The 259,708-nt window shown below is 42.8% G+C and overlaps 1 protein-coding gene across 2 annotated transcripts; it reads left to right on the forward strand.

Annotated features, from left to right (window-relative positions):
• Positions 1-125,903: 125,903 nt before the first annotated feature.
• Positions 125,904-243,112, forward strand: MCAM (melanoma cell adhesion molecule). Of its 2 annotated transcripts, XM_063436715.1 has the most exons (20): positions 125,904-126,024; positions 162,400-162,524; positions 196,899-197,103; positions 199,111-199,175; positions 199,794-199,881; positions 203,022-203,201; positions 203,399-203,520; positions 206,201-206,351; positions 206,502-206,617; positions 207,008-207,149; positions 207,233-207,357; positions 210,465-210,600; positions 214,886-214,924; positions 221,031-221,066; positions 224,590-224,625; positions 225,839-225,874; positions 228,436-228,453; positions 236,850-236,991; positions 237,388-237,499; positions 242,576-243,112. In XM_063436715.1, exons 1-20 carry the CDS (start codon positions 125,979-125,981, stop codon positions 242,600-242,602), a joined length of 1,947 nt encoding a protein of 648 aa, XP_063292785.1. In that variant the 5' UTR covers positions 125,904-125,978; the 3' UTR covers positions 242,603-243,112. The 2 variants fall into 2 exon arrangements, with proteins under 2 accessions (XP_063292785.1, XP_063292786.1); XM_063436716.1 differs by lacking the exons at positions 221,031-221,066; positions 224,590-224,625.
• The last annotated feature ends 16,596 nt before the right edge of the window (positions 243,113-259,708 follow it).

Below are 259,708 nucleotides of genomic sequence, written 5' to 3' on the forward strand. Positions count from 1 at the left end.
GACTCCTAATTAAACAGACAAGACAACAATACAATTGAAATACAGTGCATGCATCACAGTTCAAATGAAATCAACAGTAATTCCTTTCCTTTACTCGTGTGCTTACTCCAAAGTCACCTCCCTCAATCCCGTAGTGTCTCCACTACCTGCGGCCGCGGAAAACAACTGACACCGGTCCGAGTTCCGCCAGCCTCCCTCGTCACAGCAGCCCACTAATAGTGTCTGCGCTACCCTCACCCTCGTAGTGCCCCTATAAAAACCCACTTTATAAGTCTCACTACCACGTGGCGATGAAGACAGCAATGCCTGCCCGAATTCATCCACCAAATATACTAAAAAATTGGAATGGCTCCAGCTCAGCGCTCAAAGCTGGAGGGTACCACCACTCTGCAAGCAGAGTAACGTGCACAGAGAAGCTAGCTAGGCTATCAAAGTGACACAAGAAGGATCCCCAGGAAACTATGAGTCTACACAATCTCCACAGATCCAACACACCTCTTTTTCCATACAGCCCCAGCCACGAGGCTCCTAAAAGAGTAAAACAGGAAAAGATGACCCCCCAGGAAAACTTCCACAGGTCAACCCCCCTCTTTCCTTACAACCACAGCCACGTGGTCCCTAATAGGGGTAAACAGGCAACAGAAGACCCAGGCAAATCCCCTCAGGTCCACCCCCCTTTATCCCAAAAGGGGTAAAAGACAAACAGATAAACAGACAAACTGAAGACTCAGGCAAGTCCCCTCAGGTCCACCCCCCTTTATCCCAAAAAGGGGAAAACAAGCAAAACAGAGAACCCCAGGCAAATCCCCTGCAGGTCCACCCCCCTTTATCTCAAAATGGGGAAACAGGCAAACAATTCAAACACCCCCAGGCAACAGATAGACTAAAATGCAGGTAAACAAGTGAGTAACGAGACACCGGGCAAGATATTACCTGTCTTTGATGTCCTCCCGGGAAGCAGTCACAGACACGTGGACGGGTTAATCAAAGGGGCCGGAACATACCGGTGGCTCTGCAGAAGTCTCTACCGTGTACCTGGAGGTGATCAGTCTCCTTTCCTACCCCCAGGATTCCCCCGTCCAACAGCATCTTCCTTAGGACGGCTCACCGGCCAGAGGCCATAGCCCGATGCCCCACGTTGGAAAGCGCCAAATTGATGTAGATTAATTTAGAAATAAACAAATATGTTTAAATGTCTATCTGTTCCTGTCCAAATCTGAGATGATTAAATTGCGTATACGCAGAAGTAAGCTCACACTGACACATGGAGTTCAGGTTAAAAGCACTTCAGAAAATTTAATGCAATCTGGTTGGAAAACAGTTGTGCAGATCTTTTTAAAAGCAAAATGACATCATCATTGAATATCAGATAATAACAAATAAACATTATTAATTGGATAAAAAACTAAGTGGTTAGCTTCGTGTCCACCCACCTAGAGGTGGTATTATTTTGGACACGGGTGGGGACAAGGGGGTCTTGAGCGTCATTTTACACGGTCGGTGATCTCAGGCCTCGTGGCCAGGTGCAAGGTCTCTTATGAATAGAACATTTCATTACTACTGTGTTCTCATGGCCTTCAAATTATACTATGTTGCAAGTTAAGGGAAAGTCAGCAATTCCTGTGTTAATCATGTCTTTATGGAAAAATACAGTCTTTGTCTATTGTGTTAGATGTGCTGAGCAATTCTGTCATGTAATGTAGTTTTCATATGGAGAAGTCAGGTTATGAGGACAAAATGGAGGATTTGTCACAGTGTGCAGTTAAAATGGAGTTAGTACAATAATTCAATACAAGTTCAATAAAGATTTTTTAATAATTCTACATCAGCAGGGAAGGGGTTAATTTTTATTTAGACTGGGTAAAGGGGGGTGGTATTTTTTTTTTTACTTAAACGTTGCTAAAACATTTTTACATTTTTTTTTTTTTACCTTTTTAAAGCTTATTTTAAAACTTTTTTAACGTTAACCCCTAGTTAGCCTAACACCAAATTCCCCAATTCTCCACTAACTTCCACCTATCCCAGCTAGCTAAATATATAATTTTTTAATATTTAAATTAATAAAAAAAATTAACCCCTTAGGGTTAAAAAAATAATAATTAACCCTTAAAAAAAATCAGATGACATTAAAATGTATACCCTGCCAATTGATCACTGTAGTCAGTGATCAATTGGCAGGGAAGGGGTTGATTGTATTAAAGCAGGGGAAAAGGGGGGTGGGATTTAACTTTATTTTATTTATTTTTTACACAGGGAGAAGATCAGCAGCACTGATCCGTCTCCCTGCACTTCACACAGAACCCGGAAGTACAGGGAGGCGGAAGGTAAGTATATACAGCACATGTGCTCGCTCTGACAGCCTGTCAGAGCGAGCACCGATGCTGGGGCAGCCCGATCGGGTGCTCCCGGTCTACCTCTAATACAGAGGCAGACCGGAGCACCGTTAACCCCGCAATCGCCGCGATCTGGGGTTAACTTTAGTAAATGACGGAAATTTTCCATCAACGGTCCTTAACTGAAGGACAAGGTTGACGGAAAATTTCTGTCTGCGGTCGGGAAGGGGTTAATGGCAGAATGCGATGGGTTTTGCCAGATGTTGCCACTCGTAGCTGAAAGTGATTTGAGTTACCAGTGATATCGGAGTGTGATGGGAGTTGTCCCGTTAATGGAAAAGTGATTGGAGTTTCCACAGTATAAAAGTATCTACCGCTATAATATTTATTGTGTCAAGGGTGTGCCCAGTCACAACTGCACCTTGAGTAGTCTAATAGTTTTACTATGTTTCTAGTCTTCTCCTTTAGGAGAAACCCCATTTCTGTGGAATAAAGTAAAAGGAGAATTAGAAGCACAACGGGAACATGCATTTCTCAGCAATGGTGCTGCAGTTATAAAACAAAATAAATATTAAGGAACAGTGCACACAAAATAAATACAGACTTAAATTTTACACCGCTACTGAAAATTACCTATCTTGGTAAACAAACATAAGGATACAGTTACACCATATGGTCATACTGTGTTAAATGAACACTATAGCATTAGGAATATAAAAACTGTATTCCTAGCTATATTGTGTCACTTTGCCCTAAAGTTATTGTTGCCCCTTGCTGTTGAAAGAGTTAAACACTTACCTCTTTTCAGTGCCAAGCTCTGTCCCCGCGGTCATCGGCAAGAGCGGCACATGCATTATGCCTTCCCAATAGGAGAACATTGAATTAAAGGGACACTATAGTCACCCAGACCACTTCAGCTCAATGAAGTGGTCTGGGTGCCAGTTCCCCCAGGTTTTAACCTTCAGATGTAAACAGAGCCGTTTCAGAGAAATGGCTATGTTTATATTGCAGGGTTAATCTAGCCTCTAGTGGCTGTCTTCCTGGTAGCTGCTAGAGGCGCTTCTGTGACGCTGGATGAAAAAATTGCATCCAGCGTGCAGAACGTCCATAGGAAAGCATTAGAGAAATGCTTTCCCATAGACTGTTTGAATGCACGCGCGGCTCTTGCCACGCATTACGCTCCACTCGGGAGCTGACGTTGGCGGGGGAAGAGAGGTCACCAGAGCCGAGGGAGCCCGGTGCTGGATTAAAGTAAGCTGATGGGGTTTTAACCCCTTAAGTGCCAGGGAGGACACTGAGGGTGGGGGGACCTAAGGATGATATAGTGTCAGGAAAACGAGTTTGTTTTCCTGACACTATAGTGATCCTTTAATGTTTCCTATAAGGGATTTGAAGACATTAGATGTCTTTATGCAAAGCACAAGGACATCCAGCATCGTCTCACGGAGTAAAACTGCAGGATACATGTATAATGGATGCTAATTTTCTTAAACTTAACCTGTCCAAAACAGAGCTTCTAATCTTTCCTCCCTCAAGTGTTGCTACTCTCGTGTCTGTCTCCCAAATCAATGGCGCAGCTGTTTCTATGGAACTCCCTTCTCGGCTCTGACTCTCACCCAGACTCAGTTCCTTCAAAATATCATTAAAACTTGCTTCTTTAGGAAAGCATATAAAATTAATTGTTAATATCTTCCCCCCCCCCCATCATGCAACTGTGCCATTCAATAAACTAACCCTTCACTGTAAACTATTCTAGTAACCTACTTTTTCCCATACACAAAATACATCCTACCCTTGCCTCTTGTGCCACCTTATTCCACAACCTCTAGAATGTAAGCTCGTTTGAGCAGGGCCCTTTTTTTCCTGTGCGTACAACTCAACTTGTTGCAAATACATGTCTGTTAGTCCTCCTACTGTATAGTCCTACAGAATTTGTTGGCATTTTAAAAATAATAATAATCAGTGGGTCCTGCAATAATTTAATCATAGGGAAATAACACACTAATTGCAATTCTTACTGCATAAATTGCTTCCTGAATAAAGTAGGGTCAATGAAGTACCACATTCGTTGGCTGAGAGTGCTCATCTGATGCTCTCAGTGAATATGCATGGTCCTGCGTGGCCCTGCTTACATTTGCAGAGCTATCCAAATTGAACCATAAGTTGAAGCTGCAGCCATGGGTACCCAGCAGGACCCGGGTCAACCCATAATAAAAGAGTTTGTCTGTACTATTTCTCTCAGTAGGCTGTCAGTGATTACCAACCACCAAGGATTTCCTTCTGCAGCCAGTAGCATACCTTGGCTATGGAAGAAATGTCATGTGCCCTGGGTGCCACTTGAGGGGGCTGTCACTGAGCAGGGGCCAGGGCAGACAGTTTGTGAACTGCAGTATTATCGGGTCAGCCGCTGGACCGCAATAATGCAATTAAAGCTTACTTGGGCGTCAATCCGACGCTTCTGTTCCTGGGGGACTCCTTGGCCTGGCAAACTATTGCAATATAGTTTCTTCTCACTCCTCCAAATTGTTTATATGCCGTGGGGAAGCTGTCATGCATATGGACAGTCCTTTCATTTCACACAACTTGTGTGATACCGGAGAAACTGACGGAAGCGAAGCACAGAGAGATGGACACAGGTTTCTTCAGGAAGGAAGAGATTCTTTATTGGATCACCGATCGGGACTCAGAGGGACTAACGTCACCAAAATACAGCAAGTTCTGAGCCCCGGACAATAGTGCAGGCTCCTTATATAGGCACATAACTCCTCCCATATTAAGCTCCACCCGCACATTCTCTTAACCAATCAACACAAATAAGAATTAACTTCCTGTTTGACCGCATGGCTTGTCCAGCACAATGGAGGAGGGGGAATACTACATCCTGTATTCTTGCACATGCTCCGTACACTACTGATCGTATCTTGCCTCGTGCAACCAACTGATCGATACGTCAGCATATGCACGTACACATGCCACGTGGTAATCTCGGCCTACTAAATTTATTTTTACCGAGATTCCACCACATTCCCCCCTTTGATGCCTCTTGATATTTCACAATTACTTGAGGCATCACTTAACCTTGGTTTGCATACACCGCAAGTTACCATGAACCAGACCAGACTTATCTTATGATGTGAATCTTTTAACACTCATCTTCCTGCATTGGTTCTCCCTGATCTAAAGCCTTATACTTATAAATCGCCATTATCTGTGCAGCAGCCTTCCTCTCTGCTATATTTCCTATCAGGCTTTGCACAGACCTAACTACTAAGGGTATAAGACACGGCAGGAGTAGACACAACATTAAAATCAGTAGGACTCCACCTACCACTGCCTTAAGCCCTCCAAACCACTCATACCAGCTACCAAACCAACTACTTGGATTATACCCTTTCCATACCTGAGTAGGCACATGCGCTAGTTTAACCATATGGCTAGTAAGCTCAGCTATTGCTTGCCCTTCGTCATCTATTTGAAGACAGCAATTGCTCAGGTTAAACTTCCCACATACACCTCCCTCTACTGCCAAAAGGTAATCCAAGGCTAATCTATTTTGGTAGACTGCTGTCCTCATCCTGGTGTTATGCTTCGCTAGAAGATTGAGCGCTTGTGATGTCTCGTTAGTAATAATCTCAACCACCGCCTGTAATCTTATAATACGGTTGAGCATATAAATAGGGGTTCTATAACCGAAGGTACCATCCTCAGCCCACGTGGCTGGCCCATAATAATCTATGATACGCTGGGGAGGCCATTCATTATCTTCCCAGGTGCCTATCTCTATGGGTCCCCTTTTCTTCCTATGATTCACATCATACACTTTAACTCCCAAAGTCTCACCTGTTTCAATCGGTAACAAGAAGAAGGATGGTTTGAGCATACCCAACACACATGCCCCTTCCCAGTCCTGTGGCAACTCCGAATAGGCTTTCTTACCACAGATCCAGTACAAATTTGCTGGGGCTCTCCAGGTAGATGTGATGGATAAATCAAACCACACATCCTTTAAATTGGCGTATCTAGCAAACGGGTTAGATGGTTCTGAGACATTTGAAGCCGACCACCAAGTTGTATTCTTTGTATCATCATCATAAGCTTTTTGCCCTAGACAAGTTAATTCTCCTACAGAAGTATTATACATTATTCCTTTCCTTGCTATGCAAACATAACCTATGATGGAGGTCTTTAATCTCCACTCAGATTTACCTCTAACACTCATATGATAATCGGCTTGTGTAGATATTAGTTGGTCAACTGCCTCAGAACCGGACATTACCTCCTTTGCTTCCCAAGGCCATTGGTCTCCCATGTTAGTACCTCCACACACATAGCAGTTGGTAACATTAAGACTACCGGCAATACTTTCGGCTAAATCGATGAACAGGTTTTTAGCATTATGGGGGATCTTATTATCTATACTCATCTCTTCATAAAAGGAATGGTAGACTTGATGAGTTTGGGAGGATACCGTATCAGTCTCTATCCCTATAAACAATAATGTCCCAGGATCTAAACCCGTCCCGTATATCTGAAACCCAAATAAATTGCCATATTTGTCTAAGAACTTATCGGGGTTATTTATAAGTATATGGATGGGATTACATTCCATAGACTTACAATATGGGCTAGTCGGCAACTTAGTCACTATCATGTCTTTGTCTACTGTCTGTCCCCAAGTCGCCCACCCCACACAAGACCAATATGGGCAAAAGTTATAGTCTTTATTTGGGCATCTAGGACTTACATATTTATTTTTACTACTGGGACAAATATATTTATCATTAGACCCATACGTCCTCTCCCATCTAAGATCCCCACATACATTCCACGGCTTTCTACCACTCGATATCGCTTTACACGCATCAAATAGCAGAACACCCGAAGAATGTACGGATTCTAACACCGTCTTATTAATTAGGGTCCCCTGAGGATCTCCATTCCTGAGAGTCAACCAAATTGTACGAGGTTGATACTCCGGACTGAAGCACTTAGGTTCTCCTACTCCTAAATGGCACACACTATAGTCTATATTTAAGTATCTACATCTCGATACATCTCCTTTACACTCGTATTGTGAATGCCAAATTAGGGTTTGGGAAATATGGTTACCTGTTCTCGTAGTCTTAATGCATACCTCACAGCTAGGAGTGTCGGTACCTCTACCTTCCTGAATATAAAAACACATATAAATAAACACTATCAAAAGCACATCTTTCGCCGTCATCCTCAGTCTTCGTCCGTGCGAAGGCGCCTCAGCTTCCAGGATGTGAGGGCTGCAGGGAATGGAGTTCTGCTCGTCTTCACAGGTGTCCCTTCGAGACTTTCCTGGCTTATATACTATGTGTTGGTAAGCGGACAGGCTTTATTATGGCCTTCTCACTCACGCACCAAATCCCTGTAACAATAAAATTTGTAATCCACACGATTCCTCGTTACTCCGACTGAGTAGTGCGTTTTAACCGGATCTTGCAGGGATTCTCTGGATCTGCTGTAACTTGCCAAGAATCGACTGCTGCTGGTTTAACCCTGGAGTGATGTATCCACGGAGTCACTTCGGCTACTTTTATCGCTGTAGGGGTAGACAAAAGAACAACATAAGGACCTCTCCACTTGGGCCCTAACGGTACATTATTCCACTCTTTAATCCACACTTGATCTCCTGGATGATAACTATGAACAGGGGGATAAATATTCACAGGTAATCTATCTTGTACCCATTTCTGTACCTCCTCCATAGTCTTACCCAACTCTACAACCTGCTGCCGGGTAATTCCTTCTCCCAACTGACTCAAATCCCCCCTTAAGTTACCAAGTACGGGAGGTGGTCGCCCATACATGATTTCAAAAGGAGAGAGGCCCATTCTTCTGGTAGGGGTACTGCGGATTCGCAATAGAGCTATGGGTAAGAGAACGTTCCACTTAAGTTGGGTTTCCTGACACATTTTAGCCAACTGGTTCTTAATAGTTCTATTCATTCTCTCTACCTTACCAGAACTCTGGGGTCTATATGCAGTATGAAGCCTCCACTTTATACCAAGCATATGAGTCAGTTGTTGTAGGCACTGATGAACAAAAGCTGGACCATTGTCCGATCCTATAGAACAGGGTAGTCCATATCGGGGTATTATTTCTCGTAGCAGGAATCTCACAACTTCTCCTGCTTTCTCTGTACGAGTAGGACATGCTTCTACCCAGCCTGAATAGGTGCACACAATTACCAACAGGTAACGATGTCCACCCGATTTAGGCATCACTGTAAAGTCTATTTGTAGATCGGACATGGGGAGTCCCCCCATAAACTGAACTCCTGGTGGCTTTACTGGTCCTTGTCTTGCATTATTTTTAGCACACGTTACACATCTTCGTACAATGGCCTGAGTCAAGTTGGACAATCTTGGTATGTAGAAATGTTTTCTGAGAGATTCTTCAGTACTGTCTCTCCCAGAATGTGTCCCGTTATGATAATTTTGGACAATTTCTACCGCTAGTGATGCTGGTATGACTATTCTTCCATCTTCTAGCTGATACCACTTGTTCTCCAAATACTTTCCTGGTTCAGTCTTTAACCACTCCTCTTCTTGAGCTGTATAAACTGGAGTCCATTGGGACAGTGGAGTTGGTATAAGAGCAGCTATATGCCCCACATACTCCTGTCTTCCTGATTCAGCAGCACGCTTAGCTGCACTATCTGCCATCCGATTTCCCTTGGTTACATCACCATCTCCTCTCAGATGCGCTCGACAATGTATGATACCGACTTCTTTCGGCTCCTACACTGCTTCCAATAGTTGTAGGATTTCAGCTGCGTATTTGATTTCTTTGCCTTCTGAATTCAGTAGTCCTCTTTCTTTATACAAAGCTCCGTGGGCATGAGTGGTTAAAAACGCATATTTGGAGTCCGTATAGATATTCACTCTTAAACCTTCAGCCAATTGTAACGCTCGTGTTAGTGCTATTAATTCTGCCTTTTGTGCTGATGTTCCTTTCGCCAGTGGCCGAGCTTCTATCACCTTGTCTATTGTTGTTACTGCATATCCTGCATAGCGGATCCCTTCTTTCACATAACTACTGCCGTCGGTATAATATTGAACATCGGGGTTCTGGATGGGAAAATCACGAAGATCTGGTCTACTTGAGAATACTTCATCCATTACTTCCAAACAATCATGTTGACTTTCAGTAGGTTGTGGCAAAAGGGTAGCTGGATTTAAGGTGTTTACAGTCTCTAAATGCACTCTTGGGTTTTCACACAACATTGCTTGATACTTGGTCATTCGGCTGTTACTAAACCAATGATTTCCTTTGTAATCCAACAACGTCTGTACTGCATGTGGGACTCGTACATAAAGTTCTTGACCCAGAGTGAGTTTATCGGCTTCAGCTACTAGCAGGGCGGCTGCAGCTACGGCTCTTAGACAAGGTGGAAGTCCGCTGGCCACTGCATCCAATTGCTTAGACATGTAGGCAACAGGTCTTTGCCATGATCCCAAGTACTGTGTCAATACTCCCACAGCCATTCTTCTTTGCTCGTGTACATATAAGTAGAATGGTCGTGTGTGATCAGGTAGACCTAATGCTGGGGCACTCATCAAAGCCTTCTTCACATCTTCAAATGCCGTTTGCTGTTCTTGGGTCCATAAGAAGGGGTCGTGCTCTGTACCTTTGATAGCTGCGTACAGAGGTTTTGCCAGTATCGCATAGCTGGGAATCCATATCCTACAGAAGCCTGCTGCCCCCAAGAATTCTCGCACTTGTCTTCTATTCTTGGGTATTGGTATTTGGCAGACAGCTTCTTTTCTCTCTGGCCCCATAATTCTTTGACCTTCAGAGATATGGAATCCCAGATATTTGACAGTTGGCAAACACAACTGAGCCTTCTTTCTAGACACCTTGTATCCTGCCTTCCAGAGAATGTGCAGTAGATCGTGCGTTGCTTGCTGACAGATTTCTTTTGTAACTGCTGCTATCAACAAGTCATCTACATATTGTAACAATACACACTCTCCTGGGATGGACTCGAAATCCAGTAGATCTTGACTTAGGGCTGAACCAAATAGGGTAGGTGAATTTTTAAACCCTTGGGGCAGTCTTGTCCAAGTCATTTGGCGTTTTGAGCCCGTTACAGCGTTCTCCCATTGGAAAGCGAAAATACATTGACTTTCTGCGGCAATTCGGAGGCAAAAGAAGGCATCTTTGAGGTCTAAGACTGTAAAGTAGGTAGCCCCGCCCGGAATTAAAGCAAGCAGGTTATATGGATTGGGTACAACTGGATGTATACTAACAACCGCATCATTGACTGCTCTCAAGTCCTGCACAGGTTCTCTGCCCAAACTCCTGGTATATTAAATAATGTCTCATCACTCCTAGGGTTTTGGCTTGTCAACGCTGTATAAAGTCGCCACTCTTCTTCCTTTGGTACGGATAATGTCATGATACCTGAAGGTCCATTAAACTTTAAAGATGTTGTTCCATTTGGTAGGAACGTAATCTGCGCTTGTAATTTTGATAGCATATCACGTCCCAGCAATTGGACTGGACATTCAGGCATATAAAGGAATTGATGTTTTACTACGTGGCCTCCCAATGTACAGAGTCGACTTTTAAGAACCGTTTTTTCAGCACTTCTTCCAGTTGCTCCTATCACAGTAATAGTCCTTCCAGATGGAGGAGCAACTAGATTAGTCACCACTGAATGTTCAGCACCAGTGTCGATCATGAACGCACTCCTTTTCCCCCCTATTGATACATCGACCATAGGCTCCGCTCGACCAAGGGGGATGGAGCCCAGTCGGTATCAATAGTCCTCCATGACCGTGTCAGCCAATCCTACAAAGTCCCTACCTTCTCTATCGCGGGACCTTTGCGCTGCTGGAATATACCTGTCTTCCCTAACACTTCCTCTGTTCCCATTACTCCCTCTATTACCATTACTCCCTCCGGGGCCTCCTCTACCTCTCGCTCTGCCTCTAAAGTTTCCGTAACCTGTCCTAGGTCTGTCTCTCTCACACTGTTCTCTTCGAGGACACTCATTTCTCCAATGCCCTTCTTCCCTACAGTATGCGCACTGATTTCTACTTAGAGGTTCCTCATTCCATCTACTATCGCCTCTATCTGGGCCCCGTCTATCTACGCCTGCGATCGCTACCGCTAGCATATCAGCCTTTTTACGCATCTTGCGCTCTTCCTCTTTCTTACTTTCTGTTTCCCTATTCATATAAACCTTATTCGCTACCTCCATTAGTTGGGTGATTGACATACCTGCGAACCCTTCTAACTTTTGTAGCTTGCGCTTAATATCTCCGTAAGCTTGGCTGACAAAGGCGGAGTTCACCATTCGGGAATTATCTGCGTCTTCCGGATTAAAGGGGGTATACAAGCGGTATGCCTCCAATAATCGGTCATAAAAGACACTGGGCGCTTCATCGCTTTTCTGAATCACCTCAACTGTCTTCGACATGTTAATGGCTTTCTTTCCTCCGGCTTTCATGCCAGCAATTATAGCGTCTCTATAGGCTCTGAGTTGAACCATATCAGCACCATTTACGTTCCAATCGGGATCGGTGTTGGGATAATGTGTTGCGGCCCATGCTGATGGATTGGCTTGGTTTAAAGTACGGGCTTTATCCTCTAGTGCTTTAATGGCTGCTTGATTTATTCTTGTCCTTTCCTCATTGTTAAACAAAGTCATTAATAACTGCTGGCAATCAGCCCATGTCGGGTTATGTGTCTGTACTATTGAGGTGAACAGATCAGTCATAGCTTGTGGTTTCTCAGTATACGAGGAATTGTGGGTCTTCCAGTTTAAAAGATCGGTTGTCGTGAATGGGACATATACAAAGACTGGGTCAGCATGTGCCATTTGGCCTGCGGCATCGTTATAGGCTGACCCAGGATTCAGACGAAGAGGCATCTGATAGTGTTTTAATTGTTGGGCACCGGTCAACTGTCGGGTCTGTATGGGGCTACGTGGAGGGGCGTCAGTCATAGGTTCCAGTCGGGGAGAAATAGGGTATGGGGATGTGGGAGCTTGGTTTTGGGAAAAGGTGGTAAATAAAACACTTCGAGCCGAGCTAGATGAAGCTTGACCGGAAGTCTGAAGTGGCGCCAAATCAGGATATTCGTTTTTAATGGGGGTTGGTTCTGATTCCGGAAGGGGAGATTTAGTACGAGGGGGGGTGGATCCTGTACTGGAGGAGGAAGCGGAAGTGGATGGGGGTAATGAGGGGAGGGCTGCAGGACTTCCTGCGTTTGCGTCACTTCCTCTTAACGGAAAGTAAGGGGGCGGCAAAGGGATCTCGGACTCAGGGGGCATGTCCAAAATGGGCCTAACACCAGTCCTAGTGGACGAACAAGTCCTAGCTACCATGAGGCGACATTGCTCCTCGTGGCATGTCCGGAGCCATTTTGGCGAGTCATTTACGGCCTGTCTCCAACAATCAACATAAGGAAACTGGCCGTAAAGTTCAGGCCTACCTGATACAGCCACGTGTAAGCGCTGTACCAGAGTTGGATCCAAACTGCCACGTGGCGGCCATGCCGCAACCAAAGTAGGCCACTCCCTAGTACACAAAGTGACCAAACGTACAGGAGACATTTTAACTCCAAAATCACAAGTTTTGAATCCCTTTTTAAAATTCTTCACCATACAACCTAAGGGATCCGGAATCGTTGACTGCGACGCACCCATACTTAACAATGGAACGTCGTCGACAACGAATACTATGCACGCGTACTATTCAACAGTCACACCCGTTTCCTCTGGCAACAGCACCACGTGGTACGGTTACCAAGTGAAACGTACACAATAACAATAAACACTCAGGGAATTCCCGTACACACACAGCTGTTACACCAGTCACTAGATAATCAATATTATGCCCTTTGGCGTAACTATACAGTCACCCACGCTATAATTCTCTATATACGAATTACCCGTCTATAACACACCCCAGTAACATCGTCTTTTACAAATAGCGGTTACAGTACGGTTAGCATAGGTCAAAGCACAAGTTAAGGTCACAATACAATTATTAGTGGTTATGGTGTTAAACATGCAATGGACGACAATGATTAGTACTTATATACAGTGTCAGTAAATATACAGGGTTATGGTACCGTGCACTATAATACAGCAACACACTATTAACACTCTCGCTAGACGGCTGAGCTCGCGCTATCTAACAAGATATACACTTTACTAAACAATCGTTAACACATTTACAATTCCCAACTAAACTATTGGCCAGTACCTTGAATGGACTACCTAAAAACAATCTACATACGTTTTGGTTAGCCACACTGTACCAATCACCACATATATAGCGAGCTAGAGGACCGAATTTACACAGACGCCTCTTAGTCGCACTATCAAAAGTCTAGTGGGTTCCAAATTTACACGCCTTCCCACTTAGCCCAGATAGGATGAGATCTAGCGAACCGAATTTACACAGACGCCGCTTAGTCTCCCGGTCCCTCCGACCTAGCGAACAAAATATACACCCTAGAACGCTAGTCTAGACAAGACACCGGTGTCCGGCTAGGGCTATTTACACCAGAGCCCCGCCTGACTAACAAAATCAAACGGTCTGACTAAAGAGCGTTCGATCGAGCGGTGCGCCTTCGCTCCTTCCCTCCGACAGAGGGGGCAGATACACAGATTCAAAACCCCTTTGGGCCTACCGCACAATCGGTATACCCCTAGTGGGTCCTGCCGTCTAAAACAGCAGTTGTCTTACCTCCTCGTTCCTGAACCTGAGTTCACACTCATCGACGGGGACACCCCAGCACTTCTCACGTAGAGGCCGATGATCTCCTGGACAACAGACCAGTGGCGCCGAGACGAAGGGAGGTCCACGCAGAAGTTCAGGGGTGCAGCCGTAGAGAACGTGGGCAAAGATAGACCGTCTCACGCCTCTGCCTCTCAGCTACCGTTGAACGATGAGCTTCCCGGCCAATGCACCAAATGATACCGGAGAAACTGACGGAAGCGAAGCACAGAGAGATGGACACAGGTTTCTTCAGGAAGGAAGAGATTATTTATTGGATCACCGATCGGGACTCAGAGGGACTAACGTCACCAAAATACAGCAAGTTCTGAGCCCCGGACAATAGTGCAGGCTCCTTATATAGGCACATAACTCCTCCCATATTAAGCTCCACCCGCACATTCTCTTAACCAATCAACACAAATAAGAATTAACTTCCTGTTTGACCGCATGGCTTGTCCAGCACAATGGAGGAGGGGGAATACTACATCCTGTATTCTTGCACATGCTCCGTACACTACTGATCGTATCTTGCCTCGTGCAACCAACTGATCGATACGTCAGCATATGCACGTACACATGCCACGTGGTAATCTCGGCCTACTAAATTTATTTTTACCGAGATTCCACCACAGTGGTTTCCACAAAACATGCAATTTAAACCATTAAAAAAGGTAAGCACCCAGACATCCCTTTAACAAATTCAATAAGCTTAAGTTGTTATGGAGGTGGAAGTGTTACTTTAATATTACTAAAGGACAAATGTACTTGGGTACTGCTTGACACATTTCAACACTGAAGCTTGGCACAGTGGGGTAGAATAAAAGGAGTAAAAGAGGGAAATGGAGGGAAATTTCTACAATAAAGCACCCTTCATTAAAGGACCACCCAGTACACTTTATCTCAATGAATTGTCTGGGTGCAGTGGTCCTTTAGTAATGTAAATAGATTATGCAATGCTTACGTTGTACTTTTAAATACAACTGCCAAAGCATGAACTGCCATAGGGACTCTCTCAAGGTCTGGGCTGCACTCAGTGGGAAAAGTTCCTGCCACTTTTCTGTGTATGTACCTAACGTTATGCATAACCTCTTAATGCACTAGCCTGCTCACATAGCCAAAGATGTGTAAATGCATTGATTGGACTGTTCATAGCACAGTTTATGCACTGACCTAACCTAATCCTATTTACAATCTACTCTTAAACTCGAGTGCTTAAGCCTGAAAAAACAAACATAAAAATGTGCATATTAATCTTGTACCCCGCATGTTTAGCGTGGGAAAAAGTTGGAGGACTGCTTTTGGGGCACCTCTCGTCTGCTTGTGTTATATATCTGCACTGCAAAAATAAAGAATTAAAAAAGAAAAAAAAATAGTTGCATCCTACTCACATTTTAATGAGCCTGCATAAAAAACTGGCTACTTATTTGGTAGCATTGATTTGCATACTAGTATTATGCAAATGTACACCATTCAGCCAGCAGAGGGCACTGCAGAGTTATCAAGTAACAATGAATGGTTTGTTTTTTAATTGCTACAATCACAAGCCCCTTTCAGGGGCTCTTAGAACCAAGTCTATAGTTGGTTGGCAAGAGGCTTGCCATCAAGCTTCTACAAAAGGCCATGACATGGGAGCTTCTGTCACATAACTCCAAAATGCCACAAAGTTATCCTGAGACAATACCACAAATATATCAAGGTCTGCACATTTCTGCTAATTCTGATTTTACCCAACAATCTAGCGACTCATTTGTGTGGATGAGTGTGATGTAAGTGTGATGAATGAAGGAATAACATGTATAAGTATACTACAATAATACATTTTTTCTTGATCACCATTTTCACATTCAGTGTTGTTTACTATTTGTGTCACAGGAATCTTTTGGTTGCTGCAGTAAACTAAGTGAACTTTTTTGGCTTCTTTGCATAAGCAGTTGATATTTATGCACAAAGTGGTTTTAACATGTTTTGCACTTTATGTGATTTGTTATTTGATTTTTTGCACATTACTATAGCACTAATAGTTTTTTATTTTAAATATTGCGTTCATTTTTGCATCTTTTTGAGGTACTTTTTATAAAAAAGTTGTTATGGTGGGTCTAGGTCCATGTTGTAGTCGTACATTAATGGACTTAACCGCTAATGAATGGTTTAACCCCAAAGTGTGCAACACAGTGTCTGATCGCTCTGCCCGCTTCTTTTATTTAAATCAAATAAAACCAGCTTATATAAACGTGTATGACGTTTGTAAGAAACAGTTCCTTGCTTAATAGTTAAATTGCCTTTTATTTTATTTGTTTTCTATTATGTTGCTTTTTCTGTCTATCCTTTGTCTTCTTAATCTTCCTCCTTTCCTTTTTTTCCTTTTTTCTTTTAATATATCTTTACTATATCTGCTATTATCTTCTATTTTGTGTTTGTAAGTCTTTACTTCTTCAATTAATTTAAAAATTAAATTATAAATGTAAGACCATAGTCCTTTATGCCTTTTCAATAGATACATTTTTTGAGATTAAATTTTAATTCTTAATAAGTTATATCAGTATGTAAGTGACATATGTCAGTCTTAACCCCAAATGTAGCTAGATGACTTAATCAAGCCATGGCTTTAGCAGACAATGATATAAAAAAAAAAATGGTACACATTCTTCACATAGGTCTACGATTTACCAAAGCTTTTCATTCAGAAGGTAGATGAGATCTCTTTTTGAGCAGCTTCTTCAACTGATTTTACTTTAAAAAAATTATATTTTAAGTAAAGAAAACATTTCTAAGTATGATATGATTATTGCACTGCAATTTCTTTTTTCTTCTTTTTCTTTCGCAATCTTTCAACTTTTATATTAGCCTCATGTCTGAAATAGAATTCAAAGATTACCTAACAAGGCCTAGCTTTAATATTGTTGGAAAAGCCTTTCAAATAATATAATATTTTTGGATAAACTATTGAACTATTTTTAAAAATATATTTAAATATACATTATTTTTTTTCATATTTATCATAATTTTAAACCATTTAAAAAGTTTATCTAAAAACTATAAATTAATTTGAAAAACGAGGAGGAGAATATCCACAGCCTTGACATTAAACAGGATTCAACTACAATCCACCTACAGGAGGTGTCAAAAACATGTGCAGCGCTGCATGCTAAGGTGGGGCAGCTGGAGGACATAACACGGCAACGTAATCTGAAAATTTGAGGAGTCCCAAACGCAATTAATACTAACTAACTGCCACAGCTCATCCGGAGATTGTTCGACGCTACCTTGCCATCTTAATGCCAAGGTACCCATGGATTTGCTCCTATGATCTGACAAGGACACCTTCTTATCCCAAGTTAAAGGACAGTCACAATTTGTATTAGAACAACATTCTTTGAGCTTTATTCGTGACCTCAACAGATCAACACTACAATGGCCCACAACCTTCAAAGAAGTGACCTCTCAGTTGCACGCGCCAAATGTTCTGTATAAATGGGGGTCCCCAAGGGCTCTTATAGTTGAAAGAAACGCCACAAGTAAAAGAGACTTAAAGAAATTGGTATAGACCAAAATTCTTGTTCTTGGGTAGAACAATGGCTTAAAAATAGAACACAGAGAGTATGTACTAGGCTGTTGTAATGGTGACCTTCATGGGCCATGTGGCCTTTCTGGGTCATCAAAATACTTAAGCATTGTGCCATTCTTAGGAATAGACCCCTTTATTTGTGTTTTTCTCAAACGATTGCGAAGGCTTACGCACATGCTACTGAAGACAAGTTTTGTTCCAAGCGAAATGTATATTTCCTTTGACATAAAAAAAGAGGATAGACCCAGACAATATGTAAGCTTTCCATCTTGTGTTACAATGCACTTATGTCTCATTTCTATGGATTATCACACCTGCCAAAAATAATAATTAAAAAACAAATAGTTTGAAAAATGTATCCAACAATATTAAAATCAAGGCCGAAGTTAACTAAAGTCAAGATAAAAGAACACTATAGCGCCTGGAATACAAACATGTATTCCTAACGCTATAGTGTCCTAATCCATATTTAGATTCAGGGCCCCCTCATTTTGAGCTGTAAAAAATACTGAAAAAAGTTTTTACGTACCTTTTTTCCAGTGCTGAGACTTACACTGTGCTGCCACCCGCTCCTTGTCCAGTGACCTCATCCTGGAAGCATTGCTTCTTTGATAATCGTCCAATCCAATCCTTATCTTTGAAAAGGACTGGGTACAATATGCGCGATGAGTGGCACACATGCATCTAATCAAATGCTTTTCGTTGGAATCCAATGGTTCTTTATGAGCTTCATTTGATGACGTTCAACGTCAGTGAGGATGTCAAATGTCACATGACTGAGTCAAACTCGGTCATTGCAGCAGAAGTGCCTCTAGTGGCTGTCAGTAAGATGACCAGTGAAAGTGTGTTTTACCGTGCCATGAAAACATTGCCATTTCTACAAAACGGCAATGTTTCTTATTGCAGGGCTAAACTGACAAACCCACTGCATCCACAACACTTAATTGGAATCAAGTGATCTGGATGCCTTTAGTGCCTTTAAAAAAACCTAAAGTAATACCTATTAACCTTGTATTGTCTTCCCCGTCAAATTTTTTTTGGTGTATTTCAACTTGGTATTTCATACCCAGTTAATAACTGTTCATAAGTTTTGAGATGATATCCCTCTAAAAATCTGCCACCTTTAAATTTGTATTGTTATACCACTTCATCTTGTTCATATCTGGGATGTTGTGTTCTATTATTTCTATAGGGGTTTGTTTTATAATATAATATAATGTTAAAATAATATTTTTGATAACAAAATTCCCTTTAGAATTATCTAAAGTTTTTTTTTAACTATTGCATTATTCAGCCATAATATATTATTATAATTCTTGATGTCTAAGATCTTTATTATACTTATGTTGGTGGGTTATTGGGTTAAGTTTCCTTATATTTGCACTGATAGTGCGCTATTATTTGTATTTGGTATTTTTTTTTTCATTTTTACACTATCTTTATTGCATATCCTTCTTTCTCTTATTATTAGTAACATATTGCAAGCTTTTTTGTATATATGACGGGGCGCAGGCGCACAGTGTGTGGTTAGGGGCACGAGCGCACGATCATTTAATGTAGCCATGTGGGTTTACAGTTGGGTAGGACGGGTTTGTTTACATATTGCGGTGCATGCGGGTGTAGTGCATTTGTTAACCCGGCCCAATACATGCGCGGTTGCGTCATCTAATAGAATTTCACAGATGTGCAGGCGCAGGTCCGTTCATATAGTTATCTATTAGGTATTTTACTTGCTCATATAGTAACCTCTTTATTCCTATGTTTGGGTTAGGATTGAGTCTTATTTTATGTGTAATTATATGTTGAAGGATATGCTATTATTGACCGATACCGGAAGTGGTGTCACTTCCATGGTGGGATTGGTTTGTTCACTGATGGCCATTAGCTGTGAGTGGGATATATAAGCAGGTAGAGGTAAACCATGATACAAACACCCGTGGGAAAGGCAGCCAGGAGGTGCTGAAACGTTGGGGGGTCCTAGGGGCTCGTGTTTCTTCCAGAGTAGGCTTGTGGAAGTTGCGGTAATTATTACTGTTTATATTGGTATATTATTGTCACTTTATATTGTTTGTTATACCTTTCTGGTTTAATAAAGCATTTATATGTATATCTCTTAAGAGTTATTCTAGTGTGCAGAGGAAAGTCTTTTTACGGCCATATGTTGTGCTGTCGTGTGAGGCTGTGAGATGCTGTGTTCTGTGTTAAGAATGTACTAGGTTGATTTCAAAGAAAGTGTCTTGTCGTAAATCTTGTTGAAATTTGCATCTTAGTGGAGCCTATTAGGCTATCTGTAACTGTGTCAAAACCTTTGCCATATTGTATAATTGTGTTATACCTAAATATTCACTGATTATTGTGACGCATGTTACATATTATTATTATTATTATTATTAATAATTATTGTCACAAATTATATTTTTATAATTAGTTTGTGATTAGTTTGTGATTAATGTGTGAAATACAAATCCTCTAATAAAACGTACTCCAGGGTCTATAAGAGTTAAAAATAGTGGGTAGCTCTTAGCTTTAAATTAATCAAGGGGAACAGTGCCAATATATCAATTTTTGATATAATAAAAATTATTACATGAATTTTTGATAATTTATTAAATATTTTTTAATATTTATCATCCCATAAATATTCTCACACTGTGTGAAGCAGCCTACTCGTACCTGATCTTTTTCTCATTGTATGTGATCTTACCTACGATTTTTTTCTTATTTCTATTAATTCGTATTTGACATTTTTAGACATAATAATGGCTACACCAAATTTTTTCATATCCTTTAAAGATGCGTGTATAATTTTAGGATCATTTTTTGTTGTAAAATTGTTTGTGTCTTAACCCTTCCTGTGGGTTTCTTGTACCCCACACACATCTGTTTTCTGTTTAAAAAGTCAATCATATAAGGCTATTCTCTTTTGGGGAACATTCAGACCATGGGCATTAAATGTGGCTTTCTTCATCTAATTTCTAGAGGTGGATTATCAGATGGGAGGAGACCACACTCCTGGCTGCGCAGACATAACACACAAAAAAAACCTAGAAGGAAATGGAAAACCATTACTTCTATACAAAAAAAATAAAAATTGCCCAGATTGGGCAATAGCCCAAGACCAATCCCAAAAGTGGGATAATGAAGAGATTATCTCTACCCCTTATATAAAAATGGTTGCTTGCCAAGGGGCGGGTGCTCCTTCCTCCCTATATATAAATATATATGGCAGACCAGGAAAAAAAAGGGGAGAAGTTCTTCAAAAATAATCTCTAAATTATACTAATATGTCAAAAACCAACCAACTATTTTAACTGATTTTTTTCTTTCCATTTGCTCTTTCCCCTTTTCTGTCAATCAAAATATTTCATATATGTGGGGTCTAGCCCCTTAAGTGTATCAACGCTTACCTAATTCCTGTGTTATACTAATTTATTTGTTTAGTGGAAATTTTACTTTAGCCCTAAGCCTTTCGTGGTGCTTAAAAGCCCTTAAAAAAAATAAAATAAAAAAAAAATTCTCGTCAGGGTTGCCTTGCGTATCCTAACGGTTGCTCCGCTGAGTTTATCACATGTGGAATTTGGCTGCTTGACTGCTTTATCACTCCGGCATCGGCGTGTTGTACAGAGAAGCAAAGCACTCGCCCTCACTAGCGAGCAATCCGGATGCTCCGCCCACTCAGTGTCTTAAGTCATACCAAGTTAAGCATGAATTCTAGTGAATTGACACCCAAATTAAATTGAATGTATTTCTTAAATTCTCTGTTTAATGAATAAATACTTGTGTAATGTTAAACTAACTGTCTGTTTTCTCTTTGGTTGTTTTCAGACTTCCATGCTTTTTTTTTTTTTAATGTTTCATTTTGGAGCATCTCCCATTTATGGCCAATTTTCTATATGTCAGGGAAAGCTATGAGATACGTAACTGAGAAACCTGGGAATGCAGTAAAGCAAATCATGATTTTTTTCACTGATGCCAGAGGAATCTATGATTGTTTTCTGGTCATTTGTGCTTTCACATCATAACCCATGCTTTGGTTAACAAAAACACAAACAAAAACAGTTTAAAACGGTGTCCACTGCGAAGAGTAATTGTAGAAATTTAGGGTGAGGTCTGAAACACAAATCTGAGATTGTTGTTGAAACACGATTTTTCGGAGTTCTGTGCTCAAGGCCTACTTTATAAACTCCAACTTGAGATCTGTAGATGATGCTTAACAGCACTTTTTGTATATACATATTTATGAAGTTATTAAATTCTTTATTTTAATCACTAGATGGCAGGCTTGTCACTGTTAGACTTTAAAATCATGATTCAGTTTTTTGTAAACGGGACACTCTAAGCTAGAGTTAAAGGAACACTCTAGTCACCATAACAACTCTATTCAAATTAAGTTGTTATGGTGCCACAAGGACCCCAGGCACACTCTTACCTTAAGGGGTCAAACTGTTTTTGAACCCCGAAGGTTGCCTTTAGTGCCGAGCTCCAGGTCCCCCAGGCAGCATCAGGCGTGAGCTGCTGGGCAGGGGCACCGCTGATGTCTAGAGGGGTCAGCTGATGGTGTAAGCCAATCAGTAGCTCCTCATTCATAGAAAAGGTACGTACATCATTGCAAAGCACGCTAAATAAGCTACAATGTGACTATTATTAGCATGGCAAGCAGTTTTATACATTGTGTATTTTATGAATGAACATTCTCACGACTGCTGAACTATGTTTCTCATTATACAGGATATGTACAGTGTCTCTAGTGAAATAAGGATGGTCCAAGAATAGACCAGAAATCTCAACCATGTCATTTTCCCTGCAGAAGTTGCACATTTTCAGCAAACAAGGAAAATGCAGTCATCACTTTTTCATTATTATTTTGTGCAATGAAATTACAAGCAAGCTTGCAATGCCACAACAGCTAGTGCAAGTACGTCAAAATACACAGTGAGACAGTTGCATGGCATTTCGACATTTCAGCACAATGGTATAGTAACATAAAGACAGACTAGACAAGGGTAGGCAGTGCCTTTTGCACGGCACTCAAGGCTGCTAGAGTCAAACAGGCTCTGGCCTATCAGAAGTCCCAGTGAAACTTCAGATATCTGCTAATACGAAAAGGTCGTGAAGGACAATCCTCAATTTATGCATTGCAGCACGTTGAAGAAGTGATCTCAGATCAATTCCTCCCAGCACTTGTGAATGGGAATCCACACTGTAGTAGAGCATCCCATATCTATCTATCTATCTATCCAGGGGTCAAGTCCTGGGGAAAAAAGTGTGGGAACTCTCCCCCACCAAAAAAAACCCCACTCGTATGCATATATAAACGCGTGCACACACATACACATGCACTCAGACACTTACAGACGCACACACATACTCAGACACTCACACAGTGGTGTATTTTAATTTTGTGCTGCCCTAGGCATGACTATACCGGAGCACCCCCTAATCTAAATTTACCACCCCTTCCTGTCAAGGGCGCACCGCTTCCTGATTAAGAACCCACCCCTTCCTCTTTAGACTCCACCTTTTCCTGCTCCTTTTAAAGAAATACTATAGTGCCAGGAAAACAAAGCTGTTTTCCTGGCACTATAATTCCCTGTAGTGCCCCCCCTCCCTCATTCGACACTGATGGGGTTAAAATCCTATGGGTATTTAGCAGATGCTGGATGTCCTCATGCACAGGGGTGAGGACGTCCAGCATCAGTTAGGCGACTTTTGGTCACCTAACCACCCGAAAGTCCCTCTAGTGTCTGATAGACAGCCACTAGAGGTGGAGTTACCCCTCAAGGTAATTATTGCAGTTTCTGAGAAACCGCAATAATTACACTTGCAGGTTTAAGGGGACTGGGACACTGCACCCAGACCACTTCAATGAGCTGAAATTGTCTGGGTGCCTATAGTGTCCCTCTAAGCACACTCTCTGACAGACACCCACACTGGCAGATACACACTGACAGTAACACACACACTACGTGACAAACACACAGACGTCACGGATTTGACACACACACACATTCACTGACACACTCATTCATTGACAGAGAGACACACACAAACACACTGCCAGACACACACTAATAGTCACACACACACTAAATGACAAACAGACTCTCACTGATTTGACAGACACTTACAAACATACACTAACAGAAGCACATACATGCAAACATGTGCATACACTAACAGAAGCACATACACTCATACGCACACACATATGCATACACTAACAGAAGCACATACACGCAAACATGCATACACTAACAGAAGCACATACACTCATACGCACACACACATGCATACACTAACAGAAGCACATACACGCAAACATGCATACACTAACAGAAGCACATACACTCACACACGTACATATGATAACAGACGTAAATACACTCATACACACACACACACACACACACACACTGACACAAACACACACACATACATACACCAACAGACATGAACTAACATACACACACATAGACTAACAGACATACACACACACAAACAGACATACACTAACACGCACACACTAACACACACACACGCACACACTAACAGACACACACGCACACACTAACAGACATACACACATACACACACACACACTAACAGACATACACACACATACATACACATACACTAACAGACATACACACATACACTAACAGACATACACACACACACACATACACTAACAGACATATACATACACATACACTAACAGACATACACTAACAGACTAACAGACATACACTAACAGACACACACATACACTAACAGACACACACATACACTAACAGACACACACATACACTAACAGACATACACACACATACACATACACTAACACACATACACATACACTAACAGACATACACATACACTAACAGACATACATACAGACATACATACACATACACTAACAGACATACACACACATACACTAACAGACATACATACACATACACTAACAGACATACACACAGACATACATACACATACACTAACAGACATACATATATACAAATTATTCAAATAAACATTGCCCACCCACCCAGCCTCCCTACCTTTCAGGAAAGCTGGCATGGATGGGTCCCTGTGGTCCAGTGGGGCTGCAGTGAGGCTGGCATGGGGGGGCCACCTGATTGCCCCCCTCCTCCCCCCCCGGCGGGCGGCTCTCTCCCCGTCACACGTGGCGAGGGAGCTGTGTCCTCTCTGCTCCCTCTCGCCGCGCGCCTGGCTCCCGGCATCAGCAGACAACCCACGCGGCGAGAGGGAGCAGAGAGGACACAGCTCCCTCGCCACGTGTGACAGGGAGAGAGCCGCCCGCCGGGGGTGAGGAGTGGGGGCAATCAGGTGGCCCCCCCATGACAGGGGGAACAGAGGGCATTTGGGGGCGGCATTTTTTGCCGCCCCCTGAGTGCCTGCAGGGGGAACGGCGTTCCTGCTGTGAAAAAAGTGCAGGAACGCCGTTCCCACGCGTTCCTGCAGGACTCGAGCCCTGTATCTATCTATCTATCTATCTATCTATCTATATAATGAACAAAAAGCCTTGCACTCCTACCAAAAAGGAATTAGAACCCGGTGCTTGATTGCACAATAAACATAAAGCCAAAAAAATAATCAGCACTCCCAGGATTTGTAAATAGTCAAAAAAATACTTTACTCCATAGTCAACGTTTCAGCTCCTCTTGGGAGCTTTCATCAGGACAGCATACAAAACATAAATGAAAATTACATTGCTTATATAAGAACATCAATCCAATTCAGACTTACATTTCAGGTGTGTTGCTAATTGATCTCCAATCATTTCAAACTTCTAATCGAGAGACACCGGGACACAGCTCTTTCCGGCTTGCGCACGCGCTATCACGTGATGTGAGAAACATCATCACGTTTTAAGTCACTATGGAGATCGAGACGCCGTCCGCGTCTAACGATCATCCCCTCAGTTACTTCCTGGCAGACCGCGTTTCCCGTAACCATGGGAACGCCCAGCGCATGCGCACTTGACTCACTGTCCTAATCTCTCTGTTCGTGAACCCAATATAAGCAGAGTAAAAAATGGGTCGCAAGAGAATACTGAGAACGGGCAGCAACTGAAATAGCCTGCCCTTCGGTCGGTCACCGCTCAGTTCTCAAGCTGTTTTTTGCTCATCTTGTGCCATTACAGAGAGAACTTCTCTGAAACATATCAGACTGGTCCCACCCATACGGGCAGTCCAGATCCGAAATGCCAGCAAGTTCCCTCTGCACGAGAGACACAGCAACCCCAGACGATCGTTTCAGCCTTGTAAGGCATCATCAGTGAGGCATAGCTGATATCTCCCTAGGCACCGTGAGCAAGGGGTCCACGTCTGGATTATCCCTTAAACTTGTGAAGAGTAAAAAATGGGTCGCAAGAGAATACTGAGAACGGGCAGCAACTGAAATAGCCTGCCCTTCGGTCGGTCACCGCTCAGTTCTCAAGCTGTTTTTTGCTCATCTTGTGCCATTACAGAGAGAACTTCTCTGAAACATATCAGACTGGTCCCACCCATACGGGCAGTCCAGATCTGAAATGCCAGCAAGTTCCCTCTGCACGAGAGACACAGCAACCCCAGACGATCGTTTCAGCCTTGTAAGGCATCATCAGTGAGGCATAGCTGATATCTCCCTAGGCACCGTGAGCAAGGGGTCCACGTCTGGATTATCCCTTAAACTTGTGGAGAGTAAAAAATAGGTCGCAAGAGAATACTGAGAACGGGCAGCAACTGAAATAGCCTGCCCTTCGGTCGGTCACCGCTCAGTTCTCAAGCTGTTTTTTGCTCATCTTGTGCCATTACAGAGAGAACTTCTCTGAAACATATCAGACTGGTCCCACCCATACGGGCAGTCCAGATCCGAAATGCCAGCAAGTTCCCTCTGCACGAGAGACACAGCAACCCCAGACGATCATTTCAGCCTTGTAAGGCATCATCAGTGAGGCATAGCTGATATCTCCCTAGGCACCATGAGCAAGGGGTCCACATCTGGATTATCCCTTAAACTTGTGGAGAGTAAAAAATGGGTCGCAAGAGAATACTGAGAACGGGCAGCAACTGAAATAGCCTGCCCTTCGGTCGGTCCCCGCTCAGAACTCAAGCTGTTTTTTGCTCATCTTGTGCCATTACAGAGAGAACTTCTCTGAAACATATCAGACTGGTCCCACCCATACGGGCAGTCCAGATCCGAAATGCCAGCAAGTTCCCTCTGCGCGGGGACCCACCGAAGGGCAGGCTATTTCAGCTGCTGTCCGTTCTCAGAATACTCTTGCAACCCGTTTTTTCTCTCCATAAGTTTAAAGGGTAATCCAGACGTGGACCCCTTGCTCACGGTGCCTAGAGAGATATCAGCTATGCCTCACTGATGATGCCTAACAAGGCTGAAACGATCGTCTAGGGTTGCTGTATCTCTCGTGCAGAGAGAACTTGCTGGCATTTCGGATCTGGACTGCCCGAATGGGTGGGACCAGTCTGATATGCTTCAGATATGTTCTCTCTGTAATGGCACTAGATGAGCTAAAACCAGCTTGAGTTCTGAGCGGGGACCCACCGAAGGGCAGGCTATTTCAGCTGCTGTCCGTTCTCAGAATACTCTTGCGACCCGTTTTTTCTCCCAATATAAGCAGGCTTCGCTGCTAGGGAGATCAATGGTAAATAAGTATCAGGGGTGGGCTGGGCCGGGGGGCAGGGAGGCAATTGCCCCCCAGGCCGCCCGAAATTCTTTTAGGACCGGCCGCGGCGGGCCGGCCCTTTAAATGCTGCAGCCGCCGAGCGCTCTGTAAAGAGCGCTCAGACGGCTGCAGCTGCTTTTCCCTCCCTCCCCTCCCCTGTAGCGTGGCCGAGCTGCACTCCGGTCCGCGGTGCCCGGCCAGAGTGATAGGAAGGTGCACACTGAGTGTGCACTTCCTGTCAGTCCGGCCGGGTACAGGAAACAGAAACTCCTGTTCCGCGCGGAGCACCTTCCTATCACTCCGGCCGGGCACCGCGGACCAAAGTGCAGCTCGGCCACCTACAGGGGAGGGGGTAAGAAGAAGGGGGGGTAAGAAGAGGGGAGGGGGGGAGAGTAAGAAGAGGGGAGGGGGGAGGGAGAGTAAGAAGAGGGGAGGGGGGGGAGAGTAAGAAGAGGGGAGGGGGGGAGAGTAAGAAGAGGGGAGGGGGGAGAGTAAGAAGAGGGGAGGGGGGAGAGTAAGAAGAGGGGAGGGGGGGAGAGTAAGAAGAGGGGAGGGGGGCAGAGTAAGAAGAGGGGAGGGGGGAGGGGGTAGAGTAAGAAGAGGGGAGGGGGGAGGGGGGGAGAGTAAGAAGAGGGGAGGGGGGAGAGTAAGGGGAGGGGGGAGAGTAAGAAGAGGGGGGGAGAGTAAGAAGAGGGGGGGAGAGTAAGAAGAGGGGGGGAGAGTAAGAAGAGGGGGGGAGAGTAAGAAGAGGGGGGGGAGAGTAAGAAGAGGGGGGGAGAGTAAGAAGAGGGGGGGGAGAGTAAGAAGAGGGGGGGAGAGTAAGAAGAGGGGGGGGAGAGTAAGAAGAGGGGAGGGGGGAGAGTAAGAAGAGGGGGGGGGGGAGAGTAAGAAGAGGGGAGGGGGGAGAGTAAGAAGAGGGGAGGGGGGAGAGTAAGAAGAGGGGAGGGGGGAGAGTAAGAAGAGGGGAGGGGGGAGAGTAAGAAGAGGGGAGGGGGAGTAAGAATAGGGGGGGGAGAAAGAAGAGGGAAGAGAGGGAGTAAGAAGAGGGGAGGGGGGAGTAAGAAGGAGGGGGGAGTAAGAAGGAGGGGAGATAAGAAAAAGAGGGGGGTAAGAAGAAGGGGGGAGTAAGAACAAGAGTGGGGAGTAATTAGAAGAAGGGGGTAAGAAGAAGAAGAAGGGGGAGTAAGAAGAAGGGGGAGTAAGAAGAAGGGGGAGTAAGAAGAAGAGGGGGTAAGAAGAAGTAGAAGGGTTAAGAAGAAGGGGGTAAGAAGAAGGGGGAGTAATAAGAAGAAGGGGGTAAGAAGAACAAGGGGGGGAGTAAGAAGAACACAGGGAGGAGGGGGGGTAAGAGGAACACAGGGGGGTGAGAACACACAGAGGGAGGAGTGAGAAGAACACAGGGAGGGTGGAGGGGGGATGAGAAGAGCACAGGGAGGGTGGGTGAGTGTGAGAAGAGAACGCTAGGGGAGGGTGGGGGAGAGGAGTGACCACTAAGGGGCAGGGGAGAGCTCTAAGGGACAGAAGGGACAGCTCTATAGGACAGGGGGCAAGACAGGGAGCTCTTTCACACTATGCGCACACACACACACACACACACAATGCATCCCTATACATACACAGAAACACACAATGCATCCCTATACATACACAGAAACACACATTGCATCCCTATACATACACAGAAACACACAATGCATCCCTATACATACACAGAAACAGAACATGCTTCCCTTACACACAGAGAAACACACAATGCATCCATTACACACACACACAATGCAACCCTTACACACAAAGACAATGCATCATTTGCACACATACACAGAAACATACAATGCAAACCCTTACACACACATGCAAACACACACACTGTTTTTCTTACATACACACAGAAACACAATGCATCTCTTACACTCAATTCACACACATACAGACACACACCTTGCATCCCTTATGCATACAAACACAGATTCACACAATGCATCCCTCACACACAACCAGAAACACATAATACATCCCTTATACACAAATACACACTGCTTCCACTACACACAAACACACTGCATCACCTGCACAAACTGGTATCCCTATACACTACATACCATAAGCACACATATTAGATAACACATTACACATCCCCTACACACTCCACTCCCTGTGAGCGAGCTCATGGGTGGGTGGAACATATAAGTGGACTTATGAGTGGGCCTTATGGGCATACTCACCGTCAGGCACTGGGGCCCAGACCTTGAGCTGTGTAAGAGGCCCCCAAAAATGGAGCTGCTTCCAATTCTCCCAGAACGTTGAATTTTGTGACCACAGTTGCAAACAGCCTCCAGAGATCCTGTTCTACACCAGACCAGTGGAGCCAAACTGCAGCCCATCATCATCCTCATCTAATTGTAAGTAGGCAATCTAGTATATTATTAGTGACACTAATCTATAATTTACCTCACATTAAAGTGACACTATAGCTTAATGAAGTGGTTCTGGTGTCTATAGCTGGTCCCTGCAGGCATTTTAATGTAAACACACACTGTGTGCAGCACTGGCGTTAGTTCATATGGCAGATCATATGGGTGGGGCATTGTGATGTCACATGGGGGGGGGGGCGGCAAATTTATATTTTGTCTAGGGCGGCAAAAATCCTTGCACCGGCTCTGATCCTGGGCAGGTGCACCAGTCTACTGGTGACCCACAGGAGGGGAGTGCACTGATTGCACTGCACTCTCCTCCTGCCCAGACCCGTCTTGACCGCAGTGCAAGTGCCCTCTGCCCCTAATTTACAGTGGCTCACACTCACAACAAGCAGTGCCTGGAGCCCTTTGCAGAGACGGAAACAAAGAGGTTCTGCGGCAGCTGGCCGTCCTGCCTACAGAGCAGCGCATGGGGGAGAGAGGAGGAGGCATGATTTAATCTTGAATAAATCCTCTAAGCAAACCTTTATAAATTTGGGGGGATCAGCTCTGTTTCCACAGTTTATTGGTGTTTACTCTCATCTCTGTATTAATATTGAGGGATGTCTAAGTAGTAACATCAGTGTGTGTCAGCAGGGCCAGCCGTTGGGTTGGGCAAGCTGTGCGGTCACGCAGGGTGCCATGACAACAGAGGCGCCCGGCGGCCAACACAGCTCACAAGTTGGGTACACCAGCATATTTAATTTAAACGATTCGCTGGTTGTCCACTGGTGCGCACCAGCAGTAGGTGCAGTCAGATCATATCCTCTCCCTCGTGGTTCCGGCGCTCAGTGAGTCAGAGCACAGGCTCAGAGATTCTCAGCCTGTGCTCTGACAACATTGAAAGTCAGAGCCGTGAAGGAGCGGGTATGGCAAAGAGCTACTGATTAGCATAACATCAATATCCGTTATAAAACCAGGAAAAGGTGGGCATGGATGGTGAACTGATTTGGTGGCGCAATGGGCCACTTGACTGGTTTTGCCCCCCAGGCCTAAGGCTGCCAGCCCTCCCCTGATAAGTACAAATACATATATTCAACTCCTCTACCCTTCCATATAGCATATATACACAAAGATTAGTAAAAAAAAAGAAAAACATAATTAATCAGAGGGTTGCTAATTCTAAAAACATGGCAACATTTCATTCTTTGTGTGTTATTAGTTTAAGCAGACTGTGATTGTCTATTGTTGTGACTTAGATGATGACCAGATCACATTTTATGACCAATTTGTGCAGAAATCCATATCATTCCAAAGGGTTCACATACTTTTTCTTGCAACTGTATATGTGTGCCTTCCTTAACACACATCTTCAACTGCTCTCTCTCTCTCTTCTGGTGTTGTCCCTGCTGACCTTAAACATGCCACAGTAGTACCTATCCTGAAAAAAAACATCTCTTGACCCATCCTCCCCCTCTAATTATTGTCCAATATCCCTGCTCACTTTTTCCTCCAAGCTTCTCACTTCCTCAATTCCAACTCTCTCCTTGACCCTCTTCAATCTGGCTTCCGCCCCCTCTCCACGCTACTGAGACTGCTCTTATCAAAGTTACTACTGACCTAATCGCAGCTAAATCCAAAGGCCACTACTTCATACTAATTCTTCTTGACCTCTCTGCTGCCTTTGACCCCGTTGATCATGCGCTCCTTCTTCAAACTCTTCAATCACCCGGTCTCTGACTCTGTCCTCTTATCTCTCCCAACGCTCATTCAGTGTCTCCTTTTCTAATGATACCTCCTCCCTTCGTCTTGTCTGCTGGTTGGATGGTTGGAGTCTCCCAAGGCTCTGTTCTTAGTCCCCTTCTATTTTCTCTTTATACTACCTCTCTTGGCAAACTTATTACCTCTTTTGAATTCCAACGTGTCACTGCTTGCCTTTCTTCCATCTCTGACTGGATGTCCTCCCGCTTTCTGAAACTCAATCTCTCTAAAACTGAGCTCCTTGTCTTTCCTCCTCTTAATACTGATCCTCCTCCTTCACTCTCCCTTCAAGTTAGTGGTATCCACATAAGTCCATCCTTGCAAGCGCGCTGTCTTGGCGTCATACTTGAAAAGACCCAGGACATACTTGAAAATGAGAGAAACTTCAATGTATCCATCCTGGTAAAATATTTTATAAATAAATAATATTTGACTATGGCCTCACCTTTGAGCCTCACATCCAGTATGTTGCCAAATCCTGTAGATTCCATCTTAAAAACATAGCCCACATCCTCCCCTTTCTTACGCAAGATGCTACCGAGGAGCTTGTCCATGCTCTAGTAATTTCCTGCATGGATTATTGTAACCCTCTCCTGATTGGTCTTCCCAAAAGCCATATTGCCCCTCTACAGTCTGTAATGAATGCTGCCGCCAGACTGGTTTTCCTCTCTAGTCGGTCCTCTCACACCTCACCCCTCTGTGAGTCCTTACATTGGCTTCCTGTATCCTATAGGAGTCAATTCAAAGTGCAAACCCTTACCTATAAAGCACTGAACAGTTCTAGCCCCTCTTATATCTCTTCACAGATCCATAGGTATGCCCCTTCTTGGTCTCTCCGCTCTGCCGGTGACCTTCTCCTGTCCGCTGCTCACGCTTGCAGGACTTCTCTCGGGCCTGCCTGCCTACTGCCATCAGACTATTCCCTTCTCTTCAATCGTTTACGAAGTGCCTTAAAAAACATCTCTTTAGGAAAGCTTATGGCCTCCCAGAGTAACCTCTACCTTACATACCTGTCTCTTGCTCTCTCCTAAAGGGCAGCACTCTACTCTCTCCTCCCTCCTCTAATCCCCCCTCTCATAATATTGTAAAGCGCTACGGAATTTGTTGGCACTATATAAATGGCGATAATAATAATAATAATACATACATACATACATATGCGGTTGTAATCAAAACTATTCAACCCCGATTGAAAAGCAGGCTTATTGTCAAAATTTACAGACTTTCAGCTGTTTGCAATGAACAAATAAAACAAAAGCAATTGAAATAGCTCTACACAATGAATGCTTCAAGTGGTTTCCCCAAATTCAACTAAAAATGCAACTTATAATGACTTCTTCAGTCTAACAAATTATTCAACGTCCTGAATAGAATCCCTCACAACAACACAAATATGCAAAACAGGTGTTGTCTCAAGTACACCTGATGCAAATAATCAAAGGTTTAATTAATTACACCAGGTGTGCTTCAACTGGAACACTTAGAAAAAAAATTAACTGGCTAGACTAGAGGTTTGTTGAGTGTCACGTTTGATTGCATGTTAGAAATATGTCTAAGTCAGAAGAATGGTCTACAAAGTTAAGAAAAGGGATCATAGCCCTTCACAAACAAAAACAGGATACAATAAGATACTGAAGGCATTGACTGTTCCTAGATAAACCCTTGGAATCATAGTTAGCAGTTCAAAGTTGAAGGAACACTACCTGGACGGGGCAGAAAAAGGAAGCTATCAATTGCTGCAACCAGATTTTTAAGAATACAGGCTGTAAAAAACCCTCAAGTGACTACAAAAATCCTGCAGCAAGATTTGGTGGCAACAGGCACTGAGGTTTCAGTGAGCACAGTAAGGCAGTTACTAAACACAGAAGGTTTCCATGCCAGAACTCAAAGATGTACACAACTATTGACCCAAAAGCTCAAGAAAAGTCAGCTCCAATATGCTCAAAATCATATAAATAAGCCACAGACGTTTTAGGATTCTGTTCTGGAAGTTTTTGTCCCAATGGATCAGCAGTATGTTTGCATAAGTATGTCTGAATGAAGCATAGACTGAAAAGAACACTCTTCCTACAGTTAAGCATGATGCTTGCTTAGTGATGCTCTGGGGCTGCTTTGCATGCTCTGGCACTGGAAACCTGCAGTGTGTGGAAAGCAAGATAGATTCATTGAAGTATCAGGAATTCCCAGGAGAAAATGTCATGCCGTCTGTGAGAAAGCTGAAGCTTGGGCGTCTTTGGACCTTCCAACAAGACAATGATCCCAGGCATACCTCAAATTGCACCAATGCTTGGACATTTCTACAGTGACCATCACAATCGCTTGTCTTGAACCTCATAGAAAATCTCTGGTCAGATTTAAAGAAGGCGGTTGCAACACACAAACCCAAGAATATTACTGAACTGGAGGCCTGTGCTCATGAGCAAGATTCCTCAGGAACGCTGCCCGAAGATGGTGTCTGGCTATGTATCTCGCTTGTAGCAGGTCATAACAGCAAAAGGGTGCTCTATTAAGTACTAAAGAGCTTGCCAAGAAGATAAACTTAATGATGTTGCCTTTTTAAATTACATAGAAAGAAATCACGAACTATTTGCTCAAATGCAGTTGCTCAAATATCATTACTGCCAGCATATTCAAAATATCTCATAACATTATAATAATTATTATTATTATAATAATGGAATGTTGCATAATAGAGACTAATATCTAGCTATACAATGCACAGAAGAGTTTATACACATAAGCAGTACCTAACAATTTCACATATATGTTAACGTATTCTAAAAATGACATGTTAAATATCCTGATTGACAATAGAATATCAAAGTGTGGCGGCCACTCAGCTAGGTACTCGAGTTTCGCCGCCAGAGATGTCCCCTCCCCCTAGTAGTGAGTGATGCTATAGTAATCACAAGCAGGCCTCTCCCATAACAACAATGGAGCAGTAGAGAAGGGATATAGAAATCCAAAGAGCAGGGATATGGCTGATATAGCTTTCTCTATATACATGAGACAAGGCTCTATGCAGTGGATGAACTGGTTTTAAGGGGAGCCACACATGGCCTTTTATGTAACTCCCCATGCAAGGTGTTTCCTAAATCACATTCCAGGGGCATTCCCCGCTGGACCTGAGAAGAGACTGCTGCAAAGAAGACATCTAAATTACATTATCTCTCAGGTTCAGAACATATGCATGTATTACAACCCAAAACGTACATTTTACAAACAGGTACCCCTCAACTTCTATATCCCCGCATAGGCTGGATTTGAGCGCCCAACATATCCCGAAAGTGCTCAGATCCTGCAAACTCAGCCGAAACTCCACTGGGGTAAAGTTTAGACTGACCGCACACAAGGCGTCTGCTCAAAATAGTTCCAGGAAATTGGGCTGAGCGGTCGATCTCCTTCGGGAGTACGAAATACAATAAATATACCAAACGTAACTCTTCATACGTACACTGAGTCTGTGTTCCCACCAAACGCCTTTTAGCTCTGATAATTTAATTTTAACATAGGTGGAGGTGGACGTCGAAGTTTCAGCGGTGTTCGAGTGGTTGAGTGTCCGATTTTGGTTCCATACACTAGACGACTAAACATCGCTGTAAGTGTTCGCGGCTAAGATGGCTGCCCCCACGTGTTTACACATTCGAACGGTGACCACCCAGCCGACCGCTTAGAATGCTGTGGTTATTGCGACTAATGAGGTGATGACAGAGGTTAAAATGGTCAACAAGCAGCACACGTAGCCTTCGGGTGGTTTAACAGTTCGTGTGTTTAGTCGGTATGCGAATAAAATGAACATAATCTGTTCGGTCCACCCCACCAAACCAACAGGCGAAAGAAAGACATTTCCATAATCCAGGGACAGGATGGTCTGTCACAGTGCTCCCCCTTGTGGAACACTCCGGCCGACCCGGCTTGACCCTTTTCAGGTCAACTTAGGGATGTCGGGATTTAGGTTAGGTGCTGAGCTCCGCCTGTCGGGACAACCCGCCATCGTTGCCATTCTGATTACTGGGCCGGTAGTGTATAGTAAAATTGTAGGGCTGTAGTGCCAAGCTCCACCGTAGCAATCGGCCATTGTCTCCCACGACCAGGTTAAGCCGGTGATCAGCGTAAAGAGTCAGTTTCTTCAAAGCTCACACCAAGACTAAACATTCCTTTTCTACTGCTGTGCAGCTCACCTTCTGGGGTAACAACTTTCTAAGGATATACACAACAGGGTGCTTTCCTCCATCTTCTTCGATTGGCTTAGAACTGCCCAGGGTCCAAACATGGTAGCATCTGTGTGTACAATAAAGCGTTTGTTTCTGGGGCATCTAAGACAGGGGCATGAATTAATGCTTGCTTTAAAGACTGAAATGCGGCTTCACATGTGGGAGACCACAGGAACTGCCTAGGTAAATTTTTCTTCGTCAGGTCAGTCAGGGGTTTGGCGATAGCACTATAGTCGGGTACGAAACGCCTATAGTACCCAGCGGTTACCAGAAAGGCCTACACTTGGGTCTTGGTACGAGGTGTGGGCCAGTTAGCGACCGCTTCAATCTTAGCAGGTTCTGGTCGCTGTTTCCCACACCCCACCCGGGTCCAAATATTGGACTTCTGCCATGCCAAGGTGGCACTTGTCTGGCTTCAGAGTCAGGCCAGCGGCTTGAAACTGATCTAGCACTGTCCCTACGTAAACCAAGTGTTCCTCCCATGACTCACTGTAGATCGCAATGTCATCCAGGTATGCACAGGCAAAATATTGGAAGCCATCGAGAAGTCTATCCACCATGCGCTGGGGCGTTCTTCATCCCAAATGGCATGACCTTAAACTGGTACAAGCCACAGCGGCTGAAAGTGTGTAAGGGAGAGAAGCTTGTTACCCCCTCTCCCCAGTGGCAGCTTAGCCCACCAAGGGGAGATACTAAGTTCCCCACCGGCGCAGATGGGACCATGGTCTCTGTGCCCAAGCTACAGGGAGTACGGACAGTCGGTCCTGCTCCCCAGCAGCAGAGTCTTCTACTGGGAGGGGAGAACCTTGTCCCCCCTTCCCAGCGGCAGCCTAGCCCACCAAGGGTGCAGATGATAAGCCCCACACCGGTGCAGATGGGTCTCTGTGCCCAAACCACAGGGGGGTAGGGATGGTCGGTCCTGTCCTCCAGCAACAGGGCTGTTTAGCCAAAGGGGAGACAGTCAGTCTCCCCCCACAGCAGCATGGTGCATTGTCCAAAGGGTAGACAATCAGTCTCCCCATCCAGCAGCACAGCTATGTATCCAAAGGGGAGACAGTCGGTCTCCCCTTCCAGCAACTAGGCTCCCACCAGGCTACTTCCTTGGTAGTGCTGGCATCAGGGCAGAGTACAGCTGGTCTCTGCCCACCTCGCAACCTACCAATTCAGCGTACCAGTCCCCCACACAGCTGTGGTGAGGCACCTGGGCATGGACAACTTTTCCCCGTACTCAGGTGTAGTAACCATTTATTGTGGGTGGGCTGTACTACTAATTGTGTTTTATGGGTGGGTTGCTGGATTAACCAGGGTACTGACCGGCAGGAGGTCAGATACCCTGTTAGTCTGTTTGGAAAAGGGGAGAGATGTGACAAGACCAATCTCGCACTGTGCATTGGAGGAGCCTGGTTGCCCGCCTGCTGCCTTTAGACTATGGCCCCATGTTGAAACGCTTGATTTTCCCGTGCAAAGACACGAAAGCCGGGTCATTCGGTGCTTGCCCTGTTTGAGCGGTGATACCCCAGATAGTAACCCCTTGTATGCCCGGGGTGCCGTTACACTGGGTCTCTCTGGCAGGTGGGCCAGCTTCTGCAGTCCTAGCTTGTAGACGGGTGGTTACAGGGTGAGCTTTGGCATGATCCCTGGGGACGTAGGCAGACGTGAAAGGACCCAAGTCATTCCCCAGTAAAACCTCGGCTGGAAAGTCTCTCATAATTCCTATGTTCACTGTGCCGGACACGGCTCCCCAGTCCAGATGCACGCGGGCAGTGGGTAGACAATGAACGGCTCCCCCAGCCACCTGGACGGCTACGGTCTGCCCTGTGTGCCCTTTGCAATTTAAATTTTCTTTATTTTTCAAATCTTGGAAGAGATAAAAAAGGGTACAGAAAAAAGAAAGGGACGGTGTTACAGTCAATAGCATCAAGTAATCTATTTAACAATACAATTTGTTAACGTAATATTGCACACCTATCACATTTAGTGATGGGTAAATAGATCCTGTCCATATCCATTATATCTGACCTAGTGGATACTACTATAGCCACTCTGTGGTTTCCCTCAGGATAAATTAAAGACTGCTTAGAGAGAGAAAAGGAAGGGAGTGTGCCCTTTGTGCCCTTTGTCTTGCACCAAGTGGCGCTGTAACAAGGTCAGGGTAGTCCTGGTGTCTCTTAATCCATGAGCCGACTCCCGCTTTTTACCAGCACAATCTGCCAGTAGTGTTGTCTGTTGTCCTGGGTGGCTGCTTGCACCGGGTCAGCCTCATGAAGCACTCCCCAATATTCCTCTGGATTGGCCTCGGTTTCCATGCAGTGGGCGGCCGGAACTTAGGCACGGGGCAGTGCAGTGTTGGGGCGGCCCCACGAGGGTCTAGGGGGCTCAAGGGGACAATTGCTCTGATCATGCCCCAATTGCTTGCATCTTTAAAACCGAGGCCTGGTCGTTGGCGGGACAGGTTGATGACTAGGTGTTTCCGGTAAAGGGCCTGGCCAGGGGGCACCGGAGCCCGGACCTCTGGGCAATGAGAAGGTCTTACCGGGGTTTGCTCTGTCTTCCTAGAGTCAGTGTACTCGTCGGCCAGACAAGCAGCTTCAGGCAAGGTGAGCGGTCTCCGGTCACAAATCCTTTTTCACAGTTTAGGTTGAAGAGAATGAAAGAAGTACTCTAGGAGGAACAACTGTAACACATCCTCCCCAGACACGGCTTGGCACCCGGTGACCACCTAGCCAACCACTTAGAATGTTGTGGTTATTGCGGTTAATGAGGTGATGAAAGAGGGTCAAAAGGTTCAACGAGCAGCAAATGTAGCCTACGGGTGGTCTAACAGTTCGTGAGCTTATTCGGTATACGAACAAAATGAACATAATCCGTTTGGTGCACCACATGTACCGAACCAACAGGCGAAATAAATACATTTCCATAATCCAAGGACAGGGTGGTCTGTCACACAAAGCTATCCTTCAAGAGCTGCTAATAGAAACCTTCCATTGTTCACTGTGCTGATGTAGAACGATTAATCAAATGTAGCCCACTGTGCAGGTATATGGTATTGAGATCTGCTAATAAATTAAACTTGTTGATAAACATAGGCTTTGTATATTTTCACATATGCATTTTCTCTGTTACTATCCAAACTATCAGTGACAACAGGGTATGATCTTGAGTCATCTGTCAGTCCATTTGGCACGCTCGCACATCCTGTTATCATGTAAAATTAACTGTTCTATTTATGCTAAATGTGAAGCACTAGCATGACTTATGAGCCATTTCTTCCACTGACTCAGTCAGAGATTCCTACTCTAGTTATCTTACATACTCAACTGAATAACTGTAGCATGTGCAGTTGGTTCACAGCTCTGCCATAGACACGAGGTACTTGTACTATGTGTCATTTAGTCAACTCCAGCGCTCAAATAGTTACTGTTAAATAAATACCCTTATGTTACGGAGCTCCCCGTACTCCGACCAAGTACCTTCCATTGATGGACGCTTCCTAGCTTGCGCCGAGGACCACAAGCACCGCACCGGACACTACAACCACCGCAGACTCCACAACCGCCGTAGCTTAACTGGAGTCTCGCCGTCTTCCTTCCACCCTGGATCAGCTTCTGTCCTCCAGGACCGTGTGGTGAAGACCTCTCCTCCAGGAGAGCGTATCAGGAACAGATTTTGACCGCCCGCATGCACGCACATTTTCATGCCCAAAACAGTTCCAGAGCTTCAGGCAGTGCGGCCGGTCTATTTCCCATAGAAAAATAACGAATGCCCGTTCGAATGCACGAACGGGGCACCGTTGGGGCAAATTGCCAGAGAAGGTAAGGGTCAGCGAGCGGTGTTCGTGCCGTTTTGTAGCCGATTTCAGTTCCATAGATTTGGCTGCACACACCGCTGACCGCGTTCGGCTGAATAAAGATGGCCGCCGCCACGTGTTCGTTTGAACGAACGGCGGCCACCCAGCGGTCGGCAATTTACCTACAGCACCCTCCCAGCCAGTGTTCCGTCTGTGCAGTAAATGGCTCGGTGAGCCCCAATTACCGAACCATAAGGGAGAAAGCCATATAAAAGTTATTTCCACAGTCTGGGGACTCTGGGGACACAGATTTAAAGAGGCATTGTTCCAATTTTCGCCATGTCCCAAAAATGTACTTAAAGGGCTAGCACCAGCCTAATGAAAGTCTATAAGCCCCAATAATGTTTTTAAAGGGCCATAATCGCAGGGCAGGAGGCTGGCAAGCAAGCCTCTCCAGGACCAAGTGGCGAAGGGCACTTCGTCACACCTTATGCCCACCCATCAAAGTAAATTAGATTTGTTTGTGGAATGCATAACTTTGCATTTGTCTGTATCTGCTTTCATCTGCTACTTGATTTCTCAAGATTTATCCAAAATCCTATGGATGGGACATAATGTTCAGACTGCATTGCTTTACATAATATTGTGTCTACTGCTAACACTGAGAAGATACTTTCCACTTGTAGCAGGTTGTTGAATGCACAGAAATAAAATAGAATATACATAGTGGAGTCTGGACACACCCTGCTTCCCCTAACTATTTGAGGTTTTGCTGTTTTACTTTAGTGCTGTTTATATGGATTGGTATTTCTTTAGATATGCATTGTTCTATTAATTAAAATCTACCATGTGCAGTGTACTTCTCAAGCTCATCTAAGGAAAATGCCATGAGTTAATTTCATGCAAAACAAGTGTGCCTGATTATGTGCTCACATTGGACTTCTCTCAGGTGTATGCAGCACACAAGAAAACAAAAATTCCCAATGTGTTTCTGTATAAAGAAAATGTTACTTGCGCTTTTTCCTTAATCCCTATGTATATTTAGACAAATGGAGGTCATTTAGTTGCTCCAATGGCCATTGGAGGGATGCCCGCCTGCCAACGTCAAGGCAGACCCCCCCTAAGCGGGTCCTAACACTGACCCTTCAGCCTGCTTCCTTGAGCTTCTGGCAAAGATATCTCTAATGAGACAGAAAGGGGTATTTTTTATATACACCCCTTTATACCCCTTTCTGTCTCATTAGAGATATCTTTGCCAGAAGCTCAAGGAAGCAGGCTGAAGGGTCAGTGTTAGGACCCGCTTAGGGGGGGTCTGCCTTGACGTTGGCAGGCGGGCATCCCTCCAATGGCCATTGGAGCAACTAAATGACCTCCATTTGTCTAAATATACATAGGGATTAAGGAAAAAGCGCAAGTAACATTTTCTTTTCTTTGGTTTTTACTATATATTGGGGCTGATGTGTGTTGTAGTCCTTGCAGCTTAAGCGCAGGACTTCTCTTTTTGTATTTGTATTTACTTTGTATCACACAGCCTGGTTACAATGCTGCTGCCCATCCCATGTGTTCCCTATTAAGGGTTAATAAGTAAAGGGGTGTATATAAAAAATACCCCTTTCTGTCTCATTAGAGATATCTTTGCCAGAAGCTCAAGGAAGCAGGCTGAAGGGTCAGTGTTAGGACCCGCTTAGGGGGGGTCTGCCTTGACGTTGGCAGGCGGGCATCCCTCCAATGGCCATTGGAGCAACTAAATGACCTCCATTTGTCTAAATATACATAGGGATTAAGGAAAAAGCGCAAGTAACATTTTCTTTTCTTTGGTTTTTACTATATATTGGGGCTGATGTGTGTTGTAGTCCTTGCAGCTTAAGCGCAGGACTTCTCTTTTTGTATTTGTATTTACTTTGTATCACACAGCCTGGTTACAATGCTGCTGCCCATCCCATGTGTTCCCTATTAAGGGTTAATAAGTAAAGGGGTGTATATAAAAAATACCCCTTTCTGTCTCATTAGAGATATCTTTGCCAGAAGCTCAAGGAAGCAGGCTGAAGGGTCAGTGTTAGGACCCGCTTAGGGGGGGTCTGCCTTGACGTTGGCAGGCGGGCATCCCTCCAATGGCCATTGGAGCAACTAAATGACCTCCATTTGTCTAAATATACATAGGGATTAAGGAAAAAGCGCAAGTAACATTTTCTTTTCTTTGGTTTTTACTATATATTGGGGCTGATGTGTGTTGTAGTCCTTGCAGCTTAAGCGCAGGACTTCTCTTTTTGTATTTGTGTTTCTGTATAAAACAAAGCCAATACAGCAGACCAAATCCACTAAATAATTTCAAGAATGAAAATAATTATCATGGGGAGGGGCCTAATCATCATCACACACACGAGCTACCGCACAATGTTGGCAATACAAGCAAGTTATGGCTTTTTCTGGTGAGACAGACGGCAGTTCCAAATGCTCACATGCCCCCCACAACAGAGTGCTTGCAGTGGAGTGCTATGTAGCACGAACGAGACCCGCTGGTACGGCGACTGACAGTGTGGCCTGGTATGCATCAAGCTGGGGAGTCTGCCGTTCCCCCGACCTGGAGGAATCCTGGAGCTGCTGAGCAAGGCCTGTTACCCCCCAACCTCCCTTGGACCGATGGTGGTGATCAAGGTCCACCCAGGCGGGCCACTCCAAGCATGTTGAAGTGCAGGATGTCGCCACATGGGCAGAGAACACATACTCAAAATTTTACCCAAGATGGCGGACACAGCAAGTGTCGATGGTCCCGCTGACGCTGCACATGATTTCCTGACAAAATTGAATCAACACAATCTGGAGGAAGCTGGAACACAAGCTACATTAGCAAAGGTTAATACAGATATACGCTGCCATTTATCAAATATTTGTCAATGCAACAGAGCTTAAAATGATAGACAATAGGATGCAATACAAGAGAAAACATAACCAGTGTTTTATTGTGCAATTTTGCAGTCTGGCACTTTTAGTTGATTTGCATTGGAACCGTAAATTATTTCATTCTATTACTGCTCCTTTCCCACCAACCATACGACTTCTACTTGAAGTCGTATGGTTCAAATCGACCTAAGATTATCCGCAAACAAAGCCTCCTCCAACACCACGAATGGGATCCAAAAACCCAGCGTGAACACAGACAGACAGACACACACACAAACACAGGCAGACAGCCACACACACAGGCAGGCAGTCACACACAGACAGCCACATACAAACACACAGGCAGACAGCCACATACAAACACACAGGCAGACAGCCACACACACACACACAGAGGCAGACAGACACACACACACAGGCAGACATAGAAACATAGAATTTGACGGCAGATAAGAACTAGTCTGCCAGTATAGTCTGCCCAGACAGTCATACACACAGACACAGGCAGGCAGTCAAACACACACAGGCAGACAGTCACATAGACACACACAGTCATACACACAGGCAGACAGTCACGCACACAGACACACACACACACATAGTCAGACAGTCACATAGACACACACAGGCAGACAGTCACACACACAGACACACACACGTAGAGTCAGACAGTCACACACACACACACACAGGCAGACAGTCACATAGACACACACAGGCAGACAGTCAAACACACACACATAGTCAGACAGTCACATAGACACACACAGGCAGACAGTCAAACACACAGACAGTCACACAGGTAGACAGTCATACACTCATACACAGGCAGACAGTCACATGCACACACAGGCAGACAGTCACACAGACACACACAGGCAGACAGTCACACACACAGGTAGACATCCACACACACACACACACAGGCAGACAGTCACACACACACAGGCAGACAGTCACATAGACACACACAGGCAGTCAAACACACACAGAGTCACACACACAGGCAGACAGTCATGCACACACACACACACACACACACACATATAGTCAGACAGTCACACACACACACACAGGCAGACAGTCACATAGACACACACAGGCAGACAGTCAAACACACACACAGGCAGACAGTCACGCACACAGACACACACACGTAGAGTCAGACAGTCACACACACACACACACACACACAGGCAGACAGTCACATAGACACACACAGGCAGACAGTCAAACACACACACAGGCAGACAGTCACGCACACAGACACACACACGTAGAGTCAGACAGTCACACACACACACACACACACAGGCAGACAGTCACATAGACACACACAGGCAGACAGTCAAACACACAGACAGTCACACAGGTAGACAGTCATGCACTCATACACAGGCAGACAGTCACAAGCACACACAGGCAGACAGTCACACAGACACACACAGGCACACAGTCACACACACAGGTAGACAGCCACACACACACAGGCAGACAGTCACACACACACAGGCAGACAGTCACATAGACACACACAGGCAGTCAAACACACACAGAGTCACACACACAGGCAGACAGTCATGCACACACACACACACACATATAGTCAGACAGTCACACACACACAGGCAGACAGTCAAACACACACACAGGCAGACAGTCACGCACACAGACACACACACACATAGTCAGACAGTCACACACACACAGGCAGACAGTCACACACACAGGCAGACAGCCACACACACAGGCAGACAGTCACATAGACACACAGAGTCAGATACTTCTGGCTCCATACTACCCCTGCAGATTCATGTAAAGAGTCCTCTAATGTTTATACTTTGTTTATTGCAAATAAAGAGTTTAATTTAATTCTGTTTAATTTAGAATGTCTTATCTCCTGCTCTGTTAATATCTTGCTATAATCTGCAGGAGCTTCCTGTATATAATTAAAATTCAATTTACAGAGCAGGAGATAACAGAAAAGTGTTACCATAATTTTCTTTTTCTGGATATTATCCATGTCAGCATCACCTATGTGTTAAGCTTTTACCTCCCAGCTGAAAGGACAGGAATCTAAAATTAAAATACTGTTATATAAGAGTGTCACCTCCCCATATCCAGCAGTCTCATAAGTAAGTCAGTCCAGACAGTGGGAGTGATCGTTGATGCTGACAACGATAATAGCCAGGAAAAGAAAATTACGATAAGTATGGTAACATTATTTTTTATTGTAGGGTGTAGTCCCATTGGAAATTAGATATAGCTCAATTCTTATTCTAATCCCGTTTTTAAAAATTCTAACATGTTAGGAAGGTTTGTTGAATTTGAGTCTTTACCTAGGGAAGCTACCGATTCCACATCGCTCTCCAAATCCTATAGTACAGTTTGGATGTGTTAGGTTTTCTTGCTTGAAGAATAGTATTTACCACACACTCTGAAAAGAATGTCTGAACGTTTTAAATGAATATCAATCTCAAAGCCTACAAATCAAAAATGTTACTGGATCACACCCTTGGGACCAGGGCCGGATTAACATAGGGGCTGATGGAGCTGCAGCTCCAGGCCTAGGCCCTACTCTTAGGTTTGCCACCTGACTGGTATTTTACTGGCACAGCCGGTATTTGAGGCTGCCTGTCCGTGCCGGTATTGCAGTAATACCGGCAATACAAATGCAGGTATTTTTCTCAGAATAAATGGAGATTACTCTGCAATACCAGCACCGGCCAGTAGGGGTCACTGTGTGTGGAGAGAAACAGGGATAGGAAGTTACAGCATATCCCCATAGACATATAATACCTAGATGCCGTATTGACCTCGGGGGGCCATGAAATGCGGGTGCCATTTTGGGCCGGTCACCCGGTGTGGTATTATATGTCTATATATTAGGACTTCTTAATTTACTTTGACTTAGTGACAAATCTCACTTTAGTAAATAGTGATGTGATTGCTTGATTTCTCCTATTCTCTTTATGCTATCTCCATGCGGACTTCAAAGTGCAAAAGACAGAGCTCACAATAATAAAGAGTTGTAGATATCTACATTTTATTTTGCACAGTTCCAAAATCCATATCAGTTAAAAATAGGTGAAAAGTAAAAACATTACAAATCAGGCAAAGATCCAGTCCCACTTTAAAACATGTATATTAAGATTATAGATTGTGGGGTTAGTTCACTAAACTTTTAATTTTAGCAAACCTTAATCCAAATGCAACGCATAGTTTCAATCTGGAAATTCAAATAATTTCAATGTATTGAGTAAACTTAGTCGATAACGTAAATAACCACAGAGGTCTTAAAGCAGCAAATGTCAGTTAATTTTATTTAATATCCCAGGATTAAACATCATGCTACTGGATCTATACACCCTCCGGGTGGATTTTAAGACTAGCCAAATTTACTTTGAGGACCTTGCTCTGCAGATCATAGACATATATATTCTATATATGTCTATGCTGCAGATCACACTGTGACCGATCCAAGATGTCGGCCCCGCGGCTCATCAGCGCCAATAGGAAGTAGCGGTCAATGCGGCGTCTAGGTATTACATGTCTATGCATATCCCTGCCTCTCTCTACTACTCACTGATCAGTGGGGAGCAGCAACACAGCACAGAGTCCAGACAGCAGCTCTACAGCTCAGGTAAGTGAGGGATGGGGGGAAAGGCATGAGGGACACATGGGGACACTGAGACACTAGGGGACACATGTGGACACTGAGACACTAGGGGACATATGGGGACACTGAGACACTAGGGGACACATGGGGACACAGACACATGAGGACACAGACACTGGGAGACCTGGGAACACTGAGACACTTGGGGACAATGAGACACATGGGGATGCTGAGACACATGGGGATGCTGAGATACATGGGGACGCTGTTTCTCCCAGTGTCCCCATGTCCCCCATCCAGTGTTGCTAGTGTCTCAGTGTCTGTGTCCCATGTCTCTCAGTGTGCCTAGTGTCCCCATGTGTTCCAGTGTCCCTCTATGTCCCAGTGTCCCCATGTCTATGTCCACAACTGTCCCCATGTCTCCCAGTGTCCCCAAGTGTCTGTCTCCCGGCCAGTGTCCCCTAGTCTCCCAGTGTCCCCTAGTCTCCCAGTGTCTTAGTGTCCCAACTGTTTTGTGTCCCCAAGTCTTCCAGTGTCTGTGTCCCTAGTGTCTCAGTGTGCCTAGTGTCCCCATGTCTCCCAGTGTCCCTATATGTCCCAGTGTCTGTCTCCCAGCCAGTGTCCCCTAGTCTCCCAGTGTCTGTATTCCCATGTCTCTATGTCTCTAGTGTCTTAGTGTCCCCAAATGTTTCAATGTCCCCATGTCTCCCAGTGTCTGTGTCCCCATTTCTCCCAGTTTCCCTAAATGTCTCAGTGTCCCCATGTCTCCCAGTGTCCCCGGGTCTCTCAGTGCCCCCATGGCTCAGTGTCCCCAGTATCCTAGTGACATGGGTACACACTGAGACACTGGGAGAAATGGGGGCACTGAGACACTGGGAGACTAGGGGACTGGACGACATGGGGACAGTGACACTGTGATACATAGGGACACTGAGACACTGGGTTACTTGCGAGACTGAGACACTGGGAGCAATCCATCTATACAGCAGAATCAAACTGTTGGTAATTTTACAGAATTTTCTCTGATGTCACTCCTTGTGATTATACAAATGATTAAGGCTGGTATTTTGTTCCAAGATAGGTGGCAACCCTAACTACTCTTCACATACTCTTGCTTAAAGTAGCACTATAGGGTCAGGAACACAATCATGTATTTCTGACCTTATTATGTTAAAACCATCACACTGGCCCCTTCTTGCCTTCCTAAGTATAGTAAAATATAACTTGTATTCAAGTCTGCAGCTGATGGTTCTGTCTCTGAACTGACTGTCTGCTGACAGTCTTCATCAGAAGTGGTGGTCTGAGCAAATTACAATACTTCCAATAGGATTGGCTGAGACTGTCAACTAGGCAGATCAGGGGCAGAGCAAGCACAAGTCATAGCCCTGGCCAATCAGCATCTCCTCATAAAGATAAATTGAATAAATGCATCTCTATGAGGAAAGTTCAGTGTCTGCATGCCGAGGGTGGAGACACTGAATGGCAGTGCTGCACACTAGGCAGTACTGCCCCAGGAAGCACCTCTAGCAGTCATCTAAGGAGCGGCCCGTGGAGTTATTTTCTCTGAAAAGACCGTGTTTACTGTAAAAGGCCTGAATGGAATGGTTCTACTTACCAGAACAAATACAATAAGCTGTAGTTGTTCTGGTGACTATAGTGTCCCTAAGTTTGGAAGCTTAAGAGGGATGTATGGGAACAAAACTTGTGTGGACTGGCTGACAATAAAATTAGTTTAGGTAATGCAGACGTTGGTCTCTCTAACACTGTGGCATGTCCCCATTCTTCTACACTCACTATATACACCTTTTATCTGCCTCAGACTATATACCAGGAACTTCTGCCTGCTAGTAAGAAGGTAAGGAGACAAGTGGACCAGCGAGTGCTAGGAGACAGTCCTTAGAAAGCATGGAGTGAGCGCATCATTAGATGCATTTATGTCAAGCTCAGGGTGCTGCCTGCATAGTATGCCCTTAGTTGGACATCCTGCATGATTGGCGGGCAGCCTGACATGCATTCATGCCAGGCTGTCCTTCAAATTTTTTGGACAGACATGCCCCCTTTTTGGGCATGTTCTCCCCTTTTGGCAGGTCTGGTCACATGATTCACACCAGTGGCCCACCCTTTTACCCCGCCCATTGACTTTCTGCTTTACTGGACACTGCTGTTAAGGGTTATGGATTTACTTGAAAGATTAAAGCATAAATTAGAGAGAGATTAGCATAGAGTATGTGTTTTCTTATAGCTGCATCCTATGAGTTTCCCTCCAGCACCATCTCCATCAGATACATGACGCTTGGGAGGTATGACTGTTTTAGTGTTTTTGGTCGATAAGATTCCGTAATTAGGCCCATCATAATTGTCAGCACCAGGCCCAGTGTGCTCTTAATCCGGCCCTGCTTGGGACAAGAGATTCCCTTGGATTAGTAGTTCCTATGGATCTCTATATGTAATGCTCAGAAGTAGTGGGAACCAAGGTCTTTTTGGCCAATGAGGAAGAATCGCTATAACCTCTACTTGCTCATTCCAGAGGGAAGACCTAGCCCAGCTGAAATTCCCAGTTTTGTGTCTAATCTCCTTGAAAAAAATAAATGAAGGTTTTTTTTCTCAATCTCACAATCAGATCTATATCCTATACACATTTTTGGAAAACATCTGAATTCAGCTTCCATTCGCCTGGATCTACATAATGTCGGCTCATATAATCATTTGTCTTGGTAGGTGAATTGCAGACAAACCTTCCAGATTATGTTGTGCCCAGAATATTATTGGTTTGGATTCTTGGATCAGTCTGTTGTTCTTCGTCCCACCTTGACGATTGATGTAGGCCATGGCAATAGTGTTGTCCACCGTTACCTTCACCAATGTGTTCTTCAGGAGGTGCTTGAATGTTAGAAAGGCCTTGCTTGAATGTTAGAAAGGCCTTGTATACTCTTTTTCCAAAATGTTCAAATAGAGATTTCAACATCTCATAGGCCACATTTCTGGGCTACATGGTTTTTGCATTGTACTCCCCATCCTCTCCCACTGGAATCTTTTGTCAATGATTCCCATTCTGGTTCTCCTAACAGGAAGCCTCTTCTTATGTTTTCCTCTTTTATTCACCATTGCAGATAAATTCCTACTTCCTCTGTCCATATCTATTTTTTTTTTGATCCCATTCTTGATTTTCTTGAATTAATTGAAGAAGATTTTCTGTGCTGTCCTGAGGTTCCAGTGGGCCCATCTTACTAACCCGGTTGTAGATGACATTGTTCCCAGAAAACTCATGTTATATATGGCAGTCATGTAATTGCATAAAAAAAATAAAAAAATATTATGAGGTAGTGTGCAATACGATAAAATGCCTTAGTGACAAGCAGCTCAACACTTAATATGGGATACCCTTTTTTTCCCCCAATAAATTAAACAGCAAATGAAATGGTGTAGAATATATACCTATTGGTGGAGCACTTATAGAAATCCAACCTGTGTAGGATTTTTTTTTACTTACCCCACAAAAACAGTATACAAGTGAACTCGAAGATACATGAAATGAAAAAGAACAACAATAGTGTAGATAGTCTAAGAATAAAAATTTCAGGTGCGCTACTCGGGGTTGGGAGCGACCGGTGCGGATGCGTTGACACCCGGGGGCATTGAGAGGGAGGAGCTGGGGGGAGGTCTTCTGGAATGTGGCTCGACAGAATGCTTACATGTCCTTTGTAGGGCCGTTGGGGGTCCATCTGAAGCAGGAGGTGAAGGAGAAACTGTGAAAGGGTGAGTTTGTGGAGATTTTCTCTCTCCTCCCATTAGAGGAATACACTGACATCAAGGATGATGCCAAAAAAGATGCCAAACAAAGAGGAAGAGGAGAAGAAGACGCTGTACCAAAAAATTCCAAAATCTTTCAGGACATGGCTGAGGACGTTTTGCATTCTTGCTAGTGTTCTAGGTGAAAAGACGCCATGTCTTTGTTCATCACTTTTCTGTTATTTGGATAGAATCTGGGAGGTGTACCGGACGTACGGCGGGCTCGTGTGGTGGAAATACGACGAGCAATTTCGGCAACTGCTGGAGGCTAACCCGGTGATGAGGTGTGACCAGATGAATCTCCCCCTATGTATGAAGCTGATGATGTTCAGGCTGCGAAGGGGCTCCTGGCCTGCATAGATGCTTCAAGAAAGGAAAAGGGAGGTTGCCGGGGGGGTCTGCGGTCGAGTCCAGGGCCCGTTGCTGCTGGACACAACACTGGTGAGGCTAGGCGAGATGTTACCGTGGCTAAGCCGTTACGGTAACAAAGGGGATGTGGAATCGCTGAGGTCGGGTTTCTTACATGGGTTTTATCCCTTTCCGGGACGGGAGGGGTAAACATAGAATGTGATGGCAGATAAGAACCATTCAGCCCATCTAGTCTGCCCAATTTTCCAAATACTTTCATTAGTCCCTGGCCTTATCTTATAGCTAGCCTTATGCCTATCCCACACATGCTTAAACTCCTTTACTGTGTTAACCTCTACCGCTTCAGTTGGAGCCAGGTACCCAGGTACCACTGGGTATTGTGACCAAGAAGGAACCAGGAAAGTACCACATGATCCATCACCTGTCCGACCCGCAGGGGTCGTCAGTTAACCATGACATAGATAAGGAACTCTTCTCTGTCTGCTATGCATCATTTGACCAGGTGGTCGAGTTGGTTAGGAGCTCTGGGCATCATGCCCTTATGGCGAAGGTGGATGTGGAAGCGGCGTTCTGACTGCTGCCGGTTCATCCGGATTGTCACCACTTACTGGGTTGCAGTTTCGAAGGGCAGTACTTCGTGGACTTATGTCTCTCGATGGGTTGTTCTATTTCTTGCTCCTACTTCAAGAAGTTTAGAACTTTTTTGGAGTGGGTGGCATGGCAGGAAGCGTGGAGCCGCTCGGTGGTCCATTACTTGGACGACTTTCTGTGTGTGGGCTCTGGGGACTCATCGTTGTGCCTGCATCTGATGCGTACCATTCAGTGGTTGGCTAGGTTATTTGGGGTCCCTTTGGCGGCAGATGAGAAGGAAGGCCCCACGGACTGTAATTGCTTCTTGGGGCTGCAAAGTGACTCAGCGCTGGGCGAATGTTGGTTGCCTGGGGACAAGCTTGAGGGACTTCGGGCTGCGGTGGGGGAGGTACATCAGGCCAAGAAGTTCAGACGTTGCAATTTTTGCTCGGCAAACTCAACTTTGCTTGTTGGGTGATTCCCACTGGGAGGGTTTTCAGTAGATGGCTGGCTCAGACTATGGCGGGAGTGCGTTCGCCTCATCATTTTGTATGGGTGACTTTGGCCATGAAGGAGGATTTGGCGGTTTGGGACATATTTCTGCAGGACTTTAATGGCACGGTGTTGTTTTGCGAACCGACGAAATTAGCAGATGACTTTTAATTGTTAACAGATGCCTTTGGGAGCGTGGGGTCTTGGATGGGTAAGCTGCTAATGCACAACTTTGCCTTTCTTGAGCTCTTTCCACTCTTGGTAGCTCTCTCGCTCTGGGGGCCTCTGCTTAGGGACAAGAAGGTCGTGTTTCACAAGGACAATGTGGCCGTGGTGCACACAGTCATCAATCTGTCGGCAGCCTCAGGACCGGTGGTACGCCTTCTACGGCGGTTCATTTTGCTATGTATGTCTCTCATCATTATTTTTGGCTTGCGGCACGTTCCAGGATATTTGAACAATGTGGCTGATGATGTTTTCTCGTTCACAGATTGATTGGTTGTATTTCAAAACCCTGTGGGCAGTACTATGTTTGTGGATTGTGAATAAAAGAGGCTGTATGTGCCAGTACAGTCAGTTCTGCTTGACCTCAAAACGAAGTGTCGTCTCGTTATTGGGGGAATTGGATTGTATGCTGATTGCCAGGAGTGTAAGCTGATTGTATGCTTTTCCTCTTCAGCTGTTTACAGCATTCAAATGCTTGAGAGCATTCGTATGCTTCTCCAGTTTGGTGGTTGTGGTGTCTGCTGCAGTGCTTGGAGTCCTCAGGAAGTGCTAGGAGCATCCTTCAACGGAGGTTCCCAGTCGGGGTGCCCGTCGATCCGTTACAGGTAGGTATACTAAATAGTCAAAATCATCCCCAAGTATCTGACCTCTACTAAGTGGTAATCCCACTATTTTATTAGTCTACAGGCTTGCTGAGGATGGGTCTCTCTGACTCACTAGTACACTGTGCTAGGAGATGCCTCGCTGTCTGAACCTAAAACATCGTCATACTGTCAGCCTATTAGTAAGGGAAATACCCCATCCAGGATCACGTTCTCAACCTAAATAAAAGTGACTGTGATTAAATAATAAAAAAAAATAACATAACACCTAACGCATTTCGGCGCTTCAAAAGCGCCTTTATCAAAGGCAATGACCCGTCTAGTACACAGTGCTGTTATTTATATCAAGAACTTAGGCTATCAGCGCCAATCCCTACCAGTGGGCGGACGAAAGATTTTGCGCCGAAAAAAAGTAAGGAGGAGTGAAGCCCGTCATTGGTTTACTCCTATGGACGTATAGCCATTCATGGTTGAACTGGAGTGTGTAGGCACGCCCCTTCTGGGCGTTGTAGTTGTCCTGTCAATGGATCTGATTAGTCCCGCCCATTATGGGCGTATCGCTCACCAGACCAGATTGAATGGTATAAACACGCCCCTTATGGGTGTGAAAGCAGACTTGGCCCAACATGGTTCGTTCCCTGCTATCGATGAACCAAAGTAGTCATGAGTGTAGGTCCACCCCCTTATGGGCGTGTCGGCCGGCTGAACCCCTCGTGGTAGTATCCTCCTAATCCCAATGCTAGCTGCAACCACAGAGCCAAATGTAAAATTGTTTAACTGTATACTGCAAAACTAACACCTTTAATAAAGATCCAGTTCAGTAACCATAGTTTAGTTGATCACTTAGGATTATACAAGAGTGTCTGTTTGCTGGACAGTTAAACATTAACAATTATGTCACAAACATTCTTGGCTGCTTGTCATTGTGGTACTATAAAACCAGAGGTGGTTCCTTACACAAATAATAAATGAAAATCAAAACTTAAACTCTAAATGATTACTTTTACTGAACACAATGGGTAATATAATTATCACAGGCAGAGAAATACAGTTTTATAAAATATATCACAGGGACCCCAAAACATGCAATAACCCCATAAAGTACATCCTCGGAACCGGGGGATCTGGGTGAACCACATATCCAAAATTCACCCAGATCCGTTCAGTAGTTTGGAAGATACAGTTTAATGCAGATTCCGCAGAATATATACAGGCTATATGAAAAATAATTACTGTATAATGTGTCCCCTGTTGTATAGTTTAAAACTACTGCACGATGTCTTTGTGCACCAAATACCAGCGAGATGGCACCGTGTAGAAAAGTCCAAACAGTGTCTGTGAGTTAAAATGGCCGCCATCCATTGTTCTCACCATGTTCTTCATCCATTGTTCTCACCATGTGCCTCTGATACATGAAATGGTGGCCACCCAGTAACTCCACAGTATGTCCCCAGATGGTTCTTAAAGGGCCAGCAGGAGCATAATAAAATACAATATGACCAAATCAGTTCCTATAAGGGCAATACATCCCAGGGCCATAGTCGCAGGGCAGGAGGCTGGCAAACAGGCCCCTCCAAAAACCAGTGGCTAGGTCACTTTCACCACACTACCCTTAGAAGGATTACTAAGGGCAATTTTTTCTATGTTTGTAAGACTCAGTCACTGATTAGCTAGGTGGTTTCATAGTATCCATCTTTTTGCCTTGCATATTTGTCTGCCTTACTAGTTTGAAGTGGGCTACTTAGTTACTATTATACAGTGTCCAGCCAATATTGTGAAACAGAGTATGTTATTTGGAACTATGATACTGTATCTATTTGACTAAATGGGACATCATTAAGTAGTTTGTTGTCTATCACAAATCCTAATTTTTTCTTGAGACCCATCTTCTTATTTATATGTGCATTCATTGTTTTTTCAGCCTGTATTAGGACATATTGAAGCTAGGAAGCTACTTTCTTTTTGTTTTGTGTTTGTTTATTTAGAGTGATTTTTTCTACTTTATTTATTTTCCGTCAATTCGATTTTTCTTGTAAGTTGGAACCTAACACAGAATGGATTTTAATTTTATCTAGACTCTGAGGTATCCCTCTTGTGCTCTATGGACATCTGTCCTTTGATCACACTCTTTGGGGTTTGGTGAGGAGTTGGTTAAGAGGATTGGCAGGTGGGAATTGGTGCGGTTCCGCTCCTACATTCGCCTGGGTAAGTTAGCATGATGGGGTGGGGTGGAGGGTGCAGTGTTTTTAGAGCTAGTGCTTACTTTGCATTCTTATCTCCCTAGGTCGTTTGGCATGGATCATTGGTCACTCATTCATCTTCTTGGAAAAGAGGAGCACTGCAGTTCATTTTAAGTTTCAGCAGCTGGGCTTTCCCTAGGACCAGATGGTGTTAAAATGGTTTGGGTACCGGGGGTTCGGGTGGAGATCGGTCTGTGGGGAACTGTTTCGTTTGGTGCAAGGAGGTAGACGGCCCGACTTTATTGTTTTCCATGCAGGGTGTAACGATTTGGGGCTTGTTTTGCAGAGGGACATGGTTAGATGGATGAAGCAGGACGTCAACGGGATTAGGGATTTGGTCCCGGGGGTCATGGATATTGTACCGCGACTTTGGTGACGGCATGCGAGGGATGCTATGGCGATTGATCGCTGTTGGTGTAAGGTGAATAATTTAATGGCTTAATTTAATTTAATTTAATCTTAATTCAGATGCTAGGGGAGGTGGTGGTCAGGAACAGCGAGCTGGAGAATAGACTGCTTGGGTATTTCCATCAAGAAAGGGTGCACCTCTCCGAGGTGGGTTGAGATTTGTTAAATCTGGGGTTTCAGAAAGGGCTTAGCAAGGCACTGTTTTTGCAGGGTGGCGGAGCTCAAACGGCTTAAGGTGTCAAGGTCTGAGCTTGTGGCAGGCCTGGTAAGGGATAGGGATGAATTGGTCAGGGAAAAAAAACTTTTAAAAGTAAGTTACATCTGATTGAAAACCATTTTGTGTCAGTCACAGCCAGAGGAGGTGAGGCTAGGGTTGCATAAACAGAAACAAAAGTGATTGATCTCCTAAATGGCAGTTAATTGAGCAGTGAAACTTCAGAAGCATGATCTATAAACCCAAAACTGCTTTAATTGCTTTAATTTCCCTTTAATATACATTGCATGTACCTTTTTTTTAACTGAAATGTATTTAAAGATTCCAGTTGCAAACCTGTTTTTTTTTTTTCCTTTACTCTTAGCTGAGATGTAATTCGTACTCAGATAACGACAGTATTTGACAAAGTGATTAATTTACCATGGAAACCAGAAGCTACATCATGCGTAGTTGCTACTATTCAGTTCACTGGAAGATGAAAAAACATCAGAGCCAACATTATAGTGCTTCCAGACTAAACAGTAAAAATGCGTCAAGCATGGTAACAAACTTTAAGTGGGTGGCATCTATCTCGGATCCCAAAACCCACATCAGAAATAATACATAATATGAACATTGATGGCAATTATGAGAGAACAACAACTTCGTAGGGAACAACATTACTAGTGAATATTTGCAAAGTGTTTTTATTTATAGGCTTTGTTAGCTTTAAACATGATATAATTATTTTGCCGGCTGTTGTTACAAAGCGTCCTGAGAAAGATGTCCTCATTATAATGTATTAATATGTCATCGAACCTATCACAATCAATGTTTCTGTGAGAATGAGGTCTCTGAAAGTATAAACACCTCGTGGGAGCCTTAGTGTCGCACAATCAACCACATTACACTTTAAAAACAGATCTGTCATTATCTGCGGTCTTTGTATAAGTATCAAATACCTCCAGCGGTGAGATCGCCACTGGAGGTCCAGCAGCCGGGGGGGGGCGGGGGATGCAAGCAAAGGTGACTTTTACTTACCTGAACCTGTCCCCCACAAGCACCATCATTATCTACTTGGTGCTCCTTGTCTGCTCCTGTTACCTCGGTTGTCAGGAGCCGATGTTAGTGCTGTACTCTTGCGCATGTGCAAGGGAAATGTCAGGCTTGACGGCAGTAACTCTGTCCAGTGTCAAACTTTGTCTGGTGGGGGAAAAATACTGAAGTAAAGTAGACCCCCCTTTGTCTCAGTTTATCTTTTAACTGGATTGAAATTTCAGTGAAATTCCAGCACAGACAATCTGAGTATTTCATAAATATTCTTTACGAAATATTAATTTTGGAGGGGGCGGGGGAGTGACAGTGCAGCTTTAATGCATTTCTATTTGTAACTTAAATAAAATTAACTATTCTGTTCTCTGTAAGATTACATGCCTTTGAACGTTAATCATGATAATGAAATGTCTGCAATGTCTTAATATCCCTCATTAAATAACAATATTTGTGTTATCACTCAGTAACAAGTAAAACATATTTATTGAAAACTTAGTCATAAAAGTTAAAGGTCAAAAACAAATATTAATTTCAAGTCCATTTGAGGCTTAAACCAGGTTTTTAACTCATACCCATTATAAATTCTGGAGATTTTTAAAATTGTCATGACAGTTACTTGGGCCTTGTGAGCAGAGATATTTATGTTTCGTGGTAGACTGGTGCGGGAGGGGAGGGCAGTCAGGGGGGTGCAGCGTTTGACTGGAAGTTAGAGCCAGCCCAAATTTAGAAGCATACAACTATTCCTGACACACGCAGTGCAGCAAGAATGCTGAGGGGACTGGGAAGGAGGGAGGGGGTGACACTAGTGGGTTGTTGGTATATGTCCAAGCCTGGCAACCAGTGGAATGAAGCAGGCAGGAGGTGAGCCAGATGAAATTAGTGGAGATATCATTGGCTTTTTAAGCAGATGCTATTTAGGGTGATTATTATGAATGACTAAAGCCTGGGATAGGATGCAGCTAGTACTAGATGAATGAAATGCAAAGGAAGCAGAAATAGAATTTATGGAATATTGTTGCAGGTAGATAATCGTGGGATAAAGCTTTTAAAACATATGTAAAGGGTTATGTAAAGAAGCAAATGTACTGCTGAGATGTACTGCTTTTGTTTAAAGGTGCAGTACGAAAGGCAAAACTTATCATGGGATAGCCAAAAAGAGAATTCTACAAGAGGCAGTAAGTGATGGTATGAAAATAAGTAACAGTAGTATAAAAATGGCTAAATATGGAGAATTTTCATTTTCTTCTGTGACTTCTGTGTTGCTCTGAAAAGCCTGCTCTTTGTCAGCAATGAATGTCCCATCAAGACCTCCCAAGACTGTTTAAGAAGCCAGTATGCAGAGTTATGTTACTTTGCACCGTCCCTCTCCCCCCATGACACCTTGTGCCCTTGCGTATCTATGCCTTAACTCTGGTATCCTGTATGCAGCAGCATAAGCACCTGCTACTCTGCTGAGAATGATATAACTGCAAGGAAGTTATACAGGAGGGGTCAACAAATAATTCACACAGAGCTAAAACGCAGTCTCTCTCCAGGATGAGTTCCTTAGTTTGTTTTATCACCATGCTTGGGATAGTAGGAAACTTATCCACTAAACAACCACTTGTAGGAAACTGAATCGCAAAATCTAGGCAAATATTGGCAAGCTGGGACTCTAGCGGAGTTAGAGAATTTTTTTCAAATCAGCTCATTTTGCCTAAAATTTGGACTTTAGTTTTGGAATTTAATTTTTTTTTTTTTTTTTTTTTAAATTCTTTATTTTTATTGTGCTTAGAGTAACAAAACACGCTTATATTGCCATGACAGCAAATACAAGCCGATGGAATGAAACAAGAGTATTGACAACATGGCAAACATTATCAGCACATTTTGTGTTTTAAAACAAGAGAAGTCAGGCTTGGTAAAACAATCTGTAGCTTTAGGTTAATTCAGGCTGGTAACTAAGTGAAGCAAAATCGATATTTCGAGTAGTGTCTGCAAACGCCACAACAGCGTACAGGTACCGTATATATAAACTTGGGTACAATAAACAGTGGCTCGGTAAAAGTGCACATTTCAGTTACAAAAACACTTATGCATCTCGTCTGATATGTCTGATGCTGGAGTATCCTATGTAGCAGGGCTAGTGAGACCTGTGTTCGGTGTACTAGCGATATGCTGCAAGTAATGCGAGTTAAGTGGATCAGGCTTGTAACACGTGAAGTCTACGTGTGGTGTCCTAGTAGCATCCTGTATAGTAGCTTTAATGGGTTGTAGGGTTGGATGTATGTGCATGGGTGTATGACACATGCTAGGCTCGTTGTGCTAGTGTAATATACATAAACGTGTAACAGTAGGCTTAGTATACATGCTAGATATGCTCTACACAAGCTTAACCTTAACGAAGTTATGCTGCAATATAGTTAAGCATTTGATCATAGAGCCTGGGCTACAACCTTATACAAAGAACACAGATCTCAATAAAATAAAGATGAAAAGGTAGCTTATCGAAAGTCATAACAGCTATAACTGAGTGCATCCTCGCTAAAGTTACTGCGAATACCAAAAGATAACATATGAACTGATTGATACAGGCTAGGCCTAGCTGCTGAATATGGGTAAGTCACATCTAGCATTAACAGGCTGAGTGTGTGTGCTTGCTGTCTGCATGAACCCAGTCTGGCTGGCCCATGTGAGACCTATATGGAAGTCCCGGCGGTGGTAATCTGTGTTAGCGGTTAGTCCCATATTGGCGGTACAGCTTTAGGCAGCGGGCTTTGATTCAGCCTATTCCCAAGGATGGGAAATGTGAGTCCTGTGGGCTGAGGGCGAGGGTGGCTGTTGCGGTCCGATGGCTCTGTTGGGTATCTCTCCTGCCCCAGGCCGGTTGATAGGCCGACATCTTCATGCCACGGACTTTTGGGCTCCTGGGGTCCCTTTCCTCCCTTCTGAGGGGTAAGCAAGAGGATTTGGTGGAAGGTGGCTGCTTGTAGCGGGTGATCCTCCACCTGTGTGGACGATGTCGTGGGGTTCTGCCCCTCGTGGCCCTCGGCTTAAGTGATCTCGTAATGGGAGGAGGTTTATGTGCTTTAGAGCTGTGGACTTGCATAGGGAGCCCCCTCACCATCCGGCTCTCAGCTTCCCGGTCGTCCTCCCTGTGTTGGGGCTTTGCTGCTTTTTGGCGTGCCTCCAATCCTGCCCAGAAGCGGGTAAAAATGTCATCCAGCCTCCTCTGAGTGGTCTGTGCTGGGCTTAGAGGTTCCGGTTCGGATTGCTGGGAGTCTTTTACTTGTAGGGTATGTTGGGCCGCCATCTTGTGTTTCTGCTGTGGCAATGACTAGACAGGGCGATAAACTTAAGTTGCTTGGTTCCAGGTACAGGCTAGGGTGGACCGGGATAACCCCCACCGGTCCGGGGGGGGGGGGAACAGGGCTCTATTTCAGGCTTAGGAGGGCACTAGGTCGCGCGGAGCAGGGGATCGGCCGCCTCACCCGTCCGGCGATACTGCTAGGCCTCACTCCCGACACCCTCGGCGGACGCTCCGTGCACCCGTGGGCGGCATACCCGGGGCACCTCGGCTGGATCCTGAGGTAGGTACGATCAGGCTTCAGGCGTTTTTGCGGGTTCTGGCTGGCTGGAGTGCAATTATTCCGGCTAGGGAAGAAGATTGAGCTCGGAGCTCACACGAGGCACGTCCAGCCGCCATGAAGCTCAGGCCCCGCCCCCCTGGAATTTAATTTTTAATCCACTACATTTCTAAATTTAGGAAGTAACCCCCCCCAACTTTGGATTCGGAGGGGAGCACAACCAGAGGCATTTAGGGGCCAAGAGGATCACTAGGTGTCATTTACTATAACATTGATTAGGGGATTGCCTGCAAACATTTGTGTGAGGTCAGGACCAATAATACTTGAGTGTTTGTAAAGGAGCTTGTCTCTTTTTTTCTGTTGGATACTACCCAACATTTCAAATGGAAAAAGAGGGACACACTCATTTTGTAGGTGTGTGGTCAGGGGCATCTATAAGAAATTCTAGGTGACTTAGTAATAACAATTTATGTAACTAAAATGTAATTTAGAGCAAGAACAATGTATCTTATTACACATAATAATTTTCAAACATGTTTATTGTATAACACAAAGCTCATAGGAAAGATGGGAATTTGGATAGAAGAGAGGGATTGAGGGACTTGAGCCCAAAATCGGGACTGTTCCTCATAAATCTGTTCCTATGCATGGTATGCAATAATAGACAACAAAACATTGGAACATAAATAAGAAAAATGAGCTGACACAATAAAGACAGTCTAAAAATACTTGGGCTAAATGCTCTCGTGTTTATTTATACAACAGAAAATCACTTATAGATTTAAATAACATATATATAACAACCATCACACCATACATATTAACCTTTAACGTAAACTCTAACGTGTTGCCAGTTAGTCATAATGAACCTGACCACCTTTTAAGACAATTAAATTATATCCATCCTCTAGATCTTATACTTGCGGATGGCTTTACCCCTAAGTACAAAAAACAAACACTGTGACAAAATAAGATCTATTACTGCTCAGGGGGAGGGCTGGGAATCCTGCAGTACTGCTCCTACTAGGGATGTGATTTCAGTTCGGTTTGGAAATTCGGGTAAGTGAAAAAATGAGTCTGCTTCGGCAATTCGGACCAATGGCATTCGGAACTTCGGACATTCGTAAGCATCCGAATATCCAAATAAATTCGGACGGAAACAAGTTGCACATGTCTAACTCCTACTTCTGGTGTATATTGCCTCATTCCACTGTTTTCACTTCACGCAGTCAACCAATCCTATAACCAGAGGTGGTGGGCTGTGATTGTTTATATGACACTGTTCCAAGATGGTTTAATGGAAAACCAGAATTTATGCTTCCAAATCACTTCATTAGGATGAAGTAAGTGGTTTGGGTGCTTACACTGTCCCTTTTAGATTTGCAGGCTTGCATTACATTAGGGTAGCTTTGTTCAATTGTACTTTAAATACACATTGAGCCTTAAGATGAAAATAAATGTGCTGATTGTTAGTTCAAAAATTACATAGTTACATAGCTGAAAAGAGACTTGCGTCCATCAAGTTCAGCCTTCCTCACATTTGTTTTTGGCTGTTGATCCAAAAGAAGGCAAAAAAAAACCCAGTTTGAAGCACAATTTTGCAACAAACTAGGAGAAAAATTCCTTCTTGACCCCAGAATGGCAGTCAGATTTATCCTTGGATCAAGCAGTTATTACCCTACATTGAAAGATTATATAATTGTATATTTTGTTTTTGCAAGTATGCATCTAGTAGCTGTTTGAACATCTGTATGGACTCTGATAAAACAACTTCTTCAGGCAGAGAATTCCACATCCTGATTGTTCTTACAGTAAAAAAAACTTTTCTTTGCCTTAGACGAAATCTTCTTTCTTCCAGTCTAAACGCATGGCCTCGTGTCCTATGTAAAGTCCGGTTTGTGAATAGATTTCCACACAATGGTTTGTATTGGCCCCGAATATATTTGTATAATGTTATCATATCCCCTCTCAGGCAACGTTTTTCTAAACTTAATAGGTTTAAATTTGTTAACCTTTCTTCATAGCTGATATGTTCCATTCCTTTTTTAATTTTGTAGCCCGCCTCTGCACTTTTTCTAGTGCCATAATATCCTTCTTTAGAACAGGTGCCCAAAATTGCACAGCATATTCAATATGTGGTCTTACCAGTGATTTATAAAGAGGCAAAATGATATTCTCGTCCCGAGAATGAATGCACTTTTTCATGCATGACAATACCTTACTGGCCTTGGCCACTGCTGATTGACATTGCACATTGTTGCATAGTTTGTTGTCTATAACAATTCCCAAGTCCTTTTCATGTGTTGTTATCCCTAATTCGCTTCCATTAATGGTATACGTTGCTTGTGTATTCTTTACGCCAATGTGCATAACTTTGCATTTTTTAACATTAAATTTAATCTGCCATTTGAGTGCCCAGTCCTCCAGTCTATCTAAATCCCTCTGCAGCAAAGTAATATCTTGCTCACATTGTATTATTTTACAGAGTTTTGTGTCATCAGCAAACACTGAAACATGACTTTCAATGCTGTCTTCAAGATCGTTTATAAACATGTTAAATAGAAGGGGTCCCAGAACAGACCCCTGAGGGACACCACTTGCCACCTCTGTCCAGCTTGAAAAGTTACCATTAATGACAACTTTTTGTACTCTGTTTTTAAGCCAATGTTCAATCCAAGAACAAGCATTTTCATCTAAACCGATTTCCTTGAGTTTGAACACTATTATTTCTGCGAAATACCATGGATTCAAATTTTATTTATGTTATTCGTCTGATTTAGGCTCATGGCATTCCTATACAAGTCTAAAAAAGGTACATTTCTAGTGAATCCAATGAGTAAGAGAGCAGATATCAGGGTGGGAGGGAGAAGGGAAAACACCAGGGCTGAGGCTTATAAGTGAACAAGACAGAACTGCAGAACACAGACAGTAAAAAAGTTAGTGTTAGAGCATTTGGACAGGGAATCACTAACGCTGATTGGCTAGAGCAGTCAGCTGATGTTCTAAGCCAATCAGTAGTTCCGAATTGATAAAAAAAGAAACATACCTTTTTTATCAATGGAGAGCTACTGATTGGCTTAGAGAGGGAAGCCGAATGCTGCCTGGGGACCTGGCGGTTGGCGCTGGAGGCAACTTTTGGGGTTAAACTGTTTGAGAATGGTTTAACACTTTAAGGTAAGAGTGCACCTAGGGGCCACCTCACACCATAACAACTTAATTTGGATGAAATGAAAAATTGCTATGGTGACTGGAGTTTGTACTACCTTCTCATGGGAAATTTAAAAAGGATATATAAACAAGTTTTTGAATAGCACAGCATACCAATATTAAGCACTGTTAGGATTCCAAGACTTTGTTTTAGTTTTAAGTGTTGGAAAGTAGGCCACCCAACCATTTCATACTAATCTGATACACTCTTTGATACCTCTAGCTGTGGCATCACATATCATTTTTCTTACAGAGATATAATTGCATGTTGCTCTGACATTTATCCTTTTGGAACATGTAGACATATTGTAATATTGCTAATTACATAGAAACATAGAAACATAGAATGTGACGGCAGATAAGAACCATTCGGCCCATCTAGTCTGCGCGATTTTCTAAATACTTTCATTAGTCCCTGGCTTTATCTTATAGTTAGGATAGCCTTATGCCTATCCCACACATGCTTAAACTCCTTTACTGTGTTAACCCCTACCACTTCAGCTGGAAGGCTATTCCATGCATCCACTACCCTCTCTGTAAAGTAATACTTCCTGATATTATTTTTAAACCTTTGTACCTCTAAAATTACAATACTTCTATCTCCAATTGCATTACTCTGATCACCTATAATCCCCCTCATCACCCTAAACTTAAATCATATAATCTCAGCCTCATAACCACCTCATTCTTATAAGCCACAGCCCTATAAGCCCAGCATCTCCAGCCCCAAACCAGATTATAAGATCGGGAGACAAGATGGCTGCCATTCTCCCAGCCACGCGTTCGGTTATACAAAATGGCCGCCACCCAGGAGAGCATTCATTAATTGTCCCCCTTGCGGTTTCGCACTTAAGTGGTTGGTGTTAATGTTCTAATGGGGCACAGTGGTGGTCCTTGTTCAGGAGACAAGTGGATTCCATTCACATGAAGTCTACCGAATGGCCAAAGGCAAAACACACGAAATAACAAGTGGGGAAGATACGGACAGCCAATATAGGGAATAAAAAGTAACTCAAACATGCCCATTCCGCTACACTGCTCCCCCGTAACAAGCCGGCATACACAGTCTGATCCTCCACGGATTGGCTTGGGGATATCCGGGGTTGCTCACGGATCATTTTTCCAATTCTGTCTGTCTCGACAACCCGTCAGCATTTCTGTTTTGTTTCCCGGGCCGGTAATGTATAGTGAAGTCAAAAGGCTGCAGCACCAAACACCAGCGCCGCAGCCTGTCGTTGTCTCCCGCCTTTTTCAGGGCCCACACCACAAGCAGGCATTCCTTCTCGATGGCAGCGTAGCATACTTCTCGAGGTAATAGCTTGCGACTGATGTAAGCCATGGGATGTTCTCCGCTATCGGGCCCGACTTGGCTCAGTACTGCTCCCAATCCAAACATAGAAGCGTCTGTATGGGTGAGAAAGCATTTAGTTGGATTGGGGGCGGCCAAGACAGGTGCATTTACAAGTGCTTGCTTCAGCTGTTGGAAATCATGCTCACACTCCGGGGCCCAGACTACTTGGTCAGGTCGATAAGGGGTCAGGTCGATATGGGGTTTGGCCAGGGTGCTATAATTGGGCACAAACTTCCTATAGTACCCTGCCATTCCTATGAAGGCTAAAACCTGCGTTTACATCCTGGGGGTGGGCCACTGGGCCAATGCCTCAAACTTAGCGGGCTCAGGCTCCTGTTGCCCGTATCCCACTCGGTGACCAAGGTACTGTACCTCGGCCATGTCCATGTTACATTTGCTAGACTTAAAGGTTAAGCCTGCTTCCTTGATCCGATGTAGGACTGCTCCTATATGGGCCAAGTGCTCCTGCCAGGTATCGCTAAAGTTGGCGATATCATGGAGATACAGTCTTGGAACCCATCTAGGAGTCAGTCCACCATCCTCTAGAAGGTAGTCGGAGCGTTTTTCATCCCAAACGGCATGACCTTAAATTGATACAGACCGAATGGAGTGACAAAGGCCGACTTAGGGATGGCTTTGGGAGCTAGGGGGGGATCTGCCAATACCACTTAAAAAGATCAACTGTGGTGAGGTATTGGCCCCTAGACATCTAGTCTAAGAGCTCATCTATTCTAGTAATTGGATAGGCATCTGACACTGTCTTATCGTTCAACCTCTGGTAATCTACGCAGAAATGGGTTGTATCGGGGGCGGGGCCGGACTGCCGAGCTGGATGGCCGCAGGCACGCTGAGCTCCTGCAAGCCACCAAACTTTAAGCATAGAAACTATGATTTTCGGCACTACTAGCGACCACCAGCGGCGGTCCACGGAGCAAAGGGGATAATGGATCCAGGGTGAGGCTGGCTTGACAAGCTGCAGTCCCCTGGAGGAGAGGGCATTGATGCCCCAATCGAGGCCTACTATCGGCCGCTGCCCCACTATCCTGCCTAACAGAACCCAGCCTGGGGCCCAAACGAATGTGAACAAGACCCTGTTCCCCCCCTCTCAGCCGGTCGGGGTGATCCCGGTCCTCACCCTGGGGCTGAGACCGCTGTGACAGAACCCGAGCCCAGCAACACTGGCACCCTGAAACGGAGCTCGGACACTCCAGTCAAGATGGCGGACACCACGTGCGCTGAAGCCGGAGGGATGAAAAGCTCTCTCTCCGAGCATACAACAAGCAATGTGACAACCAGGCGCAAGTTGACTCAATGCCTGCTACAGCAGCATACTCAAATCCGAAACGACACCCAGGCGAGACATCCACCCACCCAGGGGCAACACAAGACTGCGGCTCAGGAGCAGGAGAAGGCCCGAAACAGAAAGAAAAGGCGGAGCGGAATGCTGGGGAACGCAACACATTGCAAGCAATTGCCACTCGACAACCAACGACTTACCTTCCAAACACATCGGGGAATGGGACCCCCAGGCAAGGTACCGTGCACTCCTAGACCGCCTCACAGCCAGCTCCGACGTGCCCTTGACACATAGGGCCAACCAACCACCAACCGGACCGTCCTGAGCTTAATGAGGACAGTAACGAGGCAGAGACCAAAGCGGGATACCCACCGTCAAGTAAAAACGATCTCACATATGGACACCACCCAGCATATAAGGGCGGATGTTTAACATGTTACCCTCTGTCTTTCTCTGTCTTTCATGGGCTCAATGAAGGGAAATGTCACTGATAATGCTTTACCTTAAACTAAAGCAGGGGAGGGTAATGCTGACTTGTCTGGATCAAGGGCTAGGTGTACCTGGCTAAAGGGTTGCTTTTTTCTTTTTAGATGTCCCCTATCTGAATTATTTACATGTCCTCACAGCGGTCGGCCCGACCCCAGTGGTGAACGTAATCACTCTTGTTTACCTAGCTTGTAACCATACCAAGGTAAGCATGGCTCCTGTATCACAGAGCTCTTGGACCTCCTTACCTGCCAAGATTACAGTCTGACGATGATGTTGGTGGTTATCTGTATCGGCCTGTAGTGGGTCTGCTTCATGTAGGACTTCCCAGTGCTCTACAGCTGGTGCAGGGGCGGCATGCTGGGTGGTGGACTCTGCCTGATAGTAGTGGGCTGTGGCTCTGGCGGGTGGTGGTGGTGGCCCCAGGCGGATCCAAGGGGCCCGTTTAGATTTCTGGGGGCAATCCCTGCGCATATGCCCCATCTTTTTACAGATGTAGCACTGCATGTGGTTCTGCGTGTGGAAGCGAGGCTGTTGTCTAGTAGTGTTATTATACTGCCTGGGAGGCGCTACTCTGCTGGCGGCGGGCATCCAAATATTCGTCCGCTTGCCTTGTGGTTTCTGTGATGGTGGTGGGGTTACAGTCTCTCACCCACTCCTGTATGTCTGGAGCCAACCCATTAAAAAATTGCTCAAGGAACACCAACTCTAACAAGTCCTCCATGGTGCTTGATTTGTGGGCTTTCACCCACCCCAGGGTGGCCCGGTGTAATCAGCAGGCCCATTCGGCATAGGAATCTATATCTGTCTTTTTCAGTTCTCTGAAACGCCTACAGTATGCCTCTGGTGTGATGGCATACCTGGCGAGTATTTCTTCTTCTGGATCAGTGCAGTAAGCTTCTGCTGCTCTCCCTGACAGTCTGCTTGCCAACAGGGGGACCCAGTCATCAACATCAATTTTGTGTAGGGCACAATGTCTTTCAAAATCCTGGAGGAATGCATCAATATCTTCCTTTGCCTCTATCACTGTTACTGCTTGGGTTCTTTCAGGAGTTTGTTGAAGCCCTGTGCCTTAGCAAGAACTCCTGGACCTCCGACAGGGTTTGTGAAATAATGTCTACAGACAGGTTTTCCCCATAAAAGAACAACCAAAACTGTAATTCCCTTTGGAACTCTGACGGTTCCTGTTCGTGTAACGAACCGCCATCCGTTCAGTATTTTGCCATCACTTCAGCAATGAGGGTAGCCTTTTTCATGTTGCTCGCTGATATCCCTCTTGCCTCTAGGCGATCCTTTAACGTGGACCGTTTTACAATGGAGTAGTCTCCATCTCCATCCAGGGTCCATCTGGCACTTCTAACTCCACTGGTACTTGTTCCTCTGTGAGCTCTGGATCTCGACGCTGCCAACCAATGTAGCGGAGCCCTAGTCCTAGAAGGGACTGTCCTCCGCTGTGTACTCCAATATTTACTCAGGAACAAGCAACACACTCCAATAGAACAGCCAAACACAGTAAAGTAATCCAGGAATCTCCCACCTCATCCCCAGCAACTGGACGACATTCAGCTCTTGGGGTATAACTGATTTTTTTTTCTTACATACACGGCTTTTATGCCATTTCCCATGCAAGGGGTTTCACAGGCAGAAAATGCAAGGGTTACAATCCCAGAATCTTTTGTGCCTAAGAGATAATTGCCTTAGTAAACTCCTCCAATTTAATTATCTCTCAAGCACAAAAAATCCCCAAAACATCCCGTACCCCAAAAGTCCCCCAACCATACATAGGAACCCCACAAAAAGTACATTTCCTGATAGCCCCGATCTGAGTGACCAACATATCCAAGAATCACTCAGATCAATTTGGCAGAATGGGAACAGCATTGTGTAGAAGATTTGACCGGCCAGACATTAGGTGGTAGCCGAAAATAGTTCCAGGAGAATAGGTGCCCTGGCCGGTCTCTGTTTGTGAGGTTCCTGTGCGAAAACCATGCAAGGGAATCTCTTGCTTTCATGATATGAATGCTCCCCCTGTTCAGTACTTTATATTTCCCAAACGCCGTGTAGGTGGTCTGGAAACAGAATGGGCAGCAGTTGGCAGTTTATCGGTGTTCACGGTTATCGGTGTTCACCAAGCCGAAAAGAGTTCCAGGCACTCGACGACCGAGTACCGCTGCCCTCGTTCGAGAGACAAGATGGCCGCCATTCTCCTAGCCACGTGTTCGGTTATACAAAATGGCGGCCACCCAGGAGAGCAGTCATTAATTGTTTCCCTTGCGGTATTGCGCTTAAGTGGTTGGTGTTAACGTTCTAATGGGGTACAGGGGTGGTCCTTGTTCGGGAGACTAATGGATTCTGTTTGGATGAAGTCTCCCGAACGACCAAAGGCGAAACACAAAAAATAACAAGGGGGAAAGATACGAACAGCCAATATAGGGAGTAAAAAGTAACTCACACATGCCCATTCCGCTACAGTGTTCCCATTAACGTACAATTAAGCAACTACTAAGTTGACAACGGTAGTCAGAAGAAACTGGAGATTGTTAGCCAAGGATAAAACCATGCCGACTATATTCGAAGAAGCCCTGATGTTCTGCTACAGACGGAATAAAAGTCTTAAAGACCTGTTGGTCAAGACAGACCCATTGGAAAGTTATTCACCGAGTCAACCGGCACAACAGAACAGAGGATGTGTTGGATGCCTCTGATGTGTCATGTGCAGACATATGACCCTGGGACGGATTTTCCATCGCCCATATACTGGCAAACAATATGAAATAAAATATCGAACAACATGTAAGATCGGTCATGTAGGATACTAACTCACCTGCCCTTGTGGCTTGGGATATGTGGGAAAGACAGAGACACCGATTTGTGAAAGAATTAGTGGTCATCGTTCCAGCATCAGCAAACCGCAACGGCACATCGGACAAACCAGTGGCGAAACATTTTCTCAAAACGCAGACACCCTCTCTCAAGTTTAAAGTTTATTAGTATTGACCATATTCCTGAACAAAAAAGTATCTTTTCACTTAAAATAACAAAAAAATCCTCCTCTTTCTCACAGAGCCAGAATCATCTATCCCACACTTACTGGAATTACTGAGAGCATACGGTTTGGTATCTTACTACAAAAATAACTCCGCCAAAACACAGGCGCTACCAATGAATCTACCACACGACACAATCACTCACCTCGAAAACGTATTCCACTTCGACTGGCGTATAAAATCACTGACTTACCTGGGCATACAGCTGACAAAAATCATACAAGCTCTCCCCCATGAGAATCACATACCACTACTAAGGCGTATTGAAAAAGACCTGGGAAAATGGGCTGCTTTGGAGGTTTCATGGCTAGGACGCATTAATTCCCTAAAGATGATGACCCTCCCATTGATCCTATACCTCTTCCGTACATTGCCCATAGCACTACCAAATAAACTGGTGAACAAATTCCAAATCACGATAAACACTCAAATCTGGAAGAGGAAACCCCCCCCAGAGTAGCACGAAATAGGCTCGGACTCACCTACACAAAAGGGGGCCTGGGGCTTCCAGATATCAGAGCATACTACAGAGCTACAGCACTGGCACAGGGGATAAGACTCCTCAACCCTACACAGGCAATGCACTGCCCTATATGGCTGTCCTTATGACATAACTCACTCCTTGTGGGTAAGCACGATCCCCAGGGTGGCGGGCGTAGGATTGTTACACTGTACGCAGTTCTTGCTCTCCTCATGGATATCTTGGAGCCGGAGCATGCTAACCACCGAAGCACTGCTACGGGAGGCCCCAATAGAGTCCTTGACAGCTCTCTCACCAGACCTGGCCATAAAAGCTTGGAAAGATAAAGGGGTGCACTCGTTGCAAGAACTAATGGAGAAAGACAATGTTAAAGCATATCCAATTCTCCAATTGCAGTATTCCCTAGAACCAAGGGACTTATTCTTATACCTTAGGGTAAAAAATATACTGACAACCAAACTTGAACAGCTTCGGGCCAACACCCAAATAGGAACACTGACCCTTAATTGTGCACTATCACCTAATCAATCAAAGCCCCTATCTCTCTGCTACAACCCCATCCTAGGTGGCCCGACTCCAACAAAAACATCTTACATGCATCAATGGGAAGAGGAAATGGGAACAACGTTTCCCATAGAACAGTGGTACGAGGCCATGACATTGACAAAAAAAGCATTGAGAAGGCTCTCTCTGTGGGAGGCATATTGTAAAATAGTCATGCGGTGGTACTTGGTACCGCAGAGTTTGGTTACAATGTACCAAGGTACATCTAAATTGTGCTGGAGGTGTGAAAAGGCGAAAGGGTCCATGTTGCACATTTTCTGGGACTGCCCAGGATTTCGTACCTACTGGGAACAAGTGCGGACATTAATACTAAAAATGACGCAAATGCGCCTACCACGCAAACCAGTGCAATATCTCCTACATATGCTGCCCGAATTGGAGGGACACCCCCACAGGAAAGTGATAGTTAACATACTTACGCTAGCGAAAGTCAATATAGCATCACTCTGGAAAAGCAAATCCACCCCCCCCCCCCAAGTAAGTTACCCAAGTAAGATGGAATAAAACCCGGAGGGCATAGGGGTAAAAGTGAAGCATTAGAAATTACTATGTTATTAGAAATAATCTGTTACTATGTATCTAACTCGCTGTACATACTATGCATAATTATCTAGATTGATAGTGAGTGAACTCATACTCCCCCCCCCCCGCCCTTCCCTTTTCCTTTCTGTACCCACCTCCCATCCACGCCTTACGTTTATGACAAAACCCGAAATGTCACTTTTGTGAAATGAAACTTGGAAATTCAGGTATACCTTACCCAATGTTGGCCGATGCCGTCATCGTAGAACAAAAACGAGTTGAAATTTTGCATGTATACAATGCTAAAGGACGATTACATGACCAAGACAATATATGTTGTACTTAAAGGGAATCTCCAGTGCCAGGAAAACAATCAGTTTTCCTGGCACTGCAGGATTCCTCTCCCTCCCACCCCCCAATCCCCAGTTGCTGAAGGGGTGAAAACCCCTTCAGTGACTTACCTGAGGAAGCAACATGTCCCACGTCGCTACCTGCTCCTCCTCCGCCGCTCCACCTTCTGCCTACGTGACTGATCCCGCCCACCGGCCGAGGAGACCTAATGCGAACCCCATAGGAAAGCATTGAAAGCGATTTTCAATGCTTTCCTATGGGGAATTGAGCGACACTGGAGGTCCTCACACAGCGTGAGGATGTCCAGCGACGCTCTAGCACAGAAAACCTGTGCTATAGAGCAGGAAGTTCCCTCTAGTGGCTGGCTAATAGACAGACACTAGGGGGGGGCTTAACCCTGCAAGGTAATTATTGCAGAAGTGGTCTGGGTGCCTACAATGTCCCTTTAACCTGACGCTCTGCAAATCTGTACCACTTTGCTGACATTTCAATAAAAATAATATATGGAAAAAAAAACCAAAGAAAAACAATGTTCCTTATTTCAATTGGTTGTATATATGATTTTAAAAAATAAATTTTTTAATGTGGAAACATTAAAAGTTAAAATGTTATGTTAGGGATATTGGCAATAGTGGAATTGTATAGTAAAAGTCTTGGTTTATATGCAGGTCCTTACTAGAATAGCATTAGCACTTTATTATTCACATAAGAATTATGTTTCAGTTCTATCACATATCACAAATCACTTTAGACAATAGTATTCACTTTTTTAAGTATTTAGTACTTTTTTAGGACCCTTTATTTACAGTGGATAACACCATCTGTACAAGCAAAAAGAACCTTTATGAATGATTATATTGTCAAGTATTATTATGGCGTCACGTCATGTGAGGGGCGGAACTGTGTAAACACTTGTGCACACGGGTTTACCTGCACATAATTGGGGTAAGTTGGTATACACAGCACTTTAATCGTTTTTTAATCAATGTAGGGCTATATATATAGTCTAATATGCATTAGAGTTTTTTTTGGTCCTGAGAAAGGTCCCCAGGTGGGACTGAAACGTCGACCTTAGCTAAAAGATTCTTGAATTTACACACAGTATTGTGTTTTGTCCACCAAGTCAATAAAGGAATGAAATAAACTAAAATCATTACAGAAATTTCTGCATAATAAGCAGAGGCTTAGCACCCGATAAATTATTTAAGCAAGTGTATATTTTTGTTTAATATATATTTGTACTCAGGGAAATTGGCTGAGTAAGCGTTGATCATGATATTTACTAAATTCAGTTCTGGTGTGCCGAAACCGATATACGGGCAGGCCTGTAAATAAAGAGGGCAAAAAGGTATAAGCATCTTTAATACGTATTTAATTATTTACAAGACCCATGTCTTAGAATACCTATGTGTAATTTACATACTTACAGTATACCTGTGTATAATGTACATTTTACACAGATATGCAGGTCTCTGATCCACTTTGAAACCACACTTCTCCAATTCACCCCCAACACAAACACATAGTTAATTTCTATTCAGAAATCACAAACAGAATCAATCCCATTTGCACACAGGCACCAAGCACACTGCCTAAATCCCTTTCTAAAAAGGCGTACTGCCATTTTCCCCTTTTCTATCACACAACCAAATGTTCATGTACACAATTTGTCTTTCCTCTCCAACACATGACAACAGTTTCAGCTTATATACACCACCAATGTCATTTCTTTATAGAAACTAGGCATGTGCATGGGGAAAATTTTCGTTTCGGTTCGGCATTCTGAAATTCGGGATTTTCGCTATTCGGGACTTCAGCAATTCGGCACTTCAAGACTTCGGAACTTCGGCAACTTCGGAACTTCGGCAACTTCGGAACTTCGGCACTTCAGCACTTTGGAACTTCGGCACTTCGACACTTTGGAAATTCGGCAACTTCAGAATTTCAGCACTTCGGCACTTCGACACTTTGGAACTTCGGCATTTCGGAACTTCGGCACCTCGGGACTAGGGAGTTATCTACCAAAAGGCTGAAAGACCTAAATTGGTCTTTCAGCCAAATTTTCTAATACTAAGTAAAAATTGCATAGTATTAGTAAATTTTGCCCCTACTCGCTATACCGCGAGTAGGGGCATGTCTAGTAAACAGTGAGCAGCCTGTGACTGCTCACTGTTTATAAAAAACAAAAATAGCACCCCCCCACCCCAGAGCGGCGGGTGGGGGCCCTAACGTAAAATGATGGGGGGGGGACCTATTGTCCTCCCCCTGGCCCCCACCCCGAGCGGCGGGTGGGGGCCCTAACGTAAAATGATGGGGGGGGACCTATTGTCCTCCCCCTGGCACCCACCCCTGAGCGGTGGGTGGGGGCCCTAAATTATAATGAGGGGGGGACCTAATGTCCTCCCCCATGGCCCCCACTCCTGAGCGGTGGATGGGGGCCCTACAGTAAAATAAGGAGGGGGACCTAATGTCCTCCCCCCTTGCCCCCACCCCTGAGCGGTGAGTAGGGGCCCTAAATAATAATAAGGGGGGCCTAATGTCCTCCCCCTCGCCCCCACACCTGAGCGGTGGGTGGGGGCCCTACAGTAAAATAAGGGGGGGGGAACCTAAGGTCCTCCCCCCTGGCCCCCACCCCTGAGCGGCGGGTGGGGGCCCTAAATATTAATAAGCGGGGGGGGGACCTCATGTCCTCCCCCCTGGCCCCCACCCCTGAGCGGCGGGTGGGGGCCCTAAATTGTAATAAGGGGGGGACCTAGTGTCCTCCCCCTGGCCCCCACCCCTCAGTGTGGGTGGGGGCCCTAAATACTAATAAGGGGGGACCTAAGGTCTTCCCCCCTGGCCCCCACCCCTGAGCGGCGGGTGGGGGCCCAAAAATAAATGCCCCCCCAGGTGACTAGGGGTCCCCAAATCCCTAGTCACCCCCTCCTCCCCAATAAAAATTATCCCCCTACCTACCCCCCTCACCTTAAAAACGAATGAGGGGGGGCCTTTAACTAAGTACCTGTAGAAAAAAACAAAAAAAATTACCATTCGATGTTTTCTTTCTTCTAAAATCTTCTTTTTTCAGCCCCCAAAAAGGCCAAATAAAAAAAACATAATAACCGACGCAATTATAAAAAAATAAATAAAAAACGAGCGCAAAAAAAAAAAATCCATCTTCACCCATGGAGGGCTCCGCGTAGACTGAGCTCTGCAGGGTGGGGAAAGGCTTATAAAGCCTTGCACCGCCCTGCAATTAGGCTCAGAGCACTCTGATTGGTGGGTTTAAGCCATCCAATCAGAGTGCTCTGACAGGTAAATGAAGAGACTGACAGGTAAGTCTCTACATTTACCTGTCACAGCACTCTGATTGGTTGGTTTGAAATCCACCAATCAGAGTGCTCTGTGTCATTTTACACAGCGTGGGAAAGTTCTTTGGAATTTTCCCACGCTATGTAATTTGACTCATAACTCTCTGATTGATTACTTAATCCACCAATCAGAGAGTTACAATAGGTCCCCCCCCATTATTTTACATTAGGGTCCCCACCCACCGCTCAGGGGTGGGGGCCAGGGGCTCGGGAGGGGGAAACTTATTTTTTATTTATTTTTTTATAGTGAGCAGCCACAGGCTGCTCACTGTTTAACAGACATGCCCCTACTCGCGGTATAGTGAGTAGGGGCATAATTTACTAATACTAAGTAATCTTTACTTAGCATTAGTAAATTTGGCTGAAAGACCAATTTAGGTCTTTCAGCCTTTTAGTAGATAGCTCCCTAATACCGTGGGAATTAGGGAGTTATCTACTTATTCATTCCGGTCATTATATTGACTGGCCAAGTAACTTACATTTTATATGAATGTATGTTACTTGATTGTTGTAAGTGTTGCAAATGCTTACAGCTGAATCCTGGCTATGTTTGTATACTTTTTATTTGCAATAATTTACAATGTAACATTCTTCTTCTTTCACTGGGTAAGTATATTAGTACTTAGGCAATACTGTGGTTCGGAACTTCGGCACTTTGACACTTCGGAACTTCGGCAACTTCGGAACTTCGGCACTTCATTACTTCGGAACTTCGACACTTCGGAACTTCGGTAATTTCGGAACTTCAGGACCTCGTCACTTGGGCAATTCGTCACTTTGGCAATTTGGACATTCGGAAGTACCCGAATGTCCGAATTGTCCGAAATTCGTCCGAATAAATATTCGGACCGAAACGAATTGCACATGTCTAATAGAAACACATCACTAATTACCCTCACATCATTGACACGCCATTGATTTCCTTCCTTCACACTGGTATTCCGCCTATTCCCTTTCTCCATACAGAGAGACATCTAGCTATCTTTCCATGCACATAGCACCAGCATTCTTTATACACACTATTTCCTCTATGATCACTAATTTCCTTTCTAGATTCAAACAAACCACAAATGTCCTTTTCATACACTCACACGCCATTGTTTCCCTCTCAACCTACAAACACAATGCCAATTCCCTTCCATTACAAATATACGCACATGTATGCACACCATTTATTCCTACAGTACACACAAACGCAGTACCAATTCAAAGTCCACATATATACCATAATTTCCCTATATAAATACAACTTAATCTCTTTCCACACATTCATCCACCCACCTACCTCATCATTTCCCTTTCCACACACCCACAACTAATTTACTTTGTACCCCTCAAAAGTACAACTAATTTATTTTCCACAAAAAAGGATCCCGGTTTTCACTGTACAGGTCAGATGGCAGACAGCATGTATGGCATTGTGTGGGTGAGCGGTTTGCTGATGTCAACGTTGTGGATCGAGTGGCCCATAGTGGCAGTGGGGTTATGGTGTGGGCAGGCGGATGTTATGGACAACGAACACAGGTACATTCTATTGATGGCATTTTGAAAGCATTTGATACTGTGACGAGATTCTGTGACGAGATTCTGAGGCCATTGTTGTGCCATTCATCCACAACCATCACCCCATGTTGCAAGGATCTGTATACAATTCCTGGAAGCTGAAAACATCCCAGTTCTTGTATGGCCAGGATACTCACTGGACATGTTACCCATTGAGCATATTTGGGATGCTCTGAATCAGCGTATATAACAGCGGGTTCCAGGTCCTGCCAATATCCAGCAACTTTGCACAGCCATGGAAAAGGAGTCTACCAACATTCCACAGGCCACAATTAACAACCTGATCAACTCTATGCGTGTCAGGGCTTATCTTGGTTGGGAATCCGGTAGGCTGAGATTTGTGCTCACAAAAAAAGAGTTATAAATATTATACCAAACAAGTGGAGCACTCTAAACAGTGGAGGGATTCACTCACCCCTTTAGTACAGTGACAGTTTTGAATATTAAAACTTGAATGTACATATGAAAGAGAACAAGAAAAAAACAAGAAATATAGTGCAGACGGTTCCCAAAAATAGACAATTGATGGTAATAAATGACTAAAACCACTCACATGGACAGGAGCCTATGCAATATTGGCTCCGTAAATAGATCCTTTATGCTCTTTGGGCAGCAAACACCCCTTTAGTATAGTGACTGCTACTGATGAAGCTCATAGAGTGAAACGCGTTTAGCTGATTTTTCTGGACTTTTAATTGGACTTCAATTGGATTTTTATTTTCTAGTACGTATTTATTTTGTTTTTATTGTACTGTTAATAAATGTATATATTATTATTTTACACTCTAGTCCAAAGTCCTTTCTAGCCGTCAGGAACTACATTGGGGAGAGTGCTATCCCCCCCTAAAAAGCACATTGTTTATTAACCTCAGAGCCGGGATTTCAGGGCACTGGTGAAGGTGAGCGCAACTATTTCCACCTTTTATACTAATATTATTATTATTATTATTATTGCCATTTATATAGCGCCAACAGATTCCATAGCGCTTTACAATATTTTGAGAGGGGGGGATGTAACAATAAATAAGACAATTACAAGAAAACTTACAGGAATAATAGGTTGAAGAGGACCCTGCTCAAATGAGCTTACAGTCTATAGGAGGTGGGGTATTAGAAACATTAGGATAGGAAATATCAAGTAGGAGTGAAGCAGAGCTGGAGGAGAGAGCAAAGCACTATCCCATAGGAGAGCAAGAGACAGGTATGTAAGGGAGAGATTACTCTGGGAGGCCATACGCTTTCCTGAAGAGATGGGATTTAAGGCCCTTCTTAAATGATTGAAGACTAGGGGAGAGTCTGATGGCAGTAGGCAAGTTATTCCATAGGAGAGGAGCCGCCCGTGAGAGGTCCTGCAAGCGTGAGTTGGCCGTACGGGTGCGAGCAGCGGTCAGGAGGTGGTCGCGGGCAGAGCGGAGGGTACGAGGAGGGGCATACCTCTGGATCAGTGAAGAGATATAAGAGGGGCTGGAATTGTTCAGTGCTTTAAATGTATGGGTTAGCACTTTGAATTGACTCCTATAGGATACAGGGAGCCAATGTAAGGACTGGCAGAGGGGCGAGGTGTGAGAGGACCGACTGGATAGGAAAATCAGTCTAGCTGCAGCATTCATTACAGACTGTAGCGGGGCAGTACGGCTTTTGGGGAGACTAATCAGGAGAGGGTTACAGTAATCCATGCGGGAAATTACTAGAGCATGGACAAGCTCCTTGGTAGCATCTTGCGTAAGAAAGGGGCGGATGCGGGCTATGTTTTTGAGTTGGAACCTACAGGACTTGGCAACAAACTGGATGTGAGACTCAAAGGTGAGACCAGAGTCAAGTATGACGCCAAGACAGCGCGCTTGTAGGGATGGACTCATGTGGATATCACTGACTTGAAGGGAGAGTGAGAGAGGAGGATCAGTATTAGGAGGAGGAAAGACAAGGAGTTCAGTTTTAGAGAGGTTAAGTTTGAGAAAGCGTGACGACATCCAGTCAGAGATGGAAGAGAGGCAAGCAGTGACATGTTGCAGGATGGCCGGGGAGAGGTCCGGTGAGGAGAGGTATATCTGAGTGTCATCAGCGTACAGGTGGTAGTTGAATCCAAAAGAGGCAATAAGTTTTCCAAGAGAGGCAGTATAAAGAGAAAATAGAAGGGGACCAAGGACAGAGCCTTGGGGAACTCCAACCGACACAGGGCGAGGGGAGGAGGTATCCTTGGAAAAGGAGACACTAAATGAGCGTTGGGAGAGATAGGAGGAAAACCAAGAGAGGACAGAGTCACAGAGACCGAGTGATTGAAGAGTTTGAAGGAGGAGAGCATGATCAACTGTGTCAAAGGCAGCAGAGAGGTCAAGGAGAATTAATATGGAGTAGTGACCTTTGGATTTAGCGGAGATTAGGTCATTAGTCACTTTGATAAGAGCAGTCTCAGTAGAGTGGAGAGGGCGGAAGCCAGACTGAAGAGGGTCAAGGAGAGAGTTGGAATTAAGGAAGTGAGACACACGGGTAAAGACAAGTCTTTCCAAAAGCTTTGATGAGTAAGGGAGCAGGGATATGGGACGATAGTTAGAGGGGGAGGACGGGTCAAGAGATGTTTTTTTCAGGATAGGTATTACAGTGGCATGTTTAAGGTCAGCAGGAACAGTGCCAGAAGAGAGAGAGCAGTTAAAGATGTGTGTTAGGATAGGCACAAGACAAGGGGAGAGAGATCTGATGAGGTGAGATGGGACAGGATCAAGTGGGCAAGTGGTGGGGCGAGAGGAATGGAGAAGTGCAGCCACCTCTTGTTCAGTAGCTGGGGAGAAAGTCTGAAGGGTAGGGAAAGCATGATTTATGTGTGGTTGAGAAAGAGAACGGCAAGGAGGGGAGAATTGTTTCCTTAGCTGTTCAATCTTGTCAGTAAAGTAATATGCAAAGCTATCAGCTGTAAGGTTAGTTTGGGGGGTGGCCACAGCAGGGCGGAGAAGGGAATTAAAAGTGTCAAAGAGACGTCTGGGATTGCGGGAGCATGAACTAATGAGAGAGGAAAAGTAGGACTGTTTGGCGAGGACAAGGGCTGCGCTGTACGAAAGCAACATGAATCTATAATGAAGATAGTCTGCCTGGGTGCGGGACTTCCTCCAGGAGCGTTCAGCACAGCGGGAGCAACTCTGCAGATAGCGTGTTGATTTATTATGCCAAGGTTGGGCATAATAAATCAAGGCAGATGTGAGGGTAGTGTTATATGTGGAGATGGCCAGTGAGGGACAGGAGAGGGAAGGGATGGATAGCAGTTGTGAATCAATGTCAGCCGACAGCTGCTGGAGGTCAATAGAGTTAAGGTTCCTCCTGAGCTGAGGGGGGTTAGGCTGAGGTTGTTGGGTGAGGGGGTAATTGAGAGCAAACGATAAGAGGTGGTGATCAGAGAGAGGAAATGGAGTATTGCAGATATTAGATAATGTACATGAATAGGAGAAAATAAGGTTGAGGGTATTGCCAGCTACATGAGAATTAGCCCACTGCAATAGTCCAAGGGAGGAAGTAATTGAAAGTAGTTTAGAGGCTGCTGGGGTTAAAGGTGGGTTAATGGGAATATTGATATAGTATGTGCTATTCTACACAGTCGTTTTTCTGCTTTCTTTCTCGTTGTATATTCCTGAAGGGATACTGCCTGGGATAAAGGGGTGTTTTCTGCCCAAAGAGCATAAAGGATCTATTTACGGAGCCAATATTGCATAGGCTCCTGTCCAAAGGGGTGAGTGAATCCCTCCACTGTTTAGAGCGCTCCACTTGTTTGGTATAATATTTATACCTCTTTTTTGTGTATTTGTTTTCTATTGTGGGTAAAGGGTATTCCACTTTTAGTGTTGAGCAGCTTCTACTTTTCGGGCACTGTAAAGTAACACTCTCTATCTCCTTTTAGAGATATTTTTTTTTATATTGATTGAGATTTGTGCTCACCCTTGCAGATATACACAGTCCAAGGTGATAAGGTTAGAAACCACCAGGACTGTGAATCTGTGTACAGGGGCTTAGGGAGGAATAGTAACCGGGTACGTGGAAGCAGACAAGGGCAAATCCAGAAGAGTTGTCAGACACGATTCCAAAAGTCAGGGCAGGCAGCAAACAGGCAATAACTAATAATCCAAACAGAAAGGGTCACAAGCCAAGTCAGTCTTAGCAAACATAATACAAGAAACAACGAACTGACAATGTTCTCAGGGAGGGGCAGTGTTTTATGCCCAGCTAATAAGTAAGCTGCCTCAGGTGTACTCAGGTGTACTTAGATGGACAGGTAGGAGCCCTCAAGTGCTATAGGCAATGCCAGGAAAACAAGGTTAGAACCAAAGTTCAGAAGTGGCTCAGAGGCAGGAACCCAGGCTTAGGATGCAGAAGTTAGGCACTTCTGGGGTGACCACGCCTGGCTGTCTGGATGGCACAGTGAGAACCGTGACAATGTGAAGGAAATATGTTGCCCTGTGTGAGGCAAATGGTGGCCACATCAGATACTGACTGGTTTTTGGACCCCCCCCCCCCCCCCCGGATCCCAATACAGTAAAACTGAACATTTTAGAGTGGCCTTTTATTGTGGCCAGCCTAAGGCACACCTTTGCAATAATCAAGCTGTCTAATCAGTATCTTGATATGCCACACCTGTGAGGTGGATGGATTATCTCGGCAAAGGAGAAGTGCTCACTAACGCAGCTTTAGACAGATTTGTGAACAATATTTGAGAAAAATAGGCCTTTTGTGTGGATAGAAAAAGTCTTAGATCTTTGAGTTCAGCTCATGAGAAATGGTGTCAAAAATATAAATATATATATAAAATATACTACGTGTCCTGCACTCACATATCCCTCTCTAATTAATGCTTTAGTGCAATCTCCAGCATTTGTATATAATACCTTGATGGAGAGCACTCACAGGACTCAATACTTATCAAAAAAGTGCTTTTATTTCAGCAACATACAATTACATCAGTACTGTCGACGTTTCAGTCCAACCGGACTTTTCTCAAGACATATAGATAGAATAGATATGTATTACAGTATACAGTTGTACTGGCTGCACCACCCTGATGTCGGCCCTATACTACTGATAAACTCTTAAAGAACAAACTAAATGTTACCACCATTTCTTGGTCTGATTAATAAGATTGCCTACAAATGTATCATAACATATATATTATATCAATCATTCTCAGGGAACATTGTATCTCAAATACTCCTTATAGGTAAATCTACATTGGGACTAATTAGAGTTTAATTCATTCACACCAGGGTTGGAGAGGGAGCTTAATTGGCCACACATTTCTGAGAATTCCCTTATCTGACTTAATTTTTTTTAATGTATTTTTTTATATTTTTGCTGTGCAAAGGATAGGTACAAACAAGCTCAAGGTACCCCAATGGCAATCCTCTAGCGTCATATCAAGCTTTACAATCGGGGTAGTAGATATTAGATTAATAAATATGCGTGAAGATTCAAGGTATGGTAGCAAGAATTACTGAATCACGGTTACAGATGTGAAGACTATGTTAGGCTTTCTGATGCTGATTAAAATGTATAACATGCTAGCTGGGTATGTAATAACATGCTAGTAGTGGGTTTCACCCCTGGAACGCCTCCATTTTTGTAGAGCATGTGTAGACATAGGCAGGCAACTAAAGGTTACAAACATAACTTGAACTAAAACACAGATTTGACAATATTGTCTGTCTGAGTGCAGACGGGCTTGGGTGTAGCAGCGTGTCCTTGGTGGGACACGGGTATCGTGCTCGGGAACGTAGGGCACTGTCAGCCAATGCTTTGGCTCGGTATAGCTGTAAAGTCCCTGGAAGACTGGCTTAATTTTAATATAGCATGATGGTATGAAGACCAAAGTACAGAGATTACATTTTATTTTTGATGTGGATAGAGGACAAAACTTAGAGACTAGTGAGAGATGAGGCAACAACAAAAGGGGTTAGGGTGAGAAGATAATACCAAGAGCATAGAATAATGAATGTGATAAATACTTTAATTCAAATGAAGTTGAAGAAGGAAACAGTGGTACTAAACAAAGGACATCTTCTAAAACTATGGACAATGAGTGTGAGAAAATAAATTTTGTCCCATTATCACATCAAATTATATATGAATGCACCAAACTGAATATCTACCCCAATGAAGCACATTGGGTAGGGAGTTCATCCATGGTTTATGAAGCATAAAATTAATGTATATTAAACAGCAACAGAACCATTATAACATAATCTCTACCATAAGCTGCCAGCTGTAACTCGTGAGACCTAAAGACAGCTGTTACACAATATTAAAATGATCTATATGGACTATGTAGTGCTGCTACTAAAGCACTCATTGTGTGCATACACCCTATTGTCTCAGATTCAGAAACAAAGTCCCAATTATACGTCTCTGTCCTGCTGTCCTAGTTTTGTTGCATGGTGTCCTGCTTAAGTAGACATCAGAGATTAATTCACATGAATAGCATATAGGGAGGTACGCGGGTGTTTAAAGGGAACTTGTGTCACTTTTCTGATAGTGATAGTTCATCTTTCCCTTCTAAATGTGTATAAATGCAGCTGAAGTGTTCATTGGAGGAAGCAGGGTAGCAGAGGTAAGTATAAAATGGCTTTTAAATATAGTATATATTTTTAACGGACGTCCTGGCACCCCGACTGGGTACCTCCGTCAATTGCTGCTTCCTAGTAATCCTTGAGTACCATAAGCACTGCACCGGACACCATAATGACCGTAAATCCCACAAACCGCCGAAGCTTGGTTGGGGTCTCGCTGTCCTCCACCCACCCTGGAACCAAGACCAGGATCCCGCTTCAAGTGGGTAGACCTCTCCTAGTCCAGAAAGCAAAGCAGGCTGCTCCTACAAGAGCAATCTGTTAAGAACCTCAGTGGTTATGGTACTGAGTTCTTCTATTCCTCTCCCAGTAGCTGAGCATAAGTGATTATACAGTAGTTGCAGTTAGGGTGTAGAGGAATAGTGTAGATGAATGCAGCTTCCAAGACGAATCTTCCCAGCAAATAAAAGGTTACCCAAGCATGAGCCTAGACTTCATTAAGGGTACAACAGGAATAATGTTTTATTGATCCCACACTGGCTTTTATGGAAATCCTCATGCAAGGGGACCTCCCACAATAAACAAAAGGAACAACCAATCATAATACAGATTTAAGGTAAAACCCTCCCTTCCTCTGCCTGTGAGATAATGAGATAAGTTAAGGAATAACTCAATTATCTCCAGGCAAAGGGCACAAAATTTCCCTAAAACTTGGAACACCCCATTATACACTAGGTATCCCCACAAATATAATAAAAGGTAACTCAAGGAGAACTCCTCAAGTTCAGTATAAATAACGCAAACAAATACATATACTCCCAATAGTGGGATATAGTTTTAAAAGAGAAAATGTAATAGAAGTTTTTAGAAAAAAATGTCACTTAATCCTGGATATATCTATAAAAAGTACGTAAGGGTTATGTTTGAGATGCAGCTCCTTGAATAGAAAGTATCCCTACACTTTCTGTATACAATTTGTATGATGTTTGCGCTTCTTTCAAAAACCTTCTATTGAATCCTCACAAATGACATGTCCCCTGATAGCTCCGATCTGGGAGACCAACATATTCAAATATGTGTGGAAGTCTTAGTTCACCGACCGCACACAAGGCTCCTGCCCAAAACAGTTCCACGAATTCAGTGTGTGCGGTCGGTCAATTCAGAAAACAGCATAAAAATGAATAAAAGCACGAATGAGCCTCCTGGCTCATAGGAGCGATTGTTCCCCGTATTCGTATGAATCAAACTACCGAACGGCGCTCTCCTAGCTGTTCAGCCTTCCAACGAAAGGAAGCAGGTGTTCGTATGTTTTAGCGGTGTTCGGTAAGTTGAGTGTCCGATTTTAGTTCCAGACACTCGACGACCAAGTCCCGCTGCCTCCTTTCGTGAAAACAAGATGGCCACCGTTTTCTCTTTCACGTGGCATTCGACTATACGAACGGCGGCTGCCCAGAAAGCGCTTAATAGACGGTTCTCTTTGAAGATAATGAGCCAGGAGAGTGGTCGGTGTTCGGTAGTTTAATCTACCGAACCAATAAATACAAAATAACAAAATACAACAGAAAGTCACGAATTAAAGAAGAAAATACCGAAAATAAATCTATTGGCTAAAGCTTTAAAGGTAAGGGTACATACTTTGAATTGACACCTATAGGATACAGGAAGCCAGTGTAAGGATCGACAGAGGGGCGAGGTATGGGAGTACCGATGGGTGAGCAAGATCAGTCTGGCGGCAGCATTCATTACAGATTGCAGTGGGGCTGTTTTAACACACACTCCCACTGACACACGCGCATTCACTGGCACACACACAAAGTCACTTACACACATTTTCATTAATACACACAATTTCACTGACAAACACTTTTACTGACATACACGTAATGTCACTTACACACTCAGACCATTTTATACAGTCACAATGTAACACTCAGACCATTTTACACAGTCATAATGTATTTACACACACAAACACACCAATTTAACATAAATTCACACCAATTTACATACAAAAAATAAGAACGACCTTCCTCAACCTCCAGCGTTCCTATTATAGCTGTGACCGGAGGAGAAGGGGGTCAGTCTGCAGAGAACGTTTTCCTGGAGTCTAGGGGGTTAGGAGAGTCATTCCCTGTGAGCAAAGATTGCCTCATACTTCTTTTCGAGGCAGGGACATCAAAGATACCAAGCTACATCCCGGCATCCCATGCCAGCAATGAGCATTTTTGGTCTATTTTTATAAAATTTATTTCAATAGTTGTTTTGTGTCTTAATAATTTAATTTTTTCAAGTTTTTCCTGTAGTGAGCAGCAGAACTATATTTATAGAAGAAATGGTGTGCGCTCGGGAGGTTTTACCAATCACTTGTGCTTCCATCGCCCACTGAACCTTCCACAAGTAAAGCAATTAAATGACTTGTAAAAAAAAAAGAAAAAGAAAAAAAAGAAATTAGCAGGAAAAAAGTTAGCAAGTGATATTACATTTCCCTCAGGAATAGCCTTCCATTAGTAGTAGTAGAATGGCTAAAACATCCCGAGAATTATAATAGATAATTGCTGTGTGCATATGATTATCTGGAACAAAAATAATCAGAATCCGTGTGAAATTTAATCAGGTTCTCATCTGCCATCAGAATTTATGTTTCTATGTAATATTTGTTTAATTTTTCCTCTCTAGTGAATTGTATTTACTGTTTGGGCCAGCCTTCTCCTGACAAGCTACTTAAAAAACGAATTCAGGGGTCATTGAGACTATATCTCTGGGAATTTATCAATACCACCCTTTCTTCTTCCTCCCACTCAGTGCAGAATCTCTCAGATAAAAGCTCATTAAATATTTACATCTAGTTCCTGCACTTTTATGTGTAGGAGGAAGGGAATGGTAATCCCTCCAAGACGAGATGACAGTAAGGAGTTAATGCGGTGAATGGTATAGATACTGAGAAATGTCCAAGGTGCTTCCTATTGGCGAATATACGTGTAACTGCAAATTATTTAATGAGAAGTAATTTAATGCAGACGGAACAACCCCTTAAGGTGAGCCAGTGCCACGGACCCTTTGGCAATATAACAACTTTATTTCAATGAAGTTGTTATGGTACCTAAACTGTTCCTTTATATATGGCATGACCTATAACTATGCACATAGAATTCTACAATACATTGTGAATGTATATTGTTACGGGTAGCTGCTTGTTTAGGAGTTTGCATCCATTAGTTACGATCAGCTTTTTCGTTTTTCCTCTGCCAATTAATAACTAAAATATCTCAGTTAACAATAGTTTGTCTGAGAGTGGTAGGAGTTATACTCTTCAGGAACTGCCTTTGAAAAGATAGCCAGTCCTCGTTATTGGGTCACTGTGTCCTCAGTTGATGTCTGCATAGCAAAGAGGTTAAAGCACATGCAATGCCCAAACCGACTGTCACCATACCCACTGTCCCCTGTGACCACATCCTCTGCCCAGTCTCCTCCACCTCCCCCTCATATCTATGTCCACACTGCACCCTCTGTTTGAACAGAGTAGATGACTGAACAGCTGGGTGCAGCTGCTTGTCAAGGCACACCCTGTCTACACCCACTATCTTTCTACTTCAATTTTCTGTTTGCTATCCCCCTTGTGATCTTAATAAAGACTGATAATATAACTGTACCGTGTTTTCGTGCTGCCATAGCACACATGTATACATAGTTAAGCCCTGCGCTCAAACTCCTGGGCAATGACTGTAGTACACATCAGCCCCAATACATGCAATACAAACCAAAGAAAAGAGCACTATCCCAAATCCCTATGCACATTTAACCCCTTAGTGACCAGACCGTTTTTCAATTTTCTTATCGTTAAGGACCAGGGATGTTTTTACACTTCTGCTGTGTTTGTGTTTAGCTGTAATTTTTGTCATACACATTTACTGTACCCACACATATTGTATACAGTTTTTCTCGCCATTAAATGGTCTTTCTAAAGATACCATTATTTTCATTATATCACATAGTTTACTATAAAAAAAGAAAATAAAATATGATGAAACAATGTAAAAAAAAACACACCTTTTCTAACTTTGACCCCCAAAATCTGTTACGCATCTATAACCGCCAAAAAACACCCATACTAAATTGTTTCTAAATTTTGTTCTGAGTTTAGAAATACCCAATGTTAACATGTTCTTAGCTTTTTTTTTTTTTAGCAAGTTATAGGGCTATAAGTACAAGTAGGACATTGCTGTTTTAAAATAAATATATTTAAATATAAAAAATATATTATATTTTTCAATAGTGACATTGTAACACTGTTATCTGTCATAAATCTCTTAATCACACCTTACATGTACATATTTAAGTAGACAACCCAGGGTATTCACTATGGGGTATGTCCAGTCTTTTTTAGTAGCCACTTAGTCACAAACACTGGCTAAAGTTCGCATTTATATTTTTTTGTGTTAAAAATGCAAAAAAACTATTAAGAAACGCTAACTTTGGCCAGTGTTTGTGAAAGTGGCTACTAAAAAAAACTGAACATACCCCATTTGCAATACCTTGGATTGTCTTCTTTTGCAAATGGTATGCCATCATGGGGGTAATTCTCATTCCTGGGCTACCATACGCTCTCAAAGGCATCATAACCAAGCTGGCAAATGTTTATGTGAAAAAAACCTGAAAATCAAACCTTATATCTGACCCTGTAACTTTAAAAAACACTATAAAACCTGTACATGGGGGGTACTGTTATACTCAGGAGACTTCGCTGAACACAAATATTAGTGTTTCAAAACAGTAAAACGTATCACAACAATGATTTCATCAGTGAAAGTGCCGTTTGTGTGTGAAAAATGCTAAAAACGTCACTTTCACTGACAATATCATCGCTGTGATGTTTTACTGTTTTGAACACTAATATTTGTGTTCAGCGAAGTCTACAGAGTAAAACAGTACCCCCCATGTACAGGTTTTAGGGTGTCTTGGAAAATTACAGGGTTAAATATAGTGCTAGCAAATTAAATTCTCTGGACTTTTGGCCTGGGTTGTCAGGCAGGTCCCCCAAATTTCAATCAATAAAATTACTTAATTATGTAAAAATATTACATAAATTTGCACGTACAATTTAAATATAAATACATATTTAAATATTTGAAGTCTATGTATATATTTATTAAATTATTTATGTAATTATGTATATAGACAAATGTATATTTCGGATTATTTTATTTATATATATATATATATATATATACATACAAAGTTTTATATATATATATATATATATATATATATATATATATAATTTCATTCTAAGTGTATTTTGATATAAATATATATATATATTAACATCAAAATACTGTTAGAATATAATGACATATATATAAATAATTTTTTTATTTTTTAATATTTATTTTTATAATATGTATATAAATATATATATAGTTATTATAAATATACACATGTGTGTAATTTAATTATAAGTGTATTTTTATATTAATATACGTATATATTAATATAAATATACACTTAACATGACAAAATATATATAAGAAGGAGAGGAGCACCGATCGCCGGCAGGGGAATGGCAGCGACTGGGTAAGTAAGTAGGAATGCCTTGGACGTCTTAAGGGCCTTGGACGTACCTAGTATTCCTACTTACTCGATTGGGAAGGAGTTAAATAACTGGAGGTGTTTTAGCAGTGGCGTACCTACCACGGTCGCAGGGGTCGCAGCTGCTACTGGGTTCATCACTCGAGAGGGCCCGACCACAGCTGCGATCCCTGCGACCGTGGGCCAGTAGCGGGGTACAGCCCTTTTACTTGTAAGGGGCCCAGGCCAGCTGAGGACCCCGCGAGCCCAGGAACCTTAAATGCACACAGACACAGTCAGAGAGATCTTTTGATCTCTTTTCCTGGATCTATGCAGAGTTTGCGCAGCTGTAAGGGGAGGAGGCTCTCTGCCTTCACCTCCACGGCTGGCAGAGTCCCAGCTTTCAGAGCATTGCTGCGGTAATCACGGCAAGGATCGATTTTTTACGTGGTGCTGCTGGGACTCACAGGAGGAGCACCACCGAACCACCAAGGAATATGCTGCCTCCTCCTTTACACACAAACAGAAACATCCAATGCATCCTGTGCACACACACACAGAAACAGACACTACTTACTTTACAGTAGTGGGGCGAGAATGACACACATGGACAGGCGGGGACGGAGGAAATAACACACATGGAGGAGCTGGGACAGTTGGAATGACACATATGGAGGGCCTGGGACGGAGGGAATGACACACATGGAGGGGCTGGGGGGGATGAGGCGTATGGGGGGGCTCGGAGGGAATGAGACGCATGGGGTGTTGGGGGGGATGAGACGCTTTGGGGGGTCCAGGGAAATTGTCTCACCCAGTGACGTCTAGTTACACCTCTGTGTTTTAGTATCACACCAATGCCCATTTATGTGTAAGCTCTAAAACAAACAAAAAATGGTACTGTGATATAGGCGCTTATTTGTGATATTTCTCTAATGAGATAAAGAGGGTGTTTATCTAAACCCCTACATACTTATTAACCGTTAATAGAGAACACATGGGGTGGGTGGCAGCACTATCACATGGCTGTGTAATACAAAAGAAAATACAAACATACAAAGTTAAGCCTTGCGCTCAAACGCCCACTACTTAAATATAGTACACATCAATCTCAATACATATAATAAAAAATATAGAAAAGAGTTACATGCGCACTACCCCAAATTCATATGCACATTTAAACAAATGCTACTTTTTCATATTTCTCCAATGGCCATTTAAGAGCACACACATAGTTTGACACAATCCAGGAGTTAACTTTACCCTGATTTTTTTTGTTTTTTTATTGCACGGTGAACCTTGTACGGAACACTTATTTATTTAGTTATTTTACATTTTGTTTTCCTGAAAATCACAACAATTGATTTGCAGCTTTGAAAATAAAACTCCTTGTAATTTCCTTGTCAGGAGTTTTCTCCTCTTCAAGCAGCATCATTAAATCAGGCTCCTGATGTTAACAAAGCTCTTCCATAATGAATGAGGACAGTCTTATCACGCAAATCTGTGCCTTATCTACCTGCTGTGCAGTCAGTTTTTCCATGAACGTATATACTCGTCTTTCCATCTTTTTCAGTTCTCCGTATGCAGAGGTTACTCTTTTTCCCCACTATAATGCGCCTTATATTCCTTTGTAATTCATCATTCATGTTCTGTCTTCTTCTATTTCTCAATTATCTGTTGCTTGCTCTCCCACAATTACAGTGTATCTTTCCTCTTTATCCAGACAGGTGCCTGGAATCCATCATCACTCCAGATACACACGCAGTTCATGATGAGAAGCAGGTGGCTGTAGAGTTGCGGGCGGGGAAGAGGACGAGAGAGTTCCATTTAGCAGGAGAGGATTCTATCATGAATGAGAAAGCCACCATTTCTCTTTCATACCGGATGTATCGTGTTAGGTGAATTTTTTAATGCACATTTAATTGTAAAACTAAAATGATTACTCCCTCAACCCCCCCCCAAAAAAAAAAAAAACAGACTTTAGTGTTCTTTAAATGTATGGAGTGAATCAATGTTATAGGTTTTACGACAGCAACAGCGTGAGATTTTTGGAGGGTTTCAAGTTTCTGTTCTGATCACAATCCAAGATTTGAGCTGGAAAACAAGTTAACACATCCACAAATAGAAACGGTTAGTGAGGTAACTTAAAGTGTTTTTATGCAATCAGTGCCCTGGGAACACCTTGAGCTAAGGCCACTGGTGGACCTACTGGCGGTACAGTTGCTGAAGTGATCAAAAAGGCTTGTGTGCAAACTTTGAACATCATTTAGGTAACTAGGCATATGCCTAACGCCTGGTGGGTGATCATGGCTGCCATCAGAAATTTTGGGGACCCTTACAAGTCCCCTGATTCTGCCCGCATGGCCTGACCCCATCCTACCAACATCTTCCTGGCACTTACAGCTGTGGTAGGGGATGTACTGTGTGTTTGTAGGGAATGTAATTTGTATGTGTATAGTGTATGCAGTGTGTGCGTATAGTGGATGCGATCTGTGTATAGAGGATGCAGTGTGTCTAAAAGAGAAAGTCGGTGTGTAAAGGATACAGCATGTGTGTATAAGGGAAGAAGTGTGTATGTGCATAATGGATGCAGAGAGTATATAGAGGAGAAAGTGCGTGTAAGGGTATGCAGTGTGTATAAGGGAAGTAGAATGTATTTTTCTAGTGAATGCACTATAGAGGAGGCAGCATGTGTGTGCCTTTGTGGGTAGGATTTGTAGGGGGTAAAAATATTCCTTTTTTAAATTATTTCAATTTTTTTAAAAGTTAATTTTATTTCCACCTCTCTGCTTCTTACCTTTAGACTGGAAGGGGTGTATACTCACTTTGCTCTTACAAAGAAATTAATTCAATACACTGTAGCTTGTGTTTAGCACCAGTACTGTTTAATTTGTCCCACATTTTGTAATTAGCGTAGGACCCACTGACATTGGGGTACTTTGAAGCAGTGGTGGGCTTAACATCATATGGCCATATGGTGGAACTAAATCCCCATATTTATTCTCTTAGATAGGCGTTTTATAGTAGCCTTCTTAGTTATAATTTTTACAAGTCTGAGTGCGCCGTAACTATTTTTTTCTGGAAGGGGGTAACGACATGCCATGATGGTCCAGTGGTACTTGTGTCTCCGGCTTGCTCCTCTGCCGGGAGGAGGTAATTGTTTAGTATCAAGAGAGAGAACCCAGCACATTGTCTCTTTCTCCCCAGTCCCTATTTGTCTATTAGTGTCCCCCTAGCCCCTCTGTGTCTGTTTGTCCCCCCAGCCCCTCTGTGTCTCTTTGTCCCCCTCAGCCCCTCATCCCCTGTCAGGATCTTATCCTGACAAACAAGACTTTTTTTTCCTTTTATTCTATTCCTTTAAAACCAAGTTCCTGCACTGATTATGTTTGACCACTAGTGGCCTCCCTTGCCTCTAGTCCTGAAAACTTACCTTATAATTTTCACTTGCCTGGACTAATTCAGCAACCTACACAAAAGGCTACACCCAACTCACCACATGCCCTTTACATTGAAGTTGATGCTCATCCTGAAACAGATCCTGGCTCCTGTGAGCCAACCTGTGGACTTACCTTCTTTGCTTTAATCCTGCTTACCTCCAAACCTGCACAATACAAGCTTGAACTACTCCTCAATTCTGCTTACTTCCAACCCTTCTCAATATCCGCCTGAACTACTCCTCAATCCTGCATACTTCCAACCCTGCTCAATACCAGCTTGAACTACCCTTTATCTTACCCGTCTGATTTCTACCAGTCTGATCCATACAACTTGTCTGCTCCATACCTAACTGCATAACACCAATCTGGACACTTATCTATTGGTTTTCTTATTATTTAATTTCTTTCTTGTTTATAATCTATTTAGGGCATATTGCCTAAGCCCCTTTATTTCTGTTTTCTCTCTCTCTTTCCTATAAATTCTATTATATGATATCCTGTTCATACTATGTCTAAGAGCACAAATAAAGTAACTGAAGTCACCCCTGGCATAAGTCTCCTCTCTGACCTGCTCCAGATCATGACAGACCCTCTGTGTATTTATTTCTCCCCCAAACCACTTTTGTGTGTCCTTTTCTCCCCTTCCCAACCCCTCTGTGTGTCCTCCCCCCAGCACCTTGTCCTTTTCTCCCTCCAGCCCTTCTGAGTCACCAGCCCTTGTCTATCTCTTTTGCCGCTTCCCCTTTGATATCTCTGTATTGCAGCTCTTTGTAATCCATCACAGTGATCCTCGATGTGTGGGGTACTGATGAGTTTCTCCATATTATCTCAATTTTTGTACTCAGCTCTATGTATTTTATAGATATCTTTACGTTGTGCCATGCGTGTTTTATTGTTTGAGCAACTCTCTATTATGCTTAGCTCTCTGTATTGTATGGGTATCTCTACACTGTATAGAGGCGAGTCTGGTCCCCACCATCTTAAAATCTCACCAGCTGCCACTCGTGAACTCTTGGAGTTTCATATGCCTTTACCTATGGAGTGGTTATAGATGGACAACCACTCCTTCTACTTCCACTTTGCCTATGACTTAACTGGAGGCCAACATCTGTAGCAATGTTTTTGTGAAATCTTTCGATCTCTTGAGCTTCAACAGTTCTGGTTTTAAGTTCTTTAGAAATTCATATTCCTTAAAGGACCACTATAGTGCCAGGAAAACAAACTTGTTTTCCTGGCACTATAGGGTCTTTAGGTCCCCCCACCCTCAGGGTCCCACTCCCGCTGGGCTGAAGGGGTTAAATACTGACCTTACTCCAGCACCGGGCTCCCTTGGCACTGGGGAACTCTCCTCCCTCTGCCGACGTCAGCGCTGAATGTGCATGCGCGGCAGGAGCCGCGTGCGCATTCAAACAGTCCATAGGAAAGCATTTCTCAATGCTTTCTTATAGACATTCAGTGTCTTCTCACTGTGATTTTCACAGTAAGACAGCCACTAGAGGCTGGATTAACCCTCATGTAAACATAGCAGTTTCTCTGAAACTACTATGTTTACAGCTGCAGGGTTAACCCTAGATGGTCTGGGTTCCTATAGTGGTCCTTTAAGAAACAAAATGTACCTGTTGGTGATAACTAATATGTGATGAGCGTGTCCTAAGAACGAGATCCTCAAACTAACACCTATTTCATTGATTTGAGTCTTTGACTCAGATTACAGTTATCTGTTTATATGGATTCTCTTTCATTGGTGTTAATACTTAAATGAAGAGCATATTGAGACTGTACCAATATTTGTATTTCAGCCATTGTAATAAGCTTTGTCAACTCCCCCAACACAATCTATACTGTGAGGCTGTATGTCATACATTTTGATGGATTCACAAACCTTTTCAAATAACGTTGTGTATTGCTTTGGAATTACACATTTATGATGACATGGATACACAGGGTTATTTACTAAAGTAAGAATTGTCTGGAATTCAAAGTGAATTTAACATTTTCAAGGTGTTTAAATTGGAAGCATAGCTGATATTTTCCAGTTTGTCTGTGTTTGTCTTAAATTTGAGTTTTACATTCAATTGCTAACAATTCTCACTTTAGTTAATAACCCAATAAGTATTTATAGCAGTAGTCTTCTGACATCACTGATTCATTTTCTGAAACCAGAGGAGGAGGAAACTGCTGGCGGAAATAAAATAATTGGGCAATTTAATTTGTGATTGCATATGGGGAAGAGGCATTTAAATGATTTAGGTAAAAATCAGATCTTATGGATATCGTATATTTGCAGGATATGAGGAAAAAAGTAATCTATGTTAGCTGTCAAGTGATTGTCAAGCTTCTGTTTGCATTGTTCTAATGTAACGTATTGCTATACTATTCCATATTCTGTTACTTACTGATTGGTGAGGTTCATAATGCCATTCATTCTTCTTTCTGTCTAAAAATATTTTATTCTCTTTTGTAGCAATTGAATTAAACTACTGCTTAAAGGGACACTATAGTCACCAGAACAACTACAGCTTATGAAGGTTCTCTGGTCTGTATAGTCAGTCCCTGCAAGATTTTTGCAGTCAACACTCGTTTCAAAGAAAAGACAGTGTTTACATTACAGTCAATGGACACCTCCAGTGGCCACTGTACAGATGGCTAGTAGAGGTGATTCCTGCATGACAGTGCTGTATGAAATTCAGTGTCTCCACCCTCTGCATGGAGACACTGAACTTTCCACATAGAGCTGCATTGATTCAATGCATCTCTATGAGGAGATGCTGATTGGCAAGAGGGGCGTTTTGCCCCAACCCACCTCCTTGGCTGAGATTATCAGAATTGACAACCTCAGCCAATACAATGCTTTCCTAAGGGAAAGCATTGGGATTGGCAGAGATCATCACTTCTAATGATGTCAGCCAAAGAGTCCAGATCAGGGGCAGAGCGAGCACCAGCAGACTGGAATAAAGGACATATTTTACTATATTTAGGAGAGCAAGGGGTGCTAAAGAATAGTGATTTTAACACTATATGGTCAGGAATACATGTTTGTGTTCCTGACACTATAGCGTTCCTTTAACTTAATATTCTCCTAACGTTTTCACCAAAAAGCCACCTTTCATAAAATAAATATTATTTTGTTAAATGTGTATTCTTTGGTTTTTCTGCTGAGTTTGCAATTCAGTGAGTGTCATTAAGGGTTAAATGAGTTGAGTTAAAAGTGCCATTACTCTATTCACAAAAGTTTACTGATGGAGCTATAAAAGCAGCCTACGTGTTAAATCTTATGTAAGCTCAATATTTTTTTCTTTTATCAAAGGGGTGCACAGGCGAACACAAGTAGGACACCAACTCAGCTCTATCCATTGATATAGAAAAGGGGTCCCCAGATGCCAGTACTACCCAGCTCTGCCATTCTAATTCTTATGATGATATTATTATTTTCTGAGTTACAGATAACTAAATCAAGACTTATAAATAATGAAATATTGTTTTATTTTCAACAGAAATTTATCAGTACTTATCACCTTATCTTTAGAGCATCATTCTCAGTACTTTATTGATGAGCATCACATGAATATTAATTATCGTGCCAAACATCACTTAGTTTTATTTCTGCTTCCTAACCCATTATGCTGGCAGAACAATCAGAACATTATACTATGCTTCTTCTGAATATTTAACACGTTCCTTTACTTTACACACTAACAGTATATGACTATAATCACGTATAATAAATCCTAAAATATCATGCAGCAAATATGTAATTGAAAGGTTGGACATCTGGACTCGGGGGCAGACTTGCATACAGCTTTTTGAGGACAGGACAGCAGTCGCATTTTCATATCCAGATGAGGAACATATTCTAAAAGAAACTTCTTCCTGGCCTGAAATAGAATACAGAGCCATGGGAAAGGGCCCGTAGCTCGTGAGAAGAACTAAAGATACTGCATTGATGGTTTTTTATGTCTTGCTAACCCCTTGATTCTAACCCCCTCTGTCAGTTCCCGCTTCCCTCAAGGGGTTCAGCTAGAAGTGCTGCTCTGGGAAAGAAGACTCAGGGCTCCGTGTATAAAGACGCCTGATTGACAGCAGCAGCTGCAGAGACTGCAAAAAGTAGATTTAGAGTAAGGGAGAGTGCAAAAGGAATTCACAGAGAGAAAAGGAAGAAGGGAGAGAAGTAAATGCATGTGGAAGCAGAAGGCTGGACTAGGAAAGTTAGGGAAATAATCAAGGTGTTGATAACTGGAAAGTAAAAGAAAGAATTGGGGTAAATGAAAATAAAAAAGGACATTAAAAATAATAGATGCAGAAATGTAGAATAAACATCATAACATGTATTCCTGAAAAATATCAGTTTCCTATGTAACTGCATTGAGCTTATTTTACATAGCATATAAAACAAAACAGGGACCAGGAAGTGTTAAAAAAAATAATTTAACACACAAAACATGTAATCAATTAATAAAATAAACAGATTGTTACGGTTACCCCCAGGCTAGCTGGAAGCTGGACTGCTTGGATAGTCTGGATCCCGAATGTAGAGAGAGAGAAGAGCCGCTTCAGCTAGTAGACCATAAGAATCCTGTAAGTGTAGAACAATCCCACTAGCTATAGTACAGCTAGGATACCTTTTTCCCCACAAAACGAGTCGAGGCTGCGATTTGAGGGTCAAGCAAGAACTGGCTTTAATGGCACACAGGTATCAGTATTTATGCAAAATCTCAGGTCCAGTGACAGCCCCCTCTGGACCTGATGGGATACAGGGATAATACAATTAGTCAACAATGTATCTTTTGAATTTGTCACCGCCCAGCTTGGAGATAATGAATCCAACGGTTGTGACAATGCAATTATCTCCAAGCGCCCAAAATACCACGTTTTCTTGCCACATAACAAACAGGTTAAAAATACATAACTTTAACAGTTTTATACATAATTCGTGCATTCTACCATTCATTATGTAGCCCCGGTCTGGGCGAAATAGTTCACCGAAGAGCGCCCAGACCCCACGTACTGTGCACTCAATTTCCTCGTTATAAAGTCTGTTCGTGTCTTTGGTCCCGGGCTTGAGATGGCGGACATGTTTTTAAGTGAGTCAATAAGCAGTGGGACCTTGACCTCAAACTCGTGGAACGAGTAACGGCTAGAGGGTTGCACGAATCCCCGCTCTGTTGCTGGATGTCTCAGCTGTTTGGGAGACGAACGCAGACCGCCGGGAAGGGGTACTTAACCTGCGGTTAACCGCAAAACCCAACGTTCTAATTGAGGTCACATGCCAGGCTGTAGGTGGTCCCTGTTCGTGACCCTTTTGGTAGTTCCAGTATCGGGAGATTGGACACGAACGTGAATGCCCTGAGGCCGTCAATTAGGTTGCAGTTAACCGCAGACCGCAACTCTCTGAGCGATCAATTGGAGACACACTCCACTCGTTCGGCTATTAGAAAGGTGACCGGGGTTAAGTGGCGGCACATGCCAGGGACCGGGTGGGTAACCAGGTAACCAGTTCAGGAGTTGGGTACAAAATTATAGTACCGAAGCAAAACATAGGAAGGAACAACGTTATAACTTGTCTGCAGTGATTTTGTAACACAGATGAACAATGAAAGGGAGTACAAAAGACAGGAAAACGAACAGAAAGCATGAAAGATGAATGTAAATGTATCTGTTTGATGGAACCCAGAAGAAGTCTAATTCACCCAAATACATTAAAAATCTATATTTTTTCACAATTAGATAAAGTGGGTGTCTAGAACAGGGGTGCCCAACAGGTAGATCCCCACATGTTGCAGTCCTACAACTGCCATGATACTTTGCCATTCTAAAGACATGCAAAGGATCTTGGGAGTTGTAGTTTTAAAACATGTGGGGATCTACCTTTTGGGCACTCCTGATCTAGAACACTTGTAGGCAACCTTTGGCACTCCAAATATTGTGAACTACATATCCAGTAATGTAGACTATGGAGCAGCTCAGCTTAGGGGAATGGGCCTTGACATTGCTAGGAGACATGCATAGAAGGGGTGTAATGGGTGAATTGCTAGAGAAGTATATATAGTGGCCATTTTAGTTTAGGGGCCATCTTAATTAATCCTCACTTACCTGTTTTGACCCACCCTAACTCCCTTTTTTGTTTTAGCTCCCGTTTGGTCACGGTGGTGGAGGATGGATAGGCAAGTTGGGGTGTAGGTTGTTTTTCCTGATGTAAAATAGTTTAGTTTGCTAAGAACAGTTAGGTTTGGAAGGGTATTGGTAGGTTCGAGCTTGTTGGTAGCTTCGAACCTGGTGTGTGTAGGGTGTATCTCAGTATACCCTTACATGATAAAAACCTGGAAAACCATGCCCTCGGGGCAATGGTTATGTTAATATGTTAATTATAAGTTATAATGTGGTTTTATTTATTGTGATGGGTGTCATTGTCTGGGGTAGTATTGTTAAAGGAGTTGGGGTTAATATGTTATGTTTAGTATGTGGACAATGACCTTAACTTTTTTCAAGTATTATTTATATTATTAAAGCTGTGATACTTTCCCCCAAAAAAAGGTGTCTTGTAAAGCATATGCTGAAAAAGGCGACTATGCATATGTCATGATCTTACAACCATAATGCTGTCAAAAAATCAGGGGAGGCGTAGTCCACAACATCTTGAATGCAGAAGATCCTTAGTCTACAACATCTTGAATGCTGAAGATCCTTAGTCTACAATAGTGATGTACCGCGCGGTTCGCCGGTTCGCGAATATTTGAGGAAGTTCGCGTTCGCCGTTCGCGAACCGAAAATTTCGGGTTCGCGACAACACTAGTCTACAACATGGGTAGTCAACCTGGTCCCTACCGCTAGTGGGCGTTTCAGGATTCCAGGTGGGCGGTAGGGATTTTGGCGGCTAAATCCTCTTTTTGAGAGGATTTCTCCTTTTTAGATTGGGCGGGCAGGCGCGAACGTCTTGGGGGCGCAAGATTTCAGTGACCGGCAGGAGGGAAGCGCTCCCTCCTGCCAGGCCACCTTCTGGACACCCCAGAGCGGCAGAGTTCTAATCCGAGGCGGCGAGGGAGCTCTAACCTCTCTGCTCTGCTCCCTCGCGCAATGTTTGCTGATGCCGCGGGAGCCGGAATATGATGTCATATTCCAGCTCCTGGCATCAGTAGACAGCCTGCGAGTGAGCAGAGCAGAGAGGTTAGAGCTCCCTCGCCGCCTCGGATTAGAACTCTGCCGCCCGCCGAAGTGAAGCCCCACTGAACCCCAGGGACAGATCCACACCAGTTCTCCAGATATTAATAATTTGTGTGTCTGTAAGTGTATTTGTGAGTGTGGATGTGTGTGTGTGTCTGTAAGTATATGTGTGTGTGTCTGTAAGTGTATGTTTGTCTGTGTGTATGTGTTTCTCTGTGAGTGTGTGTGTGTGTGTGTCTGTAAGTGTATGTGTGAGTGTGTTTGTCTGTGAGTGTGTGTGTCTGTAAGTGTATGTGTGAGTGTGTTTGTCTGTGAGTGTGTGTGTCTGTAAGTGTATGTGTGAGTGTGTGTATGTGTTTGTCTGTGAGCAGAGTACTTGTAGAATAGAAGAAAGAAGGAGCAGAGTATTTGTAGAATAGTAGAAAGAAAGAGCAGAGTACTTGTAAAAAGGAGAAAGAAGGAGCTGAGTACTTGTAGAATAGGAGGAAGAAGGAGCAGAGTACTTGTAAAAAAGGAGAAAGAAGGAAAAGAAGAGAATTATTGCTGGCTAATAATAGTAAGTGAGCTACCTAGCTCAGCCTTCCTACTGGGCATTGCTATAAAGAAGGTTAAAAAATAGAAAAAAGGGGAAAAAAGTGGGATGGGGAGGGGAATTGAGGAGGGAGAGGAGGGGAGCTGATGCACAGATGAGAAATCATATTATGAGCAAACAGGGACGTTTAAATATCACCGAAAGAGGAGACCTTTGTTTGTTCCTTACAAAAATCGAACCAGATATCAAATATTTAGTCTCGCAGCATCAACCTCAAGGATCTCATTAATCACTAGTAAAGGTAATTTCAATTTACTTTGTTTTCTCATTAACCTTTATAAAGTTAAAAACATTATAAACATGCATAAAGTAGAAATAAAAAGATAAATGTGCGTACATTTATTTATTTATTTATTTTAAAACACCCTCCTTACTAAAAAATATTCTGCACTTGCGCGAAAACTGGTGGGCGGTAAGGAAATTTTTCCATCAAGAAAGATGCATCATTGGGCGGTAGGTAGAAAAAGGTTGACTACCACTGGTCTACAACATCTTGAATGTCAAAGATTGACAACACCTGGTCTAGAAGAATGAAATTAGATATTTACATATTAAATCATCCTCATATAGTGTCCAGCAGAGTGAGCTCAAGGAAGTCACTATTATTTATTTATAGCTTGGGTGATTAAGAAAAATGCATTTTCAATGGGAATTGTATTTTCAGTATGAGTTGTTACAGTGGCTGCATTGTAGATAATTACTTATGCACTGATGACCTTCAATGTGTATCTTGGTCATTATCACCCAGGGAAGATTTGTCCATTGTCCTCTACTAGTAACTGTAAATACATTTCTGATACCTTTTGTCAAATTTCTCCCAATTGTAAAATATAGAGACATATGTTGCTTTAAAATCTCAGATGCTGGCAGAGGTTGATAGGAGTAATAGGCAAACAATATCAAAAGATCATATGATTTCCCTGCCCCGATCACCTTTGCGTTTAAGTTGTTTGTTCATTATTATCACTTATAAATGACAACATATTAATGCAGCGCTGTCCCAAAGATAAACGAGACATACAAATAATTTAGGTGAACAGGCCCTGTTCAAATGAGGTTTCAGTCTAGAGCAAGTGGGGTTAAATTACAGAGAAGGTAAAAATAAACTGGGCCCACAACGGATACAGACAGAATGCCAAGTTTCCAATCCATACCTAGGTATATTCAATTTTTATGAAATTTTCATTACATACAGTGAATGTGGATTAGGATGAAACAGCAGATTAAGGAAGTGACAGTTAATGGACAGTGAACGTTTTGTGATGCTGGACAGGTGTAGACTGAGAAGAGAGATAATCTAGTCAGTGAATTAAAGTACTACCTCTACTTAAAAGAACCCTATGGTGTCAGAAATACAAATTTATATTCCTGACACTATAGGTCTAAATAACCATATAGGCCCCCGGTTCCCGCTTACCTCTGGAGCGAAAGGTGATTTTGCTCACCTTTTTCCAGTACTGCGTGGGTCTGGTCATGGCTGGCACCGCCCCCTTGACTGAGATCATCATACTTGATGATCTCAGCTAATCCAGTAGGAAAGCATTGGGAGTCTATCGAGCATGAGTGGCAAAATGTAGCACTCATCAGCATCTCCTCACAGAGAAGCATAGAATCAATGCATCTCTAGGGGGAAAGTTCAGCACCTCCATGCAGAGGGTGGAGACGCTGAACTTCAGCACTGACCCACGAAGCACCTCTAGTGTCCGTCTGAGTGACGGCCACTGGAGATGTCCCTAGGCTGTAATATCAACACTGCCTTTTCTCTCAAAGGTGGGGTTTACATTAAAAAGCCTGCAGGGACAGGATAAAGACACCAGAACTATACTTAACCACATTAAGCTGTAGTTGTTCTGGTGACTATAGTGCCCCTTTAAAAACTTTTGATGATAGGAATTTTCTACTTAATTTAGCCATTTAAAGGCAAAGGGCTAACCAACTACTGTGATGGCGTGGGCAATTTGGCTGTCATGAAAGAGTTAAATTCTGCATTATGTGTGACATCACATAGATTTCTGTTTCTATATTTTCACACTGTCTTTCTTACCCATTCTATTTCACTCTTATATCTGTCTCCATTCTCGCTCTGCGCAGAGATGGAATATAAACAGAGGCTTCTGTAGTCATGGATAGTAATCCATTTACAGAGAGAAGTGGCTTCCATCTGGTCTGGTGAGTGACTCACCTCCTGAGAGTGCACATTCAGAATGCTGCTATAAAGGGTAGTGGTCTGGTAAATGACTTGTTTACATTAAACAAGCTCTGATTCCTTAGTGTGTATGTATGATATGTACTTTCTATGTGTTAGAGATGCAGAGCATTGATCAGGTGTGTTGCGGAAGCTCTCAGCCGTTCATGGAAGATTTACATAAAGCCTTGATCTCATGCTGCGCATTACAAAATTCAAAGATCCCTAGGATGTCTTCTTGTATGAGTACCGTAGTCTTCCTTCCTGTTTGAAGCCTAATGTGGGAGTCCTGTAACTGTCAGGTGCACACTGCAGAAGTGTAGGTCCACTGGGGAGCTCTGCAATTTGTACAAATGTTTAACACTCGGGGGTCTGCTACATAGATGTGTGCACACTGATTTTCTAATTAAAGCAGAATATTTATTGAAAAAAATAAAATAAAACTTTTTATTCATAAAACTAAACTATCTAAACTTTTTTTTTTTAATTCTTTATTTTTTTTATGTGCATTGATATGCAAAGAAGCTTGCAATGCCACAAAAACAGCAGTCGCAAGTGCACCAAGATACATAGGAATACATTTGTGTGTCTTTAAGGAATACTGCGCATTTTGCACATCGGCTAAGCATGCATGTCTAGCTAACTATAGAACAAGGCTGAGGCCTTTAAGCAGAAATGGAAGTGTAGACATGGAAAAAACTAACCGTAGAATATTATTTTTAGAGTTTGTCAGAGAGGAGACAATATAAGGTATTGGACAAGTCAGGCTGAACAAACTGACAAAATAAATGAAAATAACTAGACATGCATAATATTAATAAATACATAATAATGTGTGTAAACCTGGCCAGAGGCATATAGATTTATGAATACAGGTTTGTGTATTTATTCCTGTAGGCCAGGTTTGGCCAAAAGGTAAATCCCCCAGATGTTTTAAAACTACAACTTCCACGATGCCTTAAAGACATGCAACATCACTCAAAGCATCATGGGATTAGTAGTTCTACAACATCTGGGGATTTACCTTTTGGGCAGCGCTGCTGTAGACCATTCCTAACTTTAATGTGTCTACTGCAGAAGCCTCATAATGCTCACAGATCTCCTACAGAAGCACCTCAATGCCTCAGGTGTCTGCTATGTGGGCCTACAATGCCTTCCAAATTAGTATACTTTGTGCATAACTAATCTGACACTAAATGAAAATTAAAAAAAAAAAAAAAAACCTCAAACAGGTTTAAGGGACACTAAAGTCACCCAGACCACTTCAGCTCAATGAAGTGGCCTGGGTGCCAGGTCCCTCAGGTTTTAACCCTTCAGATGCAAACATAGCAGTTTCAGAGAAACTGCTATGTTTACATTTGGGGTTAATCCAGCCTCTAGTGGCTGTCTTCCGGACAGCCACTAGAGGCGCATCTGTGACGCTGGAGGCATATTATGCCTCCATCGCGCAGAGCGTCCATAGGAAAGCATTGACGTTGGACGGGGGAGCTGACGTCGGAGTGGGAGGAGAGGTCACCAGCGCCGAGGGAGCCCAGCGCTGGAATAAAGTAAGCTGCTGAAGGGGTTTTAACCACTTCAGTGCCACGGGAGGGGGACCCTGAGGGTGGGGGCACCCTCAGGGCACTATAGTGTCAGGAAAACCGCTTTGTTTTCCTGACACTATAGTAATCCTTTAAGTGTAAATTGTTGGGAATTTAAGTTAATCAGAAGTGATTTAAAAAAAATTGGACCAAAATAGCCAAACTGAAAACATCTGATTGGTAGATTATTGCCAATTCTACCATTTTGTCCTAAAATTGGAAATTCACTTTGAATTTCCAACAATTCACAACAAGAGGGCTGAAACATGTTTACTGAATAAAAATGAGATTTCAAATATAGACACATTTTTCAGTCTAGAAGTGAAAGTGGTACATTTTAAACCTTACTCAGAGCATAGAACTAATCTTCAATTTCACACAAAAGTAGAGTACTTAGAAAGGGTCACTTGTTACAGTTCACCCTTTAGAAAAGACACTGGTGTAAAATTACAAAAAATACAAATAGTAAATAAGTTACAGCCTGGAAGGTTTATGTGTTTGCTTAAGGGAAGTACTTTATCTACTCTTTAAACTGGTTCACACAGAATCCTCAATAACCGTGTGTTTTTGTTAACACTTAATATAGTAATACTACAATAAAATAGTTATTTGGTCATTTGCTGTTACATCCCCATATTAAAATTGTAATGGGCCACAGATTTTGTTGGCACTAAATGAATGACAAAAATAATAATAATAATAATAATAATAATAATAATCCTTGCTTTTTGTATCTTTTTTCAAACATCTACATCTCTCACGTGTGATTTAATCATACCTCCCATTGCAATTAGAGATATACCCCTCTGTATATTTCTTATGTATGCAAAGTTTTTTGTTTATTTTTTTTAACTAAGAGAGTTAAATAAAAGGAAGGTAACTCAATGATATGGAAATCGTTCGGGTTGGGTACTTTGTGAACCCCCTCTGATCCCAAAGGAAGCATTTCCCACTAATGTGATTCATGGGAAGTTGAGAATGTAACATAAATATCTTTTCTTCATTCTTCTATCTTCCTGTTTTTCTTCATATGGGGTCGAGTAGAAGAAGAAGAATTCTGCCTGAGGAGGAATCCGTGCCTAGCCCCCCCTTTTCCCACTGTAGCCTTTGTGGATTTCCTTTTCTTGAAATTCTTAATATTGTTTAAGGTCACTGGTAGTTATTCTGTTAATCCTGCTATTATAGTGCTGCCAGCTTGTTATTAATACATAATTTCTACTGTGATTAATTATTGATCAACAATAGAACAATAACGGGAAATGAAGGATGAAGATGTGGGTAATGTCAGAGGAACTTTTGCAACAAATGCTACAGGGACTTGAAAGCAAGGGCAATAAAACATTTAGCATTTGGGCGACCATAGAAAATATAATGTCACTATCAGCGTCGTTTAGTAACAGTGTTAAAGGGACACTATAGTCACCCAGACCACTTCAGCTCAATGAAGTGGTCTGGGTGCCAGCTCCCTCAGGTTTTAACCCTTCAGATGTAAAAATAGCAGTTTCAGAGAAACTGCTATGTTTACATTTGGGGTTAATCCAGCCTCTAGTGGCTGTCTTCCGGACAGCCACTAGAGGCGCATCTGTGACGCTCGAGGCACATTACGCCTCCATCGCGCAGAGCGTCCATAGGAAAGCATTGAGAAATGCTTTCCTATGGACACTTTGAATCCGCGCTTGGCGCTTGCCACGCATGCGCATTCGGCTCCACTGACGTTGGACGGGGGAACTGACGTCGGCAGGGGAGGAGAGGTCACAAGTGCCGAGGGAGCCTGGCGCTTGATTAAGGTAACCTGCTGAAGGGGTTTTAACCCCTTAGGCGCCACGGGAGGGGGACCCTGAGGGTGGGGGCACCCCCAGGGCACTATAGTGTCAGAAAAAACACTTTGTTTTCCTGACACTATAGCGATCCTTTAATTGGAAGTAATTGCTGGTCACAGAAGGAAAAAACTGCACACCTTAATCAGCAACAATAAAATGTACATTCCTTATTGGATATCGATTTAAAAACAAAACGTAGCTAAGACATGGGGACAACAGAAAAGTGGGAAGACCCCACTGGTGCCTAAAAAATGCTCTAGCAATATAAAGCTAGTAAGGTGTGGGAGAGAGAGTGATGTTACATTCACATATATTTTGACGGTCTCATGCTATGAAGTGATTTTATTATGTGACGTTAAATGTCATAGTTTTACCTTAGAAGTGTTGGCATTCTGACTTCTTTGAAGACCCCATAGAGTATGTTTATTGTATGCTTTTTTCTTTTGTGCCCAATAAACACTTTATCACAAACCCTCTGTGACATATCTGAGGAACTGCCTATTGGATATAAAACACGTAAGGGTGCCCCCTCTCCCTCCACAGTTTTTTATTTTCCTCCCCTGTGGCTTAATTGAGTTCTTATTTTTTAATGGATATCCAATAAAGAACACACGTTTTACGGTGCCAATAGAGGTGTGTGTCGCATTTCTCTTATAGCACCAGCATACGATTAACCTTATTTTGCTGTTCAGATTTCAATTTGCTGCCATTTTCAGTTTATTGAATAACCCTGTCAGACTTGCCAATGTCTCACACTTTAGTGAATAACTTTGTGAGTAAGTTTTAATGCCCAATAGTTTTCTTTTATCATCACGCCTGTACAGGTTTTGTGTGCATTATGGAAACAAAATAATAATAACTTCATTCATTTTGACAGATCTAAATATGTACATGGAACTAGAAGTAAAGAAAAAAATCATTGACTATAAAATCTACAAAATAATTTGCTTTAGTCACACAGGCACAGTTTCTTATTGAAACGGACTGTTTCCCCTGACAACATCCACTATGACGTGTACAGCAGGAATCATGAGACGAGATGCACTAAACAATTTATTGTGGCACATTTGAAATCAAATTGCAAAATACAATGAAAAATAACAGCTGTTTCCTGTATTTGTTTCCAGTTCAGTTATGGATTTCCCACAATCACTGTTCATCAAAACGTACAACACACTTTCTAGCATCTTACAGCGGAAGTGCCTTCGGTAACATGATGACTTACTACATCTTTTATTCTTTGCTGTGATTGGTTGATGTTAAAATGATGTGCAAAGTAAGATGTAATTGGTAGCACATTAGTAAATACATATTGTGCATTATTTAAGAACCATTAACTTTTTTTTTAATTGCTTCTGACAAGCTAACGTAAAGAAACTTGTCTGCTGAGAAAACATTAGTTAGGTACATTTATCTTTGTCATAAGACTGTAACTGCACTCATGGAAGCACAAGCTCAGTTTATTATATGGATACTTTTAGAGAACAATATATTGAAAGCACGGCTCATACAAATAATCTAAACCTACATCTATGACTTGGGAAATGGACCAGATGTCCCCATTGATTAAATCTAATAAAAAATATTAATTTTAACTTTCATGACATAAGATCTAGACCTTTGAGTGCAAGAAGAATACAAAACCATGTATACGTGCCAAATTCAGAAGAAGAGGACATTAAATTGTTTGAGCAGAGTAAAATCCTCACTTAAAGCTGTGGTATTGCGTTTAAGTTTTTTGTTTCATTCAACCCAGGAAACACTATTGGAATGTTTATTACGTATGAACCAAGTTACCTACTCTGCCTCAGTTGGGCAGTAATCGCCAATGCTTTGACTAGATCACGTCCCTATGATTATTTGCCTATGGCTAGCAAGCTGGATCCACAATGTAAATCACCTCCAGGTATAGATCACCATTGCCCTCAGGACACAGATCATCAAATGATGCTATATAAAAGGATATATCCTCTGGTTATTGATAACAACCAAATATTACTGAAGAGTATGTTACATAATTACATTGGCTGAAAAGAGACATGTGTCCATCAGGTTCCACCTTCCTCACATCTATTTTTCCTGTTAATCCTGAAGAAGAAAAAAAATCTCAGTCTGAAGTTCTTCCAATTTTGCAAGAAAATAGGGAAAAAATCCTTTTGGACCCCATAATGGCAGTTAGATCTCTACATTAATCAAGAAGCGGTTACCCAACATATTAGATGTTAACTTAGTGAGTGTGTTCAGAATCAGAATGGTTTTTCTCTTTATAATTATGCACCTACAAAAACAATACCTCATTATTAGTCACGGTGCACAATGCCAAAGCTAGAATTCACATCCAAAAGCTGAATATTCTGCAGTTGACACTTTTACCAAAAAATATATGTGTGAATGGGGCACTAAGGCCTGTGTATCAGCAAAACAGTAAAACCTATCACAGCGATGATATTGTCAGTGAAAGTGACTTTTTTTTCGCATTTTTCACACACAAACAGCACTTTTACTGATGATATAATTGTTGTGATACGTTTTCCTGTTTTAAAACACTAATATTTGTGTTCAGCAAAGTCTCCCGAGTATAACAGTACGCCCCATGTACAGATTTTATAGCGTTTTTGAAAGTTACAGGGTCAAATATATGGGTCAAATATTTTTACATTGAAAATCGCCTGTAAGCGGCTTTTCAAACTTGGAAATTTGTTGTACCGTCCTGCTGAAAGCGGGCCAGGTGGGAGGCATGCATATGTATGTGTATATTTCTGCTTGTAGTGTATTGTGACTACATCTGTACAATGATAGTTAGAGCTGGGTTAGATTTATTATAGGGGTACATAGGTAGTTAAAAAGTAGATAAAAAGGTAAAGGGTCTTTTTCAGGTTTAGGCTTTGCGTGCTGCATTTAGGTTTGGGAGGTAAAATTTATGGTTAGAGAAAAGGGGTGTTTAGGGCATGTGGAGACTAAAGAGTTATTTGCAAAGTACTCGCCCTCCTATGTCTTTTGTAGCCCAGTTACTCGTCTATGATTGACTGTTGAATTGCAGTAGCTGTTACACAGTGTGCATCATTCAATGCTACCCCTGCTCCTCCTTCAAGGCACTTCCTGTGTGAGAGGCTGTAAGTGGGCAGATGGGAAGGAATCCCTTTCACTTCCTGTTCAGCCTCACACACAGACACTGGAGAAGCTGGGCCAGCATTGTGTTTTACATAATCTAAAACTGTTTCTGCTCTGCTATCAAGCATAGGAGGCTAGCTACCCAGGGAGGACACTGGCCAACGCTCCTGGTACTTAAACCAGCCTTGTCACTTGGCAGGTTTTGCTTTTAAATTACAGTTTATTCTTTTTTGTTCCTCTACTTCTCTTTGGTTGTATTAAAAATAAATACACACAACACCTATATTATTATTATTTTTAATGAATTTACCTGTTTATATATTTTGTTTAATCGGAGTGTTCCTTTAACCCTTTAAGACCGGAGGGCGTACTATTACGCCCTATTTTAAGCGGCTCTAAGCGCCGCCGGGCGTAATAGTACGCCCTCCGTTTTTTTCTTACTTACCTGGTCGCCGGTGATCCCACCCCAGCGATCGTGGTTATATCAAAATACACGTAGAACAAAATAATATATATCTATATACATAAATATATACGTATATATCACTATATATATATATATACCTATATATAAATAAAAATATTTTTTAAAAATTATATATATATATATATACATATATATATACACATACGTATATATATACATATATTAATTCTACACATATATTTATGTAATATTTTTACATAATTAGGTATCTTAATTAATTACAATTAGCGGGACCTGCCTGACAACCCATGCCGAAAGTATAGGGAATTTAATTTGCTAGCACTATATTTATCCCTATAACTTTCCAAGACACCATAAAACCTGTACATAGGGGGTACTGTTTTACTCGGGAGACTTTGTTGAACACAAATATTAGTGTTTCAAAACAATAAAATGTATTACAACAATGATATTGCCAGTAAAAGTGAAGTTTTTTGCATTTCTCACGCACAAACAGCACTTACACGGACGATATTATTGCTGTGATACTTTTTACTGTTTTGAAACACAAATATTTGTGTTCAGCGAAGTCTCCCGAGTACAACAGTACCCCTCATGTACAGGTTTTATGGTGTTTTCAAAAGTTACAGTGTCAAATATAAGGCTTGTGTTTCATTTTTTTCACATTAAAATTCGCCAGATTGCTTACATTGCCTTTGTGACCCTATGGGAGCCCAAGAATGAAAATTACCCCTATGATGGCATACCATTTGCAATAGTAGACAACCCAAGGTATTGCAAATGGGGTATGTCCAGTCTTTTTTAGTAGCCACTTAGTCACAAACACTGGCCAAAATTGGCGTTTTTTGCATTTTTCACACACAAACAAGTCCCGAAGTTCAGAAATTACCGAATTTCCGAAGTGTCGAAGTTCCGAAGTGCCGAAATTGCCGAAGTCCCGAATTTCGGAATTCCGAACTGAACCGAAAATGTTTCCCATGCACATGCCTACTCTCTGCACATATATACAGCGATGTTCACTATATATTTGTGAAGTGCAGGTGCAGCCGCGGGCCTCCGGCCCCCTGTATTTGCAGAGGGGGCCCAGCAGACTGCAGCTGCACATTACAGCTCTTCCCTCTCTCTAACTCGGCGAGATGTGCGGCCGTCAGAGCGTTGCCTCTGAACCAGGTAAGAAGCAGGGAGGGGGGAATAACAGATTTTACATTTACATTATTACATTACATGCATACACTAGTAAACACACACACACACTGCATTCATTACACTAACACACACTCTGCATTCATTACACTGACACACACTCTGCATTCACTACACTAACACACATTCTGCATTCACTACACTGACACACACTCTGCATTCATTAGCCCCGGAGGGGGTGGATGGGCCAGGGGGGGCCCAGACCTTGTGCTTTGTCAGGGGCCCCAAAATTTCTGGTGGCGGCCCTGGTCTTATACCTGTCTAATTAGGCATCTGCTTCAGGTGGACAGAGACTGACAGGTGCAGCCACAGGTAAAGTCCAGCCCTCAGTACTGGAGACAAGGCAAGGATAAACATCAGGCTGATCAGGAACTGAAGTGTGATTAGGACACAGAAGGACCACAGTTCAAATCCCCTTAAAGCCACCTGAATGGCATGGTGCCAATCGTGACAGTAACGGCAACAGATTTTCCAGGACATTCTGCGCTGCCAAGTGTCGCTGGATTAACGTGATGGTCGCCTCAGGCCACGGGCAGTCTAACCGTTGACAAGGACCAACTGCCTGTGGGTTTGTCGGTTTTCTGTGGTGGCTACCTGTACAGGATTGGCTTCATGAAGCACCCCTAGCGGTTCTTCCTGGCCCAGTTCAGTAACTTCCCATGCTCGGGAACCAGTGAGGGGACTGGAGTTCCTGACTGATTCCAGTTGGGTCAACGAGGCTCCAGGGGACAATTGCTGCAAAGGTGGCTTACTTGTTTCCAGTGGAAACAACGTGGTCCGGTCTTTTGCTGGGGAACATAGGCTTCGGTCATGGAGGAGAGCGGGTCGTGGAGGAGGGCGATAGTTCCCCCCTGGAGTCGGTATTGATGGTTCAATCCTGGGGGGTTGGACCCGGAGCGAAGAGTAAGAGGTCGTCGGTATCTCACCCAGTCTTTGACCTCAGGAAGCACTAGATTAATAAACTGTTCAAGCAGTAACAACTGTAATACATCCTCTAAGGTGGTGGCTTGGCAGCCAGTAATCCAGTGCAAGACAGTGCATCTGAGTGTATCCCACTCGGTATAGGAGTCTTAATCCACTTTTCTTAGCTCCCTGAATTTTCTGTGGTAGGCTTCTGGAGTAACTGCGCACCGGGCTAAAAGCGCTTCTTTCACCCGCTCATAGCTGTGGTCTATTGGTCTGGTATGGCTTTAAAGGCTTCTGCAGCTTTACCAGACAACTTCCCAGCCAGTATAGGTACCCATTCTTCTTCCGCTACCTTGTGAAGGGCACACTGGCGTTCAAAATTGGCTACATATCCATTAATCTATCCCTCCAATTCTTGAAATGCTCAAATGCAGTAAAGGGTACCTTTCACGGCTCCGGTGCAAAACTGGGGGTGTTTGCAGGAGATCCTCTTGTTCGCTGCAGTTCGAGTATACAAAATTTAAGTTCGCGCTTTTCCCTTGTTTTCGCATCTGCATCACCAAAATAGTTCCATCAAAATGGTGGCAACGGGCGCTCTCTGTTTGGGGGTTCCTGTACGAAAATCACACAATATAGTCGTATGCTTTTAAGTAGTGAATGCTCCCCCCATTCGATAGTTCCTATCACCCGATCGCCGTTCATATAGCTGGTTAGGAACTGGGACGGGCAGCAGCTCTATCTTAACCAGTGTTCGCACGATTGCCTAGCTGACAGAGTTCCAGGCACTCAATGACCATGTACCGCTGCCTGCGTTCGGGAGCCAAAATGGCCACCATCCATTCTGTCGACCACGAGCGTTCGGTTTCACGAAATGGCGGACACCCAGGGGAGCATTTATTAATTGTTTCCTTTGCGGTTTCGCACTTGATAATTGGTGTTCCACGTTCTAATGGGGTGTTGGGTTGGTTCTCGTTCGGTAGCCGAACTAGGGTATTCGAATTAAAATTCATTAAGAGAATGATGCTGAAACAAGTGATGGGGTATTCCTTCACACCCCTTTGTTTTTAACATATAGATGGTAATATAATATCATATGAGTATTACATACCTCAAGAGACATGTCATTAATGCCCAAAATGGGCAGCCCTGCCTGGAAAAGTGGTAAGCTACAGAAAGAAGGGACTTGTCAGCCTGGTGTGACAACATGCCAATCCATTTATTGCAACTTTGCCTCCTGGTTTCTTCATTGATTCTACTGTTTTGACTATACTAATTGGATCCTGTATAGGTGCTGTAACGGAACGCCTGGCACTCCGACTGGGTACCTTCCGTTGACGGATGCTCCTAGTGCTTTCCGAGGGCTCCAAGCACTCCACTAGACACCATAACCACCGCAGACCCCACAAACCATCGCAGCTTGGTTGGAGTCTCGCCGTCTTACACCCACTCTGGACCCAAGACCAGGGTCCAGCTTCCAGTAGGTAGACCTCTCTTGTAATCCAGAGAGCAGGAACAGGAGCAACTCTTACAAGAGCTAGTGCTTATACTCTGGGGAGTATAGTGATTATAGCAATCCCCAGAGTGTGGTTCTCCAATCCCCCAAACATGAGCCAAGACTTTATGAAGGGTGGAACAAGTCTGTTTAATGAAATCAAGCACTTACAATTTATACACACATTTAAACCCCCAACAGCCTCATTTACATACAATTGGTTACATAGATTAATATAGTACAAGGAAGGGTGGGGTCAGACAATAGCAAGGGCTGATGGGAGATTGAGGAGGGACAAAGCAGCTAGTTTAAACTGGTCTGGCAGTGTCCCTGGGAAAATGCCCTGCTTGAGAACAATAGGACAGGAAAAAGGGGGAGGAGAAGAGGCACATACAAGCAATACACTCTAAGAGATAATTGAGGCAGAAACTGTAAAAACTCAATTATCTCCAGGTACAGAAAAACACACAATTTACAAACACCCCAAAAGTACCCCCAAGATCCATGGAAACCCCACAAGAGTCACATCCTCGAACAGCCCTGATCTGGGTGACCAACATATCCAAAAATCACCCAGATCGGTTCAGTGGTTTTGTTTTTCCATGGAAGTCACTTTTTAACATGTGTTTTTGCAGGGTCCATAATCCTGGGGCAAGAGGCTGGCAAGCAGGCCTCTCCAAATCCCAGTGACGAAGGTGCTTTCGTCACAGGTGCCCCTGGGCATTAACTTTGTGTGGCACGGGTACTACTTACAGACTGTTTTAAACAGCATCCCTGGCAACCCCAATCAGGGCAGACCATGCACAAAGTGATGCTGTAGTGCTCTCTGCATGGTTCTGGTGCCCTCAGCTCAGCACAAGTGTAACGTCAGGGAACCAACCCAGGACTGGAGCCTCAAATCAGAAGGCTCCCCCAGAGCCCAGGATTGTAGGGAGGCATGATAATGTATGCCATGAAGATTTGCCCCTAGAAATGCTTAACTATTAAATTGTCATTGCATTTTAATTAGCATGAGGAGACTGAATACAAAGGGTAAACAGTGGATGGGTGGCACCAGTGGAGCACAGTTGCTTTCTATCCTCTAAGATTCTATATGGAAACACTTAGCAACCTGCAGGTGTTTTATGCAGATGGTAATCATACTGGTGCAAAGCAGATTACATTGCTGTGCACTAAGCCTGTGAGAAATGGAGGGGGGTAAAGAGTGTGATTTTGTACGTTTTTTTGTACTCGTATATTTTCCATTAGGAAATTAGCTTTTTTTTTATAAGATAAGAACCCTATATGTTATAGTGAGACTTATGTCTTTTTTGCCCATGCACCTGCTTCACCCCTTTTTTTGTCACTATGCGCAGGCCCTACTTCAAGACAAAATTTCCACTAGCCACTGGCAAGTGAAAATCTAGCCCTGGTGAGAGAAATTCATCCTGGTGTTATGTGCAGGGGAAGCGGGTATAATGACAACATATCCTCCCTCTCTAACAACAAACAAAGCCCTGGCACCTACGCAGTCCTGACTGTTTTTTTACCCATTTCGTTTATGGGAGTTAAATGGCTGCCTGGTGTCTCAGGGGTATACTTCTGGTGGTGCTCACCCTCTCAATACACTGGGAAAATCACACTTTCATGCGATTTAGAAAATGCCATGTCTAATATTGCTATATTACACTATAGTAACCAGAACAACTACCTATGGGAAAGCATTGGATTGGCCAAAAATCTGAAATTCTGATGATGTCAGCAAGGAGGCGGATTGGGGCGTGGCCAGCATTGGCGGACATGCGCAATGCTGGAAATAAGGTGAGTTTTAACATTTTCTAAGGGGGCTATGGTAGGGCAAATCACCTAACTGGTGGATTAAACACTATAGGGTCAGGAATACATGTTTGTGTTCCTGACCCTATAGTGTTCCTTTAATATTGTGATACATTTCACAGCCCTAGTCTTCATCGATAGAAAACCAAAACTTTAAATTGTAACATTAAGGGGATACTATATGCCCTATACCAGGGGTAGGCAACCTTTTTGCAGCACTGTGCCGAAATATGATTGTGATGTCCCATAGCGTGTCGGTCCTATTTCTTTAAATTGAGGTGTGCATGTTGCCATATACTGCTTGTGTTATTTATACTGCATTTGCTTTGTATCGTTGTATTTGTGCGTATATGAGCTATTATATTGTATATGTTCATTAATAGTTTTTGGTATCATGTATAATACCTATGAATTTGAGCTGTGTATGGGGGCTGCTTGTGGAATTGTGTGTGGATGGATATGTCACATTGTGTATTTGGTAGTGTGTGTATGTGTGGGGCTGTTTGGGGTATTGCATGTGAGAGGCTGCATGTGGGGTTGTGTGCATGTATGTGGATTGTTGGTGGTGGTGTGTTTGTGCGGACTGTGTGTGTGTTTGTATTATTTGTATGAGGGGAGGGTTATTCTGCAGGTCTGAGGCTTCCCTGGGTTCCAGTGAGGACCAAGCTGGCCAGGTACAGCTCAAGGACAGAAGCTGCAACAGGAAGCTGTGGGCTGCTTTACTGCATTCATAAGTGCTGGGAGGAAGTGATCTGAGATCACTTCTTCTATGTGCTCCAATGCATAAATTGAGGATTGTCCATCACCACCTTTTCATATTAACAGATATCTGAAGTTTCATTGGGACTCCTGACAGGCCAGAGCATGTTTGGCTCTTGTAGCCTTGAGTGCCGTGCAAAGGCACCTCGAGTGCCGTGCATGGCACTAGTGCCGTAGGTTGCCTACCCCTGCCCTATACTATCCCCTTGAAGGTTACATTTTAAAGTTTTGATTTTCTCTGGGTGAAAACTAAGGCGTCAAAACAACTTTCAGCTTAATCAAGTAGTTTTCTATAAATCATGCCCCTGCAATCTCACTTCAAATTCTCTGCCATTTAGAAGTGAAATCACTTTTGTTTCTGTTTATGCAGCCCTAGCCACACCTCCTCTGTCTGCATGAAACAAAAGTATAATTTTCATTTTCAATCAGAAGTTAACTTGCTTTAGAAGTTTTTACCACCTGCTCTGTAAATTGAACTTGAATCACACACAGGAACTAGGATGCGTTTAACAGACCAGTAGCTATGGAATTCTAGATTAAACATACTGTGCAATAGAGGAACCTAAAATATATAGATTAGTGTTTAAGAAGGCTGTACAAGTCACATGCAGAGAGGTGTGACTAAGGCTGTATTAACAAAGTGATTTTACTTATAAATGGCATAGAATTGAGTAGTGACACTGCAGAAGCATGATCTATACATCAAAGCTGCTTCATTAAGCTAAAGTTGTTTTGTTAAGTATGGTGTCTTTTTAAACTTAAAAAAAAATACTAAATTAATAAATGAGTTGCAGAATACACATATTTTCTCTTGGGATAACCACATGTATATGGAGATAGAGGTATTTTCCCTCTAAATAACCTGACCCAATGTTTTTTTCAAAAGTGCCTGTGGCAAACTCACCCCTTTAAGGGAGTTTGCCAGGAGTTTTTGGAGGGGCCTGCTTGCCCGCCTCCTGCCCTGTGACTATGGCCCCTGGGGGAATTGCCCTTAAAAGACATTATTTGGGCATAATGGATTTTTTCTATTGCGCTAGTGCTAGTGATTTTGTGGGAATGAATGGGAGTGTTTTACTACATATTACGTGTTGGATTGGTTGTTCTTCAAAACCCTGTGGGCGGTACTATGTGTGTAAAATGTGCATAAAAGCAGAGTGGTTCATTAAAACTTCAGTTCTACTTCACCCTCAATTTGGAGTGCTGTCTCTTATTGGGGGAATCTGCTACAAGGGATTGCTATGCTAGTCACACTCTCTTGCTATATCACTACTAAGCTCTTGTAAAAGCTGGTTCCTGTATTGCTCTCTGAAGGAGTCAGCGGTGGTTATGGTGTCGGCTGGAGTGCTTGGAGCCCTCAGGAAGCGCTAGGAGCATCAGTCAACGGAGGTACCAGTCAAGGTGCCCGTCGATCCATTACAGTGCCCATACAGTGCCCATATAGATCTTAAGAGGGGACTTCCTAATGTGATAGTTTTATTTGTGGGTAGCACTAAATAGCATAAGTCATAATATATTTTTTTCCTATTGGCCCAGACTAATTCTTGCCCCCAATCTGATATGTTGGAAGTCTTCAAGGACTTGAGTAGAAAACCAATGTCAATCAGGGTATAATAAAGTAGATTTAAAAACAAGATTTTGAGCATCACTGACTTTTTAATTATTTGGCAGCTATCCTTGGAAACATTTGTACTGATGGATTGGTTATCTCATTCAACTCTGCACTGTTTTTCTTATCAATAATGTCAGTCTCTTTTACCCTTATCTGCCTAACACAGTTCCCCTTCTGTCATGATCAGGACAGACATATATGAATTTGTTTATTAGTTTCACTAAATGGGATCTATCATGTTCTATATGTTTGTGTGTATTTAAATGTATGTAGGAGTGTCAAAATAATTACAGTTGTATTGATCATTGCATCTAGGGACTTATTTTGTCACTTGTGTGTTTCATTCTATTGAAAGCATTAAGCCATAAAAGAGCAAATATGATTATTGAGTTTTCTGTTAAGCTGTTGGCAGTGCAAAGCTATATTATCCTAATGCAATAGGGACGTTAAAGGGACACTACAGTCACCAAAACAACTTAAGCTTAATGAAGCAGTTTTGGTGTATAGATGATGCCCCATGCTGAGTCTCACTGCTCAATTATCTACCATTTTTGAGTTATGCCACCTTAGTCACACCTCCCTGAATGTGACTAACACAGCCTTCCTAAACACTTCCTGTAAAGAATCATCTAATGTTTACACTTCTGTTATTGTAAAGTCTGTTTAGTTAGAATTTCCTATCTCCTGCTCTGTTAATAGCTTGCTAGACTCTGCAGGAGCTGCCTGCGTGTGATCAAAGTTTAATTTGCAAGTGTCCCTTCAAAAAAAATAAAAGTCAAAAATTACAGAAATACATGCATCTGCTGCAAATTTAAAGGTAGTGTACTCAATACGTTCAGAGCTAAAAGGCAGCTTTGAAGTTTGATCTACATAGGTTGCTATAGACTTTGAAAGAACGGGTCCACTATTTACAGTTTCTCTGCACAGAAGCAGAAGGTCTGAATGGAACCCAGGCAGAGAAATATATTCCTCTGCAGAATTCTAAGCAGTATTTGAACAAAAGTATATCTTGAAGCTGATTAACACAGCTTTTATTTCCTTATAAGTTGTGAATTTTTATTCTGTTATGTTTAAAGCGATCACAATCCATTTAAAAAATAAAAAAATACATACTTTAGAGCTGTAATTGGTAAAATATAGAGGGTTTATTTTATCAAATTCATACCAGAAATATTATTTTATTTTTTTTAAAGGCACAAAAATAAATAGGAAATTGTATCATCCTGGGTTTTTTTTGTGTGGTGTAAATTTTGCTGTTTAGTTCCCGACGGAGGCTGCTACCTGGCAAGATGTTTCCTGAGGGAAGTGATTGTTCTCAGAGAATGCTGCCCTACACTATGCATTCATCAGAAGCATCATCAACTAAAGACGACATCTGGTCAACCTGTTTAATTTTTCAGAAAGAAATCTACATTTAAAACCTGTTCTGCAGTACTTTCAAATGCATTGCGTTTCACTGTTTGAGGCAGTAAAATTATGAATGGGAAAGTCATATAAGCAACTTTTGACAGCTTTTAGCTTATTAGTGCATAAAAGACAAACAATCTACATCAATTGTGACACTCTTAAAGGAAAACTATCAACAAAATGCTCATATGCTAACATAGTGTTTAGTGCATTATTTTGTAAGGAATGATTTGTGTGTGTTACAAAATAATACACACAGAAAGAAGCTATTGATGTTGTTATTACTTGTATGAAGCCCACAATGTCTAAATTACAATCTCCCCCATTTGTAGTGTGAGGACAGTAAAGAATCTAAAGATCAGTTTGTTTGATCAGCCACATGATTATTTGAGCCCTGTATGCGATGTCGGCGCAACCATAAGGTGGGACAGGCGATGCAATTATTGTGCACCTGCCCAGGGGGAGCAGTTTTCAGGATGACCAGCAGGAAAGAAGCGCACAGCACAGTGCCCCCTTTTCCTGTCGGTTACTTCATGTAGCGTGGCCGATTGGACCACGGTGGGGGATCTTCTGTATCCTCTACATGGTCTGACAGGAAGGCTGTGGGTGAAGAGTCACACACAATTGTTGTGGGGGGAGTAAGAGACATACTGAGGGGCTGGGGGAAGTAAGAGACAAAGGGCTGGAAGAAAAAGAGATACACAAAAGGGCTGGGTAGAAGCAAGAGACACACACAGGGGCTGTGGGAAGTAAGAGACACACAAAGGGTAAAAATGGAATTTTAAAAAAACTAAAGAAGGTATTAGACACAAAGAGTGGATAAGAAACGCAAAAGGGGGTAAGCAATTCAAGAGGGATGTAAAAAGACACACAGGTGAAAATGCTTTGTTTTTTGCGGGGGGAGGGGAGAAGGTGCAGCAAAATGAATCTTCGCCTCCCAAAAAAACCCTTGCACTGGCCCTGTCTGTATTTTCTCCCTGCAAAATTAGGTTTGTCTTATAACTTTATAACTACAGGCCTCCCAACTGTCCCGATTTTGGTGGGACAGTCATCCCAAAGTGGATAGGTAAGTTGACAAACTGTTTTAAAATGTTTTTACTCTAAGAGGTGCCAGGGAACACATTGTACCATAACCACTACAGGCTATTATTGTTATAGTGCTTACAGTGTTCCTTTAAGTGATCTCTCTTTGAACAATTAACAGTTAGCAATTCTGCTAATGCAACCTGTCATTTCTGCTGCATGTACACATTGTTAAGCACTAGTTAGTTTAAAGGTCCCCACAAAGAAATGGAATCAATAACACTGTTAGATCTTGCCTTTATCTTTCCATCAATCCATAAACACGACTGGACAACATAAAGGCCCCGTACTCCTAATATATTTCTAAAGCTTTCTCTGTCTCTGCTGCACATGCACACAGACAATCCATGTGTCCTGTATATCAATATTCCACCTGCGCAAATGTTTGTTTCTACCAAAGCTGCTTTAACTATGATTTTTTACCCTTTAGCATTAAAGGGACACTATAGTGACCAGAACAACTATAGCTCAGTGTAGTTGTTCTGGTGGGTATAGTCAGTCCCGGCAGGCATTTTCGTGTAAACACTGCCTTTTCAGGGATAGGGCAGTGTTTACATTGCTGCCTAGTAGCATCTCTAGTGTCAGTCACTCAGACGGTCATTAGATGTGCTTCCTGGGTCAGTGCACTGACATCCAGCATATCCACGCTCTGCATAAAGACGCTAAACGCTGTCCATAGAGATGCATTGGTTCAGCGCTTCTCTATGAGGAGATACTGATTGGCGCAGTAAAGCATTTTGTGCATTAGCCTCCCAATGCTTTCCTACGGGAAAGTATTGGATTGTCTGAGAACGTCAATTCTGGGGAGGAGGAGCAGGTGCCGGACCAGCGCCGGCAGACACGAGCAGCGCTATAATAAAGTCACGTTTATATACTATTTAGGGGGGCCAGGAACCAAGATAGTGTTTTTAACACCATAGGGTCAGGAATGCATATTTGTATTCATGACCTTATAGTGTTCCTTTAAAATAGTTAACATAGTGTGTCAAGTGGAAAGGTGTCATATATGTTTGGCTCTCAAGTGGGCGTTGTACTTATTGTATTCAAAAACACTTATAAGGAGGGATCCTGCTCCTTTTGATATACTTTTTTTCTTCAATCCTTTGAGTCATATTATATCCTTCCTGTACCATTGCTGTCTCAGGACAAAGGAAGGATCTGATGTGTGATCTTTCAGAACAACTCCTTAAAAGGTGGTTACACATACAAAACAATGGCGTTTCCTAAACTAATTTAAGTTGAGAATTTAGTACAGTACCAAGAGCCTTTGGCATGACATAACTTCTAGAAATAGCATTATTTTGATAAAAGGATCTAAGGGATTGAAACTTCTGGCACTTGGTGTGGTACAAGCATATCTTCACTGTATGGAAATGGCCTTTTACCAGATAGAATACTAGACAGGGAAATACAAAGGAGGATTTTAGGGGTCTGTAAATATTTATTGTATTGTATTATTGCATTTTTCATAGTGCATAAGATATGATATATTTTTTAGTTGTACAAGAATTTAGATGTTGCGATGCACATAAATGGAATTCTGAAACAGGGCTCTTATTCAACGGACTGTTGTATATTTCAGTTTATAGGAAAGATTATGGCAATATATTCCACGGCCCCTCTGACGTCACTGGGGCCACGCGCAGCCCAATCACAGGCTGATAGAACCATTTCGCCAGCGTGTGCACTCTGGTCTAGCAAGGGGCAGGGAGGCAGAGGGAGTGGGGTGGAGTAAGGTTTTTTTTGTTTTTTTTAAATCAATGTGGAATGAGGGAGGTAGGTGGGAGGGGAGAGTTAACTTTGCTTGCAAGGGAAGTATTTCTATTTGTGTTGTCAGTATGCAGTGCGCGTTGACAACAGATGTATTTTATGCACAGAATTGATATTGCTGGGCTGTAACAGAGTGTGGACTATCAATGTCACGTGTGCTGGGGGTGCAACTAGCCCCAGTACACAATTACAAAAATCTCAATATGTGCAGTGCTTAAAGCTGAACCACTGCACATACATACTCCTACCACCATGATAACTTCAAATCACTAAAGTGGTCGTGGTGCTTGGAGAAACCCTTTGACGAACGTTTCCAGCTTTGGCTATTTTGAAATTCACTAGGTGTGCAGGATCCCCCCTTATAAGTGTTTTTGAATACAATAAGTACAATGCCCACTTGAGAGCCAAACATATATGTCACCTTTCCACTTGACACACTATGTTAACTATTTTAAAAGAACACTATCAGGTCAGGAATAGAAATATGCATTTGTGACCCCATGGTGTTATCAAATACTATTTTGGTCCCTGGCCCCCCTAAATAGGGTATAAACGTGACTTTATTCCAGTGCTGCTTGCGTCTGCCGGCGCTGGCCCGGCACCTGCTCCTCCTCCCTGGCTGAAATCATCAGAATTGACGTTCTCATCCGATCCAATACTTTCCCGTTATTCCCTTTACTGAATAACCTTGTGAGAGACCTAGGCGCACATAACTTGGCCCAGTGCATGCTGCAGGTGCATTAATGTTTTTTTTTAAAAGGGTGATATACATTGTTAACAGAAACGTGATGCAAAGTTTGAAAAGTCAGGCAATCACTATGGAAACAGATGGAATTAGCAGAATGGTCTATTGATTTTAATGGTTATAGCTCTTGACTTACAAATATACTAGATTGTAAGAACATATTAAACCTGGATTAAAATATGCATTTTACAGGAATGGGAGTTTGTTGGTGATTTATATATGTTACATAGTTAACAGAGGAAAGCAAATCCAAGTCAACATAATTCATACCTATAATATTAACCCTTTTATAACCAAATATCCTGCTTCACAGGGTTTACATCAATCAGTGATAATCACCCATTATCAAAACCTATCACCCTCAAAATATCACTGCCATGTCTCTCCACACTGCAGAGTTTCAAACCCTGCTTGTTTATATCAAGATCTTTATACTCCTCACCCGAATCACCCACTGAATGTATCGCCCACTGAATGTGTCACCCACTGACTGTATCACCCACTGAATGCATCACCCACTGAATGTATCACCCACTGACTGTATCGCCCACTAAATGTATCTCCCACTGACTGTATCGCCCACTGAATGTGTCACCCACTGACTGTATCACCCACTGAATGCATCATCCACTGAATGTATCACCCACTGAATGTATCGCCCATTAAATGTATCGCCCACTGACTGTATCGCCCACTGAATGTGTCACCCACTGACTGTATCACCCACTGAATGTGTCACCCACTGACTGTGTCGCCCACTGACTGTATCGCCCACTGACTGTATCACCCACTGAATGCATCTTCCACTGAATGTATCACCCACTGAATGTATCACCCACTGACTGTATCACCATCCACTGAATGCATCATCCACTGAATGTATCGCCCACTAAATGTATCGCCCACTGACTGTATCGCCCACTGAATGTGTCACCCACTGACTGTATCGCCCACTAAATGTATCACCCACTGAATGTATCGCCCACTGAATGCATCGCCCACTGACTGTATCACCCATTGACTGTGTCACCCACTGACTATATCATCCTTCCACTGAATGTATCGCCCACTGAATGCATCGCCCACTGATTGTATATCCATCCACTGATTGTATCTCCATCCACTGAATGCATCGCCCACTGAATGCATCGCCCAGTGAATGTATCACACACTGAATGCATCGCCCACTGACTGCATCTCCCACTGAATGCATCGTCCACTGATTGTATCTCCATCCACCGAATGCATCACCCACTGATTGTATCTCCATCCACTGAATGCATCGCCCACTGAATGTATTGCCCACTAATGTATCGCCCACTGATTGCATCGCCCACTGACTGTATCGCCCACTGAATGTATCGCCCACTGAATGTATCACCCACTGACTGTGTCACCCACTGACTGTATCATCTGCCCACTGAATGTATCGCCCACTGAGTGCATCGCCCACTGACTGTATCGCCCACTCACTGTATCGCCCACAGAATGCATCGCCCACTGAATGCATCGCCTACTGAATTTATCGCCCACTGAATGCATCGCCCACTGAATGTAATGCCCACTGAATGTATCGCCCACTGAATGTATTGCCCACTAATGTATCGCCCACTGATTGCATCGCCCACTGACTGTATCGCCCACTGAATGTATCGCCCACTGAATGTATCACCCACTGACTGTGTCACCCACTGACTGTATCATCTGCCCACTGAATGTATCGCCCACTGAGTGCATCGCCCACTGACTGTATCGCCCACTCACTGTATCGCCCACAGAATGCATCGCCCACTGAATGCATCGCCTACTGAATTTATCGCCCACTGAATGCATCGCCCACTGAATGTAATGCCCACTGAATGTATCGCCCACTGAATGTATCGCCCACTGAATGTATTGCCCACTAATGTATCGCCCACTGATTGCATCGCCCACTGAATGTGTCACCCACTGACTGTATCACCCACTGACTGTGTCACCCACTGAATGTATCACCCACTGACTGTATCACCCACTGAATGTGTCACCCACTGACTGTGTCGCCCACTGACTGTATCGCCCACTGACTGTATCACCCACTGAATGCATCTTCCACTGAATGTATCACCCACTGAATGTATCACCCACTGACTGTATCACCATCCACTGAATGCATCATCCACTGAATGTATCGCCCACTAAATGTATCGCCCACTGACTGTATCGCCCACTGAATGTGTCACCCACTAACTGTATTGCCCACTAAATGTATCACCCACTGAATGTATTGCCCACTGAATGCATCGCCCACTGACTGTATCACCCATTGACTGTGTCACCCACTGACTATATCATCCTTCCACTGAATGTATCGCCCACTGACTGTATCACCCACTGACTGTATCACCCACTGAATGCATCATCCACTGAATGTATCACCCACTGAATGTATCGCCCATTAAATGTATCGCCCACTGACTGTATCGCCCACTGAATGTGTCACCCACTGACTGTATCGCCCACTGAATGTGTCACCCACTGACTGTATCACCCACTGACTCTATCACCCACTGAATGTATCACCCACTGACTGTATCACCCACTGAATGTGTCACCCACTGACTGTATCGCCCACTGACTGTATCGCCCACTGACTGTATCACCCACTGAATGCATCTTCCACTGAATGTATCACCCACTGAATGTATCACCCACTGACTGTATCACCATCCACTGAATGCATCATCCACTGAATGTATCGCCCACTAAATGTATCGCCCACTGACTGTATCGCCCACTGAATGTGTCACCCACTGACTGTATCGCCCACTAAATGTATCACCCACTGAATGTATCGCCCACTGAATGCATCGCCCACTGACTGTATCACCCATTGACTGTGTCACCCACTGACTATATCATCCTTCCACTGAATGTATCGCCCACTGAATGCATGCCCACTGATTGTATATCCATCCACTGATTGTATCTCCATCCACTGAATGCATCACCCACTGAATGCATCGCCCAGTGAATGTATCACACACTGAATGCATCGCCCACTGACTGCATCTCCCACTGAATACATCGTCCACTGATTGTATCTCCATCCACCGAATGCATCACCCACTGATTGTATCTCCATCCACTGAATGCATCGCCCACTGAATGTATTGCCCACTAATGTATCGCCCACTGATTGCATCGCCCACTGACTGTATCGCCCACTGAATGTATCGCCCACTGAATGTATCACCCACTGACTGGTCACCCACTGACTGTATCATCTGCCCACTGAATGTATCGCCCACTGAGTGCATCGCCCACTGACTGTATCGTCCACTCACTGTATCGCCCACAGAATGCATCGCCCACTGAATGCATCGCCTACTGAATTTATCGCCCACTGAATGCATCGCCCACTGAATGTAATGCCCACTGAATGTATCGCCCACTGAATTTATCGCCCACTGAATGTATTGCCCACTAATGTATCGCCCACTGATTGCATTGCCCACTGACTGTATCGCCCACTGAATGTATCGCCCACTGAATGTATCACCCACTGACTGTGTCACCCATTGACTGTATCATCTGCCCACTGAATGTATCGCCCACTGAATGCATCGCCTACTGAATTTATCGCCCACTGAATGCATCGCCCACTGATTGTATCTCCAGCCACTGAATGCATCACCCACTGAATGTATCACCCACTGAATGTAATGCCCACTGAATGTTATGCCCACTGAATGTATCGCCCACTGAATGTATCGCCCACTGAATGTATTGCCCACTAATGTATCGCCCACTGATTGCATCGCCCACTGACTGTATCGCCCACTGAATGTATCGCCCACTGAATGTATCACCCACTGACTGTGTCACCCACTGACTGTATCATCTGCCCACTGAATGTATCGCCCACTGAGTACATCGCCCACTGACTGTATCGCCCACTGACTGTATCGCCCACTCACTGTATCGCCCACAGAATGCATCGCCCACTGAATGCATCGCCTACTGAATTTATCGCCCACAGAATGCATCGCCCACTGATTGTATCTCCAGCCACTGAATGCATCACACACTGAATGTATCACCCACTGAATTTATGACCCACTGAATGTATCGCCCACTGAATGTATCGCCCACAGAATGTAACGCCCACTGAATGTATAGCCCACTGAATGTAACGCCCACTGAATGTATCGGCCATTGAATGCATCACCCACTGAATGTATCGCCCACTGAATGCATCACCCACTGAATGTATCGCCCACTGAATGTATCGCCCACAGAATGTAACGCCCACTGAATGTATCGCCCACTGAATGTATCGCCCACTGAATGTATCGCCCACAGAATGTAACGCCCACTGAATGTATCGCCCACTGAATGTAACGCCCACTGAATGTATCACCCACAGAATGTAACGCCCACTGAATGTATCGCCCACTGAATGTAACGCCCACTGAATGTATCGGCCATTGAATGCATCACCCACTGAATGTATCGGCCATTGAATGCATCACCCACTGAATGTATCGCCCACTGAATGTATCGCCCACAGAATGTAACGCCCACAGAATGTAACGCCCACTGAATGTATCATCCACTGACTGTATCACCTACTGATTGTATCTCCATCCACTCCAGTTCTTTACCTGTCTTCAGCATCACTTTCTGCTCCCACTCACCCCACCCTTCCCCCTGCATCTTCTTCCCCCTCTGTCTGCTTGTCACTATTATTACTTATTTACATCTTTTAAAAGAAAAAAAAAAAGGGTGGGGGTTAATAACCATATTAGCAAAAGAAGCTGCTGTTCAGTGATTACAAGGTTTTTTTTTCTCCCACATCCAGCATCCCTCCCTCCCTCTTAACTCTCTCCCCCCCTCCCTCCCTCCCCCGCCCTCCCCCTCTCTCTCTCTCTCTCCCACCTGACGTCAGTCAGTCTACTCTCTCAGTCTTTCTCAGTCACTGCAGGGTGCTGCTGTGCTGTGTGCAGTTAGAAGGACCATGGATTTTCTGATACTGCTATCCTTGTGCCTAGTCAGCTGGAGAGGTAATGGAGATCTATTCTGTTAGAGGAGGGATGGACAGAACCATCAACACACTGTCTATCTGTGCTCAGATCAATGATTATCATATAGTTAACCCTTAACTGTGAGGGACATGCAACACACAGCTTTGGGTGCCCACCACACTTTTACTAAAAAGGTGAATTCTGAATGAAGATTTCATTTACAGTAAGAAAAAAAACCCCACTGTGGTTTAAAGAGAATGTATTGATTATTTATAAACATTAAGCTCTGTGTGATGGGGGTTATGTTCCCACTATAAATCCGATTTACAGGAGTTCTTTTATTCAGCTACATAAGGTAACTTTTGTATTTGAAAGGATTTAAGATTCATGGTAGACTTTTTGCTGAGCTCAGGAAATGTAAGAAGTTTTTTTCAAGCTGGGCAATATGTAGGTTCTTACATCACATATTGACATTAGGAGGTGCGGTTAGATGTATAAATGGACCAGAAGTGATACAGGCATTAGATCAGGGTTAAGATTTTGGCTATCATTCGTTGTGTACCTTTGTGCGTGTTTTACGGGCAATCACTGATAGGTTAGGCTTTATGGTGAATGCTGGTGCAGCGTTTCTAAACATTTAATTGGTTTCCATGGTGACTGTTCCAACTAGGCTCCAGAATTGTTCTTTTAAGTAAACACTACACAGTGATGTGCTTGACTGGGACTGTATTACTCTATTTGTGTTAGTACCTTTCTCTCTTATGCAGCTGTCTATGCACAAGTATTTTCACTGTGTATGTGAATGTTTTTCATATTCACTGTGCACAAATATAAATCTGATTTGTATGTCTGATGATCACTTACATCTACAATTTCTATGTTTCTATGTACTACTTTTTATAAGCTGGGCAAGCTTTGTCTATAGTCTCATTTTGTTCTATTCTAGAGAGACAAAGGGTACTTGGTTTTACCTGTATTTTTTTTTTTTTCAAATAAAGACAAAACATTTATGAGCTAAAATATATATAAAAAAAGTTTTAAAAAAAATCACATTCACTTAATGAAGTGTAAAATTGGTTAGAACTTTAGAAAGTTCTCATGAAATCAAGCAACTCCAGTGTACACCTGTCCTCTTATGTTTAAGTCATTGTTTGTGTTGTGTGGGGGGTTGATTGCTGTCATATTTGCTCTTCTCTGTGTTTTTATAAAGTTATATATTAAACTATGATTTTGTGTTACCTGGGTATAAATATATGCTTTTCTCTCTCTGGCTGCCTGCATGATTCTTTATGTTTTCACTCTGGGCATTGCTGTTAGACAGTGTGTGATTATGATCCTTCATTGCTTTGTAAGTGAATGTTAGCAAGTGGAATGTTGTGACTGATGCTGTGTATGATACATGCACTGTGAATGAGTGACATCTTGGTTCAGTACATTTTTTGGTTATTCATTTTGATGGGTGTACCCCCCTGCTTCACCCCACCCTCTGTTACTTCTCCTTGTCCTTTCTTCTTCTGTTCTGACACACTAGCCAAATTGTCCATCTTTTGACTTATACTGATGCATATTTAGAAATTCCAATAGGATCTCCCTATTCATAAACTGGACGCAAATGACCGCATGTCGTTATTCTCGACACGCCATCATTATAATAGGGATTTAGTGACGCCAGCATTCCCATCCCAAATTCTCATTTCAGTGCCCTCTTATCATAGAATAGATTCATGGAGCACCCTTCCTTCCTCGTATTACAGTCCTCATTATTCTGGTGTTAAATGACGCTATCTGCCCCCGCTGCCTGTGACCCCAGTATAATTATATAGGGGATTCCAATGTCCTCATAATACAAACAGCTCCAATGTTCTCTAAAATTATGCAAACTCTCTCAGAGATGCTATTATGAAAAGAAGTTCCCATGTCCCCACTTTGTAATGAGAGATCCACTGTGGTGGAATCTCAGTAAAAATAAATTTACTAGGACAAGATTGCCATGTGGCATATGTGTAAATGTTGTATCAGTTAGTTAGTTTCACGTAGCTAAGATACAATCAACACCGTATTGAGCAAATGCAGGAATGCAGAAACTGAAAACACTTCCCCCCTCCTCCATTGTTCTGGGTGAGCCATGTGGTCTAACAAGTAAGGGAAGTTAGGCTTTGTTCAGCTGATTGTGTAAAGAATATATGTGGGTAGAGTTAACTATAGGAGGAGCTATATGTCTATATCATGCATTTACACAGTCAGTTCTGGGCTCAGATCTTGTTGTATTTTGGTGACATAAGTCCCTCTGAGCCCCGGTCGGTGAATCGAATAAAGAATCTCTTCCTTCCTGAAGAAACCTGTGTCCACTTCTCTGTGCTTGGCTTCCGTCAGTTTCTCCGGTATCACCACCACTTTTTCTTAAAAGAAAGTATTATTATTTCACTCTCATTTAAGCACGGAATTACAAGATTTTCTATTAATTCTATTCAATAAACAGTTATACGTTCCAACAGATGTAAACTCATTATGAGGCCCCTTTAAAATGTTATCACGCAGAATACTCACATCTATAACCGTCTATTCATTTTGTTGAACTTGTAGACTCTTCTTCAGTTGTGCGGATAAAATCAATTTATTAACGTTGAGATTATTTGAAAATTACTGTAATAATCACTTAATATGACCTTCATAGAACAAATTACAGTGCGCGTCTCTCTGTTGTCTTTCTCAGACACGTACATGCCCCACACCTGTTGAGATATCATCATGTGCACATATATTTAAAGTGACACTGCACACAAACTAGTGAACTTGCTCTCTTAGTATATTCCTTTAACTTCAATAATTATGTAATGTGCATAAAATAGTTGTAGATCGCTGATCCAGGATTAAAAAAATATTATTCAGAAATTATTCCTTTTTATAATGGGTTTCGGACAGTTAAAATGGAAGCAGGTGTGCAACACGATTTTCTTTTGAAATGCCAAATTGGCACGAGAAAAATGCCATAAAATATTCAAATTCAAACAAAAAGAGAATCCCCACTTTTTGAAAATTAAAAATAAAATTCATCCATGTCGGAATCTCGCATCTCAAATTGACCGAGCTGAATTAAATGAAAATTTTGGAAGAAATCTGCTCCCAGCTCAATCATGGAAGGTTTCCTCCAGATTTTGTGCAAAATCATTTTTGGAAGCAGTGGGGTTCCATGACAATAGAAACCCCAGAGATGCTCAGAGAATATTTCAACATGTGTATTTATTTGGAGTTTCCATATAAGGAATATCAACTTTATAATATTTATACAACCAAACTCGTCTACCGGAGAATAAACTCCAGTGTTTCCTATAAAGTCCCCAAGACAGATGGAAAACCACATTTCAGATTGCAAGAAGCTCGAAATTTTATAGCACAACCCCACATCCCAATTTAAATCTTCTCCCCCTGATTTTTTTTTTGTACATTACTCTGTAGAACCCCAGTTTGTTGTTTAAATAGACAACGTTTAAAGTGCTTTTTGACAAACATGGTTCTGTTAGTCCTCTTCCATCCAAGTGATCCTCATGCTGGTCAAACTAATCTCTGCTAAGAACATGTACACATGGCTAAAATGCCTCTACTGTAATAGCCTCACTCATGTTGCATTTTACACAAGAGGTCCTTCTATAAATTGCCTAATTCCACAATATAATGCTGCATTGTTAGTAAAATCTAAACTTGAGAGTGGAGCAACAGTGCTTTATGTTTTTTTATTTAATGTTTTCTCTCTTATTATATAGACCAGTGTTTCTTTATTAGACATTAACAATGGCTTGTTGACCCACTCTCAAACTGCAGATTTGTCCATTGCAGTGAGGTTAAAAGTACTGCTGCAGTAAATGTTTTATTGAGGTTGCCCAGTACCGTTGTGGTTGTTGAAACCAGTATTAACCTATTGAAAATAGAATGTGGATCCATTTTGGATCCCGACCAAGGGATACCACTGGTATAGAAAGGTATACTTAATGTATTCATTTGTGGTGATGCTGTTTTAGCAAACTAATTAGGGCTATGTTCTTCTTCCAATCAAAGCAGGCAGTTATCAAATAATTAACTCTTATCAAAGAGCACCAGATTAAACTTGTTTTTTGTTTCTGAGTGATTGTCAAGGAGGAGAGCAAATAGGATATAGCACTTTAGATATTGTTATCTATGATGTAAATGGTGTTCATTCTAAGTTAAAGTTCAACTTTCAATGATAATCCACAATATGTAAGATGATACACGTTCGTTGTTCCCAGAGATGTTACTGGTTGGTGCAAACTTTGAACATGCCTGAGTCCCGGAGGTTCCTCGCCATTGGTCCCATGTTTTCCTTATGATCTAGCAATGTGGAGCAGGAGAATGGAGAGAGGTTCCTTCCTCTCTTGCATGCACTAGTCCAGAGAGAAGATGCTCTGCTATGACATAATCCCTTCCGCCTTAGTCTTTACCAGCTAATAGCTGCTAAAGAATGCAGATACTGATCTCTACCACATGGAGCACAAGACCACAGACCATGCGTTTAGATTCCAAAGGTTATGTACAGTAAGTAGAAGGGGGGTATTTCTAGTCAAACTGCAGTGAGGTTCTAAAAATATGTTTGCTCTGCTACCTTTTATTCTCATAATACCATTGTGTACTTATGGCGCATTTGAACTAGAGCATACAAAATGTATCCGAAGGTTGCCTACCCCTGAGCTACGCAGACCATAGAATAATCTGTGTTTTCCCCATGTCTTCAATAACGATGTAAGTAATTATAAAAATATGTATTGTAAGTGGAAATACACAAATAAAAATTAGAAGAAAAAAAACTTAAACGGACTGTCTAAGCATAAAAAAAAACATCACCCTATTGCAGTGATTTTGGGGCATAGATGCTGCCTCTGCAGAAAAACACTGTTAAAGGAAATCTATATACCTATATTGTTAGCAATACACAAATCTTTATTCCCCTCTCCCCCTCCAGAACTAAAATGTTAAAAAAATCCTTTCGTTACTTACTTGATTTTAGCACCGTTGTCCGTGGCGCTAGGTCAGCGCTCCGTTTCCTCCAAGTGCCGCAAGGGCATTAGACCCTCCCAATGGGGATTTTACTAGTGCTGGATGTCCAGCGTCAGTTAGGTGACCAAGAGTCCATTAGCAACCTGGAAGCACCTTGAGTGCTTGTTTTTATTATGGCTTTTACTGTAGGAAAGCATTGAATCAATTCTGTCCTTTGGTGATTTTCAACATGCTGGATGTCCTCATTTAAAGCGTGTCATTTTATTGAGTTCAATTCCATGTGAATCAAGTAAGCGCCTCTAACGGCTGTCTGGTAGACAGCTACTAGAGACTGTCTTGAAACTGCAGTGTAAACATTGCAGTTTATCAAAAATTGCAATGATTTACACTGCAGGACTAAGTGGGACTGGGACACTGTACCCAGGCCACTTCAATGAGCTGAAGTGGTCTGGGTGACTATCGTGTTACTTTAAAATGTAGCTGTTTCCACACCTACCAGTGGCTGTCAGACAACCACTGGGGGTGGATTCCAGACTTAAATAGATGATTTGTTTTATTTTATATGATGTCTGGAAGTGTGCTTTTGAAACTGGAAGTTTTTATTTTCTACAATTCTTTTTTTTTTTTTTTTTTTTTTTTTATCAGTAGAAATAGTTAAATGTATCACTGTCTTTTGTTTGCAATTTGAGATTTACTGGATTTCATTCACCATTTCTTACTGCAAGTCCATAAATTATACAAGTTATAATTGCTCCTACAAGTGAAATGTTTTGCTAATTGTTAAAAATGTACAAATTCTGATATCATTTTGATCGAATTTTGCATTTACTATTTCAATATGCAGTTTGCAGTCCATTTATTAATATAATATTTGGTTTTAACCCCTTAAGGACCAAACTTTTGGAATAAAAGGGAATCATGACATGTCACACACGTCATGTGTCCTTAAGGGGTTAAAGTAGTAAAGCAGTTGTTTTTTTTTTTTTGTAGGAAACATGATCATTTTATATTTAAATAAAGGGGGACATTCACTGGTGGAACGCAAGTGGTGCAGTGGATAACAATGGGTCTTTCAATGTCAGTTCCTTACTTATAGAGCCCTGCGTTCTCTGGTTTCAGAGGCTGCTGCTGGGACTCTGCAACTGGAAGTTTGGCACAGTATATATTTACAGCGCTTTGAAACTTTTGCTATCTGAAAGACACGAGGGCTGCTTTTAGCAACAGTTAACACATACATCCAGAGAAACAGCTGCAGCATTGCTTGAAACATTGGTTTTGTCTTCTCTAGAATCATGTTGAGGTCAACATTGCTTGATAGAATAAAACCCTTTCAAAACAAATATTTTAAATCAGTAAGGTCAAATTATTTTTTAATCATGGTAGCACTCAATATTTGCCATTTTTTGTGTTTATTACATTATTTGGGAACTTTAAAAGATGTGTGACAAAGAGTCCCTAGGACTTTTGTGACCTCTTCGAATTTTGGATTGTGTCCAGATTCCCAAGCTTACTTAGTCCACATGGATGTGTCTCCAGTTTACCTAGGAGACTATGTACTAGAACTTTTTAGGTTTAAGGCACCCTTAATATTTCAATATTTTTCCATGACACCCCAATTCAAAACAATTTTCTAGTTTAAGTATATGTACAGTGCTGCAGCATATACTGGGCCCCTAATCTTGGGAGTGGCACTGCTGGATTATTTAAAGAAACAATCCAGGCACAATAACCACTACATTACGTTGTAGTGGTTATGGTGCCAGTAGTGCCGTAGTGCCCTCCCAAGGTAAGTAGTCAAACTTACCTGGGGTCTGCCGGGATAGCTGCCGGTTCTGCTGTAGTGTGTGGGGGGTTCAATATGTGTGTGTGAGGGGTGCAATATGTGTGTGTGAGTGGTGGAGTGTGTGTGTGAGGGTTGCAGCTTGCGTGTGTGTGTGAGGGGTGCGTGTGCATGTACAGGGGTGCAGTGTGCATGTGTGTGTAAGGGGTGCAGTGTATGTACAGGGGTGCATTGTGTTTGTGAAGGATGTAGTTTGTGTGAGTGTATGTGGGGTAGTTTGTGCATGAGGGGTACAGTGTGTGTGTGAGGGGTACAGTGTGTGTGGGGCAGGTTGTGTGAGGGGTACAATGTGTATGTATGGGGGGGCAATGTGTGTGTATGGGGGCAGTGTGTGTGTATGGGGGGTAATTGTGTATATGTGGGTTAATTGTGTGTATGGGGCTAGTGTATGTGGGGCTGTGTGTGTGTATGGGGGCGTAATTGTGTGTATGGGGGGGTAATAGTGTGTGTATGGGGAATCTATTGTGGGGTCTGTGGGTGTAGGAGGTCAAATTAATAAATTTCTACTTTTATTTTTTTTTAAATAAAAAATAAAAATGATATCCCCCTCCCTGCTTACCTTTGCCTGGGAGGGGGGACATTTCCTGTAATCCCTGGTGGTCCGTGGGTAAGCCCTGGTGGTCCTGGTGGTGACAGTAAACTCTAGCAGCCTCAGGAGCTGCTAGAGTTCACTCTCGCGAGATTTGGAGCATTGCCGTGGTAACCGCTGCAATGCTCCGAGCTCGCAAGAGGAGAACCCGGGTTCTCCTCTCGGAGCGTCCTCTCTCCCTCCCCTGTCGGCTGTCAGCAAAGTGCTAGCGGGCCGGTGAGCGAGATCTCTGATCTCCCCTCCGGTCCTGCAGAGCCGGCAGGGGAGAGCACAGTTCCCGGTGCTATTATTATAGCACCGGGAAAATATCTGGTGGTTGGGGTGCCGCGGCACACAGTTTGGGAATCGCTGTACTAGAGGTTTATTATTTTTCTAGAGTGGTGTTTCCCAACCACATCCTCAACGATTTCCAACAGTTGAGAATTTAGGGATTTCCCTGTTCTGTTCCAGTGGAGATATTGATAAAATATAGCCTGATACAGATCTGTTTTTATATGTCAGTTATATACTGATATTTGACAATTCCGTACGTATATGTGTATGTGTACATACCTGCTTGTAACCTGCCTCCCAATCAGCAAACTGTGAATCAGGACACTGGCCGACACTGGCGGGAGGGGGAAAAGGGGAGGCAGGTTAGTGTCGTGGTTGCATGACTAGCGCTACACACTTTTAGGGACATCTGGGAACAAAGTTGGGATATGACCTAAAAATCGTGATTGTCCTGCGGAAAGTGGGATGATTTGAGGCCTGTTGTAATGTGTTTAAATCTTTGGCAAAGGTGAGTGTATGGAGCTGTGTAAATGCATGCAGGGCTAAAGGGTCACTTTAGGCACGCAGACCATTTTATCTCAATGACGTGGTCTGGAGGCATTGGCCCTTTAGTTTCAGTCCTGCACTCTAAAACATTGACAGTGTTTTCTCTGCAGGGCTAAATACACCTGTAGTGACTGTGGTGCTAACCGCTAAGAGAGGGTACTTCCGTGGCAATGACCCAGTTTGATTCAGATATCTGACATTCGACGTTGAACGTCATCAAATGCTGATCATAGGTGATTTATTGGATACACTGCTTCCCTATGAGAAGCATTTCTTGCCATGTGCTTCTCGTCCCCAAAATTCTGCTAGTGATGCCAACGGACAAATAGTAAAAAAAGCATTTATCAATAGGTGTTAGCTGTAAATGTAATGGTTGCTATGGGCCCGCTAAATCGGATTGAGTTGCTAAAACTTATATATATCTAATGTAATTGGATTCAATATTCGAACCACTTTTTTCAGCCTTGGAAAACCTTCAATAGGAAAAACATTGATCCTGACCGTGCAGTTTCAGTAGCCAATAAACTGCTGATAAAACATACCTGCTGGAATGTAATCAAGGCCATTGTTATATATAAACAGAGAAACTCTGGGGTAAAGTTCTAAAAGTGAAGAAAATAGAATGGACATTCCATAACATTCATTGTTAATTGCTCCACTTACAGTGCTTTGACCCTGAATCATTCTTTATGCACAGCTTGCCATGTTTTATTGGTTATTTAATGTTGGTTTCAAGGCTTTCATGGACTCATGAAGCTCATTTACAAAAGTCTTAGATAATTATGTACTGTTAAACAATGGAAAAACACATAGTGCTGGCATTTAGGATGTCAAGTTAGCTTCATTTTCTTTGATTAATTACTTTTTCTGTATGGTTTTTATATTTAACACAGGTTTTAGGTGTATAATTATGCTTTTCATGATACCATCTGTATTTTTTAATTACTGTTTAAAGCAACACTCTGGCTTAGATAAATACATGTATTTATATTTCTGAAATGTTGTGAAGAGTATTTAGATTACTGCCTCCTTCAATAACTTAAAAAGAAAGAGGTTACTTACCTTCAATCCAGTGTTGAGAAGGTTCACTCTACACCACCAATGGAAGATCATCTCTATCCATGGGAGGCATGGTACATGTGCAGTAATCACTGCAGTGCGTCTCATAGAGAAGAATTTAATCCACACACAGCATATTTGACAAGACCATCCTTGGAAGATTGGCTTCTTGAGAGAAACTGGTTGCTGTTTGATTTTGTATTTACTACCATTGTCAATGCATGTAAATGCTTCTTAGTGTACTATTAGTGTGTATTGTTTAAACAGTTAAATGGTGTAAGAGCGTCTTTGTGTGCACTGTCCAGGGCCGTCTTTAACACAGGGCAAAAGGGGCAGCTGCCCTGGGCCCAGTTACTCCTGGGGGGCCCAAAGCAGCTGCCCTGTGGGCCTACAACAATTTGGAGGGGCCTATCAGGTGGCCCATGCATTTAGGGCCACCCGATGGGTATCTCTGAACAGGGACCCGGTGGGGTGCCATGGCCCTTTAAGAGCCGACCGGGCCCCTGTAGTATTAGCTGGCTGGGAGGAAGTGACAGCCGATCACTTCCTCCCAGCTTCAGAAGAGAGCACCGCGAGAGGAAGGAGGCAGCAGCAGGTAGCAGCATGGGGAGGAGAGGCAGGAATGAGCTGCTGCTCATTCTCACTCCCATCAGCCTCAGCCAGCACTAAGCTGAGTTGAAGGTAAGTGTATCCAGTCCCTGATCCTCTCCTTCTGGGTGAATGGCTGCAGCTAGGATAGTTTTTAGAAAAACCACCCCACTCAATGCCCCTGCCCTGATTTCCCCCACTTACTGCTTATCTTCTCTTGCCCCCACTTACTGCTTATCTTCTCTGTGCCCCCACTCTCTGGCCCTGCCCTGCCTTCCCCACTCACTTTTTCTCTTCTCTCTGCCCCTGCCCTGCCTTTCCCCACTCACTTCTTCTCTTCTCTGTGCCCCCACTCTCTGCCCCTGCCCTGCCTTCCCCCACTCACTTCTTCTGTTCTCTATGCCCCCACTCTCTGCCCCTGCCCTGCTTTCCCCCACTTTCCCCAACTTACTGCTTCTCGGTGCCCCCACTCACTGCTCCTGCCTTCCCCCCTCACTGCGTTTTTACCCTGTGCCCCCACTCACTGCCTTTCTACTATGTGCCCCCACTCACTGCTTTTTTCTGTTTAGATGAGTTTAATTATTGCTGCAGTTGCATTTAAGCACAGTGTTTATTTTATGTTTTCATTTTTTTTTTTTTTGTGCATTACATATAACAGTACCAGCTTGCCTTGCCACAGCAGCATCAACATTTACAAGCTTTGTGCCTCCTCCAACTCGTTGCTTCTGCCCTGCTGCAAACATAAAAATTATCACATGTATGTCAGAGTGTGTGTATCTGTGTGTATGTGTGTGCCAGTGTGTAACTGTGTCGGTGTGTATCTGAGTGTTTATTTGCCAGTGTGCATATCAGAATTTGTGTGCATGTGCCAGTGTGTGTATCTGTGTGTCAAGGTATGTGCATGTGTCAGTATGTTTATATGTGTGTTGATGTGTATGTAACTGTGTATGTGTATACATCCCAGCAATCAAAAACAACATGCAAACACATCCCTGATAACACAAACATTACAGACAAACACACCCCTGATTTCAAACTCCAAAATTTATTTATAAAACACACCATTTACTCAAACACCAATACTATACAAAAATGTTTAGAAGACAACACTACATCCTTTAACAACCCTGAAGGCAAATATTACATACAAACAAAACCCAGTATTAAAATGCCAAAATGATATGCATACACCAACTCACAGTTGCACACCTGAATTTAAAAGTCAACCATACATACAAACACACACCACTGCATTCAAACGCAAACACTACACACAAGTACACCTCTGCATAGTACATACAAATACACCTCTACATGCACACATATACTCTATACAAAAACAGGCTTACATTCAAATGCACAAACACTGCACACAAATACAACCCTACAAGAATGGGCAAAGTATAAATCCCCAGCTAGCATAGCATTGTGGGAGTTGTATGACAGATGGGGATGTATCTTTTCGCCACTCTTGTGCTAGAGGGGGATGCCCAAACAACTTTCTTGTACCAGGGCTTCTCTGCATTATTTCCGCCACTGGGTTGGAGTGTAAGGCATGATTGCATGCCAGGGAGTGGGAGGGCAGCAGGGTCCAGGGGGCCCAAGCAAATGCTTGCCCAGGGTCCAATCACTATTAAAGACGGCCCTGGCACTGTCAGTGGACCTATGTCAGTTCTACTAAATGATCACAACTATGTCTATGTTCATGTACATTGTCTAAGTTTTTGCCGCCAGCCAGGCCTTAACAGTACTCTCCATTGCATGCCTGGAGGTGTGAATTTCTGCTCGCCAGGGCTACATTTCCTCCTCATCCAAGATGGCCGCCGCTACCTGGTGTTCCTGTAAGGTCGGAAACAGCAGAGATCGGGGGAGCGAGATCTTAACCCACCTTGCCGTCAGAGCACTCCCCAGCGCTGACCGTGCCGCCCGCAACACCCGCCCTGCCACTAGCCAGCCACTTAGACTAAGCTCGTCTGTGAGAGAGCCTGCCCAGCAGTCAGCCAGCCCATCCAGCCGTCAGCAAGCCCACCCAACAGTCAGCCAGCCAGCCCTGCCGTCAGCCATTTTCTATAGCTCGTGGTAGAGGAATGATAGTAAAAGCTCTGTTATTGTCATAGATAGAAGGCTCTGTTAGGTAGGGACATATAAATCTCTGTTAGGTAGAGACATAGAAAGCTCTGTTAGGTAGGGACATTGAAATACTCTGTCAGGGGCATTGTAAGACTGTCAGGGGCATTGAAATTCTCTGCTAGGGACATTAAAAGGCTCTGTAATGGACATTAAAAGGCTCTGTCAGGAGCATTGAATGACTCTGTGATGGGCAAAAAACTGTTAACTGTATTTTTCAAAGTGTTCAATCTTTTTGCTCCATCTAACTTCAAAATCCTGCTTAAGTGCAGTTCTTTCTAAGAGGGTTATCAAAATCAGCATCCTTTTCAGCCAGGTTGTGAGATCTGTATTTTTTCAAAGTGTTCAAATCTTTTTTGCTCCACGTCTAACTACGGGGCAGTCACCTATGGCGCACCGGCCCGGGGATGCCAGATTTAAGTGCACAGCGCTCCCTCCTGCCAGTCACTCATTGTACCGTGGCTAGGCGACGCTGAGCGCAGCACAGGAGCTTCTGTTTCCTGTACCCAGCTGCCGGCGGACTGACAGGAAGTGTACACGGAGTGAGCACTTTCTGTCAGTCCACCGGCGGCCGGGTACAGAAAACAGAAGTTCCTGTACCACGGTCCGCGCCGCCCAGCCACGCTACATAGGTAGGAGGCACAACAAGGAGGGAAGACCACTAAGAGGGGAGGGGAGGGGAGGACCACTAAGGAGGGGAGGACCACCAAGCTGCTCCCCTCTCAGCCCATATTTGTAGCGGATTGGTACCGGGCTGTCCCACGACATGTATGAGAATAAGTGTATTTGGTCATATGGCTGGTTTAATGTGTATGTACATGTATAGAAAGCATGGTATCCGGGTATAATGACAGTTAAATGTATGTAAAGAATTGTATTCCTCTAGTTGTTTAGTAGAATCATTCAAATAAAACAAGGGAATGAAACTACCGAACAACCAGACCACCCAGGAATGAGTGTGCCTCCAATTACCGTTTGCAACAATGTTACAAACAGGTAATTGGCAATCAGTGCAGTGTGGTCTTTGTCCTCTGGGTGGCCGCCATTCGGGAAACAAACACGTGGCGGCGGCCATCTTAAACTACCGAACAGCGGTGTTTTGCCGTCGAGTGTCTGGAACTAAAATCGGACACTTGACTGGGCAAACACCGCTGAGACCTCCATACTTCCAGAAATTCGTATGGAAACTACCGAATGACCCGCCGTTCGGTAGAAAGAGCCCCATAAACAAGGGAATTCATTCAAACCCTCTCCAGGCTCTATAACACAGGCAATTCGCCTGTTTTCATTCCCTTGTTTGTGACCGACCGCAGGGCCAAAATGCATGGAACTGTTTTCGGATACTTTACCCATGCGGTCGGTCAAATCTTTGGAACCCCATATCTCACGAACCATTCATCCGAATGGGCTAATTTTTAAGTATGTTGGTCCCCCAGAATAGAGCTATCTGGGGATGTTGGATTTGTGGATGTACCCCAAGTATTTAGGGTACATCCAAAACTCGGGGAAAACTGTGTACACAATAAGGGGATTATGATGCTAGAGGAGGGGAGGAGATCTGTGGGAGGTTACTACTTAGAGATTGGATAATGTCTTAAGTGATAGAACCTCCTCCCTTGCATGGGAGAGGGCTTTATAAGGAACTGTGGAATAAAGCTTGTCAGTCTACTCCTGAAACTGTGTGTCGTCCAGTTATTGGGATTGCGATGGGGATACTGCTGTATTACTTTACCTGCTGGAAACCTTGCCTATGGACTTAACATCACCTTGTTCCTGAGCCTCACTGGAATCTCTAGTGGAGAATAGCTGTGCAAGATCGGCTCTCCGCTACATTGGTTGGCAGCGCTGGGATCCAAACTCACAGAGGAACAAGCGTAAATGGAGTACGGATGGAGATTGATTTTTCTGCGCTAAAACGCTCCACGCTAAAGGACCTCCTAGAGGCAAGGGGTATACAAGCCAGCAATAAGAAGAAAGCAGTACTTGTTACAGAACTCATGGCAGAGTACAGAATGGAGGGCGATTCAGTTCCGGCACAGAGGGAGCCGGGAGGAACACCACAAGGATCGGAATTCCAGAGGCAGGTTCAGTTCAGGCTATCCTTTTATGGGGAAAACCCCCCAACAGAAATTGTTACCAGGACAATGGCCGAGGTACAAGAATTCATCCTAAGGACACAGGCACCAGAACAAAGCTCTGCAATTAATGTGCCACAGGAAGGTAAGCCTAAAATACCATACCAGGCTTTTAAAACATATGTGGAGGCAGAGGAAGATATAGACGCTTTCCTGCAAGACTTTGAAAGACTGTGTGCACTGCATAAAATTAACGCAGAGGACTGGGTACCTATTTTGGCCGGAAGGTTAACCGGGAGGGCAGCAGAGGCATATCGGACTGTACCTAATGACGAAATAAGGAATTACAGTAAAGTGAAAGAAATTATACTCGCCAGGTATGCTATAACACCCGAGGCATACCGGCGGAGGTTCCGGGATCTAAAGAAAACAGAGAAGGACTCGCACGCAGAGTGGGCATGCCGATTACAGGGGGCAGCGCTCGGGTGGGTGCAAGCTAGCAAGGCACGTTCTATGGAGGATGTAATACAAATGTTGCTGATGGAGCAGTTCTATGAGGGAGTAACCAATGAGGTCCAGGAATGGGTAAGGGACAGAAACCCTACTTCCCTTACCGAGGCGGCTAGGAAAGCGGATGACTACCTGGATGCACGCAGGTCACAAAAACCTGCAGCTCCAAAAGCAACCTTTAAAACATTCGGGGGAAACAACTACACCCCAGCTCCACCGAGACCGCTACCACCACCTCCACCACCCGCTGCACAGCCCCGGTTCCGACAACCCACCGCTGGCCCCTGTCATCACTGCCAGAAGTGGGGACATTATAAAAGGGAATGCCCACAGCTACGGGACCGTTCCACCTGGATTCGTCCAGGCCCACCTCCACCCAGGGCGGCCGCAGCCCACCACTACCAGGACCTAGTCACCACCCCATATGGTTCCGCAGTCCCCATTACTACTGTGGAACAATGGGAGGTACTGCACGAGGCAGATCCGGTCCAGGCCAATGTGGATAATCTACGGCACCATCGACAGACGGTATATCTGAATGGTACAGCAGTCCGGGGATTACGAGATTCGGGAGCCACCATCACTTTGGTACAGAGCCACCTGATTTCAGATCAGGCAAAACTGAACAAAACTGTTGCCGTCCGGGTAGCTGGGGGAGCAGTGTACCGGCTACCTACAGCAAGGGTACATTTACATTGGGGAGCGGGGGCAGGGGAAGTGGAGGTGGGGTTGATGCCACATTTACCGGCGGAGGTTTTATTGGGGAACGATCTGGGGAGGCTCACTTCTGCTTTTGAGCCCCAGTCACCCACCACAGGAGAGGTCAACCCTGTAGTCACCCGACAACAGGCCCGCACCCAGGACCACAACACACTGCCGGAGGTCCAGGTAAGCAACCCTACCCCCCCTCTAGAATGTGTCCCCTGGGCTCCACCTAATGAATTTGTAGCTGAAGTCGCAACAGACCCCACGCTTCAGGTGTATAGGGACAAGGTTGGCACGGGTTCCCCCGGGGCGGAGGGAGAGAAGTTTATCTGGGATAAACAACTTTTATACAGGGAAACAACCAAACAGATTACGGGGTTAGACCCGATAGCGAGGAGACAATTAGTGGTACCACAGCGGTACCGGGCTGAATTACTCCGGATAGCGCATGATATTCCGCTATCCGGACATCTAGGGGTTAGTCGCACCAGGTACAGACTAACCCAGAGTTTCTTCTGGCCAGGGATTAGCCAGGAAGTACGCAGATATTGCACGACTTGCGATACCTGCCAGAGAGTGGGAAAAAGGGGGGATCGCAGGAAGGCTAAACTTCACCCCTTACCCATAATAGAGGAACCTTTTAGCCGAATAGCGGTGGATCTGATAGGCCCCCTCAATAAAGTTAGCCCGTCAGGAAAACGGTATATTTTAACGGTCGTAGATTATGCCACCAGGTATCCAGAAGCAGTGGCTCTGACCAACATCCACGCTGAGACGGTCGCGGATGCCCTCATGCGGATATTCTCCCGGATGGGATTACCCAGGGAGATTATCTCGGATCAGGGTACCCAGTTTACCGCAGAATTCACCCAACACCTCTGGAGGATCTGTGGCATTAAGCCTATTATCAGCGCCCCTTACCACCCCCAGACGAACGGGCTCTGCGAACGGTTCAATGGTACCTTGAAGCAGATGCTCCGAACCTTCGCAGAGACCCACAAGGACTGGGAACGATTCCTGCCGCACCTCCTATTTGCATACCGGGAGGTGCCGCAGGAATCCACAGGGTTCTCCCCGTTTGAATTATTGTTTGGAAGGAGGGTCCGAGGCCCATTGGATCTTATTAGAGAGCATTGGGAGGGAGACCGGAGCACAGATGGCACTCCCATCCTACCATATGTGTTGGCCTTTCGGGACCGCCTAGAAGCGTTGACCAAGACGGTACGGGAAAACCTTCAGGAGGCCCAGACCCGCCAGCGTACATGGTATGATCGGGGAGCCAGGGACCGTAGCTTTCAGGTCGGGCAGAAGGTACTAATTTTAAAACCTGTCCGACATGATAAGTTACAGGCCGCCTGGCAGGGCCCATATAAGGTGGTGGAGCAAAGATGCGATACCACCTATATTATCGGCCCCTGCACAGGGACTGGGGGGCGACGCATGCTCCATGTGAACATGCTGAAGCCCTACCACGAGCGTACTGAGGAGGTAACCGCCATCTGTGCCCCTAACACGGAAGAGTTTGACAGCTTACCCCTCCCCGATTTGCTGGGGGATGGGCAGCTGTCCGGAGATTTAGGGGAGGTTACGCTGGGAGATCGGCTGAGCCCACAGGAGCGGATCGAGGTACAGCAACTATTGGAAGAGAAACGCGACACGTTCTCTAATGTACCTGGATACACGCCTCTGGCAACTCACCGGGTCGAGACCCCAGGGCAACTACCCATGCGCCAGACGCCATACCGCATTCCAGAAGCGGTACGGGCAAACATGCGTAAGGAGATCGACGAAATGCTCCAACTGGGGGTGATTGAACCCTCAGACAGTCCTTGGGCATCTCCTGTAGTCCTCGTACCAAAGCGAGACGGTACGACCCGCTTCTGCGTGGACTATAGGAGATTGAACGAGAAGACTGTATCTGACGCCTATCCGATGCCCCGGATAGACGAGTTACTGGACAGAATGGCCAGGGGCCAATACCTCACCACTATTGACTTGTGTAAAGGGTATTGGCAAATCCCCCTGGCCCCAGACGCCATCCCGAAGTCGGCCTTTGTCACCCCATTTGGCTTGTACCAGTTTAAGGTCATGCCATTTGGGATGAAAAACGCCCCAGCCACCTTCCAAAGGATGGTGGATCGACTCCTAGATGGATTCCAGGACTATACATGTGCCTACCTGGACGATATTGCTATTTTTAGCAATACGTGGCAGGAACACTTAGCTCACATCGGAGCTGTACTAGATAGGATAAGGGAAGCAGGTCTGACCTTGAAGCCGGCCAAGTGTAGTATCGGCATGGCTGAGGTACAATACCTGGGACATAGAGTAGGGTGCGGTAAACAAAAACCCGAACCCGCCAAAGTAGAGGCTGTAGCCCAGTGGCCCACCCCTAGGACTAAGACCCAGGTTTTAGCGTTTCTAGGGACAGCAGGGTATTACCGGAAGTTTGTTCCCAATTATAGCGCCCTGGCCAAACCCCTCACTGACCTGACCCGTAAGAACCTTCCCCGCCAAGTAAACTGGACCCCGGAGTGTGAGCAGGCATTCCAACAATTGAAAAATGCACTGATAAATGCCCCTGTCTTGGCAGCTCCCAATCCAACTAAACGTTTTCTTGTTCACACAGACGCTTCTATGTTTGGATTGGGGGCAGTACTGAGTCAAGTCGGGGCCGATGGCGGGGAACATCCAGTGGCTTACATCAGTCGCAAACTGTTACCTCGAGAAGTAAGCTACGCCGCCATCGAAAAGGAATGCCTGGCTGTGGTGTGGGCCCTAAAGAAGCTACAACCCTATTTATATGGACAGCCCTTTTCCTTGCTCACGGATCACAACCCGTTAGTCTGGCTGAACCGGGTGGCTGGAGACAACGCCAGGCTGCTGCGCTGGAGTTTGGCGCTACAGCCTTTTGACTTTAATATCCAGTACCGGCCGGGTAAGCAGAATGGAAATGCTGACGGGTTGTCAAGACAAACTGACTTAGAGAAATGATCCGTGAGCCCCCGGACATCCCCAAGCCGATCCGTGTTGGATCAGACTGTGTATGCCGGCTTGTGGGCAAGGGGGAGCAGTGTAGCGGATTGGTACCGGGCTGTCCCACGACATGTATGAGAATAAGTGTATTTGGTCATATGGCTGGTTTAATGTGTATGTACATGTATAGAAAGCATGGTATCCGGGTATAATGACAGTTAAATGTATGTAAAGAATTGTATTCCTCTAGTTGTTTAGTAGAATCATTCAAATAAAACAAGGGAATGAAACTACCGAACAACCAGACCACCCAGGAATGAGTGTGCCTCCAATTACCGTTTGCAACAATGTTACAAACAGGTAATTGGCAATCAGTGCAGTGTGGTCTTTGTCCTCTGGGTGGCCGCCATTCGGGAAACAAACACGTGGCGGCGGCCATCTTAAACTACCGAACAGCGGTGTTTTGCCGTCGAGTGTCTGGAACTAAAATCGGACACTTGACTGGGCAAACACCGCTGAGACCTCCATACTTCCAGAAATTCGTATGGAAACTACCGAATGACCCGCCGTTCGGTAGAAAGAGCCCCATAAACAAGGGAATTCATTCAAACCCTCTCCAGGCTCTATAACACAGGCAATTCGCCTGTTTTCATTCCCTTGTTTGTGACCGACCGCAGGGCCAAAATGCATGGAACTGTTTTCGGATACTTTACCCATGCGGTCGGTCAAATCTTTGGAACCCCATATCTCACGAACCATTCATCCGAATGGGCTAATTTTTAAGTATGTTGGTCCCCCAGAATAGAGCTATCTGGGGATGTTGGATTTGTGGATGTACCCCAAGTATTTAGGGTACATCCAAAACTCGGGGAAAACTGTGTACACAATAAGGGGATTATGATGCTAGAGGAGGGGAGGAGATCTGTGGGAGGTTACTACTTAGAGATTGGATAATGTCTTAAGTGATAGAACCTCCTCCCTTGCATGGGAGAGGGCTTTATAAGGAACTGTGGAATAAAGCTTGTCAGTCTACTCCTGAAACTGTGTGTCGTCCAGTTATTGGGATTGCGATGGGGATACTGCTGTATTACTTTACCTGCTGGAAACCTTGCCTATGGACTTAACATCACCTTGTTCCTGAGCCTCACTGGAATCTCTAGTGGAGAATAGCTGTGCAAGATCGGCTCTCCGCTACAATATTATACCCCACAAACCCTCTCTTTTACACTACACACATATACAATACATCCTTCCACATACACAGAAACACACAACGCATCCCTACACATACACACACAGAAACATACAATGCATCTATCACACATAGACACACCGAAAACACACAATGCATCCCTTATGCACACACACACACTGCTTCTCTTACACACACACAGAAACAAAATGCATTGCACCCCTTACAGACACACACTGCATTTAATTAAATACACAGAAACACACCTTGCATTCCCTACACCCACACACACCCACATACACACAATGCATTCCTTACACACAAACACACACTGCATCCCCTATACACACACTACATCCCTTACACAAATTGGTATTTCATAAGAACACACACACGTTACATCCTCTATAATATACATAACACATCCCCTACACACATACACTCCACTCCCTGTGAGCAAACTCATGGGTGGGCCATGTAGGTGGACTTATGGGCAGACCTTGTAGGCATACTCACGGTCAGGCCTTGAGCTGAGAAAGGGGCCCCAAAAATTGAGCTGCTTCCTGTTCGTTAATTGATGTGAGCACTGTTACAAACATTCTCCAGAGAGCCTCTTCTACACCAGACCTGTGGAGCCAGACTGAGCCCATCATCAGCCTCTTGTCATCATTTGGTGGTAAGTAGGCAGTCCAATATATTATTAGTGGCACTAATCTCTAATTTACCTCACATTAAAGGGCCACTATAGTCACCAGAACCACTACAGCTTAATGTAGTGGTTCTGGTGTCTATAGCCTGTGTCTGCAGGCTTTTTAATGTAAACACATTGCATTTTCAGATAAAAGACACTTTGTGCAGAACTGGCGTTGGCCCATATGGCAGATCATATGGGTGGGGTATTGTGATGTCACATGGTGGGCAGAACATATGGGGGGGTGGCAAATTTTTGTTTTCCTAGGGCGGCAAAAATCCTTGCACCGGCCCTGTCTAACTCAAAAATCCTGCTTAAGTTCAGTTCTTTCTAAGAGTGTTATCAAAATCAGCATCCTTTTCAGTCAGGTTGTGAGATCTGTATTTTTCAAAGTGTTTTTTTTTTGGTTTGTTTTTTTTTACCAATAAACAACCATGAATTTGGAAAGCTGGTTGTAAGAAAAATTATTACTACTTCTACCTGTTCGGCACTTATAGAAACTGAGAAAGAAGATACAACTAAAAATCTAGAAAACATGCCCGAAATAGTTGTATCTACTGTTCCTCAAATAGCAGAGACAAGTGACAAGTAAAAAAAATAAAAAGAACAGCACACAATGCTAGTCAATCTTCTCAAACAAAGAAAATATGATAATAGCTACTTGTCATTTGGATTCACAAGTGTCAGAAATGAAGATTGTCCTGAAGCACAATGAAGTACTTTGCAATAAAACATTGCCAAACAGTTCATTACCACCTGCTAAATGATGTCGCCATTTTGAGCAAAACTATGCAGAGTACAAAGATAAAGACATTAACTTCTTTAAGCGAAAGCTAAAGGAGTATCGGAAGAGTAAACAATATATCAGCAAAAAAAAATTAAAATGCTAATAAAAAAGCCATAGAGGCTTTTTACAGAGTGAGTTACCGCATAGCCCTTGCAGGAGAAGCACACACAATTGGGGAATCACTAATAAAACCATGTGCAAAAGAAATAGCATCATGTATTTTAAGTGAAAAGTTGAGTAAAAAAAATTTAAGCTGTGCCCCTTCCTAACTACACAGTTTTGCGCCGTATTCATGATCTTGCTGATGACATCCATACTGAGCTAATTTCTCGACTGCATCAATGTGATGGGTACTGCAGTTAGACAAGTCCACAGATATTGCAGGACTTTCAGTTTTGTTGGTTTTTGTTAGATATAATTTTGACAAACAGATTGAAGAAGACTTGCTTCTGTGTGAAACTTTGAAAACTCATACCACTGATGAGAACATCTTTAACTGTATCCAGAAGTTCATGAACACACATATTATAAATTGGGACAAATGTGTAGATGTGTGCAGTGATGGTGCCAAAGCAATGGTTGGTAAAGTGGCAGGCGCTGTGACACGAATAAGAAATGTAGCAAAAAAACAGCATCAGTTCTCACTGTGTTCTTCACAGACATGCACTGGTAGCTAAAAATATTTCAACCTCATTTAAAATTGTGCTAGGTGAATCGGTCCAGATTATCTGATCGATTAACAAACACTCTGTGGTTATCCAAAGTAGCATATCTTGCAGACATATTCACAAAATTAAATGACGTATGTTTATCACTCCAAGGAAAAAACACTAATATTTTTAATGCTTGAGATAAAATATGTTCGCTGTCTCGTAAGCTGCAGTTTTGGACCTCATCTGTTGAGCAAAATATTTTGAACTCTTTGCCAACACTTAAGGATTTTCTTAAAGAATCTGAAATTGCACTTGAAGATGATATCCGCAATAAAATCTTCCATTTAATCACATCTATTAATTTCTTGAATGAAAACAATAATGAATGGGTTTCGAAATCCATTCATAACCAGACAAGCCAACCAATTTTTCTGATGTAGATTTTGAGAATCTGATTGATATAACTTCTGATTCTGACAGTCAACTAAGCCAAAAAAAATTAAAAGTTTCTCTTATTTCTCTTACTGTTTTTTGGGGCGATTTAAGCGAAGAATACCCAGAATTCTCCAAGCGGCAATCAAAGTTCTGTTTCCATTTGCCAGCACATACTTATGTGAAACTGGATTCTCACCTTACTCTGCAACAAAAACAAAGTATTGAAATTGACTTGACTAAGCTGCAGACATGGGAATACAATTGTCAACATTAAAACCAGATATAAAAAGAATTTGCCAGCAAAAGAGAACATTACACTCTGCTAATTGAAAGGTTTACGCTGCACTACTCTACAGCACACGTTTTTTTGCTGGGGCTCCAAAGTTTTGCTATACCATATCAAAGGGTTCCAAGGAAAAAAATTATTGGGAAACCCTGGCCTAGTGGCAAGTGGAAAAGTGGAGCCCTGCTGTGTGTGACATTATATTTGCAAATATAATTATATTTGTATGTTGGTTTTCCTATGTGTGCAATGTTAGTATGTGTGTATGTCTGTGTTTCTATGTGTGAAATGTAGGAGAAAAATTAGGGCATTAGCCACCATGACTAAAGTAATAGCATGCAGTTCTGAAGCGCAAATCCTATTATGTTCAGCCAGTCTTAATGGCAGGAACTGTATTTTATAATATATTTAACCCCTTAAGGACCAAACTTCTGGAATAAAGAAGATAAGATTATTGCATAGCTTGCAATGGTGCCATTGCCGCAGGGCATCCGGTCCAGTAGCTATGGGGTGGAGAGGAAGGTGGGTTATATTTACCCAAATCTGTCCAATGCGGGTGCCACTGTTCTATTCTGTCTGGTTTTCTTCACCTCCTGCCACTAAAGCTGATTTCAGTGTTGTATCATTGCACTGGACTGCACTTTTATGTCAAGCGGAGGAAAAACACTAAGACCTACTTTGTCTTAGTATATTTTTTGACTAAAGATTTTGTCTTTATGAAATACTCTTTTTGGATGGGGGTGTCAGAGCTGCTTTAACGTACCTTAGCCTATCTCCTCAATTATCTCTCCCAACCAGCCAGTTATTTCCCCAAAGTCCACCCTGGTCGATTTAACATTGTTCGCTAATCTTTACAAATGATTCAATATTTTTGGAAAGATTTTAAAAGCAATTTAATATCATGAAAAATATTAACTTTTTTATATATATTGATCTATTTTTTAATATATGCTATGTTTTTTTACATTTTAATATGTTGGAAAAATATTGTAAAAGTATATCTACAAATATTAAATTGTGTGTGTGCACATACGCCCCTCACAATATTACTTGATGCCTCAGAGGGATGATATGTTAGCATTATACAAATATATCCCAGGCCAATACAAACCATTGTCCACAATACAAACCACAGGACTATACATAGGACATGCGGTCACACATTTAGACTGGAAGAAAGGAGATTTAGTCTAAGGCAAAGGAAAGGTTATTTTACAGTAAGAACAATAAGGATGTGGAATTCTGTGCCCAAAGAGGTGGTTTTATCGAAGTCTGTACAAATGAATACTTGCAAAAACATAATATTAAGGGATATCCTTTTTAATATGTGGGGCAACAGCTACTTGATCCAAAGAGATATCTCACTGCCATTCTGGGGTCAAGAAGGAACTTTTTCCTAGTCTGCTGCAAAATTGAAAAGCACTTCAAATTGTTTTTTCTTTGCCTTCTTTTGGATGAACAACAAAAACAGATGTGAGAAAGGCTGAACTTGATGGATGAATGTCTCTTTTCAGCCCATGTAACTATGTAAATTTGGAAAGCTTAACCCACAATATTCAATCAAGGCCTTTGTAAACTAAGTGACTGTCAACATTGTTGTCAAATGAGACAATTGGGATATAATATGATATAATAATTAAAAAAAAAAAACCACTATCTGATTAACCATCTATGTAAAATAAAAGGTAGACAATATATATTGTTAGGTATTCATTCAACAAGCAGCAATTAAAAAAGTGACATAATCCCATTCTTCCCAGTGTCTCTCTTACATATCGCCCTAGTTTCTCCCATTGGTGTAGCCAGAGATGTGTTTGGGCATCTTCTCCAATCACCTCCCACTTTTCTTCTGTCTGTCTTTGCTCTCCATCATAATTTCAATTGCTATCAAAAAGCAGAGCATCCATTTCGGTATGCGGTCCACCTTAGTAGGTGGTTCTGTTTTTTTTCTTGCATGTCAAATACATTCATCTGCTCCTAATTAGGTCTTACAATTTGGTAGATCCAACCTCAGATGGACAGCACGTGACATATTACACCATGTCGTGATTTATTACACCATGTCGGGATTTTAACAAAAATAAAGCCTTGTGTGTAAAAACTAAGTACACCTTACGATTCAATAGGTTGCAAAACCACCTTTCGCAGTGATAACTTGAAGTAGATTCAACTCTGCGCTGTGCCAATCCATATCTCCTCATATAGATGCATTGAATCAATGCATCTCTATAGGGAACATTCAGAGCTTCCATGCAGAGTGTGGAGACGCTGAATGTTGGTGCACACTGTGCAGCTCTGGACTAGGAAGTAAGTCTAGCGGCTGTCTATGTTACTGTCATTAGAGGTGTTTCTAGGCAGCAATCTAAACACCACCTTTTCTCCTAAACACCACTGTTAACGGTGGCACTCTAGTTGCTCATTACTACCTTTGTGCGTACATGAGGATATATGGTGTTAAAAGACAACTGTCATCAAACTTTAATTTATTCTTTTATTACATGCAATTAAATGTAATGATATTTTTCTTAAAGAGATACTATAGTCACCAGAACAACAGCAGCTTAATGTAGTTGTTCTGGTGAGTATAGTATGTCCCTGCAGGCATTTTCATGTAAACACTGCCTTTTCAGAGAAAAGGGGTGCTTATATTGCTGCCTAGGGACACCTCCAGTGGCTGTCATTCAGACGGCCACTAGAGGTGCTTCCTGGGTCAGTGCTGCACAACGTGCTGCACTGTCCCAGGTAGCACCTATGATCTCAGCCAAGGAGGTGGATCGGGGGCGGTGGTTTTTTTACCCGATTTAAGTAAGGCATGGGGGGGAGGCGCGAACCTAAATATTATTTTTAACACCATAGGGTCAGGAATACACATTTGTATTTCTGACTCTATAGTGTTCCTTTAAATTATGTATATTGATATTTTGGATAACATTTTTATTTGGCTGGGCAGCCATTTTGGGTCAGACTGTACTGTTATCTGACCAACTGTAGTTCAATCTAAATGACTGTCACTGTGATTGCTCTGTGTGAAACTGCTCAGAGAGATACATCATTTAAAAAAATATAATAATTATATATATATATATATATATATATATATATATATATTATTAAGTTTCAGTACATGTAATACAGTTTTAAAAAGTGAAATTCTGATGACAGATGTCTGTCCTTTAATACTATGTTCCTGTTGTGAACTTCACGATGTTCTGAAATGATCAGTCAGTATTCTCATTATATCTCTGTCCTCTTCCTCCACATTCGAATGTGTGTTATTTAGTCTTGAATCTCTGTCTTAGCTCCCATAAATAGGTCTGCATTTACTATTTGCTTTGACAGAGCTGTTTCCTTAGTTGATGGAGCATGTAAATGGTTAATAAAGCTGAGTGTAGATTTGCCTTATATGTGAACGTTGCTTTGAGTATGTAACTCAAGCCAAAGGTCTACATGTTCTTAGCATGCTCTTCAGGTGATTGATTGATTGATTGACATATTTAAAAGTCAAAAGGCCAAATAATATAACTTTGCTCCTTCTCAATAAACTCTGTGTAAGATGAGCGAGGCAATATCAAGTCGGAGTGGAAAGAGACAACTGTACTGTAATGTACTTTAGTTAAATATAACTGGAGAGTTATAACCACTGGTAATGTCACATACGGAGGGAGCATCAAATGATTGTTAATTAGGGATTATAAAATTGTCTGTATTAATTCTGTATTGAGCTGGCTAATGGCTAAAAAACAAAACAAAACAAAAAAAAAACATCACACCTATAATAAGACTATTTGTGCAATTTTCTGTTGGAATGAGTTTTGAAAATGCGTATTTTTAGCGTCTTTTATAGTTGAATAGTTATTTTTATCATATCATATCTTATCATATTTTATCATATCCATTGTATATCACAATGTGAATCATATTTAGGATACAGTAAATTGCAACAAATAATGTATTCACATCCACATATTTATATAATGAATGAGTGTATGTGTATACTACATTAAGTAATGGCTAGTAATGGTTACTTGGTAATATGTGCATTTGTTCTGGTTCCCTTTTGAGCTTCCGAGGTCACAATTTATAATGGAGAAATTCTGGCGGCAGACTTGATAGGCCATGAAGTAGCAAATTGCTTGTTACTAACATGAAAAAATGTCGTGCAAATGTGAAGTGTCAGTGGTGGTGGTCAAACCTTTTTCATTTTTGTCACACTGCTTACCTTTCTTAGGATGATATTTTTTTAATTGAGGTTCCTGGTAATATTTAGAGGAGTCACAGTAGCATATACAAGAAATATACAGCTTGTTGCTTCAACATTTTTACTCCCAATGCTGCTTGTTTTCTTTCAATATTCTACCTTGGTTGACCCACCGTCCGAAGAGCAGAGGACTAGCAAGAAGACATATATGGAAAGATCTGCGTACTTTGTCAAAGTGGACTGCCCGAAAGAAGATTTAGAGTTTTGCAGTGTTAGGGGTTTTGTAACCAGGTTCTAGAGGAGACCTTTACTGGAACTGCAACACAGTGCTCTGCAGATTCTACCAAGCCACTGCTCATGTTTGTGTCTAAAATGCTTGTGGCTAATAATGCTTTTTGTCTGGTCTCAGAAATTCCATTTTGACTTGTTTAACCCCTTAAGGACACATGACATGTGTGACATGTCATTATTCCCTTTTATTCCAGAAGTTTGGTCCTTAAGGGGTTAAATTTGTCCGAATGGCCATGAATACATAGTGGTTATTGCCAACAAGATCACTCTCCCTGTAAAACCTCGGCCCTACTTCATACCGCAGAACATTTCAAAAAGACAAAGATTGACACTTGATTTTTAGGGGTGTGAGTTTGGTGTGTGGACAGGTTCTGGGCTGTTTAGATATATTTTAGGTGACTTACTGATAACAAATATGCAACTAAAATGGAATTTAGAAGAAGAAGAAGAAAAAATATATTTTCTACACAGCCTTATTTCTAAACACATGTATTGTAGTTTAAAGACACTTTACTGTGAGCCCTGTTATACACTCAGACACGCCAACAATATAGAGCTCCTAGAAAAGAGGGACATTATATTTGAAAAGAGGAATTTAGGCCCAAAATAGGGACTATCCCTCCTAAATAGGTACACTTGGGAGGTATGCTGCTTATTCCTATCTATAGCTAAAAAAAAAGGTGAATTGAAAAACAAAAAAAAAAACTACGAGAAATAGAGGGACAGAAAACGATTAATTTAAAAACAAACCCTCAAAGTGACAGAGCAGCTTTAAACACACCTTACAATCATAGTTTAATATTTATTATTTATTTACTTCAGTAAGATCAATGATAACATACTCCATGCTCTCCAGTTAAGTGCTTCTATTGACGTAACCTACTTGTCTTTTTTTTTTTTAATTTTTTGATAAATTTAGAGTTTTTAGCCCCTTCCATCATGGGAATCCCTAGTATGGGCTGAGTTTGTCAGAGAAAAGCAATACGATGGATATTCTTGAGACAAATATATGAAGGACGGGTCTGTTCCACTTACACAGTAATTTATGTGAAGTCTGCTCAGTGAATATTGCTTTTATCTTTAACTTCGGGGAAACTTTTTCGCAGTTCAGGTTTGATTACCTCAGGTAATTAGAGACAATTGAGACTCTTAGTACAGCTTGAGAACATTTAAATATAGTTTTGGAAACGTGTTTTTTATGTTCTCCCAAATTTAAGTTATCCTAAAAATCCATAGTTTTAAATGGGATAAAACTGGGTTCTTAATGAATTACCTCATCCCTGTTTTACAGTTCCCCCATGATGGTCAGTATTCTACAACTCCGCAAGCCGCTGCTCTTACACTGTGCCCATTCCTACATTTGGTCATTTCCTCCCAATCTGTGTTCTCACGCCTCTCCTTTGTTCACACTAAGTGCAGCTCTCCACAACTCATTGTTTAATACATCCCCACTTCCCAAATGCATTAAATTTCCTTTGTCCCTTCATGCATATGATGTTTTCATACCTTGTGTGTGTATACTCTCTTTCCCACACATCTTTTTACGTGCTTTCCTGGATAGACAGACAAAACATGGCAAGGTCTTTTTGAGATTTCAGTATTTACATTATTTCATGGTTTCATTAGATTTCAGTGTTTACATTATTTGGTTATTGTATCTAATGGATTGTTGCTGTGGTCATACTGTTTAGGGCACTGGTGATTTTATTCCTTTATTGCCTTTAGTTTTTCTCTTTCTGTAGCTCTTTGTGTCACACAACCCCCATTCCCGGCTTTGCATGCGTACCTATCTTCTCCTACTCAACGTATTGGCTATTTCAACACCTTTGTGATATATGGTGTACCAGGAATATCCAATTATAATTGAATTTGCCTCACCCCTTATACAACCTTCCTGTTACATATATCAGGGTTCTGATGAATCCTCAACCTTATAATCCTTAGCTTAGTCATAGGGCCAGTTTATGGCTTTTACATTGTCTTTTTCTCTGTATCATGCTAAAACACAAATAAAGTTCATTGTGATTTAATTTTTTTAATTGGGGATGTCTGTGAAAAATGCATTATGTGCTTAAAAGGACACTATACTGTAGTCACCAGAACAACTACAGCTTATTGAATTTGTTCTGGTGAGTAGAATCATTACCTTCAGGCTTTTTGCTGTAAACACTGTCTTTTCAGAGAAGGTGCGGTGTTTACATTACAGCCTAATGATAACTCCACTGGCCACTCCTCAGATGGCTGCTAGAGGTGCTTCCTGGGGCAGTGCTGCACAGTGAGCAGCACTGCCATTCAGTGTCTCCACCCTCTGCATGCAGACACTGAACTTTCCTCATAGAGATTCATTGATTCAATTCATCTCTATGAGGACATACTGATTGGCCAGGGCTGTGTTTGAATTGTGCTGGCTCTGCCACTGATCTGCCTCTTTGTCTGTCTCAGCCTATGGGGAAGCATTGTGATTGGATCAGGCAACCACTTCTGCTGATGTCAGCAGGCAGTGGGCAGGTCTAAAGGAAACAGGCACGTAGCATGCACTTGCAGACTTGAATACAAGTAAGATTTACTATATTTAGGGAGGCATGAGGAGACCATGGTGGATAGATGGTGGTTTTAACCATATAGGGTCAGGAATACATGTTTGTTTTCCTGACCCTATAGAGCTCCTTTAATACAGACATTTGGCAGCCCTAAGCACAACACATACCACCAAGATGTCCAAACTTAGGAGGGACATTCCCTATTTTGGGTCCAAATCCCTCTGTCACTTTTTTCTGTCTTAATATTCCTCTTTTCTAGCAGCTCCATATTGTTATTGTTTTGTTCTAAGTATCTTTTGATATCCCAGTGCCTGCTAGTGATATGGTTGTATTATTTGTGTTTAAAATTCATACACTTCATCACTGGTGATTGTATGTACACTCACATCTTATTGTATTTATGAAATACATTTTAGTTGCAAAATTATTTTAGTAAGTCTCCTAATATTTCTTAAAACCACACTCCCAGTCACACCCCTAAAATAAGTGTCCCCCTTTGTCTATCTTAAATGTTCGCAGCGGTGTATCCTTCGGCGGCACTTTTCCTTCGGCGGCACTTTCAGGGGAGCAGCAAAAAAAGCCACCCCCCAAACACCCTGGTAAATGCTTTGCCAGCCTCTTGTCCTGGAGGACCCAGGAGCTGGCTGGTCACCTTAGGGCCACCGAGACTTGTATCTACCTTATGCGTGAGGCGAGTGCGAGGTAGCACTTTCCCCTGAGCTCTTCCCTGCTCAGCTCCCTCGTGAGCACCGCAGTGATGTAAAAACCTGAATATGACGTCACTCTGGCCCCGGCATCATTAAGAGGCACGCAAGCAGGAGAATCAGAGCTCCCTCGCCACCCACCTCCACTCTGCGCCTGCCTGCCCGACCACCCACCGAGCTGCAGCCAGCCCCACTGGACTACAGGGAAGAATCTACTCCTGCACTCCCAAAGGTAGGGAGGGTGGGTGGATTAAACTTTGATTTTTTCAATTTTTTTATTGTGAGTGTGTGTGTCTGTTAGTGAGTGTGTCAGTGTGTGTGTCTGTTAGTGAGTGTTAGTGTGTGTGTTTCTGTTAGTGAGTGTGTGTGTTTCTGTTAGTGAGAGTGTGTGTGTCTGTTAGTGAGAGTGTGTGTGCCTGTTAGTTAGAGTGTGCGTGTTTGCTTGTTATGTGTGTATGTGTGTCTGTCAGTGTGTATCTGTCACTGAGAGTGTGTGTCTGTCAGTGTGTGTATGCGTGTCTGTCAGTGTATGAATGCATGTTTCCGCGTGTGTCAGTGTGTGTATGCGTGTTTGTCACTGAGAGTGTGTGTCTGTCAGTGAATGTGTATGTCTGTCAGTGTGTGTCTGTCAGCTAGTGTATGTGTGTCTGTCAGTCAATGTGTGTGTCTGACACTAAATGCATATGTGTCTGTCAGTGAGTGTTGTATATGTGTTTGTCAGTTTGTATCTGTAAGTGAGTGTGTCCCAAAGTGTGTGTCCCAATTATGCTATAATTTATTGTCTTACACCAGGGGCTTTTTACTCTCCTTTGTCCAGTACACTTTCACCAACCCTTCCCTGCTGTGATCTTGCTTACATATCCCCACTCACAACCATTGCCATTACATTCCCCTTCCACACACACTCCACACACGTGGCAGTTTTATTATGGAGGGCTCTTGCCTTATTCTGGTGTCCGACCCTTGTGTTGGAGATTTTGGGGCATGTATAACATATGAGGAGGGGTTTTCCTTCTGAAAGCTCTGTTGTATGAATGTGAACACACATCTTGTTTTTAAATATAGCACCAGCTGGAAAGGCCTTGAGAAGAAGCACTGAATGCAGGACTTGTATTATACAGGATGTATTGGGAGGGGTAGGGAGGAAAACACAGGGCAAGCAAGAGTGAAATGGGGAATAGTGAAAAATGCATTTTAACAGAAAGATTAAGAAATGGGGGATGTGTTTGCAGTGAAAATGTTAAGTGCATCTTGAGAAAAACAGGGATTTTAAAGAGATGCAGAGGGAATGAAAAAAGTATGCATCTGCAGTGAGAAGAATTTAAGGAAGTGCAAAATATAAAAGATGGGTAATTGATAAGTGATACAGAGAGAGAGAGAGAGTGAGTCAGACACTTTTGTCATTCCACACAGGAATTTTTTTTCTGCAGACATTATCAGAAATTTGGATTTGTAATCTTTAACGTCAGTATAAAACATTATTAGATTATTCCCAAATCACAGTAGCCTATAATGGGCAGTTTATCCATTGAATAATATTATGAATCTAATTTTGGATAATTACCAGATCCAAAACTTTTGATTGATTAAAGCAGCTCTGTCACCTTCTGGTTTACATATTTTACAAATACTTCAGATGGTGACTGCTCTGCTTCAGGTGTGGTACCCTGGGGGTGCAGCAAAAGGTACTTTTAACTTACCTGAACTTGTCCCATGTGGGCGCTACCATCTTCTTCCGCAAGGTCTGAATCTCGTATTCTTGGCTGTTCATCTGCCAGGAGCTGATGTCAGTGTTGTACTGTCGTCTGTGCATGAGAGTACAACACTGATGTCAGTGGAGGATCCCGCAAGACCATGTGATCCGCAATAGACAGAGCTTTTCCCCCCAAGCCTTTCACAGTGATAGGTGACAGCGAGCTGAACACTACTTGCGCCTGCACTGCGCCTTTTAGATTGCACAGACCAAATGCTCCACGCAGCCGCATAACCTAAAAATTGAACTGGCATATAATAAGTACCATTCAGCTCGGCGAACCACTCCTCCTCCTGGTTTGCACAGGCCGAAATTCACAAAGCCACTGCTTCCATGCATATTTCCAGACACTGACGGCTTGAATAGCGTGTCTTTGATTTGTTCAAATGTCATGACATCACGCTCACCCTTAAAGTGCCCACGAGGTGGACCAATTTATACATATGTAAGCCTAATTTGGGCTCTAATTCGGTGTCCTATCGTGGTTTCTGCCTTGATACACGTTTGGTGCTTTTAGTAAGTCTCCCTTGATAGTCCGATATTGACCTTGGCTTGTATTTGACTTCATGTATTTCTGGTATCCTGACCTAGCTTGTTTATGACTTCGAGTATTTCTGGAATCCTGACCCAGCATGTTTCTAACTTTGAGTATTTCTGGAATCCTGACCCGGGTTGTTTCTGACTTTGATTATTTCTGGTATCCTCACCCGGCTTGTTATTGAATTTATCCTTGTTTCTATTATACTGACCTTGGCTATTACTGACTTTGTCTTTAGCTTTCTTACATTAAGTTTGGCCACTTTAAAGGACTACTATAGGCACCCAGACCACTTCAGCTTAATGAAGTGGTCTGGGTGCCAGGTCCATCTAGGATTAACCCTGCCTGCTGTAAACATAGTTTCAGATAAACTGCTATTTTTACTTTAGGGTTAATCCAGCCTCTAGTGGCTGTCTCATTGACAGCCGCTAGAGGCGCTTCCGCGCTTCTCACTGTGATTTTCACAGTGAGAAGACGCCAGCATCCATAGGAAAGCATTGAGAATGCTTTCCTATGGACTGGCTAAATGCGCGCGTGGCTCTTGCCGCGCATGCGCATTCAGCCGATAACGACCGAAGGAGGAGGAGAGTCCCCAGTGCCGAGGGAGCCCGGCGCTGGAGAAAGGTGAGTGTTTAGCCCCCTTCCTCCCCCTAAAAACCAAGTAGATCAAGCCCTTTTCCTTAACTTACCTAGAACAAAGGCAACTTTAGTGTGTGTGGCCCTTAACTGCACACCTACTGTATATGAAATGTGACTGTGTCATGATTTTGTTTTTGAGGCCACTTGTATTTTGCAGTCACGTAAGGAGATGTAGCGTGCACATAACATATTAAATTATGCACGAACACAATTTGTAAAGTGTTTATTTCCTCTCTGTTATTACTTTTCCCAGTTGCTTTAAAGCAGTTGAAGATGAATAGCCATCCAGATGAGGTGGTTCAAAGTTAATGCAGTGGAAAAATATAAAAATAAAAGTGGCTACAGCTGTACTATTCTGCTTTAAGCTGCAGATCATTCAAGCCAACATAATGGGGCGGCCAAGTATTGACACTTACTCTAACTGCAATTTGCAGTTTGTTATACTTAAATGTTCATTTTTATTCACCCTCATTTCCCTCAAGTCACCCTTTATTTAATAGAAAACAATTTCAATAATAATTTTAAAAAAAAAAGCATTTGTGGCAAAGTCTTAATGTGACTTACAGTAAACCAATGGCAAATACACAGGGAAGACAATGACATTGCTTTGCCTCTTAGGTGGACTGGACATGCACAAATTTGTTTATTTTAAGGTCTGTGTGATGTAGACATAAAAGGGTTACTCAAACCAAAAACAGTATTTTCATAAAACACTGTTTTTGGCTAGAGTAACCCTCACTTTCTTGGTCCGCTGCCTCCCCCCCCCCCCCCCCCTTATTAATTTTTTTTTTTTTTTAAAAGCTGAAACATGTGTTTGAGCGCCAAGATAATGTACTCCCTGCAGCTCAAGCCTCCTATTTTTCCCCTGTGTCAGGGCAGGCGGGAAGGGAAGACATGGGTGGCATGGAGGTGGGAGGGTGTGCCACCATTGGATGTCCAATATGTCCAATATGCACAGAATTAACATTAGCCTCCCAGAACTCTTGTTCTGGGATGACTAATGACTCCCTAATACCGCTGCTGGAGATGGAATTACACATCCGTCAGTGCAAGTGATACTCTGTACATGCAGATGTGGTAGACGAGGAAGGAAGACTGCAGTAGTGGTGAATGTGCCAATATTCAGTGACGATATCATCAAGAAGAAGCAACATGAGAACGTGAACTAATGCCAAGGACTAAAAGAGGAGATAAAAAAAGATGTGGAAAGGGAAGGCAGTAGTACTCTCAGACGTGATAGGAGCACTAGGGGTGTAACCTACAAGTTGAGTGAGTGGCTTCAACAGATTCTAAGTGGGACATCTGTGATCTTTGTCCAGAAGAGTACAATTCTTGGAACAGGTAAGATAGTATGCAGAACCTTCAGATTTCCAGGCCTCTGGTAGAAGAACCAAGAATTAGGAATTTATTTTTGGTAATAAAGTGCAATGGAAGCAAGACCACAATACAGTGCAAATAATGAAATGTATTATAACACTGTAGACACCCTGACTTAATCTCAATTAAATAGTCTGTAAATGTGCAGCACCCCTGGTGTTTTGCTCCCACAATGTTTTACATTGCCGTTTTAGAGATATGGCAATATTTACATTGCTGGGCTAAACACACCTCTCGTGGCTGTTACACTAATAGCCACTAGATGGTGCTTCCGCAAAGACAACTGAGTCCAATATGGTTCTTAAAGTTCGACTTCCTCACGTATTGAATGTGTGGACATTGAACATTCAATCAATGCTACTCTACAAAAATGATTTGATTCGATGAGAAGTCAAAAAGGTGTCAGCAGGCATGAAGACAAAACAAGAGGCGGAGAGCTTGGCTACAAGGGTTGGATCTCGGTGCTAAATAGAAGGAGAGAAAATGGTTATTTACATTACATTTTTCAACATTAAATGGGGGCAGGGGTTACAAAGGTTCCAATAAGAGAACTCTCTCCTTTGCCAACCCATGTGCTCTGTACCGGCTAATTGGTGCAATCACAGGTCCAACCACAGGCTTCTTATATTACGTTGGAAAGGTGCCCCCTCTCAAAAGGGTTAGCACCTACTATATGAGCTCTCAATGCAGAGGCATTCGGGGCATGCTGTACCAGTATCCTTGAAGTTCCCATGGAACACTGATCCAATGTGTTCAGCCATTTCTCTGTTATTCTATTTATGTTGCATGTCGCGAACAACAGACAGTACCTCATACCCTCTAACTGACATTTAGTTCCTTCTTACCAGACTCCCGAATTTTAAACATTCCCGATTGAAACACAGGCCCCCTAATGACATTTAAACTCTTCTTTCAAAAGAAAAAGACCATCCCCTTCAAGATATCGAACCCCTTCCATAGCAGAGAGGCCTGCTCCTAGATCATATTTAGACATGACTTCTCTTGCAGGCATTTAAAAGTTTTTTCTGCCATACAAACTGGAGACTTAATTGACCTTTAACTCATTCTTGAATAACCTTTAACTCCTTTTTCTGCCCTATATGGGGTGGTTGCAAACTTCTAAATGTTGCAAAGTTTATTGGCGAACAGATCTTTATCATTGCTCTTTGTTGACAGACACAAGCTTGTGTTACAAATTGTACAGGTTTGTTTATTTAATTGGGCACCAGCAATTCTGCCTTGTCTAAACTGGATTATGATGTCATTACTAAATGTTTAATATAATTTTTTTAAAGAAAAGTGTGCATCTCATGAAAAAAATGTTAAAACAAACTAGAGGGGATTTTTCTTTATTTAATTATGTAAAAGCCAGAGAAGTAACATTTCCCCTTTAAATCCAACACTCATAAACCTTTTGATTATTATTATTTTCACCCATTTTTCTTATTACTTGAGATCTGGTTTGTAAGTTTGTATTTTTCATTCTTAAAGGGACAGTTTAGGCAAGATAAGAACTTCATGTAAATGAAGTTGTTATGATGCCAGGAGGCTCTAGGGCACACGCTTACCTTGAGGGTTTAAACTGTTCTCAAACGGGTTAACGCCAAATTGAGTCTCCGGCGCTGATCCTCAGGTCTCGCAGGCAGCATCTGGCTTCTGAAATCTTAGTTTTGGGAATTATGTAGGAAAGGAAAGTTTATTTTCAAACCAGTTTTATAAATGGGGGGGGTCACTGATTGGCTGAGATTGTCAGCTGACCGCTCTCAGCCAATCAGAGGTGCCCCTGCCCAGTGGCACTTCGTGCTTCCTAAAACTGAGATTTCAGAAGCCAGATGCCGCCTGCGTGACCTGAGATATGATGCTGGAGGCTCACTTTGGGGTAAAACCATTAGAGATTAGAGATTAGAGTGTGTATGGGGGCCTCCTGGCACCATAACAACTTCATATAGATGAAGTTGTTATGGTGCCCATAGTGCCCCATTAATCATACAGAAGTAAATGCTGTTGTTTTGTGACATTTCCAGTGTTTCTTTTTCAGGAGCATGGGGACAGAAAGATGCAAATAATAATGTGGTAGAAGCTGAAGAGGGGGATGTCGCCAGCATTCCCTGCACAGCTTACAGAGCTGAGCAATCCAGTAACGCCTCTGTTCAATGGCTATATGTAAGTATGAGTTCCATTCATTATACCAATATCAGATATCCACTTCATGTTTACATTTTGTATAATATTGTTATGCAGCATTGTCTTATAAGTATTAGCTTGGCTCACCCCTTTAGTAAATAAAACACTTTGTGCATGTATGGTGAATGCACATTTTAGAGTGGCCTTTCATTGTGGCCAGCCTAAGGCACACCTGTGCAATAATCATGCTGTCTAATCAGCATCTTGATATGTCACACCTGTCAGGTGGATGGATTATCTCGGCAAATGAGAAGTGCTCACTAACACAGATTTAGACAGATTTGTGAACAATATTTAAGAGAAATAGGCCTTTTGTGTACATAGAAAAAGTCTTAGATCTTTGAGTTCAGCTCATGAAAAATGGGGGCAAAAACAAATCTGTTGCATTTATAATTGTGTTCAGTGTATAATTTTGCTATATTACTATCATTATGTGGCTTATTTAGCACGTAATAATACTGATACATTCACTAAATTAATAGGGTTTAATGAATTTCATGTTTAGAAACTCTGTCCTATCAGTGTTATTCTCTACATTGCGTAAAATTTCCTTGATATTTATTTCAATCAGTTTCTGATACATACACTGTTGCTTTGATTAAAATTTTATGAATAGCATGATTTGGAAATACTCTGAAAATCTATTATCACCTATATTTATGTGAGTTAGCAGGAAAATATAGCAGGAAAAAAATTGTCATTTTTTTTTCTTGGAAAAACCATGAATTATGAACATGTTATTTGGTTGGCTAATGGCAGCCATTCAACTGCCTGGAATGTGTAGAAGCTCTCTCATAGAATGCTATATGAGATCTCTTATTAGGCACTTAGTAGCTGTTTGGCGATACTGAAGCAATAACAAATAACTAATCACCCACTTAAACAGTGAGACAGCATATGCAAAACTGTTATACGTTTGGGTCAACTCCACTTACACTTAAAATACATCTTCAAAACAAGGTAGCCGAATAATACTGCCTTCAACCTCAATGTGTAAGTAATCAAATGGGTTGAATCCTCAAATGCCCAGGAATATGGGTTGAATGAGGCCAAACACCTCATACGGGTAGTCATACCTCAATTTTTTGTTTCTCCATCTTAAAAAACATATAAATGATCCAAAGTAAGTAGTACACTATAAAAAAATATATTCCGTCTCTGAAGAAGAAGGGCTACTCCTACGAAACGCGTAAGAGACCTAGAAGGCAGGATACAGATCAACTACACCAGCAGAAAGTCATCTCACACAAAGAACCCTTGGTGAGCACGTCTACCGAGATTGCCGATCTTGTCCGTCCCCTGGAGTAAGCTCCTGTCGGGACGTACACACAGACGCACGCCGTCCTCACCGGCAGTTGCATCCAGCAGGCGATTTGGTACAATTCAATCCATATCCATCCCCAGCCGATCCGAGGGTTCATATCATCAATTGACATTCATCAGACTGGTAATAACATCATAGACTGTTCCTGATCTATATTTTATGGTTTTTATATATATATATATATATATATTTTGATAATAAACTGGTTTCTTTTATCTGACCCAGTTTCTGCAAAATCATTGCAATTTACTTCAGTCTACAGAGATATTTATTGCTCTAAGCAAGCAGTTCTATATACTGTGTTGCTATCCATGCCATCTAATTTTGTTTTTCATCTTTGCTGATACAAAGTATAATATCTAGTGGAAGTGTCATTGCACCCTGTATCTCTCAGGGTTAGAGACACCAACACGGTACATTGATACATTATCGATCTCATACGTTTATTTTATTTCATCTTTTCTACTTTCTACCATCCATCACATCACTATCTCTATTCTGATGTTTATTAGTGATATTTTTGATTCATCCATTCTCTAAACATAATTCGTATCCTTTATCCCTTAAAGGCACAGTACCCTATTTATTTTAAATTTCTAAATTATATGTGTGTCTACTCTTTATGTGCAATATCTACCTCATTTCTACCTCTACTCTGATGTTTATCAGTCGCATTCTCTATTCATCTATTTTTTAACTTCCATCAATTTTCATTTTTTATTTTTTATATCCCTTAAAGGCACAGTACTCAATTTATTTACATTTTTTACACTGCAATTATTTTATTAAGCCATTATCACTAGTCAGCTCCTGGTCTATATGCACTATCTTTCAGAGTGTTGTCTTTTCATTACTATTTATAGGTTTTTGTGAATCCCTATTTTGTTTTCCAGTGTGAGCGACTTAGTGTTAGTTAGACTCCCTTTCCTCTGTGCATACACTAGGTATACCAGAATCCTCTGTCATATAAAAAAATATATATTGCCATCTCGTAGCAAAAAATGTCAGTGTGCCATCACCGTTGTAGAAAAGTGTAGAAAAGAGAACAAGAAGTGTAGCCCTCTTAAATACTTAAAAAGGTAAAAAAAAAAAAACCATTCTCTATTTAATCATCTCGGAGTTCAATATCAGCAGTTGCTCTTATATATAAACATCATATACCATATACTACAGGACCATACTTCTATGACGATAATCTATCTGCAATGGAAATATTTACATATATACAACAGCCAAGCCATGTGCTAAGTTCTGCATTGCAGGGCCTTTCTGAGGAGAGATGTACAGAAGTTCCTGCTTAGGAACTCTAACTGTACAGCGCTAGTTGACTAGACGCGTAATTCATCACTCCAGTTAACAGGTTTCCATTGCTCCAAAGTCTAGTGGTGGCATGTTTTACACCACTGCAGATGACACTTGGCATATTCTCGGCCATGAAAACCCATTTCCGAATCTCCCGATGCACAATTCTTACGCTGAAGTTTCTTCCGAGACATTTTGGAACTCTGTTGCGAGTGAGTCAATGTTTACCCTATTTTGTGAGTATGTATGTTCTACCACTTTGTGGCTGGGTTGTTGTTGCTCCTAGACACTTCCACTTCAGAATAATAGCACATGCCACGGAAGATGTAGTAGAACAGGAATTTGACAAACTGATGTGTGGCAAGAGGTGGCATTCTATGATAGTTTAATGTCACTGAGCTCTTCGATGTGACACATTGTACTGCCAGTGTTTGTCTATGGAGATTTCTTGTACTGGAATTTATGCACCTGTTAGCAATAGGTGAGGCTGAAACACCTCAACTCAATAAAGTGTAGGGGTGCCCACAAACATTTTCCCATATAGTGTATTTATAATATAAATAATAATTGCCGTACTCCTGCACTTTAACTAAGCAGCTATACCAAATTAGGAAGACTGTGGTTGAGAGCTGACTGTGCTATTTTCTTAGCAATGAGTATACAGTAAGTGATTTTGGTACTTGAACCATCCGTTAAGTACATTGTTGTTCTTAATGGTCCTGATATTTGATGCTTGGTGCTTTTTACCCATTGGACCTGGCTTTATCTCTATGTACACTGTCTTTATATACAATGTGCTCTTTATTTAATTTAATTTAATTTTAACTTAAATCAGAATAAACAAACCTTTGCATTTGTACCAAAATGTAAGTACATGATTTAGCCAGCAGATTAGGAATATGTTGTATATTATTCAGAAACAGAGCAGGATTAAGCGTAAGACCCTAGGCAAACACCTATGGCCCAGTGGTTAGACGGCAGCCTCAGAACCATGAATTTAAATTGGCCCTATTAACCACCTCTATGTGAAGAATGATGAAGGGGGCAATCTGATAACCTGCCTAAGGCCCGTACAAGCTGTATCCTTCTCTCTTCAGAATCTTTATGCCCAAAGATCCCAGGAGGATAAAACCATTTGTAGCTCAGAATGTAATTTTTCAGCCACAACATCACCCCCTCTCTCCCTCCCCCATTCAGTAGATCACCATATACGGTAGTTTCTCACCATTCTTGATATATGCATAAGGTATATTTCCATGTAATTTTTGATATAGGAAAGATCAGCATATTTTATTCTGCATGTGATTGTCTTACAAGTGTTTTTCCATTTTCATGTTTCAAATCCTACGCAGTACATTGTGTCTAGATTTGTTGTGGTCGACAGCAGTACAATATCGCTCAATTAACTGCTATAAAGTAACATCAAAAGAGTTGCAGCATTAAAAAATAACACCATTTAAATGTGGCAGACCATTTGAGCTCTTAAAGCATATTCTGTGGAAAAATGTAATTTGATGTCCAAATAAAGCCACTTGATGGAGCTTACCTGTCTGTAATAAAAAAATGGAGAGCCTCCCGTGGTCTTTGTCCTTCCTTTCATGCCAAGGCTGGCTCATTGTGTATTTAAATCCGTTAATTATTGTGACTATACTAAGCACTACCACTGCTGCAAGAAGATCATTTTATCCACCTACAAAACCTTTTAGATCGTGAGTGCCCAAAAGGTAGATCCCCAGATGTTTTTTAAAACGACCGCTTCCACAATGCTTTGTCATTCTAAAGGCATGCAAAGGATCATGGGAGTTGTAGTTCTACAACAGTAATTATTATTATTTTATTATTATTGTATTATTTATATAGCGCCATTAGATTCTGTAGCGCTGTACAATGGGTGGACTAACAGACATGTAATTGTAACCAGACAACTGGACGTACAGGAAGAGAGAGATGGAGGGCCCTGCTCAATGAGCTTACATTCTAGAGTTCTGGAGATCTACCTATTGGGCACGCCTGCTTTATATCACGGGTGTCAAACTGTGTCTACCTCCTCTCCATCGGCGGGAAGTTACTGGAATGTATTGGTACAATTCTAATCATCACTAGGGTGTTTATTTCCTTTTTACTGCTGATCTAAATGATACAGAATCTTACAGCTCAGTCCACTTAAGTGTTTTGCGTTGTAGCAGTCTCCACAGTGTTACCAGCACTGCTTACATATGGTTTCCTTGTGGTGCTGTCCATAGGGAATACAAATGACCTGAGTGCTCCAGCTAGCTATGATGCAGGAAGTAACAGCACAATACGATTTTCATCTGTTATAGTATAGCGCCAAGTACTATCAGAAAATGTCCTTAAAATAAAAAAAATATTTAAGAAAGGAAAAACATGACATTACTCCATTTGGAGTGACTAAAGTGCACAGCATTAAAATTGTTAAATAACACTGAAAATCAATTAGAACAATGATAAGAGGCGTTACCATTGACACTTGACTGTCTGTTTAAACCAAAATGTAGCTTGTTACTATTCTACTGTGACGGGAGGACTTATGCATAAACTGATCTCACAAAAAGGGGATGTTTCTGGTATTTGTGGTTATTTACACAATTATATTTATGCATGAAATTTGCTTAAACATACAGTTTTATAGTATAGAAATTGTATTAACTCTTTTTATTTATTTTGTTAAAATACATTCAGTATAATATTTATTTGAAAGACAGGTGGACCTGCCCTTCAGTGCGACCTTATTAGGATGTAGTGATCCAATTGCCATTATCAGCGACAGGCCTAAAATTAGAGCCCACCATAGAAGGTTTTCTTTTGTTTATTCTGCCAGATAGTTTACCAAAGCCAGTGTCAAAACTAGTATTCCAAAATTTGGCAGCGTGATTGGTGATTCCATCATTGCAAGACTTCGTTACTTAAAAAGATGGCATACAACCACTTCCAGCTGGGGATGGCAACTCCAGAGTCATGTGAATTGTGGGACACATTTCTCCTCCATCGACATCATGCAATGGGGGGGGACCAACTGCACGTTAGGGCTTCCCCATAGGAAAACATTGACTATGGTGTATTGCTTGATCCTGCATGTTCACAAGCAAAGCATGAGGGCGTTTCATGGATTCACACTCTGTGAAACTACAGGAAGTGCCCCCTCTAGTGGCTGTCTGGGAGACAGCCACTAGAAACAGTCTTAGCCCTGCAGTGTAAACATTGCAGATTCTCTGATATGAAGTGGTCTGGGTGCCTATAGTGTCCTCTTTAAAGATTATTTTTAAATTCTGTATATTAATTATTTTGAGAACATTTCACATGTTTGTCTGACTGAGCAGCCATGTTTGGTCTGATTCTCACGTTATCACACAATAACAGGACTGCCAACGGCTGCAATGAAGTGCATGCAGCAGCAATAAAGTTAGTTTGAGTTGCAGTTGGTCAGATAAAAGTAGAATCAGCCAGATTAAAAGTGAAATTTTCAGAAAAAAATCAATATACATGATTAAAACCAAACTAACATTGTTTTATTAAATGTAAAAAAAACTTTAAAATAAGAGAAGTGAGCGAAGTGAAAATGTGATGACAGTTGTCCTTTAACAGAGGGGACTCTTCTATTTTTATTAATCATACTTACCTCTGGAGATACACTTGTGAAGCTGCTGGGCACTTTACAAGTCGGTGCGGCAACCAGAAGAAAAAAAAAAAGAAATGCATGTCAGCTGGCCTACGCTAAGGTGGCCCTGGCCCTCCGCTATTGCCCGAGTGCCCGAATGGTCAGTCCTCCCCTGGTTCAAAGGTTGCCATATACGTCATTATTTCCTTACGTTGACTTGTTAAAGATCCACTATACTATAGCCTTATTGTTAAGGCGCACATACACGTGTTTACCTTAAAGTAACCATACATGTATTAAACAAATATTGACACCTATATTGCATACATACATAACCACACAATGACTCTACACCATACTACACAACAAATGTTTGTTTCTAATAACGCATGAAACCCAGATAATACATATTAACACACATGATTTACTGCAGGTATAACATCTATAAATTGTGCTTAAAATTTATGCAATTCAAATATACTGACATTTCTCTACAATTCCTAAGTGAACAGAGCTGACCTAATATGAATTGTAGATGCAGATCTTCCTGGAATTCTCTACTATACTCAGATTATGCCAGCAGTTTCTGCCAACGGATCTGTAAATCAGAGCATATCCAGTCACTGTTCAATTTCAGTCTTTCTTAATGAGCTTTCTTTAAACCGCAGCAGTGATACCTTGGCAGATACTTCTGGCTTTTATGGGAACGAATATGGTAAAACGTATTTATGTATAAACGTGATGGAGAGATGTACATTCTCAATGTAGTCAAACCGTTATTCATGAATGTTCTCTTTATAGAACTAATTGACCTTAAACGAGCAGTTAAATGCTTATTGCTTTTGTACAGTGCCCAGTCCTTTTACATTCTAAGTACCTATTAAAACACCTACCTCGCCATGCCATTCTGATGTCGCAGGTTCAGGAAATAATAGCTGCCAGTACAGAGGAAAAGGGGAAATCGCATCATTCGGTGCGTAGGGTCATTACCAGGGTATTTCCAGTAACAGTTTATGTTATAAATATACACAGTCAGAGTCATTCATGGAGGTCTTATCCCAGTGTTAAATTTGCCAAACTATTTATTTATTATTTTATTTAATTCATTTTAAAAAAATTTTGCTGTGCAAAAAAATGACAAATATGCATGCAATGCCACAATAGCATGTATAAGCATTTCAACAGAGATAATAGGATGGCATGCGTTCGAACTGTACATTTTTAGTATATGAAACCTGCTCAGGCATATTACGTCAGTAAACAAGAAAACAAAAGTGAATGATAAAAAATAAGGAACATGCTTGGTCTATATATGATAGGTACTTAGTAAAATAATGTAAGGATAGAACCACTGGGAAGGAGTACTAAATGAAAAAAAAAAAAAAAAAGGATATAGCCAATTCTAAATGTAATATCAGAGAATATAGGGTGAAATGGTTTCTTTGGCCCAGACCCTCGTGATAGTTCATCAGGGCAATTCACTCTATACCACAGGAAGGCCAGCATAAAAAGTCCACTTCCACCCTAAGACCGATGTCTCCACACTTCGTTATCATGCTTGGCGGGGTCAGTTGGGGATCCAGCTGCGGCTGATGATGATCAGTGAGTGCAATATGAAAAGACCCTGATCCTTCGGCCCCAAGCCTTGGTGAGGCAAATGCCTCCAGTCCATAGATCTACCGTATCCCATAAGTAAGACCATAGGGCCCCAGGTTCTCCTTGTCACCAGTGTCCCTGTTGGTGTATGGATGGCTGCTTCGAGATAACTCTGCTCGGGCCCCTGACCTCGAAGAGCTGCTGCACTATTTATTATTATTATTATTATTATTATTATTATTATCATGTATAAACCACCAACAAATTCTGCAGCACTGTACAATAGGTGCTACAGGAAGGGTTATTGAGGGCCCTGCTCAGATGAGCTTACATTGGAAAACCTTTAATGGATTTCCCTGTTTTGTTAAACCAGAGTACCCATTTAGGTTTAAAACAATGCAATAACACTCTAACGACTGCTGTGAAAACATAAACAAATCTTGCTCTTGTGCTATTGAAAACTCTGTTTTCTGAGCAATGCAACATCTTTGCTTTAATTAGCAGAGTGTAAAAACAAACATTATTTCACTTTAACAGCAGTGGTTCAACAGCTTTTAACATATTTTTTTATATATATATTTCAGCCAGTCATTATATATATATTTCAGCCAGTCCCCAGGGGGGAGGGAGCAGAACAGAGACAACTAAGGGACAGTGGGGGGAGAGGAGAGACCACTAACGTTTGGATGGCAGTATTATTGTTGTGAAGCTCTACCCTCACACACCAACAATAGGGACCTCCTACAAAAGAGGGACATTAGGATAGAAAAGAGCAACTGAGGGATGTGGGCCCAAAATAGGGACGGTTCTCCTAAATAGGGACATTTGGGAGGTATTGTGTAATCCTGCCATTACACTATTTACCTTGTGGTAACATCACACTGTCTAGGGCTAATTCTGGATTTTTGTCTTAAAAAACTGTCCACATTAAAGGGACATTTGTATTATCAAAACAACTCTGACTTAACAAAGAGGTTTTGTGATGTAATTCCAGTAAAATACAAGTTTAGCAGGCTAAGATTGCCACAAGGCATATGTATGTATATGTGTTTGTAGTATCAGTTAGTTAATTACACGTAGCTAAGATACTGTTATCACTGTACTGACCAGGTGCAGGAATGTAAGAACTGGAATTACGCGTCCCTCTCCTTTGTATCAGATGAGCCACGTGGTTAGACCGGATGGATGAGTTTAGACTCTATTTATTAAATAGGTTAAGGGTATGTGTGGGTGTAGTTAATTGTGGGAGGAGCTACAGTGCTATATAAGGAATGTACTCTATGTATTCAGTACTCAGACTTTGCTGTATTTTGGTGACGCTAGTCCCTCTGAGTCCCGATCGGTGATCCAATAAAGAATCTCTTCCTTCCTGAAGAAACCTGTGTCCATCTCTCTGTGCTTGGCTTCCGTCAGTTTCTCCGGTATCATTTGGTGCATTGGCCGGGAAGCTCATCGTTCAACGGTAGCTGAGAGGCAGAGGCGTGAGACGGTCTATCTTTGCCCACGTTCTCTACGGCTGCACCCCTGAACTTCTGCGTGGACCTCCCTTCGTCTCGGCGCCACTGGTCTGTTGTCCAGGAGATCATCGGCCTCTATGTGAGAAGTGCTGGGGTGTCCCCGTCGATGAGTGTGAACTCAGGTTCAGGAACGAGGAGGTAAGACAACTGCTGTTTTAGACGGCAGGACCCACTAGGGGTATACCGATTGTGCGGTAGGCCCAAAGGGGTTTTGAATCTGTGTATCTGCCCCCTCTGTCGGAGGGAAGGAGCGAAGGCGCACCGCTCGATCGAACGCTCTTTAGTCAGACCGTTTGATTTGGTTAGTCAGGCGGGGTCCTGGTGTAAATAGCCCTAGCCGGACACCGGTGTCTTGTCTAGACTAGCGTTCTAGGGTGTATATTACGTTCGCTAGGTCGGAGGGACCGGGAGACTAAGCGGCGCCTGTGTAAATTCGGTTCGCTAGTTCTCATCCTATCTGGGCTAAGTGGGAAGGCGTGTAAATTTGGAACCCACTAGACTTTTGATAGTGCGACTAAGAGGCGCCTGTGTAAATTCGGTTCTCTAGCTCGCTATATATGTGGTGATTGGGCAGTGTGGCTAACCAAAACGGGTGTATATAGTTTTAGGTAGTCCATTCAAGGTACTGGCCAATAGTTTAGTTGGGAATTGTAAATGTGTTAACGATTGTTTTAGTAAAGTGTATATCTTGTTAGATAGCGCGAGCTCAGCCGTCTAGCGAGAGTGTTAATAGTGTGTTGCTGTATTATAGTGCACGGTACCATAACCCTGTATATTTACTGACATTATATAATAAGTACTAATCATTGTCGTCCATTGCATGTTTAACACCATAACCACTAATAATTGTATTGTGACCTTAACTTGTGCTTTGACCTATGCTAACCGTACTGTAACCGCTATTTGTAAAAGACGATGTTACTGGGGTGTGTTATAGACGGGTAATTCGTATATAGAGAATTATAGCGTGGGTGACTGTATAGTTACGCCAAAGGGCATAATATTGATTATATAGTGACTGGTGTAACAGCTGTGTGTGTACGGGAATTCCCTGAGTGTTTATTGTTATTGTGTACGTTTCACTTGGTAACCGTACCACGTGGTGCTGTTGCCAGAGGAAACGGGTGTGACTGTTGAATAGTACGCGTGTATAGTATTCGTTGTCGACGACGTTCCATTGTTAAGTATGGGTGCGTCGCAGTCAACGATTCCGGATCCCTTAGGATGTATGGTTAAGAATTTTAAAAAGGGATTCAAAGTTTGTGATTTTGGGGTAAAGATGTCTCCTGTACGTTTGGTCACTTTGTGTACTAGGGAGTGGCCTACTTTGGTTGCGGCATGGCCGCCACGTGGCAGTTTGGATCCAACTCTGGTACAGCGCTTACACGTGGCTGTATCGGGTAGGCCTGAACTTTACGGCCAGTTTCCTTATATTGACTGTTGGAGACAGGCCGTAAATGACTCGCCAAAATGGCTCCAGACATGCCACGAGGAGCAGTGTCGCCTCATGGTAGCTAGGACTTGCTCGTCCACTAGGACTGGTGTTAGGCCCATTTTGGACACGCCCCCTGAGTCCGAGATCCCTTTGCCGCCCCCTTACTTTCCGTTAAGAAGAAGTGACGCAAACGCAGGAAGTCCTGCACCCCTCCCCTCATTACCCTCATCCACTTCCGCTTCCTCCTCCAGTACAGGATCCACCCCCCCTCGTACTAAATCTCCCCTTCCGGAACCAGAATCCACCCCCATTAGAAACGAATATCCTGATTTGGCGCCACTTCAGACTTCCGGTCAAGCTTCATCTAGCTCGGCTCGAAGTGTTTTATTTACGACCTTTTCCCAAAACCGACCTCCCACATCCCCATACCCTATCTCTCCCCGACCGGAACCCATGACTGACGCCTCTCTACGTAGCCCCATCCAAACCCGACAGTTGACTGGTGCCCAACAATTAAAGCACTATCAGATGCCTCTTCGTCTGAATCCCGGGTCAGCTTATATCGATGCCGCAGGTCAAATGGCACACGCTGACCCAGTCTTCGTATATGTCCCATTTACCACAACCGATCTTTTAAACTGGAAGACCCATAATTCCTCGTATACTGAGAAACCACAAGCTATGACTGATCTGTTCACCTCAATAGTACTGACGCATAATCCGACATGGGCTGATTGCCAGCAGTTACTAATGACTTTATTTAACAATGAGGAAAGGACAAGAATAAATCAAGCAGCCATTAAAGCATTAGAGGATAGAGCCCGTGCTTTGAACCAAGCCAATCCAGCAGCATGGGCCGCGACACACTATCCCAACACCGATCCCGATTGGAACGTAAATGGTGCTGATATGGTTCAACTCAGAGCCTATAGAGACGCTATAATTGCTGGCATGAAAGCCGGAGGAAAGAAAGCCATTAACATGTCGAAGACAGTTGAGGTGATCCAGAAAAGCGATGAAGCGCCCAGTGTCTTTTATGACCGATTATTGGAGGCATACCGCTTGTATACCCCCTTTAATCCGGAAGACGCAGACAATTCCCGAATGGTTAACTCCGCCTTTGTCAGCCAAGCATACGGAGATATTAAGCGCAAGCTACAAAAGTTAGAAGGGTTTGCAGGTATGTCCATCACCCAACTAATGGAGGTAGCAAATAAGGTCTATATGAACAGGGATACAGAAAGTAAGAAAGAGGAAGAGCGCAAGATGCGTAAAAAGGCTGATATGCTAGCGGTAGCGATCGCAGGCGTAGATAAACGGGGCCCAGATAGAGGCAATAATAGATGGAGTAGGGAGCCTTTGAGTAGGGATCAATGCGCGTATTGCAAGGAAGAAGGGCATTGGAGGAACGAATGTCCGCAAAGAGAGCAGTACGAGAGAGACCAACCCAGGGCAGGCTACGGAAACTTTAGAGGTAGAGCGAGAGGTAGAGGAGGCCCCGGAGGGAGTAATGGTTATAGAGGGAGTAATGGGAACAGAGGAAGTGTTAGGGAAGACAGGTATATTCCAGCAGCGCAAAGGTCCCGCGATAGAGAAGGTAGGGACTTTGTAGGATTGGCTGACACTGTCATGGAGGACTATTGATACCGACCGGGCTCCTTCCCCCTTGGTCGAGCGGAGCCTATGGTCGATGTATCAATAGGGGGGAAAAGGAGTGCGTTCATGATCGACACTGGTGCTGAACATTCAGTGGTGACTAATCTAGTTGCTCCTCCATCTGGAAGGACTATTACTGTGATAGGAGCAACTGGAAGAAGTGCTGAAAAAACGGTTCTTAAAAGTCGACTCTGTACATTGGGAGGCCACGTAGTAAAACACCAATTCCTTTATATGCCTGAATGTCCAGTCCAATTGCTGGGACGTGATATGCTATCAAAATTACAAGCGCAGATTACGTTCCTACCAAATGGAACAACATCCTTAAAGTTTAATGGACCTTCAGGTATTATGACTTTATCCGTACCAAAGGAAGAAGAGTGGCGACTTTATACAGTGTTGACTAGCCAAAACCCTAGGAGTGATGAGACATTGTTTAACATACCAGGAGTTTGGGCAGAGAACAACCCACCAGGACTGGCCCGCAATATTCCACCAATAAAAATTGAACTGAAACATGGGGTTTATCCAGTGAGCCTAAGACAATATCACATTCCGCAGAAGGCTAAGAAGAACATCCAATCCTATCTGGATAAGTTCATACGGTATGGTATCCTAAAATTCTGTACTTCCCCCTGGAACACCCCATTGCTGCCTGTTCAAAAGCCCGGTACAGATGAGTATCGACCTGTACAGGACTTAAGAGCAGTCAATGATGCGGTTGTTAGCATACATCCAGTTGTACCCAATCCATATAACCTGCTTGCTTTAATTCCGGGCGGGGCTACTTACTTCACAGTCTTAGATCTCAAAGATGCCTTCTTTTGCCTCCGAATTGCCGCAGAAAGCCAATGTATTTTCGCTTTCCAATGGGAGAACGCTGTAACGGGCTCAAAACGCCAAATGACTTGGACAAGACTGCCCCAAGGGTTTAAAAATTCACCTACCCTATTTGGTTCAGCTCTAAGTCAAGATCTACTGGATTTCGAGTCTATCCCAGGAGAATGTGTATTGTTACAATATGTAGATGACTTGTTGATAGCAGCAGTTACAAAAGAAAAATGTCAGCAAGCAACGCACGATCTACTACATATTCTCTGGAAGGCAGGATACAAGGTGTCCAGGAAGAAGGCTCAGTTGTGTTTGCCAACTGTCAAGTATCTGGGATTCCATATCTCTGAAGGTCAAAGGATTATGGGGCCAGAGAGAAAAGAAGCTGTCTGCCAAATACCAATACCCAAGAATAGAAGACAAGTGCGAGAATTCTTGGGGGCAGCAGGCTTCTGTAGGATATGGATTCCCAGCTATGCGATACTGGCAAAACCTCTGTACGCAGCCATCAAAGGTACAGAGCACGACCCCTTCTTATGGACCCAAGAACAGCAAACGGCATTTGAAGATGTGAAGAAGGCTTTGATGAGTGCCCCAGCATTAGGTCTACCTGATCACACACGACCATTCTACTTATATGTACACGAGCAAAGAAGAATGGCTGTGGGAGTATTGACACAGTACTTGGGATCATGGCAAAGACCTGTTGCCTACATGTCTAAGCAACTGGATGCAGTGGCCAGCGGACTTCCACCTTGTCTAAGAGCCGTAGCTGCAGCCGCCCTGCTAGTAGCTGAAGCCGATAAACTCACTCTGGGTCAAGAACTTTATGTACGAGTCCCACATGCAGTACAGACGTTGTTGGATTACAAAGGAAATCATTGGTTTAGTAACAGCCGTATGACCAAGTATCAAGCAATGTTGTGTGAAAACCCAAGAGTGCATTTAGAGACTGTAAACACCTTAAATCCAGCTACCCTTTTGCCGCAACCTACTGAAAGTCAACATGATTGTTTGGAAGTAATGGATGAAGTATTTTCAAGTAGACCAGATCTTCGTGATTTTCCCATCCAGAACCCCGATGTTCAATATTACACCGACGGCAGTAGTTATGTGAAAGAAGGGATCCGCTATGCAGGATATGCAGTGACAACAATAGACAAGGTGATAGAAGCTCGGCCACTGGCGAAAGGAACATCAGCACAAAAGGCAGAATTAATAGCACTAACACGAGCGTTACAATTGGCTGAAGGTTTAAGAGTAAATATCTATACGGACTCTAAGTATGCGTTTTTAACCACTCATGCCCACGGAGCTTTGTATAAAGAAAGAGGACTACTGAATTCAGAAGGCAAAGAAATCAAGTACGCAGCTGAAATCCTACAACTATTGGAAGCAGTGTGGGAGCCGAAAGAAGTCGGTATCATACATTGTCGAGCGCATCTGAGAGGAGATGGTGATGTAACCAAGGGAAATCGGATGGCAGATAGTGCAGCTAAGCGTGCTGCTGAATCAGGAAGACAGGAGTATGTGGGGCATATAGCTGCTCTTATACCAACTCCACTGTCCCAATGGACTCCAGTTTATACAGCTCAAGAAGAGGAGTGGTTAAAGACTGAACCGGGAAAGTATTTGGAGAACAAGTGGTATCAGCTAGAAGATGGAAGAATAGTCATACCAGCATCACTAGCGGTAGAAATTGTCCAAAATTATCACAACGGGACACATTCTGGGAGAGACAGTACTGAAGAATCTCTCAGGAAACATTTCTACATACCAAGATTGTCCAACTTGACTCAGGCCATTGTACGCAGATGTGTAACGTGTGCTAAGAATAATGCAAGACAAGGACCAGTAAAGCCACCAGGAGTCCAGTTTATGGGGGGACTCCCCATGTCCGATCTACAAATAGACTTTACAGTAATGCCTAAATCGGGTGGACATCGTTACCTGTTGGTAATTGTGTGCACCTATTCAGGCTGGGTAGAAGCATGTCCTACTCGTACAGAGAAAGCAGGAGAAGTTGTAAGATTCCTGCTACGAGAAATAATACCCCGATATGGACTACCCTGTTCTATAGGATCGGACAATGGTCCAGCTTTTGTTCATCAGTGCCTACAACAACTGACTCATATGCTTGGTATAAAGTGGAGGCTTCATACTGCATATAGACCCCAGAGTTCTGGTAAGGTAGAGAGAATGAATAGAACTATAAAGAACCAGTTGGCTAAAATGTGTCAGGAAACCCAACTTAAGTGGAACGTTCTCTTACCCATAGCTTTATTGCGAATCCGCAGTACCCCTACCAGAAGGATGGGCCTCTCTCCTTTTGAAATCATGTATGGGCGACCACCTCCCGTACTTGGTAACTTAAGGGGGGACTTGAGTCAGTTGGGAGAAGGAATTACCCGGCAGCAGGTTGTAGAGTTGGGTAAGACTATGGAGGAGGTACAGAAATGGGTACAAGATAGATTACCTGTGAATATTTATCCCCCTGTTCATAGTTATCATCCAGGAGACCAAGTGTGGATTAAAGAGTGGAATAATGTACCGTTAGGGCCCAAGTGGAGAGGTCCTTATGTTGTTCTTTTGTCTACCCCTACAGCGATAAAAGTAGCCGAAGTAACTCCGTGGATACATCACTCCAGGGTTAAACCAGCAGCAGTCGATTCTTGGCAAATTACAGCAGATCCAGAGAATCCCTGCAAGATCCGGTTGAAACGCACTACTCAGTCGGAGTAACGAGGAATTATTGTGGATTACAAATTTTATTGTTACAGGTGTGAGTGAGAAGGCCATAATAAAGCCTGTCCGCTTACCAACACATAGTGTATAAGCCAGGAAAGTCTCGAAGGGACACCTGTGAAGACGAGCAGAACTCCATTCCCTGCAGCCCTCACATCCTGGAAGCTGAGGTTCCATCGCACGGACGAAGACTGAGGATGACGGCGAAAGATGTGCTTTTGATTGTGTTTATTTATATGTGTTTTTATATTCAGGAAGGTAGAGGTACCGACACTCCTAGCTGTGAGGTATGCATTAAGACTATGAGAACAGGTAACCATATTTCCCAAACCCTAATTTGGCATTCACAATACGAATGTAAAGGAGAGGTATCAAGATGTAGATACCTAAATATAGACTATAGTGTGTGCCATTTAGGAGTAGGAGAACCTAAGTGCTTCAGTCCAGAGTATCAACCTCGTACAATTTGGTTGACTCTCAGGAATGGAGATCCTCAGGGGACCCTAATTAATAAGACGGTGTTAGAATCCGTACATTCTTCGGGTGTTCTGCTATTTGATGCATGTAAGGCGATATCAAGTGGTAGAAAACCGTGGAATGTATGTGGGGATCTTAGATGGGAGAGGACGTATGGGTCTAATGATAAATATATTTGTCCCAGTAGTAAAAATAAATATGTGAGTCCTAGATGCCCAAATAAAGACTATAACTTTTGTCCATATTGGTCTTGTGTGGGGTGGGCGACTTGGGGACAGACAGTAGATAAAGACATGATAGTGACTAAGTTGCCGACTAGCCCTTATTGTAAGTCTATGGAATGCAACCCAGTCCATATACTTATTAATAACCCCGACAAGTTCCTAGATAAGTATGGAAATTTATTTGGGTTTCAGATATACGGGACGGGTTTAGATCCTGGGACATTATTGTTTATAGGAATAGAGACTGATACGGTATCCTCCCAGACTCATCAAGTATACCATTCCTTTTATGAAGAGATGAGTATAGATAATAAGATCCCCCATAACGCTAAAAACCTGTTCATTGACCTAGCTGAAAGTATTGCCGGTAGTCTTAATGTTACCAACTGCTATGTGTGTGGAGGTACTAACATGGGAGACCAATGGCCTTGGGAAGCAAAGGAGGTAATGTCCGGTTCTGAGGCAGTTGACCAACTAATATCTACACAAGCCGATTATCATTTGAGTGTTAGAGGTAAATCTGAGTGGAGATTAAAGACCTCCATCATAGGTTATGTTTGCATAGCAAGGAAAGGAATAATGTATAATACTTCTGTAGGAGAATTAACTTGTCTAGGGCAAAAAGCTTATGATGATGATACTAAAAATACAACTTGGTGGTCGGCTTCAAATGTCTCAGAACCATCTAACCCGTTTGCTAGATATGCCAGTTTAAAGGATGTGTGGTTTGATTTATCCATCACATCTACCTGGAGAGCCCCAGCAAATTTGTACTGGATCTGTGGTAAGAAAGCCTATTCGGAGTTGCCACAGGACTGGGAAGGGGCATGTGTGTTGGGTATGCTCAAACCATCCTTCTTCTTGTTACCGATTGAAACAGGTGAGACTTTAGGTGTTAAAGTGTATGATGTGAATCATAGGAAGAAAAGGGGACCCTTAGAGATAGGCACCTGGGAAGATAATGAATGGCCTCCCCAGCGTATCATAGATTATTATGGGCCAGCCACGTGGGCAGAAGATGGTACCTTTGGTTATAGAACCCCAATTTATATGCTCAACCGTATTATAAGATTACAGGCGGTGGTTGAGATTATTACTAATGAGACCTCACAAGCACTCAATCTTCTAGCGAAGCATAATACCAGGATGAGGACAGCAGTGTACCAAAATAGATTAGCCTTGGATTACCTTTTGGCAGTAGAGGGAGGTGTATGTGGGAAGTTTAACCTGAGCAATTGCTGTCTTCAAATAGATGACGAAGGGCAAGCAATAGCTGAGCTTACTAGCCATATGGTTAAACTAGTGCATGTGCCTACTCAGGTATGGAAAGGGTACAATCCAAGTAGTTGGTTTGGTAGCTGGTATGAGTGGTTTGGAGGGCTTAAGGCAGTGGTAGGTGGAGTCCTACTGATTTTACTGTTGTGTCTACTCCTACCGTGTCTTATACCCTTAGTAGTTAGGTCTGTGCAAAGCCTGATAGGAAGTATAGCAGAGAGGAAGGCTGCTGCACAGATAATGGCGATATATAAGTATAAGGCTCTAGATCAAGGAGAACCAATGCAGGAAGATGAGTGTTAAAAGATTCACATCATAAGATAAGTCTGGTCTGGTTCATGGTAACCTGAGGTATATGCAAACCAAGGTTAAGTGATGCCTCAAGTAATTGTGAAATATCAGAGGCATCAAAGGGGGGAATGTGATGTAATTCCAGTAAAATACAAGTTTAGCAGGCTAAGATTGCCACAAGGCATATGTATGTATATGTGTTTGTAGTATCAGTTAGTTAATTACACGTAGCTAAGATACTGTTATCACTGTACTGACCAGGTGCAGGAATGTAAGAACTGGAATTACGCGTCCCTCTCCTTTGTATCAGATGAGCCACGTGGTTAGACCGGATGGATGAGTTTAGACTCTATTTATTAAATAGGTTAAGGGTATGTGTGGGTGTAGTTAATTGTGGGAGGAGCTACAGTGCTATATAAGGAATGTACTCTATGTATTCAGTACTCAGACTTTGCTGTATTTTGGTGACGCTAGTCCCTCTGAGTCCCGATCGGTGATCCAATAAAGAATCTCTTCCTTCCTGAAGAAACCTGTGTCCATCTCTCTGTGCTTGGCTTCCGTCAGTTTCTCCGGTATCAGTTTGGGTATTGACTATACCCCTGCAATCTAACTGCTCAATTCTCTGCCATGTGTGAGTTATTTCACTTTGGTTATACAGCCTTAGCAACACAGTCTCAATACACATTTCCTAAAAAGAACACTGACTTTTTTTTATCTTCCCTTAATGCACAATGTGTTTAATTTAGAATATCCTATCTTCAGTTCTGTTATTTGCCTGCTGGAGCCTTCAACAAAGACAATTAACAGAACAGGAGATTACAAATGTCTAAAGTAAACACACTATGCTGTAAAAATGAAACCTACATGGCAGAGAATTTAGCAGTGAGACTGCAGGGGCATGATCTATACACCAAAACGGTTTCATTAAGTAGTTTTGGTGTTTAGGGTGTCCATTTAATGAGCCATTAAAACCCTGTCACTTAATCCAAGTTAAAATTAACTTAAAAACGTAAAAACAATTTCTCACAGTGTGTCATATTGCCTCTGGGCTTCTAACACCCCTGTTGTGGCTTTCCACAATAACTTAAAAAAGCCCTGTTATTACCTTCAATGCTCCCTACTAATTCCACTCTATATTCTATCTTTAATGAGAGTATTGAATCTGCCATATACCTGGTGTCTATACCAGGTTTCTTGTGGTTCCAGTAACTTCTACTGCTGTAACAGACTAAAAGCATGCTCCCTTGTTGACCTTTATAGTGAGAACTTCATAGATTCAACTTATACGAAACCTGAAGAAAAATCCCAAATGGTAGGATTATATGGAGGGAGAAAACGAAAAGTTCAACCCCCCAATAATCACTGACATAGGGTGTGCCCACACAGAGGGATGAATAACTCAAATCCCATGGTATCAAATAAATAAAAGTAAAAATAAATAATAAATATTAATCAAATTCTTTATTAGAAAAAATTGTAGAAAAAAACACACGATAAAATAAAACCCAGATACGTACAAAAACGAGTGTATAAAAATGTATTATACACACAGGGTTATACTAAACCTGCTTATTTTAAATAAATAACTGCATTGAAGTGTAAACTTTAAAAACAGAACCTTTGTAAACTAAAATAATTCATTTTCCTATTTGTGACAGTATGCTATTTACTGGCACAAATACTTTCAGCTATACTGGAACATCCTATACTTATCTCATGACAGGCGCACAGTTGGATTTGCCGGCATTTGCGCTCACCTTACCCAACCCCCATAAAGACACGGACACAGGTTATATTGTTAGAAGTATTAGTCCACAGCTTTATTAAATTATAAATAAAATAATTAAGGAATAACAAATGGGGTCTTTGCCAACAGACCTTATTAAAGTTAACATCCCCCATGTACATAACATTCCCCTGGCAATGACCCCCCAATAATAACAATAGATAACAATCCAAATAACATGTTAATACAGAAACTGGCCGCCCAGTATGGCCACGTTTCCACCCGGTTAAATTGTAGGGGTGTACCGAGACACCGCTACCCACCATATCCCTTTTAGGGGTGTACCAAGACACCGCTACCCACCATATCCATTGTAGGGGTGTACCAAGACACCACCACACCCCCAGGTTCGGAGCCACCGACGAGCTCGAACCTACCAACCACGTGCAACACTGTCCAATCCACACTAAAACCACTTTCTCCTCCATCTGCCCTCCGATTTAACCAGGCCATTCCCCGCCGCTGTGAAAAAACAGGAAATCAACTAACCAAATACAGGGAGGGTGGGAGGGACAACTGACAGGTAAGCATAGGTTCAGTTAAAATGGCTACTTCATATAATGGCTGGTGTAAATATTCCCCGTATGGCTCCACCCCACCCAGCATGCTAGCTGTCACTAACTTCCTGTGGTTGCTATGCCTACCTCCTGGCTCTGTCAAGGCCTATTCCTCTTAGCTGCGCTGATCCATGGGCTACATGATTAGCTCAAAGGGACACTCTAGTCACCAAAACATCTTTAGCCTAATAAATCCGTTTCAATAATAGTTTTAATAATTTTTAAATCTTCATGTGCATTCAAGGGGTAGCTCAAGGTGTCAACTCAAGTTTGGCTTGTTCCTTTAAAAATAATTTCAGGAAGTATAACTTTACTGAGAGGGTAGTGGATGCATGGAATAGCCTTCCAGCTAAAGTGGTAGAGGTTAACACAGTAAAGGAGTTTAAGCATGCGTGGGATAGGCATAAGGCTATAATAGACTTAAGATAAGGCCAGGCACTAATTAAAAGTATTGTGAAATATTGGGCAGACTAGATGGGCCGAATGGTTCTTATCTGCCGTCACATTCTATGTTTCTATGTTTCACATGACAGAATATATACAGGGCTCGAGTCCTGCAGGAACGCGTGGGAACGGCGTTCCTGCACTTTTTTCACAGCAGGAACGCCGTTCCCATTACTAGTCCTGCAGGACCCAGGGCTGGCACAAGCGGCTGCCCGAGCGGGGGGAGCACAAATCCGAATCCCCTGCCTCTGACTGTGGACTCGGATTTCTAAACTCACCTCTCCCCCTGCAGTCAGTGGAGTCGTCCGGCCTCTCCTGATGATGTCAGTAGGAGGGGGCGTGACTTTCTCTGCTCTTCTCACAGGACCGCTGGGAGCAGAGGAAGTCATGCCCCCTCCTCCTGACATCATCAGGAGAGGCCGGCTTACTCCACTGACTGCAGGCTGCAGGTTCCAGATCCTGTCCCACCCCTCCTGGCCCAAGGTAAGCCTCAGGGAGTGGGGAAGGCACTTTAGTTTTTTTTTTTTATCCCTTTCCTCAGTCCCTGTCCCCCTATTTAAGGCCCTGCCCCCCCTCCTCAGTTCCTGCCCCCCTCCTTAGTCCCTTTCCCCAGTCCCTGTCCCCCTCCTCAGTCCCTGTCCCCCTTCCTCAGGCCTGTCCTTGACCCCCTATTTAAGGCCCTGTCCCCCCTCCTCAGTTCCTGCCCCCCTCCTCAGTCCCTGTCCCCGTATTTAAGGCCCTGTCCCCCCTCCTCAGTTCCTGCCCCCCCTCCTCAGTCCCTGTCCCCCTATTTAAGGCCCTGTCCCCCTCCTCAGTTCCTTCCCCCCTCCTCAGTCCCTGTCCCCCTCCTCAGTCCCTGCCCCCCTCCTCAGTCCCTGTCTAGCTCCTCAGTTCCTGTCTCCCTCCTCCTCAGTCCCTGTCCTCCTCAGTCCCTGTCCCCATCCTCAGGCCCTGTCCCTTTCCTGAGCCCCTGTCCCCCTATTTAAGGCCCTGTTCCCCTTCCTCAGTCCCTGCCCCCCTCCTCAGTCCCTGCCCCCCTCCTCAGTCCCTGCCCCCCTCCTCAGTCCCTGCCCCCCTCCTCAGTCCCTGCCTCCCTCCTCAGTCCCTGTCTCCCTCCTCAGTCCCTGTCCCTTTCCCCAGTCCCTGTCCCTTTCCCCAGTCCCTGTCCCCCTCCTCAAGCCCTGTCCCCCTCCTCAAGCCCTGTCCCCTTACTCAGTCCCTGTCTCCCTCCTCAGTCCCTGTCTCCCTCCTCAGTCCCTGTCCCCCTCCTCAGTCCCTGTCCCCCTCATATGTCCCTGTCCCTTTACCGAGTCCCTGTCCCCCTATTTAAGGCCCTGTCCCCCTCCTCAAGCCCTGTCCCCTTACTCAGTCCCTGTCTCCCTCCTCAGTCCCTGTCTCCCTCCTCAGTCCCTGTCTCCCTCCTCAGTCCCTGTCTCCCTCCTCAGGCCCTGTCTCCCTCCTCAGGCCCTGTCTCCCTCCTCAGGCCCTGTCTTCTTACTCAGGCCCTGCCCCCCTCCTCAGTCCCTGCTCCCTTCATCAGCCCCTGCCCCCCTCCTCAGCCTCTGTCCCTTTCCTCAGCCCATGGCCCCTTCCTCAGCCCATGCCCCTCCCCCCCCTCCTCCTCCTAAGCTCTTATCCCTCTTCCTCAGCACTGCCACCTTACTCAGCCCATGGCCCCTTCCTCAACCCATGCCCCCCCCCCCTCCTAAGCTCCTGTCCCTTTTCCACAGCACTGTCTCCTTACTTAGCCCCTGTCCCCCTCCTCAGCCCCTGTCCACCTTACTCAGCCCACTGCTCTTACTCAGCCCCTGCATACGAGCATCGGCCCCTGCCCCTCTTCCTCAGCCCCTGCCCCTCTTCCTCAGCCCCTGCCCCTCTTCCTCAGCCCCTGTCCCCCTTCCTCAGTCCCTGTCCCCCTTCCTCAGTCCCTGTCCCCCTTCCTCAGTCCCTGTCCCCCCTCCTCAGCCCCTGTCCACCTTACTCAGCCCCTGTCCACCTTACTCAGCCCACTGCTCTTACTCAGCCCCTGCATACGAGCATCAGCCCCTGCCCCTCTTCCTCAGCCCCTGCCCCTCTTCCTCAGCCCCTGCCCCTCTTCCTCAGCCCCTGCCCCCCTTCCAGGGCCGGACTGGGAATTAAAAGCAGCCCTGGAAATTATTATTTACCAGCTCCATAATGCGTCGCGCCAGCATAGTGTGCAGATACAGAGTTAGAAAAGAGAACTTAAAATAAAAAATGATTACTCCAACGTGAAAAAAGCACATATAGGCTTAAAAAAAAAGAGTGCAGATTTATTTTAAGCAGACGTGCCTTTGCATATAACCAATGTTTCAGTCCAACTACCATGACATATTAAGGAAAGCTTGGTAATGGGACTGAAATGGTGAATGTATGTAGGGCACAACTGTAAAAAAATATGTTATCTTGTTTATTTTGAGGTCCTGTGGGTGCACTCTTCACTTTAAATATGTTATTGTGCTGGATTATGCACCTAGCAACAAGACTGGGCCAATATCTGCTTATTACATATCAATGACATTTCTTAGTGTATTATGCATATATAAATGTACATTAATATATGTGTAAATATAATAGGCATAATTATATATATATATATATATATATATATATATAATATAAATCAGTGGCGGATCCAGAGCCTGATCTCAGGAGGGGCACCTATAGATTATTTAAAGAAATAATCCATGCACAATAACCACTACTGCTCTGTGTAGTGGGTATGGTGCCAGGAGTGCCGGGACCCGCTCCCAGAGTAAGTAGTCAAACCGTTTAAGTACAGTTTGACAACTTACCTGGGGTCTGCTGGGATATGGGGCTGTAGTAGGGTATAGGAGCAGTGGTGCAATGTGTGAGGGGTGCAATGTGTGTGAAAGGTTCAGTGTGTAGGGTGTGTGGGGCAATGTGTGTATGGGTGGCTGTGTGTGTATGGGGGTCTGTGTGTGTGTATGGGGGGGCAGTGTGTGAATGTGTATGGTGTGTGTGGGCAGTGTTTGTATGGGGCTAGAGTTCACTCTCACAACTTGGACCACCAGGAATCCCTGGTGGTCGCAGTGGTGAGAGTGAACTCTAGCCCGTAGCTCCAGGGCTAGAGTTTCCCTGTGGCACTCTCCCTCCCCCTCTGTCTCTCTCTATTCACCCCTCTTTCTCCCCTTGTGTCTCACTCTCCCCCCTCTGTCTCTTTCTCCCTCCTTTCCCTGTGGCACTCTCCCTCCCCCTCTGTCTCTCTCTATTCACCCCTCTTTCTCCCCTTGTGTCTCACTCTCCCCCCCTCTGTCTCTTTCTCCCCCCTTTCCCTGTGGCACTCTCCCTCCCCCTCTGTCTCTCTCTATTCACCCCTCTTTCTCCCCTTGTGTCTCACTCTCCCCCCTCTGTCTCTTTCTCCCTCCTTTCCCTGTGGCACTCTCCCTCCCCCTCTGTCTCTCTCTATTCACCCCTCTTTCTCCCCTTGTGTCTCACTCTCCCCCCTCTGTCTCTTTCTCCCTCCTTTCCCTGTGGCACTCTCCCTCCCCCTCTGTCGCTCTCTATTCACCCCCCCGTCTCTCTCTCTATTCACCCCCCCTCTGTCTCTCTCTCTCTATATTCACCCCCCTCTGTCTCTTTCTCCCTCCTTTCCCTGTGGCACTCTCCCTCCCCCTCTGTCTCTCTCTATTCACCCCTCTTTCTCCCCTTGTGTCTCACTCTCCCCCCTCTGTCTCTTTCTCCCCCCTTTCCCTGTGGCACTCTCCCTCCCCCTCTGTCTCTCTCTATTCGCCCCTCTTTCTCCCCTTGTGTCTCACTCTCCCCCCTCTGTCTCTTTATCCCTCCTTTCCCTGTGGCACTCTCCCTCCCCCTCTGTCTCTCTCTATTCACCCCCCCGTCTCTCTCTCTATTCACCCCCCCTCTGTCTCTCTCTCTATATATTCACCCCCCTCTGTCTCTCTCTCTCTATTCACCCCCCTCTGTCTCTCTCTCTATTCACCCCCCTCTGTCTCTCTCTCTCTCTCTCTATTCACCCCCCCTGTCTCTCTCTCTCTCTTCACCCCCCTCTCTCTCTCTCTCTCTTCACCCCCCCTCTGTCTCTCTCTTCACCCCCCCTCTGTCTCTCTCTTCACCCCCCCTCCTGTCTCTCTCTTCACCCCCCTCCTCTGTCTCTCTCTCTTCACCCCCCCTCCTCTGTCTCTCTCTTCATCCCCCCTCCTCTGTCTCTCTCTTCACCCCCCATCCTCTGTCTCTCTCTTCACCCCCCCTCTGTCTCTCTCTTCACCCCCCCGTCTGTCTCTCTCTTCACCCCCCGTCTGTCTCTCTCTTCACCCCCCCCCGTCTGTCTCTCTCTTCACCCCCCCCGTCTGTCTCTCTCTTCACCCCCCGTCTGTTTCTCTCTTCACCCCCCCGTCTGTCTCTCTCTTCACCCCCCCCCCCGTCTGTCTCTCTCTTCACCCCCACCCCCTGTCTGTCTCTCTCTCTCTCTTCACCCCCCCCCACTTCCATCCCCCCCACCCACCTGAGAGGAGTCAGGGGGCCGCCGCATTGCCCGCTGCAGCCTCGCCGGTCCGGCAGCACTGTTAATGCTGAGGGCTGAAGGGGAGGGAGGAGCATGTCTCTCTACCATGCTCCCTCGCGGTTCCCACAATCCCCAGCACGGATGCTGCTGGGGATTGTGGGAACCGCGAGGGAGCATGGTAGAGAGACATGCTCCTCCCTCCCCTTCAGCCCTCAGCATTAGGTGTGCCGCCGGACCGGCGAGGCTGCAGCGGGCAATGCGGCCGCCTGCCGGCCGGCCCCCGCAAAGTGTGTGCCACCGGACCGGCCACCCGGTGGCACATATATTTCCCCCAGCAGCCCCCAGGTGCCGCGGCCCACCGGGAAATTTCCCGGTATTCCGGTGGGCCAGTCCGGCCCTGCCCCCTTCCTCAGCCCCTGTCCCCCTTCCTCAGCCCCTGTCCCTCTCCTCAGCCCATGCCCCCTTCGTCAGTTCCTGTCCCTTTCCTCAGCCCCTCAGTTCCTGTCCCTTTCATCAGCCCCTCAGTTCCTGTCCCTTTCCTCAGCCCCTCAGTTCCTGTCCCTTTCCTCAGCCCCTCAGTTCCTGTCCCTTTCCTCAGCCCCTCAGTTCCTGTCCCTTTCCTCAGCCCCTCAGTTCCTGTCCCTTTCCTCAGCCCCTCAGTTCCTGTCCCTTACCTCAGCCCATGTCCCCTTCCTCAGCCCTTGCCCCCCCCCCCTCCTAAGCTCCTGTCCCTCTTCCTCAGCTCCTGTCCCCCTCCTCAGCCCCGTGCCCTTACTCAGCCCCTGCATACAAGCGTATCATTTTTTTGGGGTGGGGGGGGGAGGGGGCGGGGAGTGGATCTTGGGTGAGTTCCTGCACTTTTTTACCCAGGACTTGACCCCTGAACATATATATATATATATATATATATATATATATATATATATATATATATATATATATATACAGGGCTCAAAAACATTCAGACCTGGCAAGTTAAAATTTACAACATAAATCAACTGCACACCTAATGTTAAGTATGTAAAAATGACAATCATTGTTTAATGACAAAAAAAAAAAAGAATAAAACTCACATTTCATCTATATACACCCAAATATGTACAAATCATAATGGAAAATGCATAATTGCAATTTATCTATATACATAATAGTATAAAAAGCGATATCAATGCAGGCATTTCATACAAACGAAATAGTGAGAAAATTAAATAATCCTTCACTGCTGTGGTCATTTATAGTGATTTATATACCGTAGATTACCATAGCATAATTTGATTTGAAATTTAATTTGGACCAGCAACCTCTTGTCTACATTTTAATTTTCTTGCAGTTCAACCTAAGGCCACAACAGGAATGTAAAATGAGCAAAAAACTCAACTATAAGAAAAAAAAATGAAGGCTGTTGGATGAAATAAGGAACTTGTAGTAGTACAGATCTTCCACTAGGTGGTATCATACATAGATATAATACATTTTTCTTCTATTGAAAAAGATACAAAGGCATAAAACACCTTGACAAATTTAGCTAAACCACTTTTGTGAGTATTCTCACAAATTCTAAATGGCTCTATATAATTTACTCTTTTACTCTTTTTTCAAATTAACATAACTGAATTGGAGAATATTCCCATGTGACAGACCCCTTTTGGAGTGACAGATACCATCTCGGAGAATTGCCGTTGTATGTGGATTATTGTGGATTTCGGGTACTTGTGGATCCGTACGGTACACACCGCCACGTGGAGAGAACAATGGGTCGCGGCCATTTTGACCGCATGGACTAATGACCGAACACTCACGAACTTTCCACACGACGAATTTCAACCTTACCGATAACGTACGCCCATGCTGGTCGACAGATCCAAAGTACCGAAATAAAGACACCGGATCCAAGAGAGAGTTTTTGTTTATGTTATATGGTTCCTGAGTAAATGGTGCAAACGTGTATCTAGCGAACGGCCCAACCGATCTAGGGGATTTTCACGTATATTGTTCCCTTAGATCTCCGTTCCCTAATACACGTAGCACATTGTATTTTCGTTATATATTGTGTGTGTTATTAAACCTGTAATAATTGTAAAATATTCTGCCCGGTACAGTGGGAGTGACTCCCACTGTAAATGTATTATCTCCTCCGGATACGGGGAGGAGTTGTTGTACGGCATAAAAGCCCGAGTTGCAGAATAAACATTATTCCTACTTTGACCCTCAACACAGAGTCTCGTCTCGTGCTTGGAGGGGATGGCTATTACTTGGATTCGTAATTACTGGGAACCTGTTATGCTTTAGCTGACTTCATCTTGAGGGGGAATGGACACCTTCTCAGCGGCGTAAACCCCTACTACACCGGGGTGCCGCTACAATTGGTGGCAGCGGCGGGATCGTTCTTTCACCCCAGAAGGACAGCTACTGAGAGCAAACAGGATGGAGGCCTACTACGGAAGGTTGAAACGATCTACCCTAAAAGACTTGTTGGAGAGCCGTGGTCGTTCGGCTAGCAACAAAAAGAAATGAGACATTTTGGCAGAGTTGGTCGCATTGGACTTAGCTGAACAGAATGGCGAACTGGGTGTCGAACCAAACCCAGAACCGGAGATCGCATTGGTCCGAACCCCGGAAGACGAACGATTCGACCACGAGGTGAGGGTAAGGCTGGCTCACTACGGACCAAACCCATCACCTAGGATCGTGACTCCAGACTTCCACCAGCGCCAGTCCAGTTGCTGGGACTTTGCAAACTCCCGAGGAAAAGAGGAAAGTACACTTTGCCGCTTTTAAAAATTTTGTGGAAGCAGAGGGGGAGATTGACCAATACTTAGCGGACTTTGAGCGTCAATGTGCCTTGCATAAAGTACCCTCCGAGGAGTGGGTCAAAATTTTGTCTGGCAAATTATCCGGACGAGCCAGTGATGCTTTCCGGGCGATCCCGGACCATGAGGTGGGAAACTATCGATTGGTAAAGGAAGCTCTATTGTCCCGATATGCGGTAACCCCCAAAGCATATCGGAGACGTTTCCGAGAATCCCGAAAGCAAACCGGTGACTCCTACACCGAATGGGCCTGCCGATTACAACGCACGGCTGGCCACTGGATGGATGGGTGCCAAGCTACCACCGCGGAGGAGGTATTACAATTGTTTTTGTTGGAGCATTTTTTTGAAAAGGTGGACAAGGAGCTCAGAGAGTGGATTCGGGATAGGAGACCCCTTACCCTACCTGAAGCCGCCCGGTTGGCCGACGAGTACGCAGACGCCCGCAAACCCGACCCCTCGGTCCAAAAGACAGCTTCCCGAGTAGAAAGCCGCCCCGTCGGCCCTACTCCAACCACCCCCGCTACTCAACCTAGCTACAACACTTCCTCCCGCTTCGCCCAGTCCAGTGTCCCGGACCGCCGGCGGTGCCATAGGTGCCAACAGGTGGGCCACCTGAGAGACAAATGCCCACTAGATCCAGCTCGACAAGCTTCTTGGAGGAAGCCCGCTGAAGGGAACACCCGGCCCTTTACCTCAGGGGCCCATTGCATTGAAGCCCAGCCCCTGGGGGAAGAGCAATGGGAAATTTTGCACGAGGCCAACCCCCTATATGCGGCTGCCGTAGACAACCGTCAACATCACCGACAAACAGTCCGAGTAAATGGACAAGTTGTCAGTGGATTACGAGACACTGGGGCCACCCTAACATTGATCCAACACGACCTGGTCCCCGAAAGGGAACATACTGGACAAACGGTGGCCGTTAGAGTGGCCGGGGGTGCGGTGCATCGCCTCCCCACGGCCCGAGTGCATTTGGATTGGGGGGTGGGAGCTGGCCAAGTGAATGTGGGCCTGATGAAAGGGCTACCAGCGGAAGTACTCTTGGGAAATGATTTAGCCCCGCTGTTGTCCGCTTTTGCTCCTCAAGGCCCTGCTGGAGCCTGCCCTGTCACCACCCGGGCTCAGGCTCGTGCCATTGGAATCGGCCCGCCGGTCGTGGAGACCCAGGTAAGATCTAACCCTCCGACTGTGACCTTAGGACAGACCCCCTTAGACTGGGATACCCCTGAGACTTTTGGGAGGGAGACGCGGGAAGACGTCACTCTACGGAAGTATAGGGATAAGGCTGACAAAAAGGAACTAGGGACGGATGGGGAAAGCTACGAGTGGGTGGGGGATAGACTGTATAGGATCCCCCAGGAGCCCGCAACAGGTAAAAACCCCGTCCCGCAGAAGCAACTAGTGCTACCGAAAAAGTACCGACAAGAGATCATGAGGATCGCTCACGATATACCCTTAGCTGGCCATTTAGGAATACGTCGCACGGGCCATAGGATTACCCAGAATTTCTTCTGCCCAGGGTTTAACCGGGACGTGCGACAATACTGCAGAACCTGTGACACTTGCCAATGGGTGGGTAAGAGGAGGGATCGTCCAAAGGCCAAATTAATGTCGATGCCGATCATTGGGGAACCTTTCTATAGGGTCGCCGTCGACATTGTAGGCCCCCTAGCGCGACCTAGCCCATCCGGTAAGAAGTACATTCTTACTGTGGTGGACTATGGGACCCGGTACCCCGAGGCAGTACCCCTGTCAAATATTGAAGCTGAGACAGTAGCCGATGCCTTGGTTAAGATATTCACTCGGGTGGGGTTCCCTAAAGAAATCCTATCCGACCAGGGAACCCAGTTCACTGCCGTACTCACACAGCAGTTATGGAAAGTGTGCCACATTAAACCCCTGCTCAGTTCCCCGTACCACCCCCAAACTAACGGTCTCTGTGAGCGCTTTAATGGGACTCTCAAACAAATGTTGAGGACCTTTACGGACGGTTGCAGAGACTGGGAAAGATTCTTACCCCACCTGTTATTTGCATATAGGGAGGTCCCCCAAGAATCTACGGGTTTCTCTCCCTTTGAGTTATTGTATGGGAGGAGGGTGCGAGGACCCCTCGATCTCATTCGGGACCACTGGGAAGGGGAGACCGAACAGGCAGGGACACCTATTGTGCCATATGTCCTGGAACTCCGGGACCGCATGGAGCAACTCTCCCTATTGGTAAGGGAGAATCTCCAGGCGGCCCAGGGGCGACAGAAACGATGGTACGATAGGGGTGCCCGGCAACGACTATTCCAAATAGGGCAGAAGGTATTGGTGCTAAAACCGGTGAAGGACAACAAACTGCAAGCTGCGTGGCAGGGTCCTTACAAGGTTTTAGCCCAACTCTGTGATACCACCTACCTTATTGCCAGCTGTGCAGATGAACGGATCCAACGATCCTTTCATGTGAACATGTTGAAGGAGTACCAAGAACGGCAAGAAGATATTCACGCTGTTTGTGCCCCAGCTACTGATGACCCTGAAAATTTACCCCTACCTGACCTGATAGAAAGGGAGACTCACCCCGACCCAGTTAGCCTAGTGAAGCTGGGAGAGCGACTGAACCCTACGGAGCTGGAGCAAGCTAGACAGCTCCTATGGGAGAAACAGAGTACCTTCTCCCAGGAGCCAGGATACACCACCCTGGCCATACACAAGGTAGAAACCCCAGGGCAGGCCCCCCTCCGACAACCCCCTTACCGTATTCCGGAAGCCGTCCGGGACGGGATGCTAAAGGAAATACGGGAAATGACCCAGCTGGGGGTCATTGAGCCATCAGACAGTCCCTGGGCCTCTCCCGTAGTCCTAGTCCCAAGAAAGACGGAACCACTCGGTTCTGCGTCGACTACCGACGACTGAATGAAAAGACTACCACTGACGCTTACCCCATGCCCCGGGTAGACGAAATATTAGATCGCATAGCCAGGGGTAACTATCTCTCTACCATAGACCTCTGCAAGGGTTATTGGCAGATTCCCCTGGCCAAGGATGCCGTCCCCAAGTCGTCATTTGTCAACCCGGTTGGCCTATACCAATTTAAGGTCATGCCATTCGGGATGAAAAATGCCACCGGCTACGTTCCAGCGAATGGTGGATCGGCTCCTCGATGGATTCCAGGAGTTTGCGTGTGCATACCTGGATGACATTGCGATCTACAGTGAGTCTTGGGAGGAACATTTAGTCCACATAGGAGTAGTACTAGATAAGATTCGGGCCGCGGGCCTGACACTAAAACCCGAGAAGTGCCATTTAGGAATGGCCGAGGTCCAATACTTGGGTCACCGAGTAGGGTGTGGGAACCAGAGGCCAGAGCCTGCCAAGGTTGAAGCAGTAGCGAACTGGCCCACACCTAATACCAAGACCCAAGTATTGGCCTTCTTAGGGACCGCCGGGTATTATAGGCGTTTTGTCCCTGATTATAGTACGGTAGCCAAGCCCTTGACTGACTTGACCAAGAAGAATTTACCTAGACAGGTCCTGTGGTCTCCCGCTTGCGAAGCCGCATTCCAATCACTCAAACATGCCCTTGTTAATGCTCCTGTCTTGGCTGCCCCAGTACCTAACAAACGTTTCCTTGTACATACAGACGCTTCCATGTATGGACTGGGGGCTGTGCTGAGCCAAATCGGGGAAGATGGAAAGGAGCATCCGGTCGCATACCTCAGCCGAAAGTTGTTACCGAGGGAAGTGAGTTATGCGGCCGTAGAGAAAGAGTGCCTGGCCCTGGTATGGGCATTGAAAAAACTAACTCCTTATTTGTATGGACAAGAATTTTCCTTGGTAACCGACCACAATCCATTGGTATGGCTTAACCGGGTCGCAGGAGACAATGGCCGATTGCTAAGATGGAGCTTGGCCCTGCAAACGTACAATTTCACCATCAGCTATCGACCCGATAAGCTAAATGGACAATTCTCCGGACAAGTGAATTCCGGTCATCCCTAAGTTAATCCGAAAGGATCAAGCCAGGTCTGCCGGAGTGTACCACTAGGAGGGAGCCGTGTGACAGACCCCTTTTGGAGTGACAGATACCATCTCGGAGAATTGCCGTTGTATGTGGATTATTGTGGATTTCGGGTACTTGTGGATCCGTACGGTACACACCGCCACGTGGAGAGAACAATGGGTCGCGGCCATTTTGACCGCATGGACTAATGACCGAACACTCACGAACTTTCCACACGACGAATTTCAACCTTACCGATAACGTACGCCCATGCTGGTCGACAGATCCAAAGTACCGAAATAAAGACACCGGATCCAAGAGAGAGTTTTTGTTTATGTTATATGGTTCCTGAGTAAATGGTGCAAACGTGTATCTAGCGAACGGCCCAACCGATCTAGGGGATTTTCACGTATATTGTTCCCTTAGATCTCCGTTCCCTAATACACGTAGCACATTGTATTTTCGTTATATATTGTGTGTGTTATTAAACCTGTAATAATTGTAAAATATTCTGCCCGGTACAGTGGGAGTGACTCCCACTGTAAATGTATTATCTCCTCCGGATACGGGGAGGAGTTGTTGTACGGCATAAAAGCCCGAGTTGCAGAATAAACATTATTCCTACTTTGACCCTCAACACAGAGTCTCGTCTCGTGCTTGGAGGGGATGGCTATTACTTGGATTCGTAATTACTGGGAACCTGTTATGCTTTAGCTGACTTCATCTTGAGGGGGAAAGGACACCTTCTCAGCGGCGTAAACCCCTACTACACCGGGGTGCCGCTACATCCCATTTTGCTATTTTATCCTAAAATTTTAATTTCACTTTGGATTCACTCTGAATTCTGGACAAGTCAGAATTTATTGAATAGCCCTGAGCAGAATTCTACTGTACATAAGCCACGAGATCAGCATGGGAGCTATAGTTCAACATCTGTAGAACTGCTTGCCATTTAATCATACTTTACATTGATTGATGATTAAAGGGACACTCCAGGTACCAAAAACAACTTCATCTAAATTTAGTTGTTATGGTGCCAGGATGCCCCTGGAAGCACTCCTACCTTCAGGGGTTCAACCGTTCCCGAATGGTTTAACCCCAAAGTTGATTCCAGGGGCGATGTCCACTCCTCCTCGATGTCCTGACAGCATCCAGCTTCTGAATTTTCAGAACTCTAAGTCTGCCCTGAGCGGCGGGGGGGTCCTAAATAACAAATGGGGGGGGGGCCTTTTGTCCTTCCCCCAGCCCCCACCCATGAGCGGCGGGTGCGGTCCCTGAATTACAATAGGGGGGGACCTATTGTCCTCCTGCCCGCCGGCCCTCAGCCATGAGCGGCAGGTGAGGGCCCCAGGTAGATCCCCCCTTATTGTACTACATAAACAAGAGTGCAGTACTGCAGCCAAAATGTGTGTAATTGTGCATTATATTGTAAGGTAAACCCCTCACATTTGTAGGAACCTTATTATTATCATTGGCTCTAATCTTATTGGCTCCTGTGCCTTTACGGTAGCACGTCACCTTTTTCATGAATACAGCACCACAGACTCTTTCCAAGAGCCTAAACTTAGCCCGGCTTTATGATAAATCAGCACATGGCCAGTGTAGGGTCTTCTAATTACTCCACGTTCACCTGGGTGTAATATGATAAGATTCCGCCAGACCTCAAAGCTCAAGAGGCATTTATTAGATAAAGCAAAATATATGTAAAATATGTAAAATAACAAACTATTATAAGAGCAGTGATCCTTGCAACAAAGGGTTTCTATTAGATTTAGAATTATAACCGCTACAGTAAATCCCCACATATAACCCATGTGATGTAATATAAAAGAGCTGAATAAACAAATATATATAAACCTGAAAATACATCCCTGCTTGTTACCAGTTTAGATCCTTCTTAAAACAATAATTGGTTTTATGTAGTTAATTTGTCATAAAACGAATCATTTTTGTAATTTTTACTTTTCCTGTTTTTTTAGGAGAAGAACAGTGTACAGAAGATCGTAGCTATTGGCCCCCATGGGACAGTTAAAGAGGACTCAGAACTGAAAGAACGAGTTAATTTGGAAAACGTTACTTTGATAATTAGTGGAGTACGTGTTCAAGATGAGAGGACATATATCTGTCAGGTGGAGAAGTCAAGTGTGGATATTGCAGAAAGCAAAGTTCGCTTGCGTGTTTACAGTGAGTACAGCCAATATTTTATTATTATTATCAGATAGAACTTGGCCGTGCTCAGGTTTATCATTCCTTGGGTCATTCCTTGGGTTACATATGGTTTTATCTCTTTATTATTATTTATTATGTTTTTTTCTCTTCATGTGCTTTCATGATGACAAGTTATAAACAGAGAGATGATTGTTGAATTAAAGTGCATTATATAACAATTTTTTATAGTAATAGGTAAGCACAATTTAATTTTTTTTTTTTTTAAATGAATGAGGAAGATATTTTCATTTATAACCTTTATTATTCTTTTATATTGCTAAATGTGTATGAATATGTGCTTGTATAGTACAAAAATGCACATCACGATGAGTATAGGGCCAGGGTGATTTATTTATTTAGATTTTTTTTATTTTGTGTTATTTTTGTTGCAGTATTGTGCTTCTTGTTTGTTAAATTGAGTTTTTTTTACATTGCTACAATAAAAGAAGACTTTACTTGAGCCCTGAGAGTGTCAGCATTGTTGAAAGTTAGAACAACATTTTTAACCTAAACCAACAGTTTTGAGTTTGTGCAGAACTATATCAATTGCCTTAGCAAAATCAAAGTAGATCACATCCACTGTAACATCCTGATCTATATTTCTACTAACGTAGAATGTAATTAAGTTGGTTTTGCAATGGCCTGTCTTTATAAAAACCATGTTGATTCCTACTAATGATATTTTTATTACTGACATTTATAGAGCGCCAACAGATCCCACGATTAATACGCGATTCACCTGCTGGCTTCCTCAGTTACAGCTAATTGAGAAGCATCAGAAGGACAGGATTGTGTGTGCTGCACACTCCAGCATGAGAGTACTCCCCAACACAGACTGAAAGCATATGATAATCATTAATTAAAGTTATACAACAGATGAAATTAAATCAAAATATGTTAGTGTGACTAGATATTGTATATCAGTAAGCCTCAGACAATATTCAAATAGTGATCTCCAATTGCTTGGGCCCTTTAAGTAAACATAAGGCCCCTAGAGGTTTGGCTTGTAGGTGAGATTTTCCCAATATAGATATACAGTATATCTGTGCATATTACTGGGCAAATATTGCAGGAAGTGAAACTTGCCTGTTGAGCGCTGTGATTATAGTGCAGTGAATGAAAATTCAAAACGAGAGAGGCCTTTCCAAACAGTTTAAGGTGAAGATGATTTTTTTTTTAATTATTTTGTAGCAGTTTTTATCTATTTTTTTTTTTTTTTAGAAGTTTTCTTTCCATTTGGTGGTGGGTTTTTTGTTTTTAAAATTTTAAAATTTTTATCAAGTCATGTTCGTATATGACACGATTAGTTTTGATCAAAAAAAGAAGATTGAAGAAAAGATCATCAATAAAGACTTCACATAGTTCTTGCGCTGTTGTTGCTTCCTAAGCCAGTTTGGAACTTTGTAGAGGGTGACGCAACAGATGATAGGCGATTTTTACCCGCTTTGTGCGTTACCATTCAATGAGTATCCACGTGCCACCACTTTGTGGCTGAGCTCTTGTTGCGTTTACACAGTTTCACTGAACAATAATAGCACTTACAGTTAACCAGGGTAGAATTAGTTGGGACGACATTTTACAAACTGATGATACTCTTCGGTACTACCCATTGTACTCGCAATGTCTGTGGAGATTGACTTGCTATGTGCTTAATTTAATGCACCTGTTAACGATGTGTGTGGCTGAAACACCTCAAAAGTTTCATAGATATGTGTCTGACATGGCACCAAACCAATGTTTAATAGATTGTATACACTATCGTTCACTTGCTAAGGCCAATCACATAGTGAAACAGAGATGTTCAGTGGGTTAGCCATTTTTACGGGCATTTTATGGTTTCTGTGGTGACAACTTACAAAGCACATATTCCTGCTATAGTGCATATTTCAATATAATACATACACTTAAATGTATCTATGGCTAATGGTTTATGTGGTAAAAGTAGATATTTGTGAGTCTGATTATCACCATTTCTTTACATAGAGGCTCCTGAGTTTCCAGAAATCAAACTGCCTACAGCGGGATTACCCGTCAATGAAAAAGCTGAGGTAAAGCTCTTGTCCTCATCAAAATATCTACCTTCACTCTTCCTTCAAATGTGTTTACTCGTGTGGCCAAAGAGCAAGGAAATTGTCTGGTGATCACTAAATAACAAATGTTGAAATTTTGTGCCTCATTTTTTTTTAATGTTTCTATTCATTCGCTTATTTTAATTTATTTATTCAATATTTTTATTGTATTTTTAAACATTAATGATTTAGTTTGATAATTAAAATAAAAGTTCCTTTATGATTAACGTATCATTAAGTGTTCACAAATTTTAAATAAATAAATTTATATATTTGGTATGTTGAGGCAATATCAGATTACAGAAACTATATATTTTTTTTAAATAAACTTTTTTGAAAAAGTACATACCCAATCACTGCCCCTTTTAATATCGAACACTCCATGATAAACGTATTTTTTTAAGTCCTGGTGATTGTAGTATAAATAATTGAAGATTCCACCCATTATTATGTGAAAAGATTACAGGTACTTTCGGTTAAAATGTGAGTCCATATGAGTATGCCCCTACCCCAGCACATGTTAGACAACTAAGATGTTTGGTGTCTTATTATTGTTAATTCATGTCCAATGGATGCTGAAAATTCTCCTTGTTTCAGGTTGCAACTTGTGAAAGCAAGAATGGCTTCCCAGCTCCAAACATTGCCTGGTATAAGAATGGTTTTCCTCTTCAACATGATCATGACGGTATGTTAAAGTCAGTTATAGATTAAATGCTGCTGCTACAACAGCATTTGATTGGTGCAGCATTTTGCCGCACATGCACACTAGTCTCCCAATGTGTCCCTATGGGTAAGCTTTGGATTGGCTGAGGTCATTAGTCTTAATTATCTCAGCCATGGAGGCAGAACTGCATTGTGGAGTTCGGTGCAACGATGGCCGAAAGGCAAGTAAATCTTACCTTTCAAATCTTCACAATATATATATATATATCTCACTACAGTTGTAATCAAAGTTATTCAACCCCCATTAAGAGATTGGAGAAATCATTATAAGTTGCATTTGCAGCTGAATTTGGGGAAACCACTTGAAACATTCGTTGTGTTGAGCTATTTCAATTGCTTTTGTTTGATTTTTTCATTGCAATTTTGAAAATAAACCTAATTTTGAATGGGGGTTAAATAATTTTGATTACAACTGTATAGTGTTCCTTTAAGCCAAAGGGGTTGAACTGGAAGCATAGCTGAGTAAGATCATTTTTCCAGTTAGCTACCTTGGGTTTAAATTGGACACAAAGTGAATTCACTTTGAATTCCCTACAAGTCTCATTTTTGTAAATAACCCTGCTAAAATTAGAATTCTGGGGGCGGGGCCTGACCGCCGGTCGGATCAGACGTGTTTCGTCTGAGCTCCTGCTTCTGAGCTGGAATATCGGTGCTAACTGCGGGCCACAAGCAGACACCGACCTGAATTTGTGATCACAGCACTGGTCAGGCGATGGGGATTCAGGTGATACCCAACAAGACCCCCAGCGGCACCAAAGTAACCCGGTAGAGGCCGGAGGCCTACAAGCTTGAGCCTGGGTGAGACGGCCGCTCGCCCGGTTCTCCGACCGGCGCTCTGCAGCCCCCCCCCCCCTGGACCGGGGGGTCATCCCGGTCCCCACGGGCGACCACCACTGCATACCCCCAACACCTCCACTCCGGTCCCGGCTGGGCATTGCGGCCTGGATGGCGTGCCCCAAGATGGCCGACCAACACCCAACCAGCGCACAATATAACATGGACACCGAGCAGCACACAAGTGAGCTTGGGGATTACTTCACAAACCACTCACCCGACCGACCCGGGAACCGGTGCACGGCACAGCTTGTCTCCATCCCTCTAAGCCACAGCCGCAAATCAGGACGCCGTAAAGCTGCACACTCTGCTACATGCTGCCGGAGCTGAGCCCCAGTCCAGGGGAGCCTCTGCAGAGTCAAACACAGACAGCAAGGGACAAGTAAACGCACTGGGCATCGGCTGAAGGTACTACTTTGGTGGCTCATAAGCGGGCATGCCTCACTGGGGACAGTTAATAGTTCCTACTTTACCCTGTCAGCCCCCATCCTGATGGACAGAACGGGTCCTCCTTTGGGTTCATACTGATGGCGCACGGAGCGTCCATGACAGCGCTGGTGTCCCCTTCTCACCCTCTTAGCAGATCAGTCTCTTCATACACGCGACCCCGCTCACAAGCTGTCTTTTTTGCTTTTTCACTAACTCTATCACAAATGCTATATGCAAATATTATATGCAAACGGCCCATGCGATAATGATATGCAAATATTTTATGCAACCGATATATGCAAATGTTATATGCAAACGTCCTATGCAATCGATATATATGCAAATATGTGCAAACGTTCTATTCAATAGTTCTATGCAAATATGTGCAAACGTTCTATGCAAATATGTGCAAACGTTCTATGCAGATATGTGCAAACGTTCTATGCAGATATGTGCAAACGTTCTATGCAGATATGTGCAAACGTTCTATGCAAATATGTGCAAACGTTCTATGCAAATATGTGCAAACGTTCTATGCAATTGTTCTAACCAAAGGTTTTCTGCAACTGTGATAAGCTAATGTTCTGTGTAAGTGTAGGGTATTCATAAGTATGCCTGTCAGAACAACCACTATTTAGCTAGCTGGGATAAGCTAAATATGCAAATTACCATAAGCGAAGTCATAGCCTCTTAGTTTATTTACTTATATTTAATCTATAGTTGCATAATACTCGACAGGCCCCACAGGAAGCCTAACATACTGCAACCTTTCACCAATTGCTATACCAGACCCTAGGTGATTTCTTTCTACGTGTGTTAACCATGGTATTAACAAGCGCAGTACCAGCTCTACTATGTTGAATTACTTATATCGTGTCATGGTATTACTAGACAGTAAGGCGATAGCAATCAAACCATTTTTCTTAACCTTACCTACATAGTCTGCCAATATGACCGACAGTTAATCTATAATACTCGACTGAACGAGAAGTTATCGTTAACCAACACATAAAAATAAAAATTAGGCATTGTTTAGCAGGAAATGTAATTAACGCTGTACGAACCCTAACCTGTATACCACTATTGTATTTCCCTTCTCTTTGTTCTGTACCCCATTGCACATGCCTTAATAAAAGAAAGATTGACAAAAAAAAAAAAAAGAAATAGAATTCTGCCATTAGGGGCTTTTGCTATCATGTCCTTATTCTACTATTCTACCGACTTTCTAATATTAAAGCACCAAAACAATGTTATCTTAATGAAGCAGTTTTGTTGTAGAGATCTTGCCCTCTCACTGCTTAGAGGGACACTCCAGGCACCCAGACAACTTCTGTCCATTGGAGTGGTCTGGGTGCCAACTCCAACTACCCTTAACCCTGCAAGTGCACTTATTGCAGTTTTCATAAACTGCAATATTTACCTTGCAGGGTTAAGTAGACAGCCACTAGAGGACACTTCCGTGTTCATAGAACACAAAAAGTGTGTTATAACGACGCTGGACGTCCTCACGCACAATACATCACAAATAGAGATATGCACATACACAACTACACATAAAGCTTTGCAGTTGTCAATGTCCAATTAATTAATTCAATAAACTTACTGTATTTGGAGAAGGGGTGTGCAGTTAGACTGCAGGGGCATGATCTAAACACAAAGACACTTTAGTAAGTTAAAGTTGTATTGGTGTTTAGCGTATTCCTTTAATTATTGCCCACCTTATTCCTAACCCCATTAATATTCTAAAATTACATTATTTTCTGCTCATAAATTTTTTTTTTTGGCCCAATATCATAATGAATTATTCTCTTCATTGAATATTCTCTTCTCTCCCCACAGGTGTGGAAGTGTCATATCAGAATACTCAAGAGTCCAGCGGCCTTGTCACAGTAATGAGCATTCTCAATATGCAAGTTGTTCAGTCTGATAACGACGCTGTGCTTTACTGTGAGGTCTCGTACCATGTTCCAGGAGGTGACTTTATGATGGAGTCGAAAAAAGAAAACCTCACAGTGTATTGTAAGCACCAGCAATGTTTTTTTTGTGAATCACTGTAAAAAGTAATCCTGACCTTATTATACGTCTGAAACTGTAGATTACCAATGCTGCTTGTTCTGATCTTATATAGGCATTGCGTGTAATTGTGATTGTCTGTATTTGTCATGTCTTACATGTCTTGTCTTTATGTGGAGTTTCTGACATCAATTTCCCTTTAGACCCCAATACTAAAGTAACATTATATAAGGAGAAACCATCAGGATCAGTGAAGGAAGGAGATACTGTGGAACTGAGATGTGTAGGTGATGGAAACCCACAACCGGAAATAACCATCTCCAAGGTAAGTTCTTGGGGTTCTTTTACAGGCATATTGTTTTGTCCCACAAGTATCACAGTATCCTCTCAGTTGCTATGTTTACCACTTCATAATATTAATGACATATTATTCACATTTCCTCTCCTTAAAATGGAAAAATCACTTATGAGTTCTTTGAAGTGATTATGGTGGTTGGAGAATGCCGGCGATGTCCCTCAGCTCACTGTTTAACAAGTTACTTCCAACAATCTCAGCCTATCACTGCGACCTGCTGCTAATAAGGATTGGTATAGTTGTATGACCAAAGGGTTGGTGTGCTAAATTGAGAGTGGTCATGTGAAGCTCTCAGACCATCACTTGCTCCCAATGCGTTTTAGGTTAACATGGGCATTTTAGCCAGAGATAGAAGCTGTAAGGAGGTGTCATTGGTGGCCGAGGACCCTAGTTCACCATTGAACTGTAAGTAAATGTTTAAACAGTGAAGCGGACATTGTTTCCTGTGCACTCCTCTCCTACTATTATAACCACTTCACAGAGATTAAAGGGATTATATAGTGTAAGGCATTCATAGTTGTATTTCTTACACTATAGTTCCCTCTGCTCCCCACCCCCTTCTAACACTCACCTGATTCCAGCGGCAATGTCCCTGGGTTGGCACTCTTCCTCCACTGACGTCCTCCGATGGGGATGACTAACACGTATGACTAGCCCTCCCCATAGGAAAGATTGCTTCAATACTTTCCTATGGGGATTTAACAAACGCTGGATGTCCTCTTGAAGGGCGTGAAGACGTCCAGCATCAGTTAGGCGGCCAAAAGTCGCGTAACCACCAGGAAGTGCCTCTAGTAGCCACTGCAGACAGTCTTAGTTCTGAAATGTAAACATTGCAGTTTCTGAAAAACCGCAATGATTTACGTTGCATAACTAAGGGGGACAGGGACAGTGCACTCAGACCACTTAAATGAGCTGATATGGTCTGGGTGACTAAAGTGTGCCTTTAAGATAATATGATGCCTGGAGTGATGCTTTGTTTCTATCAAATATGTATGAAAGAGTTAGCTACCACCATTACAATATAATTATATCCAAGCACAACCACAAGCGGAACAGAAAAATCTCTCACTGACAGACGCAAAGAGCAGAGCTCATAACAGTGATTGACAAGGAGCCAACATGTAGGCACTCCTATATAGAACAAAATATATTTAAACATTGCGAACAGTAAATGTCATATTACAAATCCTGAGAGCTGACAGTTCACCTTTAAGAAATCTCTTACTATGTAGCTAATTTACCATCCCAAAGTTCATTTAACAAACCTTCCTAAATACTATATAATTCTATATCTGGGCTAATACTGTTTGTACATGTGTTCTGCAGAATCAAATGAGTTACTATCCTCAGACTGCTCAGTGTTTGCAAGTTAAATTAACAAAGCTAATTTTGCTATTCTATCTCACTGTTAAAATACACCTACCATTAAAATTATAGACTGATCATTTCATGGTCAGTGGGCAAACTTTCAAAATCAACAGGGGATCAAATACTTTTTCCCCTCACTGTATAATTTACACCCCTGCAAATTTTGCATTACACTTTAAATATGGGGATATTAATTTTTGTCTTGTCCCTTTTTGCCTCTGCTTTACACCGTGGCCTCTTTTGCAAGTAACCACGTGTATCTAATTGTCATTTTAAGGAACACTCCAAGCACCATAACCACTACAGCCCTGGCAACATCCCACAATAAGATGCCAAACTTATAACACGGTTTTACAACTTACCTGGTTCTGGCTCCCATACCACCTCTACCACATCCAGTCTTCTCCATCAGCAGAAGCTAAAGGTCTCTGTAGAGCCAGGACCGGATTTATATGACAGGTGCCTTTAGGCATTTTAAAGCATCCTCTGCTTCTGAAGGTGCTTTCGCAGAAATAAACTGAGAAATAAACAGAGAAAGCTAACTGGACTACAGAGGACTCTGGCTGAGGCTCCTGGTACTTATATCCCCTCCCCAGCCCACTAGTCCACTCCAAAAGACATATTATAAGTGCTGTAAATAAGCACCCCATAAGGAGAGGTGCCTAGTCAGCCAAATGGGAAATTCAACCCTGTGTAGAGTAAGACGCGTTTGCCCTGTGAGTTTGAACCTGCCTGGTCCTGCTTTGTTCTGTAGAACAATCTGCTGTCTTCTGCTTGAGAAAACTGGATGTGAGAGATGTATAGTGGAGACTCGGGTACGAGGTAAGTTGTCAAACCTTGGTTTGACATCTTACAATGGGACAGCACCAAGGCACCTCTGCCACCATAACCGCTATAACCACTACACTAAAAAGGTTAACTTCGGCCAACTTGAACGTCATTGATTGGCTGGTTTTGACAGTGCCGTTTTTTTGCCTTCATGTGGATCAGTTACAAAAACAGACACGTGATTAAACTTTATTGCTCTTGAGTAATTTTTCAACTTAGATTATTATGTACTGTCATCTTTACATAGTTTCTTTGTTTCACTAATAATGTGGTCCTTTAAGAAAAGTATTTATGGGGATATTAAAAAACAACTATCCTACACTTTTACTCATCTTCACCTCAACCATTTTTCATGTCTGTCATGTATCATGAGTTGTTTTCCTTTTCTTTTTGTTTATGTCTTTCTTCCATTTTCTTGTTTCGCATCCATTTTTTTCTTTCCCGTTTCATTTAGAAAGATACTGATGGGTCTTCATTGGTAGAACAGCCATCACTGATCCTGGAGAACGTTCAGCGTGGAGCCTCTGGTGGCTACGTATGTACTGGAATAGATTATAGTGATGGTTATCATGAAGCAAGTGCTGAGATAGAGCTCCATGTACATTGTGAGTCATCCCTTTTAACGTCCTAACATATGTTTAAACTACGAGTCATAATTTTCTATTTTATTCTTTTTTTATCTAAAATTTCTATAATTTACCCAACACAATTTTGATTTATTTTTTTCAATCCTTTTTGAATTTCCCTTTTACTAGTTTTGGATCCACCCATATTTTCTGAAAAGTCTCCCCTTCTGGTAAATCTAGGAGATAATTTGAGTGTCTCCTGTGAAGTCAATGGGTCAAGTAAGGCAGAGATCGTGTGGCAGAAAGTAAGTCCTCATTCATGAAGTAAAAACCTTGGAGATAGTTGATGGTTCTTCTCACTTTAAATATTCTCTCCTATACAATCTCATTCTCTAGGTTTCCCCTTGCTTTTTGGTTCTTGTGCATCTCTCTCAAAAAAAGCAATGATGATATTAGATGATCATATTAGTTTAATTATACTACTTTCCCAAGCTATATGAGACATCTTATGTTATACCTCTTACACCACAATCTGTACTTTCTTATGTTTATTTTAGCAAAACTCAAGGTGAGGTGTTTAAGAAATATTGTTCACCTCTAATTTGTTGTCTACTTTTTTCGCGGGGTATTCAAATATTATTTACTCTTATTTCCGGATCCTTGCGTCATTCCTTCTTTTATTTTGACTTCTACAGAATGGAAAGGACTATTTTCATGGGGATTTACTGAATCTGGATGAAGTGGATTATGACATCTCTGGAAATTACACCTGTTTCGTACACTTACCTGATGTACCAGAGCTGAATGTCACCAACAATTTGGAAATTGTAGTTGCAGGTATTTAAGTATAGGCTCTCTTGTTGACGGATCTAATTAGTATTCATAAATTGTTATAAGTTACTGGAAATATATTTTTACAGGAAAACCTGATGTGTCCGTGAGCTCTAAGGTCCTGAGTGTAAACGAGAACGAACTGGTGACTGTGACATGCAGAGCGATTGGTCATCCAGCAGCGGACATCACCTGGTCAATCAATGGCTCAGTGGTAACCACATAGAAAAATTAAGAATGATAAATATTGCACTTATCTATTCTTAGATGTTCACACCAATGAATTAATTCCCTAAATTCCTTTTTTACACTACTTTACCTTATGTATTTTACCCCCTGTTTTTACATTCTTAAAGGAACACTGTAGCATTAGGAATACAAACATTTATTCCTAACAGTATAGTTTTCTGCTCAATTCCCCCTTTTTACTTACCTTATATCCCGCAGGGCACCTATCTCCATGCAGCCGCCCAGGGCCGGACTGGGAACTAAAATCAGCCCTGGAAAAAAATTCTATACCAGCCCAATAATGCGTCGCGCCAGAATAGTGTGCTGATATAGAGGGTGAAAAAATAACTTGAAATTGAAAACTCTTACTCCAACGAAGGAACGCATATAGGGCTTCAAAATAAACCATAGAGCGCCTTTATTTTAAGTAGATGTACATTTGCATATAATCAATGTTTCAGTACAACTACTTTGGCCTATTAAGGACATTTTAGTAATGGTACTGAAATGCTGAATGTCTGCAGTTGCACAACTAAAAAGATGAAGTGATCTGGTTAATTTTGAAGTTCAATGGGTGCGCTCTTCACTTTGAATATGTTATTGTGCATGAGTATGCAACTAGCAACAAGACAGGGCCAATACGTGCTCATTACATTTATTTATATATATATATACAATGTCCAAAATATAATATATAATAATATATATATTAATGACATTTCTGTGTGTATTATGCATATATAAATGTATATTACTATATGTGTAAATATTATAGGCATAATTATATGTTACTAATACATACATCAATATACATGCATATATATATATATATATATATATATATATATATGTGTGTGTGTGTGTGTGTATTACTGTCGGGATCAGATACATTTACGACTATTATCTTTACCTCGTTTAATGTATCTTGTCTCCAATTGTCTCCTTTTTTTCCTCTTACAGCGACCCATCTTTTACTTCATCCCAGTCCCTGGGTGTTTCTTTTTACCGTTCTCCAGCCTCTGTATTTCTCTTTCCCCCAGCTCCTTTTGTGTTGTTCTTAGCCCCAGCCACTTTGTCTCTTTCTCCCCTTCCAAATCTCATATGTGTGTCTCTTTCTAACTCCAGACTCTGTGTGCCTCTTTCTCTTCTCCCAGCCACTCTCTGTCTCTTTTTCCCAAGCCCAGCGTTGCCTCCCACAAATCTTGTGTCACTTTGTTCCCCTTCCCTACTGTATGTCTCTTTGTCCCCCAAAAAACCTTCTGTGTGTCTCTCTTCCCCATCTCCTCCCTGTGTCTCTCTCTTACCCCTCTGTCTCTTTGTACCCCCATCCCCTGTGTCTCTCTATTAACCCATCTGTCTATGTGTCCCCCCTTCTCCTGTGTCTCTCTATTACCCCTCTCTTTGTCCCCCCTTCCCTGGTGTCTCTCTATTACCCCTCTCTTTGTCCCCCCCCCCATCCCCTGTCTCTATATTACCCAATCTGTCTATGTGTCCCCCCTTGCCCTATGTCTCTCTATTACCCCTCTGCCTCTTTGTCCCCCCCCTAACAGATGTCTTTCTATTACCCCTCAGTCTCTGTGTCCCCCCTTCCCCTGTGTTTCTATTACCCCTCTATTTGTCTCCCCCTTCCCCTCTATTTGTTTCCCCCTTCCCCTCTATTTGTCTCTCCCCTTCCCCTCTATTTGACCCTCCTCCCCTCTATTTGTCTCCCCCTTCCCCTCTATTTGCCCCCCTCCCCCTCTATTTGTCCCCCCTCCCCCTCTATTTGTCTCCCCCCTCCCCCTCTATTTGTCTTCCCCCTTCCCCTCTATTTACCCCCCTTTCCCCTCTATTAGCCCCCCTTTCCCCTCTATTAGCCCCCCTTTCCCCTCTATTTGCCTCCCCCCTTTCCCCTCTATTTGCCTCCCCCCTTTCCCCTCTATTTGCCTCCCTCCTTCCCCTCTATTTGCCCCCCTCCTTCCCCTCTATTTGCCCCCCTCCTTCCCCTCTATTTGCCCCCCTCCTTCCCCTCTATTTGCCCCCCTTTCCCTCTATTTGCCCCCCTCCTTCCCCTCTATTTGCCCCCCTCCTTCCCCTCTATTTGCCCCCCCCTCCTTCCCCTCTATTTGTCTCCCTCCCTTCCCCTTCTGTGTGCCTGCCGACCTTTTTACAGGAGGACTGAGGGAGGGGGCGGAGCTAACTACCAAGCTCCCTCGCGGTTCCCATAATTCCCAGCTCAGCCACATCATAGAGTAGTGATTACTCTATGATGTGGCTGAGCTGGGAATTATGGGAACCGCGAGGGAGCTTGGTAGTTTGCTCCGCCCCCTCCCTCAGTCCTCCTGTGCTGACAGCTATGCTGCTGTCAGTATCAGTGAGTGTGCCGCCGGACTGGTTAGCCGGCAGCCCGGCACACTCACTGATACTGACAGCTGTCAGCACAGGAGATGGTGCCGCCGGCCGCAAGGTGAGTAATCACCTCTGAGTGTGCCGCCGGACCGGCCATCCGGCGGCACCGACATGCGGCCGCGATTTTATTAAAATATAGGGAGCAGGGCTCCCTCTCCATCTCCAGCCCCCCAGGTGCCGCGGCCCACCGGGAAATTTCCCGGTATCCCGGTGGGCCAGTCCGGCCCTGCAGCCGCCCCATTTCCTTGACCTCAGATGATCAGCCTTAATGATCTCAGTCCATCCAATGCTTCCCAAAAATCACTGTGCTAAGCCAATTAGAATCTCGTCATAGAGGTTCATTTTATTTAATTTATGGGTGGCATTCATGCAGAGACATTGAACGTAGGTCCTACAAAGATTGCTGGTCCAGTCCAGGAAGTCCCTCTATTGGCTGCCTGAGTGACTGTCACTATAGGTAGCAGTGCCTGTTCTCATAAAATGCAGAGTGTACACTGATAATACTGCTAGGGGAGGCTATAAGCCCCAGAACCACTACATTAAGCTGCAGTGGTTTTGGTGACTATGGTTTGTGTTTAATATGCCTTTAATCTTGAGTATCCTGTCCTCCCTCTCTTAAATGTATCTTCTCTGTTTGCATCTTTTCAGTCATAGTGTTATTGTATGGTGTCCTTGTACTGTCCTCATGCCACTGTAATGTTGCAGGATGGAAATATTGATGAACTTGAAGTAACCAGTGAATTGACGTTCAGAGTAACTCAAGACCTTATCAACACAAGCATTAGTTGTGTGGCTACTAACTTGTATGGCAGCAGTGAAGAAGAGATCCAACTGGAGCAAAGTATGTTACACATTAAACAGTTTTTAAACCTATATTATGTTTATTTTGTAAATATATATTTTTATATATGTCTTCAACTGAGTCACAACCCCACTTGTTGCTGTGTGCCATAAACATTACAGACAGAAGGATTATTCAGTAAAATGGAAATTGTAAATTCTAACCTAAAATAGCCAAATAGGAAAAATATTCCAATGCCATTATTCCCACAGCTTGACTGTTTTGGCTTAAAAATTTTTGCTATTCATTTTCCGATTCTCCACATTCCTCATTTATTTAAATTAACAAATAATTATGTATTAATTATAAAATATTTTACCAGGAAGGATACATTGAGATTTCTCTTGTTTTCTAATAGGTCCACTAACACTGCATCGTTACAGCAGGGTACAATCTAATATTAGATAGCTCTAGTAAATGTAAGGGTTATTATATCAGATTACCTTAACACTCACCCACTGGACATACCATATTTCACGATTATTTCTTTTTGTTCCTTTTGTTTTTGAGGTCTACTGTATATACTACTTTGAATACAATTTGTGTACATTTATAATTTTTATACTTTACTATTTGGGGCGCGGTTTCCTTCCACCCTTTTCTATGCAATATAATATTCAAAATACAAAATAATATTAAAATAATATTAATACATAACACATATGTGCATTCTGTTATGAGATATGTTAAGAGGGACCTCTTAAAATATTTTAGACTTGAGGAAAATGTGAAAGTGTCTGTGAGGTTATTCCATAATTGCTCTATAGGAAAATGAGGATCGAGCAGCTTTCTTTTTCTCTTGATAAAGTGCTGGTACAGGATCGGAGGTTATAGGAGGTAGAAACAGTCAGGAGAACATCCTGCTCAACTGGGATGGGAGCTTCCTAGAAAAGCTTTTAAACACAAGGCTGGAAAGATGAAGGGTGCGTCTGGATTCCCTCAATAGCCAGAATAACCCCGAAAGTTGAAAATGGCAGTCCTTATATAGTATGGAGATTCGCAGGCATAACGTGACAAAGCACTGTCCAGCCTTGCATGAGAGTGATAGGCAAAGAAAGCTGGGCTAGCTTGTCCCCAACACTGTCCGCTTATCATTGCTGTGCTGAATGGAAAGTATCACTTTTGTTTTATTATTCTTTATTTTTGTAGTGCTCAGTTAAGTTAACAAGCTTGTAACAACATTTAGTAAGAAAAGCAGAATACAATGAGATTATTAGCAGGATTATCAACAAAGTCAGAAATACAGCACTTTTTTTGTTTATAGTATGAGAGACATTGGGTCAACTGTACATTGCATAGGAGTGCTGGTGAGTGAAATCATAGTAAAGTATTTACATATCCTAGGCACTGGTCTTGTTGTCAACTATGTTGACGATCTTAGGTAGGATAAGTGGCCTGAATATGATAGGCAAACTAGAAATCATCACGGGATTTACATGTGTACGTGTACCCCCTAGTGTTAGCCGCAAGCTTATCTGTCACACGGGAAAGGACAATCGGCTGAGCTGCCCTATAATAGTTTTGCTAATGAGCCATGACGAGGCATGGAGGTTTGTGCTTAGTGGCAGGTGGGTGATACTGAAGATTGGAGTCTAGGGTGGAAGGTATCACTTTTGATAACAAGGAAGCATACACTGAGCAACCACAACATTCAAATCATCTGACTAAAATTGTGTAGGTACCTTTTGTCCTGCAAAAACAGCTGTGATACATCGGGTCATGGACTCCACAAGACCTCTAAACGTGTCCTGTGATATCTGGCACCAAGACATTAGCAGCAAATACAAGAGGTAGAGAGAGCCCTGAACGTAAACTGATAGCTAGCCATTGGAGCTCTTTTATACAAAGTGCATTGATAGATGGCCCGTGAGCTTACAATCTAAAGGATACAATGGGGATTTGAGACAAGAGGTAGCAGGGGAAATTTGGAGGTGATGGCTAAAAGAGTTAACAGAGAGAAGCAGCTATTGGTAAAATATAAAAGGAATGAAGAGGTAATTGAGTGAGAATCTCAAACAGCTGGAGGAGCAGGCTATATAATTAGGGGGAACCTGGGTGGGGGGAGGAGGGGAGGGTTGGTGGGAAGTGGTGAGAAGAAATGCAGAGCTTTACTGAGTTTGAAGTGAGGCCTGAAGAACAGAGATAGAGATAGAACAGTTATATGAAGGTATTTACAGCCACGGCGAGCATTGGGGGAGAGGAGGGGAGGGGTAGAGTAGCAATGTGTTGAAAAGTTTAGCAACCAAATTCTATCACCCAAAAAAATGTGTGCATGAAATATTGGTCAGAAACATTAAATGACAATAATCCAAACTGCATGCACAGAAAATTACAGTGGCAAACTACAGGTATAAATGGTAACAATTCTATAGCAACATGATAATATGGTAGCAATGTAAGAATAAATGAGGTGGAGTATCTTCCAAGATTCAGTCCGTACCTGAGAGTGGCAGGATTTTCTGCAGGATGTTAAATGAGTTTGAGTGTGATGTGAGGCCTGAGAGTGGTAGGACCTTGGACTTTTTGTTGTGTTCCTCAAACCACAAATGTTGTGGCTGATCGGTGTCGTTTTTGCATTATCAGAGCGGCCAAACAAGATGTAGGCTATTGATTCCTGTTCTTTGTCAAGCTACTTAAAAATAGTTTGGCAAAAAAAGATAGAATTATTGAAAAATGAAACAATTTATTTCATGCAGACTGTGTCCGTCACAGCCAGGGGAGGTGTGGCTAAGGCTACATAAACACAAACAACAGTGATTCAACTCCTAAATGGCAGAGAATTGAGCAGTGAGACTGCCGGGGCATGATCTATATATCAAAACTGCTTCATTAAGCTAAAGTTGTTATTATGCCTTTAAGGACAAAGTAGCCGAACCAGAAGCACAGCTGACTAGAAGAATTTTACCAGTGCAGCTATTTCAGCCTAAATGTAAAATTCACTTTGAATTCCTAACAATCCTCACTTTAGTAAATAACCCTGTTAGTCTATTGAGGTTAATATGTACCAGCTCTTCACATTGTCTGGTGTCTGCTCTGAGTAATTTCGCTCCATTCTTGCCTAATTTGCTCCAGGTGGTTAAGGTTGGTTGGGTAGTGCTTGTCAACTGCATTCTTTACCCAATTTCACTGATTCTCAATAGGACTGAGATCAGGACGTTGCCACTGTAAGATATTCACATATTTGTTATTGAGTTATTGCAAAGTTGCTTTTCCGTTGTGCTTGGGATAATGGTCTTGCTGAAAGGTGAAATTTCTCCCAAGCTTCAGCTTTTTAGCAGAATGAAAATGGTCCTCTTGCAGTATTGCTCCATCAATTCTTTAATTCTTACAAGACTCCCAGCCTCTACTGATGTAAAGCATTCTGATATCACAGCATGATGATGCCACCACCACACGTCACTGTGTGGAGAGCGCATCTTGACCATGGGCAGTGTTTTGTTTGAATTGTTGCCAAATTCAATTTTTCATCTTCTCGTTGTGACTATTCGATCTCTAATTGCTGTAGAATGATGTTTAGTTTTAATTGACTCAACTTTCATTAAAATCTGCAGCCTAACCAATAATCATTATCCAGAAAGCGACTTTATTCCAAAGTAAATCGCTTGTCACTTTCATTGGTCACATGTAGATGTCAATTGACGATAATAGTATTACCGTAAGGGTATTTCTTCCCTCTGTGTAGACGTGAAGCTTTCGGCATAGAGAGGTTGAATTTATTTACAAACTACTTTTTTTTTTTTCTTCAAATATTTTTTAACATGAAACCAATTTCTACTTAAAATAATCCATATTCAAAAAAAGAATGGATCAGAGGAGTGCTACATCGACCGCCAGCACTGTCATACCAGTAATAAATACCAAACAAAAAGAATGGTCCAACACTGTTTTTTTTAGTGCATATCAGGAAGCATACAAACAACATTTCGGCTGACACAAGAGCCTTTTTTAAGCTTTTTGAAAAAAGTTCCTGTGCGAGTTGGACCATCGCTGTTTGTATGCTCCCTGCTATGTACTAAGTAAAATAACACAACAAATATTTTTGTAGGATGCTGGACTGTTCATCTTAAAATAAAGATTTTTACATTTTTAATGTTTTCAGTTCACACAAGTATCACACAGAGCAGAAAATCAATATATAGACTGTTGTTTTCAGTGAATATTCAGAAAAGAGAGGGAGAGGGAGGGCGTGTGTATGTATAGAGATATAAATGGATAGAAAATTAAATAAATTGAGTTTGTTTGGAGTAAATGACTATTCAGTTTTTTTTGTTTTTTTCATACCCAGGTGCTGAAATGACTGTATCCACAGTAATACCTGTCACAGGTATGTACATGGTAATAATGGTATGAATTCTTAGCATATGTTGGCAACAACTGTCTTTGTCATGTTTCACATCATGGTTATTTCCAAGTATTCTTCTTGTTTGACTCTCTGAAAACCCTGGACCGAGTACGTAGACTTTTCTTGGGCCTCTCATTCATAGTTTTATAGTTGTAATTCCTGCTTAAATAGAACTCATCACTTTTAAGGTACGGCCAGGGGCATTGTATGACTAACCCTTTCTACCGATTCTCTCAATTATATAATAACAAAAATATATAATTATGATTTAACATAGAAAAAGTCAGAGTTTTGATTAGCAGACAAATATAGAGGGAAATGAGCCATGAAATGCATGCTTGGGCTGAAGCCTCTAGTCTTTTTGCCAACACCAGCAACGCCTCTGGTGACACCCCAAGATGAAGATAATCTTTTTGATAATCTTTATCTATTAAAGAATCTCCACAGAGAATAAAGAAATAGTCATGAGAAAATAAACCCCCAAGACACAGAACATACTTGAGGTAAAAGCGTGGAAGAACCACCAATTCAAAGAACATACCCTCAAAAGACGGGACAAAGGGTATGCCTCAGTGTTTGGCCGATAAACTAATAATAACCATAACAAGTTTAGGAGACCCCCACCCCTTACACAACAACATTGGGGAGACCTCCTTAGGTAAAAAGTAGGCATATTTCGGGAAGGACAAATAAGAAAAACAGAAATTAGGAAACAAGGAAAAGAAAGTGTGGTGATTGGAGGAAGGAGGAGAAGGAAGGGATCCAGGGAAGACCAGTCATACACCCCCAGTAGGCAATAATGAGTGAAGCAAAATAAAAAAAATTTACCCTGTAGAATGTAGCTTGATACAAACCCTATGCCAGCCTGAAACAAGAAATAATAAGTGCATGACATACCTGAGCCAAATCCTTGGGTAGATTTAGATAATATTTTTCAATCTGGGACAGCGATTTTGCCATACTAATGTAAAATGAAAAGAAAGGTCAAGGTATTTTAACCAGAAAAGTTTGAAATAAATATAAAACCTTGGGCTGTACTTTAATTTTGATTGTGTTGACTCTTCCAAACCAGGAGATGTACAATGATCTCCAGTTCTGTAGATCAGGCAATCTTCCCAGAAGATTAGGAAAATTTGCTGTTTAGCCTGTGAAACATTATTTGGCATCCAAATGCCAAATATATTTTATTGTCCGCAAGCACCACCAAAAAAAAGTCCATGTACACAAAATAGTCTCGCACCCTCCCCCTTGGGGAACAACTATTAAGAATATCTGACTTATCCACGTTCAATTTAAGACTGAATAGGGAGCCAAATTAACAAAATTCATGCAGAATGTTAGGAAGGGACTGCATTTGTTGCTCTACAATGAAACAACAACAATAAGTTGTCCTCATATGCGGCCATTGTGCTCATTCAGGCCACATTCAAGCCCTTGGATACCACCATTTTGCCAAATTAATTCAACAAAATGACTCCAGCAAAAGAATGAACAGATAGGAATCTGAACAGGTTCTTTTGACTATCCATACCTACATCGGCTAAACACCAATAATTTAGAAACTGTCATTTAGAGTCGTGTATAAGGGACCAATTTGACCATCTGAGTGCCAAAACCTAAGTGCTGTTAATGTATCCCTGGTCCACTAGGTCAAACTCCTTTGCAGCGTTGGTAGCGTGGAGGAGGAATGATCTACCCTGTTTACAGGCTGAGTGCACAATATCAAAAGCTCTAGTTGTGTTGTCCTTTGCCTTTCTGCTAGGGAAAAAGCCAACTTGGTCCGAAAGGTCTAGGGAGAGGACCAGCTGATGCAATCTCAGGGCGATCGGTTTCGAAAAGTTTTTAGTTTTTTCCCAAATTTAAAAGGTAAATGGGATGATAACAAGATCATTGCTTCGTGTCCTTACAGTCCTTGGGAACTATAGTGATAAGAGCAGTCAGAGAACCTCCTTGGTGAGGCACACCCTCAATGATGGAGCTAAAACCCTGTAGCATGTGCTGCAAGAGAATCTAACCAAAACTTTTGTAATAGCACAACAGGAAACCATCAGGATGCCTTATTAACCTGTATAAACTTGATTGCGTCTTGCAATTCTTCCATGGTAAGCAGAAAGTCTAGGAACTCCTGGAATAACGTCTAGTGACATTATCATAGATAGAAAGTGAACTATCTCAGGTTTGAGCTGCTGGTGCTAGGACTGAGGTAGCTTTGTATATTAAATTAAAGCAATGAGTAATAGGAATGAAATTCCTTTGCAATGTAATCTGGGTTATTGGATTGTTAATTTTGTGAATATGACCTTGTGTTCGCTTCTTCTGGGGCATTCTGGCTAGTAATCTGCCACATTTATTACAGTGCTTGTAGAAAAAGCAAATAGATTTGTGGAGAGCAGGTACTTTTGAGAGAGAAGATTATGTAGATTCCCATGTATGAATAAGAGTTTCCTGTAGGTTGCATCAGCAAGAGTAGACATGTGAGATTGTTCAACTTTTTTTCACCGCCAATGTTGCCATCAATTTCGAGAATTTTCTTAAAAGGTATTTCTGAATAAATCGACCTCTGACATTACATTTGTGTTCCTCCCAAGGTGTGAGCCGGGAGATATTTCCCTAATCAGTGTACTGGAAGTACTGATTAAGGGAACCACCAATCACTGACGCAGGCTTTGCAGTCTCAGACAGTCATTGTCCTTATAGTCTTTTCTGTAGGTGTACACAAAAGAAAAAAGGAAAAGGGTGGCGCTAATTAACAGAAATATTATTGATGTAGCATGCAGCAAAAACACCTAAGTGTACAGTCACTTTGTTACACTTACATATACAAATAGCAAAAATGGAAGGAAAGGTGATTGCGCAATTTTTGTATAACGCCCGAATTTTGTAGATAATCTCTAGGCTCTGTAAATACAGAAAACCAACATAGGGTAATACGTTTTGACACTAAGTAATGAAAGTGAGAGACTTAGAAAAACTCCCAATCTTTAGAGCATTTCTGAGTTTGCTCTAAACTATGAAGGCAGGATACATCAATCAGATGTGCAGATATCTGTCCTCGGTCCCCTCAGGAGGTGTTTGCAGTCCTCTGTAGAGTAAATCAGGAACCAGGTAGCCAGATAAAATATAGTAACATACTTTTATTCAAAATAAAAAGATAATAAAATACTGAATAGCACAACGCGTTTCGACCCAATGCAATAGGTCTTCCTCAGGTGCATGTGTAGTTACACCTGCATCAGTGGGCATTTATATATGGCAAACAATTCAACAAACAATTACAGGTGTGTAACAATAATCCCTCCTTCTTTTCCTTATATGGAGTGTTTGCGGCTTGTTTCCGCCTCCTCCAATATGTCTGTTGTCATCCTTCATTACTGTGGATTAATCATGCCCTCCTCAACATGGCGGTGCGTACTGGCTAATTCCGATACGTCATTTACGTTTTTTTGTCATTGCCAAAAATTTTCATTTCCGGTTTCGTCATTACGGCGCCATTTACGGCGGGCGAACAGGGGCGTGTTCTTTCTTGTTGGTGATTCATCAGGGAAGGAGGGACAAGTCTGAGCAACTCCATAATAGTATTAAGTCCATGTAGGAGCTATATTGGAAAAGGGAAAACATAAGGGCAGTAAGAAATAGTACAGTAAAAAATAAAAAAAATATAATTTTAATCTGGACTAAAAAGATTCATGTATTAAAATACCATATTCATCAATAAAAGATATATATATATATATTAAAAAAAAATAACAGATGTATTCATTTGATTATACATATAAAAAACATGATATTAGGTTAAAACACAATATATAATTTTTAATCTAATAGAAGACATATTATAAAATTCCCCTATCTCAAAATCAATGTTCATCCCTTTGGGACATAATGTTTGCAACTCAAAATTCCAACTAGATTCTTTTTTACTCAGATTAAATGCTGTATTCCCCCCTCTCCAATGGGTTTGGGCTTGTTGAATTGCTGTAAATTCTAATTCTCTAGGGTTAGAATTGTGTTTAACTAAAAAGGTATTAGACACACTGTGATTTATAAAACCATTCTTTATATTTCTAACATGTTCATATATCCCAGTTTTCAGGGGTCTAGACGTTTTCCCTATGTGCTGCAATCCACATGTACATTGTAGCAAATATATAACATTACTAGAGTCGCATGTAATAAAAGTAGTGATGTTAAACCTTTTTTTTTTTTTTTTTTTTTTTAGTTATGTTAGATACAAAATCATCTTTCTTTTTAGTGCTTACATTAGTATTTTTGCAGGCATAGCAATTACCACAATGATGGAATCCCTTCACTGTTTTCGTCCAATTGGTTAGAAAATTGCTGCTCTCTTTTTGTTTTTCTACATAGTTGGACGTTAGAATCTGTTTAAACATTTTTGCCCCTCTAAAAATGAACTTAGGGTTATCACCAATAAAAATAAACAAAAATTTGAATATTTTAAAGCAAGTTCATGATATCCATCATTTTATTGGTGATAACCCTAAGTTCATTTTTAGAGGGGCAAAAATTTTTAAACAGATTCTAACGTCCAACTATGTAGAAAAACAAAAAGAGAGCAGCAATTTTCTAACTAATTGGACGAAAACAGTGAAGGGATTCCATCATTGTGGTAATTGCTACGCCTGCAAAAATACTAATGTAAGCACTAAAAAGAAAGATAATTTTGTATCTAACATAACTAAAAAAAGGTTTAACATCACTACTTTTATTACATGCGACTCTAGTAATGTTATATATTTGCTACAACGTACATGTGGATTGCAGCACATAGGGAAAACGTCTAGACCCCTGAAAACTGGGATATATGAACATGTTAGAAATATAAAGAATGTTTTTTATAAATCACAGTGTGTCACTACCCCATCCCATAAGCAGTAGGATGGGGCTTGAAAAAATACTCTGAGATATCCTGTCCTGCCCCGCCCTCATATTGGGTGGGGGCACATTAAATAGTCCGGAGAGTAGACATGCCATCATTTACCCAATACACAAAATCCAGCGCACTCACTCATCCACTAAACAGCAGCTTCAAAGCTCACATATTTAATAGTTTGCCATCATTTACCCTCCTTGCATCTTGAGCAGCAGTTGGAGGCTAAGTAATAATAGGAGATGGATAAACCAATTGCCCAGCCATGGAGGGTTGGACAACTGACATGTTCACCACACTAGGAAAGCCCCCACCTACTGCTAATGCAAAGGCTTGTCCACCCTGTCACCCCACCCCTCCACCAGTCTAGTCAATGTGCTTCCATCTGATGCCAAATATAGGGACATGGGGGGACCAGTAGCATTCTCCGACACTCCAAGATGGAATGAGGCCTGTAGTGACTTGGGCCTCAATTTAATAAGCTTTCCAAATAATTGAAAAACTTTGCAAATAATTTAGCTACAGAAGACACTATTAAAATTTATAGAAACGTCAGTAGATTACTAATTTGGAACGTTTTTCTAATAGTATTGAATCATTTGGAAAGCTTATTAAATCATTGCCTTAGTTAACCATAGCCCAACTACTCCCCCTTATTAAGGGATTAAAGTAGGTTTGGGGAGAGGTTCGCCATATTCCAATTTTAATAATACCCCATACCATACCAAGTGGGGATTACCATACCAAGTGGGGATTAAAGACAGATGTGACCCCCATAGGCTTTTATCTTTTTGTTGTTTTTTTCCCACATTTTTTGGTGTCAGTTGGTTAGAGAGAGCTGGCTAGCCTGTACCTACTTAACCTTTGTACAGTCAACGATTTTTAAGATATATGCCCACAGACTTTTATTGGTGCCAGTGAGCAAACTGATTTTAACAATCTGATCCTGAATTTAAACCAGTCTGAATGCCCACTGGACTGAGCTGTTTTATTTTTAGTAATACCAATCGGGGTCTTTTGGACTAGAGGTGTCTTGGTTGAATATACATAAGATCATTTGTATAATTTTTTTTTTTCTTGTCTTGTTTTTTACATTTATTTATTCTTTGTTTATATTATGTTTTCATGTTTTCAATGTTGGATATTGTTTGACACTAGTACTAATCATTTTAATTTTTTTATTTTTTTTAAAACACACAGACCTTGTTACCACAGCAGTACCAGATAGCGGCTCAGGTGTGTTCCCTTATTGACTACATGGCACCTTATTTTGAAAAAGTGTCAAATAAGTTATGTATGAAATGGAAAGAGGAAAACAGATATGAGCAGCCTATTTCCACGTTTTCTGCATTTCTTTTTCTGTTGTTCTTTTAAACATACACTGATCAGCCACAACATTAAAACCACCTGTCTAATATCATGTAGGTCCTAATAGTGTTGCCAAAACAGTTTTGATAGAGCAAGGCATGGACTCCACAAAACCTCTAAAGGTGTGCCGTAGTATCTGGCACAAAGACATTAGCAGCAGATCCTTTAAGTCCTGCAAGTTTCAGGGTGGATCAGATTAGTTGCTCCAGCACATCACAGAGATGCTCAATCGAATTTAGGCAACACCTTGAACTGTAGCAAAGTGCTAGTCCTGACAAGGACCATACCTCCGCTGGATCCGTGAAGACAGGAACTTTGGAACCACACAAAGTTCTGGGAGTACAACTGATTTATTCAGCACAAACTCAGCCTTTTATGCACAGAACCCCAGCATGGGCTCTCACTCAAAATATACACAAACCCCTCCCAGGTCTCCCTGTGTCTGTGAGATAATTAAGTAAACTGAGTAACTCCATTATCATTCAGATACAGGGAAATACATGAAACATACATAAAACACCCCAAAAACATAGTCATATTTTACAGAAACCCCACAAGTCTAATATCCGAATAGCCCAGATCTGAGCGTCCGAGCTGTTCAAATATCGCTCAGATCTGTTCGGTAGAACGGAATCGCCATTCGGGTAAAGTTCTGACTTGCCGACCACGAGGTGATAGCCCAAAACAGTTCCAGGGAATTGAGGCAGGGCCGTCTTTAAAGGGGGACAAACGGGGGGCCCAACATTGCTGCCCCGTTTGCCCCCTGCCGGCATCCAAACCCTGTGGGCTGCGGCACCTGATGTAATAAGGGGTTCCCAGCCCTTTAACAATGCTCCGGACCGGGACCTTTCCATGTTGCCTGCTGGGAGGAAGTGAGGTGAGATCACTTCCTCCCAAGTAACAGAGTGCCGCTGGGGAGGTGGAGGAGGCATACAGAAGATGAGGAGAGGGACTAAGGTAGTCAGATTGCCATCAGCTTTGGCCATCCAGCTCCGACTGGTCCTCAGGGAAGCCATACTTCTGTACCCAAAAGGTAAGGAGACAGGAGGGTGGCTAAAATAGGATGTAATTTGATATGTGTGTGTGTACCTGGGTCTGAGTCAGTGCATGTGGCTATATGTGTGTGTGTCTGGCTCTGTGTGTGTGTGTACCTGACTGTGTGTGTGTGTGTGTGTGTGTATGGCTGTGAGTATGTCAGTGTGTGTATCTGGCTATGTGTGTGTGTGTAACTGGCTGTGTATGTATCTGGCTGTGGTGTGTATGTGTCAGTGTGTATCTGGCTTTGTGTGTGTATCTGGCTGTGTATCTAGCTATGTTTGTATCTGGCTGTGTTTCTGTCAGTGTGTATATCTGGCTGTGTGTGTTTATCTGGCTATATGTGTATCCCTGTGTGTATCTATGTGAATGGGGGGCAGGATTCAGGAGTAAATGCTTGCCCAGGATCCAATCGATATTAAAGACGGCCCTGAATTGAGGGAAACAGACGGTCTACTTCAGGGGTTCCTGTGCAAACATTGACGAACACTCCCCCTGGCTTTTAGGGAGCGAATGCTCCCCCCAGTCAGTAGTTTTTATCTCCCGAACGTCGTTCATCTAGCTGGTCAGGAAGTGGGATGGCCAGCGGTACAATCTTTGCCCAGGTTTGTGGACTTGTGTGGCCGAAAATAGTTCCAGGTGTTCGACGACCATGTACCGCTTACCTGTGTTCGGGATACAAATTGACTGCCATTCACTGGAGCATGTGCATTCGGTTATATGAAGGACGGCCACCCAGGAAAAGCAGTCAAGTTAATTACTTAATTGCGGTTAACAGCCAGGGGTGGTTGGTGTTCAGGGAGGTATAAAAAGGGGGACCACACACCATCCATTTGGGAGATGAACAAGGGGGTTCGGACAACCAAACAAAAGGGGAAGGAGTCTGCTACATGAACTCTTAGTCTTGATGTTCCTCAAACCATTCCTTAACATTTATTGCAGTGTGGTAAGGTACATTCCTGCCATCAAGGAACATCAGTGCTATGAAGTGATGTACGTGGTCTGCAACAATCTCTAGGTAGGTGGTACGTGTCAAAGTAACATTCACATGAATGTCACAACCCAAGGTTTCCAAGCAGAACATTGCCCAGAGCATGACACTGCCTCCATCAGCCTGCCTTCTTCCCATAGTGCATCCTCTTGCCATCTCTTGCACACGGTCATCCACCAGATCTAAAAGAAAATGTGATTCATCAGACCAGGCAACCTTCTTCCATTGCTCCAAGGTCCAGTTCTGATGCTCACTTCCCCATTGAAGGCACTTTTGACAGTGGACAGAAGTGACAGAGTCATCATTGCATGTGAGGCTACGCAGCCTCACATGCAACAAACTGTGATGCACTGTGTGTCCTGACACTTTTCATGGTCAGCATTACGTTTTTCAGCAATTTGAGTTACAGTAGTTTTTCCGTGTGATCAGACCAGACATTCTAGTCTTCCCTCCCCACAGGCATCAGTGAGCCTTGAACGCCCATGACCCTGATACCGGTTCACCGGTTGTCCTTCCTTGCACCACTTTTAGTAGATACTAACCACTACATACCAGGAACACCCCACAATACTTGAAGTTTTGGAGATGTGCTGACCCTGTCCTTCAGCCATCACTATTTGGCCCTTGTCACTCATATTTTTTCGTTTGTCCATTTTTCCTGCTTCCAACACATGTGATTCAAGAACAGACTGTTCACTTGCTGCCTAATATATCCCCCCCCTGGACAGGTGCCATTGTAGCAACATAATCAATATTACTCACTTCACCTGTCACTGGTTTTAATGTTGTGGTTGATCAATGTATACATAAAGATAGATAGATAGATAGATAGATAGATAGATAGATAGATGCATGTTCTGAATACCTCATAGACCACTATAACAGTAAACCTAGAAAGTCGAATGGTTTGAAGAACAAGTCCTAAACATATTTATAAAGATGATAGGCTTTTATGTTTTCGTGTTTTTTCCCACATTTTAAGTGGCAGCTAGCTAGCAAGAGCTGGCCAAAGTATACCCACTTATACCTTGTACAGTCAACTATTTGCCCAAATACTTCTAGTGCTGCCAGGCGGCAAACTGGCTTTAACAATCTGATCCTGAATTTTCAAAATCTAAATTCCAACCAGTCTAAATGCCCCTGGATGCTGGATTGATTATTTTTGGGATTAGACTTTAGTCAAAACCCCTAAATGTAAAAGAGTGATGTCTTAGTTAAACCATTTCTATGATTTTTTTGTCCTTGTCTTTTATCTTTCTTTCTTTCTTTCTTTCATTCATTCTTTGTTTGTTTTATGTTTTCCATGTTGGATATTGTTTAATACTAATAATAATATTACTTTATTTTATTTTTTTAAACACACAGACCTTGTTACTACAGCAGTACCAGATAGTGTCTCAGGTGTGTTCCATAACTGACTGCATGGCACCTTATTTTGTAGAGTGGCAAATAAATTATGTATGAAATGGAAAGAGGGAAACAAATATAAACAGGCTATTTCCACATTTTCATAATTTGTATGAAGATGATAGATGAATCGATTGATAGTGCTGCACTGTTGACATCATAGATTGCTAGAACGGTAAACCAAGAAAGATCGAGTCGTTTGCAGAACATGTATTAAACACATGTATAAAGGTGATTTTTATCTTTTCATTTTCCCCCCACTTTTTTTGGTAGCAGCTAGCTAGTAGGAGCTTCAAAGGTTCTGCACCCCTGATGAAGTTGTGTGTTCACACTTAGACACTCATCAGACTACGTCTTTTTCATTGTAATTTAACACTTTACTTACACTCACATGATTAGCACTGTTTGGTATCACCGTTTATATTTTTCTTCTGTTGAGCCCTGTTCCCCTGTTATGCTCTACCTCTGGTTATGTGTAGTTACATTCCTACTTAGTGTGTGCTAAGATTGTCATGGGGTTACGTTCTGTAATTTGGTTATATGTAGGCACACCCCATCCTAGTGTGTGCTGAGGTAGTCATAGGGTTACATTCTGTAATTTGGTTTAAATCTAGTACGGCACTCTATTTAACTGGCTATCTAATGTGACTTCATCTTGTATGTACAGGCAACTATTTGGACATTATACTATGTATACAATTTTTTGGAGTTATTTGTCTTACATTTGCTTATGTATGTTTAGGTATGTGTTCCCTTAGAAAACTTTTCATATATTTAAGAGTGTTTTTTTTCTCCTTAGAGCGCTTTATCTGCCCTCTAATAAAGATAATTAATAGTTTTTAGCCTTACCCGTGTAACCATTCAGACCTTAATGTCTGTTTGGCTCTTTTTTTGCTCATGTATTTTTTTTTTAACTATTTCCCCACAGGCTTCTAATGCTCCCCAGGGGGCAAATGGATTTTAACAATCTGATGCTGAATTTTCAACATCGGAATTTCAAACAGTCTAAATGCCCCTTGTTTGAATTGGATTAACTTTGGTAATGCAGACCAGAGGCTTTTGGACTTTGATTACTTAACTCCTAAATGTAAAAGAGAGATGTCTTGGGTAAACATACATAAGATCATTTGTACATTTTATTTCTCCTTTGTTTAATTTGTGTTTGTACTGATGGATATTGTTTAATTCACTTTTTTTAAACACACAGACCTTGTTACCACAGCAGTAGCAGTTAGTGGCTCAGGTATGTAGCCTTGTTGACTGTATGGCACCTTATTTTGAAAAGTGGCAAATAAATTATGTATGAAATGGAAAGAGGGAAACAGATATGACCAGGTTATTTTAACATTTTCCTCATTTCTGTCTCTGCCTGCTAATTATATATATATATATAAAGATGTTGGATGAACTGCTCTGGCAACATCATAGGCCACTAAAACGGTAAACCTAAAAGATTAGGTGGTTTATAAATATATCCAGAACTCTGATATTATTTTCGCTTAGTTTTTATTTAGAAAAAGTTTCACTACACAGCTACTGGAATTCCATAAATCGAGTGTTCCTCTGTGATTGCTAATAACCACATAGACACGTTTATATATGCCTGTAGCAGGATTTATGTTTAAGAGTATTTACTCAACAGTCCTACAAACTTCCCAGTGCCCCCTAACAATCTATAGCAGGGGTATACAAGTCAGTTTACCTGGGGGTCTTTGCCAAGTCGTAATCTTCCTTGGGGTCTGCAGATCCATACTGCCAGATATGTGCCCATACATAAACATTAATACTCGCAGACACACACCCAAACACACACGCAATTTATAATGCCCCTCCTCAGCACCTGTATCGTGGCTGAACCATGCACTGTGTGCACCAATGGGCCTTGTTAATGAAGTTCTGGTTACCTGCTGAATGCTAGACCTTTACTAATGATGCTGGGAGCACACAATACATACAAACACTGCTCACTAGCTGGCCAACCTCCTAAACCACAGCAAAGAAGAGTTTGATCACAGACCTGGTGCTGACCAGTCCATCTAGATATGCATGGCTCGCACATACCTCTTTGTTCCAGAATGGATGACCCTGGATCACATTCATGTATTTTGGGGCTGGAAATGGTATCTGGTGACTAATATGAGACCCCTGGACCACATAGTGAATTGCAGGTGCCTCCTATCTAAGCTACCCTTTTCAGGATATATATAGACAAAAAACATCTAACTGTGTAGCACCAGAATTCCATAACTATAAAATAAATGACACACTAAAGTAATATAAATAATATTTTATTTGTGCTGCCTAATTATATATTTGCCAAAATATAGCTCTCACTGTAGGTATTTTATGATAAATTATATCAAATACCAGGACTACGAAAATGAAAAAAAAAAAGCTTTTCACAACACAATTCCTGAATGAAATCAGGAAGGGGTTTACAAGTATTTTGGATGCAACTTGGAATAACTAGCAGCTGATATAGAATATTTGGTCAATGAAAATACCATACTATTGGCTACACTCTAATTATTAGCAGGATCGTTCCCTGAAGTGTGGATTGCTGGGAATTCAATGCGAATTTAGGCCAATATAACCAAATTGGAAAAAGCTTTTTAAATTAACTTTACATTCTCTGCAATTGACACTTCAGTAAATAACCCTGTATGTATTCTCTTTAGGAATATTTTTCTAGTCGAAATAATGTTAACAGTTAATACATTTTAAAGAAAATGTTAGATATAGACATTTCCAAAAAATAAGTAAAATGTGTCATTTTGCAAAGGAAGGCCCACATAATGTAATTTGTATATTAGAAGTCAGTATACAAATGATCTGATCTCATAAATGCCTTGTGGTCAAATCAATCCTCAGTCGTATGTTGCTACAAACACTATATCTGTTATGCTATGTCTGGCGCTGTCCATTTATTTTAAAAAAATGTTCCAAGCTCACTGTAGTGGTTATGGTGTCAGGAGTGCACTGGCGCCCCCTCCAATGTAAGTACTGAAACAATTTGACAGCTACCTACCATGAGAACTGGAAACTGTCTGCGTAGAGCTAAGTCCAGTGCAATCAGCTGGCACTCTCAACCAATGAGCTGCCCCAGCATGGCAGCGTTTAGCTCAGGAAGCCAATGTAAGCTCCTATCTCCATGGTGGAAGTGACCGGTGCACTGCAGACGCCAAGTAAGTTGACAAACCGTTAGAAAACAGTTTAACTACTTACATTAGGGGCGCACCAGAGCAATCCTGGCACCATTACAACTAAAGAGTGCTGCAGTGGTTATGGTACTTCAAGTGTTCCTTTAAGTTCTCTTTATTGTAGAGATTATGCAGTTCGCTCATTGGATTGGCCAAAATATATCTGGGACTATTTTTACATTAAACAATATAGGACTATGCACTTATAGGGTTATTTAATAACTGAATTGTTGGGAACCCCAAGCGAATTTCACATTTTAGATCAAAATACCTGAATTAAAGATATATCGGAATTTTTCTATTTCACTTACCTTGATCTACATTTTGAGGTACATTTCTAACAATTCCTAATTTAATTACTAAAATAATATAGTTTGTGTGTTCTGTGCCCTTCATGTGTTTAAAGTAAAATAGACCCAACTACTTTTGGGAATAATGAGAATATTTTTCTTTAGTAGAAGCTTAAACATTGACATTAATACAGGAAAACAAGGTAGAAAAAAGTGATGAAAGGGAAAAAAGAGAAAAACACATTATCTGTGCTAGTGTGGTGTCTATTTGGAATGTGACCCTCATATGTCTGTTTGTTCTCTTTCCTCATTAGAAGAAAACGTCATACAAGGTCAGTGTTTTCTTAATACTTTCATGAGTCCTGCTAGTTCTCTCTATCTACATGGCAGGCTACTCTTCATTAAACAAGTGCTAACACTTATGTATGAATAATCATTGCCATTACAGGGACACCATAAGCACCAAAACAACCTTGGCTTAATTAAGTAGTTTTTGTGTGTAGAGCATTCCCCTGCAGTCTAACTGCTCAAATTGACACCACTTTGTATAGGTATGACTAGGGCTACACAAACAGTCTCCCTACACATTTCATGTACAGAGCAAGCTAATGTTTTATCCTTTATTGCACTGTCTGTTTAATTTCTTATCTCCTGCTTTGTTAACAGTTCAATTAACAAAGTGTGAGATATAAACCTCTAAAGTAAACACTTTACTCTCAGATCGGATTGAAAACTAAACAATTGATATGTAGGCCCTGCACATCACATGCAAGGGGTGTGACTAGAGATGCATAAACAAAGTGATTTAAAGGGACACTATAATCACCAGAACAACTACAGCTTATTGTATTTGTTCTGGTGAGTTGGATCATTCCCTTCAGGCTTTTTGCTGTAAACACTGTTTTTTTTCAGAGGAAATGCCATGTTTACATTACAGCCTAGGGATTCCTCCACTGGCCTCTCCTCAGATGGCAACTAGAGGTACAGCGCTGTGGTATTTGATGGCGCTATATAAACAAAAAAACAATAATAAAAATAATAATAATAGAGGTGCTTCCTGGGCCAGTGCAGCACTGCCATCCAGTGTCTCCACCCTCTGCATGGAGACACTGAATTTTCCTCATAGAGAAGCATTGGTTCAGTGCATCTCTATGAGGAGATGCTGATTGGCCAGGGCTGGGTTTGGCTTGTGCTGGCTCTGCCCCTGATATACCTCCTTAACAGTCTCAGCCAATCCTATGGGCAAGCATTGTGATTGGCTGAGAGAATCACTTCTGATGATGTCAGCCAAGCAAACAGATCAGGGGCAGAGGCAGCAGCTGCAGACTTGAATACAAGCAAGATTTTACTATATTTAGGGAGACCAGGGGGGCTAGATGTTGGTTTTAACACTACAGGATGTCAGGATCGGGACAGGGATCCAACACGCAAAGTACAAACAGGTACAGGGTACGTATACCGGTCCTTAGAATGGCCGGGCTAACGTACAGAGAGTATAGAGAATGGTCAGAGACAAGCCGAGGTCGAGGGAACGAGAAGACAGGTAAGCGAGGAACAAGCCGGGTCAAGGATAACGGAGGTAAACAGAGTAAGGAAACAAGCCGGGTCGAAACCAAAAGGATAACTGAGAAACACCAGAGCACTGTGTGACTAGACAGGCTAGAACCACGACAGGGCAATGAGCAACAGGGCGAAGTATGTTTAAATACCCTGGCTAGAGAGGATAGACACGCCTCCGACGAAACCTGATTAGTCTGTCTCGGACTGAGTGACAGGTCGTTCCGGATTGGCGTGATGACGTCGGCCTCCGGGCACCATGCTACAAAAGGAAGAGACTCCCTCGCGGCCGGCGTTTGTGTGACCGGGTCGACCGCGAGGAACAGAGGAAACATGGCGTCCGGACGGATGAACGTCTAAGTCTCTACCTCTCTCGGAGGTAGAGACTTCAGGTACCCTGACAGTACCCCCCCCCTCAGATACGCCCACCGGGCGGAAAGAACCGGGACGAGATGGAAAGCGAGAGTGATACGCCCTGCGGAGACGAGGAGCATGAACATCCTCCTGAGGTACCCAACTCCTCTCCTCAGGACCGTATCCCTTCCAATCGACCAGATATTGTACTTTCCCCCGGGAGATACGAGAATCAATAATAGAGTTAACCTCATACTCCTCCTGACCCTCCACCTGAACAGGACAAGGAGGGGCTGTTGTGGAGGAGAACCTGTTACAAATAAGAGGTTTCAGCAACGACACATGAAACGAGTTAGGGATGCGTAAGGTATCAGGAAGAGCTAGACGATACGCAACTGGATTGATACGAGACAACACCCTGTAAGGTCCAATATAACGGGGAGCGAACTTCATGGAGGGCACCTTTAAACGGATGTTCCTCGTGCTCAACCATACCCTATCACCCGGAACAAAGAGCGGAGCCGCCCTTCTACGTTTATCAGCATGTTTCTTAACCAGCATAGAATTGTGCGTAAGGATTTGCCGAGTTTGATCCCACAACTTCCTCAAATTAGCAACATGAACATCAACCGACGGCACCCCCTGGGAAGGAGAAGCCGAAGGAAGAATAGACGGGTGAAAGCCATAATTCATGAAGAAGGGGCTTGAATGAGTAGAATCGCAAACGAGATTGTTGTGTGCAAACTCTGCCCAAGGAATCAAACCGACCCAATCATCCTGGTGTTCGGAAACAAAACATCGCAAATATTGTTCAATTTTCTGGTTGGTACGTTCAGCAGCTCCATTAGACTGAGGGTGATAGGCAGAAGAAAAGTTCAATTTGATACCAAGTTGCGAACAGAAGGACCTCCAAAAACGGGAAATAAATTGGGAACCTCTGTCAGACACAATTTGAGAGGGTATCCCATGTAGGCGAAAAATCTCCCTAGCGAATATCTCGGCCAATTCGGGAGAAGATGGAAGTTTAGGCAGAGGAATGAAGTGTGCCATCTTAGTGAATCTGTCAACCACGGTGAGGATAACAGTCTGTTTTTTAGAGATAGGTAGATCGACAATAAAGTCCATGGCCAAGCAGGACCACGGCTTCTCTGGAACTTCTAAGGGGTGCAGGAATCCACAAGGAAGCGTATGAGGTTGTTTGGTCTTAGTACAAACCTCACATGCAGCGATGAAATCTTTAGTATCCCTACGTAAAGCAGGCCACCAGAAATCCTTAGAGATCAACGCAAAAGTCTTGCGAATACCAGGATGTCCCGCCATCTTGCTGTTATGGAAACACTGCAACAGTTCCAGTTGAAGAGCAGGAGGAACGAAATGTCGACCCACAGGAGTCTGTCTAGGTGCTAAATGTTGTAGCTTAACGATCTCGGCCAGTAACGGAGAATGAATCCTGAGATTCGTATTAGCAACAATATTGCATTTCGGAACTATAGAGGAAAGGACCGGCTCAGGTACAGTAGAAGGTTCATACTGGCGAGATAAGGCATCGGCTTTAGAATTTTTTGAACCAGGTCTATAAGTCAACACATAGTTGAAGTGAGTCAGGAATAAGGACCAACGAGCCTGCCTAGAGGACAGGCGCTTAGCCTCCCCAATGTAGGACAAGTTTTTGTGGTCCGTCAGGATAGTAATAGGGTGTAAGGTTCCCTCTAATAAATGTCTCCATTCCTTTAAGGCTTTAATGACTGCTAAGAGTTCTCTGTCGCCGATGTCATATCTGCTTTCAGGGCCCGAAAGTTTCTTAGAAAAAAAACCACATGGGTGCAATGGTTTATCTACCCCCAATCTTTGTGACAGAACCGCCCCTACTCCTGTCTCAGAGGCATCGACCTCGAGCAGGAACGGTAAGGTCGTATCCGGATGGACTAGTATTGGAGCAGAAGCAAAAAGTTCTTTGAGACTCTTGAAAGCAGCTAGAGCATCAGTAGACCATGTCTTAGTATCCGCCCCTTGTTTGGTCATATTGGTGATGGGCGCAATAATAGACGAGTAGCCCTTAATGAAGCGTCTATAATAATTAGAGAAGCCAATAAATCTCTGAATAGCTTTGAGTCCCTGAGGCAATGGCCAATCTAAAATAGACTGGAGTTTGTCAGGATCCATCTTAAAGCCCTCCCCAGAAATCACGTATCCAAGAAAGTCTATCTGGGTCTGGTCAAAACTGCATTTCTCAAGTTTACAGTACAAACCATGTTGTAAAAGTTTGTGTAATACCTGTCTGACTTGTCGATGGTGGGTCTCAATCTCTTTAGAGTGTATGAGTATGTCATCCAGGTAGACAATAACACAATCATGTTGAAATTCCCTAAGAACTTCGTTAATCAAATCTTGGAAAACTGCAGGTGCGTTACAGAGACCAAAAGGCATGACCGTATACTCATAATGACCATAGCGGGTATTAAACGCTGTCTTCCACTCATGGCCTTGCTGAATTCTCACCAAGTTGTACGCCCCTCTGAGGTCCAACTTGGTGAAAATCTTAGAGCCCTTTAACCGATCAAAGAGTTCTGTAATCAAGGGGATAGGATAGGCATTCCTAATGGTTATTTTATTCAACCCTCGATAATCGATACAAGGTCTGAGTGACCCATCCTTCTTCTTAACAAAAAAGAACCCAGCCCCGGCAGGAGATGAGGATCTCCTGATAAATCCCTTGTCTAAATTCTCCTGAATGTACTCCTCTAAAACAGCATTCTCTTTAGTGGATAGAGGGTATACATTGCCCCTAGGAGGCATGGTACCAGGTAATAGGTTAATTTTACAATCAAAGGACCTGTGTGGAGGTAGAGTATCAGCGTTCTTTTTATCGAATACTGCCTTTAAGTCCATGTACAAAGGAGGTATCTGTCTCTCTTTAGGCTGGGTAGTAGTGTCAGGTGTGTAAATTACAGCCAAAGGGGATACCTTCCGTAAACACCTCTCCTGACAACCCTGACCCCACGAGAGTATCTCCCCTAACTCCCAATCGATAGTAGGGTTATGTCTCTTTAACCATGGATACCCCAGGACTATGGGAACGGAAGGGGACGAAATAAGCATAAGAGATATACTCTCCTCGTGTAAGATACCAACAGACAGGCTCATGGATATAGTCTCACGAGTAATAACAGGCTCGAGTAGTGGTCTACCATCAATGGCCTCAACGGCCAAGGGGGTCTCTCTTAACTGGGAAGGAATAGTGTGCTTAGTGGCAAAGGCTTGATCGATAAAATTCTCAGCAGCGCCGGAATCTATCAATGCCACGGTCTTAAGTACTTCCTTCTTCCAAGTTAAAGAAACTGGTAGTAAAAGCCTGTGATTTTTGTAATTATGCGTAGAGGACAAAATAGAAACACCCAAGGCCTGTCCTCTAGAGAAACTTAGGTGCGGGCGTTTCCCGAGCGAACAGGACAATTCAGGCGTAAATGACCTCTGACTCCACAATACATACACAATCCCTCCCTTCTCCTGTACAGTCTCTCCTCTTCTGAGAGATGAGTATTGCCTATCTGCATAGGTTCAGGAATTAGTGAGGTATTGGACTCAGGACTTAGAAATGCAGGTGCTAATTTAAAGGCAGGTCTTAGGTTCCTCTCTCGAGTGTTCTGTCTTTCTCTTATACGTTCATCAATACGAGAAATGAACGAAATTAAGTCCTCTAAATTCTCTGGTAGCTCCCTAGTAGCAATTTCGTCAAGGATAACATCTGATAACCCGTTCAAGAATACATCCATATAAGCCTGTTCATTCCACTTAACTTCTGACGCCAGAGACCTGAACTCTAGTGCATAATCCACTAATGTTCGGTTCTCCTGTCTCAGGCGCAACAGTAATCTGGCTGCATTGACCTTTCTACCAGGGGGGTCAAAAGTTCTTCTAAAAGCAGCTACAAAGGCAGTATAATTGTATACCAACGGGTTATCGTTCTCCCATAATGGGTTAGCCCATCTCAGAGCTTTCTCAATGAGTAAGGTGATAATAAACCCAACCTTTGCCCTATCGGTAGGATAGGAGCGAGGTTGCAATTCAAAGTGAATGCTGATCTGGTTTAGAAAACCACGACACTTCTCAGGTGACCCACCATAACGTACAGGTGGAGTAACACGGGAAGAGGCACCTACAGTAGCTACCTCTAGGCCTGAACCTACAGAGGAAATAGGAGTAGGACGCGTCTCCTCTGGAGGATTATTAGCACGAGACAACAATGCCTGTAGTGCTAAGGCCATTTGGTCCATTCTGTGTTCCATGGCGTCAAACCTGGAATCAGAGGAACCAACCTGACTGTTTGTACCTGCAGGATCCATTGGCCCTGTCGTAATGTCAGGATCGGGACAGGGATCCAACACGCAAAGTACAAACAGGTACAGGGTACGTATACCGGTCCTTAGAATGGCCGGGCTAACGTACAGAGAGTATAGAGAATGGTCAGAGACAAGCCGAGGTCGAGGGAACGAGAAGACAGGTAAGCGAGGAACAAGCCGGGTCAAGGATAACGGAGGTAAACAGAGTAAGGAAACAAGCCGGGTCGAAACCAAAAGGATAACTGAGAAACACCAGAGCACTGTGTGACTAGACAGGCTAGAACCACGACAGGGCAATGAGCAACAGGGCGAAGTATGTTTAAATACCCTGGCTAGAGAGGATAGACACGCCTCCGACGAAACCTGATTAGTCTGTCTCGGACTGAGTGACAGGTCGTTCCGGATTGGCGTGATGACGTCGGCCTCCGGGCACCATGCTACAAAAGGAAGAGACTCCCTCGCGGCCGGCGTTTGTGTGACCGGGTCGACCGCGAGGAACAGAGGAAACATGGCGTCCGGACGGATGAACGTCTAAGTCTCTACCTCTCTCGGAGGTAGAGACTTCAGGTACCCTGACACAGGATCAGGAATACATGTTTGTGTTATTGACCCTATAGTGTTCCTTTAACTCCTAAATGACAGAGAATAAGGCAGTGAGACTGCAGGGGTATGATCTATATCAAAGCTGCTTAATTGTGCTAAATTTGCTTCGGTATCCCTTTAAAGTGATGCACTCATTGTGAGATATATATATATATACACACACACACACACACAGGGTTGTCCACTAAAGTGAATTCAAATAGAATTTTACATTTAAGATGAAAGTAGTTTAAATGGAAGCATAGCAGACAAAGATTTTTTTCACAATTCAGCTATTTTGACCTTACAGTGAGGGAAAAATTTATTTGATCCCCTGCTTATTTTGAACGTTTGCCCACTGACAAAGACATGATCAGTCTATAATTTTAATGGTAGGTGTATTTTAACATTGAGAGACAGAATAACAAAATAAATTGATTTGCATGTCAATGAGTGAAATAAGTATTTAACACCTTCAACTTAGTACTTGATGGCAAAACCCTTGTTGGCAATCACAGAGGTCAGGCGTTTCTTGTAGTTGGCCACCAGGTTTGCGCACATCTCAGGAGGGATTTTGTCCCACTCCTCTTTGCATATCCTCTCCAAGTCGTTAAGGTTTTGACGCTGACGTTTGGCAACTCGAGCATTCAGCTCCCTCCACAGATTTTCTATGGGATTAAGGTCTGGAGACTGGCTACTCCAGAACCTTAATGTGCTTCTTCTTGAGCCACTCCCTTGTTTTGGGTCATTGTCAGGCTGGAATACACATCCACAACCAATTTTCAATGCCCTGGCTGAGAAAAAGAGGTAAAAAAGAGGTTGTCCTGTCCCCTTAGCCAAAAAAAACACCCCCAAAGCATAATGTTTACACCTCCATGTTTGACGGTGGGGATGGTGTTCTTGTGGTCATAGGCAGCATTCCTCCTCCTCAAAACACAGCGGGTTGAGGTGATGCCAAAGAGCTTGATTTTGGTCTCATCTGACCACAACACTTTCACCCAGTTCGCCTCTGAATCATTCAGATGTTCATTGGCAAATTTAAGACGGGCCTGTACATGTGCTTCCTTGAGCAAGGGGACCTTGTGGTCGCTGCAGGATTTCAGTCCTTCATGGCGTAGTATGCTACCAATTGTTTCTTGGGTGACTATGGTCCCAGCTGCCTTGAGATCATTAACAAGATCCTCCAGTGTAGTTCTGGCCTGATTCCTTACCGTTCTCATGATCATTGAAACTCCATGAGGTGAGATCTTGCATGGAGAACCAAGGGAGACTGACAGTTATTTTGTGTTTCATCCGTTTACGAATAATCGCACCAACTGTTGTCACCTTCTCACCAAGCTGCTTGGCGATGGTCTTGTAGCCCATTCCAGCCTTGTGTAGGTCTACAATCTTGTCCCTGGCATCCTTGGACAGCTCTTTGGTCTTGGCCATGGTGGAGAGTTTGGAATCTGATTGATTGCTTGCTTCTGTGGACAGGTGTCTTTTATACAGGTAACGAGCTGAGATTAGGAGCACTCCCTTTAAGAGAGTGCTCCTAATCTCAGCTTGTTACCTGTATAAAAGACACATGGGAGCCAGAAATCTTGCTGATTGATAGGGGATCAAATACCTTTTTCACTCATTGACATGCAAATCAATTCATAACTTTTTTGACATGCGTTTTATGGATTTTTTTGTTGTTGTTATTATTATTTTGTCTCTCACTAATGAAACTGAAAGATTAATCACATATACTAATCGTATTGTGAATTTACATTGACATTACTCATAGAAAGTTTTATATAATGTACCTATCTATCATTAGAGGTAAATGTTATTTTCTGTGTTACCTGATGCATTCTGATTTGGCTGAAAAAAAATATTTCAGTAGTGGTGACGCATATTCTGTCCTGCAGAAACCACACGTGCAGGCAGTCATGGTGTGATCATCGTCGTCGTCATCGTGTGTATCCTTTTGCTGGCAATCCTTGGAGCTGTGTTATACTTCCTGTATAAAAAGGGGCGCATTTCATGTGGGCGCTCTGGGAAACAGGACATGTGAGTCTGAACAAGGGATAGTAAATGTGTACCCTAAACTTGCAGTGCTTTTACCATATGGGTTTTGTGACTTCTGCTCTATTCTTACAATACGTTTGATTTCCTAACAATTTCCATTTTTGTTTTCTTTATTACATGATTCTGCTTAAATCTCCTCCTTTTATAGCTTAAATCCACCATATTTGCACAATCTAGTGGAGTAAAATCTGAATGGCTTTTCTTATAAATATGAACGAAATAAGCAAACAATTTGTATATTAAACAAAGAGCTTACATTGTATAAAATCTGGCATTTTGTACTACTCTCTTACTTTACAGTTATTGGCTGTAAAAATATTCACTATTTTTATTTAACTTCTAACATAACATTTTTAATCATTTGCTTTTTTCTCTCAGTACAAGGCCAGGTGAGAAGGAACATATTGTTGTGGAAATGAAACCGGATTCACCAGCTGAAGAATCCGTGCTTCTCCCTGGATCACAAGAGAAGAAACCTCCAGGGGACCAGGTGAGAAGCATACAAGTCAAATCCATTCAGATACCTAAGAAGTGTATTCCCAGTGATGTTTCACAGAAAAGTTATTCACGAAAACCTGTTATAGGCAGGTGAAATACATATCGTTTAATGCTACCTCAGCCGTATGTGACATGAACAGTCTGGGAAATATCAAGGTTTTGGGTAACAATGTTAGCCATCTGTGATCTTGTGGCACAAGTTCTTTCTGATCTGTGTTAGGAAGAGTCAGAATTACAAAGTGCTTCTCTCATTCATCTTTGTGGAAGATAGAGCAGGCACATATTTTTGCTTGTTTTGAAAACGTGAGTGTATACCACCAAGTTCAAGAAAATGGGTGCTTAAAACTTACATAGTTCAAAATATTTCCTTTTACATTCACAGTTTTTAGTTTAAATCATACACGTTTTTTTTGTGTATGTCATAAAATACGAAGACTGATGAGAGGGACATAGTTTGGATTAATTAATCTTCATTGTGACGAAGTGAGCCTCGTCACGTGTTCTTGGAGCAGCCTCTTACCAAAAGACTATGGGCCCTTTAAAAACCTATGTGAACAGACTTGGTTCGTGGGATTTTATATTTGGTTCGGGAACCGAACAGCCGCACGAACCCAGAGACCACCCTGGAGCTTGTTAAGCCTAATTGCTACTTTGTAGCAATTTCCACCGCAGTGTTCTAAGTGTTCGTCTGGGTGACGTGGTGGCCATCTTGTTCACATGAACGCAGGCAGCGGTGTTTGGGCATGAATCTCATGGAACTGAAAACAGACACAGAAACTCCAGAACACCGCTGGACTTCCAGCATCGTCTGCGTTCGGTTCTATAACACTTAGAAAGGCGCTGTTCAGTGGAAAAGTTCCCACGAACAAGGGGAAAAAGCTCCAGGGTAGTTTGTTTGGTTATTAAACTACCGAACTAGACCGACCGCAAGCCCTGATTCTCTGGAACTGTTTTGGGCATGGGACCAATTGCTTGCGATCGGTCAAATTATGACTTTCAGGCAATTCCTGAACCCCTCAACCGATCTAGGTGATTTTTGGATATGTTGGTCACCCTGATCAGCGCTATCAGGGGATGTAACTTTTGTGGGCATTTTTTGTGTTTTAAGGTATTTTTTGTTTTGTTAAAATGTAGGTTTTCTGGGCCTGGAGATAAATAAATAATACAGTCCTGACTTAATTATCTCCCAGGCATAGGGGAGGGATTGACCTATTTTGTATGGGAGTGTCCTAGACCTGAGAGACAGTGTAATCGTGTATGTTTTTACTGCAGTCTACTCTCAGGTCCAGGGGGGAGTGCCCCTTGCATGGGGACCTGCATATAAGGCAAGTTGTGGCTGCCATTAAACAGATTTTTTTTTACCGTTCATGAAGTCTAGGCTTATGTTTCAGGGATTGGAGAGTTATATTCACTCTGGGGATTGCTATAATCACTATACTCCCTTGGCTTACAACGATTGCTCTTGTAAGAGCAGCCTGCTTTGCTCTCTGGACTAGGAGAGGTCTACCCACTGGAAACGGGATCTTGGTCTTGGGTCCATGGTAGGCAGAGGACAGCGAGACCCCAACCAAGCTGCGGGTATACGGTGGTTATGGTGTCCGGTGCTGTACTTATGGTACTCCAGGATTACTAGGAAGCAGCGATTGACGGATGTACACGGTCGGGGTGCAAGGCAGTCCGTCGCATTCATGAACATTCTAAATTGTACCTGTTAGTGATTAATACTATGCAGCAGGGAGACCAAAGCATAATGCAAATTTGTTGTTTACTGAACCCCTGATAATTTGGGTATTGCAAACTACTGATCAGACTAGCCAATGTGGAAAAATAAATATGTTGGCCATTTTTTTCTCACCTGGCTTTCTGGACCTAAAATTTTAATTTCCCTCCCTTTCTGTAAAAAGCAAATTGAATCGGATCTGATTTATTCAGACAAATTCCATAGGCAGAAGCTTTAAATAATCATTTGGATTTTTAATGTTACCGTATTTGACACAATCAATTAAAATTATATGACCTACTTGACAAACTTGAGATTCACTTTAAATTAATTTCAAAGAACTAAGCCATAAACACAGGACATGCAGGGAATTCAAGACCAAAGTATGTGGTGCTTCAAAGTGATGTCTCTCCCCTAATTGCCACACTGTGGTAGTGATTGCAGGTAGCTTTAAAGTCATATAAAGTTATATTTTTTTCTCCTGGGAACTGGAGATCTACGTTCCCAGCATTAGACCACCTGGATCTGTACATCCTGAAGGCTGCACACATGAAAACAGGAAGAACTAAAAACATTTTTTCTTCTCTAAGACCCGTGGCTTAGCCTCTTCCATTGTAAAATAAACAATAAGTAGTTCACAAAATGTCTCAACATTTCCCCCCACGTATGGGTATTTAAAATCTTCAGTATTAACATCTGCCACCCTTGTTCTACTTGGTCTAGTGTGAGAGAGAGCAGAGACCACTCTTGGTCTGCGCCATCATTGGTTTCAAGTACCCTAGTGAATAGATGTGATTTGAACAGCGATGTGTCAGTAAACAGTGGATGTGATGTCATATCGTGCACGTTTTGCTCGAATCTATGAAAAACAGCGTTTAAGTAAAATGAAACATATCCCAGATAATCCACTAATAACTACACCTCATATTCCCTGGCTTGAACAAATCTGAAAAATAAGAGGGTAATGTTTGAAAACAAATTTAAAATGTCGTGAAAAGGTTTAATTATGGCAACATCACCCCTACTTCCTTCGCTTTTAATGCCATCATCCCTAAATTTCCCTAAACATCCCCCAGTTGTACGGCATAGAAAAAAAATCTAATAAAAAAGAAATGAGTAGTTTTGGTTTTATAGAAGTGTATTCTCCTGACTACTACAACAACTAGATGAGAACACTAGAGATACACAGTATCTCACAAAAGTGAGTACACCCCTCACATTTTTGTAAATACTTTATTATATTGTTTCATGTGACAACACTGAATAAATGACACTCTGCTACAATGTAAAGTAGTAAGTGTACAGCCTGTATAACAGTGTAAATTTGTTGTCCCCTCAAAATAACTCAACACCAAGTCATTAATGTCTAAACTGTTGGCAACAAAAGTGAGTACACCTCTAAGTGGAAGTGTCCAAATTGGGCCCAAAGTGTCAGTATTTTGTGTGGCCACCATTATTTTCCAGCACTGCTTTAACCCTCATGGACATGGAGTTCACCAGAGCTTCACAGGTTGCCACTGGAGTCCTCTTCCACTCCTCCATGATGACATCTCGAGCTAGCGGATGTTAGAGACCTTGCGCTCCCCCACCTTCCGTTTGAGGATACCCCACAGATGCTCAATAGGGTTTAGGTCTGGAGACATGCTTGGCCAGTCCATCACCTTTACCTTCAGCTTCTTTAGTAAGGCAGTGGTCGTCTTGGAGGTGTGTTTGGAATCGTTATCATGTTGGAATAGTACCCTGCGGCCCAGTCTCTAAAGGGAGGGGATGTGGTGGTGAGATCATCATTGGGAGGCTATTGAGCATTTGCGGCAAAATGGTGAACGGCGTCAAACAGCATCTCCTCCCTACTCAGAGTCTGAGTGACTGCCACTAGGGGTGCTCCTAGGTAGCAATATAATCAATGTAACGTGTAAAGTGTTTACAGTGCTAATACTGCAGGGCAAAAGCTATAGACACCAGAACCACTACATTAAGCTATAGGGGTGCTGGTGGCTATAGTGTCCCTTTAAAAAAGGAAGAGTTACAAAAACACATTTACAGAATAATTCACTACGTGAGAATTCAAAGTAAATTTCTGATTCACGGAAGAAATAGCCGAACTGCAAAAGTTCTCATAGTCAGTTATTCTTCCAGTTTGGTTACTCTGGCCTTGCATTTTAAATTCAAATTTAATTCACTTTGAATTCTCAGTTTAGCGAATAACCCTTTAGGTCGTAGAAAAAATTGCAATGTGTTGGTCAATATAAATTCCATTGTGTTTACTGTATGAGAGCCACACTAAAGCATCTTTGCTGATTGGGTCAGAGAGACACACCCACTGCTAGTGATGTCACCAGCAGTGCTACTCGCTAACGTATAAAGTGAATTCAAACAAGATTATTCACTAATTGGGGATTCACAGTGAATTTGAAAATTCTAGCTGAATTGAAAATATAGCGGAATTTTTCCGATCCAGCTGTTTTAGCCTAAAATGACTTCTCGACACTCCACACTTTAATGATTAAATCTGAAGTGAAGTTCAAATTTAGGTCAAAATATTTAAAAAAAAAGTTTCCCTCCCAACCTGCAATGTTTCAGTTCTGTAGAGATTAACTACTTAGGGTCCCTTCTATTGATTACAAGTTACAGGATTACTCTCCAAAAGTGTGAATTGTCTTGAATTCAAGGGGAATTCATTTATTTTTGGCTAAACATTCAAAAGGAAAGCATTCTTTTAAAACGCTAAATAACACAATCTTACATAAAATGATTTACTTGCATTTTCCTCTAATTTAGTGTATCATATCATATAAACGTGTCAGAGCACCCTATTTATTCCATGCCATGGTTACTGTTGCTTACGAAATGCACCAATGGTATCTATTATATTCCATGCAAAATTTCAAATTTAGCCAATATTAAAAAAATCTTAACCATTCAGCAACTATCCTTTGCACTAGTGACCACTAGATGGCAGCAAATGAACAGTATACATTTATGATAACATTATTATTCGTACTACCGGTATTCCAACATGTTCCTCGGCTCTGTGCTATGGATAAACAGAGCAAAACGTAAAAGTAAAATAATTACAAACTATTTTAGAAAACTTGGGATGGGGGGTGGGAGAGAGAGGGGACCTGCAGTGCCCGGAAAACGGTTTGTTTTCCTGGCACTGGAGAGTCCCTTTAAGTAAATAACCATGTGAGTAGCAGTCCTAAAGAAAATTAAATCTGTGTATGATTATTAGGTTATAATCTAAATTCTGTATGAATCAATAAATTATGAAACTGCAGTTCCAGAGTATATGTTTCGTCTCAAAAAATCTTTATGTATTTGTTGACATTCTGCCTCTTCTTTTTCAAGGAAAAATATATGGACATTAGAAACTAAACTGCCTCGTGTTGGACCCTTACTGATTCCACTGTTTACTACTGGGACTTTATATAAGTTCTCCTTAATGCTGACAGACTTTTTGAAGTGACTGCACCATGCTGAACAGTTGGTATTGTTCTGATGGACCCGGACTGATCTCAGGTTACTCTCGTCGGAAAACTGTAACCACGATCCCAGAGATCCAACCAACGCTTTATACAATGATGTCACGTCCTGTGGGTAACCCTTTTACCTAAAGAAGACTATCAACAAGTGAATTCTGAAGTAACCTTTGTGGCCTGCATTTGTTTTCCTATCTAGTATCCGTTAGCTCTGACATTAAACTGACCAAGGTTGCCTACATTATCTTTCATTGTGACAATAGCAGGATATGGACAGACTCCATCAAATTAGTGGATCGGAGGGATTCTAATATATTGTAGACTAAGCACAAAGCATAGTGGAGGACTGCAGGATCAACACCGAAGAAATGCACTGGCAATCTATCTTGCAACCCTTTAATTATAATAGTATTTATATATATATATATAACAAACCAATGAGGGGAGCACACTAGGTCTTCAATTCAGTGAAGCAAAAAGTATTTAATGTATTATAAAAAATACATGGGCTGTGAGTAGCAAAAATCGACGTTTCGACCCTCCTGGGGTCTTTATCAAGATCTTGATAAAGACCCCAGGAGGGTCGAAACGTCCCGAAACGATTTTTGCTACTCACAGCCCATGTATTTTTTATAATACATTAAATACTTTTTGCTTCACTGAATTGAAGACCTAGTGTGCTCCCCTCATTGGTTTGTTATTATATATTACGCGGGATTGCACCTAGGCATCTAGAGATAATTTTCAATATTTGACAAAGGAGGAGTGCCCTGCTGATTTATTTTTTGTGTGTATATATATATATATATATATATATATATATAGATATAGATATATATATATAGATATAGATATAGATAGATAGATAGATATACACACACACCATTAGGTAAGAGAGTTATCTCGGTCTAAATGCACTCTTTTCTATTTCTGAATGTAATATAGCATCTTACAAGTTAAGCCGTACCCAGCTATTAAAAAAAAAGAGATGGCATTTTGACTCTTTAGCTAATGGCCAGAGACTACTTACAGCACACATGCCTCCCTTCTAACCGCACATCCTGAAGAAATGTCTCTATAAAGTATGTACTTACATAAATATATATATTTGAGTTGGACTGTGTAAATTTAAGGTATCGAATTATGCTTTGCCTACTTTTTTTTTTTTTTTTTAAGTATGTGATAGTAAAGAAATTCAAATCTAATATTTTTTTTATTAGTGTGCAAGTCTCATATTTTAGGGTTCTTACTGTGTAATCTAAACATATAAATTTATTTCTATAGGAGAAACAAATGCTAAATAAAAAAGATGTACAATTGTGTTACAGTTAATTAAAAAGTGAAAAAATGGCTCTTGAGTATTTGTCTTCAGTAACCAAAAATAAATATTTATTCAACATACAGATCAAATACCAGATATATGAGATGTATTATAAGGAAAAATAAGTGATAACAGGCGTTCAGAGAGACGAACTGACAGTTTTAGTGAAATGAAGGAATTTTGTTACTGGGGAAAAAAACTTTTTTAAATTAATATTGTACTGTTTCCACGTGTTCACAAAATTATTCAAACGTATACATCTGTCGGCACTGTTGTGTAGGACAAAGGTCTAAAGTGTAATGAAAGTGGCACAGTTGTGTATTAGATAGGTAGATGAAACATAGACGTAACTGAAACAAAGCGTGTTTGATAGACAGAAGTAACACGTGCGATAGCTCTGCTCAAAGAAATTATTTGGATTTAAGTTGCATCCTTGTAATTCATTTTACTTTTTTTTAGAAATTATCATTTAGCATAAAAATGTAAATAATAGGATGACACACAGATATAAAATTCTTCTATAAATGTTTTCTATATTTTACTCTGCAATGCGTCTCACTGTTCTGATGGCGGATGCTTTAATGTACTAAAACAAGCAACTTGTGTCTGATACAATAAATAATCCAGCTGGCTCCTAACACATTTATAAATACTACCCTCCTGTAAGCAGTTATATATACCCCATGCAAAGCAATGTGCATTCTATCATACCATGACTATGCTTAATGCATGCACTGTCTTAGATTCCCAAATTCTGGGAAGATCATGTGCATTAGCACCCGATAACAGTAATAGGGTTTAGAACTGAAATTGGGATTGTTGGCCTGTATATTGCTGACTTCACATCTCTTGGGTAGCCTATATGATACTGAGTGCACCACATCGCTAGGTAAGTAAATATCTAAACTGTCAATCCAAGGAGAGAAGACTGCAAGATACATCTCTAGGTAAGTAGAGTATATTTTCAATTTTTACTCTGTGAAATGTTGACAAAAATATTAATGATCCTTTTAAAATAAGACAGTGGCTTGTTGCTTTTTTTTTTTTTTAGAAGAAGAGGGAAAAATCATTAACGTTTTTAATTTAGTTTTTACCTGGAATTTTATAGGGAGATAAATATACTACAAAAAAAAATCTGAGTCTCCTCTGTTCTCTTTTAACTACCCCTTGCTTTACATTGCTTTTCTTCTACTTTCTACCTTATTTTATTTTCACCCATCATAAATTCATCGACCATCCGCCTCTAACAAGTAAACCTCCTTTGGAAAAAAAACACCACCTCTGGGAGTCTTTTCCACCGGCGAGTATGGTTGACTCTGATGTGGATGAGGGTCCCTCACAACCATCTTCTGTCTTACCTTTCATATCTCAGGCCTCCGAGATTGCTCATGAAATCTCCAATCTTTTCCACTCCATCTTCGAATCTCAATGAAAGAATCTATTGACAGTGCTTTACAACTTATCCAGGTTTACTCATCGCATTGCAAATGTATATGATCTTAACTCTATGGCTGCCCCATTCTATGCAAAGCGATTTCTGTTATTGTCTCAAAGTGAAGTATTGAAGGGCAACTTTAAGACAGACCTTGACCCTTCTCGTGACAGATCCCTGATAGTACAGACCACTGACCCACTTTTCCACCTCCCTTAACCTTCAGGACCCTGTAAGAATTTTGCATAGGACAGAAATTGATGAAATGTTGCGTGTTGCCATGCATGACTCTTTCTCCAGACTAGACATGTTTCTGATGTCACTGTATTCTGCATTAGCTTGGCACTTCCACAATTGACTTATTTAACATTTCAGACTGCACCTCAATAACCCTAGAATTAGCAAACTCCCCCTCTCACCAGGCATTGGCATTTCCCAGGGCACTTGTCTACTCTTCCATCCTTTTAAATTCACAAGCTGGACAAATTTTATTGATGATAATTTACAACATGCTTCTGACCCCAAACTGCCCTGAGAGTTGTCCAAGGTGGTCATGCGGGGGTCACAATTTCTTATACAGCCTATGCTTGGCAAAAATGGCTTTGAGATTCCATACTCTAGAGCTAGACCTCAAACACTCCTACACGTACTTCTCAGACCCTGTGTCATGCTCCTGAGCAGGTCAGAGAGGAGACGATTGCAAGGGTTATTGGTTAAAACTGTATCTGTCATATTAGACATAACATTTTTTCTGAAAATAAAGAATAAAGGGCAGTGTGCCACAATCAGGATACTTTGTGAGAAAAAACAGGGTTTAGGTGATATGCCACAAACAAGATATTTAGAAAGTAAATGAATAAAGTCTTTTGTATACAAGCAGACTTGGTTATACCAAGTAGTTAAGTATTTCCAGGATACTTTGCAATGCAGCTAGTTATAGGTAAATACCTTTTAGGATAAAGCAATACAGGATCAGGCAGAGTTGTAGAGGTTGAAACAGGTAGGTATATTCCAAAATAATATAATGCAGGTTGCTTAAGAGATCATGCAGTGATGCAGCAATTGAAGCAGTTAAGATTCTTCAATGAAGGCAATACGCCACAAATCAGGATTCTTGGAAGCTGATAAGGAAAGTCTTTCAGGCAAGTTCAGGATGAAGTAATGCAGGTTAGTGCCTTTCAGTATGAGGAAATGCAGATGAGTGCAGGATGAGGCACTGCAGATAAGTTTTCTACAGAATGAAATCATGTAGATAAAATACAGGATATCACCAGGAACAGAGATTCTTTATCAGAGCATAGACTTCAATAACAATGCCCTGTTGTGTGCTGGGAGTAGACTTATCAAGCCTCCTCATTAGTTAATCCAGGTAAGGATATTAAGGTGAGTGAATAGATTAGTGGCTAGGGAGGCCACTAGAGGAGAAAATCATTAAGTTCACTTAAAGGGCCAGTAATAAACGAAAAAGTCTTACATGTCAGTTTTGAAACCTGACACCCTGCTCCCAAAACACAACAATCTTACTTAGAAGCAAAACACATGCTTACAACATTTAGCGCTAAACATGCACAATCCAAACTTGATTTTCAGACACAAACTTCTGTAGGTGCAGCATTAGGTCCGGGAAACTATATAGTCAACACCAGTGAAAGAAATGAAAGGTAGGAATGAAAGAGTATAAAATTATAAATTACTCTAGTTTCTTCCTTTAAAATGGTACACAAAAGACTCCTCTTAGTCTTCTCAAATTATATAAATATACACCAGTACCTATAAGTATAAATTTAGAGAAAATTTATAACAAACTTACCGTAATTTTCTTTTCCTGGCTATTTCTCATGGCAGCATCACTTATGGGTAGCTCCTCCCTTAGCAGTCACAGGACAGGAATTAATTAGATTCATTAATTATACTGATTGGTATAAAGAGTCCCTCCTCCCCTTACACCTCAGTCCAATTATAAAGCTGAAAAATAAAAGAATGGGCGGGAACCCTGATGCTGCCATAAGAAATAGCCAGAAAAAGAAAATTACGGTAAGTTTGTTATAAATTTTCTCTATTCCTGGCTAATCATGGCAGCATCACTTATGGGTAATACCCAAGCTCACAGAATTATAGGGTGGGAATAATAAACCGAGAAAAGACACTGAACAGACTCTTATGCTGCAAGAAATTTAATATCAACGGGATAAAGAAACCGTAGACAGGACTCTCTTCCCAAAGGAGGTGGAAGGAGAGTCCACATCCAGTTTGTAGTGTTTCAAGAACGTCATCGGGGAAGACCCGGTGATAGCCCTGCAAATTTCATCGTATGGAACCTCTGCCCAATTAGCCCATGAAGTCGACAATGCCCTAGTAGAATGAGTTCTTATCTTCATTGGAGAAGATCGACCTTTAGAGATATACACTTTCTTGATTACCAGTGAAATCCAATGTTTTAATGTAGATAAAGAAGCCGCCTCACCTCTCCTGGCTTCCGACGGTAAAACGAAGAGTTGGTCAGTTTTCCGGTAAGACTCAGAACACTTAAGGTATATAGACAGGCAGTTCATGACATCCAAATGTTGCCATCTAACCTCCTCTTGCGAAGAAGGATTGGGGTAGAACGATGAAAGAACCACTTCTTGAGAGAGATGAAACTGAGAGACCACCTTAGGAAGGTTTTGGTTTCAGACACACCCTATCCTGATAGAATTGTAGACAAGAAGATAAGGTAGAAAATGCTTTAATCTCCAAAATTCTTCTTGCGGAAGTAATTGCCACCAAAAACAAAAAGTTTTATACGTCAGGAGGGTAGCATCCAAACTCTCAAGAGAAACGAACAGATCCTCAGTTAGGTAATTGAGCACCAGAGGAAGGTCCCAAGGAGGGGTAGATCTGGAAGGAGGTCTCAACCTGAAAGCTGCCTTGAAGAACCTGGAGATCAAAAGGATCCAAAGTCCATGAGATGTTGCACAAAGCTGAAAGCGCCGAAGACTGAACCTTAAGAGTGCTGAGGCTAAGACCCTTATCCAGACCCTCTTGCAGGAACTCCAAGATCTCAGAATTGTGAGGATGCAGGAAGTCAACATTTTTGGCCGAAGCCCATTCCCGGAACACATCCCAGATCCTATGGTAGCATGAGGAAGTAGAAGCTTTCCTCGATTGCAAAAAGGGTATTGACCACTGCTTCTGAGAGACCTAGTAGTTGAAGTCTTTCTTTATCAAGACCCATACCCCCAATTTTAGGCGTTCCAGATGAGGATGGAATATTGGGCCCTGCGTTAGCAGGTCCTCCATAACAGGAAGAGGCCAAGGCTGTTCCTGGCTCATCATAGACAATAAGGGGAACCACGGCCTCCGAGGTCAAATCAGAATTATGGCAATAACATTCTTTCCTTTGCGACCAAACCTTCCGCAGGAACCTGGGTATCATGGGTAGGGGAGGGAATGCATACCCCAGATCGAATGACCAAGGAAGAGAGAGAGCATCCTGGCCCATTGCCTGACTGTCTGGGTGGAGGGAGAAGTAATTCTCCACCTGATGATTCTGGGAGGACGCCATCAGGTCAATCTGGGGCATGCCCCACCGATGGGCAATCCATGCAAAGACTGCCAGGTGAAGTTTCCATTCTCCCGGAAGAATTTCCTTTCTGCTGAGGAAGTCTGAAGTCACGTTCTCCGTACCTGGAAGATAGATCGCCTTCAGACCCTGGAGATTGGTCATGGCGATTGTCATCAAGGGAGCTAGTTCCTTCAAGAGCAATCTGCTTCTTGTGCCACCTTGGTTGTTCACATATAAAGGAACCGCTCGGTTGTCCGTTTTGATCAGTACCCAAGAATCTAAGATCCTTGGTAGGAACACCAAGATGGCCTTGGTAACAGCTCTCAGTTCTCTTAGATTTTAGTGTAGCTGACTCTCTTCTCAGGTCCACTTCCCTTGAGTCCATGTGGAATTGAAGTGGGCACCCCATCCAAAAGAACTGGCATCTGTTTTAATAACTGTCCAAGGAGGTTCCTCCAACGGGAAGCCTGCTGCCAAATTCTTCTTGTTCTTCCACCAGTTCAACCCTTTCCTCACGGGCAGGGGTAGAGAGATCCTTTGCTCCCAATCTGTTCCCACTCTGTCGAACTGGAGAAGGAAGCAATTCTGGATCGGATGAAAGTTCCACTGGGCCCATTATACCAACCCTATAGTTGATGTCAAAGAACCCAGGAGACTCATGACTTCTCTTGCAGAGGCAGTCTCAAGCCTTTGTAGCTTCCTTACTTTGTCTCTGATTTTTGTGACCCTTTCCGGAGACAGGAACACATGGGCAGATACGGTGTTTATCACTGCTCCGAGGAATACGATTGTCTGAGAAAGAATCAGGGAGCTTTTTTTCACGTTCAGAAGCCAACCGTGGTCTTGAAGAATATTCATTGCCACCAACGTGTGATGAGCTACTATCCTTTGAGATGGACCTATGATAAGGATGTCGTCCAAGTAATGGAAGATCTCGATACCTTTCTCCTTTATGAAGGCTATTAAAGTAACAAGAACTTTCGAGAACATTCTTGGCGCGAAGCTGAAGCCGAACGGTAGTCCCCGGAACTGAAAGTGCCTTCCTAGCGCCCAGAACCTGAGAAGCATATGATCTTGGTTTATAGGTATTTGGTAGTAGGCGGCCCTCAAGTCTATGGAGGTCAGCCAGTCTCCTCTTTTGACGCTCTTCAAGATGGTATGTAAAGATTCCATTTTGAATGTTCTTACATCGATCATGGAGTTCACACCCTTCAAGTTCAAGATGAGACGCCACTTTCCCTGGGGTTTTGGGGCCCAAGAACACTGGAGTAAACCCCCAGGAACCTTTCCTGTCTTGGAACTTCTTCCACCACTTTCTGTTCCATGAGAGTAGAAATGCAGGTCCTCATGGCCCTTCGTTTGATGCCTACCGACACCCTGGATTTCTTGAAGAAAGCGGATTTTGGGCGAGAGGAAAATTCTTTCCTGTAACCCTCCTTTATGATGGATGTGACCCACATGTCCATAATATTTTTGGCCCTCACCGGGTAGAAGAACTTCAGTCTTCCTCCCACAGTCCCCGAACGGGCCTGAAGACCTTCAGAAGTTCTTCCCAGAGGTTCTAGCTCCTCTTCCTATGGAATACTGATTGAAAGAAGAGTGTGAGAAGGATTTCCATGAAGAATTTCTGGAATACTCCCTTCCTGGTTTATAGCTTCTGCTGTCCCGAAAGGACCGATCCTTGAAGCGCTTAGTCTTCCAGGAGGAGGGAAAGCTCTTTCTGCTTACTTGAGGTAAAAATGCTTTTTCCCATCTGCAGCTTTTTGAATAGCCTCCTCCAGAATCTTACCAAATAGGAGATCCCCCTGGAAGGGAAGGCCACACAAGGATGCCTTAGAGGCATAGTCCGCTCCCCACGAATGAAGCCATAAAGCCCTTCTAGAGGCCACAGACAGAGCCATACTTTTGGCAATCATGCGAGTGATGTCCAGTGAGGCTTCCGAACAGATCAATGTCTTCCTCCAAATTGGCGAGCCATACTTTCAAGGCCCTGGAGAGAGTGTTAAGTGCCACTGCCGGATGGAGGGCGGAACCCAGCGCCAAATTGGCTTTTATGAGATCCCCATCCATACAGGTTCTCTCAGATGTGCCATGGAGTCAATGGGAAGCGTAGTTTTCTTTTCCACATGAATCACCGCAGCGTCAATTTTAGGAACTGAATTCCATAAGTTGCAGTCAACCGCAGAATAAGGATAAATCCTTGAGAATGTATTTTTTCCTTTCCGGCTTGTTCAATTCTTGAAGGATTATTATGGAGAAGTGGCCTTTGGATTTAGCTGCGATTCGATCATCTGTAACTTTAATAAGAACAGTCTCAGTAGAGTGGAGGGAGCAGAAGCCATATTAAAGAGGTTTGAGGAGAGAGAGTTGGAATTGAGGAAATAAGCCAGACAAGTAAAGATAGCCTACTCCATGCTACTGCCATGCCACTGTATTCCACCTCTAGACTTAACTCACTAATATGTAAAGTTCTGGACTCAGGGCCGCCACCAGAAATTTTGGGCCCCCTAACTCAGCTCAGGGTCTGGGCCCCCTGGGGCCTGCCTCCAAATACCGCCTACTGGGTCTGCCTCCAAATACCGCCCACAGGAATACACACACACACAGACATAAACACACACACTGATACAAAAGGACACAGAGACATACTAACAGACACACATACTGAAACAGACATACACACAGGCATACATAGTGACAGACAGACACATACTAACACACATACAGACACACATGCATGAGGACATGAAACACATACATACATAGACACATACATTCATTCATACATACATACTGACAGACATACAGACACTGACATCCATACATACTGACAGACATACAGACACTGACATCCATACATATATACAGACATACAGACACTGACATCCATACATATATACAGACATACAGACACTGACATCCATACATATATACAGACATACAGACACTGACATCCATACATATATAATGACATACAGACATACATATATACATATATAATGACATACAGACATACATATATACATATATAATGACATACAGACATACATATATACATATATAATGACATACAGACATACATATATACATATATAATGACATACAGACATACATATATACATATATAATGACATACAGACATACATATATACATATATAATGACATACAGACATACATATATACATATATAATGACATACAGACATACATATATACATATATAATGACATACAGACATACATATATACATATATAATGAAATACAGACATACATATATACATATATAATGACATACAGACATATATATACATATATAATGACATACAGACATACATATATACATACATAGACATACATACAGACATACACATACATACATACATAGACAGACAGACATACATGCATACAGAAAGACATAGACATACATACAGAAAGACATAGACATACATACAGAAAGACATACATGCATACAGTGGCGTACATACCAGGGTCGCAGGGGTCGTGGCTGCGACCGGGCCTGGCCCACCAGGGGGCCCGGCCGCCCCTGCGACCCGGTATGTACCCACTGGGCCAGCCTCTTCTCCTGGGGGGCCCAGGAGCCGGCCACCTCCGGGCCCCCCGAGGCTGGCCCTGCTTACACCCGGCGGGCAGTCAGGCTGGCCGGTGCGCAAGGAAGCACTCTCCCCTGAGTGCTTCCTCTTCAGCTCCCTCGCGTCATCTTCCGGCTCCGGTATCAGTACGCGGCGCGCGAGGGAGCTGAAGAGGAAGCACTCAGGGGAGAGTGCTCCCTCGCGCACCGGCCAGCCTGACTGCTCGCCGGGTGACCGGCCCCCCAGGAGCCCTGCAGCACCACTGGACCCCAGGGAATCCCCTCAGCACTCCAAAAGGTAGGGAGGCTGGGGGGATTAATTTTTTTAAAAAATGCGTTTGTGTGTGTGTGTTACTGTGAGTGTTAGTGTGTGTGTGTGTGTGTTAGTGTTACTGTGAGTGTGTTAGTGTGTGTGTTAGTGTTACTGTGAGTGTTAGTGTTACTGTGAGTGTTAGTGTGTGTGAGTGTTACTGTGAGTGTTAGTGTGTGTGAGTGTTACTGTGAGTGTTAGTGTGTGGGGGTGCTAGTGTTACTGTGTTAGTGTTACTGTGTGTGTTACTGTGAGTGTTAGTGTTACTGTGAGTGTTACTGTGTGTGTTAGTGTTACTGTGAGTGTTAGTGTGTGTGTCAGTGAGTGTGTGTCTGCTAGTGAGTGTCAGTGAGTGTGATACTGTGTGTCTGTTACCGAGTGTGTTTGTGAGTGTGTATATTTTGGACCCCAGGGATAAATACAATGATATGTGTGTGTGTGTGTGTGTCAGTGAAAGTGTGTGTGTTGGTCAGTGTTGCGATGGCTGTGGCTGGACAGTGGAGGACCTGGAGGTGCACGGAGGCACGCAATGCCACGTCACATTCCAACGTGACATCAACGTGCTCCACCTTCACAAGGTTTCAAGTAGCAGTGGAATTTGCTTTTGCACAGGCTGCGGATTGTGCCATTTGGGGTATAGCAGAGGCCGGACTCGAGTCGCATACTGGCAGTGGCAATGTGAGTGGAGTCTGTTTGTTGGCTAGAGGGGGGAGCTGGAATTAGTAGATATTGGGGGGCGGGGGTAGAAGGGAGGGAGGGAGGCTGGTATTTAGTAGAGGGGGATGCTGTGGTTTAGGAGAGGGGATATGCTGGTTTTTTTTTTTATGCTGTACTTTTCAAAATAAACCTACGTTCCTATGAAAATTTAAGTGATTTTTTTTTTTTGCGGCCAACAAACTTAAACCTTGTTTATTTGGCCAGTGCTAGACTTTGAGTTTGACATACTTGTTTTATATGTATATGCATTTTTTTAAATTATATATGGTATTATTTATTAGCAATGGTTACAATTCCTCTATTTGTGATCTCCAATAATGAACTTTATCATTATCCCATTACGAAGTTTTAGAAATGGTGATTTTAATACTTACACTATATTTATTAAGAGGTGCTGCTGTATAGGAACTGGTCGATATACCAAGATAGCAATTTAATACATATGGTCCAACCCAATTTCTGCTCATGAAGGAGGAGTGATGGTGCATTGTATTGGAAATGAAAACTCAAAATGATGCATCAACAGAAAAAAAGACCACATGCATCACTGATGTGGTGTATCAGAAAACAAATGAAGAAGTGATGAACGCGGGAAATCAGAATAGAGATGCTATTTAAATGGAGTAAATAAATAAATTTTAAAAAGCCCCCCTTTCCCCAAAGACAAATTAGAGAGGAAAAATAATTTTGCTCTTCAGAAAATATGACTCCATTTTAAAACTTAGGTGATCAAGTGTTTCGACATTTTTAAAAACTCTATCCAGTCTCAACACTATTGGAAGATATCATCAAACCAAGTGTTTCCTGCGACTAGCCACATAGTAGCTCATCACCTCGCCTCTTGTAACATGTTTCCCGTGTAGATAATAACAAAGGGAACGTATGTAAGTTAAATGGAGTTGGAGACAGTTTACCCAGATACTTGCGGAAGTGCTTTTAGTCAAAACATGTTGTGCTAGGCCAGCAGTGAGTGAACCTGGAATTTCCGACCATTTTTTTGTTTTTAATTGTGTATTGCTTTTATTTTATTCAACCTGTGTTTTGGATACGTATCCTTGCATGCTACTTAGAAGGAATAAGAAGCACAGTCCCAATATGCCACATAAAAGGGACGCCCATATGCCTTATTAACGGAGCCTGGATACGGCTCTGCTTCATGTGAGTGGTTCTAAGTACAGGTAGCTTGCTATAATAAATGTAGAGAGTCCAAATAAACTGTCGTATATTGGTGTACTTGGGGTCTCTTAAGAAATGGAATAAAAAATGAATGTAGCAATCGAGTATTGCTGTGGCATATAGTGTTACAATAATGTTCCAATGCTGCAATAATCAGGCCTCCTTGCTAAATAATATAGTACTCCATATTGATTTCGGAGAGTACAAAATCCCGAGTAGAATCGTATAAGAGAATATGAGAGGTACACTAGGTGGCAGATTTCAACATCAGGGTCCATCGCCACCTATTTTACAATCTATGGTAGTGTTTTGAATCCATTTTATTAATAAAAAATAGTTTGCACGGAGGGCGGGGCCCGACCGCCATGCTGACCGGTCGCGGGCTAGAGAGGCTCCTGACAAATTTGGTCTACTGTGGCACGAAACCCAAGCAATACAGCCCTACCAGCGACCAAAAGTTGACACAGGTATCCGGGCAGTTGCCGGAGCCACCGCGGTCCCCGAGATCGGGAGTTTCGGAGCCCATGTGGGCGATATGAAGCTTCGGGGCCTGCGGCCTATGAGGGTGAAGAGCAGGGCGGACGGCCGCCGCCCAGTTTGCAAACCTGGCTGCCAAGCAACAACCTTGTGATGCACCTCGCGGGTCCCGCTCCCCCCCCATGGACCGGGGGGGTTATCCCGGTCCCCAACGGAGGAAAATACCGCCTTCCACTGGCCCACCATCCAGCCTACCTGGCACAGAGCACCACGCGCCTCGACACCAAAATGGCGGCAACGCGACCGATACCGCGCAACACAGCTATGCCTGCCCGCAAGCAGAAACAACAGCTTGCTGAGCTGCTACCTGCAAACCACAAGCCTGACCACAAGTGATGGCCCATCTTAGGATCAGCCTGTACAAGATCCCCACTGATGGCCACGAGGAACCAGCGGCGGCATGACACCCAGACCACACAGCACGGAGGGGCTCCAAATCGCCAGCGGGAGGCATGACTGCTCCACGCAGCGGATCAGCTTGCGGGGATACCCCAGAGGCATCAGACGGTCAGACCAGATGACCCAACTTGCAGGGCACCAGTGGACTTTGCCAGAAACCTTGGCTTACCTGGCGGACTGTATGTTTTATACTAGAATGCCAGCTATTGTTTGTTTAACCCTTTTCTGCCATGCATCTTGAGACACGCATAATTTTGATGCCATGTTTGCTGCCATGTTGTGCTAATATCTACCCTTGCTCAGCAGATTGTGTTTATAGCAGTGCCTAGCATGAACAAAATTATTGTTGCATGAATAGCCAGTCTGGGGAGCCTTCCCATCTTCTCTATTTCCATTTCCTCCACTAAAGCCTGTGTACTACTCAAAATGTCTGTCAGAACACACTACGTTCTACAAACTGGCTCACGCCAAAAGCATGTACGATTAGCGAGCAACCGTAATGTCTGTATATACCTACCTGCATATAATCCTGGAGCATACCTAACTCTTGGGCATGCCAGTCTTATCTGCTCCATTAAACTGCGACCAACCTATATGTCTAAAAAGCCCTGCAAATATTATTACTCCAACATAGTTGAAGCTACTCACTCTAGACGCATGACCCCAGCCTGATTGTATAATAACATAAAAATGTGCCGATACTTCAACGCCATGAATGTACAAATAATGCTGTTATATCTCTCGTTAATGCTATTGTGGCAATGTCAATGCTTTGTTAACCCCTGCACAAAGAAAAATAAAGAATTAAAAAAAAAAAAAAATAGTTTGCACACTTCGCACTGTGAATCTTTTTGATTTTGCAGATCCGTGAAAAAATAAAAATAGTCAGGGCTCTAGCACCCTGTTCTGTGTTATAAATTAGATATCTACACCAAAGTTTAAAATGTAAAGTCCTACACTTCTAGCCAAGTCAGGCCACTGCAAAGAAGCTCCCTGTTGTGACAAGCACCCTTGCTGTCGAACAGGTAAATCTGTGCTTTTAATATTTTGAGAAGTTTGAATCTGGCGCCAAGACCTGGTGTTCTATTTACACATGCTGAATAGCACATTCGGAATGCATCGCCTCCCGAGTATACGTACCATCTACTAAACACAGACGCAGATCAAATACAATGATTAACTGCTTCTTACGCCAACATCAGTCTCTCTTCCCCCCCACCATCCTGAGTTAAGAGATGCCACATAGAACACTAACTCACCTGCAGCCACAATAGTCCACCTTGCGGGTGGCTTGCAAAAAGCTGGATGGCCCCTGGCCTGCCCCACCATAGCTTAAGAGACAAGTAAGAGCTAGGCTTCATCGTGTTACTTCAGGTATTTATAACAAAGAGGTGAGATTACAGTTTTATTTTCATTTAGGAGGCTATTTGTCGTCCCCTACATTTATATAAAACATACTCAAAAGCCTAAATGGGCACTTGTTTAGATCAAGTTATGTAGTAGGAATTACTGGTCTCTGTGCGTTTTATACACATATAGACTTCTTTCAATTGATAAATTACTTGTTTTAGACACTTGAGTGCCTTAACATACAAGTCCAAATAAACTCTATATAAGCGTGTGTGAAGACACAGCCTCATCATATAAGACTGTTATAGACTCTTAGAGGAAAAATATACTCGTTTCACTGCTTCAGAGCTTTCACTTTGGTAATCACCATTTCCCCCTTGGCCTTAAAATATGTATCGTAAAGGGATCCCAAACAGCCTATGTTCAAAGTGTAATTCAGGGAATTGTTGGATGAGGATTCCAGAGACCAAGAGTATCTAGGCAGCCCTCCTGGTGACTGTTGAAAAGACCAGCAATTCTAACTGCCAACTTGAGAGCCTCATAAGTTGTTAATTTTAAGGCCAATTTGAGAAATGGGAATATTGACCTGAAGAATATTCTCCAGTTATTTCTTTTCTCATGCACAGAAAATAATTTAATGCACTTGGAGATAAAAGGCCTATATGCTATGGATTTTTCTATTCCCTCTGCATTGACTGGAGGAGTTTAAACAAAAAATAACAGGATTCATTTTTAGTACACCTCAGGCTTACTCACAGACACCGTCATCTTACCTTCTCTTGACACGGCCATCTTAACTGTTTAATACTTTAGTACTCTCAGTCTATCACCATCCACTGGCTAAACCTTCCTATCAAAGTGGTGGCAGAGTGAAAGGAAACTAGGGATAAGCCGTGTGGGAAAACAGATCTTCAACTGAAGCGTTAAACCACTGCAACAATAGTTTAAGCCGGAATTAAGGTAATATGGTGCCCAGACATTTCCACCCAACTAACATCAAAGTTATAAAAGTGTATAATTTCCAGAGTATTTACACAATTCTCTCTCAGGTAACCTTTTGACGACACAAATGCAATAAAGAAACAGACAAAAAAAAAATTTATTTTAAAAATAATCTTTCCCAAAACAACTTGTACAGAAAAACAAAATGAAAATAAAAGAAAAGCTCTTTAGTCAAAAGAAGAAAAGTCATTAAATAAATAACTTTTTTTTTTTTTTTTTAGTATAATCTACAATCGTTAAAAGAACACAGGCTCAAAATACAAAACAAAACCAGAACGAGGGCATTTCACAAAGGCCCCTCGCTTGTAAGAATATTTACCTTTGCTGTCCTGATTAAATACTAAGATGATAAAAATAGTTAGGTTTATTGACCACAAACCTTCAAGCTTTTAACACTGGTAAAAAGTGGGGCATGTAATATGTCACAACTCCCCTGACTCATAAAGAGTTCCTATAAAAAGCATGTATGACAGTAAGGGGAACTATTAACCCTTTTGAAGTCAGATGCAATAGGAAATGAAGAGGGGATTAACAGGATTGTGTGCATGAAGATGCCCCTTATCCTCAAACATAATCGAAAGATAACACTTAAAACAGACTCATCCTCACATGATTTCTTAAATACCCCTTTTCATTTCTGGACCCACAATTCTGCTGAAGAACTTGGCAAGTTAATAGTGGTGTGTGTTCTATTTTACACACACGCACATTTACATTCACACACACTCCATAGATGTATATATGTTTCTAAAATTATAACATGCATTCCTCAATACATAAATCTGTAAAAAATGGTTTACTCCGTTGATGCACAGCAGCTTTTGCTTGAGTCAGTGCTAGATTAAAGAGCCTATTGGGTCTGGTGCTGATTATTATTATGAGCCTAATTACAGAATGTTAGACAGAAAAAACTAAAACTGTTATACCTCTCACACGTATTGTATCTGGTGAAGGTTGACAGAGAAAGAGGTGGATGTAGTGTGTGTGGAAGAAAAGGGGATATGCCAGTCACATGATGACAGAACAATGCTGGGCTGTTAGAGAGAGAAGCAGCAAGAGTACCTGCACGGTGCACAAAGTCAGCTTTTAATTATTTTAGAATTAGCCAATCCACAAATGTTTTGCCTCCCTGCATTCTTCCTTAGTCCCCATTCTCCATTCCTTCTGTACAACATTTTACAGCAGGAGCAGGTTAGTAGTGATTATATTTAATACTCCCAAAATGTTCTTGCTATAAAATGTTGTGTAGAGGGAATGAAGAATGGGGACTTGGGAAGGGCACAGGCAACCTGGAGCTGCAGCTCCATTAGCCCCTATGTAAATATGGCCCTGGCTTGCAAGGTGGCTACAAAGCATAAACAGGTCAAGTGCAGTAAAGATTATAGTTATCAAGTTCTGTTGCAGGCACTCAAAGCCAGAAATGTTAGATTCTGCACATACATACAAAAGCAGCCATGAGCACATGAAAGAACAAACATGTTATGAACAAAGCATGAGGTTCGTGCAGCTGACTTAGAATAAAATATGTATGGTCTTAAATTATAAAAAGAAAAAAAAAAAAAAAAATGCAGAGCATTATTTATTGCCATGCTTATCTCTACTTTACCACCTGAAATAGGACAAG

The sequence above is a fragment of the Pelobates fuscus genome, chromosome 11, assembly GCF_036172605.1.
Source record: "Pelobates fuscus isolate aPelFus1 chromosome 11, aPelFus1.pri, whole genome shotgun sequence".
NCBI lineage: Eukaryota > Metazoa > Chordata > Amphibia > Anura > Pelobatidae > Pelobates > Pelobates fuscus.

Excerpts from the sequence above, each read along its gene's own strand:
- MCAM (XM_063436715.1), top strand. The coding sequence starts at position 125,979 with ATGGATTTTCTGATACTGCTATCCTTGTGCCTAGTCAGCTGGAGAG. Across the intron at positions 206,618-207,007 it reads CAGAGATCGTGTGGCAGAAA|AATGGAAAGGACTATTTTCA; the intron begins GTAAGTCCTCAT and ends TGACTTCTACAG. Across the intron at positions 207,358-210,464 it reads GGTCAATCAATGGCTCAGTG|GATGGAAATATTGATGAACT; the intron begins GTAACCACATAG and ends GTAATGTTGCAG.